Raw genomic sequence first — 288,358 nt, 5'->3', positions numbered from 1 at the left:
AATGATTTCTTTTAAACTTCACCACGTAAAAATTTATTAATGTAGACAAAAATACCAGTATGACTCATTGAGGTTTTAATAGTTTTGGAAGATTTAATTTAAACTTGAGCGACGTATTTGACCAAATGGAATGACTGACAATAACCGGTCCAATTAGGTGCGTATGTCGCATTCTGATGTCATTTTATTTGAAAGTACTCATATTATGCCATACATCGAATATGTCCGTATTTTCTTGTATTGATAATCTCTAGTAAAACAAATGTAATGGCTTATACATGCGTTCGTCCTCTATGATATTGATGGAAAGTTCAGTGTTTGACTAAAGTCATAGTTTGGCTTTAACTGGTCTAATTAGGTTCGTACGTCGTTTTATGTACATTTTATTGAAAATTTAGAAATGATTCAAGCAAGCAACAGATTTGCCAAAAACTTCCCATTGCGTGGGTCTCGATATTTGAATATCATACAGAGCGTCCGTGAGTAATTAAATTAACGAATAAAAATTCACAAGCCATTTATAAAACATGATAAAAAAAATATATGGCTTGCATGACTTATTTCGATTCAAATAGGACAAATACGTTAATAAATAAAAACCTGATGACTAGATAAGTGTGCCATTAATATATTTTCTTTGAGTCTGCGCTACGTATATATATTTATCGAGAATTTCATCACACTGTTTCATTTCAAAACAAAAGAAGCACGTCATATAAAAATAATGAATTATATTGTATGGCTTATACATTTTATTTAATTTTACCTAAATCGGTAAAAGTTGTCTGACGAAGAATCTAACGCGACCTCTACCGTTCTCTGACCAATTTTCCAATTTTCATCGACACTACTATCAGTGCAATAATAAGACAGTGGACTTATCAAAGTTCCATCACATCCAGTTTCGCAACTTAAAGAACCTTCACCACTTTGAAGGGAGTCGCCACAATTACTACCAGTATATGATAATCTGTAAGTTATGTCCACCTATTGTAAAAGAAAAAAATGCATATGATACAAAAGAATAGCTATGGCATGTTGTTTTAACATCATTCTACCCATAAAAATAAGGAGATAAGCTCATAATTGTATATGATTTCGTAAGAGAAAAATATTTAAATATGTAGATGTAAGCATTTACAATTCACTGTACGGCTTTTGGCAATGAGTTAAACTCATACCGTACATTTAGCTATAAGCACAGAACGCATATGGATAGAAACATGTACGTGAGCGCCCAACGTTCCAATAACTCAGGACAGTCGTGTGACAACAGATATAATAACTGTTTGATATACTTGTAAAAGGTTGCTGATCAGATCGGCACAAAACACAAACATCATAAAATTCAAATACAACTTATTATTAGGTAATGTAGATTAAGATACCAATCTGTACACGTCCTACAGATTTAGTCCAAGTCTGAGAGCAGCAATAACTTGCATGTGCATTGCCACAAAATATTTGTATCCAAAGGTTTATAAAACAAATTTGTGTTCATTACTATATGTATTCAGCCATTACAAATTAAATACATTTGTTACATAGACGTCTATAAAACTGTAACAGTTTATTCGTTCATTTTTTTGTATATAAATTAGGCCGTTGTTTTCTTGTTTGAATTGTTTTTCATTGTCATTTTAGTGCCTTTTATAGCTGACTATGCGGTATGGGCGTTGCTCATTTTTGAAGGCCGTACAGTGATCTATAGTTGGTAATTTCTGTGTCATTTGGTCTCTTGTGGAGAGTTGTCTCATTGGCAATCATACCACATCTTCTTTTTAATAATGATATGATGCGTTTGCCAAATAATTGTTTACGACATGGCGCAACTTCAAGCCATTTAAGTCGTAGTGGTTCTGTCACCAATATCAAAGTTTTCTCCCCTTATGTATTTGAAATCCCTATTACTACTCAACCATACAAGTGAATCGATTCTTCGATTTGAGATGACTGACGTTTGATTTTGAAATTAATGTCAAGGTTCAAGGTCAATGTGATGTTTGAATCTGGCCTTTGCTAAAAACTCAAACTGATTCATTATAAAACCATTTGATATATGCATTTGGTTGGTAGACATTTGACTTTTTAATAGGTTTACCATAAGTGACATTACTTTATCCGGAAGTAGCTATTTCATACATGTACTTATGCAACGACAAAGTACCTTAAAGTCTTTTTTTTTTTTAAATCAGTTTGAACAATGATGAACCATAAGTAAAATCATCACTATTTATTAATAAAGCTGAGGTGGAAAGACCTTCAACTGTCCTCGAAACATTGGTCTTTAACTTTATTTATTCGATTTTCAACAATAGTTTACGTTTTTGTGAAAAAATTATACACCTATACGAGAAATAACATGCATTCACTATTTACTATCAATTCCTTGTTCACTATCCACAGCGGTCACTGATGATATATATGTTCCGGACCATATGAGTATTTGGACCATACGCGAATGGTCATGACCATATGGGTATATACTCATATGGTCCGACAATACGCGTATGGTCGGGGTAATTTACATGTTTACTTTAAGTACGCTAAAACTCTTCATAAGGTATGGCCCTTCTAGTTGCCACGTCGTTTAAAAGGTCAATGTATTATATTTTAATAATAAAAAAGATAATCTTAACAAAAATCAGACGTTTCACACAGTAAATTTTACTCACTATTTGTAAGTGCATTAAAAAGATGTAAAAATCAAATGCATATATTGTAAAAGGAAGTTTTTTTTACTTTACGTTGACAGAGCGTCTGATTATTTTATATACCATGTTTATTGTGAAAGTCGACAACTTCATCGCGGCACGGACCATACTTTATAAAAGAGGTATGGCCAATTTACCGGCAATTCGTTTCATTCGATAAGATAGGTAAATCATGTTTTAAATAGCCCGATAGATGCTAATTATAGTATGTGAAAATACGTCACATCATCTATTTTCATACCTTGAACAGGTATTCCTACAAAAACAAGGCCATGACTATTGAGTTTTTAATATTGATTTTATTTTATTATTAACATCCTTTATGCAAGGTGCCATACCATGTGACTTGTCATGGAGCCAAATAATATCGAGCTAATTCAAATCGTGATTTTCTCATTCTGAATACGGTATATATCTGTATTTGTCCAGATCTTTTAAGGTTTTATCGTCTATAAGATCAGATAAGAAAATACATGTATATATTTTAACAGGAGAACATCTTACATCAGTTGGTCATAGATCATCCTGTGTTACTACCACGTGTTATATTGCCTTTTCTGAAATTTTAACAAATCGGCCCTTCCTTGTGATACAGATGCAACAGCTATTTGATGTTTTACCTACAATCACGAATTGTAGTGTAATTGATTTGTTCTGTTATGTTGTTTTATTTTTGTTATGAGTTAGGTACCCGTGTAGAGACGGTGGTAAAAATTTCAGTATAAGTATCTATACAGTTTGTGATTTGGCGAGAAAATTGTTGTTGACTGCATTTGTTACATATAATACCATGTTCAAAAAAGGTTTCAAAATTGTTTTTTGTTGTTATGAAACTTGTATACAATGGCCTTATTTTAAGTTATGTGTATATTACACCCGCAACACACTGTGTCTAAACCACACCGGCAAAATTTGCTCGGACTCGATGCTATCTAACATCCGGCACAATGACGGAACACCAATAGACAAAAGAAAGGTAGGTTTCTCCTTATTTTTTAATTTCTTTTATGATATCGAAGAATATATATACATATACAACTATTTTCTATTGTGAGATGCAATATTTTCTACAACCGTTCTCTATTAACGGAGAAATAAGTCAAAATGTATGTCAAAATGACGAATTGAGTGAACCTTGCCTCAAAATTGTTTAATTTCTCGTTAAATTGTTCACATTGTACGAAAAGAAAGGTACGGGAAGATAGATATTGACACGGAGATTGCAAATTTAGTTATTATGAGCATCTCAATAATTTTATCTCTGTGTATGGAACGAAAGAAAAGGTTCATGTCAAATTAAAATAAACCGGTTTCGTCAATGTTGTTACTACACAATCACCCGGTTTCGTCTATATATATCACCCGGTTTTTTTTCGTTTTTTTTTAACAAACAATTAATGAAAAGCAACTTTGGCACGGATCTGAACAGTGTCTTTCGAGAATTTAAATATATATTTATTGTAAGGTAAACTTGACGTGTTAAAATCTAATTTAAACAGGCACTTTTGGACATAGTTAATTATGATAATACACATTTTCCTAAAGAAAGGCGTATCCCTTATTTCACTTAACTTCAAACTAATTTTAAATGGAATATAAATAATCAATAGCAAACACTGGTATCTAATTATTTTGTAACATTATTATATTTTCTTTGTTTATAATAGTAGAATGGAAAGATAAAAAATAAAAGTATGTGTTTTGATTATTGATTGAAATTTTAATTTACTATACTATATTATATACACTATGCATTCAATCATTGACGAACAGTCCCAAACCGACTATAGTCTATACTGTTCTGCACAAGTTTATCATGCATGCAGTCCTGCCATATACTGTGTTCCTTGCGCACTAAATCAAGTTTTCACACTTAAGCATCCATAACATAGCAGTGAGATTTGTAACTTTCTACCCGTTTCTGGTAAGCACATTTATTTTCCTAGGCATGTTTTTCACATTATATTTACAGTTCAAATTCATTTTTTTTACAGTTCAAATTCATCTTTTTTACAGTTCGAATTCAATTGAAACTTCAAGATAACTTTCGAAAACAATACATGTATCTGACAGTTTTGTATTTTCAATGTGAATAAAAGTTGGTTTGCAAAACATCACCGTCATTTATATCTAGGTCTTATTTAAAAGAAGTGACGGTAACCACTTATCCCATATACATTGACAATGATACAACTTTCTTTTAGACACAAAAATGATGTTGAATTAATCAAGTTTAGGTCACCGTATGCCTTAAACAAGGAGAAAAACACACAAACCGCATGAAAGCAAGCTATAACAGGGTCCTAAATTATAAATGTAAAACAATTCAAACAAGAAAACTACCTGCCTATTTTATGTTCAAAACGCATATGGTATAAAGCAATCAAAGACAACCATGGAATTACAAGCCTGTGACTCGGGAAATGGACTGAGTCAAAGTGTTGTCGCTGACACAAACAGTACAACAAAAGTACAAATAATAAAAAATGATAAATAAACCTTAACTCGTCCTTTGACAGAGCCTGTATAGTAAATTCGCGATTTGTGCCAAAACTTGTATCATAGTTAAAATTATCCATTAAATATGATAAATATACATGTATTCGCAGTTTACTATGAAATCCACTATCACTGAACTAGTATACATATTTATTAAGGGACCAGCTAAAGGACACCACCGGATGCAGGAGTTTCTCGCTTCATTGAAGACCCATTGAGGCCTTCGGCTGTTTTCTGCTCTATGGTCGGGTTGTTGTCGCTTGGAATTTGTATGAACTTTTCATGTTTAAATCCCCCCTTTTTTGTTTTTGTTTTACCATATATGTTTTCTTATATAACTAAGAAGTGTATAAAGTTTGATGCAGTTATAATTCTTCGTTTTTGAGATATGGCGCGACATGTTAAAAAAAACCACATTCCTGTTTCACTTACATTTTCTGTAACTCAAAAAGATTTAATATGATTTTCACTAAAAGGTTTACAGATCGTTTGGCCATTATAAGAAATAACTATGTTAAATTTTAAGAAAATGAGATAAGCTGTCCTGAAGTTACGGTGCGACATGTTTATAGTGGACAGACGGATAGATAGACGGACGGACGGACAGAATGACTGATAGACGGAGGAACGGACGGATGGAAGGAGGGGATGTATACAACAATACGGCCTGTCAAAATTGGGATGGGCGTGTAAAAACGCAAATAAATGAGAAAAAAAATCGTAATTAAGGTCAATAAGTTTTATTAGGATATCGGCCAAGTCGATTTATTTGTATATTTGTCTGCCTTATCCTTTTCCTATATAACTTTTACATATATTTGAAAAAAAATGTATAGAAATCGATAAAAAGAACTTGATATTCGGCATTTATTATGAGAAACATAATCCAACTGACATAATCCGATTGCCCGGGTGTCCCTGTTTTCTCATTTCTTAAAATATTTTAATTCGGTATACACTTTATAAGATAAGTGGCGAATCTAGATGACGTATATGTTGCACGCCCCGACCCCTCCTTTGGTTGCCAAAACTTTATTGATTCCTGTATTTAAAGATTTTGTAAAGCAAAAAATAATCAAAATATTGTTCGACTCGCTACGCTCGGCGGTATGTAAAAGTTGTTCGAAATACGCCCACTTTGAAATAAACTGAATCCGTCTGTCCGTATATATTGTCAAAATATCAGTGTACGATCATCATAACACAATGGCGACAGTGCAGACTGTTTTTTTTTAATAATGTTAACAAAATATTTATTATTGAATTTTATCGATGACCTGAGACTATTATACTTATTTGTACATAGCAGTATAGTGATAAATAAATTTTATTTTAATGCATGGTAGTTGTAATCCTACATTCATTTTCTATGTCGATTATGCATGCATATACATTTGTCTTATTATCGACGTTTATCCTTAAGAAGATTTATTTTTAACGATGGTAGAAAAGATTACATACATGGAATGATTAGATTACTTATAAAGGTGTCCATTCTTTTGTGCGAGAAAATCACATATCAATTGTGTTTCGATTTTTAAGACCGTAAACTTTAATTTCAAGTTTAAAAATGTTCAACATATTTTCCCATAACTCATATAGAAAAAGCATATTTAGAGAGCTTTAATCTCAATATGCTGTTAAAAAATTTCGGAATGCAAAGTAAAATTAAAATATTTGTGTTCTATAAGAGTATGAATTTGCGTATTATTTATTTGAATCTGAGACTCATATAAATAATAAGCCGCTGTCCGGTGAACTAACTTGTTTTCGAACGACCCACAAAACTCCTTTTGAACGCTGAAGTTAAATAATCTATTATAATGTAATGCGATTATGATTTTTTTTATTTGACCAAACCGGGTTATGCATTTTGAAATCTATGACGAAACCGGGATGTATACATTGACGAAACCGGCCAGTTCGATTTTGACATGACCCATTTCTTTCGTTCCATACACAAAGTTACAATTATTGAGATGCTCATAATAACTAAATTTGCAATCTCCGTGTCAATATCTATCTTCCCGTACCTTTCTTTCCGTACAATGTGAACAATTCAACGAGAAATTAAACAATTTCGAGGCAAGGTTCACTCAATTCGTCATTTTGACATGCATTTTGACTTATTTCTCCGTTAATAGAGAACGGTTGTAGAAAATATTGCATCTCACAATAGAAAATAGTTGTATATGTATATTTATTCTTCGATATCATAAAAAGAAATTAAAAAATAAGGAGAAACCTACCTTTCTTTTGTCTATTGGTGTTCCGTCATTGTGCCGGATGTTAGATAGCATCGAGTCCGAGCAAATTTTGCCGGTGTGGTTTAGACACAGTGAACATGTAGGCTTAATTTCTATAGAATTAATACTCGTGTTATTGGTTATGTACAGGCACCTACATCAGTTTGACGGCAGTTGTCCCTTGGATAAATGTAAACACATGAATAGAAAGTAATTCAAGAGTACGGACAGTCATAGGATTGCACACAATAATCGATACATTATTTTTTCTTTGATACACGTATAATTATATACTAGTAAACTAACTGAATAGTCAAAATGAACCAGAATGACTCTATGAATTAAGCAAACATCCGAAAAAAATATGATAGAAACTTTAGAATTTAATATAACAACACAAAAAAATGCAAAAGTTCTGAGCGAGGTTCGAACCCTCTCTTCAAAACCATCATTTATTAGTAGTTCTGGGCTCTACTGGTTGAGCTACGGCGATGCTTATCATTATAAGTCTTATTTAGAACCTATATCAGTACAATTTATCGATGTTACATTTTTTTCTTTAAAAAGTTGTTTTTTATGTAATAAGGACACACTAAACCAATTTCATTTTCGAAGTAAAAAGTAGTATGAATAACAACATTCATAAAAAGCATAACTTTTTTTTGGTTTGAAATGTCCTTCTTGGGGGATTCCCTGTTTTTTCCACATAAAAACACCCGAAAATCCGGATATTGGACTTTCATCCTTTTTGAGGGTTAAATTAACTATTGATCACACATATCATAATATATGTAAATCGATATATTGATCAAAAAGCATTTTTATATTTTGTTTTTATAGTAAATTTTATTCTGTCGGCACTTTTTGAAATTGGCCCTTCTGTGAAAAAAATCCTCGGCATATTGGCCCTACCTCTTTGTCCTGTGAATAAGTGTACTACAGTAATGTTACGGTATTTGAGATCTATAAATTCTTAAACACACCGTAGACACATCGGAATAGCTCGAGACCTCGGTATCGCTGCACGCAGCTGCAAAGAAGGCTAACTTTCAAAGGTATAACTGAAATGGATCGTGCAAAACCAAGACGTGCAAATTCAGAAAAGCTAACGGACCATGTGGAAGTAAATGTCACCCTAAGCATACATGCAAGAAAACAATTACCGATGAAAACTGGTCAACTGACTGTGGCATCTATATTTAATGTTTATGTAGCCTATAAATAATACGTTTCTATGTAAATATCATTGGTTTTTTTAAGATAAAGTTTATTGTATTATTGAAAAGTTTCAAATGCATATTTGAAAAATATCTATATGGTCCAAATACTCATATGGTCCGGCCCGTTAGTAACCAAACGAGTATATACTCATATAGTCCGATCATACGCGTACGGTCGGACCATCCGGGTATGGTCGGACCATATGATTATATACATATGGTCATGGCCATACGCGTATGGTCCAAATACTCATGTGGTCCGGAACATATAAAGAGAGATAGTCTAAAATTACGTCTTGACGATCATTTCGTTGAACCGGTGTATATAAGTGTTAAGTTTGTCATTTTCCAAGCTACCGCTGACATTTCATCTTTTTTTATCGATGTTAGTACATCATTAAAGGACATTTCACTCTAACAAAATATAAAATAGGGTAATATTTGAAGAGTTTAACAAAGGCCATGTTTAATATTGTTCGAACTGTACGTATATTAATGAAAATGTTTATTTTACTATCAATAAATCTGAAAACAATATTGATTAACAATACGCAATTCCCTTCACCTGACTTGCACGACAGAAACGTTTGTTTGTCCCCTTTCTTTTTTTAAATAATCTGATATTCTTTGGTCTTCTTTAAATTTTATGAGTTTCCTCATTTTCTGTGTGGAACTTCTAAAAAGCACCCGTTCGCACATAACTGTCACGTATCTTCTATATTTACGTCAAATATGATTTGGCGCGAAATTATAGTCAATACCAGACGTCCGCTTTAAAAAAAATACAAATTTCAAAATACGACAACAACGGCAATTTGTCGACAAACGTCGGATTTTAAGACACGTAAAAGTCATGACTCCATAAAGAGGACTGATAACGGAAGGTGAGTAAAAGTTTTATGAATTAGGCATGGGATTCCCTTAAATCTTATCAACTGGATATTGTACATCTATATTTTACTGAGCTTTATATAAATCAAGAACACTTGAAAACAGGATTATGTAAAACGGTATTGAAAAATTAATGAACACAATACCAACAATACCACCAATAGAAACAGGTGTGAATTGCAAGATTTACACTTTTGATATGAAGTTTTGAAAATAAGTAACAATAACATGATATTATTAATCGGAACAAAAAAATCATCATAAAGAATAAGAAACTTAGTCACTAACTTATGAAAAGCATCAATTATCAGGGTTAATTCTTTACTATGACCAGTACTAAGTATGCTCTTTGTAAATCCAGTGATTTGACATTTTAAACATATCAAAAGCGATTTCTCTTTAAAGAATAATAAAAAAAAAGGTGAAAATTTCAAACTCCTATCTAGTTACATTATTTTACTATCATAATTATAGGATATCAAAGGTTAATGCGTGAATAATTTGAATAAAACAGTCATAAATATTCATCGTAAATGATTCATTGATTGTACAGTGGTTGGAAAATTTGGAATAGGTCATTGTCCCCTCATATTAATCCCATTTATCTTGACAGTAAACATAGTACATTTGTACCTATTCGCCGACAACAAATAGTGCATGAATTATTTATACGAAAGTGATTTTTTTCACGTTTCTATGTATTTTGGCGTTTGCTTTTGTTGTAGCGCAGTGTTTCTGTTATTCCGTGTTTTTCTCTCTCTATAAGTGATGAATTTCCATCGGTTTTAGTCTGTTACCTCGATTTTTTTGTGGCTTAATTGAATTATGACTACTGAACAGCGGTAAACTGGTCTTGTCTTTGTCTGGTACACTATGGCTAACTGTTGCCTTTATTGATTATTTATGAAATAATTTTAGGACCTCGCAGATCATACCTTTCGATCCACATTTTTATTTCACTATGTAATAATGTATATATCAATCCAGAACTGGGAAAGGTTTGCTTGCAATTGTGTAAACAGTTTATACAATGAATTTAAAATTTAATTTTAAAATATTTCTTAAAAGTAACAAAACGCTTTTTCGTATCATAAATTTGCTCAACTTTTGTTTTTTTGGTGTTTTTTATTACTTGTAACAGAACTCTTGATGACGATTTCATGCAATAATTTTGGAATGCATGATTTAAATCCTTAACTATTTAATTCTAATTAATTGTTTAGCATGATAAAATCAAGGTCATCAGAACATTTTCTCGTTTGATTTTTTTACATTTGAAATTTCGGGGCCTTTTATAGCTGACAATGCGGTATGATCTTTGCTCATTGTTGAAGGCCGTACGGTGACCTCTTGTTTCTGTGTCATTTAATCTCTTGTGGAGAGTTGTCTCATTGGCAATCATACCACAACTTCTTTTTTTATATGCAGTAGTTTTGAAAATCTTATTTTTTGTCGTTTAGAAGTTATGTAAATGATTTTATTGACACTGCTAATAACGGATATAATTATAAACCTGGCCCTGGCTACTTGTCAATTTAAAAGCCTCTTTTATTATTTGATGCCATGCTCTCTGCTCATCTTAACATGGACAGGCAATATGTTGGTCAACATTTTACACCTTGCATATGCTCATTTTAAGATGGATTGGCATTATATGTCAATATCTTTATAACGAGCTTTAGCGATTGTCAAATCATGAGAAATATAATGCCTACCTACCCTTTGTATGTTAAATGGAGCATAGAGCATATCATGATATATTAGAATTATCTAGAATTTTATAAGGAAAATTCAGAACTTTTGTACTTCGAAGCAGACCTGTAATACACTTTCACAGGGTAGCTAAAACAAATGAAAGAATTAACCGATTCAATTCAAAACATGAACAGATACATTATTTTTCGAAGGATTATATTTAATTTTCTAGCGAGCAACATCTTGATCTTCGTCGTTGTTCAAAATACGTCGTTGCAATTTGTTTAAAAAGCAAACATAAAAAAATCATTATGGTTAAACAAAAGATTTTCATATTTATTGACAATACATCCATCACAATCACCAGTCACGTCTCAGTCCTTTCACCTAACGGACGTGTTTGATCAGCTCCTGATAACCCGTTAGCTGCAATATTAATCCCAAATGGTTCAATGACAAACTAATCACACTGAAACCCAGTGTGGATGGTTAGGTGTCATATGCTGCCTAAAAGAGGTGCAAATTGTAATAATCTACCAGTGCGTCAATAATTCATCTACCAGCAACACATCGTCTTGTATAGTGAAAGGAGAGACTAGAAATTTGTCTATTTTTTTTTTATTAAATTGAGTTAGGTGTCAAAAGAACACCAGATCGAATGATTTAAAGATGTTTTATGTCGAAACTAGATTGCATCAAATCGATTGCAATGTGGCTCTTTGTATTTCATTTAAATGAATATTTTACCTAAATGCTCTATACTATTACATGTACATGTATATTATGTGTATATAAATAATTATGAAGAAATATCTGAAGTTTTACAGTTGTAATTAACTTTTTATTGCTGTGGACAGACGATAACAGTCTGAACATTCTGTTTTAAACGTTTCTTCCTTTCTACTAAAGGGAGCATTTTTCTTTTATTTATTTCAACTGGTTTGCAAAAACAAATACATAAGCTAGCTTTAAAACTGGCTATTTTCAACCCCTTGTTTCACATAGTTATGCTTCTGATATAGTTCCCATATGGGATATAACAGATTTTTTGTTTTTTTTCGGGTCAGATATTAAGCTCTTTTTTTAAGATATAGTAAATATTAATCAACTTTATAAGTGTAGCAGTTTACCTTATTGTCTCTGTACTTCCATGATATAAGTCAACCTCGAAAATGGGAGCCCTCTATAGTACTAGTGATACTTGCAATTAATATCATTATCATCAGAATTGTGTTTTTATAACTCATTTTCGTTACCAAAAAATAAAACAACCAATTTTTGTCCACTTATTTTTGTCCATCTGATGAGTTAAGCCTTTTTCAACTGATTTTTATAGTTCGTTCTTATGTTGAACTGTTATACCACTGTCCCAGGTTAGGGGAGGGTTGGGATCCCGCTAACATGTTTAACCCCGCCACATTATTTATGTATGTGCCTGTCCCAAGTCAGGAGCCTGTAATTCAGTGGCTGTCGTTTGTTTATGTGTTACAATTTGTTTTTCGTTCATTTTTTTTTAAATAAATAAGGCCGTTAGTTTTCTCGTTTGAATTGTTTTACATTGTCTTATCGGGGCCTTTTATAGCTGACTATGCGGTATGGGCTTTGCTCATTGTTGAAGGCCGTACGGTGACCTATAGTTGTTAATGTCTGTGTCATTTTGGTCTTTTGTGGATAGTTGTCTCATTGGCAATCATACCACATCTTCTTTTTATATAACACCAAAATAATGCAATTATTACTGATAATTTTTACCAGGAATTTACTGTAATGGAGGTTCTGGGTTACTGGGCGTGTATACACATATCAAGTTTCATGATTTTAAATTTGCTTATTTGAATATTGTCTCAGGTCAAAGTTTGAACTTAAGTAATTTAAAACAAAATGTTTTATCGGACATTCACAAATTTTAAGTGAGCCTGCAATGGGAAGTTTGTAATTTTCATTGCAGTAAAGCTATCCCGTATTTCACTGTTCTGCAATCGGGTTTGTAAAAACGATTTAAAGGAGAGGTAGAAATTTTGCAATGAAACAACAACTAAACGACACTTATGGTCGAAATACTTGCAATCGTAAGCAATTTATAAACATCATTATTGTCTAAGTCTGAAAAAAGAGTTAATTAATTACATGAACAATATATTATATTATCTCCTTGAAACTACAAACATTTCTAAATAACCAGAAAATATATTAGTATGATTTGTACATGCATGTATTGGATGCAAGCTTTTCATATCTGAGGCGCGTCTGCCCCGAGCATATGAGATAATTACATCTAATTTACATAGAAATAATAAATAAATATTGTATATGTTCTTTGTTCTGAAAAAAAAGGAATTACATGTAGTTTGATCTAACAAGATTTTCAAGATTTTTTTTCTTCAAGATTTCAAGAACAAGAAAAGTGTCATTATCTCCAATTTTCTAGATCAATATCACTTTCAGACGATGTTTTATGGTAATGGATCTCGTATAAAAGGTGTCTTCCTCGAATGCCAACATTTTATTTCTTACCTATTCCTTGAATGCCAACAAAACTATTTCAATAGATGTTTATATAAAAACAATAGGTGTTTTTATAAGTATTGAACTGTTAAAAAAAAATAATGAACTTTATAGAAATGCAACATTTTATCACTTTCTCATAAGGAAAAATAGTAGATTTTAGGGGTAAAATTATTATGAAATTTTAAAGAAATAAAGAAAGATAAAATGTTTTATTACTTTTTTTCAAAAAATATGTTTGAAATGAACATGTTAATAACATAAGAAATATTAAAAAAAATTAATGAAATTTTAGTTTAATACAATTATTTCAAACTAAATAAAGGATATAAGAGATTTGTTTAGTTCCATATCAATTTAAATATTTTATTAGTTAATATAAACTATATGAAGATTTCAGTTGTACAATTTATTAAATTTAAAAAATAATTAAGTTAATTTGATAACTTCTAAGCTGGAAACTCTACAACAGTATCAAAAAAATCCATAAATATGGTAAAAATAATTCAGATGAGTTGCGAACATGACAAACAACTAAACAATGTTATTTTACGAATCACCTACAATAAAAAAAAAGTGTAATTGTATGACCAAGAAAAATATCCTGAACAAACTGAAATAAACAAAATAGTAATCTAACACGAGATACAAAGTTTCAAGAAATTTAATCAGTAATATGGAAGGATATTACAGCACACACAACTGTAGAAATATTGAAAAATAAATCTTCAAAGTCCAAACTTGAATTCCTGTCCTGACAATATGCACATATTGATTTTGTGATGCAACACTTTTTAAAGTTGCATTTTAAGAGAATCCTATTTGTTCAAGCAGGAGCAGCAAAATATGATTTTTAACATTTTAACATACATGAACTAGATTTAGCTACCTGTATTTACGTATCTGTTTAATTAGTATGATTGTTTTGATAAGCATGCACGTTTGTTGTGATAACTATTTTCACCTATTCCTTGAACGCCAACATAATTTTACAGGTAAATTGTCGGTAGATCAAAGGATGTTGGCATTCAAGGAATAAACCGTATAAAATCTTCATTGCGTCTATTTTTCTGTCATCAAATTGACACCTTGTGATTGCTTTTTAGAAATTGCTAAACTTTCTTGTCTTTTTTAATTTTTTATTGTAAAGATCTGAACTTTTTGATGATAATGATAAAACTGTATGTAAATTAAAATGTAATTGAAATGAATAGAATCTTACTTCAAAACTAGATTGGTTTTTATAACAATTAACAATAGTATTCTATTAATTTATCTTCTAAAAATAAAACACTTTGATGTATTCTTTACCAATAAATCATTTAGAAACATATACATTATTTTCTGTGCGACTGAAGGTGAATGCTATTTAGATACGCTTACCCGATGTTTTGTTAGTATAATTTAAATTGGATATTCACTCTTCGAGCTTTTTAACACAGGCTTGCTTATAACAGTAATAATACCGGCTAACTTCCTCGACTAGTTCTAAAATAGCTTTGCCTGTGATAGATTTTTATTAAATTTGGAACTCTTGCGTATTATCAAAGATATGATTTATGTTATTTTCAGCAATCGTCGTGTTAGATGACAAAGAATTGACATCCCCTTTTTGTTATAGGGTCAATATATATTTCATTGGTATATCATTACATAATTGTAAGCATTTACCTTGTCTTCTCTGTACTTCCATGAGATAAGTCCACCTCGAAAATGGGATCCCTCTATAGTCCTAGTGGTAATTGCAATTACTATAATTATCATCGATATAGTGAATTTATGATTCATTTTTGTTACTTAAAACACACCAATAAGATGCCAGTTTAACTGCGAAGTATTTACTACAAAAATTAAAAAAGTTATGTTTGGGTGACTGAACGTTTATATCTAAATTCATTAACTGTTACAGTTGAAAATATTTATCTTAAACATCTTAAATTCAATGTGTGTTATTTCTTTATATATCCTACGCATATCAAGTAACAACATTGTTTTATCTTTGCGTCTATAATCTCGTTTAAATTCAACTAGTGGAACAAAGTGGATTCAATTCTAGGTCGACCAAAAACTGAAAAGTCATCTTTATATTTAAAAAATGTTTATTCATCTGAATTTTTGTGGATCGAGGAAAATTTCGTTATTTTTCCAAAATCTGCATATAAGCCAATAGATAATTTCGAAATCGTTGAATATTTAAATTTGTGGTAAACCTGTACCCACGCAATCCATTCAAATTGGTATCCCCATAATGATAATAAATCCATAGCCTCAAAACTTAATTCATACATGTACGTTGCTAAACTAAAATAAAGCTCACAAGTGACAGGGTGAAATCAATTTTAGCAAAAATGCTAAATTGTGCAGAAAGAGATTGTGTTAGGTTGTGCACAATCCCTGTCACGTGAACGAGGTTTGTCTGAATGTTGCAAAATTAATTTGGTAGGTCCACATATTGTTGTGAATGAACTGAAAGGGATAATTTTCTGTTTTCAGAAAACTCACAGACAAGGTGTTAATTAAACAATCTTCAAATCTCGCAAATCGATATTGAAGATCCAAAACAAGAAAAACTCAAAAGTGAAGAACATTCATTCAACAAGAGTGATATCGGGTGTGTCAACATGCTACGCTTCTGCTACATGTCTTGTATGTATGCATCACCCGAAATTTGAAGAAACATTCGGTAATGTTACAGATAATACAGCTATACTGGTATCTTGATATTGCATTTAGTGACATTACATTGCACGTGTAATGAGACACCGACAAAGCGAAAGTTATGCATCAAGACATGTTGGATTCTCGCTCTACAAAATGTTCTTAATTTGTTTTGAATGTTTTAAATTATCGATGACAAGGGAAGCTATACCCTACTGTGCCTATGATTCTATCCATACATAAAAAAAAAGCATTTTTATTTTACATTGATATGATAAACGGTGACACGATTCCTTTTTATATTTGTAGGTTACAGTATGCACATGTAGTATATACCGCGACTTCAAATAGTACCAATCTATAAAGTACAAACAAAAAGCACATGACTGATCAGAATAGTGGCTTAGGTTAGAGTTGCAATACATATAAATGCCACATGTTGGTTAGCAGAAATGCTACACGTAAAAAGTGTGAAGAAAAAATGAGTCCAAAGATTATGTCAGCAATGACGTTACGTAAGGGGAATATAACTATTCCTTCAGTTTCAACGATATATGACAAAGAGACAATCATTGAAAAAAAGGTTTATCCGGAAGAGAAAAAAGTGTCGCAGAGATACAGTCAAAAACGAATACAAATAAAGGGAAGTAAATCATCATAGAATAAACATAGAACGTTGTTTGGAAATTTACTCGGTCAACTATTTGACTTTTTGGTTGTCACAAAGCGACATGTAGGAGTATGATAAGTTTATAGAAGCAAATGAGGAAGTAAAAAGAGAGAAAAGGAGATGAAAAGGAGAGACGATAAAGACAAAGGAAAAGAAGCAAGAGTAATATAAAGACGATAAAAAGAACAGCAGGGGAAATAATCACGGCTACCAAGGATAGAAAGATAATGTACAAAATGATTTAGGAAGGGAATAAATCTGACAAAAAGGAAAGGAGAATGAAATACAAAGGAGACAGAAGAAAGAGAACATACAAAAGCTATGCGTATTCTAAGAAATTCTCTGCAAATAATGTGGATGTAAGTAACTTACGGCAAAACTACGGCCTTCAACAATAATTTTTTAGTCGATCAAAAACACTTTACCCTTATATTGAATGGTCTTAGAAATAAAGCCATATGAATAAATAAATAGTCATATATATCACAGGCACTTGACTCAGAATTTTTACACCTATATACCTTAATATAACGGGTATAATGCATATAAATAGTCAACATCTTGGTAATCGTAGTCAGCCTTCCCTGGCTTATTTATTAGATAATTACGGAGTCTTGTAACATATACTAGTCATAATAAAATAAATCAATGATACCAATCAGGCTTATAATTTTATACGCCATACGCGCATTTCGTTTACAAAATATACATCCGTGAGTCTATGTAGTTAGTGACCATCACCGTCGAAGTCTTGCTTGTGACCAACTCCTAAATGATTGGCTGAAAAGTCAACCATTTCGTTTTTCTGTATGATTTTTTTAATTTTATTTAGTTCCATCGGATATGGTCTCTGTTTTACCCTTTTCGTGCTATTTTGATAATTATGCGGTTTAAACTGCAAGTCTTGAAGTTTTTTTCAGGAGTCAATTCTATAGCATTTAGTATATTGGATAGAATTGCTGGTGAATCTTTTAGCAGTAGACGTTAAAGTTGTTTTAAAACCTGTCTCGCAAATGACGTTGCGTAATGACAAGTAATCGACGTGAATTATCCCTACAGGTGGATCTGGCCATGAGTGGTCACTGACAAATCCTGTCTGTTTGTACCGTTGTTGAAAATATAAAAAGAAGATGTGGTATGATTTCCAATGAGACAACTCTCCACAAAAGACCAAATGACACAGAAATTAAAAATATATTTCATAATTAAAGTAGCGGGGTATTTATTTGAGAAACATTTCACGAAGGTAAATCACTGTAAAATATTAAATGAAAATTAAAAAACAAACGAAGCAAAAAATCTCAAAAGTGTTTGTTGTGTCTGTGTGCATTTTAAAAATTCGTGAGATAACGTTTACTTATTTTAAGAGTTATCCTGAGATGTTCAAGTTCATGTCGGCAATTTTTAAATTTGGCTCATCAAGAGATCGGTTTTTGTTAAAAATGTATTAATCATTTTTCTAAAAATGATCTTTTATCGAAATATATATATAAACTCGTTATGGTAGTGGAATTTGTAAGGCATACCCTCACTAATTACAAAATAATTTAAATGTGTTAAATTCAAAATTTACTTATTGAAATCTTTCCTCATAACGATAGATATGAGTTTACTAGGTTTATGAAACTTTTAAAGAGTTTCTCAAAACTTAATTGATAAAAATCTTCCAGCTTCCGTTCAAATCAATAATATTTATAATATTTAGATGTTTGTCGGTAAATATATAGATATCCGGCAAAAAGTGGCCCAAATGATGAAGTGCTTCTTGGTATTGGTAAAAATTACTTCCTTGTGTGACTTTTATAATTAAGAGATGAGAAAGTATCTAGTCTTGATACAAGGTAAATAAATAATTATACATCTTAAATTAAGTCATACTAAGACTCCAAATGATAAGAATATGTGACAAACTTTAATATTTGGAAAATATAGCGTTAATTGTATTTTTAGAAGTTTAAATTTCTTTCATGTTACACTGTATAGAACCATTTACTGTTGTAATTCATTTACTATGGGTCGTTGTAAGCAATTATTATTATATTCTGAATAGGTTTTTGATGTAATGAAATGACATTATGATAGTATTTAAATGATACAAGTTCAGTCACAGAGAGCGGCTGTGGTTGTGGAAAATTTACAAACAGACCAAACATGTTTATTAACAGTGACGGAGCTAAAGAGGGTACCGTTAATTTGGCCCTCCCCCTCTTTGACGATCAATGCTTTTGAATGGTTGGAACTCCCTTCTTAAAGTGTCTGAATTCACCCCTGGCTAACCACACCGCATTTGTATTTGTCCAAAGTCAAGAACCTGCAGTGAAGTGATTGTCTCTGGTCCGTTGTCTGTTATTTGTTTAACGTATATCATTTTGTTATACATTAGGGCGTTAGTTCTTGAATTGTTTCATATTTTTAAATTTTGGGGACTTTTATAGCCGAATATACGATGTATTTTTTTTTCTTCATTTTTTCACTGTTGCCTTATTGCTTACATCCACTTCATTTCAACTTCGGTGGATAGTTGTATCATTGGCGATCATACACCTTCTTATCTATACTATTAAACGAGAAGACCTCATTTTTGGTGTCGCTTCTCTTCTTTCCACAATAAATTAATCAACACGCCTCTGTGTCCTATAGGTACAGTGCATAGTCGCATTTGTCATCCATTCATATGATTATTCAGATTGAGTTATTTTGGGAGAAAATCGAGAAAAAGGGCATCCGGATATTGTCCCGTCATTGGACAAAATTTTAAGTCAGATTATACTTCCGGTTTGCGTTTTTCTGTATACTTTGAACATACATATAAATTTAACGGTACCAATTTTCTTGCACCAGATGCGCATTTCGACAATACATAACTCTTCGTGGCCAAAATATTTGCAATCCAAAGCTTATAGAAAAGATGAAGAGCTATAATCCAAAAGGTCCATATACTACGAATAAAGTGTATTTTCAGAATTCTATCTGCTATCATTTTCAAGTTTACTATCCACGGTGGTCACAGAGTTTATTAAATAGAGAGGGTCTGTATTCTATATCAATGACCACCATAAGGGGGGATAGGACCTTTATCGGGACTCCGGGATCGAGTGTTTTTCAGCTCGGGATTTCGGGATTGACCCTTTCGGGATCCGGGAATTCTTTTTTTCGAGTTTCGGGACCTCAGGATTTCATGTTTTAAAGCCCGGGATTTCGGGATTTCGTGTTTTTAAGCCCGGGATTTCGGGATCAGGACCCCTCCTATCCCCCCTCCACCATGGATCGATTAGAAAACTTAGAATTAAAAATGAAAACACTTTATTTATATAGTGAATGTTCATAATATACAGATAAGCGCTAAAATTATTCATGTGCTTTTTTGATACCTTTTCTGAAATTCTCCAGTCATTAAATCTTTTACAAAATTCATTGATTACAAAAAAAAGAAGATGTGGTATGATTGCCATGTTGACAACTCTCCACAAGAGACCAAAATGACACAGAAATTAACAACTATAGGTCGTCGTACGGCCTTCAACAACGAGCAAAGACCATACCGCATACTCAACTTAAAAAGGCACCGAAATGAAAATGTAAAACAATTCAAACGAAAAAACATCGGCCTTATTTATGTACAAAAAATGAACGAAAAACAAATATGTAACGCATAAACAAACGACAACCACGGAAGTACAGGATCCTTACTTAAATGTTCATAACATACTAAATGTATATTCATATTGAAATTGATAGAAAACCACACATTGGGAATTTTGGAAATAAAGGAGGAGGGATTAAAAAAAACATTTTCCTGTCCCCAATAACCTATGATTTATGATAATTTTGCTGAAATTCTCCAGTCATTCAATATTTCACAAAATTCTTCCAACAACACTTTACATACTTTAAACTACGCTCTGAATGCCCGCGATTTCGCGGGTGTGTTCTAGTTTCTATATAAATACATCATTGAAATAATGAATGGAATTGTCGAGAACTGGATTATTGAACTAATGCATATAATCACTCCCTCAATAAGGTAAAAAGATGCCTTTTTTAACGATAACATCTTATTTGATAATCACATTTTTTAAAAACTTTTTGTATATATTAATCTTAAAGTAGTAAACAGGGCATACATTGTACCTATACATATATCATTATTATTTAGTTTTGTTATTTACTTTTTTATTCGCAGATAGTAAGTTACTTAGTGCACGTACGTGATTAGATTTGGTACTATGTTAGGCCTGTTACTTCTACACGTGGCCATTGTGTTGACTGTTACAGCACAACGTAAGTCTTTTTATATTGTTACAGAATATACATTTATTTATTTTTCTTTTCCTCACCATTTCACAAAAGCGTAACGAATCGATGACTGAAAAAGTTTAAGAAAAGACCCGCCCATTAAAATAGAATTGAGAATGGAAAGGGGTGATTTGGAAATTATTACCCTACCAAATAGCTGACCATTTTGGTCTTCACAATATCGAGAACATTCCGCTACCGAAGACGGGCATCATATGTCTCTAAACAAAAATGTGTACGTCTTCAGCGAAAATGAAGCTCACACTAAACTCCGTAATACATTAATGAACCAAAATAATTAAAAAAAATGAAAACAAAATGTAAAAGACATATTAGACTAACAAGGGCAAGAGGCTCCTGACGTGGGACAGGAGCAAACATGCGATTGGGTTAAACATTTTTTTTCTCACATACAATCTAAAGATTTTATGAGACTCCGGTATGAATTTCTGTACATTCTGCTATACATCGGTTCAATGGGAAAATGATTTTATTTCTACTTACGTATTATGTCCGGTTGATCTATAATGTATAAATTACTGAAAACTGTTGTGTGCCCTGTATTATTGGTATTTGAATTTTCCATTTGTTAGATGCGGTTAACTAAATGATGGATTTATTGGTGTTTGAGTCAAGTCAAGTGACAAATAGTTCATGTTTTTTTTTAAAGAAAACGATTGAATATGAATGAAAGGGGAAAATGGGTTTGTGTTAAATATAATGTCTTAAATGGCCCGCTTTTCCCAGTTCTTAAAACATATTTCTTTTCAAATCTATGAGAAAACCCTTTGTTAAAAAATGCTTTTATATATATAAATATCACGAGTATATGTATTTAAGAATTGAATGCTTCTTTTTGTAACTTCGTTGGGGTGTGAAAGCGTTGACCGAAGTACATTTTGTATGAAGCGCGGAATGATTTTATTTCTACTTACGTATTATGTCCGGTAGATCTATAATGTATAAATTACTGAAAACTGTTGTGTGCCCTGTATTATTGGTATTTGAATTTTCCATTTGTTAGATGCGGTTAACTAAATGATGGATTTATTGGTGTTTGAGTCAAGTCAAGTGACAAATAGTTCATGTTTTTTTTTTTTTTTTTAAAGAAAACGATTGAATATGAATGAAAGGGGAAAATGGGTTTGTGTTAAATATAATGTCTTAAATGGCCCGCTTTTCCCAGTTCTTAAAACATATTTCTTTTCAAATCCATGAGAAAACCCTTTGTTAAAAAATGCTTTTATATATATAAGTATCACGAGTATATGTATTTAAGAATTGAATGCTTCTTTTTGTAACTTCGTTGGGGTGTAAAAGCGTTGACCGAAGTACATTTTGTATGAAGCGCGGAAGCGCTTCATACTAAAAATGTGCGCACGGTCAACGCTTTTACAACCCTATGAAGTTACAAAAAGAAGTATTCAATACTTATAATTACATTTTTTTAGCAATGATCATGAAAACACGAATTTTATTATTGTTTTATTTAATTCACCTGTGCACTAATGTGGGACCACGTGTTATCATGAATGAAAAGTTTTATTGAGCAATACAATTGCTTACGGAATAACACGTGATGTGCAGTTAGCCAATCAGAATAAAGTATCATAATGAAACATACATCTAATGTAATTATTTATAAATGTGTGATATATTTTGCCAAATAAAAGCTTGTGGGGTGGACATTCCATCATCACTGCCTACAAAGTATCTATCTCCCAGGCGATATGATACTCAAGTACTTGTCTTTGTATCTTTGATTCTATTGATAGATGGATTTTGCATACTTAAAAGCGTGTTGCTCTAATAATTGTTAAATGGTAACGTTATTGTTGAAGTCAACCATCAAAATGTGCTACGGATAGGCGTTTTTTTCCTTTCCCGCAATATGATGAAAATTATATACACACAATTATATTTTCTCTATTGTTAATTTTCTTTTGACGGCGATGTTCCTTTGGCCTTTCTTACTTTTTTTTTTATTTCGCGACTTTCTCGCTTTGCCAATGTCCTTGGTCGCGTTTTGAATTTCAATGATCGGAATTTTTATATAACTGGCAAATTACTAAGTCAGTGTAAAACTGATTTCGTTACCAAACATCAATTAACAAGTTTACATGTACATTATCATTTCAAAGATACAAAGATTATGATAGAAAGTTTAGGCTGTACATAGAAATTTTGTTAAAATAAAATAATCACATCCTTATGTTTACGCTGATGCTGTTTATAAAGTACATTAGTCTAGATACAGTTCATGTAAGTTCATTGATCCTTTATTTACTTCTTACAGATATTTAACACCGTGGTAAAATCTTGCACGATTCTTTTTATCCGTAAGACATAACAAAGAACATCAAAATAATCACTTTTCCTTTGTCTCTGATAATTCAATTTAAGTACATGGATATACAATTCATAGCATGGCAAACAGTTATCTTATTTTTTATTTTTTATTGTCAACTATATTTTGTTTTCATGACGATTTATAAGTTCAATATAAGTTGTACGTCAGTACTTTGTTTTTGGCAAGATTGAGAATGCCTACGATAGATCAATACTTTGTGTTTCTTGTATTTTTGTTTGTTTACTTTATACATGTGTACTACGTGTCTAAGAGTCAACTATTTCCAAAAGTTTTCTACACTTAAGTTTTTAGTTGTGCTATTACACCACTGTCGCAAGAAAGGGCGTGGTTGGACGCTCGCTTACTGTAAAGCATGAGTTTTGGTTGTTATCGAAGGCCGTACGATAACCTATATTACCAAACATCCTTGTCGTTTGGTGTTTGGTGTAAATCTGCCTTATTAGCAATCATACCATCTCTCCTCATTCAAAGAAAACAAATATACAAATGAGGTGAAATTTGGTATATGCACAGGTGTGTCGTGTACAAAATGTCGTTGTATTGTTTTGATTTAACATTTTTATTTTTTTATTTGTAAGATGTGACCAACTTTAAGATTGCTTGATTGCTGTTTAATTGTTGTTAGATAAACGTCCAGTGACAAGTATTTCGTTCAAATTCAGAACGAGAACAAATAAACGATATATTAGATAGGTATAATATGTAAGGTTCAGTGGAATGAGGGCGGGAAATGGATTGTCATTAGACAAAGGCGGTATATATGGTGGGTATAGGAAAAAGTCGAACTTTTCAACACACTCGTCAGACATTTATTTAAAAGGTTTTTCAACATCGAGTGGAAGCAAAAGGATGGGCATTTGCAGTATACTATTTTGTATTAAACGTTAAACATCGGAATTTACAATGTTCCGTTTCATTTCGATACATCTCATATACCCCAATTCACTTGGTGAAATTAAAATATTCTAAACAATTATCGATATATCCTGTCTGAAAAGAAGCACAACCACGTTAGAATTTGGGATAGCTTGTCCCTCATGAACGGAATTTAATCCTATGCTTTTGTAACATCGTACGAAACCAGCCTGCACTTCCACCAGAACCCTAGATCATTCGACAAACTAAGCTATATAAAATATAGCTTTTGTTTGTCGATTGCGGTTTTCTCGATGAATAGAAGTCAATATGTCAGACTCTAACACGTTCTGATTCGTTAGCAGTTGTAAACAAATTTACAAGAAACAATACAAATCATGCAACATCCAACTCCAAAATTAACGAAATATTAAGATATATGACATAAGGAAACTACTTACGAGGTTCCTGATTTTTGACAGCATGTATGTTATATGCATTGCTAGGTTCACGGTGAACTGCAACACTTTTCAGAAATTGCTTAGTTCAATAAAACAAAGAAATTGTATAATTAAATACCCTCACATATGAGCTAAATGTTTTTTATTATCAACAAAACATTCAAAACGATTATAATATTTTTAAATTAACAATTTTTGTTTGTTTTAGAGAACCTTGCACGATTTGGTTGGGCTACACAGAATTCCCAATATGGTAGTGCTGGTCCACAAAATGCAGTTAACCCACCTATATCAAATAAATGGGGTTATACAAGATGTACGCACACATCGCCTGATACAACTCCAGCTTGGTGGATGTTCAATATTTCGTATGGAACTGTATTCATCACAGATATAAAGATATACTACAGAGAAGGATGTACGTATACATATTTATTTACTCAAACAATGTAGTATATATATATACTTATTTTACAAATGTCTTTTAACTTTGAGTCACTGTTAAAGACAACACTTATTATTTGCTTGGGTTTTGTGAAATGTGTGTAAGGATATTGTGTCATGAATTGATACACAATATCATTTATTTATTCCAATTTCCTTTTTTTTTATAATGGCATATTTGAGGAATATCGCTTGGTTCAGGTGTATTTATTTTATTTCACATAACAGTAACTATGTTCTTAAATAATTATTATTTACAGCTGTCACACACCTCTAAAACATATAGATTATTGTAACAATGCTACATACATCAATTCGCAAAAACGAAAGTATGGAAATATTGACCGTCAATCAAAAGCTATTTTACAATCGGCAAGCATTCGACAGTTTCAATCGAAGTTTTAAAATTAACGACTCGTGTTTTAAGTCACTATATCGAGGTAAACTATCATTATCAAAACAGTTCATACTATCGATCATTAATGCGTTATCACAAATCTAGATATATAATTTACGCCGAGTATCTGTAAAGATCGACCGTTAAACTATCAGTACCCCTGTTAAACTGTTAAGCCTCGGTCACACCTTACCGGATAGCTCGAACGGACGCCTAACGGATAACTTTTTTCCAATCCGTTCATGTCCGTTAGACGTCCGTTCTTATCCGTTAGACGTCTGTTCATATCCGTTGCATGTCCGTTAAGCGTATGTTTTATCCGTCGACTTCCGTTCTGTCCGGTGGAAAATTTAGAGCATGTTCAAAACTTTGAACGGACGTCCAACGGATAAAATGTCCGTTAAACGTCCGTTAGGCGTCCGTTTTATACGATACTCGTCCGTTTCGTTTCCGTTTTGTATCCGTTTCTTGTCCGTTATACATCCGTTGGAGGTCTGGAAGATAAATTCACCAACGGACTTCTACCGGACGTTTAACGGATAAAACGGATGTTGAACGGATGATAAACGGACTTCTACCGGACGTATAACGGATAAAACGGATGATGAACAGATCTGAAACGGATAAATGCCAATTGAAAATTTTGCGTCAGAAATGCCAATTATTGGTATGTCAGATTTCTTAAGGTTCATGAATTCTTATTATTCATAATCGATCTTAGAGTATAGGCACGTCAACATAATCAAGCAGTTCTTATTCAGGCCAGACACTGCCCTTTGGCGGAATTTTGAAGAACAAACCATAACCAGTTACACAGAAACATTTTGAATATTTATGCGATTTACATGTATCATTATTGTCGCCTTTGATTTTTCCTTATATCTTGTTCATCCGTTTTATCCGGTACGCTTCCGTTATGTGTCCGTTTTATGCGGTACTCGTCCGTTGGATGTACGTTCGACATCCGTTCTGTCCGGTACTTGTCTGTTTCGCGTACGTTACATATCCGGTGTGTGTTCGTTATGCATCCGTTAGGCGTCCGTTTGTGCTATCCGATAAGGTGTGACCGAGGCTTTAGTATCTAATAATCTGATATCCGCGTTCCATTGTAATGGTTTGTCGACCGTTAATGCATTGATTAATGACTATGCGGTATGGGCATGGTTCATTGTTGAAGGCCGTAAGGTGACCTACAGTTTGTTAATTTCTGTGTCATTTGGACTTTTGTGGATAATTGTCCCATTGGTAATCATACCACATCTTTTTTTTATTGTACTGTATAATATTCTTCTAGTTGCAAGACGGATGCATGGATTTAAACTGTATGTGTCTAATTCATCGACAACTCCCCCTTCTGCCTCTGATCTCTGCTACAAGGATCCTCTAGGTGGTCCTTATCCAGCTGTTATTCAAACTATTCCATGCTATCAACTTGGGAAATACGTCATTTATTATGATGATGTACCGGGACCAAGAGAACGTGGGAGTGTTATTGAATTATGTTATGTTGCAATAAATGGTAAGTTATATTTTACTTTTCACTGTACACTGATTTTTTTCACAAAATAATGATATTATAGGATAAACCAAAAGTTTACACAATGTGAAGAAAAAAATGCTATATTGATAAACGAACGTTGATTGGTATGCTTTATTGTTTGACGTTCACTGTTTAGAAAAAGCACGTCATTTTTGTAGGTTGTCAGAAGACTTTTTGGGGAAGTAACTGCACTAAGACATGTAGAGAAACATGTATAGACCAACATTGCTATCCTGGAACTGGTTTGTGCGTATGGGGATGTCGCACTAAACATTGTTTCAACGATAGATGCGATAAAAATACTGCAATTTGCACATATGGTTGTAAAGAAAAACGAGCAGGACTATACTGCAACAAGTGTAAGTAATATTTCAATTACATTTCGACAGAACATAGCACATTTGGTTTCAGCTTGCCAATTGTGAACTTTCCATTTTTATGTAGCAACATCACAGACGCGCCTACATACGGATTACATATATCCCAATTGATAATATATTCAGGGCTTGTATTTCTTATCATGATTTCCTTGAAAGAGTGTTGCTACACACAAGGAATCTATTTAACCACGAGTTCAAAATGGTGAACTTGAAATCAACTATTCGTTTTACGGACACCATTATACAATTATTGACTTTTGATGAGGTTAATACAATGTTTTAGCAACCTCAGACATATGACTGTCATTGCAACCAACTGAAATCAAAAGTGAACAATTATTTTATTATTTGACTTTTTATTATTCTTCAACTGTCTTCAATTTTCTAGTACAAATGTATTTGCTCATTATCGCTTATTTACGAAATTTTCCTCTGATCTTACTGACTGATAATTATAAATTATCATTGATCATCTCAACGAGATTGGTTTTCTCGCTTGAGCCGGTACGGCAAAAGTGAGAAAAGCAATCGAGTTGAGATGACCAATGATAATCTGTTTATCGGTATTCATTTCCTATGTCGACGTTGTTAATTTCATTGATAACGGGCACGTGGGCCTTTAGTTTCATAATATTTCATATTACTCTACTGTGTTGATAAAATAGATTATCAAGCAGTAAGATCAAAGAAAACATTCGTAAAATAGCGATGATTTCCATTCTCAGCATTATCGCTATTAACTAGGAGTGCATGTCATATTAAGTAAAATAGCGATAAACAGATCATTATTGGTCATCTCAACTCGATTGCTGTACTCACTTTCACTGTCTAAGCTCAACACATATTCTAGTCAATTTGATGAAAACAAATATTTTGTTCAGTAATGACGAAATATTTTTATCTGAATACTAATTTTCTCCATACCTTATAGTGTTTAATTTTGAAGGAATTTTTTTTTTGATAGCATCGAAAATCTAAAAACAAGTGTTTGAGCTATGATCACTGGGAATTTCTTCTTACCATAGCACTATTCTATAAATCAAAGTTTCTATATTATAGATAACATAGCAACCGACGCTTTAGTATCACAGAATCCTATTGGTACAAAACCAACAAATTTAGCTATAGATGGAGATAAATCAACATGTTCCAAAACAAAGGGAACTGACGTATGGTTTCAGGTTGATATGACGGAAATAAGGATTGTAACAGAATTTTATATAACAGGCAAAGGTACTTCATTTGGCAGAAGATTACGGATGTTCGCTAGTTAATTTAAAAAAAATAACGGGTTAGCGTGAAAATTTTCTAATGTTTATATATAGATAAAACAAGATAATTCCAAATATCTGGCAAACATTCAAAAGCAAGAGGATCACACATCCTTAAATATAAATTTTAGATAAAATATTAATCAATTACCACTACAACATAGAAATTAACAATAATAGTTAACCGCACAGCCTTCAACAATAAGCAAAGCTCATACCGCAAAGCCTATACCACATAGTCAGCTATAAAAAATGTAACAAGCGGCCTAATATATTTACACATTCTAATAAATGTGGGAATTTAAACTTCTTTAGAGGTAGGTTGCAGTCTTGTAATTGACTGCTCCATAGGCTTACATGCAAAACAACTGATTTTTGAAAATAAAAAAATAAAAAATGCTACATAGAAAAAAAAATTCATGTTCATATCATGTACTATGTAATAATGTGAAATTGTGATTTTATCGGAAAAAAAAAGTGGGTCATGCTACGAAGAATAAAAAGTTACGTAACCCTGAAGTCAATTTTTTTCTACTTTCTGTTTGCTGTTTTTCCTAGGCCGCACCACTTCCAGTAAACATGATATCCTTCCACTTTCCTGGATTGATATCCCCAAAAAGATGCAAGATTTTTTTTTTCAATCTACATGTATGTTCCAACTCAGCAGAAACAATTGAGTCCAGAAAAAAATTCAGAAAAAAATGAACTATTTTGTTTCCCTCCATGTTTTGACATGCACCGGAAACTGGAAATGTAATACAAGACTGGTACCTAGAGGGATAAGGGAAATGAAAATCTTAATGATCTTTGGCAGTAATGACATTTCTGAAGTATCATTGCATTGCTTTTAACACAGGTAAGTGCATGTTTGTTTCTTAAAATAATCTTTCAGAAGTAAAGAAGTAACGACGGAGAGAAAAAGTATTGTCAGCCTGATATCTATGTGTATTTGTTTAGATAAAACTTTTTCGTCTTTTAATTATGAATCTTGTTTTCAGTCAACACTACAACAAACGGCCTTGTGCATAAAATATACGCTTCAAATTCTAGTGCTGAGCCGGAAAAGGGAACTGTTTTGTATCAAGGGAAATTGTTACCACAGAATATCAAAACCTATGCCGTTTTAAGATACCTGACATATATTCCAGCTATTAAGACTGCATCACTAGAACTTGAAATGTGTGACATTGGGATCGTTGGTGAGTATTTGAATCGAGTTTGAAGTCGTAATAACGTTACTAAAACATTCAAATAAGACAAATAATTTAACAACACATGAAACATACTATTTTGTTTTAACCATAATGTCAGTTTCAAAGGTATTCTTTCATTTTTCATTTGAGTTCTGTATTTTTTGTTATGTAACTTTTTGTTTCTCGACATCTGAAGTAGCTTAAACCACTTCATTCGAAATCTGTTTAATATGAAGTTATGTTTTATCAATACGATAGACGTTTCGCTCTTGAAAATGTTTTTAGAGGGATAAGTTACAGATTATTTGGAACTGTGTTATCTTCTTTCACTTTTTAATCTTTTTATTACAATTACTGCTAAAATATTTTCCATAAAGTTATTTATTTCTGAAAGAAATTCATGCACAAAAAAGGCGAAATCAATCGAAATACTGACGTTTTGATTGACACAGACATAGTAGCTACATGTACAAAGCCTGATGAGTTTGTCCGAAAGAAAAGATTTTTATAAATGTTCATAAGCTACACTATCTGGCGAAAAAAGCCGCTATGAGACACTTAGGACTTATCTTCATAAGACGATATTTTCATAAATATGCATATGTTTATAGATATGAGTCACTTTTGTAACAGACGTAACTTTAATAGTACGTCATAAGCCCATAGCCATATCGTTTTAAACATTAGTTTTACCAATATGTTAAATTTTCTGTTCTCGAAAAATATAAATATTTACATTTTTAGATAATATCGTACCTATCTCTAGGTTTAGTCAATTTGCAAAAAAAAGCATTTTCGATATATCGACCAAAAATTTATATCGACCGCAGACTTTGTCCTCAGTCGATATACTTGTACTACTTTCAGACTGATGTATTAACCTCATAGGAATGCTATTATTGTGAAGTATTGTCCTGAAAAGATTTGTATCTATTCTTTTAATTCATTTGCATTTTATATTTTCTAATTCTTGTATTTGTCTTTACACTTTATTTAAAAAAACAAGATGTTTTTATACTAGTATACGAGCAACATTTATTGCGGATAAAGAACCATTTTATACAGCTTCTCATCTAAATAATCAAATGAATGATGCCATATGATACCACATTATGTCTGATTTGTTTAAAGGATGTCCTTCTACACAGTATGGTCCACTTTGTGAACTAAGATGTCCAGCAAAATGTCTTGGACCGTGTGACCTTGATACAGGACGATGCATATTTGGCTGTTTAAATGGATGGATTGGTGAAAAATGTGATCAAGGTATAGAAATAAAATATAACTGTATTTCTATCTTTTTAAAGAAGAACAATATTTTGTGTTTATTTTAAATTTTGAGAATGTATATCATTGTATATCGCAGACATAGTTTGGAAATTGGATACTTAAAGTAATTCCAACCCATAATACTGGAAGGAAGACAACATTCTGATAACAAAAAAGACACAGTTTTTATGCCCCATTAATGGGCATCATGTTTTCTGGTCTGTGTGTTGAGAATATAATGCAAATGTTAACGTTATGTTTCCCGTATTTACGTCTTATGTTTATGACGTTTCTTTGTACCCTTTGTATGGAGCCTTCGATATAGATTTTGAGCATAAAAGTAACACAACGCAAAGAATCGAGTTTTATTCGTTTATTACAATTCATTTTGGTGCCGCGACCAGACTTTTGAGAAAATCGGACGAAGAGCAAGATTTGGAGATAGAAGAAAGTGCAGAATTATTAGAAACACTTTCGCAAAAGCAGAAGATTATTAGTGCCTTGAATGAAGAAATTCTTAATTTAACAAAGGATGAGGATGTTGAGGATGAAATTCTACAGACAGATGAGTATAAATTCTTTCTGAATACAAAAATAAGACACATACGTAAAAAATACTCAAATTCACCAACTTCGAATATTATCACCTTGCCTAATCAATCAAATCCAATACTAACCGACATACAGAAATTTACATATTTGAAATCGCAACTCAGTAATGAAGCCGTTCGATGCATTGATGGATTACCGCTCACAAACAATAATTATACGGAAGCTATAACATTATTAAAAGAACGTTTTAGTCAGCTGCATAAAATCACAAATGCCTACATGCAAGCCATATTAGAACTTCCTGCACCACAATACAATCTTATCAGCCTCCGTAATTATTACGACAAACAAGAAGCATATATAAGAGGCCTAGAATCGTTAGGCAGATCGGGAGATTCATATGGGGCACTGTTCATCCCAATCATCTTAAATAAGCTACCGTCAGCTGTAAGACCAAACTTAGCCAGGGAAAACGGAACCGATAATTGGTAATTAAAAGGATTAAGACACGGGATATTGAAAGAAATCACAATTTTAGAAGCCGGAGTGAAACGCCCCAATGTATTTATTGACACTTTACCGTCTACAGCGTCAATGTTTACTATCGCCAAAAATAGAGATTACACGCAATTACAAGATAGATTTGAAACCGATGAAGGTAATATAAATGTACCGTCTATAGCGTCATTTTTGACAAGCACCGATAAGAGAGATAACCCGTAAATACCAGATGGATAAGAATACCGCCAAAGCACAAATATTCGTCAGAAACCTTGCATATATTGCTACGATATGCACGACCCTGCAAAAAGCTTAAATGTTCCAGATTATGAACACCGAATAACAATTATTAAAGACAAGATATTATGCTTTAATTGCTTGGGAATAAACTGCGCAAATGAATGTAGATTTCAATTTTGTTGCAGATTCTGTAACAGGAATCACCATACTAGTATATGTACCCAACATACCGATAGATCGTACTTCGATAAACCGTCAAATGTAAATAAATATGAAACGGCAGTACACACTGTAGTCAACAATGAAAGTGTTGCCACTGCTACAAGTTTTCATTCGTCCACGATACACTCCCGTTCAAGCGTATTATTGAAAACCGCCGTAGCACCCGTTTGGAGTGAACATCAAGGAAGGATCACGATTATATTATTCGATGAAGCGTTCTTTCGTGACCAAGAATTTAGCTTCAAAACTAGACATAAAGACAGAAGGTACCGAATCGATTAATCTTTCTACATTTGGAAATACAAGTACTAAAGTTCAACACTTACCGAAAGCAATTATATACGTTGAGTCAATAGAAGGAGAGAAAATACCCATTGAAGTTTTAGTTGTTCCTTTTATTGCAAGTCCGATCACAAATTATAGTGCAAATAATACCCGAGATTTCAAACATCTAAAAGGATTAAGATAAGCACACCCGATCACGAACGACAACAATTTTAGTATATCTTTACTGATAGGATCTGATTTTTATTGGGATTTTATAGAAGATAAGGTTATTAGAGGAAAAGGTCCGACAGCTGTTAAGTCCAAACTTGGTTACTTATTGTCTGGTCCGACATCGCCAGATATGAATCGTAAATTGGGAGCCGTAGGAATGTTCAATATTTTGACTAATCACAAACCGGAAGAGTTTAAAGTAGAATCACTAGGAGAAGTCGGCACAGAACATGATGATGAAAATACATGTATGTACCAAAAAACATCAGTAGAATTTGATGAAAATAGATACGTAGAGAAGTTGCCATGGAAACATGACCACGAGACGTTACCAATAGATGTTATTACAAAGCAGAGAACTGATAACGTTAGAGAGTTTCATAAAAAGGGAAAGGACAACAAAATGAACATCCGAGTCGGAGATATTGTACAAGTAAATGACGAAAAACCATGAACATGAAAAATTGATGAAGAATTAGTTGTTGGAAATGATGGATTAATCAGATCTAACAGTGGTCGCACGCCACGCCCCGATGGTCAAACTTTATTGGCTAGAGATGAACGAAGAGGAGCTACCAAATACAGCAGATGAGACGAATGAAGTTGATACCAGAAAAACAGTTCCTATGCGAAAGGCAGCTATGTGTGCAAAGGAGAACTTGGACAAATTCTTAGACATTAATTTTGTGTCTGATTTGAATATCGTTATAGAGACTGTTAATTTTATCAGTGATTTCTAGAGACAGTAATTGCCCATCATTTTTTTTCGTGTCACATATGGACAGTTAAAGAAATATTTTGATTTTATACAAAGATATAATTTTGCGGCCCCCCAGTATGTTGAGAATATAATGCAAATGTTAACGTTATGTTTCCCGTATTTACGTCTTATGTTTATGACGTTACTTTGTACCCTTTGTATGGGGCCTTCGATATAGATTTTGAGCATAAAAGTAACACAACGCAACGTATCAAGTTTTATTCGTTTATTACAATACACAGTGCGTCCGTTCGTTCGTCCGTGCGTCCATCCCGCTTTAGGTTAAAGTTTTTTGTCGAGGTAGTTTGTGATGCAGTTGAAGTCCAATCAACTTGATACTTAGAACACATGTTCATTATGACGTTAAGCACGATATTGCGTCTCAAATGGTAACGTCAAATTTTTACGTTTAACGGCGATTACCGATTATTTGGGATAAGTTTTGTATTTCGCTTGCAATTTTTGTTTTGCACATCAATATGGATACTTCTTATAATGTTTGTTTTATTGAATATGCATTGAATATTTCCCAATGAAGGTAACGTAAGCAACAAACAACAAAATATATCGTATTTGGGTAATGCATATCTTTATGAAATGAGAAGATATATACGGTATGATGAGTGCCAATGAGACAACTCTCTACCAGAGATCAATTGACATAAAACGTATTAAAGTGCAATGTTTTCCCATTTAGATCCGAAAAGGAGGAGGATATATATTTTGCTTTAATATAAAAAGTTTGTCGAGAATAACAAGTTAAACGGGTCTTGCTTATAAAATTCACTATACTTTCTTTAATAGCGGTACAATATTAGATTATGAAATGAAATGATTGTCAGAAAAAAAGGTTAATTATAATTCTTCTCATATGTTTACAAGCTTTGTATGATGTGGAGAGGTATATAGCCACGCTTTGGGCCCAATTTTATTTTCACTTTCAATTCTATACACATGAATCTTATTGCAGAGAAATAAAAAAATATCGCAGTCAGTTTACGATTCCCAAATTTGAAAATTTGATCAAGATGATTTGTTATCCTCTTGTGATACAAAACTTTTTCACAACTTAAGAACCTCATCTAAACGAACAAACCCAGTCATCGGATTTTTTTTATGATGCTTTGTGGTCTTGTTGATAGTATTTGACTGTCAAGAAAATTCTATCTGAGGAACTATATACAGATGATCCACCATAAATAGCGTACCCCGAATCGACAACGTTGAAAACGTACGAAAATCGTCCAGTGGACAAACTTGCAAGACATTTCATTTCTTTGAAAACGAAGTCATTTTGACTACGCAAGTTGTCAAAAAGTATGTTGCTGTTTTGTAAAGTTAAAGCACAATTACGGAAAAGGACTATTTAGCATGCAACTAATCTGAATTTTTAATAAATAACGTCGCAAATGACAATTTATTTGTAAAAAACGGCGAAATCCGACATTTGACATCTTGCAAGACATTTGCCAGAAGCCGTTGCATTTTTAGATGTAGTGTGAGTGCTCCAAAAATTCGATTTTGATATGGTCTATGTATGCACATATGTGAGCCGAATTTACAAAAACGAAATATCATATAATCTTATATTTTAAAGCCTATAAATTTTGATAACTTAACATCTTCCAAAATCTGACCAATATGAACACTATTTGTTTTTGCCAAAAAATAGCGTTGGTCGTATCAGAAACACATATCCAGTAATATTGTTATACTTTATATATGGAGCATATTATTCATTCGAATTTTCGTGGATATAACACTATTTTGAAGAACACAAACACCCCTGCTAAAGTGATTATGTGTATAGTCTGTTACGTCTGACACGCATATTTTTGACGTTTTGTCAATATGTTGTCCTTATTTTAGACTAAAGTAAAATATGATAAAAAAAAAAATAGTACTTTATTTCGGAATAGTATTTACCTGTCTAGTCTATGGATATAAGTTTTATATAACTTAACTGTTATGATTTTATAGAAAAGCTGTTTATTAGTGTGGACTGGTTGATTACACGGTATTGACGCAATAACGTGCGTAACGTCTATGCTATTAATTTTTTTAATTTAATGCCAAATTAGAGATTTCCCCCATTTTCACGGTCCATAGAACATAGAAAATGATAGTGCGGATGAGGCATCTGTGTACAAGGGACACATTCTTGTTTCAAATTATTTTCACTGAAATACACTTATTTCCGTGTCACTCGGTAAAACACATTGTACTTTAATTTTACAGCTTGCAGTGCTGGGTTTTATGGAAGTGGATGTCTTCAAAATTGTTCATTAAATTGTGTAAATCCATCTTGTCATCATACGAATGGAGAATGCATTGATGGATGTAACAGTGGATGGAAGGGATTCAACTGTACACAAGGTTTATAGCTTTATGTATATGTTTGTATAATGAATTTCACGATAAATAGACAAATCAGTAACAACAAACCAAACATTTATACCTTTATTAGAGAGATACCAAAGATACAACATCCGCTTTCTATTTAGAACATTCAGTCATTTGGAAGATTGCGCACTTCACTCGATACATACACTTGTATTGTTGAAAAATGAACTGTGATATAATAAGGCGTTTTTTAGATTATGCTTTTCTATGAAGAATGAACGGATGTGGAACCTTCATTACTGTATCGAATGAACAGAAAAAGACAGATAATAAAAATAGCCATGCCAATTTTTCAATTATTAAGTCTGATTATATCCATGTATATCCTTTATATTTCGGCGTGTCACATGAAATTATTTCAATTGCTTTTTTCAATACTAAATAAAAAAAGCCAAAATGTTCTTTTGATTTCCTGTGTTAAGCACAATTTACAATTTAAGGGGGAAAATATATATGTAGTTAAATCATAAGTGACTTTTTGTAATGCATCTATCCCATCGAACTTGAGATAAAGTATACAACACACAAGTTAAGTCTGCCTCATATCTTGTCTCAACTATATAAATTGACAATGAGGGTCTGTTGAAAACACGGCTTTATTCGTTTATTACAATACACAGTGCGTCCGTTCGTTCGTCCGTTCGTCCATCCCGCTTTAGGTTAAAGTTTTTTGTCGAGGTAGTTTGTGATGCAGTTGAAGTCCAATCAACTTGATACTTAGAACACATGTTCCTTATGCTATTATTTTTTTTTAATTTAATGCCAAATTAGAGATTTCCCCCATTTTCACGGTCCATAGAACATAGAAAATGATAGTGCGGATGAGGCATCTGTGTACAAGGGACACATTCTTGTTTCAAATTATTTTCACTGAAATACACTTATTTCCGTGTCACTCGGTAAAACACATTGTACTTTGATTTTACAGCTTGTAGTGCTGGGTTTTATGGAAGTGGATGTCTTCAAAATTGTTCATTAAATTGTGTAAATCCATCTTGTCATCATACGAATGGAGAATGCATTGATGGATGTAACAGTGGATGGAAGGGATTCAACTGTACACAAGGTTTATAGCTTTATGTATATGTTTGTATAATGAATTTCACGATAAATAGACAAATCAGTAACAACAAACCAAACATTTATACCTTTATTAGAGAGATACCAAAGATACAACATCCGCTTTCTATTTAGAACATTCAGTCATTTGGAAGATTGCGCACTTCACTCGATACATACACTTGTATTGTTGAAAAATGAACTGTGATATAATAAGGCGTTTTTTAGATTATGCTTTTCTATGAAGAATGAACGGATGTGGAACCTTCATTACTGTATCGAATGAACAGAAAAAGACAGATAATAAAAATAGCCATGCCAATTTTTCAATTATTAAGTCTGATTATATCCATGTATATCCTTTATATTTCGGCGTGTCACATGAAATTATTTCAATTGCTTTTTTCAATACTAAATAAAAAAAGCCAAAATGTTCTTTTGATTTCCTGTGTTAAGCACAATTTACAATTTAAGGGGGAAAATATATATGTAGTTAAATCATAAGTGACTTTTTGTAACGCATCTATCCCATCGAACTTGAGATAAAGTATACAACACACAAGTTAAGTCTGCCTCATATCTTGTCTCAACTATATAAATTGACAATGAGGGTCTGTTGAAAACACGGCTTTATAGCCAAATCGATGATTATAGCTGCTCGATTGTCAACTTTGTTTATTTTTATTTAGCAACATTCCAATAGCGCTTGCATACGGAGTATATATATCCCCGATTTCATACGATACTCCAGGGGTTATAACGAGTATTTCCTATCATGAATTCCTTGATAAAGGGTTGCTTCTCACAAGAAAGCTATCAAACCAAGAGCTCCAAGTGGTGAAGTTGAAATCATCACTTCGTAAATTTTACGGCAGTCATCATCAACTGGTTGACCGTTGCTTAATATCTGTTTACCAGAAGATGGCTAATATGTTCCTAATGTCGTTACTTTAACCCTGTTCATTTTCTTCGAATGTCACCTACCGCATTAAACTTATTACCGGGCTTGTTTTTACATGAGCAACACGATGGGTGTCTCATGTGGAGCAGGATATACTAGTATTCTTCTGGAGCACTGAGATCCCCCAATTATTTTGTGTGGTTCGTGTTGCTCAGTCTCTAGTTTCCTGTGTTGTGTTTTGTTTACTCTATTGTTTGTCTGTTGGTCGTTTTCGTTTTAAGCAATTAAGTTTTATTTTCGACTTATGATGAGCGTTTGAATGAATATCCCTTTAGTATCTTTCGCCTCTCTTGTACGTAATATGACTGTGTATTTCGAATTAAATTGTTTTTAATAGGACAATCAACTTTTAAATGAAAACAAAGTTTCATGGATAAGAAAAATGTGAAATGATATTTAAAACATGTCATTCTTAAATAAAGAGTTAGTTCTATCTTAAATTGTTGATGAAATAGATGAAAAAATAGATATAAAACAAAACAAATTACAGTTATACGATTTTAACAGCCATATTATGCGGTAGCTATAGTACCATCCCACTGGCCTTTCTTATCTTTTTTAAGATAGTAACATAAGTTCTGGGTTGAAAATGACTGTTACTATATCAGTTTTAATTGTGTGCGCATTTTGACAATTTACAAAATGTATTTACTTTTCAGTATCGGAATTAAATTATGACATACAAGATAATATATATCATTTGTCACAACTCGACCGATTCCGTACCTTCATCTGAATAGAAGAAGAGTTGCGGATTCACCCAGGGATTGCTGATTGATACATATATGCTATTTGATTCTCTACTTTCATCACAAGTCGTATGCGTTGAATGTTTATGCTTTTATTGTAGGTTTTGTTTCAGTAAGATCTGAATTGCAGGGAGAATATTACGGGACAGCAATAGGCGGCGGCATTGGTGCCATGATTGCAGTTATTTTAATTATGTTCGCAGGATTTGTTATTTACAAGTAAGTTTATCATTTATAGAGAATTCTATCTTAAATCACATTTTTTGTTACAGTAATACGACCATTTGTTAAATTAAATAAAAGTTTTAGCAATTAAGTCATTTATTTATAAATCTTATTTTAAGGGGCACCATCTTGTTCAGTTATGTTAAATAACACCTTGAACTTTACATTGTCTCTTTGGAAAATGGGCCAGCCTATATGAAATTTGATATTATAAAACCATTTTAAGCCATTATTTAACATAAAAAAAACATTTTACTGAAGCATTGCTCTGATTAAGTGTCCTGATATTCATAAATATGAGTGGCCGTTCGTGTCATTGGCGGTATGAACATACCGTATGAAATTTTCAACGCGTTGGTTTTACTTCTAACGCGTTGGTCTTTCAACGAGTTGATTCGTAATGCATACGGTATGAAAAACCAACGCGTTGAAAATTTCATACGGTATGTTCATACCGCCAATGACACGAACGGCCACTCATACATATACAATGTACATATATACCGCTGATCCTTTAATTGCTCTACAACCGGTTTGTGTTATGCTCTAGACTTAAATGTTCCACTATTTTGGCCTCTGACATCAGTAAAAGAGACGCAGTATGTCGAAATGTGTACATCGAGTGCAGTCACATTACTAAATTTCGATGTAATTTCAGGTCATTTAAACAAATGATTTTTTTATAGACTTTTCTTCTCATTTAAGTCTTTAGAAGTTTTAATTACGGCCAATGAAAAATTTGATAAATGGTTGTATATATTCACCATAAACATAATGATTTCAAGCATATTGGCGAGAACTCTTATCAACTCGCTTATCAGAATGACAGAAAATTTACTTGTAAAAACTATATATAGCTAGCTATGAAACAGTCTAAGATTCAGAAGTTCGATTGACTAAATAAGTGTTTGCATAGAAATTAATTTCAAACACCATGACAATTAAAGAAAAATTAAATTAGTTTTAAGACAACCCAAGATATTCCGATAGTTAACAAAAACAAAATCAAAATTTATTGAAAAAAGTTATAGTTGTACTTGAACATGTTGTAATGTGTTATTTCTGTTTCTGTAGAGACAACAAAAAATTAACAAAAGATAAATATTCAGACCAGTCAAAATCAAGTCTACGGAGTACCTTAAGTAAGTGAAAGTCACACTGTCAGATATGTATTACTTTATTATTTTGCATTTTACACAAATTTTAGAGATATCTGTAATGTATTATACATCCACCTAAGGATTGGGCGTTATACAGTTAATTCATTCCTTTAATTTTTTCTTTCCAGTAAAATTTTCTTTAAAAGTCATATTGTTTTGATTTAAGGAACATTGTGGATTTGATCTGTAATTCCTATTTGTACCTGTTATATATAATAACCGATTTGCAGTTCTACCTAGCAGTAATGTCCAACAGATGGGTGCAGTCCTCACCTCTACAGCAAGTTAACTGGATAACCTGTCATTTGAACTGGTCAAAGTTAACCAGTGACAGCATTTAAGACTGCTCTGACTAGTCATAGGACCTCAATCTAGTTAACTTAAAAAGCAAACTTGGTTCTAGGACTGTTTTATGTCTACCGAAACAGTTTACTTGGAATCAGGTCCGCTACTGATACAAATTAACTTCGAGCCAGTCCTACCATAGGACCGCACCTATCTGTATTTTGCGATAATTTGTTTTTTTGTGACAAACTAGACATGAATAATTGTTGTATCGACGTGTTCAAGTTTTTTTAAATGAATTAGTTTATATATAATATTATGTTGTACCGTGTATGTAAGTTATGAATTAGTCAGACAACCAATTCTTCTTTGATGTTTTATCACTTTTTAAACGTTCAACAGCAAAGACTTTTCCTAAATGTCTCAAAATAAATGGCGATATAATTTGCACTTCTTGTTAAATGAAACTTTTCCATGCAATCGAACATTTTTCATTTCTACGTGTTTTTTTTTAATGAAAATAGACATCAATAATTTGAAGAGGGAAAATATAAATACATTTTCTAAATATGTGCAACGAAACTGTTAAAAATCTATATATAGATAGGAATAGAGAAAGCAATCATGTCCACGAATATGTGAATGCAGCCATTACATCGGATACAGGGGCGAGAACTGTTCGCCTTGAAGCCACCACAGAAGAAACTGAACTATTACATGAAAGAGATACTTTTGAGCACAGACAAATACCAATTGAAAATTCTGTCAACAAGATACACATTGAAAAAATGAAAGAGGCTATTATTGAAAAACAGAAAGATGAAGGTTTCGAAAAAGAATACCAGGTTAGACATGCAATATCATATTTGAAATAAGATATTTCTCATATTGTCATCGGTTTTAGTAGCACAAAGGACATGTGGTTGCTGCAAATATATTTTCTATTGGTTTTTATTCCAAATTGGCATCTCTTACACGTCGTTTTAATAGCAAAAAACTTATCATAGACACCAGGATTAAAATTTTATATATTCGCCAGACGCGCGTTTCGTCTACACAAAACTCGTCAGTGACGCTTGAATAAAAAAAATGTTTAAAAGGCCAAAAAAATACGTAGTTGTAGAGCATTGAAGAGCAAATACTCGGAAGATTAATAATTATGCGTTTATTCAAGAACCATTCGTTGATCATGTACATCGCCCCTCATTTGAAGTATATACAGACGCATGTAGTTGTTATCTTATGCCAACTAAATGAGCTGAGTTATCCGTTTATGACACTTGATAATAATGTTTAATACACGATTTCATTTTTATTAAATACATAGTAACATAAAACCAAAAAAATCACAATAACGCATTTTTCGTGACATGGCAATAAAAAATTCGGAGGAAAGAAAAAAACATTTGACGTCGTAATTGAAATTTGACTAAAAACGAAATGAGAACAAACGAACCACTCTACGCTTTCATTAAATACAAAAATCAACAAATCAGGAAAAAGATAAATCGACTAAGAATAACGGAAATTTGGTTATCAATTGGTAGGTAGATACGATAAGAATAGATATGCTAATGAGAATCGTCGAAATTAAAACGACTTTTCTAACGACATATGCATCTAGTAAATTAGAAAAAATAAAAAATGTCAGTGATGACTTTGGGGGTTTAGAAACAGCGATTTTTCGTTGCGAAACAGGAAATATGAAGTGTTTAATCAAAGGATTGATGTATAATTATGCGGTTCAAGTGTATTCTTAAATGTTTGATACTTTAGAGAAATTTAACATACCGGTGCAAAACTTAATCACCAATTATGAATCATGATGATGATCATCATATTCTTGGGTTTACATGTTGTTATGTACTATTATTTTATTCATTTATGTATTTTTCTGTCCTGGGTGTTCTTGATTTTATTTGTACTGTATTACTGTTACGAAATGTAGTATCTTTAGCGGTATTGTTAACATTACAATGTAAGCAGTAGGTTTGGCTAGCCATAAAATCTGGTTGAACCCGCCATTTGTTTCTTAAAATGTCCTTAACCAAGACAGGAATATGGCAGTTGTTATCAAATAGTTCGCTTATATGTATGTTGGCATACTACTGTTGCTTTGTTGAAAAGAGGTAATACATGCACGGCTTGTATCACTTGCAAATCAGGGATTGTTGAACAATACAAAGCACATGAGCTAACACCATACTTTTAGGTGGGTTCATGCATCTTTATAACTAGTCAACTTATTTATGAAAAACAATTTTGTATTAGTTACCTATAAACCTACTATTTTTATTAACAATTTTTTATTGAATTTTTAAAATATTAACACTTCATTTTTTGTTGCAGATATTACCTAAAGGGCTTATTCACGCACACGTAGAAGGTTCAAACGAAGTAAATAAAGACAAAAATCGTTTCCGCGACTTATGGCCTTGTATGTTGAAATACCTTAATTGAAAAAAAATCCAATTGAAATAATTGCAATACTAAAACAATTTATGTCTAATCAGATACAATTATACAATACAATTTGTACACATACATAAGTCAAATCTCTCGTGTGTGATTTTTATTTGTGTTGCCATATTATTGTGAGATTATCAAATCTATCAAGTCGGTCAAAATGCACAAATGTAACATGAATTCACAGTTTATATCAACTGAATGAAACTCGCACATTATTTTGGAGATGATAACGCATTATTTTATCTAGAGTTAATGACACAAATGAAATCTATTCGAACATATTAGTTTGCGTTCCCTTTTTATTAAACTTACTGTACATGATGCAAGATCTATTAATTTCTATTTAATTGTTTATTGTACATGTTGTAGATGACCATTCACGTATTGTATTGAAAGGAAACAAAAAGACGGATTATATTAATGCTAATTACATTGATGTAGGTTTTCAATTTGTTTTTCTACAATGTATATTATATATATATAATATATATATATATAATATATATATATAGGCATATACCTCTAACTAACATATAAAAATATTTCAATAGCAAGGTTGATCAAAATATTTTCTTAAAAATGCAGTTTTGTCACATACTCATGTTTCAAATTGACATTTCTTCTTCTTCTTCTTCTTGTATTTCAATCCAACATTTTTTTATTAACTTTTCAACTGAGCAGTATTGTTATCTAATTATTCGAATTCGTAATTAATCGTCAAATCATTTGAAAATTTCGTTTATTGATCACATAATTACCTTTCATCTCTAGGCACTAAACTTAATCATTTTGATACTGAAATACTATGTTTTTTTTCCAGAATTACGACAAAGAAAAGGCCTACATAGCAACCCAAGGTTTGTAAAGGTTTAGTTGAATATTTATAAAGTCTTTAAAAGCGAGTTCTTTACACAAAGATCAACGATAATATTGTTTTAGAACGGAAACATGTCTAGGAATTATCTTAGAATTTTGGCGTTTTGCTTTATAGACATTTTTATCAGCAATTTGAACATTATTCTTTTGATCTTACTGCCGATTGTTTTGAAGAACATGGACAGGACTTGATATTCGGGAGTCTTGGGCAATTACGTCATGTATCAGTGCAGAAACGTCACATCCTCATTTAAATCCACAAGAAATTCACACGTACTCATTCATACAACCGAACAACTATCCAAATGTTTTGTACGTGTAAAAGTAGTTTCACTTACTATCTCATTTTACCGCATATTCTCAAAAAACAGTCAAAACAAATATCTGGAAAAAAAACTAAAAAGAAAAAATGGCATTTTTTTTATACTGTCTTTATTAGCTCAAATACTAGCGTGCCCTTGCGGGCTCACTTGATATTCTTGATGATAAAGTCATTATCATATACACAAATGCCAATATTCTGCATATAACGGTTATAATTACACCCTAACGTCTTATTTTAGTAATGATTGCGCCTGATATTTTGAGAGATTTTATTGTTATGCCATTTTATAGTTTGAATTTAATACAATATTTATCAAGGACTTGCAGATCTTTCGATATTTTGATGTCTATTGTGTGTTTCAATTGTGTGTTATCTCAATCAGCCTAAATATGTTGTTGAAATGTATTTAGGTGTGAAAACATAAATTACAAGTATAATTCTTATTCTTTCAATAGGTAAAAATACTTCGTTTCCTATAAAGTGAAATTTAAAATAAAATTGATATGAAATGTACAAGGAATAGAAAGAAAAAAAAAACACTTTCGAGGGCAGATAATATTGTATCACAATTTGATGTGCTCCATAATAAAAGGTCAAGAGTCTCTATGCCGCTACTGGTACTGGTCGTGAGTTTAATAATCAAAGAGAGGATACATATTTGTTATGTTATGTAAGACTGTTTTTCTATTGAAAATAATCTGAAAATCAATAAATAGACCTACAAACTAATTAAGGTTTGAAATTTAAAAACCAATATTTATGATGGTTTTGCGATGGTTGTTTTCTAGCATATCTTTTCGTGCTTGTCTTTAATATTTAAACTATAGTTCTTTATTTAATATGAAGGTCCCAAGAAAAACACCGTCAGAGATTTCTGGCATATGATATGGCAAGAAAATGTTGGTAAAATTGTTATGGTTACACAGCTGAAAGAGGGAAGAAGGGTAAAAAAATTCATTATCACATAAATTATATCCAATCAATTAAATACATTTATACGACTTGATTATTATAAAGTATTTTCATAACAACCCAATTTAAAACTCTCGGTTTTTGGGATAGTATACAACATGATATTGGTATTTGTTGTGCTTAAAAAAGCTGTTTTATCATGCCATTCTCTACCAAACATAACGCCTCAATGTTCTCATGGTATCGTTCAGACTAGAGTAGAGGAAGTCGCGTCTTGGATTCCTGGTCGTGTAAGACTAGACTATAAAATTGATATTTTCTACTTTTCTGTTACTCATGTGTTAAGAAATAAAGACTATATGTAGTTGGCGTTGGCATAATGTGTCCTGTAGGATGACATCTTTTTGCGTCCTAACAGTTTGTGAATTAGTGTTTCTGTCTAGTACAGAGCAGATATATCATCCAAATAAGCATGGTATATTTGACAATGTCTGTTTTAAACACCAACTGACCATGTTTATCGGCGGAACATTTCAGAGATTACTCATGACTGTTCGAATTTAAAAAAAAATGTTATGATATACGGAAAAATGAACTCCTTATTGATACAAAGCTCAGGTATATTGATATTTTGTTACTAAAAAAACAAAGAAACTTCAAATTCCTTTCTGAATATAAGACAGAACAATTATGATGATTATAATTAAAAGGCTTTTTTTTATTAAGAATAGTCTTCTTATATTACTGTATCATTTTCGTCTAATGTTTTCACCACTGATATGAATTATAAAAAAAGAAATTTATCATTGCCTGTTTTAATGCGAAATGAAACATGTCTGTTTATGTATAATTCCTTAGTTGTGTACCGTTATAAATATTATGTATATTCAATTTTATCAATTTTCTTCAGAACAAATGTGTACAATATTGGCCTGATGTAGTCAATGAACAAATGGTAGTAGAAAATTACCGACTGACATTGACAAAAGAAAAAGAGCATACACTTTATGTTTACAGACTTATAACGATATTTAACCACAATGATACGGTAAAGAATAGTGTTAGTCATATTATCCTTCAACTCTTTTTAAAAGAGGAACATGTTTAATATACTTTTAAAATTTTAATCTTTTTCATTTTACCAAAATCTTAAAATGTACGCCAATGGTCTTCCCGTACTCTAATTCGCTGACAGCTATTCTTCAAATAGTGACTTAAAAGCCATACATTTGTATGAACCGAGTGACTGGTTGAAAATAATATTAATCCAACTCTTGAACCAATGCATGTATGTATCATAAACTTCGTCTTCTGTGCACGATCTCATAAGTTTTACCCGTCCATATCGTATAATCGTAAAAAAAATATTTCACTCGGTCCGTGATGTTCAATCGTCATTTTTCTGTTTAGTCTTTTCATATTTAGTTATTTATTATGGTGTAGTCTGTTTTTTTCTCTTTTGCCATATTCCTGAATATATCCTTATAAAATCAACCTTTATTTCAGAATCGAACAGAAAGAAAAGTTCACCAATTTCATTTCACTCAATGGCCAGATCATGGTGTTCCTGACAGCATCAAATTGGTCCATTTTTACAGGAATGTTAAAAGTGAACATTGTGATCAAAATGGACCAATGGTTGTACACTGCAGGTAAGAATGGGATATTTGAATTTTTATAATACAGATCTTCGCCTTACTGAAATGATAGCTACTTAATGCAATAACCTTTGTTTATGCCTTTTTAAATATCGCATACATCCTTTTTTGTGAATGAGGTAGATCAATTTTAGAGGACATTTACGATGAGTAAAAATGCGTATTGCTTTAGATTTATCAATTACAGCATTTGCAGTTATTTCATATTGATCATTTCTTGAAATGGATTTTTTAGTGCTGGAATTGGGAGGACGGGGACATTTATTGCTATAGATGCACTTTATGAGAATGGAAAGAAGACCAAATATGTTAATGTTATCGAATATGTTCAAATGATGAGAAAGGATAGGATGAATATGATTCAAACACATGTAAGTTGCCTTGTTTTTAGCCACACATATGTTTAGTGTCTATGTTACAAATAAACAAAAATACTTTGTGCAGAGTGTAAAAACATATTTATTTTCCTATCCGTAGCTCTCTCTCAAACCAATTGAAAATAATAAGTCAAATGTTAATTAACTGACCAATTGTCTTTATTTTTATGCCCTACCTACGATAGAAGAGGGGCATTATGTTTTCTAGTCTGTGGGTCCGTCCGTTCGTTTGTCGTACCGTTCGTCCGTCCATTCGTTCTTCCGTTCGTCCGTCCGTTCGTTCTTTCGTGTGTCCGTCCATTCGTCCGTTCGTCCGTCTGTTCGTCCTTCCGCTCGTCCCGTTTCAGGTTAATTTTTTTAGTCAAGATAGTTTTTGATGAAGTTGAAGTACAATCAACTTGAAGCTTAGTACACATGTTCCCTATGATATGATCTTTCTTATTTAAATGCCAAATTAGAGTTTTTACCCACGTTTCACGGTCCACTGAACAAGGAAATGATAGTGCGAGTGGGGCATCCGTGTACTTGGGACACATTCTTGTTTTAATTCTTAATTTACTTTCAGCAAGCAAGAACACTATACCCCGATGTGTATAGTAGATCAGGAAAAATGCACTGAGGAAACATGCAATTTAATCCGACATAGAATACAAAACGATAAAATTACGTTTGTATTAGGTTTTTCATTTGTTTGAAATGTTGGCCCCAACCACACTTTTTAAAATGGTCAACAAGTGTAGTCAAGCGATTCTGATGCCGCACAAATGTTACCAATGAGATATAATTATTTGTCGATAATTCTGCTAGCAAACTGTTAGTTCCTATTGGTATCAACCTCCATGAAACTAATTTTGTAGTTTAATGTGCGAACGACATTATTTAATTAACATGTGTTGTTATTTAATTCGGGAATCACATGTCGGTTTATTTTCGATTTATGGGTTTGACTGTCCCTCTGGTATCTTTCGTCCCTCTTTTCTTATTAAGAATGTTTTTCACACATTCACTGTTCTGATTCCCTTTCGCGTTGTACTTCATAAAGAAGTTAATCAATGGTCGTATTAGATTTGCATTTTCAAATATTTTGGCTTCGAATACCACGATGTCGGTATTTTCATCTGTAGCAGTAAAATTGGGACGGTTAGACCAACAACAACAAAAGAATATCAATTATAATTTCATGTGACTTGTGTTATTCATTTTAAAATGATTGCAATCGCAATGATTTCTTTTTATAGTGATTGTTCAATGATTTGCAATAATAAATGTTATACTTAACAGTACTTTAATAATCAATATTCGAGTTTGGTGACAAAAAGGCGTGTTTTGTTTTCGAAACATGTTTCCGGATTGGGAAATTTTTTTTTTGATTACAAAAATATGTAATGTTCAGTGAATACACATAAAGGCTAGCGATATTAAACGTCTTACAAATGTTGATTGAAATGTTATTTAAAAACAGCGATGACGCCGGTAGCATCAAAGAATTCCCTTTATGTACGTAGTGCATGTTTCAAAAGGTTTGGTGCGAGTAAATCCAAAAAACTCTTATATGATACTGATATTCAATTGATAGTTTGATTTATATGTAGTCCGTTGAAATATATATTGCTATTGATTGTATGTGATATCACTGGGCATTGATAATGATTCTTCCACCTACGTAAGGCTCGTTTTGTCACATACAACCATACTCATTTTAAATGATTTATATTAGGAAATGTATATTTCAGTAACGGCTAACTTTATGTCACGTTTGTCGTTTCTGTTAGAAGAATTCATTTTACAGAAGTACACTACTGTTGCCTTTATTTACTACTTGTAGTAAAACTGGTTAGAATTTTGCAGGAACAATATGCGACAGTTTTCGAAGCACTGCTAGAATTATTTACAATACCAAATACATCAATTAAAAAAAGTGTTTTCTGTAAACACGTTGGTGAACAGGAATGTATGACTTTACCAAAAAACCGAAAAATGTTCAAATTAGAGTTTCAGGTAAGCGAAATAACCAACTCATATTTTTGTAGCAGTTGTCTTGAATACTACTAAATGTGCAATCTAAGACAACAAAAGACTCATATCACCAAAATGAAATAAATGGTATTATATAAACGCTAACATGCAAACAAGAACAGTGTTAAAATATCACTTGTTTGAGCAATTACTCTTAACACCAAGAAATAAAACAAGCTGTAAAAACCAATATAAATAAAATTATGTCGGTATAGATGTCTTTAAGACAAAATCTTAAACCATTAAAAGTGGAAGATAGAAAAATCTTAAACCATTAAAAGTGGAAGATAGAAAAATCTTAAACCATTAAAAGTGCAAGATACCACAAAACGCAAGAAAGAGTAAATAAATCGATAACACCATGGCAGCAAAGTGACAAACTATCTACAAATCACTAAAGACTGAGCAAAATGTAAACCCTACTGAAAATTGTCCGATGCTGTTCGATGTTCGGTACACCAAAAGGGTAATTTGAATCTGCTCAACATGTGACACTATAATTTTCATCATCAAGTCTTATCCTACGTTATAAGGGGCTTTCAATCTATACACATTTAAACGGATTCAACCGGAAAGAATAATACAAATTATAAAAAGAGTCCAAAAACAAATGAATTTGTGCCATTTTATTTCATTAACGCCTTTATTTAATGTTTTATTCAATATTATCTTCTGATTTAGACACTAGAAACTATGCGGCCAGCGTATCATGAATCTAAATTTTCCGCTGCAAAATTGACAGAAAACATATCGAAAAATTGGGTAGAGAATATACTTCCACGTAAGTACATGTCGATTGACTTTATTTGGGTATCCGTATAAATTGAGGTTGTTATTTTCTGTCAACAGTTTTCTCATTTGAGTTTTTAGTATATTAGGTATAATGTATTCAACATATTTTGGGCAATCAAAGGACATAATTGAGATTACTTCCAGATACCAACATATTTGTGTAATTATATTTTGAATTACCCTCGAGGAATAAGAAAGGGGATTCGACTACGACAATCAGATGTGGTCGCAGATATTCCGGACCGGAAACCAAATAATGATGGTGTCTGTTAAACTTTCAAATGTGGTAATCTGATCTATACAGCTAACATAAAACATTCCTTATTTAACCTCTTATATGATCTGATATCAAAACCATCTAAAAAAATAAATATGTCAAAGAGAGTTAAAAAATTATCTGCATGCAATGACAACAATGATAAAAGCATAGAGTAATAACATTATATAAACACAACGTAAAACTTACGACTGGGCGAAACTCCACCACCAAAAAAATATATCGAGTGCATATTTTGTAGAAGAAAATTTCTATTAGCTCAACCTCCATTGTATACCGCCGTGTAAAAAAAAATCAAACTATACATAGTTGTTTCTGTTGGCATTCTGGTAATAATTATATAAAATATTTGACAAATTGTATATTGTACGATAGGACAGGATCTTAATAATATATTCGAAAGTTAACTAGCAAATGTGTAAAAACTGCGACACCAAGTACTTTCTTTTGCATTGGAAATAAAACAATTAATACGACAAAGAGATAATAAAAATTTAAATTAATGACGAAAAATATTGGAATTCTGAAAATAAATCATAAACTCTACTGTGTTCTTGTCCTGCATATGAACGAACAACTTGATGTATGACTTCAATTATTAAATCAATCAATTAATATTCATTTCTCAACTATAAACTTTTGCATTTTATTGAAGATGACAACTTTCGACCATACCTTATGTCATACGGACGAGCAAGAACTGATTACATAAACGCAGTAATAATACCTGTGAGTGATTATTTTATAAGTTTCTTCGAACGTTTCAAACTAATGGAAAGTAAATAATATTGGCAATTTATATATATATATATATGTATATACTTTAGATTAAAAATTTAGAAATTGTCATTGTATAGGTGACTATGCGGTAGAGGTTTGATCATTTTTGACTATTGAACAGTGGCATATAGTTGTAAACTTGTTATTATGTCTCTGATGGGGAGTTGACTCATTGGTCATACCACATCTTCTTACATGTATATTCATTGATAAAATAATTTATAAATCTTTTGCATAACTTTTGAATGATATCTGGGTGTCGCCTTAAACATTGAATTTCTAATCGAATGGAGTTGACAACTTTTTCTTCTATAGGTACATTATACCTTTAATCAAAACGACTAAATAAATTTTCCAGCAATGTATTATTTTAATTCTGCTTTTTTTAACAGTTTTTTTAAACAATTTTTAGGGACACAGAGAAGAAAGTACATTTCTCGTAACACAATGTCCCTTGAAAGACACTGTTGTGGATTTCTGGACAATGATATACGACCACAACTCCAGAATCATTGTGTTATTGGATCAAGTCTTTAAAGTAAGGTGAAATTTTCAGTGGTTTAACATCTTATTTTCAGTACACGTTTGTTTTTTGCTTTTTTTTAGGGAAGGGGGTAGTAGAGATATATTGGTTTCTTGCTTTACATCTTCCTTTGTATACTTTCTACATCCTGTTGTAAGGACAGATATTATATGTGTCTGCAATTTAATACAAAACACGCGTCTGGCGTACTAAATTATAATCCTGGTATCTTTGATAACAATCAATAAAGACCTTAAAAATATAACGATTTTTGTAACCAAGATATCATTTTCCATGACCTTGCCAAAAATACCCTGATAGTTTTACTAACATCGTCTGTTTTTATCCAGTCATTGTATCATCATTTTTTTTAAACGATAGTTGAACTTATGACAACTTTTTTGCTTAATATTCCGGTTTAAGGTTTTGATTCACATTTCTCCTTTTGATTCTAACATTAACAAATTTCATTAAAAAAACAAATAAAAGATTCTTTTGTAAAGTGTAAAACTTATTTAGACGATATTTCATATGGCGTAACATATTTTAAGCCCAGCAGTGTTTATGAGTTTTTATATTTCATATTACTGTTTAACAACTTATATTAATACACTGTACGGATTGTCAATTATGTTTAGGCTTTATTGCGTTATGATACACAGCAACGTTATAAGTATGATACGTCCTCACGTTTGATCTCGTACAAACACGATAAAGGTTATCGAGAATTACACGTGTTAAGTTATTTCTGACTTAGTGTCAACTAAATGGCAAAGTAATATACATAAATTCAATATCAGGCGGAATTTAATAACATAACAATTACAACAACATTGATTTCGAAATGTAGTTAATTCAGAGCATCTTTAATTTGAGATTGCCTCATATCAGATAAAAGGTATCGCATACTCTTCTTTAAGTCTAGTATGAGTTCTTGATCTAACTAACAGTTTTAATATATATTTTTTCAACTCTCATACGTTTTTCCCGGAAATCACATGTTTATCAAATTAAAACAAAACAGGATGTCATAATATTTATAATATCTATACTATTATATAAATTCTAAACTAGTTTGCAAGAAAGAACCTTCAAATGAATTACCATGAGCAAAATATATAAAATGGTTTTCGAAAGATACCAAAAGTGATATCCAAGCTTGTAAGTCGAGAACAAACTGACAATGTAATGGCATGGATGAATAACGATCAAAAAACAAAAATCAATATACAAAATACAAAATACAAAAAACCTAAAAACTGAGCAACAGTAACACAAACAAACATCTAGGTGATCTCATGCAAGTACTAACTGGGGACACCCAAATCAGTTACAGCTCTGCATGTGACACCCGACGTGTTACTTCTAAACAACGTGAAGTATTATCACGTGATTAGTCATTATGCAATATTGAATTGTTATTTGACTATGTTATCCTAAGACAGTACCAAACACCCGTCGGTTATATAAATTGTCTTACCCTGAAACTTGACCGAGTGTGAATTGTTTGAAACAAGTATTTCATGACAAAGATAGAGACGGCTGTTACCGGTTTAAACATCACATACATTACTAAAAAATATACCAAAAGTATAAAGAACAACACTTAAAACTAACGTGCATTCATAATTAAATTTGACTGTCCCTCTGGTATCTTTCGCCACTCTTTTATTCCTTCTTCAAATTTGATTTAAATGCACGTTTGTTGACGTGCTACATATTTGTTTTCCGTTCATTTTTTATACTTAAATTAGGCCGTTAGTTTGAATTGTTTTACGTTTATCATTTAGGAGCCTTTTATAGCTGACGATGCTGTATGGGTTTTGTTCATTGTTGAAGGCCGTATGGTGATCTTTAATTGTTAATTTCTGTGTTATTATGTATCTTGTAAATAGTTGTCTCATTGAAAATCATACCACATCTTCTTTTTTGTATCATCATAGATACCATGCTTGAAATGTTGCCTTTGTGCTAGACTCGCGTTTCCTCTACAAAAGACTCACTAGTAACGCTTAATTAAAAATTTTAAAAAGACCAAATAAAGTACGAAGCTGAAGAGCACCAAAATTCCTTAAAGTTTTGCCAACTACAGCTAAAGTTGTCTGAGATAGAAAAACCTTTGTATTGCAAACATTTGTAAACTGTTACATTATAACTATAGCCATATCAATGATAAACAATGTCAACACAAAAGTGCTGACTATTGGGCTGGTGATAACCTCGGAGAATGCATAATTACACGCCACAAATAAAATTAATCTTTTGCTATTTATCATTTTGTAGAAAATGTGGATAGTATTTTCGAAAATTAAAAAAATCCATTTTTGCTATCTTTTAATTTTAGTTTTAATCAAGAATGAATCAGGAAGAAAAAAATGTACAAATAATAATCTGTTCTTTTTCATTTTTAATGTAAAAAAAGAAGAGAATAATAAAAACTCCATTTTTTGCATTGACTACCTTTATTACATACATGAAGCAATTGATTTAAACTATCTAGATCAACTTGAAATTTAGAATAGTACCTTCAACCTGGTGTCTAGAACCTTAACACTTAATTGGCGATGATGACTGACAACAAACAATTGTATTTCTGTCTTAGATAAGAATGGATATGTTCTACTTGTTGAAGCTACCATGCCCTCTTTATTTGATTAATAAAAGTAATCCAGGAATTTTTAACTAGCTATGAGCATCATGACGGATTCCACTTTCCACGTTTAGGTTGTATGCTCCTCTTTCCTTACGTGAATACAAGAGGTCACTTTGATTAGTATTAAGACTATCGTTGCTCAATTATTTGAAAAATAAATCCATGTACACACTTGTGTTCCTTTGTTTACCTTTTCGTCTTCCATCCTTTGGTCAGTCTTGGGTTTTTGGTAATTTGGTTTACAATAGTCTCCATACAGTCTCACGATTACAAATGTTAAAACAAATCCCATGTTTGACTATTTAAATCGGAAAGTTTGTATGTTTATTCTATTGAACATTGCTTGTAATCTTATTTGTTTAATCTTCTTTTATCAGAATGCACAGTTATGGTTAGAAAGATCGGAATCGCTAGAGTTTGACAACTTTCGCATAACGCAAGAAGGAATGTCCAATAAGGATGAACTGAAAATTTCTTTGTTTCATAAGGTGAATAATATTGAAATGTAGTTTTATTTTTTTTGGCAAATGTTGAATTCATATGCATATACATATTTTCTATTTCATGTAATGAAACACTGCCAAATAAAAATGTATGGAGTGTTATCTAATTTGAAATCCATCAGTCTTTTTTTTTCATTTTTGCCTGAAATGGGTCGAATCCAACCCCTGTATTTTTTCTGGAATGTTAAATAATACATTTCATTTTATTAATCTAATGGATATTCTTTTTTTATTTTGCGATATGGATTTTTTTCTGATGAAATGCATTGATGACATTTATGTTAAAAGATTACATTGGGCATCATAGATCAATAATTTTACAGCATAATACGAATAATCAGCCATGAATAAAGTTGTGATAGTCATACGTATAATAAACAAATGTAGCACTATTTGAAAATCATGCATTTATTCGACTTTATAAGCTGTTATGCAGCAGTAATCTTCTGATAATCAGCTTGCTAATTACCAGTGGATGTTAAGAAACCAAGAACGTACGATTAGCTTAATAACGGGATTGTCTTTGAAAGAAAATTTCGAAAAAAGAGACAAAAGATATCAAAAGGACTTTAAAACTTATAAGTAAAGGATAAACTGACAACTTTAGTCAATGATAGCATAAATCATATCTACTAATCTATTTTGATAATATGAACCACAATATATATAACGATACCAAGGATACCGGGTATGTCGACTGGGTAAGCTATACCATCATCATCATTACCGAACTGAACAAAGAAATAACACGACGGGTGCTGTATACGTTGCAGGAAATGCTTACCTTTCCGGAGAACCTGATTTCACTCCCGGTTTTTAGTGGAGTTCATGTTGTTTCTTAATTATTATTTATTACAGTTGATGTAAATGCCCTTTAGTTTTATGAGTCTTTGTTTACACCTTGGTTTTGATTGTTATTGTCTAAAAAACGAAATATCAAATATGGCCAACAGAGTATAAGACTTTAAGCATTTAGATGTAAGACCGCGAATACATATCTCGTGTGAATTCAAACGTAAGCGTACACTTGGCTATTTCAGTCCTTCTTCGATTACTAGTAGTATATGTGAGATATGTGTATGTTAGGATAAAATCAATGTTATCAAGATTATATATATAATGTAATAAACTTTTTATCCTTTGTCCAGGCTTTAAGTTCGGTCGTTTATAAATGTTCACTAGGATCTACACAGAAGAAAACTGTTATTGTATAGTCACAAACATACATCAATATAACACCATAATTTTTAATTCGTAAACCATTTTTGTTCTTCCAGAAACAACACGATAAAAGAATAATACAAGTATTTAAGACGAGCGACTGGCAAAGTCCAACAATACCTTCAACTCGAATTATTCTGGATCTTCTAAAAAGTGTTGTTATTTGCTCGAAATCACAGAATGGTCCAATTACGGTGGTATGCAGGTACAAACTTTTTATATATCATATATGAAGTTGACAAGAGTTGATCGAGATTCAGATCTTTTAAATCAATTTTGTACAGGCATAGATTACCTTAGCCGTATTTGATACAACTTTTTTTTCGAAATTTTGGATTCTCAATGCACTTCAACTTTGTACTTGTTTGACTTTATTAATATTTTGATATGAGCGTCACTGATGAGTCTTAGGAAGACGAAAAGCGCGTCTGGCGTACTAAAGTATAATCCTGGTACCTATGATAACTATTTAAACCACTGGGTCCATGCCACTGCTGGTGGACGTTTCGTCCCCGACGGTATCACCAGCCCAGTAGTCAACATTTCGGTGTTGACATGAATATCAATATAAATTTCCTGTTTACTAAACTTTGAAATTTTCGAAAAACTAAGGATTTTCTTATTCCAGGCATATATTACCTTAGCCATACTTTGTACTACGTTTTGAAATTTTGGATTCTCAATGCTCTTCAACTTCGTACTTGTTTGGCTTTATAAATATTTCGATATGAGAGTCACTGATGAGTCTTATGAAGACGAAACGCGAGTCTGGCGTTCTAAATTATAATCCTGGTACCTTTAATAACTATTGTAGATACAAATTCAGTTATAAAACAAAACAAAAAAAATGAGCCACGTGAACAAAAGGAGTAAGACAGGGTGCTTCGACAGATAAGCGTCTTCGGCTAATCATACATTAACTACCATGCGAATACAATTCAGTTTAAATATTTTTATCATAAGTCGGACGAAATTGGTAACGTAGCTGATCGAATGCACTGATTGTATTTAAGAAATCGAACGCGATAACATGTCGTTACTGTTATAAAACACCGAAAAATATTATTGATCAACCAATTCGTGTTGGTCACCATTAAACTAATTTACTGTCGATTTACGTCATTTTCTGTATTATTCTGTTATTTGTAAGGAGCACAATCATTTTAATGAACTTCATGTAGTAATGTGTAATGTGAACAGGCACGATCATATTGCATAAAAGATGTGTAAAACTGTCCGTATGATGTAACAAGGGATATGACACTATTGAGAAATGAGACGTTAACAAATGGAAAGTCGAATTCAAAACGTGTTTGCACTAATTCTTGTTGGAGGCCGTCAATCTATATAAATGTTGAGGAAATAATCAGGATTTGAAGAAGACCTACAGTAACTATTTTCTGTGTCTTTTGTGTATTAAAGCTTGGAATCAGTGTGGTTATTCACAAAATAAGATTGTTCATGATCTAAAATAAGGAATTTGTATCTCACTTTCCCATGATTGTGATGTAACGAAGTAGGCCATCATTGTTTAATTGAACATTGAAATAAATTCAAAAAGTCCAAAATTCGTTAAGATTGAAATTTACCTTTTTGTAGTAGATCTTTGAACCTCTTTTGTCATGTTTATATCCACCTCTGAATGACGCGCCGGGTAAGGTATACCTCATTACAGTATTTCTTACATGCATTGTTTACCGCAGCAAAAATGTAGTATGAACTGTTCAAATAATGTTTATCTAACATATTGCCGATCCTACTATACATCGATCATTATTTTATTTTTTTGGAAAAATTACAGTTTCAGTTTAAAGATGGGAGCTTTTTACATCTTAATTCTCACGTAAAATAAAAGGAGAAAGGGGCAGATATATATCCTCTAAATAATGTAAGAGTATATGTAGCAATCCTAGTTTTGCTAAAATTCCAAAGTGGGATATTACAAATCATGATTTTGGCATATAAAACATTGTTGTTTAAAACTTTGACTTCAGTGAAATGTTTGTCATGCTGAGACGATAAAACATCTTCAACCGTAGGCGTCATGAAAGTCGCATTAAACTCGACAATATTGAACGCTTTTCTGTATCATTACCGAAAAACTTTGATTCACTCAGATGGATCGTCCATTGTTGGTTCATCTGCTTCGCGAAAACATTTTTTGGCATCACCTGCATCTCGCTGTAACCTGACGCCATTTTAAAATTAAAATATATACTAATCATACTTCATATAGGAAATAGCATAAATTTATAGAGTTTTTTTTTATTCCTTGAGTCCGTGTTATGTGTGAACCACGAATCTTAGTGTCTGTTTTGATTTAAATTACCATTTGACTGGAATACATATGTTTTTAAACCCCGAAATCAAAAATCACGGAAAACAATTTTCCACAAATCACAAAAATTGGTATTCATTAAAGAAAATCCATAATATTCAAACGTATAAAACCATACGACATATTTAGCAATTCATTTATTACACTAGAAGTTGATCGAGGTCAATGCATTCAAGTATTGTAAAGCATATTCTCACTGTACATGTAGCATTTTTTAGTGTTCATATGGGTCAATATAAATAGTAGACGACAGCGTTCGTTTTTACCTTATAATGTACAAATGTAGCCATTCCTTCTTTTTATTTTATGATTTATTATATTTTCTGTAACATTTTTAGAGACGGATGCACCAAAAGTGGGTTGTTTGTTGCACTTTATCTTATTTTAGATAAAATAAACATTGACGAAGAAGTCGATATATTTCAAATTGTAAGGAGTATTCAGACTAGACGTCCAGAATTCTTGAAGATGTGTGTAAGTTACGGTTCCATACATTATAGCATATTTTTTTATACACTTTTACTTTGACGTTTACTTATCAATTAATAGTGTTTGTGTTGTTCTTATTCAACATAACTACACTATAGTATATTTATAAACAAATATATTCCGGTTTCACTATGTATTTTGTACTATAGAAACATTTAGTAGAATCTGAATAATAATAGAGTGTGTATCTCCCCTTTGATACCAATTTCCAGAGCTTTTGTTTCATTCGTGGTTACATTTCTACAAAGTTGCTGATACATAAGAAGCTATTTGACCAAAGGTTCCAATTTGTTTAGTTAAACTTCTCACTTTAAAATTTTACGGATATTATTTGGATTCCATTGATCTTTATGGAATATCGGTGACGTACATGACTGCATATGTACCAATAGTCCTTAAAACAAACCCGTTCTCTTAACTTCGATTATAACATCTCCGAATAAGACGAATCACCCATTTGGTACATACTTTGAGCATCATTACAGGAAAAACAAATGAACCACGATATATTTGAGTATTTATCCTTCTCGAACACTTTTGATCACTTTAGCTTAAGTGTTACTGATGTTTGAGTTAGAAACGAGCTAATCAAGAACCCACTATTACTTGATACCTTATAATATGACTTGATAAATATTTTAAATAAAATAACATACGTACGTAATTCGAGGTATGTGAGTAATGTGAACGGTTATTACCAACACAGCTAGTGATGCTTTTGCTTTAGGTTTGTTGTATCTCTTTGGGTTTTTTTTCTGTTTGTAACAGTCTCAGACGTTGTTAGTCGAAATCGATCTATTTCCGTACCTAATCTGAATGGTTATTGCCAACATATGTCTTTTGTTGAATACGTTGTTAAGTGTGCCAAGGCTTAAAAAAATATACACTAGCAGTTTGTCCATAGAAAACATTTGTAACAAAATGATATAAATCATGTACTTTTATTAATAGTTTTGTCGTCAAAATGGTTTAATTAAGTTTTTCTTTTATTTAACTGTGTATATATATATTAGCTCTCCTCAGATCTGATTAATTTTATTTTTTAAACTTAATTTTGATCTGATAGTTTTTAGAATTTATCCTTTGTTTATGTCAAATGTGAAATGAAACAGTAATGATGAGTACATTTGAATACATGGGTCAATGATAATTTTTAAAGATGGCAGCCAAGAAACGATCGAGAATATAATGAAAGATACAAAAAAAAAGTCGAGATGCCTTAAAATAGATTGGTAATGTCAAGTAATGCAATTTTATTGAAAATCTCTAACATGACTTATCAACTTATTTTAGTTTTTGGTTTTTGGTGAGGTTCATGTTGCTTAGTCTTTAGTTATCTATGTTGTGAACTGTTATTTGTCTGTTTTTCTTTTTCTTTGTTAGCCCTGGTGTTGTCAGTTTTCGAACTATGAGTTTCACTGTCCCTCTTGTACCTTTTGCAACTCTATTATAAAACTAACATGAAGGTCGTTAAATGTTGAGTATAATCTGTTAACCATGCTGGACCACCTACACTACCTGGAATTACACCCAGTTGATGGTGAACCTCATTTATTACCTTTCTATGTAGTGTTTTGTAAACTGTTTTATCGGACCACAGATTAAAATGCCATCAGGTGGTGATCCCCTATGAGACCGTATGGGGTTAGTAAGTTTCATATGGGGTTCATGACGCGTTAATGGCGACGTCATCTATTAATGTTGTTGTGTTTCATTGTTTATTTTTCAACAAAACACCGCAGAAAAAGACCAGCGTTTGATAAATTCGTTATATGGTTAACTACTGACCCCCTACGGATCCATAGAGGGTGAATAAAATTCATAGGGGACTCGGCCTCCGGCCTCACCCCCTATGGATTTTACTAACCCTCTATGGATCCGTATGGGGTCAGTAGCGAACCATATATGTAACTTATAATATTTCTTATTGTCTTATTAATATTTTTGTAATTACGTTTTAAATTTTTCTCCGACATATCTTCCACATTATTTAATATTAGGTTAACTTCCAGTACACATGGCAAGTGCATCTAAAATAAACTCTGAGTGTTTTTTTTTATTATAGTTCAATTATAAGATTTAGATGTTAGTATGACGTCCATTTTCACTTAAGTAATACAGATTTTGATAAGGTCCATATGAAGCTCGCCAGCGTTTGTAGGATTTTCTAGCTGTGTTGAAGACCCATTGGTGACTTTCGGTTGTGTTCTTTCCTTTGGTCGGATTGTTGTCTTTTTGACAGAATCCTCATTTTCATTTTAAATTCATCTAGTATGTTTCCTCCGCAGTAACAGTGAAAAGTGAAAAATCCATTTTGAGAAAATCGTTTTAGAAAGGAAATCTTTTTTTATGTTTTTTTTTATCAAATTTGCCAAGGTAAGCCAAGAATGTATGATAACTAATGTGTGTTGGTAAAGCATTTGATTAGTGATCTTTGCTTATTGTTTAAATGTGTTGTAACATACACTTTCACTTGTACGTTTTTATTTTAGGATCAGTATGAATACTGCTACCGATGTATCAAAGAGTATCTGGAAGGAGAATCATTGTATGCAAATACTTGATGATGCAATATTGACTTGGCTATAGAAACATTTTAATTGTATGACACAAGCAGGCTGTCTTTGATTTAGCTATCGACTTTCATTTTATTTTTACAATTTAATATAACATTTTTGTATATAACACGGCTACGAAGTTCGTATAACAAGATTTTATACGATATGTGTATGCTTTTAAAAATTGGTATGAGGTTTCACATATCAACAGAGTTCAACACAAGCTAGCTTTACAGAAAAGAGAATAATAACTAATTATAGGTTGAAGTACATAAATTATGTTTTTTGCTACTGATAATTAAACCTTGTTTATATTTATGACAAGCTTTTATAATGTATATATAATTTATACATGTTTTATTGGCGTTTACAATGCTCTTCAACTTTGTACTTGTTTGGCTTTCAAACTTTTTTCATCTGAGCGTCACTGTTGACGAAACGCGCGTCTGGCGTATTAAATTCTAAACCTGGTACCTTTTGTAAGCTATTATTCGTGTGTTTTTTCTGTCCTATATGTTCTCCCATTTGTTTGTACTGTAGTCCTGTCATGTAATGTAGGCATTGTAATGTTATATTTAACATCGCCATAAAAGTGGGAGGCTTTGCATGCCACAAAACGAGGTTCAACCATTGCCCGTTGTTATATTATAGTTCTTTTATATATGTGTTAAATTTTAATGTTGTGTTTCTGTTGTGTCGTAGTTCTCCTGTTATATTCTGTGTTTTCTCAAGTTTTAGTTTGTAACCCGTATTCTTTTTTTTTTCTCAATCGATTTATGCATTTCAAATAGCGGTATACTACTGTTGCCATTATTTACATTTACTTTCATTGGTTAATGGTACCCTTTTACCTTCAACAATGAGCACAAGCAAAAGCCTTACCGTACAGCAATCTTACACGGCCCACATTAACAAAAACTAAATATAATAAACAGCAACAAATGACAGCCACTGACTTTAGGCATGAGGCACATACAGCACTTAAGGTAGCACAATACAAAGATTTTTCATCCCCGATCATACATTTGTACATCTTTAAACTGACGTAATTCCACTCATCCTTCTTTAAATTTTATAAATGATGTACCAAAAGAAAGAAGATTGATTAATCTTTCAAATAGTGATAGTTTCATAATGACATAATTATTACATAATTAATTGTTGTGTAATTAGTTGCTATATTGTAATGTCCATGCTTGAAAGAATTTAGCTTCTTTGTTATTCATTGCATCCCAAAATATTTTATAGATTCTATCACAACACAGTTTGACCTCCAAAACTGTGTCTCAGATTTTTCCTATTGTAATTCATTCTCTCATAAATCTTCAATGAAGTTTGCAACATCAATTCATAAAAGATCACTAAATTCAATTAGGTATAAAATTTGTTCTATTGATGTTTTTGGAAATCTGAGACACAGTTTTGGAGGTCAAGCTGTGTTGTACAAAAATCTATAAAATATTTTGGGATGCTATGAATAATTAAGACGCTAAATTCATTCAAGTGTGGACATCACAATATAGTAAATAATTACATAACAAATTGATTATGTAATAATTGTGTCATAATGAAATTATCATAATTTGAAAGATTAATCTTTCTTCTTTCTTTTGGTACCTCATTTATAAAATATAAAGAAGGATGAAATGAATTACATCAGTTTAAAGTTATCTGATTGGGAGTGTAAAAATCTTTGTATTGTGCTACCTTAACGTGCCCACAATCCTCCTATAAAGCAAGACAGTGCTGTAACAGCACAACTTTATGACAAACTTTTGAAACGTATGAAAAAGGTATTACTCAACAGATCGATAAAAACAAAAAACAACTCAAAAAGAGTAAAAAACTTATACAGATCTGAGAGTACTCGCAGTTCCTAAAAGCTATTTCAAAGACAATAACAACTAATAAAGAAAATATGAATGTAAAACGAACACATTAAATTGCGTCCTCCTTGATTTGCTTCAACAAGCTGTTAATTCTATGGAGGTTTGTTTTAATTGTTATTTAAACATTATTTAAAAGCTTTATTAAACACATTTTAAAATTGAGAATGGAAATGGGGAATGTGCCAAAAAGACAACAACCCGACCATAGAAAAAAACAACAGCAGAAGGTCACCAACAGGTCTTCAATGTAGCGACAAATTCCCGCACCCGGAGGCGTCCTTCAGCTGGCCCCTAAACAAATATATACTAGTTCAGTGATAATGAACGCCATACTAATTTCCAAATTGTACACAAGAAACTAAAATTAAAATTAAAAACCAATTGTTCAGAGAAAAATTGAAGGTCTTTCCATCAAAACAATGTATTTTGATATGAAAGTTGTGAAACTAAGTTTAAAATGTCATTTCAATCGTCAAATGATAGCTTCTAGTGCGCTGATTCCAAAAATATTTTTTTAAATAAGGGAGATAATTTGTGCGCTGATTCCAAAAATATTTTTTTTAAATAAGGGAGATAATTTGTTACTTCCGGTTTGAAAAATGTTACTTACGATTATATTTGAATATTTACTTGACACTGATTCCAAAAATATCTGGTTCTATATACTTTTATATTAATAAAGTACAAAAAATAGCTACTTCCGGTTTACAAAAGGTCACTTCCGGTTGTTTCTTCCAAGGTTAAATGGTTTGATACCTTTTTCCAAAAGTTTCATAGCTTTATCATGTATACATATAAAATAAAAGCAAAGGTCAAAATCTAGAACGTCAAATTAAGCTATGACCTTGAGATCAATTTCAAGGTCATGAACTTAGGACCTCAAATCAAAAGACCATAGGTCTTAATTATATTTGGTTAATGACTTATATCACCAAACGCGTATTTTTTAAATACAAGAGTGGAGAAAACTCCCTTTTACGTTCAACGTGCCCTTGCAATAAAAATTTATGTGTTACGACATGTCGCAACTAACAATTTAGTAAAAATAATTTGTTGATATCTTATACGGTCTTTGGATATAAGTGAAAATAAGCCAAATTCAAAATATTAGAATATGACCTTGACCTTTGGACTTGACCAAATTTTCATTTTTTTGGACCAAGGACCTCAAATCAAAAGATCCTAGGTCTCTATCACTTATGGTTTATAAGATAGAAATGCATATCACTTATATCAGATGCATAAGGGGAAATAACTCTCATATGGAGCGGTCATATTGCTTCGGTCAAAATAGAACAAATCATGCAAAGGATATAACGAGCAATTTTGTAAAATAAAGTCGTTATCTTTTACGGTTGCAAAGGAGTTGTGAGCACAAGGAAAACAGTGTTTGGGGAGATAACTCCTACAAAGAAAAGTATTCGGTTACACAGGGTAAATTTCAAAAGCGCATAAACTGTTCGATATCATATACCAAATATCAAAGCGACATATTGCGTAACAAATGCGAAACAGAAAAGTGGAAAGACCTAATAATACAAGACTAACAAAGGCCAGAGGCTCCTGACTTGGGACAGGCGCAAAAATGCGGCGGGGTTAAACATGTTTGTGAGATCTCAACCCTCCCCCTATACTTCTAGCCAATGTAGAAAAGTAAACGCATAACAATACGCACATTAAAATTCAGTCCGAGTCTGATGTCAGAAGATGTAACCAAAGAAAATAAACAAAATGACAATAATACATAAATAACAACAGACTACTAGCAGTTAACTGACATGCCAGCTCCAAACTTCAATTAAACTGACTGAAAGATTTTGTTTTCTTCTAAATTACCATCTTTGATGAGTTATTTTTAAACAATCTCTCGCTCGAGACGGTTTAACCTTGTATCTCGCGTCTAAGAACATCATTTACTGAAAGCCGTTTTTATGTCGCTTATAATAAGTAAAAAATAATGATGAAGTCAGAAGGTACTTGTACTTCTCATGTCTGTTATTGAGATTATAGCAGTTTTAGCAACAACATGTTAACGTATTCCTGCATGTAAACTGCTAACGGCCTGGTTCAGATTTGTATTGCTCAGTCTGAACAATGTGGAAACGCAACATTTATTTCTAATTAAAGTATTAGCTATAGATTAACATGAAGAAAATAAACTACCAAAATATGCATTGGTTACACCGTCACTTTTAGAAATTGGTGCGACATAAATGATCCGGTATGTTCAATTACCCCATGTTAGTTACAGTTAGGTAATGAATTTTCCAAAGCATAAAAAAGCAATTAGATGGAGATTAGATATTTATTTGGAAGTTGCAAAACATAACAAAATTGCGCTATGCATTTCTAAAGTCTTCGAGTATATTACTAATTTTTAAATTTATCATCTCGGTCATCGAGGAATTTAGATTTTCGGGAAAAAAGTGAAAATCATTTTTTAATGACATTTTGAACGAACTACATAGATACTCCGTTTGGTATCGGAAGGCATACCCTCATAAAATAAAATAAAAATTCTAAGTGTTAATTTAAAGTAAGATAAAGAAAAATCTCACACACGATGAGGAAAAGTTTAATTATTAGGTTTATGAAACTCTCAAGTGTTTCGCAAAAAAAAAACAACTTCCAGTTTCCCTTCAAATTTTCAGAAAATATATAGATTTCAATCAAAATGTGTCTCAACTAATCAAGTGGTTCTGGTAGTAGTTAAAGTATTATCTTGTGACTTTATTTATTTATAAGGTGATGATAAAGAATCTAGTCTTGATGCCAGGTAAATAATTAATTAAACATCTTTGATTAAGTCAAATTGAATGTAAGAAAATAAATATTGTTTATAAATAATCTGAATAGGCTTTTAAGGTTATAAATATAATAATATAGTTAATATCAAAGAGGCCGGTTTCTGTCTCGGAACATTTATTTATAGAATTACATTTTTGGGGTTTGGTTTAGGTTTGGGTTTTGTTTTGGGGGAGGGGTCTATTCCAACGTAGGAAAGGAACAAAAGGAGTAAAAAGAATATCTAGTCCAACAATTCAATTAACGTTAGTATTATAATGCAAACAAAAATTATTAAATTTTAAGTGAAAGTAAAATTGACGAGTCAGAAACTAATGTTACCAAGGCATGCTTGACGCACCAGGATATGTAACTAGAGGCTCTGGAGAGCCTTTGTCGCTCACCTGATTCTATTTTGGTATTGTAAATCATGTATTTATTTTGTTTTATATTCCTGTTCTGTTTTTTGCCATGCTTTATGTCTGTTTGAAATTGTTAATTATATTGATGAAGCCCCACCCTTGTACTTTGTATACCTTTTTTATAACTTTATACGTCTACTGATATAATTACTTTCCGAATAAGGTGGGGTTAAATTATTCTAGGTCAACTCAACTGCATCGTAAAAAATGTATTGACATGAATACTGTTGTTCTTGTATCACTTATGCTTCGATATGGTAATTCAGGGATTAAAATTGCTCTATTATATAATGTTATTTTTGAATTAGATCAATTTCCCATAACACCATTTTCAAGTACACAATTAACTACCAAAGTGTTTAAAGAAGTATTCAGATGTCTTTTTGTGAAAACTGAGCTTATTTGTTACTTAATATTTCTTATAGTTTTTACTATCTTGCTTTCTTGTGATATTGAAACAAATCCTGGGCCATCATTTGCAAATGATCTTAGCCTAAATGATTCAGTTTGGAATTTAGATCTTCACGATTTGATTGCATTTACTTGCATTAATATCCAAAGTGTGAAAACAAAACTTGATATTTTGAAAGCAGAGCTTGGGGATAGAGTTATAATAACAGAATCTTGGTTAAAGCCGAATATATTCGACAAATCAGTTGTATCATCAAACTTTAAGGCTCCTTATCGTAACGACAGAGAATTTGATAAGCTTGGAGGGGGAGTCATGATGTATGTAAAACAAAATATCCCAAGTAAGCGACGAAATGATCTAGAAATCAATACTCTCGAATGTTTATGGGTTGAAGTAGTAGTTAAGGACTGTAAAGTACTGTTTGGCCTATTTTACAGACCTCCGGATTCACCATTTCATATTTTGAATCATATAAACCAGTCAATTGAAAACGCAGTAAACAGCGGTATAAAAAGTATTTTGGTCATGGGCGACTTCAACGAAAATTTATTCCTGGCAAACCGTAATAATTTAAAAAAAAACCAACATATTATTAGATAATGGTATGCACTAAGCAATTACTGAGCCAACATTTTATTGTGAAAATTCCTCATCACTCCTCGACCCCTTTATAGTTAAAATGATATCAATATTCTTGCATATCACGAAGTGAGTGAAAATATTTTAGAAGCAAATACTTAGGTTCCATTGTCCAGTAAGTGGAATACTTAATTTGCACAAACCGAAATATACCCAATTTAAATGTAATGTTTGGGATTTTGAAAAAGGGGACTACGATCTCTACTGCGAGGAGTTGAGACAAGTTGACTGGGACAGATTACTTGATACAAATTTAAATAATGCAGTCTCCATTGTTACACAAAAAATTATAGATGCTGCTAACAAGCATATACCAAGTAAACTAATTGTTGTTCGCACGAAAGATCCTCCTTGGATGACGTCACTTATAAGGAGACAAATTCGTAGACGGAAACGTTCGCACAAAAAAAACCCCCAAAAAATACAATTATTGTATTATACTCCTGAGTCTTGGGCAAACTTTAAAAAAATTAGGAATGAATGTGTAAACATGATAAAACTAGAAAAAACTCATTATTTTGAAGAAAAAAAAACAATGTGAATATAACATTCACAAGTAGATTCCATCACGAATTGGTGGAAGAAATTGCGTAACCTGGATGGATTTCCTTCCAAATCCTCCTCACTTGGGCTCGTATGGATAGTAAAAAAAGTTATTGTAATCGACTAGCAATGGATTGTTGAGACTTGATATATGTTTATACATTGTAGAATATTGTAAATAAATAAAAAAAACACTAAACAATATTTTTTTTAGTGAGGTCCAAAAAAGGGGGGTCCATGCCCCAAATACCTGTGGTTGGATGTGTTTAAGGCAACAGGTCCCGATAGCATTAGTCCAAGATTTCTTAAATATGCGGCTTTAGAATTAAGCTAATCCAGCTCTGTTGTTCAATAAATCACTTCAGTTATACATTTATCCTTATGAATGGAAAAATATAATACCAGTTTTCAAGAGTGGTTCTCATGAAATTTTATTCAATTATAAAAGACCAATCTCTCTGTTATCTATTATTGGTAAAACGATGAAAAAATGTGTTTTTAAATATTTATTTAATTTTCTTTCTCGTTATAAAATAATTAAAAACTTGCAATCAGGTTTTATGCCTGGAGATATTACTGTTAATCAATTTATTTGTATTACCAACGATATTGCTAAAGCCCTTAATTTTGGAAAGGAAATAAGAGTTGTGTTTTGTGATATCAGTAAAGCATTTGACCGGAACTGGCATGAAGGCCTCCTTCACAAACTAGAAAAATATGGAATAAGAGGGGACTTATTAAAATGGTTTAAAAGTTACTTTTACTTCGAGAGAAGACAAAGAGTTGTCATAGGAAGACAGACCTCTGATGTGTATAGCATTAAAGCAGGTGTCCCCCAGGGCTCAATTTTAGGCCCTGCATTATTTTTATTATTCATAAACGATATTGTATGTGACATATCATGCAACATCAGACTTTTTGCTGACGATACATTATTATATATAGTTGTTGAGGACAAGTATGCTACAGCTGAATTAATGAACTCTGATATAGAAAAAAATCCATCATGGTCTCAACAATGGCTCGTTAACTTTAATCCAAGAAAAACTGAAACCATGACTATATCTAGAAAAAGAGCAAAACCCCATAATCCACCAATATATATGAATGATACGTTTGTACACTGATACAAGAGGTTGAAGAACATAAACATTTAGGGTTAATTTTTCAAGAAAACGGTTGTTGGGAAAGTCATGTAAATTATATAGTATTGATAAAGCTACGCCTCGCTTAAATCTTATGAGGAGTTTAAAGTTTAAGCTATCGCGTAATAATCTACAATTTATATATATCAGTTTACTCAGGCCTATTCTCGAATATGCAAACACTGTGTGGGATAACATACCAATTTATTTAAAGGACAAACTAGAGAGCATTCAAATAGAAGCGGCTCGTATAGTCACAGGTACCACTAAGCTTTGCTCTAAATATAATCTTTATAGTGATACTGGTTGGGTATCTCTGAGTGAAAGAAGATTCAGACACAAAATTATTAAATTTCACGAAATGTTTCATGACCAAACTTCTAATTACAATGTATCTTTGTAGTCTCGTACCTCAACAACTGTATCAAGTCTATAACTATAATACTAGAAGTGCATTTAATGTTCAAAATATGAACTGTAGAACTACCTTTTATCAAAATTCGATCCTACCATCTGCTATTCGTGATTGGAACAGGCTTCCACAAGATGTAAGATGTAATCCTTCAAAATTTACACTTAAAAATTATATAAATCGAGATACTAAGAAAGTCCCCACATATTATAATGCTGGTTGTAGAAAAGGCCAAATACTTCACGCCAGACTCCGGTTGAACTCCAGTGGCTTAAATTAACACCTTTCCCGAAAAATATTGTTCTTTCCAGCCTCTGTATATGTGGGCAAGTTGAGAGCAGCAAACACTATTTGCTAGAATGTCATAATTATCGACTCATCAGAACACAAACCATTTCTACACTACCAATATATAATATACAAACATTATTATCAGGTAGTGACACGGTGGGTATGGTTGTCCTGCGAGAGAACGTTCTGTGCTGGTGATTCGGTCCTGACGGGTGCTGGTGGGTCCTGATTCTGTGCTGGTGGGTTTGTTTACATTGTATCAGAATGGCAATAAAACAATCGTTTTGTTGCTTAATTTTTCTCTGATACGTCATAAGTACCATAAAAAGCATATTACAACAATATCTTATTGCAAAAGTCGTGCAAGTTCGCTAAACAAAATTGTCCTGACGCTGTGCTGGTGATTTAAAAAACGGTCCTGGTTCTGTGCTCCTATGTCCTGGTTCTGTGCCTTTATATTTAAGTCAAAAGTGGCAAATATTCCAAATCATTGATTCACGCTAAAAATACCAGACTCAGAAATACACTTTTAATATTTTTAATATCACGAGGCTTTTTGAGTACCAAACACACCTTCGCTGTAGTAATGACTCGTTACTTAGGCATTTCACTTCACGCATTTATTTCATTTTTTGATACAGTGAATTTTTTGTATTATTACATTAACATGTAGCCTTTGTATATATATATATATATATATATATATATATATATATATATTTGTAAAAAATCGAATCTAAAGCCAGACATATCAAACATTTTTTCCCCCATTTAATATGTGTTTTCAGGACTCAAAAAACTAAAAAAAGTAAAATGCGATAAAATGATTGCCCATTTTCACCCCCCCCCCCCCAAAAAAAAAGAACTTTTGCCGGATAGGGAGAGGAAGGGGTCAGATATGCAAATTAAAATCAATATTTTATCTTTTCGTGTACGTTTTTTTTTCACTTGAATTTATACTTGTTTGCACCATAGGCGAGTGATATGAGAGCCAAATTTACATTTTTAATGCACCTACCTAACACACGGCTAAATTATATATCACTAGAAAGCTAAGAATGTGTACTTTCTAAATATCCCGGTCGTCAAAAGAAATTATGGTGCATTTTTTTTTAAATCGAGGTCAAAGGTCATGGGTGCAATTTCAATTCACGGATACTTCCAGTTGTAAAATCGAGTCAAAACAAATGCAAAAACGAAACAATTTTATAGGAATGCTGTATTACTGTTGGGAAAATATATTTCTATCATAATATTAATTAATTTTGGTTGATTTTAACGGTAACGCATGTTACATAACGTTTTCTCTCGGAGTCTTTGAAAATCAACATTTAAGTCACACAATGTATCTGTAGTCGCCCTTGCATTATCTAAATCATATAATGCCTCCATATCATTTGATTGCACGTATTTACAAACATATATATCTGCAAATTTGATATAAATAATCCGAAACAAAATATTTGAAGCAAGGGGAAAATATAACATATGACGTATTTTTAATTGTTTAGAAAAGTCCCATGATGAGCTGTTTATTAAAATTGAGGAAACGTATGGTCTCCTGTTATATAATTAGTTTGAAAGCCTGACAACCATAGAGCAGATTTTCTTTTATATATGTTGCAATATGTTGATATATAAAACAGAAGATGTGGTATGATTGCCAATGAGACAACTATCCACAAAAGACCAAAATGACACAGACATTAACAACTCATACATCACTAAATCAGATATGATAAGAGTACTAACAAACATAAGTAAAATGAGTAAAGTGCTACTGGTATATTTATATCAACAAATTGACAATTTTAATATAAAACATCACAAGGAAAATATGATCACTCATTGTACGTCAAAATGTGTTTGATTTTACTTCAGTCGGCCGCCGTGTATCTTGAGATATATAATTAATCAAACAATACTTGACAAAGTAGTTTGTACTCTTTTTAAATATTACACTAGTGATGACGTTCGGCTACTTTGGCACTAAGTATTACGGTTTTTTTTTATCTTGTTTCACCGCTTCAAACGGAGGACAAGGCTATCCTAATATTGAACCTTTTATTTGGCTTTCTAATGTTAAAATCCTGTGATCGAAACGTCGGACCAATGGGATGTTGGACCATTTAGGTGTCGGAATATTGCGATATCGGAATATTATAGCTTCATTTTAACTTGTAATCTCATCATTCTTATCGGTCAACATATCCATACAAAGACAACTTCCTTGGCATGGGCATATATCAGTACAGCAGAGGTTTTGCTCAAAGCGGACACAAGATCTACTATATATATACAGATTGAATTAAAATTTTGGAATGGACATGAGGGATTTGTCAAAGAGACACCAACCCGCTAAAAAGCAGGCAACGGCCAAAAGCCACCAATGGGTCGTCAATGCAGCAAGAAACTCCCAATCCCGGAGTCGTTCTTCAGCTGGCCCCTAAACAAAAATGTACTACTTTGAAATGATAATGGACGTCATACTAAGCTTCCAAATATACTCAACAAGTTAAAATAAAAAAGCATACAAAACTAAGAAACACACGATGCTCCTGACTTGGGACAGGCGCAAAATTGCGGCGGTGTTAAACATGTTTTTGGAAATCTCAACCCTCCCCCTATACCTATACCAATGCGTGAACAGATCAAATCTTGTAGAAAGTTGGATGACATCATACCGGACCGATGTTGCCTTTTAGCCAACCAAAGTCATACGGAGATCTTTTATTGATTCTGTAGTTGGGTCGACATTGTCTTGGATAAAATTTTAACCCCCAGAAGAAAAATAATGCCATGTAGAATGTATGCCCCATTTTCATTGTTTCTAATCTCCTGATCACTCAAACTTGTTAATAGTTATCAAAGGTGTGTCCATAAATACGGTTCATTGGTAGTGATAAACCTAAATGAAAAAGAGTAAAAAAAATATTTATAGATAATATACATTCTACTAAAGCCATACATCTAAGAACTTTGTCAATAGGAATATCGTACGCTTTATTAACTGCCGCAGATGTGCCATCATCCAAAAGACAACACATAAATGTTTTTAAAGCAGGTGGCATAATTTCAATTGAATAATCCAGTGAAATGTTTTTAGATAATGGATATTCATCTGATTGTATTACAACTTTACCCTATATCTGCTTCCGTAAAGTAGCTGCACTAAGTGCTTGCAACCAGTTTCGCAGTCACTGCTCAGATCTTAAATTTTACAGACCGAATATCACAGTCATTTTAAACGGGTAATTTCCGTCATTACGGCATAAGACAAAATTATAGAGCTACTGTATACAATATTGGATGTACATTGGCCTTGTTGAAGCTGTATACATGTAACTATAAATTGACCATGGTTTTTTAGTTTTTGTTGAAGCTGATAATATGTTGTGTAGTTTTCTCGGCGACGATCCTCGGGCAGAAATTAAGCCTGGTTAACTGATCAAGTAATTAAAGTTGTTAACCAGAATACTTCCTTGTGTTCAGGCACGTCATCTTTAATCGTCGAAATGTTAGTAAAAGCTGTTTTATGTTAAGAACTAAATAGCTCTTTAATTTCTGATTTCAAATTTTGTAGCAAATATTTAGCGATGCAAGCTCGATGGTATAAAGATTTAATAGTAAAAATATCATGAGTTATTTTGTAAATCAGATCATTGTAGGAGATATATGTAGTAACACTCAATACAGCTTGAGTATGCGCCTCAGAGGATACCTTATGAAGTTGTGTAACTTGCTTATAGGCTTTATACATTTGCAAAATATACAAACAGACAAATCAGAATGAGTTGTAGATCTACGGTCCTCGTTGATATATGCCGGAGAAGATCTACTGGTCGGTAGAATTGGTACATGTAGTACAAAGTCTTTGTACAGACAAAACAGAAGTTGATAGGTTGTGCTTACTTTTGAAATATTTATAGCAACTCTTATGATATTTTGTATTTTCAAATGGGATGTTTTCATTTTTTTCATATTCATCGACCAGTCTTCTGTAAACTTCATCTTTTCGTTTTCCCACTGCGGCAATACAACTGTATCTTCATTTAAGTGTTAACTATGTAGTAAATATATGACAGACTATGCATCTGTGTCAATAAATGGATAGTTTTTTTGCTTTTTAGCAAAGGAAGGGTTTCATTGTGAACTGGACTGTGAAAATTTGACACGACTCGGAAGATTTTCTACAATTTTCCGATACGATTCCTTATTTAGAAAGGGGTGAATTCTACAGAACTCAAAAACTGTGTTTTACTTTGATTTGATCTTTATTTTGGACGATTGTATATCTATTTAAGCTACACTGAAGTTAAAGATAGAAATAGAACCGTTTAAATATGATTCATCGTACTCTAATAGCACTATTAAGTACACGGAAATCGACTAATATATTCAGTAAAAAACGATAACGAAATAGATAAGGGGTTCCGGAAATTATAATGATTTTACCCAACATCGTAAAATTACAGAAATTCGTGATTTTAAGAAATGTTGAGATAAAGTCTTGATCTTGAATGAAAAAACGATAACTGATGAGTAATTTGGTGTGATCTAAAACGGATAGATTGCAAAAACATTTAATAAAAATTTAATTGTAGATCCGAAAAGGTCGGGATTATGAAAATTTTCGTACAAAATGTCAAATATTTAGAAGGAATGCAAAAGCATGCGGACTTACAGTTGTAAATATTGTTTTTCATTATTTTAAGAATCTAATTCACTTAATTATGTTGTCTAAAAGAAGAGATACGACTAATTTCCTTTGCTTGAAAAACATGTCGTAATTATATAATTTTTAACTAATTTCTGAAATAAACGTCAATTTTAAAAAAACTGCACCGTACGATTTTGTGACGACCGGGCAAAAATCAAAGTTTAATCATTATTCTTTCATTTAAAAAAAAAATTAGCCGTGTGTTAGGTGGGTGCATTAAAGTCCTTAACTAGACGTCTTTTTCAAATATTACACTCGCCTACCAACAGAAATCGGTTTAAAATATATAAATAAGCTATTAATTTCAAAAATTAAAATATCTCGTACCTTCATACTACCAATTGAGTATAATTATCCAAGTATATAAGATGTAAAAAAAAAACCTAATTATATACCTACATCTAACTTTTAAAACCGATAACAGTTAAAAATCAAAGTACTGATGTACTGAACATCGGATGACCGCATGTTCTTGTGGATGGTTCGAAAACCACTTGTCTCATAAAAAAATAACATCTCTATACCTGAAAGTGAGGTTTGCTTACAGATATAATTTCTTTTTCTGGGCATGGATGATAAATTAATGACACGGAGTTCAACCTCATCGTAATAACTTTTATATTGTAGTGATACAACTCAGTATACTCTGGTTTATTGTTATTTATAGAATAAATAAATGTATATTACAGTTACCTGCATGTATATATAATGTTTATGTATTTGTATATCATTCTTTTCTACTATATAAAAAATAGTGCAGTGCAAGTGCATATCGGACACTCTACTGCAATAATGGACAATTTATTAAAAAGGTTGATGACCACAAACATTTAGGTGTTACTTTTTCTAATAATTGTCAGTACATATAGAAAACCTTTGCTGTAGTGCCATTAAACAGATTTTTTTTTCTGAGAAAATTGAAATTTATGCTTAACAGAAACAATCTTAATAAGATACTAGAACACACCCGTTATAGAATTAAAGTATATAACTTTGCGTAAGCCTTATTTTAGTATTGGGATTGTCATCTGATAAAGTCATGCCGATTATAAGATGCAGTTTTCTCTGCTTTCAAAATCTTTCTGTTTGAACCCGTCGACCTGGAACTTATCAATTATTGGTAATGAAAACAAAAGGTCCTGAAATGGAGTATTTTCTAATCAACAGCATTGTCCTATATTAGTTATAAATAAAGTTGATTTCTTTGATTAGCTGTTTTACGTCATGCCCCCTAACAAATTGAAAACTGTACGGTACCTATACGCCTTATTTCAAGTCCAGATTTTTAGTATTCGTTTGCGTCTTTGAACTAGCTTTCAGTAGCTGCGAGTATGCGTTGTTCAATAAATTGTGTCTTAATGTTATTAATTCATGTGATAAATTGTTGTGTTGTTACACCACTGTACCAATGAAGGTGGAAAGGAGGAGGGGTTGGTTGGATGGAGTTGCGAGAGGTGTGTGAAACGCACATTTAACTGAAATAAACCAGTCAAACCTTAATGATTATATAAGACCCCCTCTTATAAATGTCGCTTTATTTTAAGCACCTTTTAAAACTGTTTAAGTTAACATATTTTGTAGAGAATCATCAATTCAAGGGCATTTAATATCTTAAATAAAACTATTCTAATTAGATACATTTTCATCTGATATTGGACGGAAGATGTTGCCCATTTATGTAATATAATTACGATTTATCATATAAAACGGCCAAATGGATGCACAAAAGTAAAAATTGGAGTCACAGATCCGATTGAATACAATTATCAGCTAAATTTTATTGATTTTGTAACATTTGTTTCAAATATGACAAACTTTTTACCCAAAATCACCAGCACCGTATCATGACCCACCAGCACAATGACAGGACCCACCAGCACAGTATCAGGACATGAATAAATTGAGAAAATGCAAAATTTTACTACATTGCACTGTTTTTTCACAAAATAATTTTGTCATTTGGATTTGGGTATAGAAAGCGGACTCCATGAGCATTTTTGTTTTAGTTTTTCAGTTCTAGATTTTCTGAAAATGAACACTTTTGTGTTACGTTTACTGAAACAGTTTAGAGGATCAACTTTTTGATGGTTTGCCTATGAACCCATAAGAAACAAAATTGAAAAATTTCAACTGTTTTTTTCCATTTTTATGAGAGAAAACGTCAAAAATCATCATTTTCGTCTTTGTTTACATTTTTTCATTGATCACCAGCACCCGTCAGGACCGAATCACCAGCACCGAACGTTCTCTCGCAGGACAACCATACCCACCGTGAGTGAACTAATCAGTGATGAGGAAAACGAAAACATTTTTAAGTTGTACAAAGATTTATTTTAGAAACAGGGAGATTTGGTCCGTAACAATTATTTTTATGTCGATATCGATTAAGATGTTGAACCTTAAAGTTTATTTGATGTAATCTTATTTTCGAAACGTTAACATATTTCTCAGCTTCATGCACTATAATTATAAAAATACGAGTTGATCACATTTTTCGATCAAACTGACTTCTGAGTAACGGGCAAACCACAGAATAAACATGTTAGATAAGAATTGAAAATTACATTATACGAGTTTCTTATACTATGTTCCTAAATTTGTCATGTTTTAAAGGGAGACGGATTTATACATGTATAAGTTTTTCTTGTTTCCGAATCCCCGTATTTCCTATTGTATAATTATATTTTGTGCACTTTTTGAAATAAAATATTGTTTAAACTAAATCATGTAAAAATAAATTAAAAATCATATCAGATACCCAAATTATGATTGAGGCCAAATTTGGTTTATTTTTGGCCCCGCAATTAAAACAAAATCATGGTGGCCATTTGAACAGTAAATCTGCAATAAAGAATCAACATTTCATCAGCACCTCACGAGGAACGTTCATGTCATGTTTGGTTTTATTCCTTTTAGTGGTTCTCTAAAAGAAGACATATGTATGAATTTGTCCTGTTTTTTTTTTAAGTTCTATTTTTTTGTCCTGCCATTTTATCTTTTACTCTGTTCAGTCCTTCCTTCCTTCCTTCCTTGTTTTTTTTTTTTTTTTAGTTCAACTGACTTTTGTTTACATAAATTGTCACCCTGCCCTTATTTTAAATATTAGGTAAAGTTGAAAACACACGTTTATCTTCTCAATCTTTAACGTACCCCGACTCGTCCATTTTTGCTGTTTCTACTCACTGTATTGATTTTTGAAAACATCTCGCATATAAACAAAATCTGATTAATCTGCAGCTTACTCCCCGCCCCTTTTCTCCATTAATATAATCCTAATTAAATTCTATCATAAAATAGTCATGCTATATTCACACGTAATTCGAATTCGATTTGCATTAACTAATTCGAATTAGTTTAATTCGCATTCGAAACGTTTTACGTCCTAACGTCAATTCTAATTCGAATTGGAATACGCATCAAATTCGCTTTACTGTCCTAACGACGTTAACTTTTGATTCGGATTAACAAAAACGTATTTCTAATGCGAATTAGTTAATTCGAATTAGCTTCGAATAAAAAAAGAAGAGTGTGTGAACGCGATTAGCGAATTCGATTCGCATTCGATTCGAATTAAATTCGAACTTAATGTCCGTGTGAACGAGGTATCAAAATATATATATTTTTTGGCAGAAATTACTTACATAATAGTTATTGAAAAACCAGTCATTATCGTGATATATGGACTGCCCACAGGACAGTGATATTGACTGAGACAGTGATACTAACTGAGCCAAAGGCGAGGTCATGATCACTGTCGCAGTCAAAACTACCGTTTATTTCATTGAGAAACTATGCTTTAAAAAGAATTCATCAAATTCAAATTGTTGAAAGTAACCTCGAGACAATGTACGATTTCCTAACTGTAAAATGCAAACACGTCTGAATCGCGTTGCGTTTTATAACGGAACGTCTCTCAATCAGACAAACCACGCCCCACCGGTCATTATCATGTAAAAGCCTGTTAACGACCGGTGTTCCGATCCGCTTTATTCGGTTAATGACCGATGAAACTTATTACAAAAGAATAAAGAATGTCATGTGGCCTCGTTTTATCAAATAAGATAAGGTTATTCTTACCCGATATGGAATAAAACAAATATAATCTTTCCGGTTTGACTGTGAAACACGCATTTAAGATTTACATTAAACACAAAATATTGTAAGTCACCTCTTTGATTGGAAAACATATCATATTTCAGATTAAAATTTTAAATCGTCAAAAATTGTTTTTAGTCTCGCTACACTCGGTGATAGAATTTTCACTTTTTTGAATAATTATAACACACCTTTTAAAATTCATGGTCCGCTCCGTAAGGTCAGAGTATTTTTTAACTGTGCAGTATATCTGAGATAGTTAATGCACATCTTTGCTATGCATTATTCAGATTATAGCACAGTAAGAACAAAGAGATTTTACCCATGGCATGTGTTAACATTTAGATTATGTATGAAATTGACGAGTACTAGACATTGAATCTCATTTATGAGGAATTAAAGATATGAATGAATGAATGACGTTTTGGTTGCACGTGCGTGATTAGATTTGGTACTATGTTATGTCTGTTACTTCTACACATGGCTGTTGTGTTGACTGTTACAGCACAAAGTAAGTTTTTATTATATTGAAGATATACACTTGCATGTATCTTGTTTTCATTATTTCACACAAACGTAACAAATCGATGAATGAAGAAGTTTAAGAAAAGACCCGCTTTTTAAAATAGAATTGAGCATGGAAACGGGGAATTTGTCAACATATACCCGACCAAAAAGCAGAAAACAGACCAAGACCACCAATTGGTCTTCAGCACAGAGAGAAAATCCTGAACACGGAGACGGGATTCAGCTGGCCACTAAATGAAAATAATTTTTATATATAAGTTCAGCGTAAATGGTTGTCACACTAAACTCCGAGATATATAACTAAAAAAGAAAAAAAAACCCAACATATACGACTAACCAAGACAAGTGGCTACTGTCTTGGAACAAGCGCAAAAACAAGCGGTAGGGTTAACATGTTTCTTTTTGTAATCATGCGTTCCATAGATTGTATGCGACTCCGGTATGCATTTTTGTACATGCCTATACATGTATACATCATATATTTATATTAGTTGATCTTTAATGTATACATTACAGACAATTGTTGTGTTCTTTTGACAATTTATTGTATTTTTCATTTTTCTGCACTGATTAAATGAAATTATGTTAGATTATGTAACTAAAACTGTGATGAGATAATTAAGGCTATGCATTTTCTCCTTGACAGCACCTATGTAAGTCTAGGCACTACAGTTTACCTAAGCATTCCTGTGTCAACCAATTGTGCTCCATTAATAGTAGAACTGTGTTACCACACTTTTATGAATTTAAAGTTAAGCGTTATACATGGATGATATTTTGGCTTTAAATAATAAAGAATTTCTGAAATTGAGACGGAACTATTTAACCTACTACATACAGCGAAATTTTCTGCCCTTTCTACGGTGTGCATACACATGATACATGTATGGTTTTCCCGTTTGAATGTTTTTACACTAGTAATTTTGGGGCCCTTTATAGCTTGTTGTTCGGTGTGAGCCAAGGCTCCGTGTTGAAGGCCATACATTGACCTACAATGGTTTACTTTTTTAAATTGTTATCTGGATGGAGAGTTGTCTCATTGGCACTCACACCACATCTTCCTATATCTATGCCACGACTTGCTCGCTTAGCCGGTGTATGTGGTCGCGTTTTAGATTTCAATGATAGACTGGTAATTATTAATTCAAGGATTGTGTCACCACATATAAATTGTACGTTAGTACTTGTTTATAAGATTGTTAGATCGGTACTTTGTGTTTCTAGCTTTTTGTTTGTTTACTTTATACTAAGTGTCCACTGAAGAGACAACCCTTTCCAATGGATGTATACCGTTTGATCTTAGGTTGTACTGTTACACTACTATATTAAGTAAGGATGTGGCTCAGCTTTGACAAACTTGTTTACTCTTCCTAACTATCGGTATGGGTTTTGCTCATTAGCAAAGGTCTTACTGTAACCTAGCTATAATTGCAAACATCATTGTCTTTGGTCTTTGGTGTGAAAATTGTTTTAGTGGCAATCATAAGCTTTGAATTTCCATCTCATTATTTATAGAAAAAAATATACAAATTAAGTAGAATTTGGTATTATCAAAGGTCTGCCATGTGCACATGCAGTGTCTTTGTGTTATTTTGATTTAACGTTTTTAATTTCCGATTTGTAAGATGTGGCCAACTTAAAGATTCCTTCATTGTTGTTTGATTGACGTACAGTGACAAGTATGTTATGCAAATTCAGAACGAGAACAAATTATTAATAAATTAAATAGATAGAATATGTAAGGTTCAGTGGAAAGAGGGGCAGGAAATTTGAAATGTCACAAGAAGAAAAAAAGACGTTATATGGTAGCTATATATAGGTAAACGAACAAATTATGAACAGACTCATCAAAGTTTTGTTTTAAAGGCTTTTTGACATCGAAAGAAAGAGTGGAAGCTTTCAGATGTACATTTTCAGAATACATTTAAATCAATGTATTACAGCCGATTTCATTGAGTATGTAGGCACTAATATCTTTGGTTAGCTTGTCATTATTAGGTTAGGTAAACTACCCTCCTTTAAGAGTAGACTAGTCCGATAGATAACCAATCTATCTATCTGTTGGATTAGGCTACTTCGAAAGGAAAGTAGTATTCCTGACCTAATAATGACCACGTTTCAGCTAAAAAGCAAGCTAACCAAAGATATTAACTTTGCCTACACACTCAATGAAATCGGCTATACCGATATCTAATGAGTAGTTTTTCATCGTTATTTTTCCATTGGAGAAATAGAACGACTGTTGCAATTGATTACAGCAAACAGGAATTAGGAGGGGGAGGGGGGCTTGAAAGAGTGTTGGGTGTGTATTTTCATTTGGATCTGTCGCCGTTTGTATAATACAGGTTTTGTGTAGATTTCGACACTTAAATTTTTGGTATGTTTGGTTCTACTCATTTGTGTTCAGCATTAAGCATCGGCTTTTACAATTTCATAAAATATTGTTCAGCTTCATTTCGCTACATCACATATCCCCCATTCTACTTGGCGAAATCATATATTTCTAAAATACATAAACATAGTTTGTCCTAAATGAAGCAAAAATCATGCTAGAATTTGGGATTGTGTATGCCTCATTAGCGGGAGACCCATGCTTTTGTAACATTGTAAGAACATCTTCTGCACGTCAACCAGCACCCTAGATTACTAGATCATCCGACAATATAAGCTTGATAAAATATAGCTTTTGGTTGTTGATTGCCGCTTTTTAACATAGGCTTTACCATTTATAAATAGACAATAACTGTTTAGTGTCTTTAAATATCAGCTGTCTTTGTACGAGGCTAGGAAACAAGGTGTATGCGAGCTTTTAGCGAGCTATTACACCTGTTTCGAGCCGAGTACAAATACAACTGATATTTAAAGACACTAAACAGTTATTGCCTTTATCCTGCAATTAATTCTGTATATTACTTGTGTTTTGAAAGACACAAAAACACATGTTTTTCATTTATTTTCGATTTGAAATCCCTTGAGGCCCGTGTAGTAATACGATATAGTAATCATGGTTGATGCGTCATCTGCTTTTGATTTTGTTTGGCATGCCTCTCTGCTAAAAAGTATATTTCAAAGTGGAATTTCTGGACAAAGTTGGCAAATCTTAAATGATTGGTACACAAATATGAGCTCTGCAGTTCGATGGGAAGGCAAGTTATCTACTTCGTTTTCTGAACTCCAAGGCGTCCGACAAGGCAGGGTATGGTCTCCCTCTGTCTACAAACTCTTTGTTAATCCGCTTATAAAAAAGTTAGAGAGTGACAGTTTGGGTTTTAAAATTGGAAATGTGTTTGTGGGTACTCCAATGTGTGCAGACGATCTGCTACTTATCTCTTCAAAACCTGATGAACTCCAGACTATGATTAGCTATACTGCCCATTTTGCAGAGACAGAAGAATATAATATAAGTAAAGAAAATACTAAAGTTATGATATGGAACTCATCTTTAAATTGCAACCTTTGGAATCAAATGGAAAAGTTCCACATTGTCTCAGAAACATTAGAAACTGTAGAAAATTATAAACATATAGGAATTGATAGAGACTCTCGTGAAGTAGAGGCAACAAGAACAATTATTTGAAATCGTCTAAAAACTGCAAGACAGATCTAGACATTAACGCACTTATGGGCTCTGGACTGCATGGTTTAAATGGACTTAACCCAGAGGTGTCATGTAAACTATGGTCAACGTATGTGGTTCCACGATTGTTATTTGGACTTGAAATTGTAAATCTTAGTGCTAAAGATATTTCCCGCTTAAATATTTTTTGTAATAACTTTCTGAAACAAATTCAAAATCTACCCGCTAGAGCCTCCAATGCTGGAGCTTATCTACTTTTAGGTCAATTACCTATTATTGCACTTCTACATAAAAAGATTCTGATAACGTTTGGTACCATAGCTAGAAGTGACTCTGTCGAAAATGATCTTGCTAAGCGTCAACTGTCTACAAAAGGAAAAAAACTCGAAAAGCTGGTTTATTAGGGCTGACAAGATTTTGAAACAATATAACTTACCGTGTGCCTCAGAGGTTTTACTTAAACCAGAGACAAAATACAAGTGGAAAATGAAAGTAAAAAAGTGTGTTGATGGCTTTTGGTTCGAAAAACTGTTTACTCACTGAAGCAAAATCAAAACCGTCATTACGGTACTTAAATATAAAAAACTGTAAAATTGGTGTTGTTAATTCTATATGGAAAAGTGCTGGTTCAGAACAAATGTGTATACGTAAAGCCTGTTATAAGATCAAAATGCTTTTGGATACATATATTCTACAGTACCACCGTTCACAATTTTCAAATGGTCAAAAAACTTCAATTTGTCCGCTATGTGAGGAAGGAACTGAAAATTTAGAACATTTTCTTGTCGTATGCTCTGCCTTAACAAGTATTAGAGACATCTTTATCTCAAAGCTTTATGCAGTTGTTGTACCAAAGATTGGGACTGCTTCATGGACTGACATATGCGTTAGCAACTCGAATATGATACAATTAATCTTGGACTGTAGTCTTTTTGACTGGTACTATGTGTTAAAGAGAAATGACATAAATTTGGTGGAATCAATCACTGAGGCCCCTCATGGGGGGTCCTAGTAATCACATAATCACCATTTTTTTGCCAATATAATCACATAATCATTAAATATTTGCTTCTCTTTAGTAATCAAATAATCATAAACTAAAAATACAGTCCTAGGTAATCAAATAATCATGAAATATTTGGCTTAATAATCAAATAATCATTAAAAAAACGGCCAAGTAATCACATAATCAAAAACCCCATGAGGGCCCTCATCACTAGAAGCCTGTGTTACTCGCTCCATGAAAAGCGTAGTGCGCTCCTTGAAAGTAAATAAAGTTAACATTTAAAAGTAGTAAGGTTTACCAAACTCATAGGCTGTAAATAGATAAAATTGTTTAAAGATAATGTATAGTGACTGGAAACAGATGTAAATATAAAGTAACAAAATTTTACTGGATGAACTCCAGGTTCTCCTGATAGAGGAGGGATCTACAGAAGGTAACAGGTAACAGGGGCACATAATCAGATTACGCAATGGAAGACATTCTCCGGAAACATTTTGATTACCGAAATCGAAATTCCTCAGGCTCAGTTTTAGGAAGTTTGTTTTCGAGCATAGAAATAAAAACTTGCGATGCTGCTTATCCGGTAACATTTTCAGACTTAGACATCAAATATGACGTAGGATTAGGGGTGCCTTTTGCATGGTTCTGGTGCGACGCCATTGTAGAAGTTGTGGAAAATTTATACCGTGAAAACAAGAAATTTAATGGTTCAAGAGACCGTATAGTTGAACTTTTAAGAGAATGTGTATTTAAGTTTTTAAGAGATGGTAAGTTAATAGACACGAAAGTTTTTATAGAACTTCAGTAAAGACACTAGTTAATCAGTCCAGCCGGACAGCAAATCCCTGATTTGTCCGTTAAAAACCCGGATTTATTATTCGAGAATCAAGTGGAGATAATTTAAGAGAACGTCGTCAACAGATGTCGCTGCGTAGAAAAATAATTCCCCGCGGAAGACGATCCGGCAGGAAATCGTGAATTTGTTAAATTATAAGAAACTAAACGTATCACGAGCGGTATGCATGATATGATAATTTTAACAAGTATTTAAAAGATATGAGAAGTCAAATAATTTCATCGTTGAATCAGAAATTCAAGTCATTTATTTTCAGCCTTCGGAACCGCCATTTTTCAACATCGACTGTCATTGACAAATATTCAACTCTGGACGAATTGACACAAACCCGTTTTACTTAGGAAAAATAAATATGATCAGTTTATATTGATAAACTGGAGCATGGAGAACAGAACTGGGGTAGTCACATGACGTTACCCTTCCTTGTTTACACACGAGCACAATTCCAGTACACATCACAAATTGGTAAGGCCCTGCGGGGACTCCCTTCTCTTTTTGATGAAACTGCTCTGCTCTTGACTAAAACAGCTCCGAAATATGACAGACTTGCCACTAATGAAAAGACAGTCAACATGCCATTTGAAATGAACAAAATCTGTTATTTTTTGTGTAATTTATTTCCCTTTTTCATGCCCCAGTACACAAAAATACTAAAAATGAACAAATTTTTTTTTACTTTCATATAAATCACACAAATTTTATGAATTCAGCGCATTAAACATGTAATAAAATGTACACAAACCTCCCAATAACATCCTTTTAGCAGTGCATTATTTTTTGGGAAGTCCAGGTGTAAATTATTGTGACACTTGTCAGGTTTTGTCCTGAATCAGTGAAAGAATGACATGTCCAGTGTAAACATTCTGAGATCAGATATATCATAGGTAAATAACAGAGGAAAACAGTTTGAAGAGAGTCAGATCCTTATTTTGTAGCTTTCAGATGTAATTTCAAATGAATGAAGATGATATCACTTCATAATATAATATTGCTTGTGCTTGTTCCCTATTCATCTTCCAGGTTCTAGCAGTCATTCAATAATTGTTCCATAGATGATTGTTCAATCTGCATCCAGTTTACCTATTAGTTAATTAATCTCTATTAATGAATACTTAGTCTAGTTCATTCTTTTTTTACAATTGTTAAGCTGCATGCACCTGCATTTGATGATTGAGGATTTATATATCAGGTCAACATGGTATTTTTTTTTTTAATTCTTCATTATTACACATATTTCAGTCTATATATATATGTTACCAGAAATGGTTATATATCATATGTCTCATATGGACATAATGGTATATATTATTTGAGAACATTATGTCAATATATATTATACTATATATTATATGAATTATATAAAAAGGTTATATTCATTATATAATTATTTTCCACACTCCATGGCTCAAGCTGTTGAATGTTGTGATTGTTTTTTTTCAATTTGAGTACATGCATTACTATCCTACTGAATTACATATAATTAGAGAGAAAGCTATTTTCAGTTTTACTTTATTCTAGAAAAATATAAAATTTACTTTATCTTAAATGTTAAACAGACATGACTCAAGAGGACTGTATGGGTATCCATATTCTATGCTTAGATTTATATAATATCTCCTAAGCCAAATGATTTAAAAAAAAAACAAAGTTTAAACTACTACATTTCAGAATTTATATTTTACAATATAACCCCTTTTCTAAAATGAGACAGCACACAACAAAACACATGACAGTGTCACTATCAGGCCAAATCTAAATATATAGTTAGAATGAAAAACCACTGCAGAGAACAAAGTTCAATATAAAATGCAATATTTTTATGACATCTATTTTTTCAGGAATAGATTTTACTTTTTTAATCAGTCTCTCAATACAAAATGAAATAAAGCCCTGATTTTGTTTTAATTATTTATTATTTTTTCTAAATTTTTATTACTTTGTAATATTGCTACTTACAAACACATAGAAATTACATTTTTGGTAAAGCCTTCTTATAGAGTACTTTGATTAATTCAATTTTTAATCAAAATTGTCAAGGGTATAATATCCTATCGCCAGTGACTAGAAGTTGTTACATTTCAGTGTTCATCATTAATAGGCCTCACATATTAAAATAATTACTTGCATAGATAAACATATTTAAAATGGAAATAAACATTTATTAAGTTCACAGATATAATTGACATTGGGTCTTAACAGAAATTCTCTAAAAACATTATTCTAGAATAGAATATATAACAGCAAAATTGTACATTTTATACCCATAATCTTTATAAAATATGTTTTTATGTAGATCTACTAAGAAACAATATGTTTCTGCATCACTGAATGCTGAATCAAAATTAAGAATTTATGTGTATTCAAGAATAATAATTTATGATTCTTCTAAAAAGTATGCCATGAAATAATTATTTCCATCAAAGTATATATATATGACAAAATAGAGGTATACTCATGCAATCAGGGAATATTCTGCAACATTCCCCCCTTTAATGATGGAATTTTAACACCAAAGCTTTAGGCAAGTATTTTTTTTTTAACAATTTACTGGTTCAAAACCCCTCACTTAATTTATGTAAAAAAATAACCATATAGAAAACTTTTTTTTTATATTGTTTCTGAAGCTGTAGTAATTATATTTTTTAAACTGAATATGTAATAATATTTGCAATTTCCCCGATTTCTAGATGATTATCAGATATTTTTATGCAATATGTAATTAAATAGTGATTTACCAAAGCAGACATACATTCTATTATACTTTCTCTCACTGTTTGGGTCTTGATACCTGACAGGTGCCCTCATTCCAATGATTAATTGTAATATCCAAGGTGTTTTTCATATTTACACATTTTCCTTCGCACACTGATAAATTATTGGATATTTTACCCCAGAATGAACTCTTTCACTTACTAAAATTGAGCGAAATGGTTATTTTCTCTCGTTTCTGATCAGCCGTCCCTTCAACGACTTTTCATTCGAGTTATCTCCCTTTGGCCGGTCGCTAGTTTTGGGCCTGTTGAATTGACACAATGCCGTTTTACCTGGCGAGTTTTTGTATCAATAGGAATTTCATGTTCATAATATCAGGAGGTATCATCCCTATAAAGGAAAATACGTTACCATTCCGTGTGTCATTTCAATTTACATTTATTTACCGAGAAGTGTCACGGCCGCGGCACGTTTTTTCATCTTTCCCAATCAAATAATCAAGGAAATTCTATTTTTTCGTTCTTAAATGAATAACGCAGTCAAAGTTTGAAACCTGCCGTATTTAATGATGTATTTGGTTAAGCATGCTAAATACACAAAATAGCTTTACGCCGTCGATTTCGTGGCGTCATTGCCGTTGCTAAAAAATGGCATTTTTTGAACTGAAAATCACGTGACCAGAATAATAAAATCGACGCCATTATGAGATTTGCTGTCCGGCTGAGTCAGGGGACTTACTTAAACAAGTGATTTTCTAAATCACTGATTCAAGTAACATTATTTCCATAAAGGTTGGAAGTTAGAGTTGTCTTTCTTTAATAATCACCTATTTAAGTAGTACAAATTAATCACTAGAAGAAGTGATTTAATTTTATTGTAGCTTTAAATATAAAATACAAATGATCCAGGGACTAATTACAGTGGCGGATGCAGGAATTTTCGAAAGGGGGGGTGCTAGCCCAGGGCAAAGGGGGGGTGCAGGGGGGGTGCAAACATATGTCCCGATTCAAATGCATTGATCGGCCAAAATAAAGGGGGGGGTGCGGACCCCCGGAACCCCCCCTCTGGATCCGCCACTGAATTATGTTTCTAAACTTATCAGAACCAACATCTGTGTTGTCTAGGATGACCAGGTCATTTCAGGTGATGACCTTGTACTGAATCTAGGATAATGACATAAAAATCACTTGTTTAAGTATCAGACCTCAATTTTCTTCCCAAAAATCACTTCTTTAAGTATCATTCTATTAATAACCCCCCCTAATTTCAACACCCCCGAACAGTGAAATTTTTATCGCGAACAGTAGAATTTTATTACATAATCTGAAAGATGAAACCTTGAACTTCACAGGAAAAATACTCCCACTGCTGTGAAAAATCTTTTAAGAAAGTATCAGTTCATTGTGTAAAGCCATTATTATAGCATTTTTTCAACTAAAATAGAATTTTCAGCTAAATGATAACATCAAAGGCATAAACCTTGCTACTTAAAAGAAGCAAAAAGTTCATATTGTTTAATTTTACTAATTCAAAGATATTTTTTAAACCTATTTGTTTAAAATTTTGAAAAAACTACAAAATCCCAATTTGTGACAAAACATCGAATTTGCTACTAAAAAAAGTGATTTAAAAATCACCTATTTCAGTAAGTCCCCTGACTGATCCTGTTAATCATGACATACATATAACATGTAGAGTGACCGGACGTGGATTTGTACACTTTTGAGACATTTATAGGCCCAGTGATTTTATTTGATCATGTACATGTGTTGGTAAATGGACTGGTATTTTATGATTTTTGTTTTTGTTTTGGTTTTTAAATATGGGGACTGGCATTTCTTACTGCAAGCTGATTTATTGAACCCTAGAAATCCTGAAAAAAAAAGGGCGTGGAGTCGTACACCCGGAAAATATTGCTCTTCACGTAACCTATGATAAATAAACATTTTTGCCTTTCAAAAGGTTTATTTTGCCTCAGATTTAACAGTATAGTGTAAATAATTACGGTAAAATAATATAAATAACCACAAATAAAAGTTAGTACGCATGCACCTAAATTGGAAAAATAGGAAAACACAGTTTTCTCCCAAAAACAACAAAGAGGGCAACGTTATATTGAAGAAACTTGATGCAATTGATAAATGTTGTAAGACAAACAAATTTAAGTAGTTACTGAATAAAGAATTGTGATTTTGCACGTGCTATTTTACTGGTTTGTTTGATTTCGTTTACCAGGAAATAATGCAAAAATGGCAATCTGGCTTGTTTTTCTGACACCAGTAAGCAAACCAGCAGGCAAAAACTGGTCAGTTGTGATGTTCACATTATTTCTATACAAATTACGTGTAATGAGGCGATTTTAAAAATTATTACTATATGAGAAGTGCCGATTTTAGCCTGCAGATGGCCATATCTTATTTATGTTTTGTTGTATAATTTCAAAACGAGGCACACGTGACATATAAAACTATGACCCTTTACAACTCTTCATAATACTCTATTGCTCAAATACAAAAGTTTTATCTTTGACAACTCAGTTAAGGGGTCAATTGCTAACAGTTTTTAAGTGTACGACTCCACGTACAGTTACTCTATAATTTTTTTTTGGGGGGGGGGGGGGGGGGGGGGGTGTACCTGCATAACCAAAATAACCCAAAATAAATCAGGGGTCCCACTGCAGAGAGTAAACCTGATATTGAATGCGGAACCACCGCAATAAATACTCGCCTTAAACATTTTAGTGGCAACAAGGTCATCTGGGGTTCCTATTACTGTCAAATAATGTACATGTATGCAAGGACTTTTTAATGTTTCACCGACTTTAAATTTACTTCCTTGATGTATGGTATTGAAAAGTAAGGCTGAAGGGGTCATTGTCATCCTGGGTACTATATCTAAGTACCCTGGGTACTATTTGAATGTATAACTGTACCCTGGGTAACTAAAATTGTTATAAACGTACCCAGGGTACTATAGTTGAATTTACACCTGGAATTCTGCTCCGAATGACCCCAAGAATTGTCTTCGAATAACCTTTTGATGTCACTCGACAATCACTTTTAAATTATGGCGTCAAACATTTTATTTTGTGACACAAAATTTTGCGGAATCCTGTATGATTTTGTGCAATGGTGGACGAAAGTGTAAATACGTCTATTATAGGAATGTTCGCCATGACGTCACAGGTCACCTGTGTTTTTGTTTTGGTGGGAAAAAAATGCATAAAGGTGCGGGTATTAACTTTAAATCGTCATACATTTGTAACTTTTTTATTATTCAAGATAATTATAAAATTCTTTTGGTTCTTAAAATCATTTTGAAAGCTCTTAGTAATGGTAAACTTTTGGAATAAATATTCAGTTATCTGCAGCTGGTGTATGTAAATGTAGGTTCATTTTCAAACTTTTCCAAACTACATGGATGAATTTTCAAAATTCAATAATAAATTCATTTTTCCACAGATGAAAACAAAACTTTCTAAAAAAAAATTCTAGCCAGCCCTGAATGCAATATTTCAATATATTTACTAGATGGCTATATAAATTTGGGGAAATATTAGCCAGCCCTGCCAAAAATTAGCCAGTCATGGACTGGCGGTCGGGCTGCTATTTCCAACTCTGATTTAAAATTAAATTTACAGACCAAAAATCGATCTACATGTAGAAATAACAAAGCAATTAAAGTTTGAAAATTGGGATTTTTATGCCCCACCTACGATAGTAGAGGGGCATTATGTTTTCTGGTCTGTGCGTCCGTTCGTTCGTCCATCCGTCCGTTGGTTCGTTCGTCCGTCCGTTCGTTCGTCCGTTCGTCCGTCTGTCCTGCTTCAGGTTAAAGTTTTTGGTCGAGGTAGTTTTTGATGAAGTTGAAGTCCAATCGACTTCAAACTTGGTACACATGTTCCCTATGATATGATCTTTCTAATTTTAATGCCAAATTAGAGATTTTACCCCAATTTCACGGTCCACTGAACATAGAAAATGATAGTGCGAGTGGGGCATTTGTGTACTAAGGACACATTCTTGTTATCGAGTAATTGGCCATTGTTAATTAGTCTGTTTACTTGCCAACCAAAATGACACTAAATGAGATGCAAATTAGTGAATATTACATCACTAATGAGATTTGTGAACATTCCTTTAATGTATATCCAGGCTTTCCGCTGGCGTGCGCCATTTGCGCATTTGGCGATAAATCTATTAATTTGGCGCAAAAATATTTACTTTGGCGCAGAAATGTGGCGCAAAAGATTTCTGGTCATTCTAATCTGTTGTTGCGAACATCGATGTCATTTTCTAGTTCGTTACTTCGGATCATGCATGTTGCGGTATTCAGAAGTTATCAGATGTTACTCATCAACTAAGCATGTAACAGGAAATCGATGATAAGCTTTTTATACGACCGCAAAATTTGAATTCGTCGTATGCTATCACGTTGGCGTCGTCGTCGTCCGAATACTTTTAGTTTTCGCACTCTAACTTTAGTAAAAGTGAATGGAAATCTATGAAATTTTAACACAAGGTTTATGACCACAAAAGGAAGGTTGGTATTGATTTTGGAAGTTTTGGTCCCAACATTTTAGGAATTAGGGGCCAAAAAGGGCCCAAATAAGCATTTTCTTGGTTTTCGCACTATAACTTTAGTTTAAGTTAATAGAAATCTATGAAATTTTGACACAAGGTTTATGACCACAAAAGAACGGTTGGGATTGATTTTGGGAGTTTTGGTTTCATCAGTTTAGGAATTAGGGGCCAAAAAAGGGCCCAAATAAGCATTATTCTTGGTTTTCGCACAATAACTTTAGTTTAAGTAAATAGAAATCAATGAAATTTAAACACAATGTTAATGACTACAAAAGGAAGGTTGGTATTGATTTTGGGAGTTTAGGTCCCAACAGTTTAGGAATTAGGGGCCAAAAAGGGACCCAAATAAGCATTTTTCTTGGTTTTCGCACCATAACGTTAGTATAAGTAAATAGAAATCTATGAAATTTAAACACAAGGTTTATGACCATAAAAGGAAGGTTGGTATTGATTTTGGGAGTTTTGGTCCCAACAGAATAAGGGGCCCAAAGGGTCCAAAATTAAACTTTGTTTGATTTCATCAAAATTGAATAATTGGGGTTCTTTGATATGCCGAATCTAACTGTCATGACTGTGTATGTAGATTCTTAACTTTTGGTCCCGTTTTCAAATTGGTCTACATTAAGGTCCAAAGGGCATGTGAAGGGTCCAAAATTAAACTTAGTTTGATTTTGACAAAAAATTAATCAGTTAGGTTCTTTGATATGCTGAATCTAAAAATGTACATAGATTCTTGATTATTGGCCCAGTTTTCAAGTTGGTCCAAATCGGGGTCCAAAATTAATCTTTGTTTGATTTCATCAAAAATTGAATAAATGGGGTTCTTTGATATACCAAATCTAACTGTGTATGTAGATTCTTCATTTTTGGTCCTGTTTTCAAATTGGTCTACACTAAAGTCCAAAGGGTCCAAAATTAAACTTAGTCTGATTTTAACAAAAATTGAAATCTTGGGGTTCTTTGATATGCTGAATCCAAAAATGTACTTAGATTTTTTATTATGGGCCCAGTTTTCAAGTTGGTCCAAATCAGGATCTAAAATTATTATATTAAGTATTGTGCAATAGCAAGTCTTTTGAATTGCACAGTATTGCGCAATGGCAAGAAATATCTAATTGCACAATATTGTGAAATAGCAATTTTTTTTTAATTAGAGTTATCTTTCTTTGTCCAGAATAGTAAGCAAGAAATATCTAATTGCAAAATATTGTGCAATAGCAAGATTTTTTTTTAATTGGAGTTATCTTTCTTTGTCCAGAATCAACTTAAATCTTTGTTATATACAATATACAATGTATATTCACTTTTTACTACCAACTGATAAATTAAAATAATCTTTACCATTCAGTGATAACAAGCAGTTTTTTTACATCTAAATATTTTATGATGTATTTAAATGAGTAGTTATTGTTGCAAACTCCATTAGCAATTTTAATTGAGATTAGTTTTGGAATAAGGGAAAGGGGGATGTGATTAAAAAAATTGGGTTCAATTTTTCTCATTTGAAATTTCATAAATAAAAAAGAAAATTTCTTCAAACATTTTTTTGAGAGGATTAATATTCAACAGCATAGTGAATTGCTCTAAGAGAAAACAAAAATTTTAAGTTCATTAGACCACATTCATTCTGTGTCAGAAACCTATGCTGTGTCAACTATTTAATCACAATCCAAATTTAGAGCTGAATCCAGCTTGAATGTTGTGTCCATACTTGCCCCAACCGTTCAAGGTTCAACCTCTGCGGTCGTATAAAGCTACGCCCTGCGGAGCATCTGGTTATCTTTTGATACGATTGGTAAATACTTTTAAGGTTTATGTACCCTTCTGTAGCCATTTTTGTACGAAATTTTCAAACCTCAATTGTATCAAAACTAAAGATATAATTTAAATAATAGAGATAGGCCATTTACTTAGTACATGTTCCAAGGGGAAACTTGATGCAAAGCATTATTTTTTACGGTTTCATTGCATTTGATAGAAAAAGAGGACTTTGTGGCAAATAAATCAAGATTTTTATAGAAAATCCACAGCCTTTAATACAGAGATTTTTGTTATAAAATTTGAAACATAAATTACTTGATTTTCTATAATGTGCTAGTGTTTATTTTTTACAAAAAGTTCTAAGTAACCTGTAATACCAAAACACCTCGTGCTGAGTCACTAAAGTCGAGCGAACCCTAAAAGGTGTACTTGATTTTGGCCATATTTATACTTGTCTTAACCAATAACTACATTTATAAATTTGTTTTAAGGAAATCAATGCTAGCACTGCATGCAATAATCCTATATCTATCAGTCATCATATTGCCAAATATGAGAGTACAAGGATAAAGGCTGTGGATTTTCTATAAAAATCTTGATTTATTTGCCACAAAGTCCTCTTTTTCTATTAAATGCAATGGAACAGTAAAAAATAATGCTTTGCATCAAGTTTCCCCTTGGAATATGTACAAAATGGCCTATCTCTATTATTCATAATATCTGTAGTTTTGATACAATTGAAGTTTGAAAAGTTCGTACAAAAATGGCTACAGAAGGGTACATAAACCTTAAAAAAAAGTGCTAATTAATGGTCTCAGACTCAGGTGAATAAATCCCTTCTGTCAATTGGTAAATAGTTTTGTCTCGCCTGCGACATTTGTCGCGGAAGCGAGACTTGGGTATGCAAATCCGGCGGCGGCGGCGTAAACTTTTTATAAACCTTTATATTTCAGAAGTTAAAAAAGCTGAATGTTTCATATTTTGCATGTAGATGCCTCATGATATGAAGTTTCTGTCTGGCATACGTAATTGTACTTGACCTCATTTTCATGGTTCACTGACCACTTGAAAATTGATGTATGTTTTTGTGATTAAGTCCATTTTTCTAATACTACAAGTGGTAGGACAACTATATCTGGTATATAGATTGGTCTTAGGGTATACATGTCCGTCTGGTACAGTTCACCTGTTCTTGACCTTATTTCATGGTTCAGCGATCAACGTTAAGTTTTCGTGATTAAGTCCATTTCCCTAATACTACAAGTGGTAGGGCAACTATATCTGGTTTATAGATTGGTCTTAGGGTATACATGTCCTTCTGGTACAGTTCACCTGTCCTTGACCTCATTTCATGGTTCAGCGATCAACGTTAAGTTTTCGTGATTAAGTTCATTTCTCTAATACTACAAGTGGTAGGACAACTATATCTGGTTTATAGATTGGTCTTAGGGTGTACATGTCCGTCTGGTACAGTTCATCTGTCCTTGATTTGACCTCATTTCATGGTTCAGTGATCAACATTACGTTTTCTTGATTAAGTCCATTTCTTTAATACTACAAGTGATAGGGCAACTGTATTTGGTTTATAGATTGGTCTTAGTGTGTACATGTCTGTCTGGTACAGTTTACCTGTCATTGACCTCATTTCATGGTTCAGCGATCAACGTTAAGTTTTCGTGATTAAGTCCATTTCTCTAAATTAATACTACAAAAGATAGGGCAAGTATATTTGGTTTATAGATTGGTCTTAGGGTGTACATGTCTGTCTGACATAATTCTGCTGAACTTGACCTTATATCATAGGTCAGTGATTATGTGGTATTTTTTGCATGTTTAGGTCAATTTTCTCACATTAAAAGTGATAATGGAGAGCAGGCGAGACATTTCAGTGTGTGCACTCTTGTTTATATAATTGTGTTTGTGCCAATAAAATATTTGTATTTGTATTTGTATTTGTATAATTTGGAGAAAGTTGTAATTTATTTAACTACTATCGTTTTAAACACATTGTACATTGTTGTAACTTGAAACCATTTTTTAACAAACATTGGATTGATCAGGTAATTTTTAATTTACTAATTAGATTAAACATATTACATAAGAAAGGTAACATAATACATAAACAATAGTTATGCAAACACATAAAGCAACAGGTAAAAAGTAAACAATTTAATAATGCAGAAAATAAAATTGCCTGGACATTTTTAATTAGAATCTAAATTTTTTAGGGTAACATTGACATATTGGGACTGAGTAGATGGTTAATATTTAAAGGGAAAATTCGCAAAAAAAATAAAATTTGATATTAGGTTTATCCTAAATAAATAAGCATATTCCCAAAATATTAAAGGTTTATTCGTCTAGATAAGTGAGTTATTAGATTTTTAAAATCGACTCTCAATTCTCGGGAAGACGCCATCTTGAAAACTAATGACCAAGGATATCTAATTACCACAAAGTCCTTGTATCCAGCATGACATGTCCGATAAATGAGTGTTCAAATGACTTGTCAAGCTGATGGATGTTCTACCCGACCAAGTAATGGAAGAAGTCTACATAGTTTCCAAAATCATCAAATCAAGTAATGGTTCACTAAGATTGATAAGAATATTTCAATAAATAAATCTTAATTTTTTTTAGAGGGTTTAATATTCAGCGTACAATGGTGAAGTCAGGTTGAAAAGCTGTAAATGACAAAAGATCGTACATTCCCCATTTCCATTCTCAATTTTATTGGTTTTAGCTCGTCACTAAATTTACATTTTCGGCACCGAGATGCAGTTTCAAGTATTATATATATATATATATGACTTATGCTATAATAATGTAAAAGTAATCACAATAAAGTGAAAAAAAAGTCCGGAGATACTTATTGTGGAGGAATTATAAACTGAGATTTATCTTTGTTGTAAAAGTTTTTTAAAATTCTTTTTTCTAACGTATATTTTTAGATTATTTTGGGTTTTGATCTAACTTGACCAACGTTCAAAAACTTGTCTTCTTATAATCAGCATGGCTTAATACCGGTAATTAACGGGGTATTGTAAAAATGACATATTCGGGTATTCTAACGGTTGACTTCCTGGCAGGCTTGTTTAATTTAATACACAATGGACAAGGTCAATGAATCACGTGCGTGATTTCGAGTGAACCAGGTGTGCTCAGGTAAAACTTATAAAATATAATACCAATATAAAACTGTCGGTGATATACAGCCTGTGTACAAAATCTAACAAAATTTAAGAGTGGTTATAAGAATAGGTATAGACCAAATCTCCATGTTCTCTAAATTAAATTTTACTTTTATTTATATTTCAGCATATATCCGTTTTATATATAATTGTTGGTCCCGTTATTTTTAATCAGTTCGTCCCGTTTATACCCTCACATATGTGACTTCATTTTCACTCTAGAAAACAGTGCTATATTTCAAAATGAACGCCGTTTTTTTTTATAATTGTTCATTCATTTTACATGTGAAACAAGAATATCAATTAGGAAACTTCGGACTATACAAATGCAGAATATACTGTGCCGGTTTGTGTTCGTCTAACGAGATAATAGAAATGAAAAAAAACTGTCATGTAAAAAACAAGCACGCTCAAATCAAAATATAAAAAAAATATGTGAGTAAAAATTAACTGGATCAGAAAAATTAACAACCTTTGATCTCGAGTGTACTGGTAATAAATTTATTTGTTTTTATAGTATAGCTTCTTCCATTATTCAAATGATACCAGATAATCTATATTATTTCATATTATTAACCCTTCCGACCTCACTAGAATCTGAGACTATGTGTTATACTGGTATCAGCTAAAATCTAATGCCAATTATAACGCTAGAAGTAAAAATGTAATACAGGTACACCTTTCATTTGGTCATGGCTTTCAAATGTCTAAATTTAAGTGTTCCCGTACATTTTTTGCCTAAGTTAGGACAATTAAAATGCTGTGTAAAACTAGTTTTATTTTCCCTTTTAAAAAAATATAAATAAATGATAAGAGTGTATATCATTTCATTCCGACAACTAAATTTAATTTCCAGACTTTGACCGGTTCATTTCTTAGTTTAGTAACTTCTTTGAATTCAATATATGTGGTGGTGTTTAACGACCTTGACTGGCCTTTCAGCCCTCGCACGGTCGGCTCGGTGCCCGAAGGCGTTTGGTGAGCTTTAAATATTCTGGAGCCATGGGTCAGGAACAAGTAGTGGAGGTCGCAATATGGAGGCCGCCATCTTGGTTTTGGTGAGTTGTTTTTGGTTTTTGACTATTTTGTTGTTTATTCTTCACTAACGGCTGCTTTCAGGGCCTGTTTGGTCAGCTTGGCAGCCCGCTAGCCTCGATGATGGAGTACTGGTAGATGATCTCGGACGTAGTTCGAAAGATGACAGGAAGCATTATCAGGACCAAAGCCGTGAGGCAGTGAAATGAAGGTCGTATCACCCAACAGCCTAGGATACAGCCCTCGGACGTTAATCGGCATAACACTCCCCATAATACAATGGTTTTGGAGTGCATGTTAACGCGGGTACGCCAACGCTACGTCTATCTGTACGGCATGGATCGGTTTCTGTCATCTTAAGTAGTAAGTCGTTGATATCTAACTGTAAACCCTCATCGAAGATAGCGGGTAAAGGAGAGCTGGCCCAGCACGTCCGTTCAGCTGTAAGGACTGAGACGTGACTGTTTGAATTCAAATAAAATAATAGCACCAAATAAAATTAAATAATTCCACGGCGATTCACTTGTATTTGTCAACACCTTTAAAATGTATTTTAAATTTGTGTATTAAACTTGACCTCCTGTCGTATAACCCACTGATCCGAATAGACAGTCACACATGGCACGGTGTGCCCTAGAGGCCAAGCTAATTACCGATCTGCAAATAACATTTCACCTTTATACAGGTCTTTCATGAGTATTGTCGGAGAATAATACACACATCGCATAAATAAAGTCAAAGCGTAGATAGTAAAAGGTCAATAAGCGTAAACCTATATATTGTCTTAACAGTTAAAGTTATATACTTTAATTTATTCACTTTATCAGTCTCAAAAAGTATAAATTTAAGCAAATAAAAATAATTATAAAAATTTCTTGTGCTGTCTACAAAAATAAATAGAAATATATACGGTAAATATAGAAATTTTTCTCATGAATGTGTGCAACTGCACGACTGTGCGTTTTATTTTCTTATTATGAGATGGTTATTAGATATAGCATTTGTCATCGGCACGCTTACGATAACGGTAAAATATGATTAAAAACCAAGACTTTTAATGATTGTATTTTAAATCCCGGCATGCAAAAACCAGGAGAAAACGTCACGACCTACAGGAAGTAGTTAATATTTTTTCATTAATCATTGAATTTCTCCTTTATTACTGCACATATAGCGATAAAACTTTGTGAATATATATATTATGTCATAATGAACTTATTTAAACCATAAGTAAAAAATCGCGAATTTTCCCTTTAAGTGCATTTTAGTGCCTAAACATTTGAAGTATTTTTGGCTCAAAGTGGCTCAAAAATTTGGCTTTTGGCTCAAGTATTGGCTAAAAAAAAAATTCAGCCCAGAGGAAACCCTCAGGCCCCTGTGAGATGATAATGAATAATTCATGAATATGCATGAACATTTCATGAACTGTTCATGAACAGTTCATCATATCTTCATGAACATTTGATGAACAATTCATGAACTGAAAATCGACAGTATTAAATGTTCATGAACTTTAATGTTCATGAACAATTCATGAACAAGAAAGGGTTCATGATCATTGTTGTTCATGAACATTTAAATGTTCATGAACCTTTCTTGTTCATGAATTGTTCATGAACATTAAAGTTCATGAACATTACTGTCGATTTTCAGTTCATGAATTGTTCATCAAATGTTCATGAAGATATGATGAACTGTTCATGAAATCTGTTCATGAACAGTTCATGAAATGTTCATGCATATTCATGAATTATTCATTATCATCTCACAGGGGTAAATTACTGTCAAGGAGAGGATTCTGGGGGGGATTGGAACCCACCCTTTTTTAGCAAGATCAATGCATATGAAAGGGTTTATAGTACATAGTTTGAACCCCACACCTTTTTTAAAATGGCTGGATCTGCACCTGTACCCACCCAATATTAAAACTAAAGTAACTATGCGTCAGATATAATAATATAAAAGGATACATGTAAAGTTTCTGCTTCTTTCTGTAATATTTTGTTGTCTCTGTTCTTCCAAGTAGAATCGCTGAATAAATGTAACTAAAATCTCCACGGAATCTGTTTTACTATCAAAACTGGCAGCTCCAGTTTGATATTTAATCATTCAATCCCCTAAAAGTATAAAAAAAATCCACAAAGAATCAATTGTTCTAGATGTTTTAAAGCAATAAAATTCAATTGAAATGTTGTTGCCTGTTTATACACTACATCTGAAGCTGTTAATGAATCAAATTCATTTCAAAACCCTCCCCCTTTTTATCCCCTGAAGATTAAAAAAACTGGCTACTTATTATTTTCACAAAAGAACAATTCAAACAATTCAAAAACTATAAATTTTAGGTAACTACCAATAATCATATGTGGAAACAATTATTCATTTTGTTTATATAATTAAAAATAAATTTTCAAATATGCTTTCAGACTTTCTGATGTTGCTTTGCTCAAAGAAACCATAAAAAAATTATATTTCCTCAACAAATTATATTTTATAATAATATACACATGTCTGTCATGTTAAATTAAATTTGTAATGCACTTATCTGAAATCTTTCTGACTGGAAATGTCTTTTCCGTGTTTCCATCAGCGTAATCTCCATTTTGGTGACGTATTACCCAAGAGTGCACTTACGCTGACGTTGAGACTGTGACAATCTCGCCCCAGATAATATCGGCCAGAAGTTGATCTGTGCCGTAACGGAAGTATGAAAATAAATCAAGGGTGTCGCAAACAAATATTTATTAATATGCAGTTTTATTAAGTATAATAAAAAAAAATCTTTAGTTTAAACGGCACATGGTGCATGTGAATAAACAAGTGGACTCACTTGGAAGGTATTTTTAGGGCCCAACGACAGACGTTTCTCAACGTATATGTACAATGTAAACAAACCTTGACCTCGTGGTTTTAATCGTACTGAACAGTTTGTTCAAGTACGATTAATTAAAACCACGAGGTCAAGGTTTGTTTACATTGTACATACGTTGAGAAACGTCTGTCGTTGGGCCTAACGTGACGGTACCCAAATTGCACCTATTTTGACATTTTTTTCGCCTACGTTTTTTTATGATCAAGAAAAAAATGTCCATGCTGTGTTTATTTTGTAGCCCTATCCTTCTTTATTGTATAGGTACACCAATTTAATTTTGAATCCATATTGAGTCATAAAAAAATGGGTTTGAATCAACCTCCAAACTATCCATGATTCTCTAATGAGGAGTACCCAAATTGCATCCATGCTTAAATTCACATCGTCAAAAGTCTAATAACCAAGCTTTTGTTTAATTTTTATACGACCGCAAAATTTGAAAAATTTTTCGTCGTATATTGCTATCACGTTGGCGTCTGCGTCGTCGTCGTCGTCGTCGTCGTCGTCCTGCGTCCGAATACTTTTAGTTTTCGCACTCTAACTTTAGTAAAAGTGAATAGAAATCTATGAAATTTAAACACAAGGTTTATGACCACAAAAGGAAGGTTGGGATTGATTTTGGGAGTTTTGGTCCCAACATTTTAGGAATTAAGGGCCAAAAAGGGCCCAAATAAGCATTTTCTTGGTTTTCGCACTATAACTTTAGTTGAAGTTAATAGAAATCTATGAAATTTTGACACAAGGTTTATGACCACTAAAGAAAGGTTGGGATTGATTTTGGGAGTTTTGGTTCCAACAGTTTAGGAATTAGGGGCCAAAAAAGGGCCCAAATAAGCATTATAACCTTGGTTTTTGCACAATAACTTTAGTTTAAGTAAATAGAAATCAATGAAATTTAAACACAATGTTTATGACCACAAAAGGAAGGTTGGTATTGATTTTGGGAGTTTTGGTCCCAACAGTTTAGGAATAAAGGGCCCAAAGGGTCCAAAATTAAACTTTGTTTGATTTCATCAAAAATTGAATAATTGGGGTTCTTTGATATGCCGAATCTAACTGTGTATGTAGATTCTTAATTTTTGGTCCCGTTTTCAAATTGGTCTACATTAAGGTCCAAAGGGTCCAAAATTAAACTTGGTTTGATTTTAACAAAAATTGAATCCTTGGGGTTCTTTGATATGCTGAATCTAAAAATGTACTTAGATTTTTTATTATTGGCCCAGTTTTCAAGTTGGTCCAAATCGGGGTCCAAAATTAAACTTTGTTTGATTTCATCAAAAATTGAATAATTGGGGTTCTTTGATATGCCAAATCTAACTGTGTATGTAGATTCTTAATTTTTGGTCCCGTTTTAAAATTGGTCTACATTAAAGTCCAAAGGGTCCAAAATTAAACTAATTTTGATTTTAACAAAAATTGAATTCTTGGGACTCTTTGATATGCTGAATCTAAACATGTACTTAGATTTTTGATTATAGGCCCAGTTTTCAAGTTGGTCCAAATCAGGATCCAAAATTATTATATTAAGTATTGTGCAATAGCAAGAAATTTTCAATTGCACAGTATTCAGCAATAGCAAGAAATCTTCAATTGCACAGTATTGTGCAATAGCAAGAAATCTTCAATTGCACAGTATTGTGCAATAGCAAATATTTTCAATTGCACAATAGCAAGAAATATATAATTGCAAAATATTGTGCAATAGCAAGAAATTCCAATTGGATTTCAATTGGAGTTATCTTTCTTCGTCCAGAATAGTAGTTGAATCAACTTAAATCATTGTTTTATACAATATACAATGTATATTCACTTTTACTTCCTACTGATAGATTAAAACAATCTTTACCATTTAGTAATAACGAGCACTTTTTTTACATTTTAATATTTTATGATGTATTTAAATGAGTAGTTATTGTTGCAAACTTCATTAGAAATTTGAATTGAGATCAGTTTTGAAATAAGGGAAAGGGGGATGTGAAAAAAAAATTTGGGGGTCAATTTTTTTCATTTCAGATTTCATAAATAAAAAGAAAATTTCTTCAAACATTTTTTTGAGAGGATTAATATTCAACAGCATAGTGAATTGTTCAAAGGCAAACATATTTTTTTTAAGTTCATTAGACCACATTCATTCTGTGTCAGAAACCTATGCTTTGTCAACTTTTTAATCACAATCCAAATTTAGAGCTGAATCCAGCTTGAATGTTGTGTCCATACTTGCCCCAACCGTTCAGGGTTCAACCTCTGCGGTCGTATAAAGCTGCGCCCTGCGGAGCATCTGGTTGCAAATATTTTGAACAATTGGATATTAGTCCATGCTTACTCTTCATATTTTACGAAATGGATACTTATAATATATTGTATTTGCTAATTTTAAGAAGATGACGCTTTGATGACGTCGCATGATGACGTTTTCGTACATTTTGCTTTTTCAGTAAACAGTCCATCTGTTGATTATCACTGTGAACGTTTTGTGTATATCTAAATATGTTTACCTATGTTCAAAGACGTGCATAGTATAAAATCATAAAAATACAAAGTGATTAGTCTCTAGGAAATCTTGTAGGATTTCTGTTGCTATTTTTTATAAATAGGTGCAATTTGGGTACTCGGTGCAATTTGGGTACCCTTACGTTATCTATCATTGATCTGATATTTTTCTAAGTTATTTATATGCCGGACGACAATTAATAGAAAGGCACATATGTGAACTTGGAGAAAATCAGAATTTACATCTTTAGCAGTTTAGGGAAAGGAAGAGTAAAAAAAACCTTCTTGCAGCAAACCAGTAACAGCAGTGACAGTCCCACACGCAGTGTTACCTGAGTTACTAAATCATCTATTATTCATAACACATGCATATGACAGATGAACATTTCAAGAATTTCAATGATCAGCTCGTGATTCATCAAAACTTCATGAACATTCATAAAATACTTTTAATGAACATTTCATGAATTTTTATGAGCAGCTACTGATTCATCAAAACTTCATGAACATTCATAAAATACTTTTAATGAACATTTCATGAATTTTTATGAACATCTAGTGATTCATCAAAACTTCATGAACATTCATAAATACTTTTAATGAACATTTCATGAATTTTTATGAGCAGCTAGTGATTCATCAAAACTTCATGAACATTCATAAAATACTTTTAATGAACAGTTCATGAATTAAATTCATGAACCTTCATTTATGAATTATTTATGAATTTTCATGTACCATTCTTGAACATTCACGAACCATTCATGATAGTTCATGAAGTCATGAATTTCTTCTCGCCGGGGTGTATATCTGTACCCTGGGTACGATTAAATTATATAAAGGTACCCTTATACCAATCTCAGGGTGTGTTTTGATATGTGCATATAGATTATCTATTGCTGATCGATAGGGATTTGGTTCTTGTGCACCTATAGCTATTGATGGAAAGTTCATTGTAGGTAAGATGAGGGGGCATGGGACATTTTAGCAAAAAGAAAAAAAGTACATAGGGTCATTTTAGCGCCGACTTCATAGGACATTTTAGCGACGTAAAATTTGGGTTACCTGTATTTTGGATAGGACATTTTTAGCGAAATTTACCTGTGTTTTAATAAGGACATTTCATTGAAATTTTACCTGTAGCATGTGTAGTATCATTTTTGTATTTGTATAAAATTAGTAACATGAGTAATACATATTTAAAAAAATAAGCATATTATTATTTATATGTATAATTTCTAGTTTCACACATGACTTATTAATTGACCAGTTTTGGCCAATTCGTTTTGTGTAATCCTGAACTGAAATGTATGTACCAATTAATTCTTATCTTTTTCGTTGGCTATGGAAGTATTTTTCTATTATATATTTCTTACACGCGTCAAATGTCCCTCAGCATTTGAGATCAATAATTTCTGTAAGAACGACCATGACTTCGTTATCCTAAGAAACTGAAACGTATTGGGGGAACAGAATTGTAGTCCGTGATTGTTTTAGATACAGAGTTGACAAATACTGAAAGTCTTAGTTACAGATTTCAATCGAAATATTATAAGCTGCAGTTAAAATAACACTTATTGTAGTGCTGTGTTTTACTGTTTAAGTCAATATTTTGATATTTTAAACTAATAAGAGTTTTAACCAGTATTTTTAGTGTTTTTTTTTTTTAAATCGAGTGTTTTTAGTACAATGTAAATATGCTACATTACAACTTGAATTATAATACATTAAATTTAGTGCCAGTGCTTCTTATATATTATTTATTCTTATATATGGACCATAATTTGGTATTCGGCTTTTGGTTTCTTTTTGTATCCTTTTTTATAAGTTCTAAAATTTTAACTTTTATTTTGTGGGTTGTGTTGGTGTTAGAATAGTATGAATGGAACAATTGAGTTTTTCGAGAAAAAATTTATACATTTTGATTCACCTTTTACGTGACAGGAAACCAAACAGGAAACCAATCTTTATTTTCTTTATTTTGCACAATATAATTCAAAAGGCATAAATAAACACCATTACTAGTGTTACTTGCTTCATGTTAATATTTAAAATCTTTTTTCAATGTTATATTAAAGTTTTTTTTAAACGTGACAGGAAACCATAAGAAACCGAAAGCATTTTTTTAGTTTTATTTTATTGCAAAATCTGCTTAAAATAATCTGAACAGTATACTTTTTCTTAAAATCCATCTTAAATGTAACAGTATTATAAAACTCCTAAATATGTGCTTGTTTTGAAAACAATTAGTACAATTTATTCAGAATTTTCCATATTTTCTTCATTGATACAGGATACCATAATCGTTGTATCTTGATGTTTTGGCCAAAAAAATATATTTATATTTGGTTTTGAAATTCCAGTTATATAAAATTTATTCCAAATCATTGGCAATGTAAAATTCTTTAAATCCAGTAAAGAAAAAAACTTTTAACTTGGAATTAAAATCTTTAAAATAGGCACCATGTGATATTTGTGACCTGTACACCATCTACATGGTTTCCACATTTTAACCTACTTTAGTGGGCTAAAATCAATAAAGTACTTCCTTTCAAGTCATGCCTGGTAAAAGTTTACTTTTCCTTTGACAAGTTTATTGCATTACTGAAAAGTGTTTGCAGAACATGAATAAAGAAAATAATTAAAAATTGTGACAAAGTTACCAACTTTGTACATTCCTAGTGTAACGGTATATTAACATGCATTTTTCATCTAATTATCTTTATTCACCTAAAATATCCAGTAATATTTACTGCTGAAGCAAAATCAATCCAACGAACATCGGCACCATGATAAGAGACGTAATTTCGATTGAATTTTCCAAGGACCCTTTACATCGTTATTGGGAAACGTAGTGTGTTTAAACGTCGGTCAAATTTGAAATCGATTTTGTCAAGTCATTGGGCATTTATTTTCACACAAGATCATATGTAACATTATGCACATAGGAATAATAATAGACCCCCGGCGCAATCTCTTTGAAAATTGTATTTTCCTTTTTTAAACAAGTCGAAACAAGTCTACAGATTATGTTTGCTAACATCCCGTTGGAAACAAAAACAATGTTTAGAACTAGTATATCGTATGTCCGGCTGTAAGGGCGTGATCACATGTTAGTCACATGTTTCACGTATGACCGGAAATGATTAGAACTTAAGGACAAAAACAATTTTAATAAATAACTGGACTTCTGTTTCGTGTGAAATGTAACGCATAACGATAACGTCATTTTCTTACTTAATTATTACGAAGATCAAAACAAGAATGTAAATCATCTCTGATTTACCTGTTTGAACATCTCGCGAGAGTTCATATTTGCATATTGTTTTTAAGAATTCTATTACAACAAAGCAGATTACATCATCTAAAATTTGCGTTACGAAATCGGACACAAAAATCACGCCACTGTTCTTACATCTGCTACATAAATACTCATAGTTCTCGGCATTTTCTTCTCACTATTCTTATTGGTCGATGTTCTTTGTTATTTGAAAGCAAAAGTTACGAATTTGCCGGTGACGATTATCTATAAATCAGTCAGCGTTATGCTCTTCGGAAGCAAAAAGTAACGCGAGAAACGACACAAAAATACGGTTGTAGAATCTTTGAAATTCGTATATTTCAATTTTTTTTCTAGGGAAGAGTAGCATACACTTGTATATTAATAAAAGTAATGGCATCTTTAGATGTAGTTACAACTTTTCTTACAGTAATTCAAATTTTATCACTTTTCTATAGTTAGGCAGCAACCATTTGATTTTCTGGGGGGGGGGGCTATGGTTTTTTTTGGAAAAAAAAGTTTGTTTCCAGTTTTTGGAGAAAAAAATAATTTGTTTTTGATTCTGAGAAAAAAAAAATGTTTGTTTCACCCTCAGCTGCCACTATATTTAATGCTAAAATTGAAAGAAAAAAATTGTTTTCGACTTGTCGCGAAAAAAATAGATTGTTTTTCGCCGCAGGCGAAAAAAAAATTTTGCACAGAAAAAAAAAACCATAGCCCCCCCCAGAAAATCAAATGGTTGCTGCCTTATAGGAAACGGAGCCCAATAGCAAATTATGGTCCATATATTTATTCCCTGCTAATTTTCCCAAAAATGTCGCTAAAATGTCCTACTATGTTTTTTATTTTCGCTAAATTGTCCTAAAAATCGGCGCTTAAATGTCCTATACTAAGCTGCTAAAACGTCCTTTTGTTTTCGCTAAAATGTCCCATGTAAAATGTTGACATAATCAATTTATATATGTATTCTAGTTTAATTTCATAAACTTTTACAAAATAAATGTAAAGAATTCAAAAAGTAAAACATTTCACCGCTTTTATATCAAATTCCTTCAAAAGTCACATGACCAGTGTCAGCCTCTACCTTAATCCATGTAATTCTATTTTTTTTGTTACGGTTACATCAGCATTATTCCGTAATTAATTGCTGCCCCTTACCTGGATGTAAATCTAACATTTGCGTTATAATTACATTCCTGATGTAACGTTAACAAGTGCCAAGTTAAAAAGTGTAAAAATTTATCAACAACATAATCATTTTCCCATTAACAAATAATCCTGAATTTGCGTTAATATAAAATGCTCTTTCCTGAATCCCATTGTGTTGAGATCATGAAATCCCATCGTTTAATTGTCTCACCTGGCCCGAAGGTTCATGTGAGCTAGCCTATCACTACCACTTGGGGTCTGTCTGTCTTCGTTAGCTTTTTACATTTTAATCTTCCACTAGGAAACCACTGGGACAATTTGGACCAAACTTGGCACCAGGGTCCAATTTACTTTATAAATGTAATGAATTAACGACCCAATCCGCTAACCAAGGCAGCCAACATAGTTTTAACATACATGACATAGGATCCCATGCTGCAAAGGAGAAGATTAAGAAATGGACTGGTTAAATAAAGTGGTTAGTGATTTTTATGAGAGACTGTTCATTGAGATTTTCATATATTAGAGACTGTTCATTGAGATTTTCACACAATAGAGACTGTTCAGTGAGATTTTCATACTTGAGACAGTAAAGTGAGATTTTCATTTTCCAGCTAGGATATTTGTTAATTTAGACGATTTAAAGTTTTCATTCATTTTTCTGATAATTACTTGATTATTTTGCATTCGCACGGCCCCCAGGATGTCCTGAATTAAGCACTGAGACATTAGTTATTGTGCCGCAGTTTCTATGTCATTGCGACATGACGTATCTCTATGGCTTTCTAATGCAACATTAACACTAGTAAGAAGTTATTTAGCTGGTTTAAAGATACATGTAACACTATACGAAATTTTGTTTACAGTATAACTGGCATCCAGTTGCCCCATGAACTGGTAACTTTGATGACGTCAGATGTGTAATTGCAAAACTTTTGATGGTGAAAAATTACGGACAATCTGGTATGAATCTTGCGTTTTTGAACCAAACGTGGCCATAATGCTGTTTCCTTCAGTTTATCCCATGACCCCACCTGGCGACGGCCGCCCTTACTAAAAAAGAAATTGAGCAAAAAATCAATAAAAAATCTTCTGAAACTGCTTGGCCAGTTTGGGTTAAACTTTTGTAGAATGGCCCTTGGATGGTCCCTTTTCAAAATTATACTCAACAAAAAAAGTTTAGCAACATTCAAAGTATAAATTAAGGACATTTTCTGTTGGTTTATATTCTAAATATTTTTTAAAATATGAAGTGAAATCACAAGATGAATATTGCTTGAAGCACACATGAGCTAAACTTTTGTTGACATTTAGTGGTTCCAGTGTTTCCGACATTAAAATTTAACAAAAAATTGCTTTAGCAATTCTCACAGAATGCTTGTTTAAATCAGTTGAGCGATACAGGCTAACCTGAGCCTCTAGTATATGGTCTAAGGCAGCAACCATTTGATTTTCTGGGGGGGGCTATGTTTTTTTTTGGAAAAAAAAGTTTGTTTCCAGTTTTTGGAGAAAAAAATAATTTGTTTTTGATTCTGAGAAAAAAAAAATGTTTGTTTCACCCTCAGCTGCCACTATATTTAATGCTAAAATTGAAAGAAAAAAATTGTTTTCGACTTGTCGCGAAAAAAATAGATTGTTTTTCGCCGCAGGCGAAAAAAAAAGTTTGCACAGAAAAAAAAACCATAGCCCCCCCCAGAAAATCAAATGGTTGCTGCCTAATGTACAGTGAATAGGTATATTTGTATATCATGTAATTTATATTTTGATAAAAAGTTTTCTTTTGTTTTCTTAGAGAAGAACATCGAACATTTAAAGAAGGTCAAAAGTGCAAAGAGTGAAGCAGAAATACAAGCAATCCTTTCCCATCATTTGTTTGTACTGTTAGCTCCTTCAGCAGAATATTTGATTGATGGCCATCACAGTTGGCCTGCAGATTTGAAAAAATGTCCAGCATGTCATGAAGACCTGAATCTTGGGAATACATCTATAGGTAAGATTTTTGTTGAGATGATTCACGTGAGCTTTGCAATCCCTTGTCTTTTTTCTTAATAGTTAATTAAAAAGAAAGACTTCTAAAAAACCATCAGATCAGTATAATCTGTAGTTTGCCTTATTATACCCCCCGCAAATGAAGTTTGTCTGTCTGTCCGTCCGTCCATCCATCCGTCTGTCCCGTTTCATGTCCGGGGCAAAACTTTTGTACCGTAGCACCTAGGATTATCAAACTTGGTATGTGGATGCATCATATGCATGGGAAGGCGATGAGTCATGTACCAAATTTAGGTCATTGTGACCTTGACTTTGACCTTTATAATAGTAAAACCTTGTCAATTTTGTGTCCAGAGCTGAGCAGAACTTTTGTACCGTAGCACCTAGGATTTTTAACTGGGATTTTACGAATGTAAAAATCGGCTATCAGATTGGCAAGGTATGACAGGCAGGCGAGCGGGCGGGCGTATATAGGTATACTGTGGATTCATTTATTTTCGTGGGTATCAATTTTCGTGGATAGAGAAAAAAAGACGTTTCGTGGTATATGTAAATTCGTGGATCGCTGTTTTCAACAACAAAAAATTAGATACGTAATTCGTGGATTTCTTTTTGATTTAGGAGATCATATAACCTCCTTGGTTTGATCAATAATAAAACAAAACAAAAAAAGAAGGAATTCATTGAAAAAGCTCGCTTGGTCATTCTAGGTTAAAGTGTTCATTGATAACTTCGATTACAATAATGGACAGAGACAACTAATTATTTGTTTGTTTTACAATTTATAAATTCTGGTCTGAATTCTATAAGGCATTCAAAACTTAATGATTGAAAGCTCATTTCCCTAATCATGATATAATACACAGTGATATAAGTATAAGGTGTGAAAATAAATGTTCCTGTCATAAACAATATTACCTACGGGCAATATCCCCGTACTTAATCCTATTGATGTTTAATCACTGGTAAACCAAACTATGACACGGTAATTAACAACTTGCAGTTATTTTCCATTCACAGTTTTAATCAATTTTAAAAAGTAAATGATCACTGATATTAAATATATTTATTATAGATTTAATCAAAATACTTGTATCTTCTTTCAATAAAAAACACGTGTTATGTTACAATGTTTATCGCTAGTCAACACTATACTAGAACTGCATAACATAACCGGAAATAAACATCCGACTCAATACACATTTCTCGGGATTATTCTTCGTTGAATTCTTAAATTCGTGGTTTGCTGTTACCCACGAAATCCACGAAAATTGGTATACCACGAATAAAAATGAATCCACAGTATATACCACTATTTATGAGTATACCATGTATATATAGGAATCACCTAGTCTGTCGGAGCAGTACTTTTGTACCATAGCACCTAGGATTATCAATTTTGGTATATGGATGCATCATGGGAAGGTGATGTGTCTCATACTAAACTTAGATCACGGTGACCTTGACTTTGACCTTTGACCTTTATGATAGTAAAGCCTTGCCCACTTCGTGTCTTGTGCAGATTTTTTTTACAGTACTGTAGCACCCAGGACTATCGAACTTGGTGTATGGATGCATCATCGAAATGCGATGTGTCAAGTACCAAATCTAGGTCACTATAGATATAGCTATGACCTTGACTTTGACCATTGACCTTTATGATAGTAAAATTTGCCCACTTCGTGTCTTGTGCAGAACTTTTGTGCCATAGCACCTAGGATTGTCAAACTTAGTGTGTTGATGCATCATGCAAAGGCGATGTGTTGTGTACTAAATCAAGGTCACTGTGACCTTGACTTTGACACTTATGATAGTACCACTGTAGCACCTAGGATAATTAAACTTGATATATGGATGCATTATACAAATATGATGTGTCATGTACCAAATTTAGGTCACTTTGATCTTTGACCTACTTTAGTATATGGTAGTAAAATGTCATCCACTTCGTGTCTCTAATTGTGTAAGCTTGTTTTCTTCATTTCATAGTTGTATTGTAGAGCCTAGGTGGGTAAATCATTGAAATTTGAACTACTTGCTGTATTTTAATATCTGATGTAAGTCATCTGACTAATGGGGCTTGGCAGATGAAGGAGCATTGGGTATACATAATGAGCTGTGCTGATAGTCTCTAGTTATAGGTAGGGCAAAATCCAAAAAATTGTTGACATACTTTTCCGGTTTTACCAACCCAGATAACTTTCACCCATGTTCTTATATAGAAGTAAAAAATTGTGGCAAAAATTAACTGACTCACACTATCGATTATTGTTATGTGTATTTTTGGAAAAATCTGGATTTCAAGTGTTAATTTCAAGGTTTTGCCATAAGTAGAAAATAAGAAGTTATTTGTTGGAAGTTGGAGCATCTGTATCCCATGGACACATCCTTCTTAGATTTTAAGCTCACCTGACCTGACCCAAAGGTTAAATGTAAGAACATGAGATGCAAAATTCCCAAGTTAGGGTGTTTCAACTGTTTGAGGGAAATTTCTAAATTGAAGGGTTTGGGTCTTATTTTAATAAAAGGTAGAAAAAGCCCTGTTAGGTTGTCCCCTTTCAGAATTGTGTCTGATGATTCCATCCGCCAACCAAGGCAGTCAACATCAGCCGACATAGTTTTATCATAGGACCCTAATTTGTACAAAAATTGAACTTGACCTTCATTTATATAGTAGGAAATAACATTAAAATTTTAAAAAGCTATGCAGTGTTCATTCCAGGCCGCGCCCTTGCGCCATTGATGCATAATTTCCACCCATGGCGCAAAGAAAACGTGCCACTTGCGCCTGTCGGGCGCGTCGTTTTTCCGTAGTCCACAATAGGAAACTTCCGGATTTTTTTCATGGTCTTCCCTGTCATTGTTCTCAGTGTTTTTATACAAGAGACCTTTCTATTAAATTTAATCATGGCTGATAAACGAAAACGAAAGTTGCTTTGAAATCTATGTTTTCCTTAATGTTTAAAGGATGCTACCGGTTAAATTGTTGATCAAGAAGTGGCAGAAGACTCTCGAATGATAAACAACACTAAAAGCGGTGATACGAGAAAATTAAACCGAATACCAGTGCAGACGTGATTGATTTACGATGCGAAACTTATGAAATGTGACCATTGTGCAATTATTATATGATAAACAAGGCAATGCTTTCGCTAACGAGACGAACAATATTCCAGGACAAGTTACAAGTACATCAATGATTCAATAAATGATTTTTTTTATAAAGAAATGAAAGCAACATTTACAAACAAAACAACTAATAAAAAGTATAATTTTGTTATATAAAATCTATTTATAAGTGCCTACAGGAAGGAAACAACTGTTTGCTTTTTGCACTGATATTAATGAGATTTTGGTCAAATTTCATGACCCACCCATTTCAGTAGATGGCCCCTAGATTAACTGCCAAAAGGGCCTTTGACCCTTCAATCTGAAATTCTGGAATGAACACTGGCTATGTAATGGCGTTCTCTTTATATCATCTTGAAACGAACAGTGTGACAGACGAAAGCATGGACAGACAGACAGACGATGGACATGTGGATCACTATATACCCCTTCCCTAGGGAGAGGGGGTAAAATAAACATGCCCCAAAAATGAAATTTTCTCTGTATTGATACAATGAGCACCAAAAGCAGTACTGCAGATGCACAGAGTTTACATACAAATATATCACAAATTTATGTCAAATTTACGTCACACTAGGAAAATGATCAACCTGTTTTAAGTGACCACCTGTCTTATGTGACCTAATATCAAACTTCCCTTCGAAGGTCACACAAGACAGGTACATGTAGTGACTGTCTGTCAGCTGACAGCTACCATCTTGGATGCAGGTCAAGGTCATCAAATATAATTCTGAAAGGAGACTGCCTCAACATTGGAGATAATGTTCAAAATAAACTTAAGCATGTCGGCCCAACGATCTAGTCGGTCTACATATTGCTATTCTTCCGTTTCTCTGGGGTTTTTTGGGGTTTTTTTTCCACCTAATTTTGTCCGGAGCAGTTCTCTGGAACCATAAGCCAAACTCTATAATGGGTTGGCATGAAGCAAGATGCCAATGCCTAGTTGTGCACCTGGGATCTGGAATATTCAAAATGGCTACCGTTGCCATGGAAACCGCAAAAATATGCAAAAATCAAAAGATGCTTCAATCTTAATGGAACTTTATATAATTGTGTCTCGTCATGCACACATGTCAAGTTGGTCCTTGGAATTTCCAACATGGCTGCCATTACCATGGAAACCGAAGATAAAAGATTTTTGAAAAATGTTCAAAACTTATTCAAACTTTGCAGAAATGTTACTATTCATAATAGAAGGTTGGCATGAAGCAAGATACCAATGCCAAGTTGTATGCCTGGGTCTGGAATTTTCAAAATGGTTACGGTTGCAATGGAAACCACACAGAAATATTCGAAATTTTGAAAGATGCTCCAATCTTGATAAAACTTTACAGAAATGTGAATTGTCATGCATACATGTCAAACTGGTCCTTGGAATTTTCAAAATGGCTGCCGTTACCATGGAAACCGAAAATAAAAAAAAAATGAAAAATGTTCAAGACTGGCTGAAACTTTTTAGAAATGTTACTTTTCATTCATATTTTTTAAGTCAGTGTATGGGAAATCTAAAGTGGCTGCCATTACCATGGAAACAGGCCGGGCTGACATTAGCTATTTCTAGTTTTTTTCCCTTTTTTTTCCACCAAATTTTGTCCATCGCAGTTCTCTGGAACCATAAGTCATAGAATATAAGAGGTTGGCATGAAGTAAGATGCCAATGCCTAGTTGTGCACCTGGGGTCTGGAATTTTCAAAATGGCTGCTGTTGCCATGGAACCTGCAAAAATATGCAAAATTTAAAAGATGCTTCAATCTTCATAAAACTTTACACTTATATGTCTTGTCATGAATACATGTCCAGTTGGTCCTTGGAATTTCCAAAATGGCTGCCATTACCATGGAAACAGATAATTAAAGATTTTTGAAAATTGTTCAAAACTGATTTATATTAGAAGTTTGACATGAAGTAAGAGACCAATGCCTAGTTGAGCACTTTGGTCCTGGAATTTTCAAAATGGATATTGTTGTCATGGAAACTGCAAAAATATGCAAAATTTAAAATCTGCTACATGTACAATGTTTATAAAACTTTACATAAATGGGTCTTGTCATGCATACATGTCCATTTGGTACCAGGAATTTTCAAAATTGTTGCCGTTACCATGGAAACAAAAATTTAAAGATTTTTATACGACCTCAAAAATTTGCGGTCGTATATTGTTATCGCCCATGGCGTCGTCGGCGGCGGCATCGGTGTCCAGATTTGTGGTTTTCGGACGATAACTTGAGTTCTGATTTAGCATTGAATGCTATGAAATTTTAACACAAGGTATAAAACCACAAAATACAGCTTGGGATTGTTTTTGGGGGTTATGCCCAGCCGGTTCCTGAAATAGGGGCCAAAAGGGGAAAAATAAGTGTTTATATTAATTTTGATGTGGAGGACTTATTTTTTGTTCAATTTTAATGAAATTTTTTTCATAATGTTCCTTATGAAATTCTGCATTGGCAGTTTGTCAACGGATTTAACGTAGCCTTTACCGTTTCCGAGCTATTAGCGGCCAAAGTGGTGCTAAATCCCCAAAAACAAACTTTTTTATTTCTTGTCTGATTTCAACTGTTTTTTTATGAAATTTTTGAAACAGGGAATTTTCACCAATTTGAGCTACAAGGGGCTGAAAGGGGCTAAAAAGGACTTCTCCTTTTTGTTCGCCAAATTTTTATTTTTCATCTTATTTTGGTTTTGTTTTTTTTCATTATGTTCCTTATGAAATTCCGCACTGGTGATATCGTTACGGATTTAACGTAGCTTTTACCGTTTCCGAGCTATAAGGGGCCAAAGAGGTGCTAAATCCCTCAAAACGAAATTTTTTTTATTTCTCCTCCGATTTCAACGGGTTTTTTTCTCTGGATTCCTTATAAAATTGCTGACATAGGGAATTTTCACCATGACAAGACAGTCACACATTGAATGATACATAGGGTTGGTGTCCCCGGGGTCATCCCAACCACGCCCACTTTGAAAATGATTGAATAACTTGAAAACGATGAGATTCCCACCCCTAAACCATATATTTTCTTGTTCTCATGACAAAACGCATTGAATGATCTATATGATTGGCCCAAAAATATAAATGTGTTTTTTACAATATATTCAACTTGGATAATAAGTCCAACATGTTAATGTGTCAAAAACTAATCTTGTGTCCACCTTTTCCCCAGAAATTTTTGGGTTTGTTTGGGAGACTTTCGTAACAGCATCCTGTTACAATGATCACTTGTCTTATTTTGGATTTGTTTTTTTCATTATATTCCTTATGAACTTCTGCACCGGCAGAGTTTAATGGATTTACTATAGCTTTTACCGTTTTTAAGCTATTAGGGGCCAAAGTGGTCTTAAATAAAAAAAAAAAACTTTTTTATTTCTTGTCCGACTGCAATCTATGGTTTTTTTTCTTTGGATTTCTTATGGAACTTCCAATGCGAAAAATTTCTCAGGTTTGAGCTAGGACTTATGGTTTATTAGCTACACTACAGCTCAGGTGGACTTTGACATTTCCACCTGCCCACCGTGGGCATCCCACTCTTGCCCACTCCAATTTAAATTCAAATTTTGCAGAATTATTGAATGAGAGAGCTTCAGTGTTTATTTCAGGGCAAAGTTATATGCTAGTCTAATTCTTAAAACTGAGAAATAGCATGTCCACTCCATAGGGTGGGCATGGTGGACAAGCTGGAAGTTTTGCCCACTCTGTGCCCACTCCCACTGTGGACGGGTGGACATGTCAAAATCCACCTGAACTGTAGTGAACAAGGGGCTTAAAAGGGCCAAAATTGACTTTTGTCAAATTTTTGTTTTTCATCCTATTTTGGTTTTGTTTTTTAGCTCACCTGTCCCAAAGGGACAAGTGAGCTTATGCCATCACTTGGCGTCCGTCGTCGTCTGTCGTCCGTCGTCTGTCGTCGTCTGTCGTCGTAAACTATTTCAAGAATCTTCTCCTCTGAAACTACTGGGCCAAATACTTTCAAACTTTAACTGAATGTTCCCTAGGGTATCTTATTTATAAATTGTATCCGAAGTTTTGATCTATCAACAAACATGGTCGCCATTGCTAAAAATAGAACATAGGGGTCAAATGCAGTTTTTGGCTTATAACTCAAAAACCAAAGCATTTAGAGCAAATCTGACATGGGGTAATATTGTTTATCAGGTCAAGATCTATCTGCCCTGAAATTTTCAGATGAATCAGACAACCTGTTGTTGGGTTACTGCCCCTGAATTGGTAATTTTAAAGAAATTTTGCTGTTTTTGGTTATTATCTTGAATATTATTATAGATAGAGATAAACTGTAAACAACAATAATGTTCAGCAAAGTAAGATTTACAAATAAGTCAACATGACGGAAATGGTCAGTTGACCCCTTTAGGAGTTATTGCCCTTTATAGTCAATTTTTAACCATTTTTTCGTAAATCTTAGTAATCTTTTACAAAAATCTTCTCCTCTGAAACTACTGGGCCAAATACTTCCAAACTTTAACTGAATGTTCCTTAGGGTATCTAGTTTGTAAATTGTATCAGAAGTTATGATCTATCAACAAACATGGTCGCCATTGCTAAAAATAGAACATAGGGGTCAAATGCAGTTTTTGGCTTATAACTAAAAAACCAAAGCATTTAGAGCAAATCTGACGTTGGGTAATATTGTTTATCAGGTCAAGATCTATCTGCCCTGAAATTTTCAGATGAATCAGACAACCTGTTGTTGGGTTGCTGCCCCTGAATTGATAATTTTAAGGAAATTTTGCTGTTTTTGTTTATTATCTTGAATATAATTATAGATAGAAATAAACTGTAAACAGCAATAATGTTCAGCAAAGTAAGGTCTTCAATTAAGTCAATTTGACTAAAATTGTCAATTGACCCCTTAAGGAGTTATTGCCCTTTAAAGACTTTTTTCACAATTTGTTCATCATGTTGACTTACTTTAAAAAATCTTCTCCTTTGAAACTGCTGTATCAATTTCAGCCAAACTTAGGCTAAATGAGTTTCAGAGTATCTAGTATAAATTTTATATTTTATTTCCTTGTATGTCAAGAAACATAGCTCCTATGGCTAAAATAGAACATAGGAGAAAATGATTATTTTTTTTGGCTTTTGAAGAAAATAGGACGATCCAAAAAACATTTAAATAAATTGAAAAGCCAAAATAATCATTGATGAGAGATTTAACCAAAAGAATTAAGGTGAGCAATTCAGGCTCTTGAGAGCCTCTTGTTTCATTTTGTTCCTTACGAACTTTTTTTATTTCTCGTCCGTTTTCAACATATTTTTTTTAGTTTGGATTCCGTATGAAATTTCCAACCCGTTTGATTCTTTCCAAATTTGAGCTGGGACTTAAGGTTTCCCAGCTACAAGGGTCTTAATTTCTGTGTCCAGCATATTACTGTGTCCAGCTAATTACTGTATCCAGCAAATTACTGTGTCAAGCATATTATTGTGTCCACTTTAGTAGTGTGTCAATGCTTGCCCAAATGAACACTTGTCGACCACTGCGGTCGTATCATGCTCCGCTCGGCGGAGCTTTTCATTCAGATTGGTTATAAGGAGGGATACTATTTACAAATGAAATTTTCTTTTGGGTATGGGGATTCTTGGTACATTAATATGTCATACATGTGGCTAAGTATTCAGTAAAGTGCTGTTTCAATGGGTGTCCCAGAAAAATGCATTTTTTTCATATTTTAAATTATTTTGAGTTTTAATGCTGGTAGCAAATTAATTCACTGCATGATGAAGAGATAATATAAACAGTCTCATATGAAAAGTTTATTGTTGAATAAAGTATTTTATAAATGAAGTGTTGAATTCCCTATTTTTTGCATGCTTATTTTGTGACATGGTCGAATGACCCAAAATCAAAATTGTTTTATTAACCTTTTTGTATGAATGGCAACTAGGTAAAAAGGATTTTCAGGTAAAACAATAGGGTTGGCAAGGTTAAGGACACTAAAACATGAAAAATCATCGAAAAATAAGGATTAAAAACAATTTTAAATGGTCATGTTGTTGGACTAACATTTTCTGTCTTCTTCCTATGTGAAAATGAAATATAAGTTATGTAACAATAGAGGGCAATTAGATGCACAAAATATCTTGAGGCTTGAGCTTATTAACTAAAATGTGATAATTCATCATGAAGTTACAGCAGAAAGTTTTATTTTTTTCAGGAATTGTCATTAAAGTTTACTCTTGAAAAATCTGTCCAACCGTTACGGGCGAAAATTTCAATTTTCATTTGCAAGTTGCCAACTCAGTTTAAGTTTTTTTTAATGTTTATGACAACAAATTTTACGACAATCGCGATGTGCATACGGTATTGCTGTCAACTGTTCCTTTTTACTTGAGGTCAACGACATTGAAGGGGTGAACACTCTTTCTGTCCAACCAAGAGATGGAATTAGTTACATCCAACATTTGTCCAAAAAAATGTTACGTCCAACATCCAAGATATTCTCTAAAATGGCTACCACAAGTCACAGAATCAATTTCGCTTCTACTTTGACAATTATTTTACCTTAAATACTACCATATAAATGAAAAATAAAGAGGTTTTAAACTGTTGACAGTCTAAATTTGACCTAATTTTGAAAATTAGGACGTAACAAGAGTCCATTAATTTTCTGTTGGACGAACCGTAGGTCAAAATCTTCTAATGTCGGACGTAACAGCTTTTTAAAAGTAAAAAGAACCTTGTTAACAACTAACAAGTCCACATAAACTAAAAAATAGTTCTCAGACCCTTCCTAGTCTCTTCTTAAGAAGTGCCCATTTTTAAATTCCCATTAGGATCAGTAAATTAATGAATTCTGTCCTATGTTAGTCCGACAGGGAATATAATCTGTCCTATGTTTGTTCTACAGTTTTTTATGGTTTTGTTTTACCCATTTATTTAATAATGAACCATTTTACCTCTTGCTGAGGAACACCAGCTGTAGATATTAGTATAAACAGCATAGTTTTGATTTTGTTTTTGACTTTCAATGATGCAAATGGAACAAATTCTCATCCAAAAATGCCGTTTGTCCGACATATTTTAAGATTTTTCCAACTTATAAGTTAGTTTTTGAAAAATTTAACAAAATGATATATTTTAATTGAAGATCTTATGAACTGTCAGAGAAAAATTGATATATTTATTAACTAGGCCTTCATATAAAAGGAAAATATTCAATTTTTCAATGTCCTGTTACGTCCAACATAACCTCTGTCCAACATGCTATTTAGGTCTAATTTTATGTTTTCTGACTAAATAACTATCTTTTTACATGTAAAACCCTAAACTAGAACCATTCTCCTTTCAGAAAATCATGTTATTAAGATTGAAACAGCTACTTTTAAAATCATACATGTTGTCACACACTAACAACACTATACTGAATACTTAGCCATGTAACATTATACAACTCAAAAAAAAAAAAGAAATTTCTTAGCACTTTGATGAAACGATACATGCATGTTATGGCAAAACAAATAGTGGAAATCCATGAATCTGCTTACAGAAATAAACACAAAATAATTCTGCGATATAAAAAAAAAATTCAGAGTCAAACTGAAGGAGCGTAAAGCAGTCAACAGCAAATAAACAAACCTATTTTCAATTTAGACCTTAGACAGTTTGGTGGTTAAGGGTTTTTTTAAACTCCAGATTATTGTTTCTTTTAAGGACATCACAAAGTTTGGTATGGTTTTCCTGATATCATAGTTAATAAAACTACTGTCAAAGTTAAAAAAGATGAAGATGAGAGCATTGAAGATGAAGAAACTCAAGACTATGAGTGGAGAGAACCTGATGCAAAAAGGTTAAAAGTCACGAATGATAAACAGAATGAAATGGGAGCTGGTGGGGAAGGCTCAAATTTAAGCCCTGATGTATTCACTACAAGCATTGAGGTGAAAAAAGATCAGGGATTTGCCAATGAAAAGAATTTGATACAGACTTTTGCTCAAACTATTACAAATGCTTTTTATCAGTCAAAACTGAATCCAAAGCTGAACAATCTCTGTATTCCATCTTTCTTAGTCTCAAATGTTAAACTAAGAATTATGATGTACAACTGCACACAAGACAGACTCTACATGTCTGAAAACATGGCTCTCTGGAATAAGGATGAAAGTCTGAATGTTGGAACAGTCATTTGTATATGGTTGGTGTTAAATTTTGAAAACTTCCAAAACTGTGTTTCAGCAGAAGATCTTGAAGCTGTTGGGCTTAAAAAGTCAACCTTTCAGGAAAAACTGCCTGGTGATATTCTTGCAATATATCAAGATGAACTAAGTAGATACTTGCCAATAAAAAAAGTAAAAAAAGAGGAGCAACCACCAAAGACAGCTTTTGACCTACCGATGTCTAAGTATGCCCAAAATGTGGTGCAAAAGTTGGCTGGAATGGCTCATCGTTACTTTACATAAGTCCATTATTTCCACTGTGTATATATCCTTAGCATTCTCAATAGATGTAACGGGTCCAAATTTTTAGCTCACCTTACCCAAAAAAATAGATTGGTCATAGGGTGTACATGTCTGTCTGACATAATTCTTTTGACCTTGACCTCATTTCATAGGTCAGTGAGTATGTGGTATTTTTGCATGGTTAGGTCCATTTCCTCCCATTGGAAGTGATAATGGAGAGCAGGTGAGACATTTCAGCGTGTGCACTCTTGTAAACTTTATATTTTAGAAGTTAGAAGAGCTGAATGTTTAATATCTTGCATATAGATGCCTCATGATATAAAGTTTCTGTCTGGCATATTTCCATTGTCCTTGACCTCATTTTCATGGTTCACTGACCTCTTGAAAATTTATGTTGGTCAACGTTAAGTTTTCGTGATTAAGTCCATTTCTCTTATACTACAAGTGGTAGGGCAACTATATTTGGTTTATAGATTGGTCTTAAGACTTACATGTCCGTCTGGCACAGTTCACCTGTCCTTGACCTCATTTCATGGTTCAGCGATCAACGTTAAGTTTGTGATTAAGTCCATTTATCTAATACTACAAGTGGTGGGGCAACTGTATTTGGTTTATAGTTGGTCTTAAGGCATACATGTCTGTCTGGCACAGTTCACCTGTCCTTGACCTCATTTCATGGTTCAGCGACCAACGTTAAGTTTTTCGTGATTAAGGCCATTTCTCTAATACTACAAGTGAAAGGGCAACTATATTTGGTTTATAGATTGGTCTTAAGGTGTACATGTTCGTCTGGCACAGTTCACCTGCCCTTGACCTCATTTCATGGTTCACCGATCAACGATAAGTTTTTGTGATTAAGTCCATTTTTCTTATACTACAAGTGGTAGGGCAACTATATTTGGTTTATAGATTGGTCTTAAGGCGTACATGTCCGTCTGACACAGTTCACCTGTCCTTGACCTCATTTCATGGTTCAGCTATCAACTTTAAGTTTTCATGATTAAGTCCATTTATCTAATACTACAAGTGGTAGGGCAACTATATTTGGTTTATAGATTGGTCTTAAGGCATACATGTCTGTCTGGCACAGTTCACCTGCCCTTGACCTTATTTCATGGTTCAGCGACCAACGTTAAGTTTTCGTGATTAAGTCCATTTTTCTTATACTACAACAGGGGCGGATGCAGGAATTTTCGAAAGGGGGGGGTGCTAACCCAGGGCAAAGGGGGGGGTGCAAAACATATGTCCCGATACAAATGTATTGATCGTCAAAAATAAAGGGGGGGGTGCGCACCCCCGGAACCCCCCCTGGATCCGCCACTGTACAAGTGGTAGGGCAACTATATTTGGTTTATAGATTGGTCTTAAGGCGTACATGTCTGTCTGGCACAGTTCACCTGTCCTTGACCTCATTTCATGGTTCAGCAATCAACGTTAAGTTTTCGTGATTAACTCCATTTATCTAATACTACAAGTGGTAGGGCAACTATATTTGGTTTATAGATTGGTCTTAAGGCGAACATGTCTGTCTGGCACAGTTCACCTGTCCTTGACCTCATTTCATGGTTCAGCGACCAACATTAAGTTTTCGTGATTAAAATAAAAATAGAGGATGTGGTATGATTGTCAATGAGACAGTCATCCGCAAAGGTTTGAACTACAAATAAAAATTCATCTACAGGTCACCGTACGGCCTTCAACAATGGACAAGAATCCACACCGTAAAGTAAGCTGTAAAAGGCCCCTAAACAATAAAATATGAAACAATTCAAGATAAGAACAAATGGCCTATTCTCAGGATATATGATACAAAAATAACAATGAGAACATGAAGACAACGACAACCACCGAAATACAGGTTCCTGGCTTGGGACAGGCACATAAAGTATGTGGCGGGGTTAAACATGTTTGTGAGTACTCAACCCTTCCCCTAACCTGGGATAGTGGTGTAACAATATAACAAGAAAACAAACAATAAAAACCAGAAGAAAAGGATTTAACTCTAGAAAACGATACAGTTACAAGGTAAATACAATAACTAAAACATTAACAAAGAAGACAAAAGACAACAAGTGTATCGACCTCAATAGTGTACTTGCTGCTAACTACCAGCCAGTTCAAAATCCAAAAAACAACTGGTAAGCAAGTCAAGTTTCTAGAACTAAAATATCAATTACTACACGTCAAACATGATTTAGTGCAGAAAAATCATCGACAGATAAAGAAAACAGGACCTTGTGCACATGCCAAAAAATAACAAATAAATTATGGGCAAGCTGTAGGATAGTAATAAAGACTTAATTTCGAATTATACTGTTGACCAGCATGTCTATATCGGTACCAAAAAACACAATCTGTAAAGATCTAACAACAATATTATGACAATAACCTTTACAAATTAGTTTATTCAAGTGGCTAGTGAGTCCCAAAGGATTACGTTTAAATTTTCTGGCTTTATTCACAACATTCCCATAGAAGGAAGGATGTGATATACCGTTCCTAATAAGACTCCTACAAGTACAATTAAATTTAGTGACAACGTCTTTGTATCTACGGAAGAATTTAGTAAAAGTTTTGATTAATTTATGGTAACGATAACCTTGACTTAATAATTAATCAGTTATACAAAGATTAAGTTCATTAAAATCTGAAACGTCGCCACATACACGTCCATATCTAACAAGCTGGGAAATATAAACACTGTATGATGGCGCTAACGGTACATCCCCGTCAAGGAAGGGAAAATTAACTATAGGGAACGAGAAATCATCCCTCTTATCGTAAATTTAAGTATGAAGGGATCCTTGTGAAATAGAAATATCCAAATCCAGAAAAGGACATCGTGAACTGTCTGTATTAGCTTTATTCAATGTCAGTTCCTTAGTTTAAATTTCTGCAGTGTACTTGTAGAAGTCCGGGTTATTTAAAGCAAAAATATCATCAAGATAACGATAAGTATTATTAAATTCGTCAATTAAATGGTGTTTAGCAGGATCTTTACTGAGTTTTACCATGAATTGTGACTCATAATAATAGAGAAACAAGTCTGCAATTAACGGGGCACAATTTGTGCCCATAGGGATTCCTACAACTTGCCTATAAACTTTATCACCGAACCGGATATATATATTGTCCAGAAGAAAATTGAGAGAATTTATCATCTCCTCACATGTCCAGTAAGTGTACCTTTTATATTTGTCTTTAGCACTAGAGAAAAAAGATCTAAAACGGTTACAATAAATATACTTGCAATCAGATTCATCAAAAGACCATTAATCAAATTTGAAAATTTCTGTTTAATTAGGTTGTGTGGAAATGTAGTGTAAAGTGTGGAAAAGTCATAACTGTCAACAGATTCAAAAGGCTTATCAAAAGCATGTAATTTATCCAAAACCTCCAAAGAATTTTTTACACTCCAGAAATAGTTCGTACCGTTACATTCATAAGCTTTATTGCATAATGAGTTCCTTTATAGTAGTGAGGGCAGTAGTTAAAAGGACAGAAATATTAGTTGTAGTGCACTTACTGGACGCCGAGATAAAACGGAATTTGAATGGGTTTTTATGAAGTTTTGGTAACCAATACATGGTGGGGACTTTAGAATGTTCAGTACCGGCCCTAAGCTTATCTGTAGCGATGATATGACGCTCTACAATTTGACGCTCAGTCGCGTTAATGGCTTCGAAAGTAGAATTCACAATTTCATTCTTCAGTACTTCCACATAGTACTTACGTCATTTATCTAATACTACAAGTGGTAGGGTAACTATATTTTGTTTATAGATTGGTCTTAGGGTGTACATGTCTGTCTGACATAATTCTTTTGACCTTGACCTCATTTCATAGGTCTGTGAGTAAGTGGTATTTTTGCATGGTTAGGTCCATTTCCTCCCATTTGAAGTGATAATGGAGAGCAGGCCAGACGTTTCAGCGTGTGCACTCTTGTTACGTTTGGTTTACGAAATTTCCAACCTGTATGATTCTTTTCAAATTTTAGCTGGGACTTACCGTTTCGGAGCTACAAGGGTCTAAATTTCTGTCCAGCATATTACTGTGTCCAGCATATTATTGTGTCCATTTAAGTAGTGTGTCAACGCTTGCCCAAATGAACACTTATTTGACCACTGTGGTCGTATCATGCTGCGTTCTGCGAAGCTTTTTATTCTTTTATAAGACACATCTTTTTTTTTATTTTCAGTAAATGCAATAATTCATTTTATTCAGTTAGGCATATTTTTTTTTAATTTTCATGTGCCATGGATTTTTATACGACCGCAAAATTTGAAAAATTTTTCGTCGTATATTGCTATCACGTTGGCGTAGTCTGCGTCGTCGTTGTCGTCGTCGTCGTCTATGTCGTCGTCGTCCGTATACTTTTAGTTTTCGCACTCTAACTTTAGTAAAAGTGAATAGAAATCTATGAAATTTTAACATAAGGTTTATGACCACAAAAGCAAGGTTGGGATTGATTTTGGGAGTTTTGGTCCTAACAGTTTAGGAATTAGGGGCCAAAAAGGGCCCAAATAAGCATTTTCTTGGTTTTAGCACTATAACTTTAGTTTAAGTAAATAGAAATCTATGAAATTTTGACACAAGGTTTATGACCACAAAAGAAAGGTTGGGATTGATTTTGGGAGTTTTGGTTCCAACAGTTTAAGAATTAGGGGCCAAAAAAGGGCCAAAATAAGCATTATTCTTGGTTTTCGCACAATAACTTTAGTATAAGTGAATAGAAATCAATGAAATTTAAACACAAGGTCTATGACCACAAAAGGAAGATTGGGATTGATTTTGGGAGTTGAGGTCCAAACAGTTTAGGAATAAGGGGCCAAAAAGGGACCCAAATAAGCATTTTTCTTGGTTTTCGCACCATAACTTTAGTATAAGTAAATAGAAATCTATGAAATTTAAACACAAGGTTTATAACCATAAAAGGAAGGTTGGGATTGATTTTGGGAGTTTTGGTCCCAACAGTTTAGGAATAAGGGGCCCAAAGGGTTCAACATTATACTTTGTTTGATTTAATCAAAAATTGAATAATTGGGGTTCTTTGATATGCTGAATCTAACTGTGTATGTAGATTCTTAATTTTTGGTCCCGTTTTCAAAGTGGTCTACATTAAGGTCCAAAGGGTCCAAAATGAAACTTAGTTTGATTTTAACAAAAATTGAATCCTTGGGGTTCTTTGATATGCTGAATCTAAAAATGTACTTAGATTTTTAATTATTGGCCCAGTTTTCAAGTTGGTCCAAATCGGGGTCCAGAATTAAACTTTGTTTGATTTCATTAAAAATTGAATAATTGGGGTTCTTTGATATGCCAAATCTAACTGTGTATGTAGATTCTTAATTTTTGGTCCCGTTTTCAAATTGGTCTACATTAAAGTCCAAAGGGTCCAGAATTAAACTAAGTTTGATTTTAACAAAAATTTAATTCTTGGGCTTCTTTGATATGCTGAATCTAAACATGTACTTTGATTTTTTATTATGGGCCCAGTTTTCAAGTTGGTCCAAATCTGGATCCAAAATTATTATATTAAGTATTGTGCAATAGCAAGAAATTTTCAATTGCACAGTATTCAGCAATAGCAAGAAATCTTCAATTGCACAGTATTGTGCAATAGCAAGAAATTTTCCATTGCACAGTATTGCGCAATAGCAAGAAATCTTCAATTGCACAGTATTGTGCAATAGCAAGTATTTTCAATTGCACAGTATTGCGCAATAGCAAGAAATATCTAATTGCACAATATTGTGCAATAGCAAGAAATTTTTTAATTGGAGTTATCTTTCTTTGTCCAGAATAGTAGTTGAATCAACTTAAATCATTGTTTTATACAATATACAATGTATATTCACTTTTACTACCAACTGATAAATTAAAACAATCTTTACCATTCAGTGATAACAAGCACTTTTTTTACATTTTAATATTTTATGATGTATTTAAATGAGAAGTTATTGTTGCAAACTCCATTAGAAATTTGAATTGAGATCAGTTTTGGAATAAGGGAAAGGGGGATGTGAAAAATATATTCAACAGCATAGTGAATTGCTCAAAGGCAAAACAAAAATTTTAAGTTCATTAGAACACATTCATTCTGTGTCAGAAACCTATGCTGTGTCAACTATTTAATCACAATCCAAATTTAGAGTTGAATCCAGCTTGAATGTTGTGTCCATACTTGCCCCAACCGTTCAGGGTTCAACCTCTGCGGTCGTATAAAGCTGCGCCCTGCGGAGCATCTGGTTTTTTATATTTTCATCAGAATGAGGGTTCAATTATTTATTTCCAAAATCTTCCACTGTCCTTGTACAAATATATTGTGATGTCTGATTTGAGACAGAGATATTACTGTATCAAGTTCTGCCAGTATACTCAATTCAAGTTCACCAAAAATCGTCCAGTTTATGCCAGCAAGTCTTCAAATTCAATACTGTCAACTAATTATATGCGAAAAATGTGCCTTTAGATATTGAAATTACACAAGCATGTTATGCCATAGTTATATTAATATACAAGTACTAATCGACTTAATTATTTGATTTAAATATAGTATTAAAATATTAGCCGCTAAAATGTCCACTTTTTTCGCTCAAATGTCCTTTGCCTATTTCATGAGCTGGGGACAGATTTACACCACACCTAACTTTTCTATACTTGAGAGTCAATAAATTTACTTTAAGAAAGTTATATTAGCAAGAACCCATCCCCAAGCCCCATCCCATTTGCCCATGCTATTTTGAGTCCATGGCCCCATCCCATGAGCTATTCCCATCACTTGGTGTCCGTCGTCTGTCTTCTGTCTGTCTGCCCGTCCGTCCGTCTGTTAACTTTTTCAAAGATCTTCTCCTCTGAAACGTCCAGGCCAAATGGAACCAAACTTGGCCACAATCATCCTTAGGGTATCTAGTTTCTAATTTATGTCTGATGTCTCTGTCGGTCAACCAACATGGCCGCCAGGGCTAAAAATAGAACATGGGGGTAAAATGCAAATATTGACTATTATCTTGAAAACTGTTGCAGATAGAAAAAATCCGACAGGGCAAAAATGTTCAGAATGACAAGATCTATCTAAGTTACATTTAGGCCAAAAGTGTCGGATGCCCCCGCATAGGTGTTTTTGCCCATAAATGACGATTTTTGGCCAATTTTAACGTTTTTGACTATTATCGCTTAAACTATAATAGGTAGAGAAAAACTTTAAATTGCAAAAATGTTCAGCACTTGAAGCTCTACAAAAAATTCAATAAGGCCGAAATGATCAGACGACTCCTTATTGGAGTTATTGCCCCTTAATGTTGATTTTTGACCGATTTTGGTGTTTTTAACAAATTTCTCCTGAACTATTATAGATAGATTAAAAGTTTGAACAGCAAAAATGTTCCACAGGACAAGATCTACAAAAAACTTAATAGATCTGAAATCATCAGTTGACTTCCTGTTGGAGTTATGCCCTATAATGACGATTTTTGGCTAGTTTGTCCATTGTCCGTTAACTTTTACAAAAATCTTCTCCTCTGAAACTGCCAGGCCAAATGGAACAAAACTTGGCCACAATTATCCTTTGGGTATCTAGTTTCTAATTTATATCCGATGTCCCTGCCGGTCAACCAACATGGCAGCCAGGGCTAAAATAGAACATAGGGGCAAAATGCAAATATTGACTATTATCTTGAAAACTGTTGCAGATAGAGAAAATCCAACAAAGGCAAAAATGTTCAGAATGACAAGGTCTATCTAAGTTTCATTTAGATCAAAGGTGTCAGATGCCCGCCATAGGGGTTATTGCCCATAAATGACGATTTTTGGCCAATTTTAACGTTTTTGACTATTATCGCTTAAACTATATAGGCGAGTGACTTATTTCAAAAAGACGCTTAGTTAACGACTTTAATGCACCCACCTAACACACGGCTGTATAATATATCAATCGAAAGCTGTTAATCTGTACTTTCTGTTTTGCCCGGTCGTAAAAATATCGTACGGTGCAATTTTTGTTAAATCAAGGTCAAAGGTCATGAAAAAAAATTCCAATTTTTGCGATTACTAAATAAAACGCCATTTTCTAATCCTTGTACTATAAAATTTTCCAGAAGATCATATGAACTTTATGGAACATGATACATAATTTCCAAATCAAACAGAAAATAAGAGATTCGATGCGCAAAATTTCCAGAAAATTGAAATTTATCACAAATCCTAAAAAAAATGAAAAATTATTCAAAAAGCAAAATATATCTTGGGGAATCGATATTTGAATGCTAAAAAAATAGATAAATGTATATGTTTTAGGTCAAGGAATATTTGTTTTGTAATTTTAAGATGCAATTATTAATTATTGTTCATGGAACAGCCTTCTATTGAAGTGTTTGCAGTTGCCCAAAAATCTGCCATCTGCAAATAGCGATCATTTTGTTAATCTATGTTAAAATAGCACATAGCTAATTGTGAACATCAGGGAGGAGAATGATTTTCCATAATAAAAGAAGGGGTATTTAAAGTAAGAAAAGAATATATGTGAGGTAATTGAGGTTAAAATATGTTTTTTACGAAGTCAAACTGTTTTACTTTTTGTAATCTTGTTTAAATGCAAATATTACTTTGCGACTAAATCGTAGGCAACATTGAAATAAGTAACCTTGTTTAGAAACACTTGGTTGTCTAAAGCGGGATGTAAACGAACTAAATAAAATGCGGCTGCTTCTTATTTAGTTTTAAATCGTGTTATAGTAAGTCATATTAAATGTGTTTTAATTATTTGAATAAAATATGCTTTGAGTATTTTCTACGTAAGCTTTAAAAATACAAATGCATGTCATTGTGTATGTAAAACACTATAAGCAGTTGTGAAATAACAAAATGAAAAAGTTAAATACCCTTCCTGACCTCATAAGATCATTCGCTGTTTTAGGAGTGTTCGTTTTCATGGTATGCTGTGTTTTTTGGACTGTTGTTAATCTCTTGGACTTTAATCTTATTTTGTTCATGGTTTTAATTAACTTTATTTGATTCATGGTTTGAGATGTTGATTGTCCCTTTGGTATTATTTTACTTTAAACACATTAACTTGCAGTAATGAAAATCAGCCAAAAAATCACCTCGAAGTAAAGTGAAGAAGATTAACGCAATAAGACAAATATCCGCGAAAAAAACTTAATTTGCTCACGATCATATATATATAGAACCAATTCGTTATCATGATACATTTAGCTACACTGATCTACAATTTTTAAACCTTTTACTACTTGAATAGTGACGAAATATATCAAAGGGACATCAAACTCATAATTAAAAACGACCTGACAAAGCCGGGCAAAAAACGAACAAGACAAGCAACAGTATACAAAACACAACATATAAAACTACAGGTTGAGTAACACAAATCCCCAAAAACATTTTTTGAGTGAACTCAGGGGCTCCCGAAGGGTAGGCAGATCATGTTCCATAAGTGACACCCGTCTTAGTTTAAACATATTTATTTATAGTGGATTGGGGAAACAAGTTTTGCAACTTAAATTAATCGCTTTCCACTTTGCGGGTGCGAGTGCTGCCTTGTAGCGGCATTAGCCTGCTCTTTTTCGAAATCTACAAAGGTGTGTTTAACGTGCAAGAGATATGGCTCTCTCTTAACACGTCAGCCATTTATCGTCCCCTTCCGACGGACTTTCATCGTTTCCTCAAGACCATACTCACAAATGGTGTCAAGGAAGAGCCGAAAATTCAGTCCCTGAAATTTTCATCACGGAACGGAAACGAACCAGGAACCTTTGTGTTAGTAGTCCGATGCACTAACCAATACACCACGACTCTCTTTTACCCGTCTTGTGGCTCATGTATTTCCTAACTCGGTGCCAAGCCTTATTCGGTTGGTGACATTCACGGCAGAAATGACGGCAATTTGGTTACGTCGATGGAACTTATCAGTCGTCATCTGGCGAAACAGATATCTCATAATTGCAACCAACTCGTAGTGGCGTCCATGAAATTTTCAAAGGGATGATTTCAACTTTGCATTTGAACTCTGATTTAAAACATGTTTAAACCACCATTTTTCTTCAAATGTCCTGTACAAGTCAGGCATATGGCAGTTGGTATCGAATAAATTGTTTCTTTGTATGTTGGCGTTTGTTTTTGTAGCAGTTCTGTGTTTCTGTTATATCGTTGTGTTCCTCTTATAATTGATGCGTTTTCCTAGTTTTTGCTTTGTGACCCGGATTTATTTCAGTTATTAGTAAATCGATTGATGACTATTTAATAGCGGTATACTATAGTTGCCTTTATTTCAGAGGAGTTGAGGCTCATATCGGTCTCTCCTTTAGTAGTATAGATATGCAGGCGTTGCTATAATGTTGTTACATTGAAATGAAAAGTTTATAATTTGGTAGTAAGGGGTGTTTTTATGGGTTGTTTTATGCTCATCTCTTTTGTCGTAAAACTTGTTCTCAACCAACCCTCATCATCGATTTCAAGATACGTGATAGAGTAACCTGTATCTTTTGAGTCTTTTATTTTTATTGAAAATACGAGTCCAACATTGTCACAAATTTTGCGATATTCAGTGAGATGACATCATCTATATGATGGAACGTGAAGTTTCAAGATAATGATAGCTTCTTTTCAGTCGTCATCAGAAACTCTTGCATGAAGTCATCCTCGTATGAAAAATGAACTAGTCATTCAAGCTATTCAGGAAGTCTAGTTGTAACTAGAATCGTTGCGTATTAAAGGATATTTTTTCTTCAAAAGTATTCTTATTTGACGAATTAATGCATGTAAACAATGAACAACGCAATTTAAGCGATCAAGTAGTCAAGTTTTATAATGTGTTTACTAGTTTTTGAAATTCTTTGAAATTTCAATTTTCATCAATTTATTTTCTATTTATTTTGGTCTAAATTTTCTATTCACATTAAATAAATAAAAGGTCTTTTCACTACATCAATATTTATGATGAAGCTACAAATCAAACAATTAGAAAAGTCGAAATATGTTTATTTCAGTCTGGTAGTTACAATGCAGATTGCAATCTTTTAGTTTCACCCCCTTTATTTCAAGCAATAAGATGATTCGCGCACATATTTTTTCTACTCTAAAATTTTCAGATTCTTAAGAATTTGTTTATTAAATCTTATATTGACCACATACAATGTTTAAATAGGAAGAAATGCTTAAAAGCTGTTTTTTCGCAGATGGCGGTATTTTGGGCAACTGTATGAGTTGTTATGATTTGCTGTTTGATTAGAAGTAAACATAATTTTAGGAAATTTTATGATGTCAAAAACTTCTTTGATAGTCATTACAGGGTTTTACTTAGTTTTAATTGATTAGCATTTGCACCAGAAAGAAAAATTTGGGTTTTCACACATTTTGTTAACTTTTACTCGAATTTCAGGAAACATGTGCTATCTGTCAAAAACACGCTTTAAATATTAAAAAATGCATTTGAATAATGACTGTTAATCTCTCTACTAAAAGTTTAAATTGTTTGCATATGTGAATTTAGTATATAAAAGTCATAGTATGCAATCAGGCTGAAATCTTAGAAAATATGCACTTATTCGTCCTTGGCCTTTGATCTTGATTTGACGGAAATTGCACCGTACGATTTTTTTACGACCGGGCAAAACAGATAGTACAGATGTGTAGCTTTCAAATGATATATAATTTAGCCGTGTGTTAGGTAGGTGCATTAAAAATTTATTTTTATGGTTAAAGTCACTCGCCTAATAGTAGATAGAGAAAAACTTTAAACTACAAAAATGTTCAGTACTTGAAGCTCTACAAAATATTCAATATGGCCGAAGTGAACAGACGACTCCTTTTCGGAGTTATTGCCCCTTTGATTTTTGACCGATTTTAGTGTTTTTAACAAATATCGCCAAATGGAACAAAACTTGGCCATAATCATCCTTAGAGTACCTAGTTTCTAATTTATATCCGATGTCCCTGCCAATCAACCAAAATGGCCGTCAGGGCTAAAAATAGAACATAGTGGTAAAATGCAAATATTGATTATTATTTTGAAAACTGTTGCAGATAGAGAAAATCTGACAAGGGCAAAAAATGTTCAGAATGACAAGATCTACAATGTATCTAAGTTACATTTAGATCAAAATTGTCAGATGCCTCTGCATAGGGGTTATGGCCCAATAACCGCTTTTTATACGACCGCAAAATTTGAAAATTTTTTCGTCGTATATTGCTATCACGTCGTTGGCGTCGTCGTCTGCGTTGTCGTCGTTGTCTGCGTCGTCGTCGTCGTCGTCACTCTAACTTTAGTAAAAGTGAATGGAAATCTATGAAATTTTAACACAAGGTTTATGACCACAAAAGGAAGGTTGGTATTGATTTTGGGAGTTTTGGTCCCAACATTTTAGGAATTAGGGGCCAAAAAGGGCCCAAATAAGCATTTTCTTGGTTTTCGCACTATAACTTTAGTTTAAGTTAATAGAAATCTATGAAATTTTGACACAAGGTTTATGACCACAAAAGAACGGTTGGGATTGATTTTAGGAGTTTTGGTTTCAACAGTTTAGGAATTAGGGGCCAAAAAAGGGCCCAAATAAGCATTATTCTTGGTTTTCGCACAATAACTTTAGTTTAAGTAAATAGAAATCAATGAAATTTAAACACAATGTTAATGACTACAAAAGGAAGGTTGGTATTGATTTTGGGAGTTTAGGTCCCAACAGTTTAGGAATAAGGGGCCAAAAAGGGACCCAAATAAGCATTTTTCTTGGTTTTCGCACCATAACGTTAGTATAAGTAAATAGAAATCTATGATATTTAAACACAAGGTTTATGACCATAAAAGGAAGGTTGGTATTGATTTTTGGAGTTTTGGTCCCAACAGAATAAGGGGCCCAAAGGGTCCAAAATTAAACTTTGTTTGATTTCATCAAAATTGAATAATTGGGGTTCTTTGATATGCCGAATCTAACTGTGTATGTAGATTCTTAACTTTTGGTCCCTTTTTTCCCCTACATTAAGGTCCAAAGGGTCCAAATTAAACTTAGTTTGATTTTGACAAAAAATGAATCAGTTAGGTTCTTTGATATGCTGAATCTAAAAATGTACTTAGATTCTTGATTATTGGCCCAGTTTTCAAGTTGGTCCAAATCGGGGTCCAAAATTAAACTTTGTTTGAATTCATCAAAAATTGAATAAATGGGGTTCTTTGATATACCAAATCTAACTGTGTATGTAGATTCTTCATTTTTGGTCCTGTTTTCAAATTGATCTACACTTAAGTCCAAAGGGTCCAAAATTAAACTTAGTCTGATTTTAACAAAAATTGAAATCTTGGGGTTCTTTGATATGCTGAATCCAAAAATGTACTTAGATTTTTAGCTCACCTGGCCCGAAGGGCCAAGTGAGCTTTTCTCATCACTTGGCGTCCGTCGTCGTCCGTCGTCGTCCGTCGTCGTCCGTCGTCCTGCGTCCGTCGTCGTTAACTTTTACAAAAATCTTCTCCTCTGAAACTGCTGGGCCAAATTTAACCAAACATGGCCAAAATCATTATTAGGGTATCTAGTTTAAAAATTGTGTCCGGTGACCCACCCAATCAACCAAGATGGCCGCCATGGCTAAAAATAGAACATAGGGGTAAAATGCAGTTTTGGGCTTATAACTCAAAAACCAAAGCATTTAGAGCAAATCTGACATGGGGTAAAATTGTTTATCAGGTCAAGATCTATCTGCCCTGAAATTTTGAGTTGAATCGGACAACCCGTTGATAGGTTGCTGCCCCTGAATTGGTAATTTTAAGGAAATGTTGCTGTTTTTGGTTATTATCTTGAATATTATTATAGATAGAGATAAAATGTAAACAGCAAAAATGTTCAGCAAAGTAAGATCTACAAATAAGTCAACATGACCAAAATGGTCTGTTGACCCCTTTAGGAGTTATTGCCCTTTATAGTCAATTTTTAACCATTTTTCGTAAATCTTAGTTATCTTTTACAAAAATCTTCTCCTCTGAAACTACTGGACCAAATTAAACCAAGCTTGGCTACAATCTTCATTCAGGTATCTAGTTTAAAAATTGTGTCCGGTGACCCGGCCAACCAACCAAGATGGCCACCATGGCTAAAAATAGAACATAGGGTTAAAATGCAGTTTTTGGCTTATCACTCAAAAACCAAAGCATTTAGAGCAAATCTGACATGTGGTAAAATTGTTTATCAGGTGAAGATCTATCTGCCCTGAAATTTTGAGATGAATCGGACAACCCGTTTATAGGTTGCTGCCCCTGAATTGGTAATTTTAAGGAAATTTTGCTGTTTTTGGTTATTATCTTGAATATTATTATAGATAGAGATAAACTGTAAACAGCAAAAATGTTCAGCAAAGTAAGATCTACAAATAAGTTAACATGACCGAAATGGTCAGTTGACCCCTTTAGGAGTTATTGCCCTTTATAGTCAATTTTAACCATTTTTCTTAAATCTTAGTAATCTTTTACAAAAATCTTCTCCTCTGAAACTAATGGGCCAAATTAAACCAAACTTGGCCACAATCATCATTCGGGTATCTAGTTTAAAAATTGTGTCTGGTGACCTGGCCAACCAACCAAGATGGCTGCCATGGCTAAAAATAGAACATAGGGGTAAAATGCAGTTTTTGGCTTATCACTCAAAAACCAAAGCATTTAGAGCAAATCTGACATGTGGTAAAATTGTTTATCAGGTCAAGATCTATCTGCAACAACAAAAGAGAGTTTTTAACGACCTCAGCTGGCTATACAACCCTTGCACAATCAACTGAATTTTGCAGAAATCATTAACAGGATAGATTGCCCTTATATGATAATTTTTTATATCTTTTTTGTTTTTTTTGGCAAAGGGGGAGCGGAGGGGGGGGGGGGGGGGGGGTTGCGCAACAACAAAACAACTTCACAACTTTCTCATTATTTTGCATTTCTCGTTAGATAAATTTTACAAAATTCTCCCCTGAAACAACTGTCAAATTTAAACAAACTTAGTTTAAATCACCACTAGGATATCCAGGGACCACTGTGTATGATGACCCTGCCTGCCCACATGGCTGAAATAAAACATAGGTTTCAAACGCACTTTTTAGTATTATATCTCTGAAACTAAACGACAGTACAACAGTTGCATTTATCATGCATCAATTGTAAATAAATATATCAGGTGAGCGACACAGGGTCCTTGGACCCTCTAGTTTATTATGGGCCCAGTTTTCAAGTTGGTCCAAATCAGGATCTAAAATTATTATATTAAGTATTGTGCAATAGCAAGTCTTTTCAATTGCACAGTATTGCACAATGGCAAGAAATATCTAATTGCACAATATTGTGAAATAGCAAATTTTTTTTTAATTAGAGTTATCTTTCTTTGTCCAGAATAGTAAACAAGAAATAACTTATTGCAAAATATTGTGCAATAGCAAGATTTTTTTTTTAATTGGAGTTATCTTTCTTTGTCCAGAATCAACTAAAATCTTTGTTATATACAATATACAATGTATATTCACTTTTTACTACCAACTGATAAATTAAAATAATCTTTACCATTCAGTGATAACAAGCAGTTTTTTTACATCTTAATATTTTATATTGTATTTAAATGAGTAGTTATTGTTGCAAACTCCATTAGAAATTTTAATTGAGATTAGTTTTGGAATAAGGGAAAGGGGGATGTGATTAAAAAAATTGGGTTCAATTTTTCTCATTTGAAATTTCATAAATAAAAAAGAAAATTTCTTCAAACATTTTTTTGAGAGGATTAATATTCAACAGCATAGTGAATTGCTCTAAGAGAAAACAAAAATTTTAAGTTCATTAGAACACATTCATTCTGTGTCAGAAACCTATGCTGTGTCAACTATTTAATCACAATCCAAATTTAGAGCTGAATCCAGCTTGAATGTTGTGTCCATACTTGCCCCAACCGTTCAGGGTTCAACCTCTGCGGTCGTATAAAGCTACGCCCTGCAGAGCATCTGGTTCCATATGCAGTCATATTTTTAGCTCACCTGGCCCAAAGGGCCCAGTGAGCTTTTCTCATCACTTTGCGTCCGGCGTCCGGCGTCCATCGTCCGTCGTCGTCCGGCGTTAGCTTTTACAAAAATCTTCTCCTCTGAAACTACTGGGCCAAATCAAACCAAACTTGGCCACAATCATCATTGGGGTATCTAGTTTAAAAAATGTGTGGCGTGACCCGGTCAACCAACCAAGATGGCCACCACGGCTAAAAATAGAACATAGGGGTAAAATGCAGTTTTTGGCTTATAACTCAAAAACCAAAGCATTTAGAGCAAATCTGACATGGGGTAAAAATGTTTATCAGGTCAAGATCTATCTGCCCTGAAATTTTCAGATGAATCGGTCAATCGGTTGTTGGGTTGCTGCCCCTGAATTGGTAATTTTGAGGAAATTTTGCTGTTTTTGGTTATTATCTTGAATATTATTATAGATAGAGATAAACTGTAAACAGCAATAATGTTCAGCAAAGTAAGATCTACAAATAAGTCAACATGATCAAAATGGTCAGTTGACCCGTTTAGGAGTTATTGCCCTTTATACTCAATTTTTAACCATTTTTCGTTAATTAAAGTAATCTTTTACAAAAATCTTCTCCTCTGAAACTACTGGGCCAAATTAATCCAAACTTGGCCACAATCATCTTTGGGGTATCTAGTTTAAAAAATGTGTGGCGTGACCTGGTCAACCAACCAAGATGGCCGCCACGGCTAAAAATAGAACAAAGGGGTAAAATGCAGTTTTTGGCTTATAACTCAAAAACCAAAGCATTTTGAGGAAATCTGACATGGGATAAAAATGTTTATCAGGTCAAGATCTATCTGCCCTGAAATTTTCAGATGAATCGGTCAATCGGTTGTTGGGTTGCTGCCCCTGAATTGGTAATTTTGAGGAAATTTTGCTGTTTTTGGTTATTATCTTGAATATTATTATAGATAGAGATAAACTGTAAACAGCAATAATGTTCAGCAAAGTAAGATCTACAAATAAGTTAACATGACCAAAATGGTCAGTTGACCCCTTTAGGAGTTATTGCCCTTTATAGTCAATTTTTAACCATTTTTCGTTAATTAAAGTAATCTTTTACAAAAATCTTCTCCTCTGAAACTACTGGGCCAAATTAATCCAAACTTGGCCACAATCATCTTTGGGGTATCTAGTTTAAAAAATGTGTGGCGTGACCTGGTCAACCAACCAAGATGGCCGCCACGGCTAAAAATAGAACAAAGGGGTAAAATGCAGTTTTTGGCTTATAACTCAAAAACCAAAGCATTTTGAGGAAATCTGACATGGGATAAAAATGTTTATCAGGTCAAGATCTATCTGCCCTGAAATTTTCAGATGAATCGGTCAATCAGTTGTTGGGTTGCTGCCCCTGAATTGGTAATTTTGAGGACATTTTGCTGTTTTTGGTTATTATCTTGAATATTATTATAGATAGAGATAAACGGTAAACAGCAATAATGTTCAGCAAAGTAAGATCTACAAATAAGTTAACATGACCTAAATGGTCAGTTGACCTGTTTAGGAGTTATTGCCCTTTATAGTCAATCTTTAACCATTTTTCATAAATCTAAGTAATCTTTTACAAAATCTCCACTGAAACTACTAGGCCACAATCATCTTTGGGGTATCTAGTTTGAAAAATGTGTCCGATGACCTGGCCATTCAACCAAGATGGCCGCCACGGCTAAAAATAGAACATAGGGGTAAAATGCAGTTTTTGGCTTATAACTATGAAACCAAAGCATCTAGAGCAAATCTGACAAGAAGTTAAATTGTTAAACAAGTCAATATCTATCTGCCCTGAATTTTTCAGATGAATTGGACAACTGGTTGTTGGGTTGCTGCCCTCCAATTGGTAATTTTAAAGAAATTTTGCCGTTTTTGGTTATCTTGAATACTATTATAGATAGCGATAAACTGTAAACAGCAATAATGTTCAGCAAAGTAAGATCTACAAATAAGTCAACATGACCTAAATGGTCAATTGACCCCTTAAGGAGTTATTGCCCTTTATAGTCAATTTTTAACAATTTTCATTAATTTGGTAAATTTATGTAAATTTTTACCAAATATAGTTCTCTGTTACTAATGGGCAAAGTTCATTTTAGATATAATTGTAATGTAAGAAGCAAAATCGTTCAGTAAAGTAAGAACTTCAAACACATCACCATCATCAAAATACAATTTTGTCATGAATCCATTTGTGTCCTTTGTTTAATATGCACATAGACCAAGGTGAGCGACACAGGCTCTTTAGAGCCTCTAGTTTTTATACGACCGCAAATTTTGAAAAAATTTTCGTCGTATATTGCTATCACGTTGGCGTCGGCGTCGTCGTCGTCGTCGTCGTCGTCGTCGTCGTCGTCGTCGTCGTCGTCGTCCGGCGTCCGAATACTTTTAGTTTTCGCACTCTAACTTTAGTAAAAGTGAATGGAAATCTATGAAATTTTAACACAAGGTTTATGACCACAAAAGGAAGGTTGGTATTGATTTTGGGAGTTTTGGTCCCAACATTTTAGGAATTAGGGGCCAAAAAGGGTCCAAATAAGCATTTTCTTGGTTTTCGCACTATAACTTTAGTTTAAGTTAATAGAAATCTATGAAATTTTGACACAAGGTTTATGACCACAAAAGAACGGTTGGGATTGATTTTGGGAGTTTTGGTCTCAACAGTTTAGGAATTAGGGGCCAAAAAGGGGCCCAAATAAGCATTATTCTTGGTTTTCGCACAATAACATTAGTTTAAGTAAATAGAAATCAATGAAATTTAAACACAATGTTAATGACTACAAAAGGAAGGTTGGTATTGATTTTGGGAGTTTAGGTCCCAACAGTTTAGGAATTAGGGGCCAAAAGGGACCCAAATAAGCATTTTTCTTGGTTTTCGCACCATAACGTTAGTATAAGTAAATAGAAATCTATGAAATTTAAACACAAGGTTTATGACCATAAAAGAAAGGTTGGGTTTGATTTTGGGAGTTTTGGTCCCAACATAATAAGGGGCCCAAAGGGTCCAAAATAAAACTTTTGTTTGATTTCATCAAAATTGAATAATTGGGGTTCTTTGATATGCTGAATCTAACTGTCATGACTGTGTATGTAGATTCTTAACTTTTGGTCCCGTTTTCAAATTGGTCTACATTAAGGTCCAAAGGGTCCAAAATTAAACTTAGTTTGATTTTGACAAAAAATGAATCAGTTAGGTTCTTTGATATGCTGAATCTAAAAATGTACTTAGATTCTTGATTATTGGCCCAGTTTTCAAGTTGTCCCAAATCGGGGTCCAAAATTAAACTTTGTTTGATTTCATCAAAAATTGAATAAATGGGGTTCTTTGATATACCAAATCTAACTGTGTATGTAGATTCTTCATTTTTGGTCCTGTTTTCAAATTGGTCTACACTAAAGTCCAAAGGGTCCAAAATTAAACTTAGTCTGATTTTAACAAAAATTGAAATCTTGAAGTTCTTTGATATGCTGAATCCAAAAATGTACTTAGATTTTTTATTATGGGCCCAGTTTTCAAGTTGGTCCAAATCAGGATCTAAAATTATTATATTAAGTATTGTGCAATAGCAAGTCTTTTCAATTGCACAGTATTGCGCAATGGCAAGAAATATCTAATTGCACAATATTGTGAAATATCAAATTTTTTTTTAATTAGAGTTATCTTTCTTTGTCCAGAATAGTAAGCAAGAAATATCTAATTGCAAAATATTGTGCAATAGCAAGATTTTTTTTTAATTGGAGTTATCTTTCTTTGTCCAGAATCAACTTAAATCTTTGTTATATACAATATACAATGTATATTCACTTTTTACTACCAACTGATAAATTAAAATAATCTTTACCATTCAGTGATAACAAGCAGTTTTTTTTACATCTTAATATTTTATGATGTATTTAAATGAGTAGTTATTGTTGCAAACTCCATTAGAAATTTTAATTGAGATTAGTTTTGGAATAAGGGAAAGGGGGATGTGATTAAAAAAATTGGGTTCAATTTTTCTCATTTGAAATTTCATAAATAAAAAAGAAAATTTCTTCAAACATTTTTTTGAGAGGATTAATATTCAACAGCATAGTGAATTGCTCTAAGAGAAACAAAAATTTTAAGTTCATTAGAACACATTCATTCTGTGTCAGAAACCTATGCTGTGTCAACTATTTAATCACAATCCAAATTTAGAGCTGAATCCAGCTTGAATGTTGTGTCCATACTTGCCCTAACCGTTCAGGGTTCAACCTCTGCGGTCGTATAAAGCTACGCCCTGCGGAGCATCTGGTTTAATGATAGTGTTTTGATTTTTTACAGACAAGGAAAGGGAATGATATTTTGAAGTTTTTGGTTGAAGACAAGATGAGGTTTAAGAAGCCAGATTTTTGTGATGAACAAGTTTATGAAATTATGTTAGAGTGCTGGCAATATGAGTAAGTGAATTGTGTGGTATTTCTGTAGCATTCATTTTGGGTAAGGTTGACCTGAAAAATGATTAAACTGGCTATAAGAACTGATATATCTATATTGTGATATATATATAACATCCCAAATAACCTTTCATACTTAATTGACCATTCTAATTCATACTGTTTGGTAACAGCAATAATGTTCAGCAAAGTAAGATTTACAAATAAGTCAACATGACGGAAATGGTCAGTTGACCCCTTTAGGAGTTATTGCCCTTTATAGTCAATTTTTAAGCATTTTTCGTAAATCTTAGTAATCTTTTACAAAAATCTTCTCCTCTGAAACTACTGGGCCAAATACTTCCAAACTTTAACTGAATGTTCCTTAGGGTATCTAGTTTGTAAATTGTATCCGAAGTTATGATCTATGAACAAACATGGTCGCCATTGCTAAAAATAGAACATAGGGGTCAAATGCAGTTTTTGGCTTATAACTCAAAAACCAAAGCATTTAGAGCAAATCTGACGTTGGGTAATATTGTTTATCAGGTCAAGATCTATCTGCCCTGAAATTTTCAGATGAATCAGACAACCTGTTGTTGGGTTGCTGCCCCTGAATTGATAATTTTAAGGAAATTTTGCTGTTTTTGTTTATTATCTTGAATATAATTATAGATAGAAATAAACTGTAAACAGCAATAATGTTCAGCAAAGTAAGATCTTCAATTAAGTCAAATTGACCAAAACTGTCAATTGACCACTTAAGGCGTTATTGCCCTTTAAAGACTTTTTTCACAATTTGTTCATCATGTTGACTTACTTTAAAAAATCTTCTCCTTTGAAACTGCTGTATCAATTTCAGCCAAACTTAGGCTAAATGAGTTCCAGAGTATCTAGTATAAATTTTATATTTTATTTCCTTGTATGTCAAGAAACATAGCTCCTATGGCTAAAATAGAACATAGGAGAAAATGATTATTTTGTTTGGCTTTTGAAGAAAATAGGACGATCCAAAAAACATTTAAATAAATTGAAAAGCCAAAATAATCATTGATGAGAGATTTAACCAAAAGAATTAAGGTGAGCGATTCAGGCTCTTGAGAGCCTCTTGTTTGTATGGTTGTTGCTAACCTTAAAAGACAGATTGTCAAACAGCACACATGGTACAGTTTAAAAAAAACCTCGTGAGGCTTAATACAATGTGATTTATCAAGGTTTTTGGAACTTCAGCGATATTTTTTTAAGATTTACATAAAACTATTAGACCAAGTTCGACTAGCTATTACACCAAGTTCAAGCCAAAACTTTTCCTTAAAATGTCATTGACCAAGTTCAAAATATGAGAGTTACAATGTATTATCAATTAATTCGTTTCTATGTATGTTAGCAGGAGAATAGTCACTTCAGTGTTCCTGGTTTTCGTTTGTTTTCCTGTTATTCTTGATGTGTTTCTCACGGTTTTAGTAACTTATAAATGTGTATAAGACGCACTATTAAATTGCGTTTGAATTGTAATCGAAAAGTTCTGGTATGGTTAATTCTGCAAAAGAATATCAATTAATAGTATAGAAAAAATTAAACAAACAGGAACATTATTTCCATATGAACTGTATGATATTAAGTGGGGGTTTTAAGTCAATGAAATAAGCCTTTGTTGTGACGGTGCAAGCACGTTTTTTTTTTATTTTCTTAAAATTGCAATGCATTTCTCAACTCATTCATATATATAGAACGGAAAGCAATGTTTAATAGATTGAAGATTTTGAAACAAAAAAGCTAACTATTAAATGTATTCTTATTGTGTTTGTAGTCAAACAAAACGGCCAGCGTTTAAAGAAATAGTCCAGAAGATGAAATACAAGCAACAGAGACTTTTGAGTTTAAAGAAGTGATTTGTTTAAAAAAATAATGGAGTAATATTATACCAAAATTGTTCCAATTATCTTAATGTTTAAATCTTTACATATAAATATGCTGCTTATCTTTTAACTGCAGTTGCTAGAATTTTGTAAGTGATTTAATAAAATTACTGGAACTATACGTCTTATTGACAATGGCTAATAATATTGTTATATTAGATTTGATTTTTTTTAGCTAGGAAGGGTAGAAGTTTGGTAGTTTATATTGCCATTAATTTAAAATCAGAAAGGATATATAAAGCACTCATCTGTACAAAATGTGAAAATTGAAAAATATCGATTTACTTGGATGCAGCATACCATTAGGTGTTTTTTTTACGCTTTAAGATTACAGTAAAGTACACTTCAAATGGCCCTTTTTGTTTGTCTGATGTTTTTGTTTAAGTAAAGATAATTTTGAGGGAGTGAAAAAGTTAATATTGTTTGTGCAAAGTGAATACTTATTACTTCAACCTTCATCTTTTGAAAAATGTATACAATGTCTGCCTCTTTTTACTTTATTGACTTTTTACAGCAGATATTTAAAAACATATATTCCCCGTATAATTTAATTAAAGATGAGTACTATGAAAGTACTTTCATTCGTGGGTGTTCATTGTCTTAGTTCGGGAAACAGTAATGTGTTTCGGGTTTCGTAAATATTTGTGGATTTCACTTCCTGAAAAACAATAATCGAGTGTCGAGTTTGTGCTTCAGCCATGAAAATATAGAAGTTTAAAATAAAATAAAACGTATTTCATAATGACGACATGTTTTATGAAAGTTTGGTTTTCGGTTCATTGCAAAGACAAATATTTATTTTTCTCTTTCCTGTTTGTCATGTTTAACCGACAATTTTTGTCAAATATTTAATACAACATTTTTTAATTCATTTTTTTTGTAACTAGCGGAAATAAGCTGATTGAATAATATTTGCTTAAAACATTATTTGAGTATGAACCCTTAAAGTACATATTATCTTACGCATCTGGCTTCAAAGGTTCATAAAAAATTACTATTTATTAGCTGACCAATATTTGTATGATTAATGGGTAATTTTATATAAAATATAAAATCTAACCTTTTTATATATTATAATATTTTTTATTCAGTAGAATTTAATGAGTTGAAATGAACTCGCCAAACATACAAATTAGTGATCACATGTTATTATCCATGGATGTACAATGTTTTTCGATCAAAATCAACTTTGCAAGAGAAATTAAAATTAGAAAATCATTCGAGTTATATACCATTGGTATTATTCTCTCTTTAGCTATATATTTATAAACATGTGCTGGTGATTGATGTGATCTCTGATTTATAAAGATATGTACGAACTCAGACTACATTTGGTTCTTTCTAGGTCATGGCATGTTTGGATACTAGTTGTCACATTTCGTTGAATACTCAACTTCGTGAATAGAACCACAGATGTAAACCACACAAATGTGTACCATTGAACAAAAATACTTGCATAGTATCTTCCGTTTTTGATTTTCAATCCATCCAAAATTAATATTGTGTATGTTTAAAAGCCAAAAATAAATGGTAGACACAGTGGTTACATTTTAGATAAACAAAAACACATCTGGTTAATTTTGAAACTATTATAACAGTTTTGTTGTCATTTTACGTATTTTTGTCCTCAGCTAATTCTATACAATTAGTCATTCATGCAATGTTCACAGTACTCTTACATGTTTGCTAATACATATGGTGCATAATGCATATGACATATGAGTGGTTAATAAGATTTTTTAAGGGTTAAGAGCCAAAAGAAATGTTTGTACAATACAACCTGTAAAGTAGATTCCAGTGTGATTATTTTTTATATTTGTGTAAGATATGTTCTAAAAGAGCGAGTCATTTATTTTATTCATTTATAAAATACAAACCATTTGTTTTCAGCATGTGATGCAGCTGTGTATTATTTTCATAATAAATGAATTTTTAACATCGTTCGTTCTACTTCCTAAAACATACTAGACGAAAGACACATGGATATCTGTGGCTTTCATATAATTACATTACATGTATGCTTAATAATAATACGTTATTTTGTTTGGCTAACAGCAATCTTGCACTATTCTATAATTAGCCTCCACCTCACACTGAAATTCAACATTTAAAGTGCACAGACAAACAAAAGAAAATCTTGATAGAAATTGTGTTTTCATGATTTTCTTTATCTGAGCTAAACATGTAGGTATAAGTATTAAATGAATCTTTTGGCAATTTTAAAGGGGTGTTAAAGCGTTGACACTGAGCACATGTTTAAAATGAATCGCTTCCGTACACGATTTCTATCAAGATTGTCTAATATTTACCTTTGCACTTTAATTTTGAAGCTCGTGTCTTAATATACATGTTGCATTTAATTGCGAAATGGAAGTAAATTTCAGAATGGCGCAATGTTGCTTTTAGGCAATCAAAAGAATGTATGAAAATTAAACAAACATGTAATGAAATTAAATTTATATAAACAATCTAACAAATAATGTTTCATCGAAAGAGCGGGATATTCTAACTTGGTATATACATTCGAATGTGGAATGGTGATCATTAACAAATCAAACTGTTACATGTCAACAAACCTGATATATATGTTTCCGACAAGATATAGTATACATGTAGCTATTGGTTGTGCAAAACTCATATACAAAAACAAGTGTACGAAGAGTCGGAGTCTTAGTTGTTATCTGAAAGACAGAGAAAACTCAAAATTATTCAATCTATTTTTATTTTTTCAAAATGAAAGTCGTTAAAACTTGTCAATAATCATAAATATAACATCAGACGAATGAACGACACGCAACTCAATAGTAACAGGACAATATTTTTTCAATGCTCATTCCTATCTTTAACATAAAAATAATGAGATGTGGTATGAATGCAAATGAGTCAGTTGTCCACGAAAAGTTCAAATGAAGTATCTGATGACAAAAATAGTCAACCCTCATGCCGGCAACAACTAGAAAAACCAACACCGTATAGTCGGCTATAAGAGGTTCCGACTTGACAATATGAAACAATTCAATTGACACAAATAACTTCATACTTGATAACTAAACAATTTTTGAAAGTCCAAAATAACAGCCATGAACCAACTACAAGAACTGAACTAAAGGTTTCTGCCTTTGTACAGGCACACACAGAATGTGGCGGAGTTAAAAAAAAAAAAGTTGTGCGCTAAAATATCATCCTAACCTAGGACAATGGTGTTACATTGCAGCATAAAAAAAACTAGAAAAATTCAGTTTATCATTAAATCCTATCACGAACGATATCAGACCAGACGCGATTCCAGTCGTTTTAAAAAGGAGAGTTTTGACCACCAGACTCTCTCTTAAATCCGTAAATGCAGACTGCATCAATTGATATAAAAACATGTAAGCAGGAGTAACACTTTCAACTGTGTAATTAGTTTATAAATTTAAAATTTTCAATGAACGAATCGTTTACGTGGCTGAAATGGAAAACAGCTATGAAATATATAAAGCATTTACTACGTATACTTGAGTGTTATAAATATTCACATGTCCGATAATGTAAACACTAGAAACCCAAAATAACAAATCGCTGTTTGGCCTATAAATCGATTTACACGGAGCTCCACCGTTTTGAGAAAACGTGTGAATGCATATATCGTTTTTATTAATTTATTGGTTCATACAGAATGTGTTAGATGCATAATATTGAAGCAAAACGTTATAATGTAACATTTGAGTTCATTTAACTTTCGTTTTACCTTCTTGTCTATTTTACGAATGTCGGGACTCTAATTTTCAATCGCCTGGATGACCAAATATCTAAAAAAAAAAAAAAACACTAAAAGATCCGTTTCACACTGTGTATCAATTTAATTCAATATTCTTACAAAATAGCCTGTAATTCAGTGGTTGTCGTTTTTATGTGTTACCTATTTGTTTTTCATTCTTTTTTGTACATAAATGTATAAGGCCGTGAGTTTTCTCGTTTGGATTGTTTTACATTGTCATTTCTGGACCTTTAATAGCTGACTATGCGGTATGGGCTTTGCTCATTGATGAAGGCTGTACGATGACCTATAGTTGTTGATTTGTGTGTAATTTCGGTCTCTTGTGGAGAGTTGTCTCATTTGCAATCATACCACATCTTCGTTTTTCATATCTTAATTTTAATAAATTTTATAAAGTATCGTCTCACAAGTTCAGAACAAGTACTCCTACTATTGCCTTGAACTTTATTTTAAATATTTAGGGGTGTTTATTTCTCTGATTTGTATATCACTGAACACAGTGTATTTCTAGACTCTATATCCCTTAGTTATGAGTTCAGCGAGGATTAAGATTAATAATTGGTTCTCTTTTTACAGAAATTCCGCTGTGAACTCATAAATTTAAATTAAAATGACAGTGCAATTTTGATATAACAACCCATTTCTATAAAACCACTCAAATGTTTTTCACAATTAAACTGATAAAAATCTTCTAGCTTCCTGTCAATTCTTTTCAAATGTATCAAGTGGTTTAACGGTAATTTTTATTTTATTTTAAGTTTAACAGTGAATCAAATAATTGAATGTTTCTAGGTATTCAGTTAATTAAAATATTTCCTTGTATGACTTTTGACCTAACAGGATGATACGGTAGCTATTATTCACTCAAGGTAAATAAGTAATTTAACATCTTTAGATGACTAAGTCAAACATAAACTCTATCACTTTTCTGAAACAAAAGTTCTCCGATTTAAATGTTTTGATAATGTATTGTTTATGTCGTCATTTCGTCATCTTATAACATTATAAAAGAGAGAGCCTGAACATTACTCTTATTTGTTTATAGCTATCGTTTTATACGGAATCTATACTATTAAACGAGAAGACCTCATTTTGTGTGTCGCTTCTCTTCTGTCCACAATAAATTAATCAATACGCCTCTGTGTCCTATAAGGTTCAGTGCATAGTCGCATTTTTCATCCATTCATATGATCATTCAGATTGAATTATTTTGGGAGTAAAACGAGAAAAAAAAGGCATCCGGATATTGTCCCGTCATTGGACAAAATTTTAAGTCAGATTAGACTTCCGGTTTGCGTTTTTATGTATACTTTGAACATACATATACTACGAATAAAGTGTATTTTCAGAATTCTATCTGCTATCATTTTCAAGTTTACTATCCACGGCGGTCACAGAGTTTATTAAATAGAGAGAGTATGTATACTATATCAATGACCACCTTGGATCGATTAGAAAACTTAGAATTGAAAGTATTAAAATACATTTTATTTATATAGTAATGAATGTTCATAATATACAGATAAGCGCTAAAATTATTCATGTGAACTTTTGACACCTTTTCTGAAATTCTCCAGTCATTATATCTTATACAAAATTCATTGATTACAAAAAAAAAAGAAGATGTGGATTGCCATGTTGACAACTCTCCACAAGAAACCAAAATGATACAGACATTAACAAATAAAAGTCACCGTAGGGACTTCAACAACGAGCAAAGCCCATACCGCATACTCAGCCCCGAAATGACAATGTAAAATAATTCAAACGCGAAAACTAGCGGCCTTATTTATGTACAAAAAATGAACGAAAAACAAATATGTAACACATAAACTAACGACAACCACTTCCATTACAGGCTTCTTACTTAAATGTTCATAACATACTAAAAAAGAGGGACGAAAGATACCAAAGGGACAGTCAAACTCATAAATCGAAAATAAACTGACAACGCCATGGCTAAAAATGAAAAAGACAAACAGACAAACAATAGTACACATGACACAACATAGAAAACTAAAGAATAAACAACACGAACCCCACCAAAAACTAGGGGTGATCTCAGGTGCTCCGGAAGGGTACGCAGATCCTGCTCCACATATTGCAATTTTTTGCTTATGTGATAACAAATCCGGTAAATAGTGTAATTCGGTATGTCACATTACTAAATGTATGTTCATATTGAAATTGATAGAAAACCAAAAAAGTGGGAATTTCGGAAATAAAGGAGGAGGGATCCATTTTCCTGTCCCCAATAACCTATGACTTATGACACTTTTGCTGAAATTCTCCAGTCATTCAATATTTTACAAAATTCTTCCAACAACACTTTAAATATATTTTGAGGTTTAAAGATAAGATGTACATGTATATGTCAGATTTTGATATAATATGTTTAAAATTTATCATCTTCGTGATCATGTTTAATTATAAATAGGTCAATAACGGATTCGTATTTTGTCAGTTGTTGTTAATTTTCGATAATAACATTTTTTTAGCAGATAACTAGTTCGGATTGGCCTTACTACAGTACAGATACCATATTATGTTATATGTGTTACTCATCCACGTAACTGTTGCGTTGACAGTAACAGCACAAAGTAAGTTGTTTTGTTGTTTATTATTAATAATGCTCCCTAAATCTTTCGTTTTTTAAATCGTTTCACTGAAGTGTAAATAAACGATGAATAAAAACTCTAAAAAAAGTAATTCACTCGTTGATCTACTCAGAAAAAATTCATCTACAGTATATTTGACCTGTTGCTTCTCTGTTTTCACAGACAATAGGAAGAGTACTTGAAAACTTTATACTGAATTTTTAAGTCAATTTTAAAAATTCTTTAATTTGTTGTTTGTAAATACAAATGTACGTCGTTTGTTTCTCTAAGAATATACTGAAATTAATTGAGACTATATGAAAGTGGCAAAAACATCTTTCCCTAGGGCCTTCTTAGGGGTAAAATTATGAATATCTTCCGACAACATATTTAAAAATGTGCATATAAACTGTAATAATAATTGTTACAATTGAGAACAGGACCGTAAATTGAAAATTGTCAATAATTCGTTATTTTAGTTTGAGCTACATTAAAAATGTAGTATATTAGTTATAGAAAGATATACTAAATCTTAAACTTGGCAGTTGAACGTATTTGAGAACGTTTTTGTAACCCTCGGAACACAATTCATTTAAAGCATCAATGTTCAAATGTATCTATTTAATTTACGAGGGTTGCTGCTTACAAATAAGCTATCAAATTGCGAGTTCCAAGTGTTGAAATTGAAATCATCCCTTCGCAAATTTTACGGAATCCATCACGAGTTGGTTGGTCGTTACGGAATATCGGTTTCACAGATTACAAAAGATATGTGTCAATTGTCGTTACCACAACTCCGTCCTCTTTTCCTTGCATTTGATCTTAGAATAAAACGTATCAAATAATTTGAACATATATGAGTCACATGACGGATGCCACATGTGGAGAAGGTTCTGTTTATCTCTCCGCTTCCGGAGCACCCGAGAAAACCCCCGGTTTTAAGTAAGTTTCGTATTGCAGTTTTGTGTTGCTCAATCGTCAGTTTTCTTTGTTTCGAGTGTTTACCTTGTACTGTTTGCATCTTTGTCGTTTTTGTTTTTATCCATAGCATTGTCTGTTTTCGCCTTATTTAACATCATTCGAACGTAACGGTTGCAACCTAATGAAATACATGTAATTTGCGTTTGTCAAAAACTGCATGATAAAGTGTACGTATATTTGCTCAAATCAATATTTCAAACTATTCAAATATTCAAGGGGTTTCACATCACAATTTTCTGTCAAACATTAAGGTTTTTTTTATTATTATGAGCAACATTTTAAATGATTGTATAAATACTAAACTGTTTTTTTTTAGTGAACCTAACACCATTTGGAAATGCTATACAAAGTTCCATAGATTATGGAGCTGGAGCCCAAAATGCAATTGACGAACCCAAATCAAATACATGGAGCACTAAGAGTTGTACACACACTAGTTACAATCGAAGAACAGCATGGTGGATGTTTAATATTTCATATGGATCTGCTTTCATTACAGACATACAGATATATTACAGAGAGGGATGTACGTCAATGAATGGTTTATTCTAATTTCTATATTAAGTATCTAATTAGGCAAATAATAACTTTAAAAATTGACAAACACATATATTATTTAGTTATTCTTGATTGTATGGTGTGGCTGAAAGAATAAAGTACTATTTATTTTTTTTAATTTGCGGTGGAGTCATTTTTAATCTTGGTTGATATGAAGGTCCTTTCATTTCTTTGTTTCCGGGTAACGAAAAGTGAGTTTTAGGACTTTGTTTCAAGACTAAACACAACCATGGTAACACAGATAACAAAAGTCAAAATATTTAGATTGGGAATAAACACCCTAAGTGTATGAAATACTCTCACTGTTTTTATAAGGAGATGTGGTATTGATTGCTATTGATAAAAATATAAATCGACCACTTAATAACATAGATCTAAATTGCTGACTTCAATATATAAAAAAAATTTGACATAAAGACTTCAAAATCTAAATGCGAGCCTCGAACTTGTACAAACTAATACAATATTTACACATGTCTGAAGTTCTTTATAGGAATTACATGCATTAGTTACATCCAAACAGAACAACATTATTCTACAAAATAAAACAAAAAAATAAACTACACGAACATTATGGTTTTTCGGAATGGTTAACAAATCCCCCTCAGCATATGGTAACCACATGGTTCCTCGGTGTAAGTTCAAATTCGGTGATCAATTCTATTCGACGATTTTACAATCGGGGAAAAAAGAATCAGGATATGAAGCAGAGGATGTTTCTGCTCTTTGGTCGGGATGGTGTCTCTTTGTTACATCCCCCATTTCCATTCTCAATTGATCTCAAGTAAATTAAAGTAGTATGGGTGTCTTTAACAAAAATAATATATTTTTTTTCAAACTTTGCATAGATGATCCCTATGATATGTAAATTGGAAATACAAAAATTAAATTGATTGGTAATCGGCATATAAGAGAATTACAGGAATCTTAAAAAATCATACATTTTAGACTATTTTGTATTGATACATGTATATACAGAAAATAGTGACATTTTCAGCTTAAAGTCGTAATTAAATTAAAAACCAAATGATGAAAATTTGCTCATGATTTAAAAAAGATGAACTTATATCATAACCTTAATAAACACCGAATATATATATATATATATATATACATATATATATATAACTCGTCTAAACATCACCCCAAAAATGTTAAATCTGTAAATTTGCTTTCGCAATTTTTTGGTTCTTCACTCGCCGGGATTCGAACCCATGCTACTGTGATATCGTGACACCAAATTGCCTGCACTGAGCCGTCCCGCTAGACCACACGACCACCTGGGCTCTCAATAAAAGAGCTTTCGCTGGCCGTGTGTTACCTTTCCTCGTCAGTTTTAATCTAGCGGCGTACTACAGTACATGATATATAAGGCATGAAGATGTTATTGTTACAGATCAGCTAAATTATCTATAGTAAAGGATCCTACAAATTAATGTAATATACAGTCACAGAAATTAATTATATTTATAAGTACGTCTGAGTCAGTGACAACTCTACAACAGTATCCATCGAATCGCCATCAATGATGGTGATACATGGATGTGTACATAATGTATATACAACTTGTCTAAACATCAACCCAACAATGTTAGATCTGTAAATGTGCTTTCGCAATTTTTTGGTTCTTCCCTCGCGGAGATTCGAACCCATGCTACTGTGATATCGTGACACCAAATCGCCTGCACTGCAGCCGTCCCGCTAGACCACACGACCACCTGGGCTCTCAATAAAAGAGCTTTCGCTGGTATGTGTTACCTTTCCTCGTCAGTTTTAATCTAGCGTTGTACTACAGTACATGATATATAAGGCATGAAGATGTTATTGGTACAGATCAGCTAAATTATCTATAGTAAAGGATCCTACAAATTAATGTAATATACAGTCACAGAAAATAATTATATTTATAAGTACGTCTGAGTCAGTGACAACTCTACAACAGATGTATCCATCGGATCGCCATCAATGATGGTGATACATGGATGTGTACATAATGTATATACAACTCGTCTAAACATCAACCCAACAATGTAAGATCTGTAAATTTGCTTTCGAAATTTTTTGGTTCTTCCCTCGCCGGGATTCGAACCCATGCTACTGTGATATCGTGACACCAAATCGCCTGCACTGCAGCCGTCCCGCTAGACCACACGACCACCTGGGCTCTAAATAAAAGAGCTTTCGCTGGCCGTGTGTTACCTTTCCTCGTCAGTTTTAATCTAGCGGCGTACTACAGTACATGATATATAAGGCATGAAGATGTTATTGTTACAGATCAGCTAAATTATCTATAGTAAAGGATCCTACAAATTAATGTAATATAGAATGAAATTCAAAACAGTGTAGCTGTGGCCATTGATTGACACATTAAAATCATCCATTGACTGGGACAATTTAGGTGAACGTTTGTATGTAACGACCAATGCTCACTGTGTACTTTTTAAAGACACTTAAACTATGGGGTCACCAAAGGTTCTCAACACCTAAATAAAGTAATTCGAAAAATTAATCAGAAATAACACGATATTTTGATTTATATCAATTATATAAATCAAAACACAAAGGTTATTCCTGATTAATTTTTCGAATTATTTTATAATTAAAGGCGTTAAGACACCTTTGGTGACCCCACAGTTTAAATGTTTATCGTAGGTACGTCGTGAACAGTGGTCGTTACAGACAAACGTTCACGTAAATTGTCCCAGTCAATGGATGATTTTAATGTGTCAATCAATGGCCACAGCTACACTGTTTTGAATTTCATTCTACAGTCACAGAAAATAATTATATTTATAAGTACGTCTGAGTCAGTGACAACTCTACAACAGATGTATCTATCGGATCGCCATCAATGATGGTGATACATGGATGTGTACATAATGTATATACAACTCGTCTAAACATCAACCCAACAATGTAAGATCTTTAAATTTGCTTTCGAAATTTTTTGGTTCTTCCCTCGCCGGGATTCGAACCCATGCTACTGTGATATCGTGACACCAAATCGCCTGCACTGTAGCCGTCCCGCTATACCACACGACCACCTGGGCTCTCAATAAAAGAGCTTTCGCTGGCCATGTGTTACCTTTCCTCGTCAGTTTTAATCTAGCGGCGTACTACAGTACATGATATATAAGGCATGAAGATGTTATTGGTACAGATCAGCTAAATTATCTATAGTAAAGGATCCTACAAATTAATGTAATATACAGTCACAGAAAATAATTATTTTTATAGGTACGTCTGAGTCGGTGACAACTCTACAACAGATGTATCCATCGGATCGCCACAAATGATGGTGATACATGGATGTGTACATAATGTATATACAACTCGTCTAAACATCAACCCAACAATGTTAGATCTGTAAATTTGCTTTCGCAATTTTTTGGTTCTTCCCTCGCCGGGATTCGAACCCATGCTACTGTGATATCGTGACACCAAATCGCCTGCAGTGCAGCCGTCCCGCTAGACCACACGACCACCTGGGCTCTCAATAAAAGAGCTTTCGCTGGCCGTGTGTTACCTTTCCTCGTCCGTTTTAATCCAGCGGCGTACTACAGTACATGATATATAAGGCATGAAGATGTTATTGTTACAGATCAGCTAAATTATCTATAGTAAAGGATCCTACAAATTAATGTAATATACAGTCACAGAAAATAATTATATTTATAAGTAGGTCACCGTTCATATAAGAAAGAAAACTCTCTGTTTTGCTAATTGGTGTTACACATGTTACAATGAAAACTATTTAGCAATATTTCTTGAAAATATCATATAAAGCAGCGACTCAAATTGTGGCAAACAAAATGACAAATTTTCTCTATACTATGAAGTTATAGCAAAGTTGAGAACCTAGTACGTTATTTGTGCCCTTGGTCTAAATGTCAAGGTCAGAAAGTATGGACTTAAAATCCAAAGAACCTAGGTCATTAGGGACGGTGCAATATTTATCTGAGGGTGGGGCCGGTGTACAGCAAATATTAAAAAAAACTTTACGCCCCGCCAATATTTATTATAAAAAAAATTCTTGCCCCGCTTCAATTAATAAAAAAAAAGTCCTTGCCCCGCTGGAAAAAATGAAACACCATGTTTAACTAGAATGCACAACATTCAATAATACATGTATATCAGAGCTGATGTTTCAACTCAAATGCATATAATTCAATATTAAAAAGACTTTATTTTTGTGTAGGCAGTCAACTTAGGAGCGCTGTGATTAAATGTAAGGGTACAATATATTTTAGTGTATTTATCTATGAATAACTGCAGTGCGTATATTTACAATATGAATTTTGAAACCTATTGAAATATTTTCTAGAGAATTATTTGAAAAGACTTCCAAAACTTCATAAATTTGGTGTAAAATGACAGTGGCCATTAGACTTCAGTTATGTTATACTATTTTGAAGCTTTTGATTAGTACATTTGTACATTAGTACATTTGATTTTTAACACAAAGAATAAAAAATATTCACTGAGAACAATACTGTGTTGAGAAAAGTGCTGATTTATCATTATAAGTCAAATTGATGGGTACTGATATAAAACTTTATGCTAGGAGTTCAATATAAACTATATTGTATAAAATACACTAAACTATAGTTCTTTTGTACTTCTTTTCACCTTTCGGAAGATAAGTTTAATTGGAAACACCAGAATTCAAGTCGCAACAAATGTTTATAACTGAGATATTTGCCTTCTTTGCTGTGTAATTCCCTAAATGTATCACTTGGGTATTTCTCTAGCTATAATCTATTAAAATGGGAAATGTTCTGGTTAAGTTTGTACTGTTTATGGAATAAGGCAATATATAGTCATACTAGAAGCATTTTCAGTGTTAAAATTGTCCATCTAAGAAAAAAGAGGCCCACTTGAGGCCAAATTTAGATAGAATTTATATTCTCCTGTGTAAAGAATTGTTCACATTCTTGGCAATTCATGCGGAAAATATTTCAATAGTTCTTGATTTTGTTGTTTCTACCTTTTATTATATCAGGCATATATAATTTTTCATTTTCTACTGTTTGCAAGGACTTTTGTTGGAAATTAATACTCCCAAGAGAAAAAATGTCTAAATTTGACAAATAGAAAAATATTCGCGAAACTTCATGAATGATGTTGGCACAAAGACGTCATGGCTAAACGTGACGTTATACAAATGAAAACTTACAAACTGGAGGTTATTACGTTACCTGTACGCTTTAAACTCGGATAAAATTACATTAAAACGGCGAATTTGAGGTAGGTGTTGTTTTATTTTCGATTATATAGTAGTAATCGAACATTTGTTGATTAAATCAATTCAAAATGGCGGGTACCTTCTAAGTTACGCCTGGTCAACTGTGGACGAAACGCGCGTCTGGTGTATATACAAAATTTAGTCCTGGTATCCATGATGAGTTTATTTGACGGCAAATTTTATAATTACGTTTTGACAAAGTAAATAAATGTTCTATCTGTATTATTTAGTAAATTGTTTTAAATATATTGTTATTAAACTTCAGCTTTATCATTCAATATTTAACAACAGCCAGATATTTACATGTATATTTCACAAGTTTAAAAATACCAATCAACAATATATATATACCTGTTTTTTTTATAAAAGAATGCTAAACACATGCTCTACATCATAAGCCAAACAAATACTGATGGCCAGTAACAAGTTCTGTGAAATGATTTGATTTTGAAACAATTATAGTGAAGACTACATAGAGAAACGTTCAAGACTTTACAGGTATTTTACCATAAAAGACTTGATTAAATAGTGTAGAACACTAAGCGTATTAAAGAGTTCACGTTCTTGACCATATGATGACAAAATAAAAAGAATTTTATTGAAATATTCTGGGCAAAATAACCCACCTAGTGTTATAAATCAAAATGTAGGACAAAGAGTCATCATTACTTTTGTAGAGCATTTTTTGGAACATATTTTTTTTACATTTGTATGGAGGGTATTATACGACCTATCCTTATTATTGCAAGTTTGTAGAGCATAGAGAGTCTCGAGAATCATAAAACAAGGTTTACCTTATACAATAGTGCAAAATTAATATTCTATTACATTAAATGTCTCCCTTCCCCTAGGAAAAAACAAAAGATGCACAACTTGATAGAACATTTATGACAAGTACAATGAACTATGATTAAATGATTTTCTGACTGTATAAAAGGGGGTGCAGTCTTGTTTTTCAGATTCCCGTTGATAATAAATTGTACGCTATCGAATGTGTTGGTTTTTTTTCTCGAGAATTGCTCATTAACTTTTGTTTACAAACAATGTACATTTGTCGCATATTTGATGATCCTTTCGAGTGTAATTCAAATGTGACACTGATAAAAAAAACTTCTAAAACACATGCAAAATGAAGATAGTTTTCTATATTTTCTAAAACTTTCGATCTGCATTTCAATATTCATGAAAAGTAGTCCATTTGATTGTTTATATTTGCATTAAAGTGATATTTTATTTCATATTTGATTGTACAGATGCGTTCTACATTACAACCAAACTTTGAATTATGTAGTTGGATGACATTGTTTTCTGAAGGTGTACAAAATAAAAAAAAAATTAGCTTCTTTTCATTCTCCTCGAGAAGCTAAAGAATAAAGGCTATCTCAAATGATATAGGAACAGAACTGTACGGAGACCAGCACAATTTGTTCCTATAAGCATGTAGATTTTCTAAATAAAAAGTGCATACGTAACACAAATATGCTCTCAATAAAAATAATAAAGCAAACTTATGATTAAGTCTGTTTAAATATATAATTTATTAGAATCAGAGTGTGTCTCTATTTTTTACCATTATTAGTTATCCATTCTTAAAACAAAATAACTGATTTGTGTACTTGTGACGTATCGTAATTTTCAACACGGGGGAACTGGCGGTAGATTTAAATAAATACGAATAAAGAGGTTGTACATGTAAATGAACTCATCATAGATACCAGAATTTTGTATATAAGCCAGACGCGCGTTTTGTCTACAAAAGACTCATCAGTGACGTTCAAATCCAAAAAAGTTATAAAAAAAAAAGAAAAAAAAGCCAAATAAAGTACGAAGTTGAAGAGCATTGAGATCCAAAATCCTAAAAGTGTTGCCAAATACAGCTAAGGTAATCTATGCCTGAGGTAGAAAAGCCTTAGTATTTCAAAAAATTCTAAATTTTGTAGACAGTTAATTTATAAATATAACCATATTAATGATAATTCATGTCAGCACAAAAAAGTGCTGACTACTGGGCTAGTGATAGACTGCACGAAAATCTGATAGAAATTGTACCTTCTTTATGGCGATAGCTACAAATATATAAACCTTTATATTGGCTTACTAAACTTATACAAAACTTAAGAAAATAATGTATTGATACAATTATAATACTTTATTCATATTCTTCTTCGGACGTAACGCATCGTAAGTAATCAGGTAGTTCCCATACAGGCGCATCTTTTGTGTACATATTTATGTTTTATCGGAATATTCTGTTCGGACGTAATGTATCGTCTGTAATTAGGTGTTTTCCGAACAGGCACATCATTTGGTTTTTTTTCCATTTTTTTTCCAATTCATTATTTTGCCTTTGTCATTATGGTAAACTCCATGCAAACGCACATCCAAAAACAACTACGTTATCTATCTATGTTTGTATTACATAATGTAAAATAAATTGATATACTATCTATTGCAGTTGCAAGACGGATGGATGGATTTAAGTTGTATATAACTAATACCTCGACTATTCCTCCTACTACTTATCTTTGTTATGAAGATCCGGATCTTGGTCTTCCAAATATCATGCAGACTATTTCCTGCAATCAACTCGGACAATATGTTATTTATTATGATGACAAGGTGGACGACGATGACAAAAGACAAAACATAGGCAGTATTATTGAATTATGTTATGTTTCAATTAATGGTAAGTAAACAATTTTGTTTATAAAGTTTTCCCCACAATAATGTTAAAATAGAGATTGTTCTATATTAAACAAAATATTTTAACACAAAATAGTGAACAAAATTCTTTTGATAAACTAGAATTGATTGGTTTGCGTCATTGTGAATTTAAGAAGGTCAACATGGCGGCTCATTCCTTAGTTACGACATGTCAACTGTGAATATCACAGTAAATTGTAGCCAACGAAAAAAATAATTCGGTTGGGAATTACAAAAATGAGACACATATTTCTATAGGTTATTAACAAGCAAAATTGTATTGAAATGTTACAGGGGGTTGAATAGAACAGTCACATGCACGGCCAATTAATATTTGCATTTTATTTCAAAATTACTGTGTTTGTCCTATAAGATACCATTTTCACATTGTCTGGGCCTTATATTCATTAATTTTATTCTTTTTTGTTACAATTCGAATATGATGACCAAGCCCTTGTAAAAATGTCCAACAAATCTATGGTTTGCATGAATTATTTCTTAAATTACTCATTACTTTCAGTTTTTATTTTTTTATTCATCAGGATGTCAGAAGAATTTTTGGGGACAGGGTTGCACTAATTCCTGTTCAAAAAGATGTGTAGACCAACATTGCTATCCTGGAAATGGTTCGTGCGTATGGGGATGTAACACTAAACACTGTTTGAATGACATTTGCAATAAACACACTGCAATTTGTACAAACGGTTGTAATAAAAGACGAACTGGAACTTATTGTAACAAGTGTAAGTATTTTACATATACACTTTGACAAAATATGACAATATGTATTGCAGTCATTGAATTGATTGAAATACCTTGCATGTTATTATTACAGTCAGATAGATAGACATATCATAGGCATCACGTGCAATCATGAATAATGTTACATTTTATTAAAAGATAAATCTTATTTTTGTACATGTCTTCCAATGGTTTTCTGAAAAGGTTATGAAGATATATTGAATTAATGAAATATATTGATGCAAATTAAACAACGGTGCTAAATAGTAACTGTTCTTTTTCAAGCATTGTGGTTTTTTGATTTAAAATTGTTAGAAGCAATAAGACAGAAATAGTCCATTATAGCATTTTTTACAACAACAATGATAGAAGAAACGGATTTGATATACATACTGCTTGGTTATTTCTTAAATATGATACTTCTTTGTTGTAGATAACATTGCAACTGATGCTTTAGTCTCACAAATTTCAAGTGTCACCAATTTTGATAATCTAGCAAATGATGGGAATAACACATCGTGTTTCAAAACACAAGGAGCAAACATACGAATTCAGGTTGACATGAAAGAAATCAGAATTACAAAAGAAATTCATCTAACAGGCAGAGGTATGTTTATAGGTGACCGGTATATGAATTTGACTTTTTACATCAAATAGCAAGCAAAATTTATAAGATTATTAATTGCTAAATATTACTGAGTTGTCTGCATATTTTTGCGATACAAGATCTAAACATATCATTATACATTACACTGTTTAATAATGAGCATGGAGTTTTAGATTTGACTGATGTTTTTCAGGAAAAGTATCGTTTGATACTCATTTTAATTATAGCATGCTGAAACACGTTGGACAATGCTAATTCTGGCGTAATAAAGAACTTCAATACATTCAAATGTCTATATTATAATCGTTGATAAGCATTATTAACTACGTTTGATATGGTCTTGGCTATAGAAATGCCAAACCCAGAAAAAGCAAAGCAAGCATGATGAGAACATGTAATACTTGATATCTATCCGTGTGTAGTTAAAGGAAAATCACGATAACAAATAAGAATAAATTTATGAAATATAACAGTCAACCACACAGCACTCAATTATCTATTAATCAAGCATGAAAGGTAAAATTAGTAGAAGGGACAACCGTCACGTTTGGCTTTTTCTTGCATGTGAAATGAAAATATACAGTTAATGTATGATGACGCTTGTCAATACGAAAATCTTTCAATTTCGAAAGTTGTTTTTATTAAATCTGAATTGTCCTTCTGTGGCATATCATATGTCAATGAGACTGCAACCAAATACAATAAACACCCGGAAAATCATATAAAGATCATTTGTTAAATACAGTCATTAACATTTAAAATAAATCCTTCATATTCTACCAACCTCTAAATTCTCCGAGTGTACAAACGTGCACGTGACAAACAAATTTAGTAAAACCCATAACTGTTCTGTCATAAACTAGGAAAAGCACAACCACTGGTTCATCATAAAGCCTTAGTCTTTAAACATATTCATCTTTTTCTTTTTCTCTGCCTTTATTAATGGTGGCCAATTTTCAATACTTTAATATATGTTATATTATAATTTTTAAAGTGTTAATAGTATCGTTACCCGATATCATCACATATTTTTTTGTTCTGTTAATAAACAACTGTACCTCTTCTGAAAGCTTAATGAAATAGGGCAATTAGATTTCTTTGATGAGATAAAGGAAATTAATGTTTTATATCTAAATGATGCATAAACAATACTGTTTTAGCCAAACACTATTAGTTATTTGGTGTGCTTCTACCCCATATGTACGAGGGGGGGGGGGAGTAAATCGGCAAACCATATATAAATTTGTCCACCACTGGATTTTTTTTGTGTCTATTTTTTTATACAAAATTCAAATTAAACAATGAAATACAATAACAATAATAATAGAAGACCTAACGCTATGATGCCCGCATTAATTTCACTGGGCTACAACGGACCCATGAGGTTCACCGTGTGACAGCGTTGAACCAAATAGATCATATCGAATTTACACAACATACGATAAGAATATTTGGTTTAAGTCTTAGTTTGGATGCGATTAATTTTCTTCTATTCTATTAAAAGTATATTTTTTGACGTTTTTAGCGAAAAATGAATAGATTTCGAATTTGCTTAAAAGTTATTTGAGCAATAAAGGTCATTCATAATACAGAAATTGTATTAGTTTGTTCTATTAAGACGTCCGTATTACTTTTTGTAAACAATGTCGTGTTCTAATTAGCACAAACAATGTTTGACACATGCGCACAATCCTATAGTTATTATTTTCGTTATTTTCTTTTTTATCCTAATGAAGTATACATTTCAGCTAATAATATAAACTTTTATTGAGAACAACATAATATCAATTATGCTATTAGTGTTAAAAGTTATTAAGGGCATACGATATAGTAACAGGTGAGGTAATGACGTTTCTAACGTAAATTGTTATTTTCGCGACGTCAAACGGTGACTTATCGGGAAAAGATACAGTTTTCGGTTGATTTTTATCATTCAAACTGATTTTAATTGAAAAAAAAGTTTATGGACCCCTCTTTTTTAAAATGACATTTGGTTTGATTACGTAAGATGATTATGTATACCAATTTTCATGAAAACGTAAATAGTGCATTTTTTATAAAATTTTATAAAAATTATTGAAAAATAATATTTGAAACAACCTGATACAAAGTAAATGTAAATGGCTAGGCAGACTTAAACATACTAAAGATAAATTCGAAAGAATCAATTGGACGAAAGAACCTATAAAAAGTTTGGGCATTTATTTTGGCTATAATAAAGAAAACTGTCAAAAAATTAATAGTCAAAAACAAGCTTATAAAATTGAAAAAAATATAAACTTGTGGTCAAAAACAAAGCTAAGCATGCTAGGAAGAATAACTGTAGTGAAGTCGCTATTACTTCCAAATATAACATATAAAGCAAGCAATATGATATATTAACAAAAGATTTTATACAAAACACTAAAACTATGATATATAACTATATCTGGAATGGTAAAGAGATATGATTTAAAGAGATACTTTGTCACAAAATTGTACTGAAGGAGGATTAAAAATGATTCGTATAGATACGTATATATCAACAATTCAACTCAAATGGATAAAACAATTATTGTTTGAAAAAAATGTTGAACAAACTTGGAAGATAATTCCAAAATATTTTCTGGATATATGAGGAGATAATTTTTTAATATTCAAGAAGAATATAGACAATATAAATATTGTTGAAAAAACATATTATAAAACAAATCCCAGAGTTTTATCTGCAGTTAATAAAGACCTGGATAAAAGCAAAAGAAAAAACTAAACAAAAGGCTACCATGTTTTGGGAAACGAGGAAACAAATAATATGAGGCAATAAATACATTAACATCAACAATAAATGTTTACTGTTTAAAAACTGGATACAAAGCAACATTCTGGTTATAAATGATTTATTAGATAAAGATGGAAATATATCCTCAGACATCATACTAAGTAAACTAAAAAATAAAAAAACTGGATAGCTGAGCTAACAAAACTGAGGAAAGCTATTACAAAACTGTGGACCAATATCATCAAAAACTCACCATCTAAACATACTCAAGTCAATATAGATATATGAAAAATAACTGTTTAGTGTCTTTAAATATCAGCTGTATTTGTACGAGGCTAGGAAACAAGGTGTATGCGAGCTTTTAGCGAGCTATTACACCTGTTTCGAGCCGAGTACAAATACAGTTTATATTTAAAGACACGAAACATTTATTGTCTTTATCCTGCAATTAATTCTGTATATTATTTGTGTTTTGAAAGACACAAAAACACATGTTTTGCATTTATTTTGGATTTGAAATCCCTTGAGGCCCGTGTAGTAATACGATACATTAATCACACATTCAGCTGAAGACGGGTTCGCAAAAAAAGAATCTCGAATGGTCAACAATAATACATCGCTCAAGGTGATTAGTTATCTATTTTAACATAAAAACTAATTTCAACAGTAAAAACAAATAACAAAACATTGTCCAATTCAAAACAGTGTACGAGTTGTCCTACGCTTCAGACTCGGCATTCATTAAACATGCATGCTGAAATTGACATGGGTTGGTTTTGTTACACAATCATACACATTCAAGTTTTAAAATCGGTAAATGTCATCGTAGCAAACTTTAAAGACTGCTGTTTATGTGTGTATGTTATCAGAAAATTAGTGTGATTCTTATTGCTCTAAAGAAATGTTTGAAAACAAACTGAACGTATAAAAGTAATCGTTAATTCGCAATTGATACGTAATTGGAATACAATACACATTTTTAGGTCACGCAGGTTCATACAATACTCAGTCCGTCAGTGGGCGGAGCTTTTAAGCGATATCTGTATAGTATACAGATACAGCATAGCGATATATGTAGGGCTGTATCTGTATAGTAGAACACCCAATTGCAGGATAAAAAAGAAAATATTAACATCATCAACGAAAAACCTATTGAATTAAATAACCATGTCATTTATAATTTCTTACTTGAAACAAGGGAAATGCAAACACCGTTTTCTAAAATGGAAATCATGTTTTACACTAGAAAATACTAATCTAGCATATGAAACATTAAACTTCATTTTTACATTTTTAGATGATAATAGATATAAAATATTTAGATGGAAACTACTTCATTATATACCTCCCTGTACTAAATTATTAAAACAATGGCATATAACAGAAACAGATACTTTCTTACTCTGTAAACAAATAGAGAATTATGAACATTTCTTTCTCAAACTTTTCTGGAAAAAGTACAACAAATTCTTGAGAAATGAAATATTGGAAAACATGTAATTAATCTGAAAAGCATAGTAATATAACAACAGCTTTTGGATATGCAATACATGGTTAAGAGTACTATGAACTCAATTTACCTTTAACTATTATCAGTTACACCATATACTATACAGTATACTATATGTCTGACAAAAGAAAAAAAGATATACAACCACTCAAAATATTAATACAAGAGATCAGAGATTTTATTGAAATAAGAAACTTTTTAGGGTATAAAATTTGCAGACTATTAAAGCAATTTAATGAACTGAATGTACTGTAATGTTCTTCAAACATTGCACATATATGACTACCTGTTTATGTATATAAACGTAAATCATAGTGTTTATCAATTGTGATTAGAGAATTGACTGTACAACCGTCAACAGTAGTTTTATAATTGTTGTGTCATCATGGTTATTATTTGTACTATATTATTCGTCCATTTTTGTTGTTGTTTATTGTTATTCAAGATAAATGAATCTAGTATAAAATAAGAAAACATAGAAAATGAAAATTACCTTCAACTGAATGATCTGATAAACAGCCGATTTTACTGTAGATATATTTTGTAAAACACATTTGAATTTCAAACAAATATTCACAACAGAAAAAGATAACTGCATATTTGTAATCCTTTCAAAACAAATATTTTGGAAAATTTCCTTAAATAATGCACTAGTGCAAAAGGTTTGTATACTAATATAATCAACCATAATAAAAGGTCTATACTAATGATAACGAGGCCGGGATAACGTACCAGAATTTGATGGATCTATTAAAAAATGTAAATATGTTAATAAAACTTAGTTTTAAATAAGAAAAACAAAGTAAATGATTGTGGTTCTCTTGTTTGATTTGCATTTTTCATGTCGGGAACTTTAATTGCTTATATTATAGTGTAAATTGTGTTTATTATTAAAGAACAAACGGCAACCTATGGTTGAACGGTATTTAGTCTCTGGTTTATATTTGTCACGTTGGGAATCGTACTACATCTTCTTATCTCTATGTATTTTGATTCAATTGGAAGCAAAATGTTCATTTAAGTTTAACGACCCTATCTCGAATTCGCTGTTTCAAAATAAACGCTAAGTTTCGATTTGTCACTGCATCATTACATTAATTTGTAATAAAATAAATAATGTTAGGCAGTTGTACAAGAATAAGAAATGATATATAGACAGCGGCATAATTTGCTAAATGTAAAAGATCACCAGCATTATTTCTTATTGATTCGGATAAGAAATTTTAACACAAAGAAAGAATATCAGATTATTACATTGCATTTTTCATATCGCATGTATTATCATCCCTAGGTTCAATATCAGCCCAAGAGCCGCATGGCTCGAGGGCTGAAATTGACCGAGGGCTGATAATACATGCGATATGAAAAAGGACATGTTATGATCTTTTTATCATATGCTTCAACCATGGAGAAAAATAACAGATTCAAATATATTGATCCTTTTACGTGGTTCCCAAATAGAAGTTCAGAGAGTGAAAAGTTCACGGACGTCGGATCCCAAATTTAGTACATTCGATATGAAATCTTTCTATCAGATGCCTCAACAAAAAAAAACATTTTAAAATGGACGAAACGACAAAAGAAACGATTCAAAAATATACATAATGAACACTGCTTGAAAAGGTAAACTTTTTTAACGTAACTTTCTAATTTATGTTTGAAACTTTTAAAAAACGCATTTATTTAATAATTTGATTTTTTTTTTTTTTTTATTATTATCTTACAAAAATTTTCTTTCAGTATCCAAATAATTGTTTCGTTAATAAAATTGAGATTGTACACTACTTTGTAAGTGTTTTTAGTGAAAATTTAGCATTGAGGTATATATTCCGGAATTTGCCGAGTATCACCGGAATGCCATGCGATAACGTTACGGAAAGGCACGTGATAACACTCGAAGCATGTGATAAACTTTTCATATCAGCCCGCTAAGCACCAATTCGAAAAATATGTAATTTACGTTGATTTAATGCTATTATCATACAGTAAAAATTATATGTTATTTAGTCTTAAGTATAGGATAATATTCAATATACAATGTTTATTTTATTTTGGAAAATATTCCTAGTGACGTTCAATAATCATGATAATCTATAATAAAAAAAGCTACGTATCAATATCAATCTTGTTCATGTTAAAAGCATATATTATGTTTCCAGTGAAGAGTCCGTTTAAAGGCATGGCACATACAATTTACGCTTCGAACTCTAGTCGTGACCCGGAAAAAGGAAATGTTTTATATCGAGGACTACATTTGCCAAACAATATCATCACTAATTCCGCCTTTAGATACTTGACATATATGCCATCTATAAAAGGTGGATTTGTTGAACTCGAAATTTGTGAAATTGGAATCGTTGGTGAGTACATGTATTTAATTCGAAACGGAGTTTATAAATCTTAAATGATTAAAATGAATTAGGTAGAAATAACATACCGATAAATATTTGCCAAACAAAAATGTTCACATATACAAGGTTAGTATCTACTAGCATTAATTCCGTTATAATCGATAACTAGTCATGATACTTGGAGATGATACAACTAAATTATATACTAGAGGTTCATAACATGTAAAAACTTCAGTAGTATAGGAAAATCAGGAATATAGGACATGATAGTGACTACGATTAAATGACATTAATTTTAAGACACCGGTAACACTTTTTGATATTTCATTCTTAGACTTTACAAAAATAATCAAATATGTAGGTTAAAATATAAGTGAGAAAAATTGGATTTTTTTGTATATATTTATAAATTCTACTCTATGAATTTGATAAACAATAGAAACAATAAGATACTGCACTATCCGATGAAAAGCCGTAATCTATAATTTAACCAATATGTTATATACATTAAAGCTTTACTAAATAGTCTTTTCAATCAAAAATACAGTTTATCAAAATATAAAGGTAATCCTAATAAAAATAAAGGACTATGATTTTTTTCTAGTAGTTTTACCGGCACTTATTAATCTAAACGTAATTATGCTTTTTGTAGTTGGATTTGTCTTCATCTACATGTGGTGTCTTATTATGCAAAATTTAAAGAAAAACAACAAAATAATGATGTCATATAAAACCATTGTATATCGGAGTATTTTGTTTAAAGGTTGTCCGTCTAAAAAGTATGGTAAACTCTGTGAAAAGTCATGTCCAGAAAAATGTTATGGACCGTGCGACCTTGAAACCGGATGCTGCATATCTGGCTGTTCAAATGGTTGGATTGGTGAAAAATGTGTAGAGGGTATCGAATATCAAATATATTACTTTTTATATCAACTTATGCAACCATTTGACAAGTTGAGAACTAAAATACAAAAGATGTTAAGGTTAACTGAAGTTAGTCAATGTCACAAGAAGGGAGATAATCTTTATAAGTTCGTAGATAGGAGAACAATGATATTGTGATCACTACATTAACCAAATTTAACATAATTATTGATATGGCAAAAGTAAAAAACAAATAATTAACATTTGTCTTTTACATGTATCTTACTCAGACGATGCACCTTTATAGTATCTCACTCAGACGATGCACCTTTATATTATCCCACTCAGACGATGCACCTTTATATTATCTCATTCAGACGATGTCCCTATATACCATGTATATTCATATCCAGTTGAAATGTTTCTGTTCCCTAGATCACTCAAGGAACTGGTACATAAGGAGATACCATTAATATGTATATACATCAGAAAATAAATAGCACAGATAACTAACATATTGTAATTTCACTAATACCTTGATTTTACAGCTTGCAGTTCTGGTTTTTATGGAAAGGAGTGTCTTCTAAATTGTTCAACAAATTGTCTAACGCCATCCTGTGATCATACGACTGGGAAATGCACTGGTGGATGTATTAGAGGGTGGAAAGGATTCGATTGTACACAAGGTGGGAAAATAGCTTATGTATAATTTTGTATATAGAACTATACATCTAGATATTTAGAATATAAATGTTATGGTCATTTTCATAAATTTATTGTTTGTAAAAGTATAACTTTTCAAATTTCGAGAATTTTCTTACCCCAGGCATAGATTACCTTAACCGTGTTTTGCAATTTTTTTATTTAGGGTCCTCAAAGCTCTTCAACTTTCTACTTGTTTAACTATTTTTATCTAAGTGTAACTGATGAGTCTTATGTAGACGGAACGCACCGTCTAGCGTATCACATTATAAGCCTGGTACCTTCGATAACTAATCTTACAAATTTAACACATTGTTATTGTAAAGAAAATATGTTCATGATTGATTAATGACAAAACGATAATAGTAATATGCTTTTAACCATTGATTATACATACGACCTTTTTAAATCCCAAAATGTGTATAGTATCATTAGTAATTAGAATCGAAAGATGAATATCAAATTTGGCATTAATCTACATATCATAATTGTTTAATCTCAGAATATGTTTCAGTAAAATCTGATAACCAGGAAGAATCTAATGGAGCAACGATAGGTCGAATCATAGGTGCTATCATTGTTATTACAGTAGTTATGTTAATAATCATAGCAGTGATTGTTATTTATAGGTAAGTTCATTATTCATGGAAAGTTCCATTTTGAAAACAGAATTGCTTTGGATACTTATTTTATCCCTCTTCAAGGAAACCTGCCCATTTGTGAAATATCAATCAAAATAATTGTAAAGTCAAGGTAATGTGCATTGCAGATATACATACATATTATATTATCACTCGGCCAACTGTTCTAAGTCGAATAATTTTTCATAACAAGCAAACAAAAGCAAGAATATGTTTTAGATGAACAAAAAACAACATATCATTGCGGTTGGTTCTTTTAACTGACAATTTTACATAATACCTTACGATTCATATTGTTGAAGTTTGAGTATGCAGTATCAGCAGTCTAGTTGCTCAGTGCTTCGGTCATGGAATGAAAACATGGACTATTACCGATGTTTGTTTATAAAATTTGCAATAATGATAAGTTTTATTACATCATACATGTCATATGACAATAAGTATGACAAGAAGTAATGCCTGATGCATAGCTGTGATTAGTTTTCCAATTCTGATTATACTGTTGGTTCTGTATCAGCTTTTAAACGTGTTTCTTTTTCAGGTTTTAGACATAAGACCTAAATAAATTTTACTGGTTACATTATTTTGTTAATTTCATATCATGAGCAGAAAATATAATCACTACTATTATTTTTATTAAACATTTATATATACACTTAAGGAGGCTCGGTGGCCGATTGATCTAGGAAGTCGAACTGCTTTTGACTAGATTTTCTTAAATAAGTATTTCAAACGAACAATTCAAACAATAGAATAACTTTAAAATTTCAGCGTAACTCAAATATATCAGAATTACCACAATATCAAACTTTTTAGGAAAAATAGTGTTGTGCTTAAATTATGCATAAACATGTTGAAATGTGATATTATGTATTGGCAGACGCAGATCAAACTCAACAAGAGACAAATATTCAAACAAATCAAAATCAAGTCAGAAGACTACATTTCGTAAGTTTAAGTAACGATTTCAGATATATATTACAAAATTATTTTCTCTTTTCACAAACTACAAAGAAATATATTCAAAAAGTAAAATAATATGCAAAATGTACACAGTAAAATAGCTGTAATCATATTTATTTGTCAATTCATAATTTGATTCATATATTGTTCTGAAATATGATACCATAAGTATTTAGTCTGGCAATAAGTATGTACCTTGTTAGTGTAGTGCCTGTTAGTTCTTACTTAATTCATTTTTGACTTTTTATAACCCACAGAGCATGACATTTTTTTGTTCATCTTTATTGAGGAATAATCATATATTTGGTTTATAATTCTAATAAAGTTTGGTTGTCGACAAGCACTACTTTATATTTGACGTTATATTATTTGTTTAAATTTCATCAGATATTAGCTGTTCATCAGTATCTAAAAACTCTCTTTTCTAACTGAAAACGAGCAGTATGGCAACTTATTTAATATATCAGTTATCCTGTTATTTTTGTAAACTGCCAGTATTTTTACCACTAGTATCAATTCGATTTTGTTCAAAAGTTAATTCCAGATTTTGACTCACTTAGTTTGCTTCATTCTTCATTCCTTTTGTCAATTTTGTTATGACTTGATGATATTAGAAAGACAATATACAAAACAACTGAAACATTAGCTAAACAACAGTCATGTGAATGTTAAAATATTATTAATAGATGAGAAAAGTGAGCCTACTAATGGAGACGAATATGCATATGCTGTCATTACATCAGATGCAGATGAGGTAACTAATCACCTTAAAGACACAGGCGAAATAAAACAAATAGCTGAACATGATGATATGTATCACGCAGTAACCAATTTCATTATTTTTCATAGTGTTTTTTAGCTTAATTCTGGATTATCTCAACGATCACGTTTTAGGAATTCGAGATTTTCGCAAATAAATTAATTAAGAGTCATCAAATAGGGAAATTCGCAATTCATCTTAATTTGTTGGGGAAATTTAGGTGTATTCCACAATTTCCTATTTTACGGGAGGTAAACATATTTCAGAAAAAATCAGACTTAAAAACATATAGCATTGGAATAGTAAGGTTACACTGATTTGCATTGGAAAGATACTTGAACTTTCTTTCTTTTAATAAACAAAAAACATACAATTAAAGTAGTAACATTGTTTTTATTTGTCATTTTCTTAAACTGAAATGTCTTTAAATAGTTGTTTACTTATAAAATCCTGGGTGGAAAATAAATTGTTTAAAGATGTTGTTCAAATGTTGTATTTCTATATCAGTATTGTTGTCCCCCGCGTAATGCGTTGCGGGGTACTTGGAAATACAGGGCGTCCGTCCATCTACCCGTCTGTATTGTGTACGTCAATCTGTCCGTCTTTCCGTCTGTCCATTCGTCCGTCCTTTAGTCCATTGTCCGTCCGTTAGTCCGTCGTCCGTCTTTTTTTTAAAGCTCTCAGGGGTACAATTCTTGCCAGATTTAAAAAAAAACTTATACTTTATCTCGGACAAGTTTTATAATGATGGGCGATCGACTTTTTTTATGGCCCCGCAACGAAGTTTTCTGTGCCATATAGTTTTACCCTTGTCCGTAAACCTGTAATTCCGAAATCCCGTCATTCCGATATTCTGCAATAAACCATTATACGGATTTTTTTCTAAACGCCTTCAGATATTGGGCTAATTTTAGTATGTTAGTTAACCATGATGAGTTACAGATCGAGTTTAAGTTTCGTTCTGCTCCGTAAATTTGTGCCGAAATTACCGGCTTTGGACTTTGATAAATTGTTCAAAATCACCGTTATACGGATTTTTTCTAAACGCTTTCAGATATTGGGATGATTTTTGGCATGTGAGTTAACCAAGATGAGTTACAGATCAAGTTTAAGTTTTGTTCTGCTCGACTAATTTTTGCCGAAATTACGGGCTATGGACTTTGATAAATTTTTGAAAATCACAATTGTACGGACCTTTTTTCAAAATGCTTTCAGATATTGGGCTGATTTTCGGTATGTAGGCTAACCATAATGAGTTAAATATCATATTGTAGATTTTTCAACTTTTTCAGACGGTGTCGTTCATGTCGCTAGACACATCTAGTTTTAAAATGTCATGCCCTTGGAAATATAACATTTATGGAAAATGGCCTCGTTAGCGCTCTCGCGGGTACAATTCTTGCCAAATTTTATAAAACTTATACTATAGGTTAATATCAGCATTATCTAGAACAAGTTCTAATATGGTGGAATATCGACATTTTTTAACAGAGATATGACCCTTGAGTATATTAAATGTATGACAAATGGCATCGTTTGTGCTCCCATTGGTACAAATCTTGCCATAATTTTATAAAATTTCTACTATAGGTTTACATCAGCAATATATTTGTATCTCGGACAAGTTATATAATGGTAAAAGATCGACTTTTTTTAAAGAGATTTGCCCCTTGGAAATATAAAATAAATACAACGCGGGGGACATTGGAACTCTGTTCTTTTATCAAATTCCACAATGCATACTTAATGATCAATGATCATCATAACATATGTCAAAGTGTTAACAAATACCGTTATGTTTTGTTTAAGATATTTGCAACATCTAACAAGACTGATAAGTATGATAAGAGTCAGTTTATGCTTTAAAAAAATTTCAGATGGTCTTGCAGAACATATACAAACTTTTACTTTAATTTTAGACTTCTCCTACTGCTAATAGCTTGCACTCTAGGTCTAACAGTAATCAAGATCGATCTTTGTCCCTTTCTCCTCATGGAGAGTCAGCACCACAACCTTCTCCTTCACGGACTACATCCGGTATCAAAGGAAGATCCCCACCTCCACTACCTACTGGTGCAGAAAGGGCAAATTGGACAGGTGGAAACTGGGAACAACCAGGTACAGCTATTTAGTAGCTAACGAATTTATACTATATATGATAAAAAAAATTATTTCAAGATCTGTTATTTTAGAAATGGTTTATATAAAGAATTATTCTTTTATCATATGTTTATATTTATAATACTAATTTTGAAATGCAAAATGCAAAGTGTTGTATTATTGAACAACCGATAAGTATTGTTTTATGCGAACACATACAAATAAGTGTATTCTGACAAAATAATGGTATTTTTTTTGGCCACAATTTATAGAACAAATCTATTTTGTTATGAAATTTTAAAATATTCAAATCGTGTAACATGTGTAACAATAATATAAACCAACTGAAGTCAAAAATACATTTGTGAGTAGGGAATAGTCTATTAAAATGATAAACAGTTCACAGTTAAGGAATATGGTAAAATCATACAAACCATATTATTATATCTTACATTAAATAGACATTATTTGACTGGCCAATAAGGAAAAACGTGTCATAATTTAAGTTCGATGTTTTTCAACCCAAAAAATAGCACGAGTAGCGCATAATCATCGATCAACCCTGTCATTCAAGGTGTAAATTCCCTTTAATGTAAGACGTCTCTTAACTCAAATGCACAAATACAAATATGACAACGGCCAGGTCAGAAGTCCATTAAGGGATGAAGAAACAAGATCAAGCTAGGCTTAGAAACTCATTTTGTGTCAAGGATATCTCTTGTTAACGGCTTTTTTACAGATTCATCTATACTTTAAAGAAAGAGTCTTCAATTTGTTAAAATTTTCAATATTTATCAATTATCTAGACAGTAAGTTTGAAAGTTTACATAACAGCTAATGTCGAAAAACTTTTTCTTTCACGAAAATGTATTATTTGTTTATAGCATGTCAAATACAGAACAGAAATAGAAAGTTTATACATTGTTTTGTAACCCTTTTGTTGAATGATTTTTATATAAAGAATAAACCAAAACATAAAGGAAGTACAGACATTCATATTTGAACTTTTCTGTTCTCAGTCCAGATGAGTTGTATCCATATTGATGAAATGCATTATTTCTCCTTCAAATACTTAATCAGTGCTAATGTAGTTTATTTTGTTAAGCAATAATAAAAAAACTTTGGAAATCTTGCATTTAAACCATTCTAGCAATTTTAAAAATCATCAGTGTTCTGGTAATTGATACTAATATTCAAACGAGATAATAATTAAAAGTTCAACTCAGAAAGGCTGTGGTATTTATCAAAATAGCAACAAAACACGGAACATGAACTTTAATTTGTTTTGCTATCGTAGATTACAAATTATGGTACAGAGTTATTTTATAGTGCGGTGACAGAATAGGAAAAAGTCGACTATTGAAAGATTCAAATTTCACTTCATGGTACACGGCAAAAAAAAATGGCACAGTTCTAGAAAAATGATTTTACTTGAATTCGTCAAAAAGTCGTATGGTGCAGGTTTTTTTTGTTTAAGCTTTAAGTCAGCAATTTTGACTTCAAATGCAAATCATTAGTGGCTTGAAGTTTTGCTATTAATTCAAAAGCTGCCCTCGAATATCTTTCGTTTTTTGATTTACTCAAACATCAGACATAATGATGTATGCAAATTATGAAGATAAAAACTATTGTTAACGGAAACATTTTGTGTTTTACCTGATTCCAACATTATAGAATGAAGCTCTGATGAATGGATTATATCGTACATGTATCTACTATAAAGTAATACAACTGCAATTTTTCTTTTCATGTACAAATATTTTTTTGAGGTAAGCTAGTTTAAAACGATATTTTTTAAACTTTCAAAAATCTCTGCTTTTCAATCATTATCTTTAAAAATTCCGGATAGTTGTGTCCCGTCCTTGATTGGACTGAATGCATAGTTTTCCTGTAAGTTGATATCACTTGTTTTTGTTGATGTTTTATTGTTTCGTTGAATTATTTGGGTGTCCGTAATTCTTTTTTAAGGTTGTGTTGATATGATTTTATTTATATAAGAGGCAAAATAAGTTTTTAAGTTGATTATTTAAGAAAGAGGGATTCGACAAAACCCACCAAAGATAACAAAACTAGAAAGTCCGTTGAAACTTGGCTTTAATATTTCAAAGAAACAAACATTCATTTTAAACCCTTAAATAGTGTAATTTTCTTAAATGTGGAAGTGGAATAATGGATTTTGTTTACCACTTAGAGTAAATTTATGTATTTGGCCACAGTTGATCGTTGTAATGATGATGTTTACCAGAAATTGCGCGGATGATTATGACTTTACTTCATTCATAGATGTACATCTATAGTTCATTCTTTTCGCTTGAAAATTGTTTATAATAAAAGTGGATACGAATGATGGATAATTCTACATAACATAGTAGTATTAACAGTTCGCACTGCTCTTTTACCCACACAGTCAGTCAGTCAGTAATTACATTTCCCATGTTGCTTGTGAAAATGAAAACTACAGAAACTAGAATTTTTGCTTCATGTCTTGACCTTTTCTTTGATATTGAGACAGATTGACGACTACAAACAAAAATCTTTGACAAACTTTATAGGGAGATTTTAACTGATCAATTGTCAATTTCCCCATGTTAAAATGTATGTGTGAGCCAGGGCCCGTATTGCTTGCCGTACTTTGACCTATAATTATTTACCTTTTAACCTATTGACACTTGGATGGATAGTTAAATCATTGTTATTCACTAAAAAGCCGTATTAGCTCATGAATACAGGAAATTCATTTATCATACGCCTGAACTCCTCTGCGCCATCGCTAAATGTGCACATATCTCAAATGATACCTTATGCTCCTTCATGTTGAGTCAATACAGACTTCATGAACAGGAGTGTAGCCCTAACTACTTAAAACAGGTCGCAGACTCTAAAGGAATATTCAAACATATGAGTCGACGATAATATCAAAACGGCTTGGTAAAAGTCGAAGAACGAGGTAAATGACAAACAAAATTCTGCAAAACTCTACATAGACCACCAAAGATCAAAACGAAACATACTGAAAACCAGAGGTTATCTAGTGTGACCCTGGAAGGTTTAGCAGATTCTTTATCGATTGTGACACCTTAGTTTCGAACGTGGAAATTAAATTTGGTGACATGAATTTAATTATGAAGAAGATCTGGCGACTGAAATAGACACAAACTAAGTTGTTATATCACCATATCACGAATAATGTTACCTTTAAGTTCATTCGAGACCCAACTGCAAGCAACATCTTTTTATGGTTTAAAATGTTTAGATACCAAGTATCAGATCAGATCTGACAATTTGCAATTGTTTTGTGTTCAATTCCTGTTTGTAACATATTAATACTTTTGATTTGCATTTCACGGGTTAAATGTTGTTGACACAACTGAACTTAACTCTTTTTGAAATTTATTGATTCCACTAGCTTTGTTTAAAAACATAAACATCGGCAAACCTCTGATGTTTCTTTGAGACATACAGACAAAATAACTGACGGCTCAAGTCAAGAAATCAAAATATGACTATCAACGTTGTGCTATGTGTACTATTGTTCGTCTCTGGTTGATTTCCTTTATTTTGGCCATGGCGTTGTCAGTTTATTTTCGACCTATGACTTTTCATGTCCTTCTGGTATCTTTCGACATTCTTTCATATGGTTGCATCTATTGTAAAAGAACCTACAACCAAGACAAGGAATTTCTTTTTCTAAAACAGAACATTTAAGTAAAGGCTGTTTAATTCTAATTAGTCATACAGCCACTAAAAACCTTGACGGGGATTCAAATTGTATTCTGAAGAACACTCATGGAATGTTTTTACCATCAGCAATGCGATATAAAGGGTCGGTTGAAGACAAAACTTTACGACAAAAGAGATGATTTCAGCTTTCCAATTGTGAACTTTCCATTTCTAAGTAGCAACATTCCAGCAGCACCTGCATACGGGGTATATATCTCTCAATTGATACGATATTCCCGTGCTTGCATTTCCTATCATGATTTTCTTGATAGAGGGTTACTGCTCACAAGGAAGCTATTAAATCAAGAGTTCCAAATGGTGAAGTTGAAATCATCCCTTCGTAAATTTTACGGACGCCATCACGAGTTGGTTGACCGTTATGGAATAACCATTTCACAAATGATATCGGATATGTTCCTCACGTCGTAACTACAATCCCCTTCCCTTTCATGAATTTGACCTACCGAATTAGACTATTTACCGGATTTGTAATCACATAAGCAACACGACGGGTGCCGCATGTGGAGCAGGATCTGCTTACCCTTCCGGAGCACCTGAGATCACCCCTAGTTTTTGGTGGGGTTCGTGTTGTTTATTCTTTAGTTTTCTATGTTGTGTCATGTGTACTATTGTTTTTCTGTTTGTCTTTTTCATTTTTAGCCATGGCGTTGTCAGTTTGTTTTAGATTTATGAGTTTGACTGTCCCTTTGGTATCTTTCGTCCCTCTTTTTTTTCTACCCCTAGTTCAGATATCAAATCAATTATACAAAACCGACTTTAGAGCATAACGACCTCGACAATCAGAAACATTCCGCAGACTACAGTAATTTGATCATGGCTAGTGTATACTGTCGATGCGGCTCAGAGATGGTTTTTTTTTTACTTTTGCATGTTTTGTTTGAAGATATTTTGAGTTGCAAGCAGCATAGTCATGAAGTTTCTTTCAATACGGGGGTCTTTTGACACTTGTCCTAGAGGTGCACTGATGTTTCAGTTGTTTTATGTGCCCCATTTATAGATTGATATGGCCAAAATGTATTTTGCAATGACTTAATGTTTGAAATTGATGTCCAATGATGCTGTATAAAAGCTCGCTATATGTGGTACACAAACATTTAAACACCACTCTATTGCAATGCACAACACGTTAAATGTCCGAAGTTTTACATTCATATTCGCAATATTATTATAGAATTCGTGGCTTAAAGACCAAACAGCCTATTCATTTCTACCAGTGATTTTTCCTTAAAATTTTGTGTGAAGGTATTTCATGATTTGAGGCACAAAATATGATGAAAAAAATTGGGGGTCACCGACTTAGTTTTGTCACTATAGCATCCTCAGTTTCGTGTTTTCCCGAATATTAAAATAATATTTGCTTGTTATCTAAAGTCTCAAAAAATCCTTTATATCACACCTACAAGCTTAATTCTTATTTCACGTTAAACAGTAGATTGGTCTCTATCAAATACAAGTTAAAGAGTTAAAAACTCATATTGTTTTGATCTTTAAAAATATGCTTTATTTCATTCCCGCCAAAAATAAAATTGAAAAATGAAAAACGTTTCCAGTATTAAAAAATATCTACCAGTGATTTCTTCATAAAAAATTCAAGAAGGTAAGTACCATGTGTACTCTTGAAAATAAAACAAAAAAAGTGTATGTCACCGACCTTTCAAAAAAGTTATGAGTAATGTACATGTTTTTTTCTCTTTCGTTTTTTAAGAAAAGAAGTGTCTTTGTTCAGAAATTGCATCTGACGTCATAGAACATATTTTCCTTGCTGGCGCACTATCTGAGAAAAAAACCCCGCAAATTGGACGTTTAAAACCCACAATTAAATTTCCAAGAATTTAACAACTATATTCACCTACTTTTTTATCCGGTAATACAAGAGATTAAATGAATGTATCAGTACCAGATATAATGATGTTGTTGCCACACAATATTAACCTTCATAAACACCATCCGTCGGAATGGAAAATAGTTTGAAATAACCTTTCATGCCGCTTCTGTTAGGAAAGTCTGTTTTTGTCCTCTGCCCCTCATTAGAAAAAATATTGAAAAGAAAAAAAAAGAAAAGAAAGATGGCACTGGCTAACTTACAGAGTATTTGACTATACCAGATTAGATGTGTGGTTTTTTTTCGCGTCAATTTCAGAAGTTTGCCGTAACGAACTCATTCGCTAAGGTTGACAGACGGACATACAAAAGCATGGACGGACTTCTTTATACCATTATTTCCCCGACTAAGACGAACGTTTAAAAATCATTCCATCAAGTTTATGGATTCATTATTTCTGAATTATATTTAAGATATAAGGAAATTAAAATTATAGGTATAATATATGAATTAAAGTTTTTGATTCTAAATCGTTATACATCTATCATAAAATACAATCCCAGTTATAACTACCTCACGTGTTTTGAATAAACGAGACAGTAAATATGTATAAAATACAAAAAAAAAAAATTCAATTCAAAAATTGATTTAGTAATAACTTTCCGTTTAAAACTACAAAGTAAGATTTCTCCAACAGGATAACATATGAAATTAAAAGTAGAAGGATCATATCATAAGGAACATGTGTACTAAGTTTTAAGTTGAAAGGACTTCAACTTCATCAAAAACTACCTTGACCAAAAACTTTAACCTGAAGCGGGACAGACGGAAGAACGAACGGACGCACAGACCAGAAAACATAATGACCATAAACGGGGCATAAAGATAACTTACACCTATCTAATTAACCTGTACACAATCGGCGCAAATAAATAATAAAACCTATGCAAGTTAAAGAATAAAAAAACAAATTAAATGCAGATCGGCGCAAATGAAAAAATTTGAGATAAAAAATTATTTTTTATTATATTTATTAGAACGAAGGTTACATATAGTGTAGTATCTTTTGTGTCCATTTGTGTTAAATTTCCACAAGAAATTAGCGCGACGCTTAATTCCTCTTTTCTTGGGAGACGTATTTTTAAGCGTATACCATGTTGGAATCCGTGAAAAACGCGAAAAAGGACGTTATAGTTTGACTTTTTTTCATTGCTAGAAACAACATCATAGAGCTTTTATGTCACTACCAAGTTGCGTTATTTGATGCGCATAAACAATAGGCTGTTTGGTCTTTAAGAATTGTGTCGTGATCTTTAACCACTGTGGACCAATACTGACATTCGAGGTTTGCTAAACCTTCCACTTACGAACATATGTATTCTAGCCAGGGGTCAGAAAGTCGTAATAACGTTCCCACATTACAAAAGTGTTTTGAGGTCTGAATTACTGATTAAAGTTACGTATATGTAGTGATATGTTAATCTATCCTGCATAGAAGAAACAATATTATCTTGCGTAACTTAGTTTGGGATTGAAAACCCGAAACTTTATCCATTCCCAAACGAATAAAAGACTCTTCTATCAAAAAACATATCCTTTTAAAGTTGTTAGTTTATCTTAAAATGATTTATAACCCTATTAATACAAATTTATTTTATAGAAATCGTCATGACATTGTAAAAACTCAATTATAAGTATGTATTGAAATAGTTTTTGGTGCATGTACCTAATTCATCGTATAAGGCCAACAACTTAGGGTTTCACTTTCATTGATGTATACTAAACGGTTATATCAATAAATACATATTTGTTCATAATTTTTTATAAATTTTGTAAAGGTTTGACGGAATTTGTTCTAATTACTCGACAAAATACATAATTTTAAACTGCAAACTACCCCCTTTTTATATAGTCACATACGTATGTTTGGAAATTATGTTTAATGATGGGTTTCCACTATTTTTTTATGAAAAATTGAAAAAGGAAGAAAATAGATTCAAGTTTTCAATCATACTACTGTAAAAGGTGTATTTAAATTGGATTTAGATATTCCATTTTGTTTTTCCTTTGATCAAGATTTTTTGAAAAACTGCACCATATTTTCTTTTGACGACCAGAAGAATCTCAAAGTACACATATCTCCGAATCCAATGATATATGGTATAGCCGTATACATTGTTCACGATTAAAATTTCATAATTCCGACTTTGGTCACCGGCCTATTATACTAAAAAAGGGACGAAAGATACCAAAGGGACGGTCAAACTCATAAATCTAAAACAAACTGACAACGCCATGGCTAAAAATAAAAAAGACAAACAGAAAAACAATAGTACACACGACACAACATAGAAAACTAAAGAATAAACAACACGAACCCCACCAAAAACTAGGGGTGATCTCAGGTGCTCCGGAAGGGTAAGCAAATCCTGCTCCACATGTGGCACCCGTCGTGTTGCTTATATGATTACAAATCCGGTAAATAGTCTAATTCGGTAAGTCATATTCATGAAAGGGAAGGGGATTGTAGTTACGACGTAAGGAACATATCCGATATCATTTATGAAACGGTTATTCCATAACGGTCAACCAACTCGTGATGGCGTCCGTAAAATTTACGAAGGGATGATTTCAACTTCACCATTTGGAATTCTTGGTTTAATAACTTCCTTGTGAGCAGCAAACCTCTATCAAGAAAATCATGATAGGAAATGCAAGCACGGGAATATCGTATCAATTGGGAGATATATACCCCGTATGCAGGTGCTGCTGGAATGTTGCTACTTAGAAATGGAAAGTTCACAATTGGAAAGCTGAAATCATCTCTTTTGTCGTAAAGTTTTGTTTTCAACCGACCTTCATTGTCAATTTCTAGATGTAAGTCAAGATATGAAGCCGACTTAACTGTATCTGTAGTATCCTTTATCTCTAGTTCGATTGGATAGATGCGTTCCACATAGTCACCAAATTTTGAATTGTTTAGTGAAAGAACATCATCTATATAGCGGAAAGTAGAGTTAAAGGATATTGCTAACTTCTTATCTTTCTTCATAAGAAGTTCCTGCATGAAGTCAGCCTCATAATAATAAAGAAACAAGTCGGCGAGTAGAGGGGCACAGTTTGTTCCCATTGGAATGCCGACAGTCTGTTGAAAAACACGTCCTCCGAACGTAACAAATATGTTGTCAATCAAGAAATCAAGCATCTTGATAATATCAGTTTCAGAGAATTTTTTGTTTGAATCAGAGTGATTCTTTACAAAGTAGGATTTATCCCTCCCTAAGACAAGATACTTGTATCTACGTTGGCCATTCTTTTTTATGAAGCAAAGTAATACCAACTCTTTTAATTTGTCTTTTAGTTTGGAATGTGGAATACTTGTGTACAGGGTAGAAAAGTCAAATGTTTTAATACTGTTACAAGATGAAAGAGAGTTAGATTGTATGTACTCTAAAAGATCTTTTGAATTTTTAAGTATCCACATCTGATTCACGCCACCTCTAGAATAGGCAGTTTCACAATAACTTTGAAGCCCGTCTTTGATTGCTGATAAAATAGATGTTAATAATTTAGAAAGAGGTTTCGTGGAGCACTTGGAAGACCCAGCAATATACCGTTGCTTGTAAGGACACTTATGTAGTTTAGGTATCCAATACAGTGATGGAAGATCCAGTTCTTCATCCTTGGTTGAAATTCCAAAGGAACATAGAACAGACCTATGATTATCCAGGATTTCCTCTTTGGTAAGTGTCGTGAGGGTATATGTTGAGTTTCCAAGTGAATTGTCAATACCTAATTCGTTTATCAAGCAGTTGATGTAGTGACTTTTACACACAAAAACGATGTTATTTGGGGCTTTATCTGCGGGGACAACAACATATTTGTCATGGAGGTCGGATAGGTGTTTTGCAACATTTGGGTCTTTAAAGATTGACGTAGCATGGGCATTGATGGACCCATTCAGTTTCTTAATTCTGATTTGTATCAACGACCTCACTGCCTTAATCCATTCGGAAAGAGTGTCTACGTCTTCTTTCTCGCGCTTAGCCCATTGCCTGGCATAATCCTCGACTGAATCCATCAAAATTTTAAAGTTGTATTTCCAATCGATGGATTTTGGCTCACGATATTTGGGACCTTTCGATAACACATTTCGTAGAGAAGTGTTATTAACAATGTTAAGGTCACCGGTAATAACGTGGCCAGCAGGATTATATGTGAATTTGGAACTAGCACAAGTGCAATCAGGAGGTTTAGACTTGAAGTCGTCAATATCGAGATCCTGCAAAACGCGTTTGTAATTGAAAATTTTAGTTGCAATAGGTTTGGTATAGGTATAAGAAATTATTGGTACAGACTGGTCTTTGAAATAAGGAGGTATTTTCGATTGCACTAATTTATGATGAAGGATATTGCCTAGGTTGACGCCATCGAGACCTTTGTTGGCAAAGGACAGATTAAGAAAAGATCTTTTCTCTTTTTCATCTTTTCCAATGCGAACTGGCCTGAAAAGTCTGTGACTTGCAATATCCGAAATTATAGCTTCAAGTTTGTATTGGTTTGAATGAGGGTTTGTAACAGTGGATTCCAAACATAAATTAAACAGAGAATGAAGTTTTGAAAGGGGTAATGAATAAAGTTTCGTGCGAATGTGATGAATACCTAACGGCTTTTGTATGAATGGCAGCAAGTCATTAATAGAGACATCATGCAGAGAAGGTGATGTATAATGACGATGACCATGACTGCGTCTACGTCGAGGAGTCGAGTTGAAAATATTCATCACATTCACCGAGTTACACGATGGACTAGATAGAATACCTATACCATCAATTTTGTCATTGCAGCCATAAGGTGTTGCAGTTCCCAATTGTCTAATCCAATAGTCTTCTTTTTGTCTACGGAGAGTCGTTGAAAGATTAGGATTGTTAGAGCTATGGTATATCTTTTCGATAATGCGAACTGTCATAGAAACGATACGTCAGGTTAGTTCAGGCGTACGATAAATGAATTTAATGTAATCATGAACTAATACGGCTTTTTAGTGAATAACAATGATTTAACTCTCCATCCAAGTGTCAATAGGTAAAAAGGTAAATAATTATAGGTCAAAGTACGGCCAGCAATACGGGGTCCTGGCTCACACATACATTTTAACACCAAGCCAATGAACGGCCTTAACATGTCTATCCTAAAACAATTCAAACATAAAAAAAATCAACGGTATAATCTATATAAAAACGGAAAGCGTGAAATACCAATCAATCTCACCAACAAACAACAATATCTGTACAAAAGTCTCCTGAATTAAAACAGGTGCATACAAATGCATCGGGTTTAAACGTTTTAAAGCGCCATTGTAGTGCAGCAATTTTTTAGATTTACCTCACACTAGTTTCATTTAACGACAGATTCCTAAATTAAGCTATAAGATCCACACTATGATATAATGTAAAACAGCTACTTGCAAAATGTAGCTTTGATTAATATTATATTTAAAAAAATTGACATTGAGCATAAAGACATATTGTGATTTCTTGGAATCATTTTTATGTACTTGATGTTTTCAATTATGAATCATAATGCAATCATTTAAAGTTATGTGTTCTTTTGTAGATGATCAACATTATAGAACAATTGAAATTGATATGGAAAGTTCACAATTAGAAAATATTTATGATAACCTCCCGAGAACCGCGAAGACTTTTAGCATTAGACAATCGCAGCTTGAACTGGACGAAGAACTTGGTAATAATTATGAAACCATGGAAGACAATAAGACGAAGTTAAACAATTATATTAAACAATAATCTTACATTTGTTTGCTTGATTTTGGCTTCAGTAACGACTAGTGCCAAATATTATCAAATTGAGACAAAAATAAAGGTGTATGCGCTACAAAGGCTACAATTTGTTAAAGAAAGATACGTTACATTTCTATAAAGATAACATAAGGGATAAGATCAATTATACTGCTTATATATGAATTTCAAATATTTCTATTTAAATGTCTAAACAGGATCTGGGCAGTTCGGATCTGTACAGAAGGGTTCTTGTACACTAAAAGGAAAAGGAAGAATTCCTGTGGCTGTAAAGAAACTGAAAAGAGATGACAAGTCAGCAGAAGAGGAGGTAATATTTGTATCTAAATAACTAATATCAGAGAGAGAATAATTATGTAACAATCTAAAGCCCCATTCCCACTACACCACAATTGCACCACGCTTACCGCAATCTAAAATAAAATCAGATCGTGATGAGATCGCAGTACGCTTCTACAACGAACCCACTACGATTAAACTACGTTCTCACCACGCTTATTCTGCGATCTTACTACGAGCATTACGATCTTTCTACGTTCATCATGTCCTCACTTCGACCATACCACGACTTATCCGATTGAAATACGATCTCTTACCACGACAATAAAACGATCATTACACGTTCATACCGCGATCTTACATCAACGTCAGTATTATGTTTCATATATATACTGTATCATTTCTTCTATTTTTTATTGATACGTACAGTTTTTCGTCAACAACGCAGTCATGCTATTTAAAATCTACGTTAGTGTAAGGGAAGAGGCAGAGGGAGATATGATAATCACGAATCTTGATACAGAAGATATATATATGTCGGAAGGACCAATCCAACCTGAATCACAAATTTTTGCTGTTCCATCAATATGAAATGACGTTTCGTTAGTGAACGATGGTAGGAATGACTCACATGATTGAGCCGTTGGCGATAAAGGACAAGAGGTCCAACTTATACATTCAGACAAACAAAAGCTAGAGAGCTTTTATAAATTTTATATGACAATGAAAATGAGTATGATGATCGGATAATGAACAGCTTGATGAGGACGGCATGGGCGTACAAAAATCGTACTATGGTCTTGAACAGCGTAGTATAAGCGTGGTATACACGAGGTACAAAAAAATGTATTGTCGTCATGGAAATGTGTTTTAGTCGCAGTAATAACGTGATGGTCGTAATGAGGTCGAAGTAAAGCCACTGTGGGATCTTATCCCATTCTCCCCGACTAGAATCGCGCTTTCGAGTAGCTGTCGCTACGATGGTACAGCGACCTTTGCGATCTTACCACCACCTAACTACGCTCTCACTACGATTCTACTATGACCTGAGTTCGCAACGACCACAGCACGATTGTTTTGAACATGTTCAAAGTTGGCCATGCTCATCACGATCATGAAGACTTCACCACGACCGTACTACGACCTAACTGCGATATGGTGTGGGATCTTATCCCAGTCTCCCCGACTAGAATCGCGCTTTCGAGTAGCTGTCGCTACGATGGTACAGCGACCTTTGCGATCTTACCACCACCCAACTACGCTCTCACTACGATTCTACCATGACATGAGTTCGCAACGACCGCAGCACGATTGTTTTGAACATGTTCAAAGTTGGCCATGCTCATCACGATCATGAAGACTTCACCACGACCGTACTACGACCTAACTGCGATATGCAGGATGTCAAAATTTTCATTTCCTTTTCACAGATCGTAGTGCGAATGTGGCCTAGTGGGACTACGGTATAAATTGAAAGCATATTTGAACAACTTGATATCCAGTATCAATGTTACTGTAAAACATACACCTGTGTCTAATATGGAAACACTATATCTATGTTAAGAAAAATTAATGACTAGAGGATTGTTAAAATGCAATGTTTAACACATGAACATTCAAGTAAATTAATTCCAATTTTTTTAGCCTTGAACAGAAAATATCGAAGTGAGTTCCTATTCCTACTTGAACATTCAAAGTGAAAATATTTTCATGTACCAGAAACCAGAAAAACCAAAGTAAACAGGCTTATAGTTTGATTCGCCAGACATACTCTCGTTTACATAAGATTCATCAGTGACGCTCAGATCAAAATAATTAAAAAGCCAAACAAGTATAAAGATGATTAGTAAAGCTTGTTATTATCATAAGATGATGCATTTCATAACTTTGTTACTTTTTTTTTTAGGTTAACATAACTGTGTGGCATGGTTCATCCGACTATTACTACATTTTTATGTTTAATTAGTAATTTTAAGTTTGTATGATCCCTGTAGAAAACCCTTTGATTATAAAACTAGCATTTGACCTTGTATACTCAAAACAAATATAATGGGTCCCAAGTTGATGAACTCTTAAAATTAATTGTTTTTCTTAAATGAATGGAAATTCAATTTTGCAGATGTTAAAAGAAGCAGATGTGATGAAAAATTTATCTCACCAAAGAATTGTCCGAATGATAGGTGAGAAGAAATTATAATTCTAATGCAATTCGTTCGTAACGATAATTTTAATTGTACGTTGACAAATATTTTGAAGGGCTAGATTCACGTTCTACCATTCCGTAACTTAGAAAGCCACCATTTTGAATACCAATTTTTGTTAAGTATGTAATTTCGCAAAAGATATGCAAGAAAGTGACATTTTAAGCATTAAAATCTTCTTTTTGTTAATATTGAAACCATTCTGAAGCGTACGAAAAGTAAAAATACGTTTAGTATTGATGTTTGACATGCAGTGTTTACACATGACGTCACATAGTTAGGATGCTAAAGAAGACGCAACAGTTTCGCGGACTTTTCAATTCTTGACATTTTTAAGATCAAAATTTTATAAAATGGAATTTATTTTTATTTGTGACATTATAATGGAGATAACTGTATCGCTAGGTAAACTCAATTTGCGACAGTAAAACCTAAGTTTAACGAAGGCCAAGCTTAAAATACAATACAGATATCTCCTTCTTAGGCAAGGATTGAAGTTAGACTTATATATTTCGTGATTATTTTATCGTTAGGTATTTATCGTTGTAACAAAACATTTGCTACTTAAAAGTACGAAGCTTTTTACACTTAAAAATAAAAAGATTTCTAAGATATTTGATGTTTTTTTTTGCAACGATTGACTATTTTTGATTTGCTGCCTCTAAGAAAGTTTCCTTATTGGAAACAATTATTTGATATTGGAATTAAATGTATATATTAATCATTTTAGGTCTATGTAGAGCGGATTGTATAATGTTAGTGTTAGAACTATGTCCTTGTGGACCTTTAAATTCATTTTTAGCTAAAAACAAGTAAGTAAAGTAGAAGGAAGTTTTGTTTATTCATAGACAGATATATAGAGTTAACCAAGAAAAACCAGCCGATAAAGAAACAAGAGATAATTTAGTTGTTTATAATTTTGAAGTTTATAAATTTTGATCAATCCTTGTCAATTTGAGGCATTTTAGAAATCAAAGATTTATTGCGTGATTTACAATGACAGGATTTATTGCTTTGATTTGAATGAAAATAAAAAGATTTATTACTTTTCATAGAATGAAAGTAAAAAGATTTATTCAACATTGTTATATTATAGTTAGTTCAGGTGCATGTTACATTTTACTGTTGTGTTTCTGTTGTGTCGTAGTTCTCCTCTTATACTTGATGCGTTTCCCTCAGGTTTGGTTTGTAACCCGGATATGTTTATTTTTTCAAACAGGGATATACTACTGTTGCCTCTATTTATTGCTTTACATTGACATTGAATGACAGTTGACGTTCCTACTATTTCAAAACATTATGCCCCCTAGTACAGTAATTTTCAGGAGTATTAATAACACCATTTCAATTCAATTTATTTCCAAACAAACATTCGTGTATTAGCATATCAATTTGAAAGAAAAACCCACATAAATGCAAATGTTCAACTAGTAGATAAAGAAAAACAGAACGACAGAAATAATCAAAAATGAAAATGATCATAATGTGAATTTCTGACATCTTTATTTAGTAAATCTAGTAAAACAATTACAGGGAAATGAAACAGTCAGCAGTTGTCCATTTAATGTGGCAGGTAGCACAGGGCATGGCTTATCTTCATTCTAAAAATTACGTTCATCGAGACTTAGCTGCCAGAAATGTTTTATTGGTGTCCAAAAGCTCAGCCAAAATAAGTGACTTTGGTATGTCCAAAGCATTCAATATTGGAAACGATTATTACAAGGTAAATATGAAATTATAATAGCATATAATTATTATTGAGGAATTCTTTTAACTTATTTCAATTTTTTCTTTAATTTATTTGTTATTATGGGAAAGTCCTTGAAATAAAAATAATCACAATTGATAAAACATATCCAATATAATAATTTTCGGGAAAAGAACTTGTCGATTTTTATTTTCTTTATCCACAGATAGTCAAACAAATTAGCATTGAGCCATCCAATATTGCATATGTAATTATAATTTAAGACTGAATATTCGTCATGGTCACATGTTAAATATTTCAAATTTTACTAAATATAAAATTAACAGTTCATTAGTAAATAACAAATGGCATACAGTCATATAAACTGATATAGGATTTAAAAGGATGACTAATCTGAACCAATGTTTCAAACTTCAGTGATATTTAAAGTCTTTCTGAATTCAGTTACCAGTTGATAAATAGTGAGTAAAAACGATGCTGTATAGTGTAGAAATCTACTAAGACTGTCACGGACACAAGTTCGAATGACCTATACCCTATATGAGTTATCTGCATTGATTTTTAAGGTACCAAAAGTTCAAATAATATAATTCTTTCTTAACAATTTGATCTATTGGATAATAAGATGCCTACAAATAAAAGTAGGCGGAGCTTATTATTGTCAATAAGTTCCTGGTCGAATCCGATACCGGTACCAAAAGTATATTCACCTGTCACCTATTACCTTATCTGTACGTTCCGCATCTGACAGGCGCACCACCATACGGTGTAGAAGGATTTTGCTATATACACGGATCATAACCACAGGGTTGACACAACTAAATTCAATCATTGTCACATTGTTCCCTATTGTAGTATTTGAATGTATGACTTTTTAAGATGACAACACGAAGACTAAAAATCTGGATTTAAGTTAAGGCGTATAGGTACAGCTTTTAATGTGTTAGTCGCATGACGTAAAACAGCGAATCAAGGAATTCAACTTTATTTATACCTAGTATAGGACAATGCTGTTGGTTAGAAAATACTCCATTCCAGGCCCTTTACCAATAATTGAAAAGTTCCAGGTCGACGGGTTCAAAGAGAAAGATTTTGAAAGCAGAGAAAACTGTGCATCTTATAATTGGCATGACTTTATCAGATAATACGCATAGTTATATACTTTAATTCAGTCACGGACCCGCGATATCACGGGTATGTTCTAGTGTTAAATACAATTGTAACATTGAGGCTTAGATGTACCGTGTTGACATATAATTATATTATCGAGAAATGATAACGAAGATGGTTTAGTTTCGCTTTCTACATATGGCTCATTTCTGTAAGTTTGAAATATTATGTCGTTTTATCTATCTATTAATATTTTACGATATTATATATCGTGTACAGGCTCGGGAAGCTGGTAAATGGCCCTTAAAGTGGTATGCTCCGGAATGTGTCTATTTTTGGAAGTTTGACGCAAAATCTGATGTATGGAGCTATGGTGTTACCCTGTGGGAAGCAACTTCATATGGAGATAAACCTTACAAGGTAAGTGGTAAAGTTACGTTTAATGCCATGATATATTAAGCTAAGTTGCAAGAAAGTCAAACTACAATGTAGGCCTACGATATGATAAATGTCACCTTGTCGACTGGCTGTCAGACCAAACAACATCTCGATTTCAAAAGGTATTATTTTAAGTCATACGGAATATCTTTACTTAAATTTTCTTATATAATGCATTAGTGGAAAAGAAAGACCCCTTATAAATATTCCATGGAGCAAAGTCATTGAAGCTGCTGAAAGATAAACGTTTGAGTGTACTTTTGGTACTGAATTATTTTGAACCACTTTTCCAACATGTCTGTCATATCCGTGCCACTTGGTCTACCTTTTCAAATGCAAAGAATGTGGCTTTTTCGTGTAAATTCAACTCTGACCTAAAATAAAATGTAAAGCTGGTAAAGAAAAAGCATAACCAGCACACAAGCGGAATTAAACCAAATACAACCAAGGAAATGAAAAATAATCATTATGATTTTAGAAGGTCAGATGAGTATTTGGACAAAATTGGGCAAACAACCCAGGTGATATATTTTGGTCTTCATAATGAAGTTTAACCATGTTCCTTAGATTAAAGATGATCCCACTTGATTTATATTTTACTAATTGTAGGTAAAATTCATGGTCAGTGTTCCAAACTATCAGCAATATGTCAGCAAAATGTAAATTATTGCACTTCACGTAACAATAAGCTTCTTTTGATACATATCTACATTTGAAATTCAGCCACTGCACCAATGAAGATTCTGTAATTTTCTTTTTTCGCAGTTCTGTTGTCATATATGTCAGGCAAATAAAGTTTGATGGTTTCAATGCACAAAAAGATGTGTATGTACCTAAAAAAATATAAGGCATTCTGATCATGAGATAAAAGAAGGGCGAAAGATGGGGAGTAGGTTGTAACATGAATTGTTATGAATACTTTGTAGATCTATGCTATAAATGTCTGTATAAAAGCTGGCTCGGAGTACCAAGTAAACAGTTTGCCAGTTGTTTTTCATTCGTTTTGTCTGTTTATATAGACTAACGTTTTCCAACGTCATTTGTAACAGATTTTTTTGTTCTTGATTAATCTTTGAATTCAGTTTTTTTATTATATATTAATTTCCAATAAGGGGTTACTTCTTTTAATGTAGTAAAACAAAGATAAATTGGTTGATTGTTTTTCTTAGACACTGAAAGGGAATGAGATCATGAAGTTTTTGGTAGAAGACAAGATGAGGTTGAAGAAGCCAGAGTTTTGTGATGAACAAGTTTATGAAATTATGTTAGAGTGCTGGCAATATGAGTAAGTGAATTGTGTGGTACTTATGTTGTATTCTTATGATGAAGGAAGAGTTATGACTAGAACCATTATTTGCCAGCAGCCATTGAAAAATAGTAATCTTCAATCTTTAAAAAAACAAACTTATTTAGCTTATATCAAATAGTATGAATTAGAATGGTCTTTTAATAATGAAAGGTTATTTGGGAGGTCATACATGTATATTAGATATCACAGTATAAATATATCAGATATTTTAGCAAGCTTATTTTTTTCTTAGGTCAACCTTACCCAAAACGAAATTGCATTTAGTTATAAGCTTTACATAAGTCATCTGTTAAACAATACTTGTTTGTACGGTTGTTGCTAATTAAAATAGACAGATCAAACAGCACACATCGTACTGTTTAAAAAAACTGATGAGGCTTAACAAAATGTGATGCTGAACGTAAGATTTATAAAAGTTTTGGAACTTCAGCGATATGTTTTAACATATACATAACACTATTAGACCAAGTTTGACTAGCTATTAGACCAAGTTCAAGCCACAATTTTTCCTCAAAATGTCATTCACCAAGTTAAAAATATTACAGTTGTTATCAATTAGTTCGTTTCTATGAATACTAGTGGGAGGGTGGTCACTTCAGTGTTCCTGTTGTTCGTTTGTTTTCTAGTTATAATTGATTTGTTTCCCACGGTTTTAGTAACTTATCAGTGTGTATTAAACGCACTATTTAATTGCGTTTGAATTGTAATTGAAAAGTTCTTGAATGATTAATTTTTGGAAATAATATCAATTAATAATATAGACAAAATTATACAACAGGAACATTATTTTCATGTACACTGTATATATAAAGTAGGTGTTTTTAATTTAAGTCAATGAAATAAGTCTTTGTTGTGACGGTGCAAGCACTTATTTTTAAAATCTACATCAAATAGCAATGCAGTTGCCAACTCATTCAAATATATATAGAACGAAAAATAATGAGTAATAGAATGACGATTCTCAAATGAAACAGCTGACTTTTAAATGTACTCTTATTTTGTTTGTAGTAAAACCAAACGGCCAACGTTTAAAGAAATAGTACAGAAGATGAAATACCAACAACAGAGACTTTTGAGTTTAAAGAAGTGATTTGTTTTAGAAAATAATGGAATAATATTATACCAAAATTGTTCCATTATTTTAATGTTAAAATATATGCATATAAATATGCTGCTTATCTTTTAACTGCAATTGCTAGAACTTTGTAAGTGATTTGATAAAATTACTTGATCCCTTTTATTGATTTGGCTATACTTTTTGGAACTTTTGGATTATAGCTCTACATCTTTTTATAAGCTTTGGATTTTACATATTTTGGTCACGAGCATCACTGAAGAGACATTATTTGTCGAAATGCGCATCTGGTGCAGAAAAAATTGGTACCGTTAATGTTATTGAACCATACGTCTTATTGACAATAGCTCTTTATATCGTTATTTTAGATTTGATTGTTTTGAGCTAGTTAGGGGTGAAGTTTGGTAGTTTTATGTTGAGCTTAATTCAAAATCAGAAAGGATATATAAAGCACTCATCTGTACAAAATGAGAAAATTGATAAGTATCCATTTACTTAGATGCAGCATACCATTAGTTGGGGTTTTAACGCTTTAAGATAACAGAAAAGGACACTTCAACTGGTCCTTTTTGTGTGTCTGCTGATTTTGTTTTAGTAAAAATAATTTCGAGGGAAGGAAAAAGATAACATTGTTTGTGCAATGTGAACGATTACTCCAACCTTAATTTTTGAAAATGCATACATTGTCTGATTTTTCTGCTATATTGACTTTTTACAGCAGATATTTAAAAACATATATTTCACGAATAATTTAATTAAAGATAAGTACTGCGAAAGTTCTTTCATTCGTGGGTGTTTATTGTCGTAGTTCGGGAAAAAGAAATATGTTCCGGGTTCGTATATATTTGTGGATTTCACTTCCTGAAAAAAAATAATCGAGTGTTGAGATTGTGCTTCAGCCATGAAAATGTAGAAGTTTAAAATAAAATAAAACGTGTTTCATAATGACGACATGTTTTATGACATTTTGGTTTTCGGTTCATTGCAAAGACAAATATTTATTTTTCTCTTTCCTGTTTGTCATGTATAACCGACAATTTTTGTCAAATATTTAATACAACATTTTTTAATTCATTTTTTTTGTAACTAGCCGAAATAAGCTGATCGAATAATATTTGCTTAAAACATAATTTGAGTATGAACCCTTAAAGTACATATTATCTTACGCATCTGGCTTCAAAGGTTCATAAAAAATTACTATGTATTAGCTGACCAATATTTGTATGATTAATGGGTAATTTTATATAAAATATAAAATCTAACCTTTTTATATCTTATAATATTTTTTTATTCAGTAGAATTTAATGAGTTGAAATGAACTCGCCAAACATACAAATTAGTGATCACATGTTATTATCCATGGATGTACAATGTTTTTCGAACAAAATCAACTTTGCAAGAGAAATTAAAATTAGAAAATCATTCGAGTTATATACCATTGGTATTATTCTCTCTTTAGCTATATATTTATAAACATGTGCTGGTGATTGATGTGATCTCTGATTTATAAAGATATGAACGGACTCGGACTACATTTGGTTCTTTCTATGTCATGGCATGTTTGGATACTAGTTGTCACATTTCGTTGAATACTCAACTTCGGTAATATAACCACAGAGGTAAACCACACACATGTGTACCATTGAACGAAACCCCGTGCATAGCATATTCCTTTTTTGATTTTCCATTCATCCACAATTAATTTTGTGTATGTTTAAATGTCAAAATATAAATGGTAAAAACATTGGTTACATTTTAGATGAAAAAAATACATCTGTTTAATTTTATAACTATTGTAACAATTGTGTTGTCATTTTGGGTACTTTTGTGTTTTCTTGTGAAATCAGGTTTTGTTCACAGCTGATGCTATACAATTAGTCATTCATGCAATGTTAACAGTTCACTTTCATGTTTGATAATAAATACTGTTCGAGGTGCATAATAACATATAAATTGCTAATATGACTTTTTAAGTGTTTAGAGCCAAAGGAAATATTTTTACAACACAACCTGTAAATTAGATTCAAGTGTGACTTTTTTTATATTTGTGTAAAATATGTTCAAAAGGAGCGAGTCATTTATTTTTATATTTATAAAATACAAACCAATTGTTTTAAGAGTTTGATGCAACTGTGTATTATCATCATAATAAATGAATTTCTAACATCGTTCGTTCTACTTCCTAAAACATACTAGACGAAAGACATATGGATTGTTGTGGCTTTCATATAATAACATAACATGTATGTTTGATTATAATACTTTATTTTAATTAGATAACAGCAGTCTTGCGCTATTAACATCCATTTAACAATGAAATTCATCATTAATATAAAGACACGAGCTTCCACCATATAATACAAAGGCAATTAAAAGAAAATCTTTATAGAAATTGTGTTTTTGTGATTTTCTTGTTCTTAGCATAAATATAGGTATACGATTTGAATGAATCTTTAAGCTATTTTAAAGGAGGTAAAAGCGTTGACCATGAGCACATTTTTTAAATGAAGCGCTTCCGTACACGATTTCTATCAAGATTTTCTAACATTTACCTGTGCACTTTATTGTTGAGGGTCTTTTCTTTACATTAATTTTGCATTTCATTGTGAATTGGAGTTTATTTCAGAATGGCGCAAAATTGATGTTAGACAAAAACAACGAATTATAATTAAAAAAACTTGTAATGTACTTAAAGGTATATAAACAATCCAACAAAGAATGTTTCATCGAAAGAGCGGGATATTCCAGCTTGGTACAGACATTCGAAAGTGGAATGGTGATAATAAAATAAAACGTCAACATGGTATATTTGTTTTCGGCAAGATATAGTATACATGTACAGATCTGTAGCTACTGGTTGTGCAAAACTCCCATGCAAAAAAATGTATGAAGTGGCGGAGTCTTAGTTGTTATCTAATAGACAGAGAAAACCCAAAATCCTAAAGTCTATTTTTTTCAAAACAAAAGTCTTCAAAACTTTTCAATCATAAAAATAACGTCAGACGAATGAACGACACGCAGTTTACTCGTAACAGGACATCATTTTATCAATGCTTATTTCTATCTTCAATATAAAAATAAAGAGATGTGGTATGATTGCAAATGAGTCAACTATCCACGAACAGTTCAGAGAAATTAGATGATGGCAATAATAGTCAAGCATATGGCTTTCAACAACTAGAAAACCTATATCGTATAGTCGGCTATAAGAGGTTTTGACTTGATAATATAAAACAATTCAATTGAGACAAATAACTGCATACTGGATACATTTTATTGATTAACCAATTGCTTAGCATTGAATGCTTATTTCTTTATCAATCAATACATTTTTTCCAATTCGATTTTCCCAAATATCCAAGATTTTATTTAAATGATATCAAGAGTCATTCTAAAAAATCCTCAGTACATAGTTTTTTAAGCATTTCATCAAATTCGTTTAACATGTTTAAGTCTATTTTTGTGTCATATAAAATATATAAGAAAGACAATGACAGGGATGCAATCCTAACACACAAATTGATCTAGCAGAGATATAAAAAAAAAAACCAACTGAATTCGGTAAGTGTACAATAAGTCTTGGTCATCCGAATCCTTTTCTTAATACCTTGACTTCCAGGATAATTATATTGTCTGGAGATTTGACGACCATGAATAAAAAAAAAACGGAGTGACAATGCTCTGTGGCTTTAATTCGGTTCGATAACTAGATAATCCTACTTTGTCAGAGAAACAATCATTTCTCATGAAAAAAAGTACTAAAACATGCTTTCACAATGAGGTTCCGTGAAAAATTATATCCTGGAATGTTAATTTACATGCACTACTTTTTTGCATATGTCAAAGCAGAGGTCCGTGCGGCATATTTTCAACATGCATATGCCTCGAACTTCTAAGAGTTCAAACATATATTACTATTATGTACTACCCCTCCTTTGCCATGCTTAATTCTTCCTGAAAATAAAATTTGACCGGATTCCAACTTTATTTAAATTGATATATTTCCAAATGTGTGTCTCCATGAAATGAAACGTGGAAATCATATTTGGGAACCAGTACATTAACAAAACTAAAAATTTAGAAATACAGTATTGAGTATTTCCCCAAAAGAGGCGTGGTTGGTGTAACAACTTATTCATAAAGTCTAACCTATAAGGGGGAAGCAAATATTTAAAAAGAAATGAACTAATAAGTAATTGTCGTTATGCTATTTTATACCTTAAACTATAAAAAACATGTCAAAAATTGTACTAACTGGAAAGTTAAGTAGATATTTCAATACGAAATATTGGAGTAGTGGAAAATGGATGTCTCTGGCCCATGTCATGTGATTTCCCCCTATCGTTTTACACTGTTTACAAAAATATGTTTGGTATGCCATCCACACATTCCAACGGACGACACGCTTGAACAGTTTATTGCCTCCAGGGATGACGGATGAAGTAGAACTTGTCATCCGCACATTATGTATAAAGAAGGATAACTCCAAATCATTTCATTTTCTTAAAATGTTGTATATCATGTGATCAATCAATTCAGAAATAGCATTTAAAACAACAAACAATCAACATATATTTTATTCTTTTCACATGACTGAGAAATGTTCACGTCTAAGCAAACATCCGTTGATGAACTTGATAACACTTTCATCCCCATAACAATACAAAATTCTACTATTGGACTGGAAGATGTACCAACAACCGAAATTACTATACAGAGAGTTAAACTAATTGGGTTTATAGTTCTTATTTCTATGGCAAGTACGACTGTAATTTTATCAGGAATACTCTATGAAGAGGGAAAATTCAGAAACATATCATCAGATGGAATTAAAATAATCACAAACGGTACTACCACCAACATAGTGAACTCGTCTCTTTGTAGATATTTGAATATTTTGCTTGATGAAGAGTCCAAACGATTCAAATACCATGATTCACTATTTCACGAAATCCAACATGTGTGTACAAAACAAAAACCACTGCAGAATATGTGATAGCTATTTCCTAGACGTAGAACTCTTTCAAAGTCTTTCTTAAACATTGTACTGCTTATGTATGTTTTACGTTGAGCTAACAATAAATATGAATTAATGTATACCTTGTTGCTTATTATTACATCAAAGAAATAAAAATGGGAGAAGCAGATATAAAAAATTCAGAACAGCTAAAATTCTACATACACCCATATATATTTACCACCAATTTAGAAGATAAGAAATGAAATTGTTTGTTTCTTCACACACACATAAAAAAAAATGAATCCGTATCTTCTTAGTGAAAACCGAGGTCTACAAACCATTTTAGATACTACCCATATGTATTAAACAACACAATAAAGCATTAAAAAAAAATATTTGGTGAATTGATTGATTCTTATACAGACTGTTCATTCTCTGAAGTTATAAATATCAAACAAGAAGAAATAAAATGTTGTTTTTTTTTATTTCAAAAAGTAAATTATATATTTTCTAAACTTATTTTGCAGTATGTGCTCCATTATCAGTAATTGTTCTCATTATAAGGTGCTGTTTGAAAAGTACGAAAGGAAGGAGATATCTTTTAAATTGCCCACGTGCTTTATGTAGGGAGGAACAGGAGGTGACTCCACTGGAAACCCCTATGCAAGGTTTTGGGTATGTCACCAGCCAAGAGTTTGATGAGTCCATGTCTTCAGTGGAAATATGATTTATTTTTTCATTATGTGTGTGTGTGTTTTTTTTTAAGCCTATTTACTAAAGCTTGTTGCCAACAGACTACATTTACCTCAAGTGATTATACAACCACCACTTATGTAACAACCAGTCTTACCACAACAGCCCGCCAACCAACAGCAGGTTCATCAACAACCCATTCAACAACAACCCATTCAACAACAACCCATTCAACAACAACAACCAAGGAGGCAAAACCAAAGACACCACTACAATCTTAGACCTAGACATTAAAATCATTAATCAGTTAAGATGTAGAAGAGCTGTTTGCTGTAGTGTCTGATCAATACTTAAATTATGTCATTATATTTTTAATCTGTATTTTAATTTAAATGAAGAAATCCATACCGCATGTCAACATTTATATATATATTACTCTAATAATGTATGTATTTTGTTCACTACTGCTCTATACAATTTTAAATTTTTACTCTAGGTGGTTAACATTAAGAAAACATTGAAATAATTAAGAAAAAATTGTATTTTTACTTCTTTCAAGTAATGGTTAGCAATAATATACATTATGTTTTATAATTCATGAAGATGGAAACTTAAAACTTACTTTTTGTTATAACATTTAATAGCAGTCGTTGTATACATTTTGTATTTTATAAATTTTTTTGTATACCATAAATTATATTGTGATGCGGATTGTTTTGAGTGGACTTATGAACCTTGATACTTAGCGACAGCGACAACATTTATGTAAATTACCATAAGCTTGTCCATCTTTTGATCACCCCTACTTTGTTTATGTTATACTAGTACAGTCCCTGTAACGTAAAAGTTAACACTTTTTTCGTTCGGGAATCGTACGTACAGCGTTCGGTAATCGTTCGTATAGAGTTCGGTCATCGTTCGTACATCATTCGTATATCGTCCGTACAACGTTCGGTCAGCGTTCGTTCATCGTTCGTTCATCGTATGGTAAATGTCACCGTTGAGGGTTTTGTTATAACGTATGGTTCATGGTATTGTTAATCGTTTTATTTGTCGTATGGTTTATGGTATGGTTTAGCGTTTAGCGTTTCGTTTATCGTATGGTATGTGCTATCGTTTAGCGTTTCATCAATCGTATGGTATATCGTTTTGTTAAGCGTCTGATATACACGTATGTTTTGGTTTTATTTTATAAAGTTATTTCAATTATTATAGTTTTGAGTTAAAATGATTTAATATAAAAAGATGCGGGATAAAAAAAAAACAGTTATTAGTTTGAATTGGATTAAATCTCTTACTAATATCATTATGGAATATATATAAAACGAATAGGAAACGTTTCTTCCATCACATTTTGACATGAATAACATGAGACCAAATACCGTGATATAAGTCAGACTCTCTATGTCTTTCTCTCCCTCCTCCGCCAAACATTTCTCTGATCCAAATATTTCCTTGACACAATAAATTATAAAGAATGTTCTATAAATGAGGCTTTAAATGAAGTACATGTTTTATATTTAAATGTATTAAAAATAATACAACACATCCATGGTATTTGTTCTCCTCAATGTCAGAGTCTGATATAAACCGAAAACTGTCAGAGATATATAAAAATTCGTTAAAGATATCTATGGAACCAGTGTCGTTTGTGATTCCTGCTGTTAGTGTTAAAATTGGGGTTTTTTTACTGTAAAAAGTGCTTAAGTCCATGTATGAGTAAAATACAGAATTTAAAAATAACTCTACCTTTTTTATATTTCTTTATTTTAGAGGTAAGCTTCTGGCCAAGTTTCACTTACTTAGTATTCTGTGGCAAATCATTTACCTTAAATAACCAATCAATTGTATTCTTAAAGAAATTGATTTGTTCTTTGTACGAATACATGAAATATTTCTCACTGGAAGTTATGTTTGCAATCGATGATAAAATACAAATCTACAGTATTTATATGAAAGAGACTAAATAATATATTTTTTTATTATTATTCTACACAAATTTGAAGGATCGAAATAATCAGTTCTACAAATGGATGTTATCTAAAGACTTGAAATTTTACAATTATCACATGCATCTATGCAATTTTTTATCGACGCACCAAACTTTTCCCTTTCATCGTGCATAGCTCATTTTCCCATCCACTTAAGGTTTCTAACGATCTTCTTACTTGTTCATTACATTCTAAAATTTAAATCCTACACAAATTGCAAAAACTTTTATTCTCCGGCTAGACTGCGTAAAAGATGAATACTGTTTTGTTTGTGTACACACCATGTTTTGAAGGCCGATGTCCAGTTTCGCTAAAAAATGATTAATTTGAGCCACAACTTAATTACGCCAATTCTTTTTTGCATCACTTTATTGTAAAAACTGCAGCATTTATTTGTGCCAATAAAACAATCATTTAATTGCGCAAATATTATAGACTTGTTTTCAAATGTTTGACTGTTCTTAGTGCACTGACGAGGTCCTTTCCGGTATTTACAGGTACAGATACCTCAAAGGCCTCCTTAGTGCACTTAGAACAAAATAGTGCACTAGGACCTGATGGAAAGATAAAATTGACACAAAAAACATGGCATACGAAAGGAGAAGTACATAATTTCAAATTTTAGTAATTTTAGTTATAACAGTTGAAGTCAGTATTTTAATGTTACATGTACGTGTAAATAGGTTAATCGTTTCGAGGAAAATTATGACACAATTAATAAAATTGAGAATGGAAATGGGAATGTGCCAAGTTCCATTTATTGGCGCAATTCATATTATAAAAAAGAAGAGATGAGCGCGATTCAAACCTTTACAATATGACAAATTACACCTAACCGTTTTGACAAACCAGTAAATTCTTCGCCCGGTGATATACACCTGACAGTAATCTTCATTCAGTAACTTTACAATTAATAAATACCCAGCCATGTCATTTCCGTATATTGTACATGTAGATAGCACGTGTGATACATGTATATACACCATAAATACCCTTTCCAGTGATTTTTATTTCTAGAAGAACACCATATCGGGTACATAAACATAAAATTACAATTGAAAAAAATGTATTAATAAGTTCAAATGTTGTTTAATTAAATGCACCTAAGTATGTATTTGTAAACTTATGTTAATTCGTTATTTCATGTATCTTTTTTTTTTGTTGTTGCTTCAATTACTTTTTTTTATCTTATTGAATTATTCGTAAATCGAAAAACGCACACATCTAAATAGAATCATATGGCATTGAATGATTTCTCTAATTCAAAACTAGTTATACATGTACATGTAGATGCCTCTTAAGTTTTATTTTTCTCGTTGGGTTGCTTGTTCATTAATTGACGTTTACGCTATATTCTTTTGTTCGGTATTTGTGAGAAAACCGCTCATCTATCGATTTCACAAGAAATATAATACTCGTAAGTCATATAAAAAAGAAGATGTGGTACGATTGCCAATGAGACAACTGTCCACAAAAGACCAAAATGACACAGACATAAACATTATGAACATTGAAGTTTAACTTGCTATCAATTTTTCGTAATCGCACAAACATAAAATAAAATGAAACACTTTAAAGCGGTTCAAATTATGCAGTGCATTTTGAAAATATAGTTTTGATAAACCTGTTATTTTTGTTTCATACTTTTTCTGTCCCTTTTCTTAAAAATTAGAACTAGTGTCACTTGTTAATATAAAATTAGTCAACCATAAATAGTGTCAAACAACAAATTTTTGATTGGTTTGTCACACTTGCTTATATTATCAATATTACGTATTATTTTCGGCTGAGACTACTACATGTACATTGTATAACAGTTATAGTAGTCTCAGTTTTCGGCAATATTGAAACAATATCCTTAGGAATTTTAATTGCTTCAGTCATTTAATATATATATATATATATATATATATATATATATATATATATATATATATATATATATATATATATATATATATATATATATATATATATTATTTCATGATTAATATTTTTAGATTGATAACATAATTGCATCATTTTTTTAAGCATTTATTTATTCATATGACATTTTTAATAATAATATTTATTTAACGTGCATAACGATTTGATAACTGTTTAATAAAAACACTTGACGCCGTATTAATATTATATATGAACATTTCGGAAAATTAAGGTGGATATTTAATCATCGGCTCTCATGAAGTTTTCTTGTAGGTTAAAAGAAGGGGGGGAATATACCTCTTAGTAGTAAAACTTTAAGATTGGTATTCTTTAAATTGTATAACTTTCTTATTCTGGCGTTCTCCTCAATTTTTAAATTATATTGAGAATCACGTTTTTATCATTTGTTAAATCAAAGACTTGTAGTACATGCATTTTATTTTCCGGGATAAATTATTCACAATGATAAAGAAATAAGGGATGATTTAGAAATTGGCATGTTGTATATACACCTATCTATAATTGGTGAACACTATATAATGTTACCCACTAGCTGTCCTTATGTGTTTTTGTTGTTTGATTGCTGTCTCGTTGTCGTTATACCCACTATGATCTCCTACAGTTTCAATATATATTTCCCTTGCTCAGAGGAAAGTGATAGAATAGGTTTGTATATACATTTTAGCGTTTCACTTTTCAATTTTTAACTCCCCAAAATTTTATTTTAAACTATTAATTTTGAAGACGTGTGTTATCTAAACGAAGTCTAAATGGTCACCAACTAACCAGTTTATTGTTCCCCTATTTGGCACACACCTAAATATAAATCTCATTGTAAATACAATTTAATTGGTCGCAGTAAGTTCTATTGATCACAAAACAAATCCACGTTTTTTTTTTAAATATGATAATATTTATTATTTTTACTTTGAAACAAGGAAATAATACTTTAAATTACATTGTGCAAAATATGACGTAAATTCTTCCTGCGAATTAGAAACTCTTTTCTTCATAAAAATGTTTGACATAGTTTACACTGGACATAAAACAACTTGCAATCAATCAACTAAAATATATCTAAGGGATTATTGTTAATTTATGCATGTACATGTATGTATAAAAAAAATGCCGTATACCATATACATATATTGTGGGTTAATTATTCTAAGCATAAAGTTCATAAATCGATCTCTGAAACAAATTATATATAATTATATAGAATAAAGTCAAAGTAAAGATTAAACTTATGTATGGCGGAAAAGAAACATATGATATATTTGTTTAAGAATTTAGTGTTTTCTTATTCCTTCTGACATCTGTGTCCATGGATCTGAACAACAAATTGCGAAGACATTATGCTTATCTGTTTACCTTTAATTTAAAAAAATAATTTTTCAACAGAATATTTTATATATAAAATTATTTAATTTTTGTTTGTCTTTGCGAAAACAAAATGACCCTAAAACTAAATGTCATCGTCAGCATGTATAACACTTTAGAATATACACCGCCTGCTGATCTTTTTACCTGGGCCCAGATCTTGTGACGTAACAAGTATGAATGTAAAATACTCGATATGGTATATTCAGTCGAATATACACGATATCTCTGGACTGGGTTATTTTAGGTATTTTGATCTCATAATGTAACATGTAAATTTATTTGTGCTTTATGTAAAAAAAAATGCATTTGACCATTTTATTTTCAAAACTTCTTTAAAATGAGTTGACTTTCAGCATTTATTTATTTTCAAAACCGGGTACAAATCACTGATTTCCAATTTTAGACCAATCTCATTATTATCAGTAGTAGGCAAATATTTGAAAAAAAAATGTATTTAAAAACGTATTTAATCACTTAATTAGTTATATTTCAAATATACAAAATGCGTTTCTGTTTCAAGTTCATATTTGCCTTTTGAGAATACTAATGCCGGAGTTCCACAAGGCTCTGTATTAGGTTCCCTACTTTTCCTTATTCATGTATATGACATAGCTGGTAATTTGATAAGTCTAACTCGATTGTGTGCTGATGAAAAATCCCTTTCTTATTCAAGTACTAGTCCTAACAAATTAGCAAATGTCTCAAATAGCGGTTTAGAACAAATGTTAGGACAAAAATAAGGATTGGTTTATTGTTTTTAATCGGAACAAGACTATTACTATGCTATTCTCTTGTAATACTTCTCCAGATGATATCAAAATAGAACTTCAAAATCAAGTAGTAGAATTGTCTCTTGTCATAAACATTTAAGTATTACTTTTGATTTCAATGGTAAATTCTATACAATATAGAAAACGTTTCAAAGTGTGAAAGCACAAGATTAAATTTCTAAAAAAAAAAATGAAATATGTATTGACTAGGAATTATCTTATTCACATAAACTTAACACTTATAAGACCAATTATGTAATATGCACGTGAGTTATGGGATGACTGTACTCAACAAGATTACAACAATCTGGAACATGTCGTTCAGTTGGAAGCAGGAAGATTAGTTACTAGGTTGCCTCTGTTCGTTAGTCCTGAAGTTATATATATTTTCAGTGGTACAGGCAGACATTTACTAGTGGACAGAAGAAAATCCAAAAAGCTGAATACGTTCTATTCTTCACATAAAGTGGGACTGCCTCTACGATTTAATGCCATTTTTTTTCAGTTATAGATAGAATATCAGAAAATCCTTTTTTTCATCTGCTACTATCGAATGAAAAAGCCTAAACTCTGACATATGTACGTCCAGAAATATGAATATATTTATCTAACTGGACACAGACACAATTGCATGTTGGAAATTTAAAAAAAAAGAAAAAAGAAAAAAAACATTGTCTTCATATCAAATTGTTTTCACTGAAAGTCTCTTGCAAAAAGCACGTTTTCTTTACTATCTGTTCTGGCCCCTGCATGTTTTCGTGATCCATGTTTCTATTTTACTTTCAGTTTTCCGAGTTGATAGTCTATTGTTTGTACTTCTGTGTCCCGGGTTTTTCTTTTGTTTGTACTTCCGTGTCTTGGGTTTGTCTTTTGTTCATTTATTGTCCTACTTTATGACTATAGTCTGAATGTTGATTTACATTTGCAAGCGTTTGGTTTTGCAATAGTGCATGTCCACCGATGTCCAGACATTGTGTGAGAAAATATTTTAAGAATATACGATGCAATACAGGACACAGCAAAAAAATGTCGTTTCTGCATGGAGAATTGAACTTGATATCAAAGAAAACTGGCTCTTTTTTGTAGAAAGATAGCTGACATGGATTAAATTAAAGTAAGACCTCTAATTTCCCCGTATCAAGTCATCTATATAAATTATAAAAACATCAATGCATTGCAATATGACCTTTTACATTGAAGGGTTAAACTTGCATTAAGTTCAGACCCTTTAACAGAAAATAAAGGAACATGGAGTAAACGTGCACGGAACCTAATCTCACACAAAGTCAATGCATAGAAACAAATACAATGATCAATGGTCAAAGTTTTTATTCTTGTTCTTCATCTTGATAGTTTCTGAAGAGTCTTCAACAATAAAAGAATCATCAATACCGTAAAACAAGGTCAAGATGGTCCTTAGTGACGACTTTTCAGTACTAGTTTAATTATAATACTGCACTGTCACTATATTTAAATCTAGTAAAAAAAATAATAAAAAAAGTCTAAGCACTATACAAGACAACAACAGATCGACAAACAAATCCGGTTTTAATGATTATGAGATTATGAGATTTACGATTTTTGCTTTATCCTATATATCGGTCTACTTTTAATGTTGTCCCTGAGAAACCTAAAAGTCTTAAATTACAATTAATCTATGTTTTAGCTTTGAGACCAGAATATTGTCGAAAAAATAGCTAAAAATCAATTGCGTTTCAATGTAAAAAAAAAAGTCCGGGAAACGCTCAGAATGCAAAATTTTGCGTTATTTTTCTCAGCAAATATATTTTGCCTCACTATTAAAAGACGCTTACGGCCCTGAAAGTGATGGATTGCCACGCCTATATTAAAACTGAGATCCTATGAACAGACTTCAGATAGCTCCCAGTATTCGAATTTGATAAACAAAAATATATTTATATCTTGCATTGTTTCAATATTAAAGTGTTCGGTAACGTAGTTGAATTTTAGATTAAATTTGGGAAGTCGTGGATACATGTATCCCCATTTGTTAGGTTATTCAACACTAAGAAATAAAAAAAAAATATCAGCTGGTTTTAAGAGTTGCAAATATTAACAAATTAAATTTATGATACAGAATTATTTTTTTATTTGTGTTCCTCAACAGTGTTTGCTAAATATTTTTTTTCCTCGAATCCCGAAAAGTGAAGAGGTTTTAATACGTGTACATCCCGAATTCACACAAACGACGCACAGGCACTTGTTTCAATAAAAAAATCCTATATACCTTAATATCAAGGTATATAGGAAAACAAAATTTGAGACAAGTGCCTGTGAATCGACGTTCATAAATGGTCTGTTCAAGAGTTTAATTTCACTTTTCAAAATATTTCAGACACGTAAATAATATAGGGTTATTGCATGAATATTGGGGAATATTGTCCCGAGTAGAATTTTATATTGCACGAGCTTGCGAGTGCAATATATGTTCTACGAGGGACAATATTCCCCAATATTCATGCAATAACCCTTTTATTGTATATCAATATAATATTTGAAAGTAAAAATTGGTTTAAACTAAGATTTTGTCGTTAATGACGTCATGAATTTTAAAGATTTATTGCACTAGTGCAATATTAGAATTTATTGCACGCTAACTTTTGGTTACGTTCTGTGGAAAATATTATATTGCTATACAATAATATAGGTTATTCGTAAGATTTTTATATTAAAATTTTCGATAACATTTATTTATTTTTGTTCGCCGTACCATTCTTATTTATGTTTAAAGTGACTTATAGAACCAAAGGGTCGGGTGTTTTTCTATTTATTGTTTTTATATCTCACTGTATTATGGTATTATTGCGTAACAATTTTCATATTGGCTTAGTTATAGGTCCGAGGGTACCATATTGGCCTGAGGCGAAGCCGAAGGCCAATATGGCTGCCCGAGGACCTATAACTAAGCCAATATGAAAATTGTTACGCAATGATACCTTTATTAATTAACCAGTCCAATATGAACTCTAGCCGGGCCAATATGAAGATTGAAAATAGTGTGAAAATCTGACATTCAGGACTTCAATAGTAGTGATTTGAATATGTATCAATGAAAATTGAGGATTTTAATCAAAACAATAAAATAGTAACAATTTTATTAAATAATCAACAGTAAATAAACACAACAAGTAAAAAACATGTTTTTATCTAGTTTTCAGATTAAAGCTCTTGGCTGCAGTTTATAGTATTCTTTCTTTCCCCTGAGTATATGTTAATATTGAAAACACCACCTGTTATAGTTGCACCTGCAAACATGGCCATTGGGTTGTCATGTTTGTTAGCAGTTTGATTATTTGTATTTGATACATTTGCATTTAAATTATTATGAACTAATGTATTTGAGTTTGAAAGTTCACAAGGTTCCTCTGAATCTGATGTCGTCTGTAAATCTGAGTTCGGCAACATGACCTTAGATATTGTGTGAGAAGCTTGTTGCTGTTGTTCAATAGACGGTACTGAATAATGAGTTAAGGTACTAATGCCTTTCCAGCCTCCTAATTGAGCAACTTCATTGGCAGGTCTACCATTTTGAAGTAGTGTGGTAGCAAAAGTTTTACGTCCCGAATGATTAACCTTTCTTCCTTGAAGATCTCCTTTTTCTGCCATATTTTTTACCATTTTACCTAATTTATCTTTGCCTATGGTTTGGCGAGTGTACCATATTTCCTCATGTTTATTATCTAAAGGCCTCAAATAAAATCTATGTTCATCAGTTAATGTGTCTTGAGGTCTATGCCGTTTGTATTCCTTGTAAACATGAATAGGGCAATTACTTCCTCCTTCCCCGAAAATCTTTGGCGTAATATCCCGGAAATCCCTGCTTTTTGCTCCACTACGGGTTTTGGTGCTTCTTTCTGAAAAAAGTATGCTTATGTCAATATTTAAAGAAGAATTATCCTTCCTGTCTGTACAAAACTTTCACTTTTATATAACAAAAAACATGTATTGCATAGTAAATAAGATTTGTTTTGATAAATATAAAACAATGGTTAATATCCTTAAAAGCACAAATTACCAACTTTTGTCAGGACTGTTGTACATGTACATCCATTATCCACAGAAGTATATATTCTGTGATTTCTAAAAGATTTAAAATATCAACTATTTAAATGATGGAAATCATAACATAATCTCACCATTAAATTCCAAATACTCCTTTCCATCAGATGTAGCTTTTAACTTGACATCTCCCCATGTCATGTTAACATGGTCTTGTCGACCTCGTAGACCAAAGTATGTTGCATTATTTAAAAACACAGCATTCAGTAATGCATCAGGGTTTTCTGGAAAAAGAAAAAAAAAAGAACTTAACTAAAATACATGTATCTTAATGTAAATATCCAACTTAAAATAGTATTTAAAGGACAAATACTGTATCAAAATGCAAAAGACCTCTGGAGACACTCTCATTGTTCAAGACCTTATGTGTATTTTAAACATTTTTTATTAGAACAACCATTTAATAATCAGGGATGGATAGAGGGCGACAAGGAAATAAAATAATTTGTTTGCCACAAGGTTAGAAAAATGTTTAATTAAAAGTTACTGACTGACACGCTGGAATACAACATTTTTTTTAAACTTACGTGTTCCAATAACGCCTTTCTCCCTCAAGATTTGGATTTCCTCAGTCGTCAAAGGTTCAGCTCTGTTTGGCTTACTGCCCTTGCCCAATGACTTTAATGCCTTTCGCTTCGCTTCTAATACCCGTCTTGTGTGGTTGAACTCAGGATCCTTTTTAATACTGAACCATTAAAGAAAAGATATGCATAATATCTGACATGTAATTTTTGTATGTACATGTTTTATACTTATAGCAAAGAGAAACCAAGGAATATTCATTGTACACAAGCTTAAGATCATCAAAACCACATTGACCCAGATGATATATATAGTTTTTACCAAAAAAAATGACACAAGGCTAAAATTAAAATATTGGCACTGAATATTCGAGTCATAATGCTTGACAGAATAATGCAAAGGCTATCATGCTATATCAAGACAAGGGAGTTACATGTCTCACAGATATCAAATAATCTACATGAAAATAATCGTACCTTGTACTACTTTTTGAGTCCTTCAAATGTCTATCCAAGCTGTTGAACATAGAGGATAAAGAGTCAGGCTCATATTCGTCACCATTTTTCTTCAGGACTCCAAGAAAAAATCTTGATAACAGACTGTCCAAGTCTTTGGCAGGTATTTCCACTGAATCACGCATTTCTCCAACAGATATGAAAAAATCCAGCATCACTTTCAAGTCACTCTTTGTTTTAGTTTTTGTGTTCTTGTTAACACTTAAAGCTAGAAAAGAGTCAGTGTCTTCATCAGTGACAGAGCGAAACCTCTTGCTACTCGAGCTATTTTCTTTGTCTGATTCGTCAATCTCATGATTCTGTGCATTTTCAATGTCCTGCAGAATTTCATTTGGGAAGTTGAAATTCGCTGAATCAACTTCTTCCAGAATCAAATTTCCTTCCCCATTGACATCCGCGAGATTTCTCTTGATGTACTCTGCCTCCCTATTAGATAAATCGTCGTAGTGAAAATAGTCTTCAACTAACGCATCCATCGCATCATCTATATTTTTTATAGAGCTATTGCTCCATCGTTTTGTTGTCATTTTCTCCTGTCAGACGACACTAGCCGTAGTTCTCTAGAGTTATCGGAATTTCAACCGATTAGTCTAGAGCTAATCGAATATGCTAATATTGGGCTTGCTAAACCCGGGCCAATACGGAAAAATCCGTATTGGCCTTATAGGACAAAATTATCGATTTGGCAGTTTTACTCGTATTTAGTCAAATAAGCTCCAGTTAATTAATAAAATATAATATTTTGTGAAAAAAACACATGTCACTATAATAAATAATTTACCTACTTACTTACTTGCTTACATTTTACTTACTAGTGCTAGCTTCACAAAGAAAATATCTACTGACATGCATAATATCTAATGCCATGGGTCACGCATGGACTGTCTTTTTTTATAGGGATGCTCATATGGCACATCAAAGATAAGATTGATTTAACCATTGTACTGTAGAATTGTAACAAATCTTAAATTCACTTGAATATATTAACCTGTTATCTTGTCGATTTTACAGCTAATTTCCCAATGCTTGTAGAGTAACACTTTGATATGCTTGCTTGCTCTGTTTGTATAAACATGGATTCAAGCTTTGTAAATAACATTGACAACTTCAAACAATATAGAGGCATATTTTCATCTGTATATATTATGTTTAAATTTGATTGGTTATCCCAATACAATTGTAAAATATACAAACTAAGCAAGCAAGCTAACTAAAGTCTCGCTTTACATGCATTAGGAAATTAGCTGTAAAGCCAACAAACAGATAACCGCTATATCCTGAGAAGAGACCACGATAAAATTTGAAAGTTAAACAAATCTTAGTTTTCACGGGAACGAATATTTTGTTAAAGCGTAATTTAAGAAATAAGACGACAAGGTTGAAAATAGTTCTAGACGTCTTATAGCAAGAAAGTCTCCTCACTCAGCTTGTGGTTATGTGTTGATGGTGGATAGAGTCACACCGACTTACAATTGACTATTTATCTGCGGTTACAATTAAAGCTCGTTGTCGAAATCAACACTAGGGAAATACCATTAAACTTTTACAGGGTAAGGGTGGGGGAGTTGTGGCCAGGATGAAATATGTTGTCAGACAAACTTTTTCGTGCATGTGACTTCATATTTGAAAAGGGATAAGAAATGTCTTAATTGATAAGTTCTGCATTATATTTAAAACATCCATTGAAAGAATATCGTATAATTATAAATAATTGTTTTATAGTTATTATAGTTTATTAAAGAAAACTCAGCCGCAGAAGACTGCGAAACAGGAGCATATTATGCACAATATAAATCACAACATATTTCATTATACATTCAGTATACATTTTTATATTATACATCTTCAGAAATAAATCTTTGTTTATTGCAATTTTAAATCAGACAAGCATCTTTTATACCTTTTGAATAAAAATTGACAGCTTAGACAGCACATTATTATTACAATATTTAAGCATACCCAGTACTTTTTTAACGTTTGGATATTTTGAATAATATAGAGGTATGAACCTCCCCCTTAAATCTTTAACTTCACAATTGGTACATATACATATATAGTGGTACACATCCCCAAGACCAGCTTTACAAAGTGGACAAAGTCTCTCATTTCGTGGTACATTTCCACATCTTCCTGTTTCAATGGAAAACTTTGTATTACATACCCTTAGTTTACATATATTAACTCTATGACCCCGTCTCAATTTTAACAGATATGGTTCTAAGCAAAACTCTTCTTTGAAGTGTAAATAAAATCCCCCCCTTGATGAGTTATTTATATCAGAGAACCATTTTTGAGTAAACTGGTCCTGGAGACGCTGCCTCACATTAGTTTTAATATAATTATAATCAACTTGCTCCGGAATATTATATACTTCACAAAAGCCACAATCATTAAACACGGATTTTACATAGTTAAACCATTTGAAATTATAACCTTCATGCTCATGCATGTACCAAAGTAACTTGTACAGTTTACCCGATAATTTTTTATCGTTTGTTGCAAGCTTGTGCCAAAAACATACCATTTTTAACTTGATCTGCAGTTCAAGTGGAAATCTTTCAAGTTCTCCATACACCATAAAATTTGGCGTAGAGGATCGCACCCCCAAAATGCGCTTACAAAACTGTAGATGTAATTTTTCAGTATTATTTTTATTTTCAAACCCCCATATTTCCGAGGAATAGGTCAAAATAGGAACCACCAATGCATCAAATAATTTTAACTGTAAATCAATCGGGAGTGAGATATTTTGTATCTTCTTGTATAGAGCATAAAGTGCTTTTTGAGCTTGGTCTACCAGTTTTTTTCGAGCTTGAAAGAAGTTTCCGTTGTAATAAAACAGCAGACCAACATAAACATATGAGTCTTTAATTTCAATAATTTCATTACATAGTTTAAAAGTAACATTCTTATTAAACTTTCTCTTTGAAAAAATTACAATCTTAGTTTTTGATACATTCACAGTGAGTTTCCACTCAAAACAATATTGCTCAAAAACATTCAGAGCCTTTTGCAACCCTTCTGCCGACTCCGCAAAAATAATAGTGTCGTCCGCGTACAGAAGAATAAATAACTTGATATACAAATCAAGATTCTCTGTAAATTTGTCATTCATAAATATTAGACCTTCAACAGAGTTTTCATCCAGATATTCCTCCAAGTCATTCAGGTATAAGGCAAAGAGAATAGGTGACATTTTTTCTCCCTGTCTTACACCTACCTCACACGGGAAAAAATCTGTTTTTAGTTCTCCATTTTTAACACAAGACATAAAATATCCGTATACATGCTCAATATAACTTTAAACATTTTCCCACCAATATTATATTTTAATAATTTTTGCCATAGTCCCAACCTCCACACTGTATCAAAAGCTTTTTTAAAATCTACAAAAGCGCAAAATAATTTCTTTCCCGAACTCAAATATAGTGAAATTAAAGCATGCATGATAAACATACTATCTTGGACAGAATACCCCTTACGAAAACCACCCTGGGCATCAGTTATAATCCCGATCTCGTCTGTCCGCTGTTGGAAGTTTAGTTTAGCCATTTTTCGTGCTTGTCATAAGGCGATATTTCAGGGGTTTCGATTGTTAAACTCGTTAAATCAAATAACGAACATATTCCATCTCAACCTGAGAAAGAGTGGCTCATTTACATCAATTTTATCAATGATTATCGTTTATAAGATGTTGCACTTTCAATGCTATTTATAAACGCCGAGTAAAATTTTAAATGTTTGGTATAAAAAATTTAAATTGTTCATCTTAAAAAATATTCAGAAGACAATAGGACATATCGAAGAATCTTTGAGTTCTGAGGAAAATTATAGTGTTTTCTATCTTTCCACAAAGTATATAAAAGTACCAAGCGTTTTTCTCAACTTTGACACCTTTTTTCTGTAACAGATCCTGGCAGAATTTTTCAACGACAATTTTCAAACCGCTTAGACTATTACAGTGCACCGTTACGATTCAAATACGATGTAATCATTGATATAGAAAAACCTTGCAGCTGACTAACTATTGAGAAAAAACATGCTACATTTGAGAAAAATAGCTGTAAAGATTCTACATATATCTGCCGTCGCCATATTGGGATAGTCGTAATTTAAGTTACGGTTATCAGTTTAATACCAGTGCAGTTGAGTAATATGGTGCAGTTATTCAAATGCAGATTTAAACATTATCAATATTAAACCCAATCCCGCAAGCAGCTGTGGTCATCTTGGTGAGGATAGTATTCACTATTTTGTAAGTGCCCTTTTATCAACGGAGCAAGAGAAATATTGTTTTCAAAATTAGAAAGATCTACTATATCCATTTTGCTTTTATTGGCTGACGACGGTGACCTTTCATTTCAGCAAAACAAAGATATTTTTGAGTCTGTACAATCATAATCAGAAATACACTAAGATTTAGAACCTTCAATTAAAATTTGGAATTCCTACTTCTCAACTCTTCACTCTAGTTCAGTTATATATATTACTCTTATACGTTTTATTTTTGAAACAAGGCTATATTTTGTCAAAAGACAAGCACAATAACCCCAAAGGAAATTGCGAGAAGTGGTTTCGTATTTCGTTTTCGTTAAAGAAAATTTTTTATTAATAGTTTATGTAAAATAACGACTCTTGTACGGTGTCGCGTTTATATCTTTTGAATGCATTGGTGCAATTTGATGCAAACAATAATGACCATGAAATGTCAGGTTTGCGAGATCAGACAGTAACCTAACAACTTAACAATTGAAAACCTAAAGATCAATGTTTAGCATTCGCCAGCAATGAGCAATTTTCATAAATAAAACATGATTTAGGTGAATACTTTTCGAGTAAAGAAACAGAGACTACTGTCCATAGATTTGTAACAGTTATTAACCCCAGATGCTTGATGGGTACAACTCAGTATTCAGGAATTACCACTTTGCATTACACCACATTACAACAGAAATTAGAAAATACATGTAGGGAATCGAAGTATTTCTAAGACATTGTTATTTTCCTGTTGTACATGTATGTAGCTTTTTTTTCTTCTGGCAAACACGGTTTTATAAATCCTGACAGGCACCGACCATTGAAAAACAATCGATGTTTAAAATAAGAAATGAAAATAATTGTTTTTTTTTAATGGCAAATAAAAAAAATGACCGTTTGATTTGAAATTGTTTAAAATTATTTAGAATACATGTAGATTGAAATAGATGAAAATATCGTATTTTAATGTGAAAAGGCTAGACTTTAATTTGTGTCGTAGAGATGTGAGTGAGTGGTTTTGTTTACAATTATTTCCCATTATTTCCCTAGTGAAAATCTGCAATAATTATTGTATCATCATGTTGTTTGATTTTCACATTATAACAAAACTAAGAATATGACGGATGAATTTATAGTTAGTTGTTTAATGTCCAGTGGCAACTATTAGATGTATCATTAGGAGGGCATTTACAATGTTATAATAACATTAGATGTATGTTTCATTATATGTTGTGTCACATACTATAAATATGTAGTTTTATGGCAATAAAGATTTGAAATGAATTATAATACGTTATTCTGATTGGCTATGTACACTGCAATTGTGCGTTATTCCTTAATCAATTTCATTACACAATAAAATGTATCATGCAAGATGACACGAGGTCCCACAATAGATTGACAGGTAAATTTAAAAAAAAACTTGATAAAAATCGTGTTTTCATAATCCTAGCTAAAAAATGTAATTATATTATAAGTATTGGATGCTTCTTTTTGTAACTTCATTGGGGTGTAAAAGCGTTGACCGTGTGCACATTTTTAGAATGAAGCGCTTTCGCGCTTCTTACAAAATGTACTTCGGTCAACGCTTTTACACCCCAATGAAGTTACAAAAAAAAAGCATTCAGTACTTAAAATAAATATGAACAAGGACATCCTGTGTTATGCAAAGATATGTATTTCGGCACAAGCGATGACCTATAGACCGTGTGTATCATATGTATATTTAGTGTGGGTTGCTCCGAATTAAGAAGGTATAAATACAGGAAAATAAAGAAAAAAAAATACAAAATTAGATTAGAGTATGACGGGCAAAATAAAGAACAGAGGAACATGGTATAAGAAAATTAAGGAAAATGATGTAAGAAAATTCAAGAATAGAGGGACATGGTCTAGTTTTTTGTCGGACAATTGTTGATGATTGTTTAAAGTAAAGTGCATTTATAGGTAAAAATAATACACAATCGTTTGTACATTGGTAGGGAATTATGTTTGGAGTTGATGAGGCACATAATGAGTAATTGTTTTTGTTTGAAATTTCTCGAATATTTTTTTTTTTTCGTCTGATATTAAAATGAATAAATTGTTTAATTACGACATATAGATAAAACTTCTGTTCAGTCGTTTTTAAAATACATGCTATAAAAGAGAATACATAGACAATATTTAACAGTTTTTTTTAACAAAAAGTCAACCTAAAGACCCCGAATATATTTTTGTAAGAACATTATATTAATTTCGACTTCAATCTAAAATAACTTGAATTGTTCGTTTGGAAAAAAAAGGGTGATACCTTAGGCTATTTTCAAAAAAATGTTGAGTGATCCGAATTTTACGCATATTATCACCTATATAAAAAGATTTAACAGAACACAATTCATGTTTTATATTTTTTTTAAAACCCAACATATACGCTAAACGAAACTATGCACGCCAAGAAACGATGTACGTTAAACGATACGATATATGCTAAACGAAACGATGTACGCTAAACGATACGGTATACGCTAAATGAAACGATTTACGCAAAACCATAAGATATACGATAAAAGGGCGCTTATGTTATCGTTTATGGAATGGTTTATGGTACCTGGTTTCGTTCGTACATCGTTCGTTCAGCGTCCGTACAACGCTCGGTCAGCGTTTCTTTTGCATTCGTACACCGTTCGGTAAGCGTACGTACATCGTTCGGGCATCGTCCGTACATGGTTCGGGCATCGTTCGTATTGTTAACTTTTACGTTACACGGACTGTATATATATATAAAAGTTTAAAATCAACATCCTATTTTGCTCTCGGTGGTTGTGATTTATTTTGTTATGTAAGTTGTTTGGGATAGATTTATATACCTTCTTTCTTCATGACAACATCCATGTAATTTTCTATAAGCATAATAAGTTTGCTCTCGGTGGTTGTAATTTATTTTGCTATGTAAGTTGTTTGGGATAGACTTATAAACCTTCCTTCTTGTTGACAACATCCGTGTAATTTACTATAAGCATAATAAGTTTGCTCTTGGTGGTTGTAATTTATGTTATTATGTAAGTTGTTTGGAGTGGATTTATATATCTTCCTATTTCATGACAACATCCATGTAATTTTCAATCAGCATTATAAGTTTGTTATAGTTTAACCACAACTGTTCTATATTTTATGTCAAGAGTTCAAAATCAACAACCAATTTTGCACTCAATGGTATATGTTTGGAAAACCTTGAAATAATTAATTTCAAAGTACATTTTCTTTTGATCAAAGCTTCTTATTTTTGTCTTATTTTATACAATTGTAGAACCAATATATTAGTAAAACTAAATGTTTTAAGAACATCTAACTTGTAAGGGAACTGAAATTTTAATCCCCCCCCTTTTTTTTTAAATATAACATTTTAAATGCTTTCAACTTAACTTTTCTACATGAAAACAGCATTCCTTATGTATATGTGTATATAGTATTTTTTTTGTGTGATGATTCTTCTGTCATTTCTTTTTGTTTACAACTGTATAACCCCTTTTTAATGATATTCCCAGTGTTAACAGTTTTATAGTCCCTGTTTGTAATAACTCAGGAAATCATATCATAAATATTTTTTTTACATATTTTAAAACATACCATCAACATATTTTTTTTATTTATTTTTTTTTCGGTTTGAATGTAGGATAACTCAAACTTTTTTGATATTGATATTCATTAAATTTTCTTTTACAAACAACTTTTATGTATGTATATACCACATTTTACTTTGATTTTGAGGTTGTTGGTTTTTTTTTTTTCTTCATAAAAGTATGTTTTGTTGATACTTTAAGGCTTAAGTTGTAAAGTCTCTGTTTTATGATATAGTAAAAAAAAAGCACATATTTAAGATCATTTTTTTCCCCTAATGTGATATGCGTTTTATTATTTTTTTTAAAATTTTAATTTTAAACCTTTTAAAGAGAGATATATGAAATCATCAAAAATACAAACATTCCATCAATCTATTTGTGATATTTTCTCAGGGAGAGTTATTATTTGAAAACACTTATTAAAGTATTTCACATAATTGTATATGAAATCATCAAAAATACAAACATTCCATCAACCTATTTGTGATATTTTCTCAGGGAGAGTTATTATTTGAAAACACTTATTAAAGTATTTCACATAATTGTTGTTGTTGGTTTTTTTGTTGTTGTATACTATAGTATAGTGAATAAATAAAATCTATTGGAAGTAATCTTTTATTTTAAGTAACTCATTGACCACCAATGCTTTCTAAAATATATCCATCTACTGTCGAGTCTACAAGGGAAAGAAAATTAGTTGACATAATAGAAAATAAAACATTACTATTAATCATCAACCAAAATGACAAAAACTAATTATTGAGAAATAGCTGCTTAATGTACATAAGTGTTTATTTGAAACAAATTGGTGGTCACTGAAGAAAAGAAAACATCGTAAAATCAAAATCACATAAACCAACATTTCACACAAATTAATGGAAACAACATACATTGTAAAGATGGGTCTATGGAACAAGTCCAAAGTCATAGTGATTTCTTTTCTTGGTTAAAGGTTTATGTTATCCAATCCTTGGGTTTTTTTTGTTTTTTTTTGGTGTTTTTATCATTGAGCTATTATCTTATAATTATCAACAAAGGACACAATTGTGTACACGATAAAACTTTGACTATGGTTTTTGCTTATCTACTGAGAAAAACACTTACCGGGTGAGCTATCATGATTTGTAGAATCCGAGATCCATTGAATGTTGGGATCTCTATTTTGAGAAGGCAATTCATCATTTGAGCTTTCCCCTCTTTCCAGGTCCGAAATTACGATGGGATTATTTGGAGATCCCATTTCCGCACAATTACCAATATTCAATGGTTTATTGGCAGCAAGTCCACCATCCTGAGACAATACATCATCATCAGAGATGATTATGGGGTTTTTGCTGATCCTAGATCAGCATCTGATCCACTATCACAATCACTGTCTGTGTCAGCTGCATCTGGTCCCAGCTTTATGGTTTTGTTTTTGGTTATAGATAGCATTTCACAAGAAATATTTATATTGGTATGAAACGTCGCACGATACTGGTGTTATTTTAGTGGAATCGCGGACAAGACACATTCAAGTCATTAATTAATAAACATTAAAAGTAATCTTCTAAAGTGTTATATTTCATTTTAAAGCTTTCAAATTCTACTTTCAGAATATTGCAATTTTGTATATGTAACAGACTTTTTTCATTAAGTAAAAATCAATTAAACCTTCAATTTTTAATATTATTTCCTTGTCCCGCGTTACACTTTAAGTTTTGGGAAATTCGGAAAATTGTAAAAAGCATATAAAAGATTCCACCAAACGATACAAAAGTCTGTCTAGAACAAGCACGACATAATTGGTCGATGATGTAATGTCGGTTTTTTCTTTGAAAGGACGGAATTTCGAGAAAAAAGGATCTAGATGATACAAATTATGTGTCCCATGCACAAAAAATTGCCGTCTTTTTTCTAAAGTGTCCAATTAAAAGGGGACACCAGAGCAATCACCATATCGTAAGTAAATAATTATTATACTAGTATTTTGTACAAAGCTCAAACTTTCTTCTCATGCAATAATCAGGGATTTTAATAACAAATTCTTTTTATTCGAGTCGAATATCAATGTCCGACAATTTGTCCCTTCCAAACCAAATTGACGTAGGGTTACGTTTTTCTGTTTTTTCGTGATATTTATTTAATACAGTACTGTTCGCTACATAAAATAAAATATAAGGGAAAAAAAGTACAAAAAGTTATCTCTATTTTGATAGTAAATTCTCATAAATTTAATCTAAAATACGAGATATCGGATAAAACTATACTGTCCGATACAATGTCCCCACATACGATTTTGACGTTATGTAACAAAATATACAAAATTTACGTCAATTGTCATTATTGCAGTTTTCACAGACGTTTCAGAATACAGGTAATTTTTGTTGTTTGTTGAGAAAACTTCAAATGTTTTAAGTAATAGCTCAATACCGATCCATGGGAGGGGGCAATAATTCCTCGCGGAACTTCATGAAGTGTTTTCCGGAATTTATAATGATCGACAGGCCGATCCGCTACAATACAAAATCATAGAAAAGAAAACAGCTATTGTTCCCGCTGATTCCTTTGTTAATTGTATATATTTGTGCAGAAATTAATGGCACTGTCATACTATATATACCGTAGACCATTCGCCTCGACATTCTGCAGTGTATAAATGCGTGCATTATCCATGTTAGCAGTGCGTAGTTTATTAAAAATAATCGATTGCTTTTGTAATTAAAATGTTTATTAATCAAATAGTTTCAATTCAATTTTTATTTTTTTATTTGTTAATAAAAAGCTTAGTATAATTTATCTAAGAAAACATTGATCTAAAGTTCATAAATTTCGCTCATAATATCCGTTAATTTTAGAAAGCCATATGAAAAACGTGCATTCTAACGTTTTTATTTTGGATAACGTCTTCCAGTGTGTAACGTTAGGTGACACCAGTATCTTGCGACGTTTCTTTATAATTCCAACAGTAAAATAGAATAACTATTTTAATTTCTAATCGTTTGGAAGTTGATGTTTGTCATGTATTGGAGCTACATGTATATATACAGTATACGACCTATGATGAGATCTTATTCAATTAACTGATTTATGTTTGACAGTATTCTATTAATGATAAATTGGTAGGGTTAAATATCCATCGGTGTGTATGAATGGAAAACATTTCAAACATTGTAGCTACTATAAACACACCTAAAAAAAAACAAAAACAAAAAAAACAAAAAAAAACAAAAAAAAACAAACTTTGAATTCTTACTGGTATGAAAAAGAAAAAAAAATAATAATAAGGAAGTAAATTGTTGAGGGATAGTTTGAGTGTGATGAAGCAAATCATATTACAAGTGCTTGGGTAGAGATATCAACCAATGAAATTCTGATTTGAATAGTCAACACCCTGAAAGGAAGTAACAACCCAAATACTCATAATAGTACACCAATGAAAATGATTATAATCATTCCAACAAAAAAGTTGTGCTCCCAAACCAATATAAATACAACTCCAAAAGTTAGTAATCTCAACCGCATTTAAAGAGAGAAAAAAAAACCACCAACCAACCAACCAACCAACAACCATGAACGTTTTAACTACAGTAACAAATGGAGACGCAATTGTAAGAGTAAGTGGAACCTTTGGGACAAATAAATTTGTCTCTATAAACAGCTTTGGAGGTAACACCTATCTTCACTTGAAAAATAGAGCGGGGTGGAAAAGCTTCACCATGACAGTAAGCGAGTATCAAGATATGGTGAGGATGGTTAATCCAGACCGTCTTAATGATATTGCAGAGAGGTTCGATGTTCAGGTAAGGTTTTTTTTTTTTTAATTTATTTATTCATGATAATTTTGAAGGAAATGGTTAATTGTTGGGATGTACATGTACCCGATCAAGTCCACTTGTTTTTATAGCATTTTATTTTTATCCATCCGATTAATTATCTTTTTCAACTGAATTCTATAATAAGTTCTCATAATATACTGTTATACTACTGTCTAAGGTGAAGGGATGGTTGATACCCCGCCGCATTAGGGAGGTGTGTACCTGTTCAAAGTCAGGAGCTTGTAATTCAGTACTGGTTGTCATTTGCGTATATTCTACATATTGTGTTGGTCATTCATTTTTTTTGAAATTATACCGTTGATTTTCTCGTTTGAATTGTTTTATGATGACAATTTGAAACCCTTTATTGCTGACTGTACGACTGGAGCTTCGCTCATTGTTGAAGGCTATGGTGACCTATAGTTGCTGTAAGTTTCTGTGTCATGTTGTCTCATTGGAATCATATCACATCTTCTTTTTTATATCCATGTAGATTTCATGCATGTTTTTCTGAAGCTGTACTCTCTCAAAAAACATTTCATATGTTAGATTTTTTTTTCATGTATGATATCGATGTATAACAATTTGTCGCTATAAGATTAAACCATTTGATATTATATATTGTAGAACAGGACGGAATGTGTCTTGGAGGAGGCAGCACTAAGAGCAGCGGAGAGTGGGGAGGACGAAGCTGGACCATCGGCAGAGGCATCAGTGGAGACACCCGAATTATCCCGAGTGCCCCCGATGAAGAGGCTGAGATCGGAGAAAACCCCCAGAATGATATGAAAAATTTGAGAGTGTTCTGTCTTAAGCAAAACTGTATAGCGAGTATTGGTCAAATCATATGTTTTGAGCCAACATCTCTTTTAACTAGAGATATAATAGTGAGCTTGCCGTGTGTACTCCTGAATGAAATATACCAATCGTTAGATTTAGAATTATCAAATCCGGCCATTGATGCCATATTCATGCTCCAGGAGGTAATATCACAAAGAACATTTGAAATAATAAATCCATCTTTATATCAGAGTTGTTGCAGTTCTATCATACGGAAATGTGGATTTTTAACAAGCAAAGACATTTTTTCTATAATGGAAAAGATGAACGATACCGTTCTATATGACCTCGCAAACATTTTTCAACGTGACCATTGGTGTTCAATACTTTCAAAAATTCAAGTTGAGAGAAATGTTTAATTGTTGTAAAGATAAAATTATTTATCTAATAATAATTTAAATTTTGTTTAAGTAAATCGTATATCTTTTTTTTTTTTTTTTGTTTGTTGCTTAGACAGAACACTTTTTTTTTATATGGATATATTGTTCACAGATTAAAAAGTAGATATTTATTCATATATAAATCTGCATACATAAACATACATACATATTTTGTGTTGTTGTTTTGTTTTGTTTGTTTTTATTTTACTTGAACAAAAACAAATAGAGATTTGTGAATTAATAAAATATTCTTCTTATGTTTTGTTTTGTTTTTATTACATCCCTAAACATAAAGTCTAACTTGTTCAAACTTTTGTTCATCATAAAGCGTTTAAAGTTACACAGTTCACAACAACCATCTTTAATTCATATTTCTTAGATTGTACCAAATTCTGGTGGTGTCAAATGGTGTTTGGTTGTTTTCTTCTGCTCAAGGTAAATATTCCCATGATGTATCATTTATCAATTGAGTTCTTGATCTTTAAGTGCCCGAAAGCTAAGGTGTCCACACCATTGTCCATCACATAGCGTGTGTCATCAAATGCGCTTAAAGCTACCTTGTTCACAGTGACCATCTGTAGTTTATGCTTTCTAGATTGGATCAAATTTTGTTGGCGTCTCACATTTTTCTGTTTAATAATACATTTAACATAATTTGAATGTTTAAGTTCACCTCTGACAACAGATTTTACTATCCCTTTTGCTCTCTTTTGTTCGACATCTCCATATGTCAAAGAATACATTTTGCTCCTCAAACCAACAAATTGTTGTATGGGCACACCTGCAGTTTCATCCTTGAATAGCCCTGGTTTCTTTGCATTGGTCTTGTCGAAGAGAAAATGGTTCTTGTCATAGTTTGAAAAATCAAACAAATGTTTATCTTTTTCCATGTCTGAGTATATGTCTTTTGTTTTTACATGATAAAGAAAGGAGTCAGTATCCGAAATCTTCAATTTAATGTCTTTACCATATTTAGGAATAATATAATTATAGTGGTATTTATACATTATACACTTCGAAAGTTCAAGCACTGACATACCGATTGCTATTGGTTTGTTCAGTTTTAGCACAACTTTTTTACACTGAACACCAACAAGGTCTTTGGTGAAAATTTCACATCTCACAAAAGATGATTTGGCTACCTGCTTCAACACCTTTTTCTTAGTGTGTATGAGTTGTACATCTACCCTCTTTCGAACGTTCTCCATCGTCTTCCCAAAAACTGCATTATTCATTAATTTATAGAATGATTTTTCAAAATCTCCTTTGGCAGACTTACGTCTTTGTGTATTTAACTCTATATATTCACGTAGAAATGGCGATTGAGAAAATTCTAACACTTGATGAACCCTTTTTAACTTCATACCAAGGTGTAAATACAATTGCAGATTTTGGTAGTGACACACATATCTTCTTTTGTTTTCTAATGTACATAATAATTTATTCGTTTTTATCCTCGATCGACCTTTTGTATGACCTTTCTGCTTTGATGGATTCAACTTGTTCAATAGCCTTTGACTATATGGAGATAGCATTTCATCGGTCACAGATTTACCTTCAGGTGCCAGTGGATAGTCAGAATGCAAGTTATGAAGTTCATTTGGGTAGTCCAAGTCCACCTCTAATATGTATCCTTTGTCGCTACATTCTCCTACATTCATAATGTTTAAGTTATTACGTTCATGCTCATTTAAGAACTTAAAATCTCCAATTGGAAGTGACATACTGAGAGCGAGACCATACAAATTGTTACAGTCTTGATAAATTAAGTATGAACTCTCCTTTTCATGATCATACGTATTTTCAAGGTGTTTGTTGTTTGCAGTGGCCAGTCTATTGGAAATTTGCGAAATACCACCTCGCAAACCTGATTCAATAAAGAGATAGGCTTCTGCATTGTCCTCAGTGATTAGTTCCAATTTACAACCAGACACTTTCAATGCAGCACTCCATGCTAGACCGGGGCAAGTGTAAAAATGGGCTGGATCTAAACCATAAGTTTCCATGCATTGATCTCGAAATCTTTCAAAAACACCGTTTAAAAGTAACACATCCGACTTCAGGTATAAGTCATGATATGAGCCCATATCATTAATTTTGAAAGCGTCCCAAACTTTCTCAGCATGTTCATAATCCTCATCAGTGAGATGACTTTTTGTCAAATCATTGTAGAAAACATCTTTTGGAGGTAGACATTTCATGGAAAATTTTTCTTCTTTGTCCATATATGAATAGGGGTACACACCTTTTCGTAACAAAAGTGATCGCTGCTCATTTGCGGGAAATTCTTTTATCAATGCTTTGAAATGTTTAGGATCTTCCTTTGCTAAATCATCCACTAGATTGGATAGACTACTCGGCAAACACTGGTAACTGTCTACAAATCTAAGAGACCCCAGTGAAAACGACACATACCTTTCCATATTGTTAGGAATACAATTAATTTTTTTACCTTTAAAAATTCCCACTCCTTGCATCAGAAGGTGACTGTCAAACCCACGAAGGTTATGAAAATAAACGGGGATGTAATCCGGATGTTGAAAGTTCAAATTACACGAATTATGTGCAGCCCCTCTATACTTTCCTGAAATATGCGAGTGGTCTCGAATTTTGATTGAGGATTGTTCAAATGATTTACGACATATATGACAGTTAGTGCTCTCCCTAAATTTATGTTCATCTTCTGGTGTCATTTGTAGGGGTTCTATTTTATCGAGAACATGCTTAATATATTTCTCTTCTTCGAATAGGTTTTCGAGTAAGCGCTTACATGCATTTGGTCCCCTGTATATGACCGGTGGCTTTGAATATTGCTCGACCTCACACACTACTTGATAGCCATAACCACAGGCTTCATAATTGGTAGTTGCCGTTGAACTAGGTTGATTTGGGTTGGGATAACATGTGTCAAGTGAACAGGCAAACGCTTCAAAATCACAGTAAATGACAAATGGAACTCTCATCTGTTTTGAATAATCATCAAATTCGACTATGTCTTCTCCACTACCCTTAATCGGAAACTCCACATGTTGAGCATCATGCTTTGAACAATATCTGAGGTGTTTTTCTAACACCCGTTGTGAAGTGAAACCCCTTAAACAGTAGCGACAAAACTTGTATGCTCTCCCACTATTTTTTGTTCTTGACAATAATCTATTTAAATGTTTTATATAGCAATAGTGGGCATCGCCTTCTTTTGTGAGATAAAGCAAGTCCACTTCATGTTTTTTACCTTTGTGTTGACTGATATATATATAGGAAAGAATTCATCATTCTCATAACCAAGAACATTGATAGATATATCGTTTTGATTCTCAAATTTTGGAATTTGTTTTACTTGTACTGGGTATTTTATCCCACTCATATTTAGTTCCTTTTCATGTCTGATGTATTAATTGTGATATTCGATTTGCATTCGACTTTGGGTGCACATGAGCAAGAACGGACCACAGAAAGCATTTCTTGTCATCGTTTTTTATGTTAATGATAGCGTGACTTTTCTCTAAAGTTTCAGGGATTCTAAAATATGATGAGCCACCTATCGGTCGAAATTGAAGGGTATGTAGTTCCATGTTTATAACCTGCTTCAAAGTCCACCCCGATCCACGAGCAATGTATTCATCAAACGATTTGAACTGTTTCTGAAACGCTTCATTGATTTCATCATCTTTAATGTCAGTTTTAGATAGTAATATATATGTGTTGCTTTTGAAATAAAGACGACTATTATCCACCTCACCCTCATTTGTCTCCCGCGATAATTCAACATGTACATTGATATACCATTTCAAGTGTTTCACTTGATCACATCTTTCTGCAAGCGTAGCCTTTAATTTTTGTCTAATGTTTGAGAAAAATGTCAATATATCATATTTGTCCTCGTCTAATTGGCGAATAGTTAAAACATGGACAGCATCATCCAGTGCACTCTGTATTGTAGTTGGGTGGTGAGGTATGTTTACATTACCCCCCGTCTGTATGGGATGTATAGTTCTAGAGTGGTCAAATAGAGTGGTATAGTCTTTAAAGCCTACTCCACAATGTTGACAGCTGTATGCGTTATTGTGTGATAAGTATCCTACTAAATGTCCCCTTTCATGTCGTTGTAGTGAATCAACTCTGTTGAAGTTTCTATTACAGAGAAAGCACTTATATGTAGTTTCGTGTGATTTAAGATGTCGCTTAAAATTTGCCATGTGTTGAATAACCTTGTTACAGATGTTACATGTAAATCCTTCGTTAATGTTCAAGTTTTGTTTTAGATTTCTTAACTCATCCCCAAGCGTTTTTCCACCATCCGGATGTTTTTGTATTGAATCTGCTAAAATTGCATCTAGATCCATATCGAAAACCTTCAAATTCATGAGTGTTCTATTGAGACTTTTAAAGCGATTTTTATCAAATCACAACCAATCAGAACAGAATACAAATAGTTTCATTAGCCAATCATCTTAATTATTCCCTACCAACTCCTCCCATAATGGTCGTAACTTATTATGTCAAAAATAGTTGAAAAGGGAGGGTGGAGAGGGAGAAACAACTCAAAGTATAATAGATATACATTATGTTTTAATATTTACAACAAAAAGAATGACAAACAATACACATTAAAAAAAGTACAAACAATTATAATTGAAAACTCAACCATTTCAAATTCTTTCTTTTTTTAAATTTCTGTTTCTGTCTCTTGTTTGTATGCATTTTATCAAAAGATTCGAATGTCATTTTAGTAAACGGATTTGACGCTCCACCTCCATATTGATTTTCTTCTGAAATGTTTCCATCCGTGGTGCTGTTTGTATTTTTATCATTTTCTGATGCGGTGTCATCTACATTCTCATCGTCCCACTTTTGTTTCACAATTTGCTTATTAGAATCACCAACAGTCCTTTCTTCTATTGCTCTTCGAATAAGATCGTCATATTTTCTTTTTGGTACAAGTACAAGTTCCCGACTCATGTTTTTAAAAAAGCCCGAAGAATGATTGGTAATTCCCCACTAATTTTCAACAATCTCTTTTTTCTAAGACGTTTAGAAATTGATTCTTCAATGACTGCTCTAATACTGTCTTTTTGTAGTGATAAGACGTCTTTATACCTCTTTGAAATGTGAAATCTGCCTTTGATCAAGTTGTATATTATTTCCATCAGAATTTGAAGTTGTTTTTCTGTTAACGTTTGTAAAATAACGTTCCGCTGTTCTTTATCACACACCGTTAAAAACTGTAAAATCTGTTTGTCAATCGCTGTCAGTTTTTTCTTCATTTTTTGGACGAAATATAATAGTGTCTTCACCCGGAAAAATTCTTGTGCGGAGTGAATATAATTTTTCTGTTTTTGGATTTAAATCTACCGTTAAATATCGCGAGAATGACATTGCTTTGATAAAAGAGTCTAGAAAGTACTTTCCTTTGTGAGGAAATATCTGTCTTCCAAAACGAAGTATCTGCTCCGAATCGCGTCTGTTTTCAAAGAGAATAAAGTAATGCATGTTTAAACTAAGAGTGCGCATCACTTTTCCTTTCTCATAAATGTTGTGACCAACCAGACACACAGTTATGTTGAGGTGGTGCGATGAGACGCATATAAGTTCTTGTGCCCATTTATCGTTAGCTAAATTATGTAACAAATCATCCAAAACACAAATCATGTGTTTTTTGTTGTCTCCGCGAGCTTCAGTTAAATCCTCCTTACTCAGTATACCTTCATGGAACATAATACCGTCTATAGAATGTTGCATTTCAGTAAAAACTGGTTGCCAAACACTACCATAGCAGTATAGAATGTAGGATGGAACGTTTTTGAACATTAATTGAGCATTTTCTAACAATCGTTTAATAAACATTGTTTTTCCAGAGTTCGTTGGTCCACACACCATGATGGATGTTGGTGTTTCAAACTGTAACACAGGTGTTTCATCTTCAAAATCCATGATTTGTATATCCACCCGTGCAATATAAAAAAGTATTTCTAATGACATCGAAAATGAATAAATCATTGTTATTTGGTCATTTGAGAATGGACAAACAATTTCATTCATCGGAACACCTTTACATCTATTGACTAAATAATACACACAATAATACCCACATGTCTTGGAATCTGTACTTTGGAGTCGTTTATCATTATATAATAGATTAAGATTGTTTGTAGAAAAATAGTCATGAAATACATCTGAATAAAAAGACGGTCTGAATCCATAACTATCAAAAAATTCACCTCTGCAACCTGAAACGTAAAAAGCTACCCAGTGCTTTCCAACACCACTTTTTCTGTCTGTATTAATGATGAAGGCGATGGGGGATGAGGAAAAATGCCATTTGGGTATTTCATCTGCTGAGAATATTCCAATTACTTGTTGTGACATGTTTTGATCGCAGTTCACCATACATCGAATAGTATTAGTATCCATCAGAATTTAAAATGACGTCTCTTGACTGGCTAATTTCAAAATATCCCTGTCTTTCAGCAAGAACTATGCAGTTAACGGTATGTGGTAGCGCCACATTAAAAGCTGCATCTATTCTCAAGCTTCCTTGTTTTTTCAATGATAAATATTCATTCCCATCAAAATCAGGTGTTATGTCAAATGCATACAAAGCACAACCACCAGTTATGTCATCTTATCTCTAGTGATGTCAATACCCTCATCATTCAGCCATTTACGGGTGGTCATCAACAGATTTGATAGCACTTCCACCACTGTGTAACCAGTTGTGTTGTTATAGCTTAGTTGTAATGGACCTCCATTCACCGGTATACCATTCACACTCAGACCTATTTGACCCAATTGGTAATTTTGAAAATTCCAGGGATTTCTTTTGAGATTACCCACACCTGTGGCTTCACTGTTGACAAAAGCGATTATGAGCTTGTTTGGACAGCTGTCCTGAAATACATGATTCCATGAAAAATTCAAGGTTCCCTTCGCTAACGTCATTGAGGCGATTTCTGTTTTAGTATATGGGTACTTGGCATTTGTCGAATTAAGTATAGAGTGTTGTGCGCAGTAATAACGGCGGGATTGACTTGTATTTTACAAACTTTTAGTGTCATTTCTTGAATGTCGATTTTATACTTCTTCATCTCGTTGCTAAGTAAAGAAAAGTTGGCACTAGAGCGATGAAACCTTATGCTAACACCAACCTGATTTAAGATATATCTTCTTACTTGAAATAGGTCGTGCATTATTGGACCCTGCAAATCAAGCAGTTTTGATCCTTGTATGTATGCAATCCTCACCATTCCATTGGTATTATCTCCATTTGTAAAATCCACATCATCAAAATGTCCATTTGTGTCCTTTAACCATAACTGAGTTGAAAGTTGTGACTGTTTGGCATCTGATCCATACCGCAAAAGGGTTTGAATGTATGCTTTGTATGGATAATATCCAGAGGTAGTAGATAAAGCTTTTCCTTGTATGCTCACATCAATCTGTGAAAACAATGATTGCATAAATAAATTTACAGGAGCCACTTCCTCATCTGCTGTAAGGACTGAATTGTCATCATGTAACACCCTTAATTTTACGTGTATCTGACTATTAAAAAGATCTAAATACTCCAAACCGTTCTGACCGGAAATATCGAATAATATCGGAGACGAATCTGTAATGGTTGAGGTTGGTCTAACGTTTTCCATTCTAATATTTTCAACTCCCACTTGTGTAGGTGGAAGATCAAAAAGTGACAGTTCGGACGGCTGTCCCTCTACAAAGAATTGTTTATTAAGCATAGCCATTTCAAATAATCTAGTTAAAAATATCACTGCCGTGACTTCTTGTCTTCTTTTTAAAAGTATCACTGTTGTGTTTTCTTGACTTCTTTTTCTTTAATAATCGTTTTCTAGACTTCTTCTTATTCGAATTTTTAATCCTCAAACGTCTGTGCTTATTTCCTTTTCTGATGAGTTTAGATTTGCGATTCCTTTTTAAACCCTTCTTGACATGCGTCTTGTGAGCAATTTCTGTTGATGCTTGTTCTACAACGGCCTGTGCAGGTGAAATTATTTTTACCGGAACATCACTCACTTCCATCTGTGACGGTGTATTCTTTTTCTTATACTCTATGGGGGTAATAAATGTCTTTGCTCCACTAACTAAAGATCCTCCTATCTGGTTTCGATGTTTACGATTCAATGTGTGTTTATTTATGGTGTTTTGATAATACTTTATCCACTTTGTTACATCGGGGACATACAAGCTGGAAACGTCCATTTCAAGAATATGTCAACTAACGAAAAAATGGATACTGTCGAAAGTGTAATGTTAACGACACTGGCTTCTTCATGAATGATGGAGTTTTTAATTCGCTGTCTAATATAAAGAACTCAATGTCAAATATTTGGGTTTTATTTATTGATAGATAATTAGGTGATTCGTATTGGTGAATCCAGTTTCCCTTTTTATTACACTGCAATCTACGGAGTATAGGTTGTCTCTGTCCCCCATTGACAATGGAATAGTCCACCAGATCACACAACACATACAAACCACTCATGTACATAGTTCTATTATCTTCTTTGATATGTATCTCAGTTAATGCCACTTTCCAAATATTGTCAAGTTGAATAGGTTCGGTTAGGTGGATTTTAAAATTGGTTGGAACATTGTCTGGAAACAACGTCATGTTTTGCTTCGAGTTGCTGTCTATGAACAAGAAAAAACTGCTATTGAAAGACATATTTTACAGATTTTTAACATCCGATCCACTAACCCAAGAATTGAATCGTTCCGAATACCCCAACCACTTCACCAAAAACTGAACTTTTTTGTTCCTTTTCCTTTTCTTGATGATTTTTTCAATCTCCCATAATGCATCTTCTGACTTATTCACGGGTTGGAGTTCTGAAGTGTAGAACATCCCAAGAATTTTTTTTCTTGTAAATCAACAAGTTTAAACATTGAGAAACCCTTTATTTGAAATCGCATATATATCTTAAATACCTCATATGACCATTGCTCATTATAGACACGTTGAAAAGGTCTGCGCTGATGTGCAATACGAACTAACTGATTTTTCTTGTATTTATACAGGGTTCTCTGTATATCTTTCTTTCTTTTTTTGATACTTTTGATATGATGTCTTTTACGTCCTTTGTCATGTCTCAAATACATGTAGGCCCAAAGGTTTGCCGCATTTTTTGTGTTAACATCTCTAGGAGCTATGTTATTTAATGACCTATGTGGAGTGGCATTATATGACTTCACTAAATCTTGTAGTGCATCGATATATCTTTTAGACTTGTGTTTTGCTAAATATCTATATATCATGGATTTTAAAGTTTTATTCAACCTTTCCACATAGTTTGCCTTCACTTCATTTAAAGTAATATGATGGTAGATATTTTTATGTTTTAATAACTTTGTAATCCATTTATTCTTGAATTCAGTCCCTGCGTCACTTCTAATTTTCTTTGGAGACACTTCATCAAGAATGATTGCCAAAGCTTTCTCAACTTCTTTCCCAGTCTTATCCTTCAAGGGCACCACCCAAGCAAAGCGAGAGAATAAATCTACTGCAACGAGTAAGAATCTAATACCATCATTGTCTTTGTTTAATGATTGCATATCGGCTAAATCAATATCTAATTGTTCTTTTGGTTCTGACACAACAACTCTAGCTCTCTGAAATCGTCTACGAACAGGTTTTTGTAAACTGTAATCATCTTGACTTTGCAACCATTTTCGTATCTTGTGAATACCTATTTTATCATTACCATCACCTTTTAAAACTAATTTTATTTTCTGTGCACCCTGGTATGCGGCTGGTTTTGATTCGCTATAGTATACTTTGGATAATGTTTTCGTATCCTGATTCATTTTACTGGTAATGTGTTAAAATGTCGACGGCTTCTCTTATTCTAAGTCCCATTAGCTGCCTCTCCTGATTGTTTTCAAACCACCAATTCCAGTTAAATGATTCACTAAATTCTTTTGCGATTTTGACGGGAATATCAAAATGTTCTATATTTTTGATAAGCAGTTTGGGTATTTCATCATGATTGATTTTCCAGATCGCCTCCTCAAAATGGAATATTAAAACCTCATTGTCTGTGAGAGTCAAACAATCATGGTAAAGCTGATTTGAGTCATTGTATTGACAACCTAAACATCTTTGTGCGTTGATTGCTCTACAAATTCCTAAAATTTCTCGTGCGTATGTGAAGATTAATTGATTACTTATCCTTCGAGTAATTTCTACTTCATCCGTCATCCCTGGAGGCAATGAATTAAACTTCAAGCACATGAGTAATCACGACTTTAAATAGTATTATCTTTCGATTTAGAGTTATCTTTCTTTAAACAGATTTAATAGTGCAAGTTCAATACAAGTTCAAGCGTGTCGTTGGAGCGTGTCGTTGAAATGGAATGTGTGGATGGCATACCAAACATATTTTTGTAAACAGTGTAAAACGATGGGGGGAAATCACATGACATGGGCCAGAGACATCCATTTTCCACTACTTATTATGGCACCCTCAACGGAGTTGGGGTGACATATTGTTATTCTACGTTTCTTTTTTTTCTTATTATGTCACCCGATCGACAATGTCGGGTGACATATTGCTTTTCCTCCGTTTCTTTTTCTGTATTATTATTATTATTATTATACTTCCACCTAATTTTGTCCGCCGGCTTTCTCAGAGCCAAAAGTACCAATCCGAATGATGGTGCACTATAACAAGGAACCCTGACTCCCCAGAGTCTGGGCAACTTTGGAACTAAAAAATGGCTGCCATCACCATGGAAACGGAAAAATGGGGAAAAAATATAATTTTGGAGTTCCTTGAATTATTTGAGAATGCTTAAGCTTAAAATCTTTAGATTTTAATACAATGTAGGTGCCCACTATATACTGGTTTTGGATGATTTTGGCACAATTTGGAACTGCTATGTTGCCATGGAAACTATACCAAAAATTTCAAAAATATGGAAATGCTCCAATTTTTTTGAAACTTTAGCATAACGATGAGCAACTTTGGTAGATGTGGAATTTGGCGTTGGAATTTCCAAAATGTCTGCCGTTTCCATGGAAACAATGCAAAAAGGTCAAAATGCTCCAAAAACTTCCGGGGTTTGGTGAATAACTTTGGTATGCTTGAACTTAAAATCATCAAATTTTTATGCAATATAGTTGTCCACTATATACAGGTTTTGAATGATTTTGATAATCATTGGAACTACTATGCTACCATGGATACAGGAGCAAAAATTTCAGAATGCTTCAAAATTGATGAAACTTGATATGATTGTTAACTGTCAAGTCTAGATATGACTTTTGAAGTTGGAATTTCCAAAATGGCCACGGTTGCCATGGAAACTGCAAAAATGTCAAAAATTCTCAGAATGGTTTTAACTTAATGAAATTTGATATTATTGGTTACTGACAAGTTAAGATGAGACTTTTGACTTTGAAATTTTCAAAATGGCTGCCGTTGCCATGGAAACGGTATAAATGTGAAATACTTTAAAATGCTCTGAATATACTGAAAATTTACAAAAAGATGAATAGCCATGCATATTTGTGCATTTACTGTTAAACAAGTTTGAAATGGCTGCCGCTTAGTGGCAATAGGGGGAAGGGTGACATCCGCTATTGCTTGCAATGGCAATTCTAGTTATGGCACCCTCAACGGAGTTGGGGTGACGTAAATGTTGGTGGTGGGGCCCCGAGGTACCAACAATACTTAGAAATTCCGAAATGGCTGCCATTGCCATGGAAACAGGCGAAATGTTTAACATAGAACATTCCAGAACATCTATATTAAATTGATTCCAGAGACATTTTGTGTTAAATGATGGTATATAATTATGGTGAGAACAAATTGCAGGAGCAGGTTGGCTTTGGAATTTTGAAAATGGCTGCCGTTACCATGGAAACAGCAAAAATACAAAAAACTTAAAAATGCTTCAAATTTATTCAAACTTATAACAAATGTTGCTAAGCTAATGTAGACTTGACGTTTGAGTTTGGAATTTTCAAAATGGACGCCGTTACCATGGCTACCGCTCACCTGGCAATAGGGAAAGGGTGCCATCCGCTATTGCTTGCAATCGCAAATCTAGTTATTATTATTTTTCTTGCAACAAATTTTGTCCAGGTGATTTCTCGAAATCCAATGGACCAATGTTGATGGAACTCTACTATGGTAAGGACCCCCAGGTGCAGAGTTGCAGGAAGCATGGAATGGTTCAAGATGGCTACCGTTACCATGGAAACAGAACAAATGTGAAAAAATCCAGTTTTTTGTTTTGGTGAACTGTTTGGATATGCTTTATCTCAGAATCATTATATTTTAATACAATGTAGGTGCCCACTATATACAGGTGTTGGATGATTTTGGTGATCATTGGAACTACTATGTTGCCATGGAAACTACACCAAAAATTTCGAAATTCTCAAAATGCTCCAAACTTCAGGAAACTTCACAGTAACGATGAGCAACATTGGAAGATGTGGAATTTGGCGTTGGAATTTCCAAAATATCTGTTGTTACCTTGGAAACAATGCAAAAAGGTCAAAACTTTGAATTTTCACAGAACATTCCAGAACATCAATGTTAAATTTAGTCTAGAGACATTAAATGGTATATTATTATGGAGGGCAAAAAATGCAGCATGGGTTTGACTTTGGAATATTCAAAATGGCCGCCGTTACCATGGAAACAGCAAAAATATGAAAAACTTCAAAATGCTTCAAATTTAAGGAAACTTATAACAAATGTTGCCTAGCTTATGTAGACTTGACTTTTGAGTTTGGAATTTTCTAAATGGCCGCCGCTCATCTGGCAATAGGGGAAGGGTGCCATCCGTTATTGCTAGCAATTACAAATCTAGTTATGTCACCCGATCGACAATGTCGGGTGACATATTGCTTTTCCTTTGTTTCTTTTTCCCTATTATTATGGCACCCTCAACGGAGTTGGGGTGACATATTGTTATTCTACGTTTCTTTTTTTTCTTTTTTTTATTATTTTTCTTCCACTATTTTTGTCCGGAGCAGTTCTCGGAATAGAATGGACCAAAGTTGATGGAACTATGGTATAATGTTGACCACCATGCGAAGTTGTCCCTCTGACTTTGGAATGGTCAAGATGGCCACCGTTACCATGGAAACAGCAAAAATATGAAAAAAAATCAAAGTGTTCCAAAGTGAAAGAAACTTCACAGGAATGGTAACTGGCATGTGCTGATTTACATTTTGACTTTAAAATTTTCAAAATGGCCGCCGTTACCATGGAAACTGCAAAAATTTTCAAAATTTCAAAAAGCTCCAAAATTTATGAAACTTTAACAAAATGTTGATTTGCAAGTAAAGATGCACTCTTTGACTTAGGAATTTTCTAAATGGCTGCCGTTACCCTGGCAATGGGGGAAGGGTGCCATCCGCTATTGCTTGCAATGGCAATTCTAGTTATTATGGCACCCTCAACGGAGTTGGGGTGACATATTGTTATTGTTCGTTTCTTTTTTTCTTATTATATTTATTCTTCCACACTTTTTTGTCCATGCTATTTCTTGGAATTGGCTTGAACAATATTGATGAAACTATGCCATAATGTAGTCCACTATATGAAATTGTGCAAACGGGGTATGGCATCATCAAGATGGCTAACGTTGCCATGGAAACGAAACAATTGTGAAAAAATCCAGTTTTTTGTTGAGGTGAACTATTGGGATATGATTAAACTCAGAACCATTATATTTTAATACAATGTAGGTGCCCACTATATACAGGTGTTGGATGATTTTGGCACTCATTGGAACTACTATGTTGCCATGGAAACTACTCCAAAAATTTCAAAAATCTCAAAATGTTCCAAACTTAATAAAACTTCACAGTCACGATGAGCAACATTGGAAGATGTGGAATTTGGCGTTGGAATTTCCAAAATCGCTCTTGTTACCATGGAAACAATGCAAAAAGGTCAGAACTTTGAATTTTCACAGAACATTCTAGAACATCAATGTTTAATTTATTCTAGAGACATTAAATGGTATATGATTGTGGAGGGAAAAAAATTGCAGCGGGGGTTTGACTTTGGAATATTCAAAATGGCCGCCGTAACCATAGAAACAGCAAAAATACAAAAAAATTCAAAATGCTTCAAATTTATTGAAACTTATAACAAATGTTGCTCAGCTAATGTAGACTTGACTTTTGAGTTTGGAATTTCCAAAATGGCCGCCGTTACCAATGCTACCGCTCACCTGGCAATAGGGGAAGGGTGCCATCCGCTATTGCTTGCAATCGCAAATCTAGTTATGGCACCCTCAACGGAGTTGGGGTGACATATTGTTATTCTACGTTTCTTTTTATGGCACCCTCAACGGAGTTGGGGTGACATATTGTTATTCTACGTTTCTTTTTTTTCTTATTATGGCACCCTCAACGGAGTTGGGGTGACGTATTGTTATTCTACGTTTCTTTTTTTTCTTATTATTTTTCTTCCACCGATTTTGTCCAGCTTATTTCTCGGAATCCAATGGACCAATGTTGGTTAAACTCTACTATAATAAGGACCACCATGATAAGTTGTGCAGTGGACTTTGGCATGTGCATGATGGCTACCGTTACCATGGAAACTAAAAAAATGTAAAAACCAATGTTGATGGAACTCTACTATATTGAGGACCAACAGGTGAAGAGTTGCAGTAAGCATGGAATGGTTCATGATGGCTGCCGTTACCATGGAAACGGAACAAATGTGAAAAATTCCGGTTTTTGGTTTTGGTGAACTATTTGGATATGCTTAAACTCAGAATCATGATATTTTAATACAATGTAGGTGCCCACTATACACTTGTGTTGGAATGATTTTGGCGATCTTTGGAACTTCTATGTTGCCATGGAAACTACACGAAAAATTTCAAAAAAATCAAAATGCTCCAAACTTGATAAAAACTTCACAGTCACGATGAGCAACATTGGAAGATGTGGTATTTGGAGTTGGAATTTCCAAATACCATGGAAACAATGCTAAAAGATCAAAAAATTTCAAAAAAAATAAAAATGCTGCAAACTGGATGAAACTTTACAGGAATGCTCAATGGCATAAGCAGAGTTAACTTTTGAAGTTGGAATTTTCAAAATGGCCGCCGTAACCATGGAAACAGCAAAAATGTCCAAAATTTCAAAATGCTCCAAACTTCATTAAACTTTATAAAAATGATAATTTGAATGTGTAGATGCACTCTTTGACTTTGGAATCTTCTAGTTTGCTGCCTCTCGCCTGGCAATGGGGGAAGGGTGCCATCCGCTATTGCTTGCAATGGCAAATCTAGTTATGGCACCCTCAACGGAGTTGGGGTGACATATTGTTATTCTACGTTTCTTTTTTTTCTTATTATGGCACCCTCAACGGAGTTGGGGTGACGTATTGTTATTCTACGTTTCTTTTTTTTCTTATTATGTCACCCGATCGACAATGTCGGGTGACATATTGCTTTTCTTATGTTTCTTTGTTATTATTATTATTCTTCCACCTTTTTTTGTCCGACAGGTTTTTTGGAGTGAAATGGAACCAATCTTAATGATAATACACTATAAGGAGGAACACAAAATTTCGGGTTGCAGTAGGGTCTAAGACCATAAAAAATGGCTGCCGTTTCCATGGAAACGGAACAATTGTGAAAAATTCCAGTTTTTGGTTTTGTGAATAATTTAGAGATGCTTAAACTCAGAATCATCATATTTTATCACAATGTAGGTGCCAGCCATATATTGGTTTTGGATGATATTGGCAATCACTGGAACCACTATGTTGCCATGGAAACTACCCCAAAAACTTCAAAAAATTCAAAATGCTCCAAATTTTTTGAAACTTCATAGTAACGACGAGCAACTTTGGTAGATGCGTAATTTGGCGTTGGAATTTCCAAAATGTCTGCCGTTACCATGGAAACAGTGCATAAGTGTCAAAATGCTCTAAAAACCTCAGGGTTTGGTGAATAATTTTGGTATGCTTCAACTTCAAATCATCAAATTTTTACACAATATAGTTGTCCACTATATACAGCTTTTGAATGATTTTGACAATCATTGGAACTCTTCTGTTACCATGGATACAGGACCAAATATTTCAAAAATTTCAAAATGCTCCTAAATTGATCAAACTTAATATGATTGTTGACTGGCAAGTCTGGATGAGACTTTTGACTTTGGAATTTCCAAAATGGCCACCGTTGCGATGGAAATTGCAAAAGAGTCAAAAATTCTCTAAATGCTTTGAACTTAATAAAACTTGATATTATTGTTAACTGGCAAGTAAAGATGAGACTTTTGACTTCAAAATTTTCCAAATGGCTGCCGTTGCCATGGAAACAGGAGAATTGTGAATATTTTTAGAATGCTCTCAATGTACTGAAAATTTACAGAAAGATGTATTGCCATGCATATATGTGCATTCACTGTTAAACAATTTTGAAATGGCTGCCGCTTAGTGGCAATTGGGGGAAGGGTGACATCCGCTATTGCTTGCAATGGCAATTCTAGTTATTATTATTATTTTTCTTGCAACACATTTTGTCCAGGTGATTTCTCAAAATCCAATTGACCAATGTTGATGGAACTCTACTATAGTGAGGACCCCCATGTCAAGTTGTGCACGAAGCATGGAATGGTTTAAGATGGCTGCCGTTACCATGGAAACGGAGCAAATGTGGAAAAATCCAGTTTTTTGTTTTGGTGAACTGTTTGGATATGCTTTATCTCAGAATCATTATATTTTAATACAATGTAGGTGCCCACTATATACAGGTGTTGGATGATTTTGGTGATCATTGGAACTACTATGTTGCCATGGAAACTACACCAAAAATTTCGAAATTCTCAAAATGCTCCAAACTTCAGGAAACTTCACAGTAACGATGAGCAACATTGGAAGATGTGAAATTTGGCGTTGGAATTTCCAAAATATCTGTTGTTACCTTGGAAACAATGCAAAAAGGTCAAAACTTTGAATTTTCACAGAACATTCCAGAACATCAATGTTAAATTTATTCTAGAGACATTAAATGGTATATGTTTATTGAGGGCAAAAAATTGCAGCGGGGGTTTGACTTTGGAATATTCAAAATGGCCGCCATTACCATGGAAACAGCAAAAATATGAAAAACTTCAAAATGCTTCAAATTTAAGGAAACTTATAACAAATGTTGCCTAGCTTATGTAGACTTGACTTTTGAGTTTGGAATTTTCAAAATGGCCGCCGTTACCATGGAAACAGCAAAATTATCCAAAATTTCAAAATGCTTCAAACTTAATGAAACTTTGCAAAAATGTTACTAGACATCTGTAGATGCACTATTTGACTTTGGAATTTTCAAAATGGCTGCCGCTCACCTGGCAATGGGGGAAGGGTGCCATCCGTTATTGCTAGCAATTACAAATCTAGTTATGGCACCCTCAACGGAGTTGGGGTGACATCTTGTTATTGTTCGTTTCTTTTTTTTCTTTTTATTATTATTATTATTATTTTTATTCTTCCACACATTTTGTCCATACTATTTCTCTGGATTGGCCAGACCCATGTTGATGGAACTATACCATAATATGAACCGCCATGTGAAGTAGTGCAAAAGACATTGGAATGGTAAAAAATGGCCGCCGTTACCATGGAAACTGAACAAATGTGAAAAAATCCAGTTTTTGGTTTTTGTGAACTGTTTGGATTTGCTTTAACTCAGAATCGTCATATTTTAATACAATGTAGGTGCCCACTATATACATGTGTTGGATGATTTTGGCACCCATTGGAACTACTATGTTGCCATGGAAACTACACCAAAAATTTCAAAATTCTCAAAATGCTCCAAACTTCAGGAAACTTCACAGTAATGATGAGCAACATTGGAAGATGTGGAATTTGGCGTTGGAATTTCCAAAATCGCTGTTGTTACCATGGAAACAATGCAAAAAGGTCAAAACTTTGAATTTTCACAGAACATTCCAGAACATCAATGTTAAATTTATTCTAGAGACATTAAATGGTATATAATTGTGGAGGAAACAAATTGCAGCGGGGGTCTGACTTTGGAATATTCAAAATGGCCGCCGTTACCATGGAAACAGCAAAAATACCAAAAACTTCAAAATGCTTCAAATTTATAGAAACTTATAACAAATGTTGCTCAGCTAATGTAGACTTGACTTTTGAGTTTGGAATTTCCAAAATGGCCGCCGTTACCATGGCTACCGCTCACCTGGCAATAGGGGAAGGGTGCCATCCGCTATTGCTTGCAATGGCAATTCTAGTTATGGCACCCTCAACGGAGTTGGGGTGACGTATTGTTATTCTACGTTTCTTTTTTTTCTTATTTTTATTATTCTTCCACACATTTTGTCCATCGTGTTTCTAAGAATTGAGTGATCCAATAATGTTGGAACTATAACATAATGAGGACCCCCATGTGAAGTTGTGCATCTGACCCTGGAATTTGTTTTAATGGCCGCCGTTTCCATGGAAACTGCAAAAAAGTGAAAAATTTTCAAAATTCTAAATCTTTCATTATAAGACCTAGCTGGATGAAACTTTATGGAAATGTTCCTTGGTATGCCTCGATGTCAAGACGATATTTAGAAATTCCAAAATGGCCACCATTGTCATGGAAACAGGACAAATGTTTAACATTGATCCTATGGACAAATACATAAAAGCTGCATTTTCTTTAAGAATATTCCATAGAGATCAATGAAACTGTATTGATATATAACATGACATATGGCAATGAGATGCCTGCTTTTAGAATTTTGGAATTATCTACTGTAACCATGGAAACAGTAAAAATATCAAAATTTCAAAAAAAATCAAAATGCTGCAAACTGGATGAAACTTTACAGAAATGATAACTGGCATGGGAAGAATTGTATTTTGGAGTTGGAAATTTCAAAATTGCCGCCGTTACCATGGAAATGACTAAAATGTCAAAAATTTCAAAATGCTCCAAACTTAAAGAAACTTTACAAAAATGATAATTTTCATGTGTAGATACGCTGTTTGACTTTGGAAATTTCAAAATGGCTGCCTTTCTCCTGGCAATGGGGGGACGAGGGTGCCATCCGTTATTGCTAGCAATTACAAATCTAGTTATGGCACCCTCAACGGAGTTGGGGTGACATCTTGTTATTCTACGTTTCTTTTTTTTCTTTTTATTTTTATTCTTCCACACATTTTGTCCACGCTATTTCTCGTAATTGGTCAGACCCATGTTGATGGAACTATACCATAATATGAACCGCCATGTGAAGTTGTGCAAGAGACATTGGAATGGTAAAAAATGGCCGCCGTTACCATGGAAACAAAAAAAATGTAAAAAAAAATCAAAATTTTAAATCTTTCGTTATAAGAGGCAAAGTCTTGAAAGTTTATGTAAATGTTGGCAGTGGTGCCCCGCGGTACCAACAGTACTTGGAATTTTCAAAATGGCTGCCATTGCCATGGAAACTAGACAAAAGTTTAACATTGACCCTATGGGAAAATGCGTTTTAGCTGCATTTTCTTGAAAAATATAACAACAATTCCACGGAAATCGTAATTAGGAGTGTGTGCAAATGGTCACATGCAATTGCTGTACTGCTAACATGTACTAGAATATTCTAGAATAAAAATATGTATTTTATTTAATGTGCTTTAAAGAGAAAATCGCCACCGAGAGAACGAGAAACACTCAGAGTACAAATTACTGACATTTCTGCACTTGCGTTAAAGTACATATCCGTGAATGACACACCTAAAATATACACATTAGCTGAAATCAATCGATAAACATGTAATTAAATTGTACACGATAAGTTACATGTATTGTATGATACGCGAGCTATTGAAGAATAAATTGAACAGTTAATACGCCGCTCCGTCAATATATACACATGTTGTCTGTCCTACGTCCCCTCTAAAAAGAATATTAATATGCTAAGTCCACGATAATATACTTCAGTATCACGTGACACCACCTTCCTACTTGCGCGCATGTCTAATTTTAGATTTAAAAAGGATTCCCAAACTATGTATAGAACTGAAACGTATTCTACGGAAGAGAAAAAAAAAGGGGGGGGGGGGGGTGGATTTTGAAATGCTGATTCCGACATGTATAATAGATATGCCATTTGACTTTTGTACACTCATAATTGTTGATGCTACTGTGACAATGTGCAGTACGGGGTGCCATCGTCCGCTATTGCTTGCAATAGCAAATCTAGTTATTTTTATTATTCTTCCACACATTTTGTCCATCGTGTTTCTAAGAATTGAGTGATCCAATATTGTTGGAACTATAACATAATGAGGACCCCCATTTGAAGTTGTGCACCTTGCTATGGAATGGTAAAAGATGGCCGCCGTTTCCATGGAAACAGCACAAATTCGAAAAAAATCAAAGTGATCCAAACTGGAAGAAACTCCACAGGAATGTTAACTGGCATGTGCTGATTTCCAGTTTGACTTTGGAATTTTCAAAATGGCTGCCGTTACCATGGAAACAGCTATAATATCAAAAATTCTAACTCTTTCGTTATAACATCCAACTGAATGAAACTTTATGAAAATGTTCTCCAGTATGCCAAGATATCAAGACAATATATGGATAGTTCAAAATGGCCGCCGTTGTCATGGAAACTGGGGCCAAGTTTTGCATTGACCCTATGGAAAAATGCATAAAATCAGCATGTTCTCAGAGAGTAGTGCACCAAAGTCAATAAAACTATATTGATATATAACATGACATGTCGCAATGAGATGTACGCTTTTAGAATTTTGGAATTATCTACTGTAACCATGGTTGCAGCACAAATGTTCAAAATTTCCAAAAAAAATTAAGTGCTGCAAACTGGATGAAACTTTACAGGAATAGTGACTGACATGTGCGGAGTTGCATTTTGAAGTTGGAATTTCAAAAATGGCCGCCGTAACCATGGAAACTGCAAAATTGTCCAAAATTTCAAAATGCTTCAAACTTAATGAAATTTTGCAAAAATGATAACTTGCAAGGGTAGATGCCTTCTTTGACTTTGGAATTTCCAAAAATGGCTGCCGCTCGCCTGGCAATGGGGGGACGAGGGTGCCATCCGTTATTGCTAGCAATTACAAATCTAGTTATTATGGCACCCTCAACGGAGTTGGGGTGACATATTGTTATTGTTCGTTTCTTTTTTTTCTTTTTATTATTATTATTTTTATTCTTCCACACATTTTGTCCATACTATTTCTCAGAACTGGTCATACCAATGTTGATGGAACTATACCATAATATGAACCGTCATGTTAAGTTGTGCAAGAGACAGTGGAATGGTAAAAAATGGCCGCCGTTACCATGGAAACAGAACAAATGTAAAAAAATCCAGTTTTTTGTTTTGGTGAACTATTTGGATACTATTTAACTCAGAATCATTATATTTTAATACAATGTAGGTGCCCACTATATACAGGTGTTGGATGATTTTGGCACTCATTGGAACTACTATGTTGCCATGGAAACTACTCCAAAAAAATCACAAATCTCAAAATGTTCCAAACTTAATGAAACTTCACAGTAACGATGAGCAACATTGGAACATGTGGAATTTGGCGTTGGAATTTCCAAAATCGCTGTTGTTACCATGGAAACAATGCAAAAAGGTCAAAACTTTGAATTTTCACAGAACATTCTAGAACATCAATGTTTAATTTATTCTAGAGACATTAAATGGTATATGATTGTGGAGGGAAAAAATTGCAGCGGGGGTTTGACTTTGGAATATTCAAAATGGCCGCCGTTACCATGGAAACAGCAAAAATACGAAAAACTTCAAAATGCTTCAAATTTATTGAAACTTATAACAAATGTTGCTCAGCTAATGTAGACTTGACTTTTGAGTTTGGAATTTCCAAAATGGCCGCCGTTACCATGGCTACCGCTCACCTGGCAATAGGGGAAGGGTGCCATCCGCTATTGCTTGCAATGGCAAATCTAGTTATTATTATTATTATTTTTATTCTTCCACACTTTTTTGTCCATTCTATTTCTCGGATTTGGCTTGAACAATATTGATGGAACTATACCATAATGTAGACCACCACATTTTATAGTGCAGTGGGGTATGGCACCATCAAGATGGCTGCCATTGCCATGGAAACGAAACAAATGTGAAAAAATCCTGTTTTTTGTTTTGGTGAACTGTTTTGATATGCTTAAACTTAGAACCATTATATTTTGATACAATGTAGGTGCCGGCCATATACAGGTGTTAGATGATTTTGGTACTCATTGGAACTACTATGTTGCCATGGAAACTATACCAAAAATTTCAAAAATATCAAAATGCCCCAAACTTCATGAAACTTTACAGTAACGATGAGCAACATTGGAAGGTGTGGAATTTGGCGTTGGAATTTCCAAAATATCTGTTGTTACCATGGAAACAATGCAAAAAGGTCAAAAATTTCAAAAAAAATAAAAATGCTGTAAACTGGATGAAACTTTACAGGAATGGTCACTGGCATAAGCACAGTTGACATTTGAAGTTGGAATTTTCAAAATGGCCGCCGTAACCATGGAAACAGCAAAAATGTCAAAAACTTCAAAATGCTCCAAACTTAATGAAACTGAACAAATATGATAATTTGAATGTGTAGATGTACACTTTGACTTTGGAATTTTCTAGATTGCTGCCGCTCGCCTGGCAATGTGGGAAGGGTGCCATCCGCTATTGCTTGCAATGGCAAATCTAGTTATGGCACCCTCAACGGAGTTGGGGTGACATGTTGTTATTGTTCGTTTCTTTTTTTTCTTTTTATTATTATTATTTTTATTCTTCCACACATTTTGTCCATACTATTTCTCAGAATTGGTCAGACCAATGTTGATGAAACGATACCATAATATGAACCGCCATGTTAAGTTGTGCAAGAGACATTGGAATGGTAAAAAATGGCCGCCGTTGCCATGGAAACTGATCTAATGTGAAAAAAATGCAAATTTTAAATCTTTCATTATAAGACCTACCTGGATGAAACTTAGTGGTAATGTTCCTTGGTATGCCTAGATGTTGTGACAATATTAGAAAATTCCAAAATGGCCGCCATTGTCATGGAAACAGGGCGAAAGTTTAACATTGGCCTTATGGGAAAATACATTAAAGATGCATTTTCTTGAAGAATATAGCATCAATCCCAATGAAACCTTATAGATATGTAACATGGCATGTCCCAAAGTGGCACCTGTCTTTGGAATTTTAGACATGGTACCCGTTACCATGGAAATAGCAAAAATTTCAAAAATTTCAAAATGCTCCAAAATTAATGAAACGTTACAACAATGTTAATACACATCTGTAGATGCAATCTTTGACTTTGGAATTTTCAAAATGGCTGCCGCTCACCTGGCAATGGGGGAAGGGTGCCATCCGCTATTGCTTGCAATGGCAAATCTAGTTATTTTTATTATTCTTCCACACATTTTGTCCATCGTGTTTCTAAGAATTGAGTGATCCAATATTGTTGGAACTATAACATAATGAGGACCCCCATTTGAAGTTGTGCACCTTGCTATGGAATGGTAAAACATGGCCGCCGTTTCCATGGAAACAACACAAATGCGAAAAAAATCAAAGTGGTCCAAACTGGAAGAAACTCCACAGGAATGTTAACTGGCATGTGCTGATTTCCAGTTTGACTTTGGAATTTTCAAAATGGCTGCCGTTACCATGGAAACAGCTAAAATATCAAAAATTCTAACTCTTTCGTTATAAGACCCAACTGGATGAAACTTTATGAAAATGTTCTCCAGTATGTCAAGATGTCAAGACAATATTTGGATAGTTCAAAATGGCCGCCGTTGTCATGGAAACTGGGGCCAAGTTTTGCATTGACCCTATGGAAAAATGCATAAAATCAGCATTTTTTCAGAGAGTAGTGCACCAAAGTAAATGAAACTCTATTGATATATAACATGACATGTGGCAAAGAGATGTACGCTTTTAGAATTTTGGAATTATCTACTGTAACCATGGTTGCAGCACAAATGTTCAAAATTTCCAAAAAAATCAAAATGCTGCAAACTGGATGAAACTTTACAGAAATAGTAACTGACATGTGCGGAGTTGCATTTTGAAGTTGGAATTTCCAAAATGGCTGCCGTAACCATGGAAACAGCAAAATTGTCCAAAATTTTAAAATGCTCCAAACTTAATGAAATTTTACAAAAATGATGACTTGCATGTGTAGATGCACTCTTTGACTTTGAAATTTTCAAAATGGCTGCCGCTCGCCTGGCAATGGGGGGACGAGGGTGCCATCCGTTATTGCTAGCAATTACAAATCTAGTTTTTATTATTTTTCTTCCACACATTTTGTCCAGGAGATTTCTTGAAATCCAATGGACCAAAGTTGATGGAACTTTACTATATTGAGGACCCTTAGGTGAAGAGTTGCAGGCTCCATGGAATGGTTCAAGATGGCTGCCGTTTCCATGGAAACTGCAAAAATGTGAAAAATTTTCAAAATTCTAAATTCTTCATTATAAGACCCAAGTGGATGAAACTTTGTGGAAGTGTTACCTGACATGCCTAGATGTGCATGCAATATCAAGAGGTTCCAAAATGGCCGCCATTGTCATGGAAACAGGACGAAAGTTTAACATTGACCGTATGGGAAAACACATAAAAGCTACATTTTCTTGAAGAATATAGCAGCAATCCCAATGAAACTTTACAGATATGTAACATGGCATAAACCAATGTGGCATCTGTCTTTTGCATTTTGGAAATGGTAACTGTTACCATGGAAACAGCAAAAATTTCAAAAATTTCAAAATGCTCCAAATGAGATGAAATTTAACAACAATGTTAATAAAAATGTGTAAAAGCGCTCTTTGACTTATGAATTTTCAAAATGGCTGCCGCTCACCTGGCAATGGGGGGAAGGGTGCCATCCGTTATTGCTAGCAATTACAAATCTAGTTTTTCTTATTATGGCACCCTCAACGGATGTTGGGGTGACATATTGTTATTCTACGTTTCTTTTTTTTCTTATTATTTTTATTTTTCTTCCACACATTTTGTCCGCGCGAGTTCTCGGAATTGAACGGACCAATGTTTATGGAACTCAACTATAATGAGGAACCCCATTTGAAGTTGTGCACCTTGCTATGGAATGGTAAAAGATGGCCGCCGTTTCCATGGAAACAGCACAAATGCGAAAAAAATCAAAGTGTTCCAAACTGGAAGAAACTCCACAGGAATGTTAACTGGCATCTCCTGATTTCCAGTTTGACTTTGGAATTTTTCAAAATGGCTGCCGTTACCATGGAAACAGCTAAAATATCAAAAATTCTAACTCTTTCGTTATTAGATCCAGCTGGATGAAACTTTATGAAAATGTTCTCCAGTAGGCCAAGATGTCAAGACAATATTTGGATAGTTCAAAATGGCCGCCGTTGTCATGGAAACTGGGGCCAAGTTTTGCATTGACCCTATGGAAAAATGCATAAAATCTGCATTTTCTCAGAGAGTAGTGCACCAAAGTAAATGAAACTGTATTGATATATAACATGACATGTGGCAATGAGACGTACGCTTTTAGAATTTTGGAATTATCTACTGTAACCATGGTTGCAGCACAAATGTTCAAAATTTCCAAAAAAAATTAAGTGCTGCAAACTGGATGAAACTTTACCGGAATAGTGACTGACATGTGCGGAGTTCCATTTTGAAGTTGGAATTTCCAAAATGGCCTCCGTAACCATGGAAACAGCAAAAATATCAAAATTTTCAAAATGCTTCAAACTTAATGAAATTTTGCAAAAATGATGACTTGCATGTGTAGATGCACACTTTGACTTTGAAATTTTCAAAATGGCTGCCGCTCGCCTGGCAATAGGGGGACGAGGGTGCCATCCGTTATTGCTAGCAATTACAAATCTAGTTATGGCACCCTCAACGGAGTTGGGGTGACGTATTGTTATTCTACGTTTCTTTTTTTTCTTATTATTATTATTATTATTTTTCTTGCAACAAATTTTGTCCAGGTGATTTCTCGAAATCCAATATACCAATGTTGATGGAACTCTACTATAGTAAGGACCCCAAGGTGCAGAGTTGCAGGAAGCATGGAATGATTCAAGATGGCTACCGTTACCATGGAAACAGAACAAATGTGAAAAAATCCAGTTTTTTGTTTTGGTGAACTGTTTGGATATGCTTTATCTTAGAATCATTATATTTTGATACAATGTAGGTGCCCACTTTATACAGGTGTTGGATGATTTTGGTGATCATTGGAACTACTATGTTGCCATGGAAACTACACCAAAAATTTCGAAATTCTCAAAATGCTCCAAACTTCAGGAAACTTCACAGTTACGATGAGCAACATTGGAAGATGTGGAATTTGGCGTTGGAATTTCCAAAATATCTGTTGTTACCTTGGAAACAATGCAAAAAGGTCAAAACTTTGAATTTTCACAGAACATTCCAGAACATCAATGTTAAATTTATTCTAGAGACATTAAATGGTATATGATTATGGAGGGCTAAAAATGCAGCAGGGGTTTGACTTTGGAATATTCAAAATGGCCGCCGTTACCATGGAAACAGCAAAAATATGAAAAACTTCAAAATGCTTCAAATTTAAGGAAACTTATAACAAATGTTGCCTAGCTTATGTAGACTTGACTTTTGAGTTTGGAATTTTCAAAATGGCCGCCGTTACCATGGAAACAGCAAAATTATCCAAAATTTCAAAATGCTTCAAACTTAATGAAACTTTGCAAAAATGTTACTAGACATCTGTAGATGCACTATTTGACTTTGGAATTTTCAAAATGGCTGCCGCTCACCTGGCAATGGGGGAAGGGTGCCATCCGTTATTGCTAGCAATTACAAATCTAGTTATTTTTATTATTCTTCCACACATTTTGTCCATCGTGTTTCTAAGAATTGAGTGATCCAATATTGTTGGAACTATAACATAATGAGGACCCCCATTTGAAGTTGTGCACCTTGCTATGGAATGGTAAAAGATGGCCGCCGTTTCCATGGAAACAGCACAAATGCGAAAAAAATCAAAGTGTTCCAAACTGGAAGAAACTCCACAGGAATGGTAACTGGCATGTGCTGAATTCCAGTTTGACTTTGGAATTTTCAAAATGGCTGCCGTTACCATGGAAACAGCTAAAATATCAAAAATTCTAACACTTTCGTTATAACATCCAACTGGATGAAACTTTATGAAAATGTTCTCCAGTATGCCAAGATGTCAAGACAATATATGGATGGTTCAAAATGGCCGCCGTTGTCATGGAAACTGGGGCCAAGTTTTGCATTGACCCTATGGAAAAATGCATAAAATCAGCATTTTCTCAGAGAGGAGTGCACCAAAGTCAATGAAACTGTATTGATATATAACATGACATGTGGCAATGAGATGTACGCTTTTAGAATTTTGGAATTATCTACTGTAACCATGGTTGCAGCACAAATGTTCAAAATTTCTAAAAAAAATTAAGTGCTACAAACTGCATGAAACTTTACAGGAATAGTGACTGACATGTGCGGAGTTGCATTTTGAAGTTGGAATTTCCAAAATGGCCGCCGTAACCATGGAAACAGCAAAATTGTCCAAAATTTCAAAATGCTTCAAACTTAATGAAATTTTGCAAAAATGATAATTTGCAAGGGTAAATGCCTTCTTTGACTTTGGAATTTCCAAAAATGGCTGCCGCTCACCTGGCAATAGGGGGACGAGGGTGCCATCCGTTATTGCTAGCAATTACAAATCTAGTTATGGCACCCTCAACGGAGTTGGGGTGACATATTGTTATTCTACGTTTCTTTTTTTTCTTATTTTTCTTTTTCTTCTTCCACACATTTTGTCCGTCGTGTTTCTCGGAATCCAATGGACCAATGTTGATGGAACTTTACTATAAGGAGGACCCCCATGTGAAGTTGTGCACCTTGGTATGGAATGGTAAAAGATGGCCGCCGTTTCCATGGAAACAGCATGAATGCGAAAAAAATCAAAGTGTTCCAAACTGGAAGAAACTCCACAGGAATGTTGACTGGCATGTGCTGATTTCCAGTTTGTCTTTGGAATTTTCAAAATGGCTGCCGTTACCATGGAAACAGCTAAAATATCAAAAATTCTAACTCTTTCGTTATAAGATCCAACTGGATGAAACTTTTTGAAAATGTTCTCCAGTATGCCAAGATGTCAAGACAATATTTGGATAGTTCAACATAGCCGCCGTTGTCATGGAAACTGGGACCAAGTTTTGCATTGACCCTATGGAAAAATGCATAAAATCAGCATTTTCTCAGAGAGTATTTCACCAAAGTAAATGAAACTGTATTGATATATAACATGACATGTGGCAATGAGATGTACGCTTTTAGAATTTTGGAATTATCTACTGTAACCATGATTGCAGCACAAATGTTCAAAATTTCCAAAAAAAATAAAGTGCTGCAAACTGGATGAAACTTAACAGGAATAGTGACTGACACGTTCGGAGTTGCATTTTGAAGTTGGAATTTTCAAAATGGCCGCCGTAACCATGGAAACAGCAAAAATTTCAAAAATTTTAAAATGCTTCAAAATTAATGAAACTTTGCAAAAATGTTACTAGACATCTGTCATGTCTGTAAATGCATTCTTCGACTTTGGAATTTTTAAAATGGCTGCCGCTCACCTGGCAATGAGGGGAAGGGTGCCATCCGTTATTGCTAGCAATTACAAATCTAGTTTTTCTTATTTTTCTTCCACACATTTTGTCCGCGCGAGTTCTCAGAATTGAATGGACCAATGTTTATGGAACTCAACTATAATGAGGAACCCCACTTGAAGTTGTGCACCTTGCTATGGAACGGTAAAAGATGGCCGCCGTTTCCATGGAAACAGCACAAATGCGAAAAAAATCAAAGTGTTCCAAACTGGAAGAAACTCCACAGAAATGGTAACTGGCATGAGCTGATTTGCAGTTTGACTTTGGAATTTCCAAAATGGCTGCCGTTACCATGGAAACAGCTCAAATATCAAAAATTCTAACTCTTTCGTTATAAGATCCAACTGGATGAAACTTTATGAAAATGTGACCCAGTATGCCAAGATGTCAAAACAATATTTGGATAGTTCAAAATGGCCGCCGTTGTCATGGAAACTGGGGCCAAGTTTTGCATTGACCCTATGGAAAAATGCATAAAATCAATTATTTTCGCAGAGAGTATTGCACCAAAGTAAATGAAACTGTATTGATATATAACATGACATGTGGCAATGAGATGTCTGCTTTTACAATTTTGGAATTATCTACTGTTACCATGGTTGCAGCACAAATGTTCAAAATTTCCGAAAAAAATGAAGTGCTGCAAACTGGATGAAACTTTACAGGAATAGTGCATGACAAGTGCGGAGTTGCATTTTGAAGTTGGAATTTCCAAAATGGCCGCCATTACCATGGAAACAGCAAAATTGTCCAAAATTTCAAAATGCTCTGAACTTAGATAAAATTTTGCAAAAATGTTAACATGCAGGTGTAGATGCACTCTTTGACTTTGGAATTTCCAAAATGGCTGCCGCTCGCCTGGCAATGGGGGGACGAGGGTGCCATCCGTTATTGCTAGCAATTACAAATCTAGTTATGTCACCCGATCGACAATGTCGGGTGACATATTGCTTTTCTTATGTTTCTTTGTTATTATTATTATTCTTCCACCTTTTTTTGTCCGACAGGTTTTTTGGAGTAAAATGGAACCAATCTTAATGATAATTCACTATAAGGAGGAACACAAAATTTCGGGTTGCAGTAGGGTCTAAGACCATAAAAAATGGCTGCCGTTTCCATGGAAACGGAACAATTGTGAAAAATTCCAGTTTTTGGTTTTGTGAATAATTTAGAGATGCTTAAACTCAGAATCATCATATTTTATCACAATGTAGGTGCCAGCCATATATTGGTTTTGGATGATATTGGCAATCATTGGAACCACTATGTTGCCATGGAAACTACCCCAAAAATTTCAAAAATTTCAAAATGCTTCAAATTTTTTGAAACTTCATGGTAACGATGAGCAACTTTGGTAGATGCGTAATTTGGCGTTGGAATTTCCAAAATGTCTCCCGTTACCATGGAAACAGTGCATAAGTGTCAAAATGCTCTAAAAACCTCAGGGTTTGGTAAATAATTTTGGTATGCTAGAACTTGAAATCATCAAATTTTTACACAATATAGTTCTCCACTATATACAGCTTTTGAATGATTTTGACAATCATTGGAACTCTTCTGTTACCATGGATACAGGACCAAATATTTCAAAAATTTCAAAATGCTCCAAAATTGATGAAACTTAATATGATTGTTGACTGGCTAGTCTAGATGAGACTTTTGACTTTGGAATTTCCAAAATGGCCACCGTTGCCATGGAAACTGCAAAAAAGTCAAAAATTCTCTAAATGCTTTGAACTTAATGAAACTTGATATTATTGTTAACTGGCAAGTAAAGATGAGACTTTTGACTTTGAAATTTTCAAAATGGCTGCCGTTGCCATGGAAACAGCAGAATTGTGAAATTTTTTAGAATGCTCTCAATGTACTGAAAATTTACAGAAAGATGTATTGCCATGCATATATGTGCATTCACTGTTGAACAATTTTGAAATGGCTGCCGCTTAGTGGCAATTGGGGGAAGGGTGACATCCGCTATTGCTTGCAATGGCAATTCTAGTTATGGCACCCTCAACGGAGTTGGGGTGACATATTGTTATTCTACGTTTCTTTTTTTTATTATTATTTTTCTTCCACTATTTTTGTCCGGAGCAGTTCTCAGAATAGAATGGACCAAAGTTGATGGAACTATGGTATAATGTTGACCACCATGCGAAGTTGTCCCTCTGACTTTGGAATGGTCAAGATGGCCACCGTTACCATGGAAACAGCAAAAATGCGAAAAAAATCAAAGTGTTCCAAAGTGGAAGAAACTTCACAGGAATGGTAACTGGCATGTGTTGATTTACAGTTTGACTTCGGAATTTTCAAAATGGCCGCCGTTACTATGGAAACTGCAAAAATGTCAAAAATTTCAAAATGCTCCAAAATTTATGAAACTTTAAAAAATGTTAATTTGCAAGTGTAGATGCACTCTTTGACTGAGGAATTTCCAAAATGGCTGCCGCTCGCCTGGCAATAGGGGGGACGAGGGTGCCATCCGTTATTGCTAGCAATTACAAATCTAGTTATTTTTATTATTCTTCCACACATTTTGTCCATCGTGTTTCTAAGAATTGAGTGATCCAATATTGTTGGAACTATAACATAATGAGGACCCCCATTTGAAGTTGTGCACCTTGCTATGGAATGGTAAAAGATGGCCGCCGTTTCCATGGAAACAGCACAAATGCGAAAAAATTAAAGTGTTCCAAACTGGAAGAAACTCCACAGGAATGTTCACTGGCATGTGCTGATTTCCAGTTTTACTTTGGAATTTTCAAAATGGCTGCCGTTACCATGGAAACAGCTAAAATATCAAAAATTCTAACTCTTTCGTTATAAAATGCAACTGGATGAAACTTTATGAAAATGTTCTCCAGTATGCCAAGATGTCAAGACAATATTTGGATAGTTCAAAATGGCCGCCGTTGTCATGGAAACTGGGGCCAAGTTTTGCATTGACCCTATGGAAAAATGCATTAAATCTGCATTTTCTCAGAGAGTAGTGCACCAAAGTAAATGAAACTGTATTGATATATAACATGACATGTGGCAATGAGACGTACGCTTTTAGAATTTTGGAATTATCTACTGTAACCATGGTTGCAGCACAAATGTTCAAAATTTCCAAAAAAAATAAAGTGCTGCAAACTGGATGAAACTTCACAGAAATAGTGGCTGACATGTGCGGAGTTGCATTTTAAAGTTGGAATTTCCAAAATGGCCGCCGTAACCATGGAAACAGCAAAATTGTCCAAAATTTCAAAATGCTCCAAAACTTAATGAAATTTTACAAAAATGATGACTTGCATGTGTAGATGCAATCTTTGACTTTGAAATTTTCAAAATGGCTGCCGCTCGCCTGGCAATGGGGGGACGAGGTGCCATCCGTTATTGCTAGCAATTACAAATCTAGTTATGGCACCCTCAACGGAGTTGGGGTGACGTATTGTTATTCTACGTTTCTTTTTTTTTTTTTATTTTTATTATTTTTCTTCCACACATTTTGTCCAGGAGATTTCTGGAAATCCAATGGACCAAAGTTGATGGAACTCTACTATATTGTAGACCCTAAGGTAAAGAGTTGCAGGCACCATGGAATGGTTCAAGATGGCTGCCATTTCCATGGAAACGGAACAAATGTGAAAAATTCCAGTTTTTTATTTGGAGGAACTGTTTGGATGTGCTTTAACTCAGAATCATTATATTTTAATACAATGTAGGTGCCCACTATATACAGGTGTTGGATGATTTTGGAACTCATTGGAACTACTATGTTGCCATGGAAACTACATCAAAAATTTCAAAATTCTCAAAATGCTCCAAACTTCAGGAAACTTCTCAGTAATGATGAGCAACATTGGAAGATGTGGAATTTGGCGTTGGAATTTCCAAAATATCTCTTGTTACCATGGAAACAATGCAAAAAGGTCAAAACTTTGAATTTTCACAGAACATTCTAGAACATTAATGTTTAATAGGCATTAAATGGTATATGATTGTATATGATTATGGAGGGACACAATTGCAGCGGGGGTTTAACTTTGGAATATTCAAAATGGCCGCCGTTACCATGGAAACAGCAAAAATACAAAAAACTTCAAAATGGTTCAAATTTATTGAAACTTATAACAAATGTTGCTCAGCTAATGTACACTTGACTTTTGAGTTTGGAATTTCCAAAATGGCCGCCGTTACCATGGCTACCGCTCACCTGGCAATAGGGGAAGGGTGCCATCCGCTATTGCTTGCAATCGCAAATCTAGTTATTATTATTTTTCTTCCATCTAATTTTGTCCGCTCGCTTTCTCAGAGCTAAAGGAACCAATCTGAATGATGGTGCACTATAACAAGGAACCCTGACTTTCCTGTTGCTTTTTAATATTGGCACTAAAAAAATGGCTCCCATCACCATGGAAACGGAAAAATGGTGAAAAAATATAATTTTGGAGTTAGGTGAATTGTTTGAGTATGCTTAACCTTAAAATCTATAGATTTTAATACAATGTAGGTGCCCACTATATACTGCTTTGGGATGATTTTGGCAATCATTGGAACTGCTATGTTGCCATGGATACTACACCAAAAATTTCAAAAAAATGAAAATGCTCCAAATTTTTTGAAATTCTAGCATAACGATGAGCAACTTTGGTAGATGTGGAATTTGGCTTTGGAATTTCCAAAATGTCTGCCGTTTCCATGGAAACAATGCAAAAAGTTCAAAATGCTCCAAAAACTTCAGGGTTTGGTGAATAACTTTGGTATGCTTGAACTTAAAATCATCAAATTTTTATACAATATAGTTGTCCACTATATACAGGTTTTGAATGATTATGACAATCATTGGAACTACTCTGTTACCATGGATACAGGATCAGATATTTCAAAAATCTCAAAATGCTCCAAAATTGATGAAACTTAATATTATTGTTTACTGCCAAGTCTGAATGAGACTTTTGACTTTGGAATTTCCAAAATGGCCACCGTTGCCATGGAAACTGCATAACAGTCAAAAAATTTCAAAATGCTTTAAACTTAATAAAACTTGATATTATTGTTAACTGACAAGTAATGAAGAGGCTTTTGACTTTGAAATTTTCAAAATGGCTGCCGTTGCCATGGAAACGGCAGAAATGTGAAATTTTTAAAATGCTGTGAATGTACTGAAAATTTATAGAAAAATGTATAGCCATGCAAATATGTGCATTCACTGTTAAACTATTCTGAAATGGCTGCCGCTAAGTGGCAATGGGGGGAAGGGTGACATCCGCTATTGCTTGCAATAGCAATTCTAGTTATGGCACCCTCAACGGAGTTGGGGTGACATATTGTTATTGTTCCGTTCTTTTTTTTCTTATTATGGCACCCTCAACGGAGTTGGGGTGACATATTGTTATTGTTCGTTTCTTTTTGTCTTATTATATTTATTCTTCCACACTTTTTTGTCCATACTATTTCTCAGAATTGGCTTAAACAATATTGATGGAACTATACCATAATGTTGACCACCACATTAAATAGTGCAGTGAGGTATGGCATCATCAAGATGGCTGCCGTTGCCATGGAAACGAAACAAATGTGAAAAATTTCTGTTTTTTGTTTTGGTGAACTGTTTGAATATGCTTACACTCAGAATCATCATATTTTAATACAATGTAGGTGCCCACTATATACAGGTGTTGGATGATTTTGGCACTCATTGGACCTACTATGTTGCCATGGAAACTACACCAAAAATTTCAAAAATATCAAAATGCTCCAAACTTCATGAAACTTCACAATAACGATGAGCAACATTGGAAGATGTGGCATTTGGCGTTGGAATTTCAAAAATATCTGTAGTTACCATGGAAACAATGCAAAAAGGTCAAAACTTTAAAATTTTCACAGAACATTCCAGAACATCAATGTTAAATTTACTCTAGAGACATTAAATGGTATATGATGGTATATATGATTATGGAGGGAAAAAAATTGCAGCGGGGGTTTGACTTTGGAATATTCAAAATGGCCACCGTTACCATAGAAACAGCAAAATTATGAAAAACTTCAAAATGCTTTAAATTTAATAAAACTTTATAACAAATTTGCCCTAGCTTATGTAGACTTAACTTTTGAGTTTCGAATTTTCAAAATGGCTGCCGTTGCCATGGAAACAGCAAAAATTTTCTGAATGGCTGCCGCTGGCCTGGCAATGGGGAAAGGGTGCCATCCGCTATTGCTTGCAATGGCAAATCTAGTTTTTATTTTTATTCTTCCACACATTTTGTCCATGCTATTTCTCGGGATTGGTCAGACCCATGTTGATGGAACTATACCATAATATGAACCGCCATCTGAAGTTGTGCAAGAGAAATTGGAATGGTAAAAGATGGCTGCCGTTACCATGGAAACGAAACAAATGTGAAAAATTTCTGTTTTTTATTTTGGTGAACTGTTTGAATATGCTTACATTCAGAATCATCATATTTTAATACAATGTAGGTGCCCACTATATACAGGTGTTGGATGATTTTGGCACTCATTGGACCTACTATGTTGCCATAGAAACTACTCCAAAAATTTCAAAAATCTCAAAATGTTCCAAACTTAATGAAACTTCACAGTAACGATGAGCAACATTGGAAGATGTGGAATTTGGCGTTGGAATTTCCAAAATATCTGTTGTTACCATGAAAACAATGCAAAAAGGTCAAAACTTTGAATTTTCACAGATCATTCCAGAACATCAATGTTAAATTTATTCTAGAGACATTAAATGGTATATGATGATATATATGATTATAGTGAGAACAAATTGCAGCAGCAGGTTGAATTTGGAATTTTCAAAATGGCCGCCGTTACCATGGAAACAGCAAAAATACGAAAAACTTCAAAATGCTTCAAATTTATTGAAACTTATAACAAATGTTGCTTACCTAATGTAGAGTTGACTTTTGAGTTTGGAATTTCCAAAATGGCCGCCGTTACCATGGAAATTTCAAAAATTTCCGAATGCTCCAAAATTGATGAAACTTTACAACAATGTGAATAGACATCTGTAAATGCGGTCTTTGACATCGGAACTTTCAAAATGGCTGCCGCTCACCTGGCAATAGGGGAAGGGTGCCATCCGCTATTGCTTGCAATCGCAAATCTAGTTATGGCACCCTCAACGGAGTGTGGGTGACATATTGTTATTCTACGTTTCTTTTTTTTTATGGCACCCTCAACGGAGTTGGGGTGACGTATTGTTATTCTACGTTTCTTTTTTTTCTTATTATTATTTTTCTTCTTGCAACAAATTTTGTCCAGGTGATTTCTCGAAATCCAATGGACCAATGTTGATGGAACTCTTCTATAGTAAGGAGCCCCATATGCAGAGTTGCAGTAAGCATGGAATGGTTCAAGATGGCTACCGTTTCCATGGAAACAGAACAAATGTGAAAAAATCCTGTTTTTTGTTTTGGTGAACTGTTTGGATATGCTTTAACTCAGAAACATTATATTTTAATACAATGTAGGTGCCCACTATATACAGGTGTTGGATGATTTTGACACACATTGGAACTACTATGTTGCCATGGAAACTACACCAAAAATTTCAAAAATATCAAAATGCTCAAAACTTAATGAAACTTCACAGTAACGATGAGAAACATTGGAAAATGTGGAATTTGGCGTTGGAATTTTCAAAATATCTGTTGTTACCTTGGAAACAATGCAAAAAGGTCAAAACTTTGAATTTTCACAGAACATTCCAGAACATCAATGTTAAATTTATTTTAGAGACATTAAATGGTATATGATTATGGAGGGAAAAAATTGCAGCGGGGGTTTGACTTTGGAATATTAAAAATGGCCGCCGTTACCATGGAAACAGCAAAAATATGAAAAACTTCAAAATGCATTAAATTTAATGAAACTTATAACAAATGTTGCCTAGCTTATGAAGAATTGACTTTTGAGTTTGGAATTTTCAAAATGGCCGCCGTTACCATGGAAACAGCAAAAATATCCAAAATTTCAAAATGCTTCAAACTTAATGAAACTTTGCAAAAATGTTACTAGACATCTGTAGATGCACTATTTGACTTTGGAATTTTCAAACTGGCTGCCGCTCACCTGGCAATGGGGGAAGGGTGCCATCCGTTATTGCTAGCAATTACAAATCTAGTTATGGCACCCTCAACGGAGTTGGGGTGACGTATTGTTATTCTACGTTTCTTTTTTTATGGCACCCTCAACGGAGTTGGGGTGACATATTGTTATTCTACGTTTCTTTTTTTTCTTATTATGGCACCCTCAACGGAGTTGGGGTGACGTATTGTTATTGTACGTTTCTTTTTTTCCTTATTTTTATTATTCTTCTTCAACACTTTTTGTCCACACAGTTTCTCGGAATTGTATGGACCAATGTTGATGGAACTATACCATAATGTGGACCAGCATATGAAGTTGTGCACCTGACCTTGGAATGGTCAAGATGGCTTCCGTTTCCATGGAAACTGCAAAAATCCGAAAATATTCAAAGTGTTCCAAACTGGAAGAAACTCAACAGGAATGGTAACTGGCATGAGATGATTTGCAGTTTGACTTTGGAATTTCCAAAATGGCTGCCGTTACCATGGAAACAGCTCAAATATCAAAAATTCTAACTCTTTCATTATAACATCCAGCTGGATGAAACTTTATGAAAATGTGACCCAGTATGCAAAGATGTCAAAACAATATTTGGATAGTTCAAAATGGCCGGCGTTGTCATGGAAACTGGGGACAAGTTTTGCATTGACCCTATGGAAAAATGCATAAAATCAGCATTTTCTCAGAGAGTGGTGCACCAAAGAAAATGAAACTGTATTGATATATAACATGACATGTGGCAATGAGATGTCTGCTTTTAGAATTTTGGAATTATCTACTGTAACCATGGTTGCAGCACAAATGTTCAAAATTTTCAAAAAAAATTAAAGTGCTGCAAACTGGATGAAACTTTACAGGAATAGTGACTGACATGTGCGGAGTTGCATTTTGAAGTTGGAATTTCCAAAATGGCCGCCGTAACCATGGAAACAGCAAAATTGTCCAAAATTTCAAAATGCTCCAAACTTAATGAAATTTTACAAAAATGATGACTTGCATGTGTAGATGCACTCTTTGACTTTGGAATTTCACAAATGGCTGCCGCTCGCCTGGCAATGGGGGGACGAGGGTGCCATCCGTTATTGCTAGCAATTACAAATCTAGTTATGGCACCCTCAACGGAGTTGGGGTGACATATTGTTATTCTACGTTTCTTTTTTTTCTTTTTATTATTATTTTTATTCTTCCACACATTTTGTCCATACTATTTCTCAGAATTGGTCAAACCAATGTTGATGGAACTGTACCATAATATGAACCGCCATGTTAAGTTGTGCAAGAGACATTGGAATGGTAAAAAATGGCCGCTGTTACCATGGAAACAGAACAAATGTGAAAAAATCCAGTTTTTAGATTCGGTCAACTGTTTGGTTATGCTTTAACTCAGAATCATTATATTTTAATACAATATAGGTGCCCACTATATACAGGTGTTTGATGATTTTGGCACTCATTGGAACTACTATGTAGCCATGGAAACTACTCCAAAAAATTCAAAAATCCCAAAATGTTCCAAACTTAATGAAACTTCACAGTAACGATGAGCAACATTGGTAGATGTGGAATTTGGCGTTGGAATTTCCAAAATCGCTGTTGTTACCATGGAAACAATGCAAAAAGGTCAAAACTTTGAATTTTCACAGAACATTCTAGAACATAAATGTTTAATTTTTTCTAGAGACATTAAATGGTACATGATTGTATATGATTATGGAGGGAAAAAATTGCAGCGGGGGTTTGACTTTGGAATATTCAAAATGGCCGCCGTTACCATGGAAACAGCAAAAATACAAAAAACTTCAAAATGCTTCAAATTTTCTGAAACTTACAACAAATGTTGCTTAGCTAATGTAGACTTGACTTTTGAGTTTGGAATTTTCAAAATGGCGGCCGTTACCATGGAAACAGCAAAAATACAAAAAACTTCAAAATGCTTCAAATTTATTGAAACTTATCACAAATGTTGCTCAGCTAATGTAGACTTGACTTTTGAGTTTGGAATTTCCAAAATGGCCGCCGTTACCATGGCTACCGCTCTCCTGGCAATAGGGGAAGGGTGCCATCCGCTATTGCTTGCAATGGCAAATCTAGTTATTATTCTTATTCTTCCAATGATTTTTGTCCGGCAGATTTTTTGAAGGCAATGGAACCAATCTTAGTGATAGTCAACTATAATGAGGAACACAAAATTTCGGGTTGCAGTAGGTCATAGGACCATTAAAAATGGCTGTCGTTACCATGGAAACGGAAAAATTGTGAAAAATTCCACTTTTTTGTTTTAGGGAATTATTTGGAGATGCTTGGACTTAGAATCATTATATTTTGATACAATGTAGGTGCCCACTATATACTTGTTTTGGATGATTTTTGGCATTCATTGGAACTACTATGTTGCCATGGATACTACACCAAAAATTTCCAAAATATCAAAATGCTCCAAATTTAATGAAACTTCACAGGAACGATGAGCAACATTGGTAGATGTGCAATTTGGCGTTGGAATTTTGAAAATGTCTTGTGTTACCATGGAAACAAGGCAAAAATGGTCAAAACGCTTTAAAAAACCTTAAAAGTGGCATTTACTTCCTTAAAATGGTAGGTCAAATTCATTGAAACTCTGATGGTATGTTCCCTTCCATGTACCAATGGAGTATCTGCCATTAAAAATTTGGAATGGTCTGTGTTACCATAGAAACCAGCCAAAATGTCAAAAATTTCAAAAACTTCAAAATGCTTCAAACTTGATGAAACTTAATATATTTGTTGACTGTCTAGTCTGCATGACACTTTTGAAGTTGGAATTTCAAAAATGGCTACCGTTGCCATGGAAACTGCAGAAATGTCAAATATTTTCAAAATGCTCAAAACTTAATGAAACTTAATATTATTGTTTACTGGCATGTATAGATGAGACTTTTGACTTCGGAATTTTCGAATTTTCAAAATGGCTGCCGTTGCCATGGAAACAGCAGAAATGTGAAACTTTTGACAATGCTGTTATTGTATTGAAAATTTACAGAAAGATATATCGCAATTCATAGATCTGCATTCACTGTTAAGTTGTTTTAAAATGGGTGCCGCTTAGTGGCAATGAGGGGAAGGGTGACATCCGCTATTGCTTGCAATGGCAATTCTAGTTATTATTATTTTTCTTCCACCTAATTTTGTCCGGCAGTTTTCTCAGAGCCAAAGGAACCAATCTGAATGATAGTGCACTATAACAAGGAACCCTGACTTGCCTGTTTCTTTCCGGTATTGGAACTAAAAAAATGGCTGCCATCACCATGGAAACGCAAAAATGGTGAAAAAATATAATTTTAGAGTTAAGGGAATTGTTTGAGAATGCTTAGGCTTAAAATCTTTAGATTTTAATACTATGTAGGTGCCCACTATATACTGCTTTGGGATGATTTTGGCAATCATTGGAACTGCTATGTTGCCATGGATACCACACCAAAAATTTCCAAAAATGGAAATGCTCCAAATTTAATAAAACTTCACAGAAACGATGAGCAACATTGTAAGATGTGGAATATGGCGTTGGAATTTTGAAAATGTCTGCCGTTACCATGGAAACAATACAAAACAGGTCAAAATGGTCCAAAAAACACCTAAAAGTGGAATTTACTTTCTTAAAAGGGTAGGTCAAATCCATTGAAACTCTGATGGTATGTTCCCTCCCATGTACCAATGTGGTATCTACCATTAGAAATTTGGAATGGTCTGTGTTACCATAGAAACCAGCCAAAATGTCAAAAATTTCAAAAATTTCAAAATGCTCAAAAAGTAATGAAACTTACTATGATTGTTGACTGTCAAGTCTGCATGAGACTTTTGAAGTTTGAATTTCCAAAATGGCTACCGTTGCCATTGAAACTGGAAAAATGTCAAATATTTTCAAAATGCTCCAAACTAAATGAAACTTGATATTATTGTTCACTGGCAAGTAAAGATGAGACTTTTGACTTTGAAATTTTAAAAATGGCTGCCGTTGCCATGGAAACAGCAGAAATGTGAAATTTTTTAAAATGCTCTCAATGTACTGAAAATTTACAGAAAGATGTATTGCCGTGCATATATGTGCATTCACTGTTCAACAATTTTGAAATGGCTGCCGCTTAGTGGTAATTGGGGGAAGGGTGACATCCGCTATTGCTTGCAATGGCAATTCTAGTTATTTTTATTCTTCCACACTTTTTTGTCCATTCTATTTCTCGGAATTGGCTTCAACAATATTGATGGAACTATACCATAATGTAGACCACCACATTCTATTGTGCAGTGGGGTATGGCACCATCAAGATGGCTGCCGTTGCCATGGAAACGAAACAAATGTGAAAAAATCCTGTTTTTTGTTTTGGTGAACTGTTTTGATATGCTTAAACTCAGAACCATTATATTTTGATACAATGTAGGTGCCGGCCATATACAGGTGTTGGATGATTTTGGCACTCATTGGAACTACTATGTTGCCATGGAAACTACACCAAAAATTTCAAAAATCTCAAAATGCTCCAAACTTCATGAAACTTCACAGTAACGATGAGCAACATTGGAAGATGTGGAATTTGGCGTTGGAATTTCCAAAATGTCTGTAGTTACCATGGAAACAATGCAAAAAGGTCAAAAAATTCAAAAATAAATAAAAATGCTGTAAACTGGATGAAACTTAACAGGAATGGTCACTGGCATAAGCACAGTTGACATTTGAAGTTGGAATTTTCAAAATGGCCGCCGTAACCATGGAAACAGCAAAAATGTCAAAAACTTCAAAATGCTCCAAACTTAATGAAACTTAACAAATATGATAATTTGAATGTGTAGATGCACACTTTGACTTTGGAATTTTCAAAATGGCTGCCGCTCGCCTGGCAATGGGGGAAGGGTGCCATCCGCTATTGATTGCAATGGCAAATCTAGTTATTATTATGGCACCCTCAACGGAGTTGGGGTGACGTATTGTTATTCTACGTTTCTTTTTTTTCTTATTATTATGGCACCCTCAACGGATGTTGGGGTGACATATTGTTATTCTACGTTTCTTTTTTTTCTTATTATGTCACCCGATCGACAATGTCGGGTGACATATTGCTTTTCTTATGTTTCTTTGTTATGGCACCCTCAACGGAGTTGGGGTGACGTATTGTTATTCTACGTTTCTTTTTTTCTTATTATGTCACCCGATCGACAATGTCGGGTGACATATTGCTATTCCTCTGTTTCTTTTTCACTATTATTATTATTATTATTTTTCTTCCACCTAATTTTGTCCGGCAGTTTTCTGAGAGCCAAAGGAACCAATCTGAATGATGGTGCACTATAACAAGGAACCCTGACTTTCCAGTTGCAGAGCAACTTTGGAACTAAAAAATGGCTGCCATCACCATGGAAACGGGAAAATGGTGAAAAAATATAATTTTGGAGTACGGTGAATTGTTTGAGAATGCTTAACCTTAAAATCTTTAGATTTTAATACAATGTAGGTGCCCACTATATACTGCTTTGGGATGATTTTGGCAATCATTGGAACTGCTATGTTGCCATGGATACTACACCAAAAATTTCCAAAGTATGGAAATGCTCCAAATTTTATAAAACTTCACAGTAACGATGAGCAACATTGGTAGAAGTGGAATTTGGCGTTGGAATTTCGAAAATGTCTGCCGTTACCATGGAAACAATGCAAAACAGGTCAAAATGGTATAAAAACCTAAAAGTGGCATTTACTTTCTTAAAATGGTAGGTCAAATTGATCGAAACTTTGATGGTATGGTCCCTCCCATGTACCAATGTGGTATATGCCATTAAATTTTGGGAATGGTCTCTGTTGCCATAGGAACCATCACAAATGTCAAAAATTTCAAAAATTTCAAAATGCTTTAAATTTGATGAAACTTCATATGATTATAGACTGTCAAGTCTGCATGAGACTTTTGAAGTTGGAATTTCCAAAATGGTTACCGTTGCCATGGAAACTGCAAAAATGTCAAATATTTTCGAAATGCCCCAAACTTAATGAAACTTGATATTATTGTAAACTGGCATGTATAGATGAGACTTTTGACTTTGAAATTTTCAAAATGGCTGCCGTTGCCATGGAAACGGTATAAATATGAAATACTTTAAAATGCTCTGAATATACTGAAAATTTACAAAAAGATGAATAGCCATACATATTTGTGCATTTACTGTTAAACAAGTTTGAAATGGCTGCCGCTAAGTGGCAATAGGGGGAAGGGTGACATCCGCTATTGCTTGCAATGGCAATTCTAGTTATTATTATTTTTCTTCCACCTAATTTTGTCCGCTCGCTTTCTCAGAGCCAAAGGAACCAATCTGAATGATGGTGCACTATAACAAGGAACCCTGACTTTCCTGTTGCTTTTTAATATTGGCATTAAAAAAATGGCTGCCATCACCATGGAAACAGAAAAATGGTGAAAAAATATAATTTTGGAATTAGGTGAATTGTTTGAGAATGCTTAACTGTAAAATCTTTAGATTTTAATACCATGTAGGTGCCCACTATATACTGCTTTGGGATGATTTTGGCAATCATTGGAACTGCTATGTTGCCATGAATACTACACCAAAATTTTAAAATAAATGAAAATGCTCCAAATTTTTTGAAATTCTAGCATAACGATGAGCAACTTTGGTAGATGTGGAATTTGGCGTTGGAATTTCCAAAATGTCTGCCGTTTCCATGGAAACAATGCAAAAAGGTCAAAATGCTCAAAAAACTTCAGGGTTTGGTGAATAACTTTGGTATGCTTGAACTTAAAATCATCAAATTTTTGTACAATATAGTTGTCCACTATATACAGGTTTTGAATGATTATGACAATCATTGGAACTACTCTGTTACCATGGATACAGGATCAAATATTTCAAAAAATTCAAAATGCTCCAAAATTGATGAAACTTAATATTATTGTTGACTGCCAAGTCTGGATGAGACTTTTGATTTTGGAATTTTCAAAATGGCCATCGTTGCCATGGAAACTGCAAAAAAGTCAAAAATTCTCAAAATGCTTTGAACTTAATGAAACTTGATATTATTGTTAACTGACAAGTAATGATGAGGCTTTTGACTTTGAAATTTTCAAAATGGCTGCCGTTGCCATGGAAACGGCAGAAATGTGAAATTTTTAAAATGCTGTGAATGTACTGAAAATTTACAGAAAGATGTATTGCCATGCATATATGTTCATTCCCTGTTAAACGATTCTGAAATGGCTGCAACTTAGTGGCAATTGGGGGAAGGGTGACATCCGCTATTGCTTGCAATGGCAATTCTAGTTTTTATTTATTCTTCCACTTTTTTTGTCCAGCTTATATCTTGGAACTGGATGAACCAATGGTCATGGGTCTATACCAGAATGTTAACCAGCATGTGCAGATTTGCAATCGGGGTATGGCATTTTCAAGATGGCCACCGTTGCCATGGAAACAGCAAAAATGTGAAAAAAAACTGAAATGCTCAAAAATGATTCAAACTTCACACAAATATTAACTGGCATTTACAGAAATGGTATTTGTCTTTGGAATTTCCAAAATGGCCGCCGTAACCATGGAAACTGCAAAAATTTCAAAAATTTCAAAATGCTCCAAAGTTGACGAAACTTTACAGTAATGCTAACAGACAACTTTAGATGGGGTCTTTGACTTAGGAATTTCAAAAATGGCTGCTGCTCACCTGGCAATTGGGGAAGGGTGCCATCCGTTATTGCTAGCAATTACAAATCTAGTTATGTCACCCGATCGACAATGTCGGGTGACATATTGCTTTTCCTCTGTTTCTTTTTCCGTATTATTATTATTATTATTTTTCTTCCACCTAATTTTGTCCGCTCGCTTTCTCAGAGCCAAAGAAACCAATCTGAATGATGGTGCACTATAACAAGGAACCCTGACTTTCCTGTTGCTTTTTAATATTGGCACTAAAATAATGGCTGCCATCACCATGGAAACGGAAAAATGGTGAAAAAATATAATTTTGGAGTTCCTTGAATTATTTGAGAATGCTTAAGCTTAAAATCTTTAGATTTTGATACAATGTAGGTGCCCACTATATACTGCTTTGGGATGATTTTGGCAATCATTGGAACTGCTATGTTGCCATGGATACTACACCAAAAATTTCAAAAATATGGAAATGCTCCAAATTTTATAAAACTTCACAGTAACGATGAGCAACATTGGTAGAGGTGGAATTTGGCGTTGGAATTACCAAAATGTCTGCCGTTACCATGGAAACAATGCGAAACAGGTAAAAATGGTCCAAAAACCTTAAAGTGGCATTTACTTTCTTAAAATGGTAGGTCAAATTGATCGAAACTTTGATGGTATGGTCCCTCCCATGTACCAATGTGGTATATGCCATTAAATTTTGGGAATGGTCTCTGTTGCCATAGGAACCATCACAAATGTCAAAAATTTCAAAAATGTCTAAATGCTTCAAATTTGATGAAACTTTATAGGCTTGTAGACTGTCAAGTCTGCATGAGACTTTTGAAGTTGGAATTTCCAAAATGGCTACCGTTGCCATGGGAACTGAAAAAATGTCAAATATTTTCGAAATGCTCAAAACTTAATGAAACTTAATATTATTGTAAACTGGCATGTATAGATGAGACTTTTGACTTTGAAATTTTCAAAATGGCTGCCGTTGCCATGGAAATGGTATAAATATGAAATACTTTAAAATGCTCTCAATATACTGAAAATTTACAAAAAGATGAATAGCCATACATATTTGTGCATTTACTGTTAAACAAGTTTGAAATGGCTGCCGCTTAGTGGCAATAGGGGGAAGGGTGACATCCGCTATTGCTTGCAATGGCAATTCTAGTTATTATTATTATTCTTCCACCTTTTTTTGTCCGACAGGTTTTTTGGAGTAAAATGGAACCAATCTTAATGATAATTCACTATAAGGAGGAACACAAAATTTCGGGTTGCAGTAGGGTCTAAGACCATAAAAAATGGCTGCCGTTTCCATGGAAACGGAACAATTGTGAAAAATTCCAGTTTTTGGTTTTGTGAATAATTTAGAGATGCTTAAACTCAGAATCATCATATTTTATCATAATGTAGGTGCCAGCCATATATTGGTTTTGGATGATATTGGCAATCATTGGAACCACTATGTTGCCATGGAAACTACCCCAAAAATTTCAAAAATTTCAAAATGCTCCAAATTTTTTGAAACTTCATAGTAACGATGAGCAACTTTGGTAGATGCGTAATTTGGCGTTGGAATTTCCAAAATGTCTGCCGTTACCATGGAAACAGTGCATAAGTGTCAAAATGCTCTAAAAACCTCAGGGTTTGGTAAATAATTTTGGTATGCTAGAACTTGAAATCATCAAATTTTTACACAATATAGTTGTCCACTATATACAGCTTTTGAATGATTTTGACAATCATTGGAACTCTTCTGTTACCATGGATACAGGACCAAATATTTCAAAAATTTCAAAATGCTCCTAAATTGATCAAACTTAATAGGATTGTTGACTGGCAAGTCTGGATGATACTTTTGACTTTGGAATTTCCAAAATGGCCACCGTTGCCATGGAAACTGCAAAAAAGTCAAAATTTCTCTAAATGCTTTGAACTTAATGAAACTTGATATTATTGTTAACTGGCAAGTAAAGATGAGACTATTCACTTCAAAATTTTCAAAATGGCTGCCGTTGCCATGGAAACAGCAGAATTGTGAAATTTTTTAGAATGCTCTCAATGTACTGAAAATTTACAGAAAGATGTATTGCCATGCATATATGTGCATTCACTGTTAAACAATTTTGAAATGGCTGCCGCTTAGTGGCAATTGGGGGAAGGGTGACATCCGCTATTGCTTGCAATGGCAATTCTAGTTATGGCACCCTCAAAGGAGTTAGGGTGACGTATTGTTATTCTACGTTTCTTTTTTTCTTCTTATTATTATGGCACCCTCAACGGAGTTGGGGTGACATATTGTTATTGTTCGTTTCTTTTTTTTCTTATTTTTATTCTTCCACACATTTTGTCCACGCTATTTCTCGGAATTGGTCAGACCAATGTTGATGGAACTATACCATAATATGAACCTCCGTGTGAAGTTGTGCAAGAGACATTGGAATGGTAAAAAATGGCCGCCGTTACCATGGAAACTGCAAAAATGTGAAAAAATTTCCAAATTCTAAATCTTTTATTATAAGAGCCAACCTAATGAAACTTTATGTAAATGTTGGCAGTGGTGCCCTGAGGTACCAACAGTACTTAGCTTCTGCAAAATCTGTACCATTGCCATGGAAACTGGAGAAAAATTTAACATTGAACCTATGGGAAAAAACATAAAACCAGCCTTTTCTAAAGGAATATAAGATCAAACTCAAAGAAACTTTATGAATATATAACATGGCATAAGTCGAAATTGAAACTATTGTTGGAATTTTCGAAATGGACACCGTTACCATGGAAACAGCAAAAATGTCAAAAAATCTTAAAATGCTCCAAACTTAATGAAACTCATTATAAATGATAAATGGCAAGTAAAGGTCAGACTTTTGACTTAGGAATTTTCAAAATGGCCGCCGTTGCCATGGAAACTACAAAAATTTTAAAAACTTCAAAATGCTCCAAAATTGAGGAAACGTTACAACAATGTTAGTAAACATCTGTAGATGCGGTCTTTGACTTTGGAATTTTCGAACTGGCTGCAGTTTAGTGGCAATGTGGGAAGGGTGCCATCCGCTATTGCTTGCAATGGCAAATCTAGTTATGGCACCCTCAACGGAGTTGGGGTGACATATTGTTATTCTACGTTTCTTTTTTTTCTTTTTTTTATTATTTTTCTTCCACTATTTTTGTCCGGAGCAGTTCTCGGAATAGAATGGACCAAAGTTGATGGAACTATGGTATAATGTTGACCACCATGCGAAGTTGTCCCTCTGACTTTGGAATGGTCAAGATGGCCACCGTTACCATGGAAACAGCAAAAATATGAAAAAAAATCAAAGTGTTCCAAAGTGAAAGAAACTTCACAGGAATGGTAACTGGCATGTGCTGATTTACATTTTGACTTTAAAATTTTCAAAATGGCCGCCGTTACCATGGAAACTGCAAAAATTTTCAAAATTTCAAAAAGCTCCAAAATTTATGAAACTTTAACAAAATGTTGATTTGCAAGTAAAGATGCACTCTTTGACTTAGGAATTTTCTAAATGGCTGCCGTTACCCTGGCAATGGGGGAAGGGTGCCATCCGCTATTGCTTGCAATGGCAATTCTAGTTATTTTTATTTTTCTTCCACACATTTTGTCCGCGCGAGTTCTCAGAATTGAACCTACCAATGTTTATGGAACTCAACTATAATGAAGAACCCCACTTGAAGTTGTGCACCTTGCTATGGAATGGTAAAAGATGGCCGCCGTTTCCATGGAAACAGCACAAATGCGAAAAAAATCAAAGTGGTCCAAACTGGAAGAAACTCCACAGGAATGTTAACTGGCATGTGCTGATTTGCAGTTTGACTTTGGAATTTTCAAAATGGCTGCCGTTACCATGGAAACAGCTCAAATATCAAAAATTCTAACTCTTTCGTTATAACATCCAGCTGGATGAAACTTTATGAAAATATTCTCCAGTATGCCAAGATGTCAAGACAATATTTGGAAAGTTCAAAATGGCCGCCGTTGTCATGGAAACTGGGGCCAAGTTTTGCATTGACCCTATGGAAAAATGCATAAAACCAGCATTTTCTCAGAGAGTAGTGCACCAAAGTTAATGAAACTGTATTGATATATAACATGACATGTGGCAAAGAGATGTACGCTTTTAGAATTTTGGAATTATCTACTGTAACCATGGTTGCAGCACAAATGTTCAAAATTTCCAAAAAAATTAAAATGCTGCAAACTGGATGAAACTTTACAGCAATAGTAACTCACATGTGCGGAGTTGCATTTTGAAGTTGGAATTTCCAAAATGGCTGCCGTAACCATGGAAACAGCAAAATTGTCCAAAATTTCAAAATGCTTCAAACTTAATGAAATTTTACAAAAATGATGACTTGCATGTGTAGATGCACTCTTTGACTTTGAAATTTTCAAAATGGCTGCCGCTCGCCTGGCAATGGGGGGACGAGGGTGCCATCCGTTATTGCTAGCAATTACAAATCTAGTTTCTTATTATTATTATTATTTTTCTTGCAACAAATTTTGTCCAGGTGATTTCTCGAAATCCAATGGACCAATGTTGATGGAACTCTACTATAGTAAGGACCCCCAGGTGCAGAGTTGCAGGAAGCATGGAATGGTTCAAGATGGCTACCATTACCATGGAAACAGAACAAATGTGAAAAAATCCAGTTTTTTGTTTTGGTGAACTGTTTAGATATGCTTTATCTCAGAATCATTATATTTTAATACAATGTAGGTGCCCACTATATACAGGTGTTGGATGATTTTGGTGATCATTGGAACTACTATGTTGCCATGGAAACTACACCAAAAATTTCGAAATTCTCAAAATGCTCCAAACTTCAGGAAACTTCACAGTAACGATGAGCAACATTGGAAGACGTGGAATTTGGCGTTGGAATTTCCAAAATATCTGTTGTTACCTTGGAAACAATGCAAAAAGGTCAAAACTTTGAATTCTCACAGAACATTCCAGAACATCAATGTTAAATTTAGTCTAGAGACATTAAATGGTATATTATTATGGAGGGCAAAAAATGCAGCATGGGTTTGACTTTGGAATATTCAAAATGGCCGCTGTTACCATGGAAACAGCAAAAATATGAAAAACTTCAAAATGCTTCAAATTTGAGGAAACTTATAACAAATGTTGCCTAGCTTATGTAGACTTGACTTTTGAGTTTGGAATTTTCTAAATGGCCGCCGCTCACCTGGCAATAGAGGAAGGGTGCCATCCGTTATTGCTAGCAATTACAAATCTAGTCTTATTATGGCACCCTCAACGGAGTTGGGGTGACGTATTGTTATTGTACGTTTCTTTTTTTCCTTATTATGTCACCCGATCGACAATGTCGGGTGACATATTGCTTTTCTTATGTTTCTTTGTTATTATTATTATTCTTCCACCTTTTTTTGTCCGACAGGTTTTTTGGAGTAAAATGGAACCAATCTTAATGATAGTTCACTATAAGGAGGAACACAAAATTTCGGGTTGCAGTAGGGTCTAAGACCATAAAAAATGGCTGCCGTTTCCATGGAAACGGAACAATTGTGAAAAATTCCACTTTTTGGTTTTGTGAATAATTTAGAGATGCTTAAACTCAGAATCATCATATTTTATCACAATGTAGGTGCCAGCCATATATTGGTTTTGGATGATATTGGCAATCATTGGAACCACTATGTTGCCATGGAAACTACCCCAAAAATTTCAAAAATTTCAAAATGCTCCAAATTTTTTGAAACTTCATAGTAACGATGAGCAATATTGGTAGATGCGTAATTTGGCGTTGGAATTTCCAAAATATCTGCCGTTACCATGGAAACAGTGCATAAGTGTCAAAATGCTCTAAAAACCTCAGGGTTTGGTGAATAATTTTGGTATGCTTGAACTTGAAATCATCAAATTTTTACACAATATAGTTGTCCACTATATACAGGTTTTGAATGATTTTGACAATCATTGGAACCACTCTGTTACCATGGATACAGGACCAAATATTTCAAAAATTTCAAAATGCTCCAAAATTGATCAAACTTAATATGATTGTTGACTGGCAAGTCTGGATGACACTTTTGACTTTTGAATTTCCAAAATGGCCACCGTTGCCATGGAAACTGCAAAAAAGTCAAAAATTCTCTTAATGCTTTGAACTTGATGAAACTTGATATTATTGTTAACTGGCAAGTAAAGATGAGACTTTTGACTTTGAAATTTTCAAAATGGCTGCCGTTGCCATGGAAACAGCAGAAATGTGAAATTTTTTAAAATGTTTTGAACATACTGAAAATTTACAGAAAGATGTATTGCCATGCATATATGTGCATTCACTGTTCAACAATTTTGAAATGGCTGCCGCTTAGTGGCAATTTGGGAAGGGTGACATCCGCTATTGCTTGCAATGGCAATTCTAGTTTTTATTATTCTTCTTCAACACTTTTTGTCCACACAGTTTCTCGGAATTGTATGGACCAATGTTGATGGAACTATACCATAATGTGGACCAGCATATGAAGTTGTGCACCTGACTTTGGAATGGTCAAGATGGCTGCCGTTTCCATGGAAACTGCAAAAATCCGAAAATATTCAAAGTGTTCCAAATTGGAAGAAACACCACAGGAATGGTAACTGGCATGAGATGATTTGCAGTTTGACTTTGGAATTTCCAAAATGGCTGCCGTTACCATGGAAACAGCTCAAATATCAAAAAATCTAACTCTTTCATTATAACATCCAGCTGGATGAAACTTTATGAAAATGTGATCCAGTATGCCAAGATGTCAAAACAATATTTGGATAGTTCAAAATGGCCGCCGTTGTCATGGAAACTAGGGCCAAGTTTTGCATTGACCCTATGGAAAAATGCATAAAATCAGCATTTTCTCAGAGAGTATTGCATCAAAGTCAATGAAACTGTATTGATATATAACATGACATGTGGCAATGAGATGTACGCTTTTAGAATTTTGGAATTATCTACTGTAACCATGGTTGCAGCACAAATGTTCAAAATTTCCAAAAAAAATTAAGTGCTGCAAACTGGATGAAACTTTACAGGAATAGTGACTGACCTGTGCGGAGTTGCATTTTGAAGTTGGAATTTCCAAAATGGCCGCCGTAACCATGGAAACAGCAAAATTGTCCAAAATTTCAAAATGCTCCAAACTTACTGAAATTTTGCAAAAATGATAACTTGCAAGTGTAGATGCACTCTTAGACTTTGGAATTTTCAAAATGGCTGCCGCTCGCCTGGCAATGGGGTGACGAGGGTGCCATCCGTTATTGCTAGCAATTACAAATCTAGTTTTTCTTTTTCTTCTTCCACACATTTTGTCCGTCGTGTTTCTCGGAATCCAATGGACCAATGTTGATGGAACTTTACTATAAGGAGGACCCCCATGTAAAGTTGTGCACCTTGGTATGGAATGGTAAAAGATGGCCGCCGTTTCCATGGAAACAGCATAAATGCGAAAAAAATCAAAGTGTTCCAAACTGGAAGAAACTCCACAGGAATGTTGACTGGCATGTGCTGATTTCCAGTTTGACTTTGGAATTTTCAAAATGGCTGCCGTTACCATGGAAACAGCTAAAATATCAAAAATTCTAACTCTTTCGTTATAAGATCCAACTGGATGAAACTTTATGAAAATGTTCTCCAGTATGCCAAGATGTCAAGACAATATTTGGATAGTTCAAAATGGCCGCCGTTGTCATGGAAACTGGGGCCAAGTTTTGCATTGACCCTATGGAAAAATGCATAAAATCAGCATTTTCTCAGAGAGTATTGCACCAAAGTAAATGAAACTGTATTGATATATAACATGACATGTGGCAATGAGATGTACGCTTTTAGAATTTTGGAATTATCTACTGTAACCATGGTTGCAGCACAAATGTTCAAAATTTCCAAAAAAAATAAAGTGCTGCAAACTGGATGAAACTTAACAGGAATAGTGACTGACATGTGCGGAGTTGCATTTTGAAGTTGGAATTTTCAAAATGGCCGCCGTAACCATGGAAACAGCAAAAATATCAAAATGCTTCAAACTTAATGAAACTTTGCAAAAATGTTACTAGACATCTGTAAATGCATTCTTCGACTTTGGAATTTTCAAAATGGCTGCCGCTCACCTGGCAATCAGGGGAAGGGTGCCATCCGTTATTGCTAGCAATTACAAATCTAGTTATTATTATGTCACCCGATCGACAATGTCGGGTGACATATTGCTATTCCTCTGTTTCTTTTTCACTATTATTATTTTTCTTCCACCTAGTTTTGTCCGGCAGTTTTCTCAGAGCCAAAGGAACCAATCTGAATGATGGTGCACTATAACAAGGAACCCTGACTTTCCAGTTGCAGTGCAACTTTGGAACTAAAAAATGGCTGCCATCACCATGGAAACCGAAAAATAATGGAAAATTCCAGTTTTTGGTTTTGATGAATTATTTGGAAATGCTTTAACTTAGAATCATTATATTTTGATACAATGTAGGTGCCGGGCATATACTGGTTTTGGATGATTTTGGCAATCATTGGAACTGCTATGTTGCCATGGATACTACACCAAAAATTTCAAAAATATGGAAATGCTCCAAATTTTATAAAACTTCACAGTAATGATGAGCAACATTGGTAGATGTGGAATTTGGTGTTGCAATATCGAAAATGTCTGCCGTTACCATGGAAACAATGCAAAACAGGTCAAAATGGTCCAAAAACCTTTAAGTGGCATTTACTTTCTTAAAATGGTAGGTCAAATTGATTGAAACTTTGATGGTATGGTCCCTCCCATGTACCAATGTGGTATATGCCATTGAATTTTGGAAACGGTCTCTGTTGCCATAGGAACCATCCCAAATGTCAAAAATTTCAAAAAATTCAAAATGCTCCAAAATTGATGAAACTTAATATGATGGTACACTGACAAGTCTGAATAAGACTTTTGAAGTTGGAATTTCCAAAATGGCGACCGTTGCCATGGAAACTGCGGAAATGTCAAATATTTTCAAAATGCTCCAAACTTTATGAAACTTAATATTATTGTTAACTAACATGTATAGATGAGACTTTTGACTTCGGAATTTTCAAAATGGCTGCCGTTGCCATGGAAACAGCAAAAATGTGAAATTTTCTAAAATGCTCTTAATGTACTGAAAATTTACAGAAAGATGTACTGTAATGCATAAATGTGCATTCACTGTTAAACAATTTTGAAATGGCTGCCGCTTAGTGGCCATTGGGGGAAGGGTGACATCCGCTATTGCTTGCAATGGCAATTCTAGTTATGTCACCCGATCGACAATGTCGGGTGACATATTGCTTTTCTTATGTTTCTTTGTTATTATTATTATTCTTCCACCTTTTTTTGTCCGACAGGTTTTTTGGAGTAAAATGGAACCAATCTTAATGATAATTCACTATAAGCAGGAACACAAAATTTCGGGTTGCAGTAGGGTCTAAGACTATAAAAAATGGCTGCCGTTTCCATGGAAACGGAACAATTGTGAAAAATTCCAGTTTTTGGTTTTGTGAATAATTTAGAGATGCTTAAACTCAGAATCATCATATTTTATCACAATGTAGGTGCCAGCCATATATTGGGTTTGGATGATATTGGCAATCATTGGAACCACTATGTTGCCATGGAAACTACCCCAAAAATTTCAAAAATTTCAAAATGCTCCAAATTTTTTGAAACTTCATAGTAACGATGAGCAACTTTGGTAGATGCGTAATTTGGCGTTGGAATTTCCAAAATGTCTGCCGTTACCATGGAAACAGTGCATAAGTGTCAAAATGCTCTAAAAACCTTAGGGTTTAGTAAATAATTTTGGTATGCTAGAACTTGAAATCATCAAATTTTTACACAATATAGTTGTCCACTATATACAGCTTTTGAATGATTTTGACAATCATTGGAACTCTTCTGTTACCATGGATACAGGACCAAATATTTCAAAAATTTCAAAATGCTCCTAAATTGTTTAAACTTAATATGATTGTTGACTGGCAAGTCTGGATGATACTTTTGACTTTGGAATTTCCAAAATGGCCACCGTTGTCATGGAAACTGCAAAAAAGTCAAAAATTCTCTAAATGCTTTGAACTTAATGAAACTTGATATTATTGTTAACTGGCAAGTAAAGATGAGACTTTTGACTTCAAAATTTTCAAAATGGCTGCCGTTGCCATGGAAACAGCAGAATTATGAAATTTTTTAGAATGCTCTCAATGTACTGAAAATTTACAGAAAGATGTATTGCCATGCATATATGTGCATTCACTGTTAAACAATTTTGAAATGGCTGCCGCTTAGTGGCAATTGGGGGAAGGGTGACATCTGCTATTGCTTGCAATGGCAATTCTAGTTATTATTATGGCACCCTCAACGGAGTTGGGGTGACATATTGTTATTGTTCCGTTCTTTTTTTTCTTATTTTTATTTTTATTCTTCCACACATTTTGTCCATGCTATTTCTTGGAATTGGTAAGACCAATGTTGATGGAACTATACCATAATATGAACCGCCATGTGAAGTTGTGCAAGAGACATTGGAATGGTAAAAAATGGCCGCTGTTACCATGGAAACTGATAAAATGTGAAAAAAAATGCAAATTCTAAATCTTTCATTATAAGACCTAGCTGAATGAAACGTTATGGTTATGTTCCTTGGTATGCCTAGATGATGTGACAATGTAAGAAAATTCCAAAATGGCTGCCATTGTCATAGAAACAGGGCGAAAGTTTAACATTGGCCCTATGGGAAAACACATTGAAGCTGCATTTGCCGCAGAAATATTTTATCAAACCTTCTACAACTTAATGGATATGTAACATGGCATGTCCGAAAGTAGCACCTGTCTTTGGAATTTTAGAAACGGTATCCGTTACCATGGAAATAGCAAAAATTTCAAAAAAACGCTCCCAAATTGATGAAACTTTATAAGAATGTTAATAGAAATCTGTAGATGTGCTCTTTGACTTTGGAATTTTCAAAATGGCTGCCGCTCACCTGGCAATAGGGGAAGGGTGCCATCCGCTATTGCTTGCAATCGCAAATCTAGTTATTATTTTTATTCTTCCACACTTTTTTGTCCATTCTATTTCTCGGAATTGGCTTGAACAATATTGATGGAACTATACCATAATGTAGACCACCACATTCTATAGTGCAGTGGGGTATGGCACCATCAAGATGGCTGCCGTTGCCATGGAAACGAAACAAATGTGAAAAAATCCTGTTTTTTGTTTTGGTGAACTGTTTTGATATGCTTAAACTCAGAACCATTATATTTTGATACAATGTAGGTGCCGGCCATATACAGGTGTTGGATGATTTTGGCACTCATTGGAACTACTATGTTGCCATGGAAACTATACCAAAAATTTCCAAAATATCAAAATGCTCCAAACTTCATGAAACTTCCCAGTAACGATGAGCAACATTGGAAGATGTGGAATTTGGCGTTGAAATTTCCAAAATATCTGTTGTTACCATGGAAACAATGCAAAAAGGTCAAAAATTTCAAAAAAAAATAAAAATGCTGTAAACTGGATGAAACTTTACAGGAATGGTCACTGGCATAAGCAAAGTTGACATTTGAAGTTGGAATTTTCAAAATGGCCGCCGTAACCATGGAAACAGCAAAAATGTCAAAAACTTCAAAATGCTTCAAACTTAATGAAACTTAACAAATATGATAATTTGAATGTGTAGATGCACACTTTGACTTTGGAATTTTCTAGATTGCTGCCGCTCGCCTGGCAATGTGGGAAGGGTGCCATCCGCTATTGCTTGCAATGGCAAATCTAGTTATGGCACCCTAAACGGAGTTTGGGTGACATATTGTTATTCTACGTTTCTTTTTTTCTTATTTTATTTATTCTTCCACACATTTTGTCCATGCTATTTCTCAGAATTGGCTTGAACAATATTGATGGAACTTTACCATAATGTAGACCACTATATGGAATTGTGCAATCGGGGTATGGCATCATCAAGATGGCTGCCGTTGCCATGGAAACTGATGAAATGTGAAAAAAAATGCAATTTCTAAATCTTTTATTATAAGACCTAGCTAGATGAAATTTTATGGTAATGTTCCTTGGTACGCCTAGATGTTGTGACAATATTAGGAAATTCCAAAATGGCCGCCATTGTCATGGAAACAGGGGGAAAGTTTAACATTGGCCCAATGGGAAAACATGTTCAAGCTGCATTTCCTGCAAGAATATTAGATCAAACCTTCTACAACTTAATGAATATGTTACATGGCATGTCCCAAAGTGGCACCTGTCTTTGGAATTTTGGAAATGGTACCCGTTACCATGGAAATAGCAAAAATTTCAAAAATTTCAAAATGCTCCAAAATTAACGAAAATTTACAAAAATGTTCATTGGCATTTGTATATGTTATCTTTGACTTTGGATTTTTCAAAATGGCTGCCGCTCACCTGGCAATGGGGGAAGGGTGCCATCCGTTATTGCTAGCAATTACAAATCTAGTTATGGCACCCTCAACGGAGTTGGGGTGACATATTGTTATTGTTCGTTTCTTTTTTTCTTATTATATTTATTCTTCCACACTTTTTTGTCTATGCTATTTCTCGGAATTGGCTTGAACAATATTGATGAAACTATGCCATAATGTAGTCCACTATATGAAATTGTGCAAACGGGGTATGGCATCATCAAGATGGCTGACGTTGCCATGGAAACGAAACAAATGTGAAAAAATACTGTTTTTAGTTTCGGTGAACTGTATGGTAATGCTTTAACTCAGAATCATCATATTTTAATACAATGTAGGTGCCCACTATATACAGGTGTTGGATGATTTTGGCACTCATTCGAACTACTATGTTGCCATGGAAACTACTCCAAAAAATTCAAAAATCTCAAAATGTTCCAAACTTCATGAAACTTCACAGTAACGATGAGCAACATTGGAAGATGTGGAATTTGGCGTTGGAATTTCCAAAATCGCTCTTGTTACCATGGAAACAATGCAAAAAGGTCAAAACTTTGAATTTTCACAGAACATTCTAGAACATCAATGTTTAATTTATTCTAGAGACATTAAATGGTATATGATTGTGGAGGGAAAAAATTGCAGCGGGGGTTTGACTTTGGAATATTCAAAATGGCCGCCGTAACCATGGAAACAGCAAAAATACAAAAAACTTCAAAATGCTTCAAATTTATTGAAACTTATAACAAATGTTGCTCAGCTAATGTAGACTTGACTTTTGAGTTTGGAATTTCCAAAATGGCCGCCATTACCATGGCTACCGCTCACCTGGCAATAGGGGAAGGGTGCCATCCGCTATTGCTTGCAATCGCAAATCTAGTTATGGCACCCTCAACGGAGTTGGGGTGACGTATTGTTATTCTACGTTTCTTTTTTTTCTTATTATGTCACCCGATCGACAATGTCGGGTGACATATTGCTATTCCTCTGTTTCTTTTTCACTATTATTATTATTATTATTTTTCTTCCACCTAATTTTGTCCGGCAGTTTTCTCAGGGCCAAAGGAACCAATCTGAATGATAGTGCACTATAACAAGGAACCCTGACTTTCCTGTTGCTTTCCAGTATTGGTACTAAAAAAATGGCTGCCATCACCATGGAAACGAAAAAATGGTGAAAAAATATAATTTTAGAGTTTAGGGAATTGTTTGAGAATGCTGAAGCTTAAAATCTTTAGATTTTAATACAATGTAGGTGCCCACTATATACTGCTTTGGGATGATTTTGGCAATCATTGGAACTGCTTTGTTGCCATGGATACCACACCAAAAATTTCCAAAATATGGAAATGCTCCAAATTTTATAAAACTTCACAGTAACGATGAGCAACATTGTAAGATGTGGAATTTGGCGTTGGTATTTTGAAAATGTCTGCCGTTACCATGGAAACAATGCAAAACAGGTCAAAATGGTCCAAAAACCTTAAAGTGGCATTAACTTTCTTAAAATGGTAGGTCAAATGGATCGAAACTTTGATGGTATGGTCCCTCCCATGTACCAATGTGGTATGTGCCATTAAATTTTGGGAATGGTCTCTGTTGCCATAGGAACCAATCAAAATGTCAAAAATTTCAAAAATTTCAAAATGCTCCAAAATTGATGTTACTTCACAGGATTGTTGACTGTCAAGTCTGCATGAGACTTTTGAAGTTGGAATTTCCGAAATGGCTACCGTTGCCATGGAAACTGCAAAAATGTCAAAATTTTTCAAAATGCTTTGAACTTAATGAAACTTGATATTATTTTTAACTGACAAGTAAAGAATAGACTTATGACTTTGAAAATTTAAAAATGGCTGCCGTTGCCATAGAAATGGTTGCCGTTTAGTGGCAATAGGGGGAAGGGTGACATCCGCTATTGCTTGCAATGGCAAATCTAGTTATTATTATTATTTTTCTTGCAACACTTTTTGTCCAGGCGATTTCTCGAAATCAAAAAGACCAAAGTTGATGGAACTTTACTATAATAAGGACCCCCATATGCAGAGTTGCAGGAAGCATGGAATGGTTCAAGATGGCTGCCGTTACCATAGAAACGGAACAAATGTGAAAAAATACAGTTTTTGTTTTTGGTGAACTGTTTGGATATGCTTTAACTCAGAATCATTATATTTTAATACAAAGGAGGTGCCCACTATATACAGGTGTAAGGTGATTTTGGCACTCATTGGAACTACTATGTTGCCATGGAAACTACACCAAATTTTTCGAAATTTTCAAAATGCTCCAAAATTCAGGAAACTTCACAGAAACGATGAGCAACATTGGAAGATGTGGAATTTGGCGTTGGAATTTCCAAAATATCTGTTGTTACCTTGGAAACAATGCAAAAAGGTCAAAACTTTGAATTTTCACAGAACATTCCAGAACATCAATGTTAAATTTTTTCTAGAGACATTAAATGGTATATGATTATGGAGGAAAAAAATTGCAGCAGGGGTTTGAGTTTGGAATATTCAAAATGGCCGCCGTTACCATGGAAACAGCAAAAATATGAAAAACTTCAAAATGCTTTAAATTTAAGGAAACTTATAACAAATGTTGCCTAGCTTATGTAGACTTGACTTTTGAGTTTGGAATTTTCTAAATGGCCGCCGCTCACCTGGCAATAGGGGAAGGGTGCCATCCGTTATTGCTAGCAATTACAAATCTAGTTATGGCACCCTCAACGGAGTTGGGGTGACGTATTGTTATTCTACGTTTCTTTTTTTTTTTTTATTTTTATTATTTTTCTTCCACACATTTTGTCCAGAAGATTTCTGGAAATCCAATGGACCAAAGTTGATGGAACTCTACTATATTGTAGACCCTAAGGTAAAGAGTTGCAGGCACCATGGAATGGTTCAAGATGGCTGCCGTTTCCATGGAAACGGAACAAATGTGAAAAATTCCAGTTTTTTATTTGGGGGAACTGTTTGGATGTGCTTTAACTCAGAATCATTATATTTTAATACAATGTAGGTGTCCACTATATACAGGTGTTGGATGATTTTGGAACTCATTGGAACTACTATGTTGCCATGGAAACTACACCAAAAATTTCAAAATTCTCAAAATACTCAAAACTTCATGAAACTTCACAGTAACGATGAGCAACATTAGAAGATGTGACATTTGGAGTTGGAATTTCCAAAATAGCTGTCGTTACCATGGAAACAATGCTAAAAGGTCAAAAAAAAAAAAAAAATGCTGCAAACTGGATGAAACTGTACAGGAATGGTAAATGGCATAAGCAGAGTTGACTTTTGAAGTTGGAATTTTCAAAATGACCGCCGTAACCATGGAAACAGCAAAAAAGTCAAAAATTTCAAAATGCTCCAAATTTCATTTAAATTTACAAAATTGATTAATTTGAATGTGTAGATGCAATCTTCGACTTTGGAATCTTCTACTTTGCTGCCGCTCGCCTGGCAATGGGGGAAGGGTGCCATCCGCTATTGCTTGCAATGGCAAATCTAGTTATGGCACCCTCAACGGAGTTGGGGTGACATACTGTTATTCTACGTTTCTTTTTTTTCTTATTATTTTTCTTGCACAAATTTTGTCCGCGCGAGTTCTTGGAATCCAATGGACCAATGTTGATGGAACTCTTCTATAATGAGGACCCCCATGTGAAGTTGTGCACCTTGCTATGGAATGGTAAAAAATGGCCGCCGTTTCCATGGAAACAGCACAAATGCGAAAAAAATCAAAGTGTTCCAAATTGGAAGAAACTCCACAGGAATGTTAACTGGCATGTGCTGATTTCCAGATTGACTTTGGAATTTTCAAAATGGCTGCCGTTACCATGGAAACAGCTAAAATATCAAAAAATCTAACTCTCTCGTTATAAGATCCATCTGGATGAAACTTTATGAAAATGTTCTCCAGTAAGCCAAGATGTCAAGACAATATTTGGATAGTTCAAAATGGCTGCCGTTGTCATGGAAACTAGGGCCAAGTTTTGCATTGACCCTATGGAAAAATGCATAAAATCAGCATTTTCTCCGAGAGTAGTGCACCAAAGTAAATGAAACTGTACTGATATATAACATGACATGTGGCAATGAGATGTCTGCTTTTAGAATTTTGGAATTATCTACTGTAACCATGGTTGCAGCACAAATGTTCAAAATTTCCAAAAAAAATAAAGTGCTGCAAACTGGATGAAACTTAACACGAATAGTGACTGACATCTGCGGAGTTGCATTTTGAAGTTGGAATTTTCAAAATGGCCGCCGTAACCATGGAAACAGCAAAAATATCAAAAATTTCAAAATGCTTCAAACTTATGGAAACTTTGCAAAAATGTTACTAGACATCTGTAAATGCATTCTTCGACTTTGGAATTTTCAAAATGGCTGCCGCTCACCTGGCAATGAGGGGAAGGGTGCCATCCGTTATTGCTAGCAATTACAAATCTAGTTATTTTTATTATTCTTCCACACATTTTGTCCATCGCGTTTCTAAGAATTGAGTGATCCAATATTGTTGGAACTATAACATAATGAGGAACCCCATTTGAAGTTGTGCACCTTGCTATGGAATGGTAAAAGATGGCCGCCGTTTCCATGGAAACAGCACAAATGCCAAAAAAATCAAAGTGGTCCAAACTGGAAGAAACTCCACAGGCATGTTAACTGGCATGTGCTGATTTCCAGTTTGACTTTGGAATTTTCAAAATGGCTGCCGTTACCATGGAAACAGCTAAAATATCAAAAATTCTAACTCTTTCGTTATAACATCCAACTGGATGAAACTTTATGAAAATGTTCTCCAGTATGCCAAGATGTCAAGACAATATATGGATGGTTCAAAATGGCTGCCGTTGTCATGGAAACTGTGGCCAAGTTTTGCATTGACCCTATGGAAAAATGCATAAAATCAGCATTTTCTCAGAGAGTAGTGCACCAAAGTCAATGAAACTGTATTGATATATAACATGACATGTGGCAATGAGATGTACGCTTTTAGAATTTTGGAATTATCTACTGTAACCATGGTTGCAGCACAAATGTTCAAAATTTCCAAAAAAAAGTAAGTGCTGCAAACTGGATGAAACTTAATAGGAATAGTGACTGACATGTGCGGAGTTGCATTTTGAAGTTGGAATTTCCAAAATGGCCGCCGTAACCATGGAAACAGCAAAATTGTCAAAAATTTCAAAATGCTTCAAACTTAATAAAATTTTGCAAAAATGATAACTTGCAAGGGTAGATGCCTTCTTTCACTTTGGAATTTCCAAAAATGGCTGCCGCTCGCCTGGCAATGGGGGGACGAGGGTGCCATCCGTTATTGCTAGCAATTACAAATCTAGTTGGTTTTTCTTTCAAATTTTTTTTGCGCTTATATTAAAAATAAGAATCATATCTGAAGGCATTGAGTCATTTTCTCTAAGGTTTAATATTTGGAATTTTGTGCATCATTGATTTAACAAAAGGAAAAACATGTAACTATCCTGTTAACTAATCGATAATTTTTTAAACGATGAGTTGATAAAACACATTTAATGTATTAAGGCAAATGCGTTAGAGTGAGTAAGTACAGAATTAAAAGAACGAAATATGACCAAACAATTCATTAACACTCAATGTTTTTAAATGTACCTCAAAAACATTATATTAATTGTCTTTTCGAATGTCTTGTTTTGGTTCTTTTTTTTTAAAAACAATTACGGATTTTAAATAATGGAGAAAAAAAAACAGTGTTCTATCGTTGTTATTTTAAAAAACGGTATATATCGCTTACATAATAGTATGATTCACTATTGTTTTAGCATCTTTCTTGAGATTAGTTATTAAAACAAAATTTCGTATTCATCTTGGTTTGCCATCATCAATGGCAATTTCCCTTTTGTGTTAACATAAAATGAAATTGATACCGCATGCCAGGTATTTCTTTTTACATTAGCATGATCATATGGTATACCGAATAATAATTCAAACAAATAGCTTTTATAACTGATTAAACACTGTTTTCAGCATTGAATAAACACAAATATTATATTTAAAAAGCATTTTCAATTTTATCAAGTTTATCTTGTTGAGAGGTGCGTGTTTTGGTGGTAATCTTTTTCTTTAGATGAAAGTTTTAAAAGAGGACATTATAGGATAATATGATGTAATAGGTAAACGTTAAAGTAATTAAGGCTCAACATTTACTATATTGCAAACACATGCATTTGACGACATCGGCCACAGTGTTGATGACTAAGTTACATTTTGATATCGAGGTATACAAAAATGCCAAAAATAATGCCTACCAATGTTCAAATGAGCATAGACCATATCATAATATAATTATGTCTATTCTAATAGAAAATTTAGAATTTTCGATGTCTGGGGCAGATCTAGAATATGTCTTCAGATGGGAGTAATTTGGTTTGATGAAGCAAAAGCGGTCTAAAAGTGTGTTTCACAATATAAACATCATGTACATATGCATTTTCTTTTCGCAAAGATTTTGTTTAATTTAATAGAAAGAAAGTCCCATAGAAATGTCGTTTTGTATCGCTTCCCCCTGTTTTGTTTGGATTAATAGATATAAAGAATTGATATTTAAGTCTGAGAGTGTTATGACTGTAGTCGTAAATAGCTTTGATATAGTTTTTACGAACTGGGAGCAGTCGTATACTAGTTCTGCATGTCGTTTGACGTTGTGTTAAATGTTTTGTGTGCTTTGTGCAGATTTGATAATTATTTCCATCTAATATTTACAGTAAAATAGCAATACGTAAAATAGTCCTATGGTTAGAGTGATTAACTCAATGGGAGGTAATAAACCTGCCAAAATTTCTACATGTCTGTCTTGAGTTAGGTTACGTAATAGGTAATTGTCAAAACATCATTTAGGAAGGAAATGCGTGTAGATGGAACACATGGATGGTTGTTAACGTACATATATAGATGTTTGTGTGCAAATGAATGTTGACGAAAATAATATAGAAAACACTAAAAAGACTTTTTGTTAGCATGGTTTATTTAATTAGGTACGTACGTTAGGAAAGGATATTTTAAAAAATATTGCTCAACACAGCTTGAAATTGTTAAAATTGAAATTGAAAACCCATTCTATTATATATCAATATCTATTTATATATTAAAACAAACATTATCAGTTAGGCACGCATAAAAACACCAGACCCAACCGATGCCTATTTTTTTTTAAAGGTGGAAACATTTTTCTCTTTTGACTGTAGCTCGTGTTGCATTTGAAAAATTTAAATCATTATCAGAACTGTAAACATGGTAAATAAAATAAACAAATTTTACAATTTATAAAAATCAAAAGCAGGAAAAATGGAATGAAATTCAAAACAGTGTAGCTGTGGCCATTGATTGACACATTAAATTCATCCATTGACTGGGACAATTTACGTGAACGTTTGTCTGTAACGACCACTTTTCACGACGTACCTACGATAGACATTTAAACTGTGGGGTCACCAAAGGTTTCTTAACGCCTTTAATTATAAAATAGTTCGAAAAATTAATCAGGAATAACCTTTATGTTTTGATTTATATAATATATATAAATCAAAACATCGTGTTATTTCTGATTAATTTTTCGAATTACTTTATTTATGTGTTGAAAACCTTTGGTGACCCCATAGTTAAAGTGTCTTTAAAAAGTACAAAGTGAGCAGTGGTCGTTACATACAAACGTTCAGCTAAATTGTCCCAGTCAATGGATGAATTTAATGTGTCAATCAATGGCCACAGCTACACTGTTTTGAATTTCATTCTATATTGAAATGCATTATAAGATATCAGCTGCCACTAATACGTGAAGCTTATCATTGAGATAATTAGATATATTTATAACATTTGTATAGTAAGTCCACTTGACAACCTTAAAGGCATATTTTCATTCGTATTTCAGATATGTTTTATATGCCTACAATGTCTAGAGGAATATGGAGTGATCACATACATGTTTAACCCCTGTAATGCAGTAGTTGTGGTTGGTTAATTATTGCCTGTCATATTTTTTTCATGAAGTGTTTTAAGAATAAATGAATCTGTTGGTTTTTCTTCTGAATTGTACTATATTTTGTCAGGCTGGGGCCTTTTAAA

The 288,358-nt window shown here is 33.1% G+C and overlaps 4 protein-coding genes and 2 long non-coding RNA genes across 8 annotated transcripts; 4 read left to right on the top strand and 2 right to left on the bottom strand.

The window, feature by feature from the left end:
* Nucleotides 1–18,842: 18,842 nt before the first annotated feature.
* LOC143085022 (uncharacterized) lies at nucleotides 18,843–62,275 on the top strand. Of its 2 annotated transcripts, XM_076261152.1 has the most exons (28): nucleotides 18,843–18,939; nucleotides 21,282–21,379; nucleotides 25,290–25,499; nucleotides 27,217–27,441; nucleotides 27,621–27,821; nucleotides 28,902–29,075; nucleotides 30,112–30,312; nucleotides 31,438–31,572; nucleotides 36,587–36,724; nucleotides 37,680–37,817; nucleotides 39,622–39,739; nucleotides 40,820–40,887; nucleotides 41,794–42,035; nucleotides 43,540–43,627; nucleotides 44,029–44,096; nucleotides 44,480–44,516; nucleotides 45,707–45,804; nucleotides 46,683–46,820; nucleotides 47,279–47,424; nucleotides 47,666–47,801; nucleotides 49,656–49,805; nucleotides 50,505–50,604; nucleotides 51,548–51,621; nucleotides 52,085–52,210; nucleotides 55,226–55,336; nucleotides 56,629–56,777; nucleotides 59,249–59,384; nucleotides 61,892–62,275. In XM_076261152.1, exons 2-28 carry the CDS (start codon nucleotides 21,325–21,327, stop codon nucleotides 61,961–61,963), a joined length of 3,534 nt encoding a protein of 1,177 aa, XP_076117267.1. In that variant the 5' UTR covers nucleotides 18,843–18,939; nucleotides 21,282–21,324; the 3' UTR covers nucleotides 61,964–62,275. The 2 variants fall into 2 exon arrangements, with proteins under 2 accessions (XP_076117267.1, XP_076117273.1); XM_076261158.1 differs by lacking the exon at nucleotides 36,587–36,724.
* Nucleotides 62,276–79,753: 17,478 nt separating this feature from the next.
* On the top strand, nucleotides 79,754–121,882 carry LOC143084934 (uncharacterized). Of its 2 annotated transcripts, none has more exons than XM_076261023.1 (3): nucleotides 79,754–79,820; nucleotides 110,142–110,339; nucleotides 121,132–121,882. In XM_076261023.1, exons 1-3 carry the CDS (start codon nucleotides 79,766–79,768, stop codon nucleotides 121,875–121,877), a joined length of 999 nt encoding a protein of 332 aa, XP_076117138.1. In that variant the 5' UTR covers nucleotides 79,754–79,765; the 3' UTR covers nucleotides 121,878–121,882. The 2 variants fall into 2 exon arrangements, with proteins under 2 accessions (XP_076117138.1, XP_076117129.1); XM_076261014.1 differs by lacking the exon at nucleotides 79,754–79,820 and adding an exon at nucleotides 84,709–85,187.
* On the bottom strand, nucleotides 86,018–88,532 carry LOC143084927 (uncharacterized). Its single transcript, XR_012981210.1, has 2 exons — nucleotides 88,190–88,532; nucleotides 86,018–86,356 (listed from the first exon to the last, which is right to left on the bottom strand). It is a non-coding gene; the product is annotated as an uncharacterized LOC143084927 (long non-coding RNA).
* Nucleotides 121,883–123,218: 1,336 nt separating the features above from the next.
* Nucleotides 123,219–146,158, top strand: LOC143084946 (uncharacterized). The gene is made up of 3 exons (XR_012981215.1): nucleotides 123,219–125,301; nucleotides 142,208–142,323; nucleotides 144,110–146,158. It is a non-coding gene; the product is annotated as an uncharacterized LOC143084946 (long non-coding RNA).
* Nucleotides 146,159–170,545: 24,387 nt separating this feature from the next.
* On the top strand, nucleotides 170,546–195,732 carry LOC143052659 (tyrosine-protein kinase ZAP-70-like). The gene is made up of 11 exons (XM_076226073.1): nucleotides 170,546–170,612; nucleotides 171,886–171,953; nucleotides 173,879–174,077; nucleotides 185,239–185,370; nucleotides 185,642–185,754; nucleotides 187,843–187,903; nucleotides 188,655–188,736; nucleotides 189,458–189,647; nucleotides 191,022–191,162; nucleotides 192,350–192,465; nucleotides 193,498–195,732. Exons 1-11 carry the CDS (start codon nucleotides 170,546–170,548, stop codon nucleotides 193,577–193,579), a joined length of 1,251 nt encoding a protein of 416 aa, XP_076082188.1. The 3' UTR covers nucleotides 193,580–195,732.
* Nucleotides 195,733–208,388: 12,656 nt separating this feature from the next.
* Nucleotides 208,389–210,989, bottom strand: LOC143084910 (uncharacterized). The gene is made up of 4 exons (XM_076260976.1): nucleotides 210,366–210,989; nucleotides 209,895–210,052; nucleotides 209,445–209,591; nucleotides 208,389–209,162 (listed from the first exon to the last, which is right to left on the bottom strand). The coding sequence occupies exons 1-4, from the start codon at nucleotides 210,929–210,931 to the stop codon at nucleotides 208,468–208,470; spliced, it is 1,566 nt and encodes a 521-aa protein (XP_076117091.1). The 5' UTR covers nucleotides 210,932–210,989; the 3' UTR covers nucleotides 208,389–208,467.
* Between the last annotated feature and the right edge of the window lie 77,369 nt (nucleotides 210,990–288,358).

Source organism: Mytilus galloprovincialis, chromosome 1 (genome assembly GCF_965363235.1).
Source record: "Mytilus galloprovincialis chromosome 1, xbMytGall1.hap1.1, whole genome shotgun sequence".
Lineage (NCBI taxonomy): Eukaryota > Metazoa > Mollusca > Bivalvia > Mytilida > Mytilidae > Mytilus > Mytilus galloprovincialis.
Note: the sequence above shows the minus strand (reverse complement) of the source record. Positions and strands in the feature narration are given on the sequence as shown.

What these genes read in the sequence shown, in the direction of transcription:
- LOC143085022 (XM_076261152.1), top strand. Translation starts at nt 21,325, where the DNA reads ATGTTAGGCCTGTTACTTCTACACGTGGCCATTGTGTTGACTGTTACA. An exon ending in GTGTGACATTGGGATCGTTG is followed by an intron (nt 30,313 to 31,437) that starts GTGAGTATTTGA and finishes ATTTGTTTAAAG; the next exon opens with GATGTCCTTCTACACAGTAT. An exon ending in TAAACGCAGTAATAATACCT is followed by an intron (nt 51,622 to 52,084) that starts GTGAGTGATTAT and finishes AACAATTTTTAG; the next exon opens with GGACACAGAGAAGAAAGTAC.
- LOC143084934 (XM_076261014.1), top strand. Translation starts at nt 84,890, where the DNA reads ATGGAAGACATTCTCCGGAAACATTTTGATTACCGAAATCGAAATTCC. An exon ending in ATTTAAGTTTTTAAGAGATG is followed by an intron (nt 85,188 to 110,141) that starts GTAAGTTAATAG and finishes TTGTTTTCTTAG; the next exon opens with AGAAGAACATCGAACATTTA. An exon ending in TCTTGGGAATACATCTATAG is followed by an intron (nt 110,340 to 121,131) that starts GTAAGATTTTTG and finishes GTTTCTTTTAAG; the next exon opens with GACATCACAAAGTTTGGTAT.
- LOC143052659 (XM_076226073.1), top strand. Translation starts at nt 170,546, where the DNA reads ATGCAGTATCAGCAGTCTAGTTGCTCAGTGCTTCGGTCATGGAATGAA. An exon ending in TTGGAAACGATTATTACAAG is followed by an intron (nt 189,648 to 191,021) that starts GTAAATATGAAA and finishes TATCGTGTACAG; the next exon opens with GCTCGGGAAGCTGGTAAATG. An exon ending in ATGGAGATAAACCTTACAAG is followed by an intron (nt 191,163 to 192,349) that starts GTAAGTGGTAAA and finishes TGTTTTTCTTAG; the next exon opens with ACACTGAAAGGGAATGAGAT.
- LOC143084910 (XM_076260976.1), bottom strand. Translation starts at nt 210,931, where the DNA reads ATGACAACAAAACGATGGAGCAATAGCTCTATAAAAAATATAGATGAT. An exon ending in GAAAGGCGTTATTGGAACAC is followed by an intron (nt 209,592 to 209,894) that starts GTAAGTTTAAAA and finishes TTCTTTTTCCAG; the next exon opens with AAAACCCTGATGCATTACTG. An exon ending in GGAGTATTTGGAATTTAATG is followed by an intron (nt 209,163 to 209,444) that starts GTGAGATTATGT and finishes TACTTTTTTCAG; the next exon opens with AAAGAAGCACCAAAACCCGT.